General features: G+C 41.6%; 4 protein-coding genes and 1 long non-coding RNA gene across 6 annotated transcripts; 1 reads left to right on the plus strand and 4 right to left on the minus strand.

Moving 5' to 3' along the window:
* Positions 1–72,118: 72,118 nt before the first annotated feature.
* Positions 72,119–74,460, minus strand: snai2 (snail family zinc finger 2). The gene is made up of 3 exons (XM_079568909.1): positions 74,260–74,460; positions 73,659–74,168; positions 72,119–72,858 (listed from the first exon to the last, which is right to left on the minus strand). Exons 1-3 carry the CDS (start codon positions 74,336–74,338, stop codon positions 72,677–72,679), a joined length of 771 nt encoding a protein of 256 aa, XP_079425035.1. The 5' UTR covers positions 74,339–74,460; the 3' UTR covers positions 72,119–72,676.
* A 12,592-nt stretch (positions 74,461–87,052) lies between these two features.
* sntg1 (syntrophin, gamma 1) lies at positions 87,053–173,133 on the plus strand. Its single transcript, XM_079569180.1, has 19 exons — positions 87,053–87,708; positions 114,604–114,895; positions 119,515–119,564; positions 123,988–124,122; positions 131,503–131,559; positions 131,736–131,793; positions 131,900–131,943; positions 132,194–132,235; positions 134,197–134,299; positions 138,660–138,742; positions 139,864–139,994; positions 140,563–140,692; positions 157,464–157,502; positions 157,982–158,098; positions 159,477–159,548; positions 164,467–164,619; positions 164,703–164,795; positions 172,143–172,253; positions 172,335–173,133. The coding sequence occupies exons 3-19, from the start codon at positions 119,538–119,540 to the stop codon at positions 172,515–172,517; spliced, it is 1,578 nt and encodes a 525-aa protein (XP_079425306.1). The 5' UTR covers positions 87,053–87,708; positions 114,604–114,895; positions 119,515–119,537; the 3' UTR covers positions 172,518–173,133.
* A 10,514-nt stretch (positions 173,134–183,647) lies between these two features.
* Positions 183,648–209,425, minus strand: pcmtd1 (protein-L-isoaspartate (D-aspartate) O-methyltransferase domain containing 1). Its single transcript, XM_079569101.1, has 6 exons — positions 209,187–209,425; positions 197,634–198,077; positions 194,675–194,777; positions 193,488–193,659; positions 185,590–185,713; positions 183,648–184,446 (listed from the first exon to the last, which is right to left on the minus strand). The coding sequence occupies exons 2-6, from the start codon at positions 197,938–197,940 to the stop codon at positions 184,058–184,060; spliced, it is 1,095 nt and encodes a 364-aa protein (XP_079425227.1). The 5' UTR covers positions 197,941–198,077; positions 209,187–209,425; the 3' UTR covers positions 183,648–184,057.
* Positions 209,426–216,799: 7,374 nt separating this feature from the next.
* On the minus strand, positions 216,800–232,702 carry st18 (ST18 C2H2C-type zinc finger transcription factor). 2 transcript variants are annotated; one of them, XM_079569142.1, is made up of 18 exons: positions 232,500–232,702; positions 228,943–229,545; positions 228,206–228,340; positions 227,394–227,484; positions 227,219–227,311; positions 226,567–226,775; positions 226,238–226,437; positions 223,909–224,163; positions 223,205–223,311; positions 222,584–222,646; positions 222,228–222,296; positions 221,958–222,020; positions 221,412–221,492; positions 219,913–220,134; positions 219,334–219,449; positions 219,158–219,261; positions 218,896–219,039; positions 216,800–218,784 (listed from the first exon to the last, which is right to left on the minus strand). In XM_079569142.1, exons 1-18 carry the CDS (start codon positions 232,603–232,605, stop codon positions 218,644–218,646), a joined length of 2,802 nt encoding a protein of 933 aa, XP_079425268.1. In that variant the 5' UTR covers positions 232,606–232,702; the 3' UTR covers positions 216,800–218,643. The 2 variants fall into 2 exon arrangements, with proteins under 2 accessions (XP_079425268.1, XP_079425267.1); XM_079569141.1 differs by having other exon boundaries at positions 216,801–218,784; positions 218,896–219,042.
* Positions 232,703–233,734: 1,032 nt separating this feature from the next.
* LOC306972557 lies at positions 233,735–242,905 on the minus strand. The gene is made up of 3 exons (XR_013793503.1): positions 242,683–242,905; positions 235,838–235,953; positions 233,735–233,760 (listed from the first exon to the last, which is right to left on the minus strand). It is a non-coding gene; the product is annotated as an uncharacterized lncRNA (long non-coding RNA).
* Positions 242,906–253,919: the final 11,014 nt, after the last annotated feature.

Here is a 253,919-nt window from a genome sequence, read left to right on the forward strand (position 1 = left end):
CTTTGAGTTACTTTTGGCAAATATCAACTGAAAATAGTAATAATGCCACCGAGCAAAACTGCAGTGGAAGATTTCTGCTTCCTTTCCCCCATTTTCTCTGTTTTGTTTTGACAACGTTAGCTCCACGCAGCAGCACATCTTATAGAGCTCCACAGTCCCACCCTCTCCCGGTCACGTGTCGGGGTCCGACACAAAAAATCCCATGTATTATAAGCATTGACTTTTCCAAAAAGTCAATTATTAAGAGCTTAACATCATGGTGCGGCTAATCAGCTATGTGCTAACTCACGGACATGAAACATACAAGGCAAAATTTAAGATTTGTCTAGAACGTTTTAAACTGCAAAATTATAAAAGTAATTTTGTCGTATTTTCAAGTATTGTTTGTTTCTTTCTTGTAAAATACCCGCGCATGTGTCGGTAGTTAGCACATAGCTGATTAGCTGGCGTCGTGCCATTAAACTCTTAATAATTGACTTCCGAAAAGTCAATGCTAAAAATACATCGGATTTTTTGTGTCGGACCCCGACACGTGTCCGGGAGTGGGTGGGACTGTGGAGCTTTTTTTTTTCATTTATACACTCAAATGCATTTGTAACTCGAGTTACTTGACTTGTAATGACTAATATTTCCCGGTATTTTGTGTAAGTTATGTTATATTCCTTAGTTACCGAAAAAAAGTCATACATTTTTGTAACTCGCTACTTTTATAATACGTTACCCACAACACTGGAAACATAAAATGACAGAAAACTTACATAATACATTTTTTCCTCTTATTTAAATCAGTATCTACCACAAAAGTTTCACATTATTATTACTCATCTTAAGTAACAAGTATGAGGTTGACGTTACACTCAGCACTCCAGCGTTCATGTCTCCCCTCTCTATTCCAAATATGGCCTCACGTCTGCCCTCACAAACTCCCCGTGACCACAGAATAAGTCACACGTTGAGGTTCTTCAGGTTGACATCACACTTTATTAGTCAGCTCCTTTTCCCAGCCCCATCCTCTCCATCCCCTCCATCAGACATTTGACGCACCTTCTGTGAGTGTGAGAGCTTAACAATCCCCCCCATCCCTCGCTCTTCCGACACTTTCACGTTTTGACTTCTCACTTTCCAAACTACCCCCCAACGTAACTTTCTCTCTCTCTCTCCCAGGCTCCCAGGGGACCTCCGGAGGGGGTTACACATTTCCGTTTACGCGCCCCCGCGGCTGAGGGCCTGACGACACCACGGCGCTCTAACCCACACACGCACACAGACACACACACACACAGATTGACGAGGACTGGCTTGGCGATTTACTGTACAACCGGGGCAGCCACTCTGGAGCCGGCGCACATCTGGAGCGGAGTAGGCTTACTGAAAAACAGCGGCCAAACAAGTGTAGCGGAGCAAAGCCGATGAAAGCCAGCCCCGCTCTCTCTCTCTCTCCCCCCTCGTCGTGATGTAGGCTCCAGCGATTACCAACTTATTACGGAGGACCTTGGAGAAGCCGGGGTTCTGTAAACAAAAACTTGAGAGAGGCATTAAGAGACATGGTGCGGCTAATGAGGTGATGGTGGTGGGAATGTCTTCAGCAGAGGCCCTTTTTTCTTAGTGTGAAAATGTTTGGAAAAATAAAACGGAAAACTTCTAGCCTGCAGCATGTGTTTTTTTTTCTCCCTGTCTTTTTTTCATCTTCAGCTGCGCTTGTTTTGGCTCTTGCCACATCAAACATGCTAGATGTCCTTTCTGTCAGGCATTGTCCAGGCGTAATGTATGACAACAGTACGACTCAGTGCAAAATGTGAACCATATACTGTCCTGTACCATCCGGTGGGTGCCATGACTGCACCACTATATTTCTATGACAAAATGCCCAGCAGAGTAGCAGAGTATTTTGCCTTCTATACTCTATACTACTATAGATTTACTACTCTAGGTTTACATATTGAAATCTACATCTCTATCGGTAAAAGAAAGACAGGGTATTTTATCAGAATGTTCATGAATACATCTGAAGAACACATTTTAAGAACAAAGTCAACCATCGTTTTCCACTTTTAGACGTTAATCAGGAATGACACCTGGTGTGATTAGACAATCAAAACATGACAGAAGCATTTGTTTTTTAAAATAGAATCAGACAAACTCTCATTGCCACTCAGTGACATAGTGTTCTCCTTTCTGGCAGCAGGCACATTCCACAATATAAACCTCAATGAACTCCCAAGTTTGACTAATAATCATTAATGTAAACACTATCATTTTGTTGCAACATTACCGTCTTTAACAAGACATGTGTTTCTCTTTATTGGCTAAAAATACGGACGATTATAGGATATGAAAACATCAAAAAATAACTGCCTCGGAGGTTCAAAACGCTTTCACAAACCGCCCCGGCGTCCAAAAACAACACAGGGAAGCGGCGCTCTTCCTGTGGGGACCTCATATTTTGTAATCTCATCTTTGTGCGATTCACCGCTGACATTGTTCCTCCTAAAGCAAAGGAAGGGATTCATAAAACTGGGCCGGAGCCAGAGGCAGTCAAAAGGCACCGTGAAATGTCAAACGCAAGAGTATTTAAAACTGCCTTGTTTTTTACAGTCGGGAGGATAGACTAAATCAGGCGCTTTGGATGTTGGAAAAAGTCTATGGCTTACAGGAGAGTGTGTTAGTGAGGTGTAAGATATTCAATTTCCACTATAGGAACAAAAACATAAGTGCTGTACTCACTGCCCTAGTGTGTACCATGGTTTAATAAGGGTTATGTGGTTTGGATTCCTTCTTGGTCTGGGCAAGTGTAATTGCATGATGTGGGACCACTGACCTAGCTGAGGTTAATGCTTATCTTTAGGTTTACATGCTTATTATTAGCTGCAGAGAGGAGTCAGTTACATTTTCTCATGTACATGTGCTTAACAGGCCTTTCTGTGTACAATTTGCATGTTCTCCCTGTGACTGCACAGGTGCTCTGGTTTCCCCTTCCCCTGAAACACTATTAGTAAATGTACATCTGAGAGTAATTTTGTAGTACTTTTTTATACTTCTACTCAAGTAATATTATTTCAAAGTAACAATACATTTACTTGAGTTAAACAGTTGTTACTCTTTCTACTGCGTGTGAATCTGGGAGTGCAAATCCCCATGGTTACGCTACGCAGGACAGTCAGCCTCATACTGGGGGTTCATATCTTTCTGGAAAATTGGGAAATAACCCCTTTTTTGGCCTGCAACACTTTCATACACACTGAACTTCAAACATTTAAGGTAATCACAGTTGCTAATCATTTATTAGCATTTGGCTATAGGCAAAATTCTATTGTAATATAGCTCATGTCGTATTTTCTGCTGTTCCCTGTTATTGTAGTATTTCCTGTTGTCTCTCTGTGACACCAAATAAGGAAGGATAGATAAGTAGTTGCTTTGTAATATCAATTAATATTGTAACATTATTCGCATTAGAAAATATCCAATATGGCAGTGGGTGGTGTTTAGCCTATGTCACGTGACGTCAAAATAAATAAATAAAAACTTTATTATTGAATTAAAATTAACTAACTTTAATTAAAGCAGTACTACGTAACTAGAGGTCATAAGCGCCACTGCAAGTGTCGCAGCATGTTACGTTTTTTTTACTCATTAATTGTCCGTGAGAGTAAATACTACGCTGACAGAAAACACAAAGGGAGAGAGGGATATTGTACATCCAATTACAAAATGGAGATCATTTTTTTCATTCAAACTTGGCTGTGAATACTGTATAAGTGGTGCTAGCCCACAGTTAGCTATGCCCGTTAGCCTGTTAGCTTCTTCTTCGTGATTCCATTAGTGTGTATTGGTGATTCCGACCCGGTGGCAGCGAAGTAGCAATTGTGGTTTTCTGGCCAGAGACACCAGGGGGAGAAGAAAGACCCCCCAATCATCCCATTAACACTTGTATTACTCCCAGAGGGACGACGAAAAGAATTTATTACGGTAAACAAGTTACTTAGTACTGCTTTTATACACACTACGACACACGGAAGATTTCAGACGCGTACAGGCGATTAGTTGTTCTTTGCATTTTAGGCATAATACTAAAGCTACTTGTTGCCCTATTAGACATCAAACATATAAGGAAGTTGCAATAGTTGAGCCGTTAATACCCTTTCCATTTGCAGTGTCACATTTGTTTACATTAGCGAGCATCGGAAACGTGGCGGTGGGTGGCTTTTTTGTCACGCGACAGGCATTAACCGGCATATGCAATGGTGTCCCCTCTCCCCTCATGAGCCGCCGACAGTAGGATCTCCCCTCCCTCTCTGCAGGCAGCGCTAATCAGCCACACTGTCTTGCGCTCTAATTGTTTCCAGATTCGTGTGGGAGGTCAGAGAGCCCGGAGTGCTGATCCTTGCCAAGTTTATAAACAGCAGCAGTGTTTCCAGATGGCCACTGGCTCCAGACTGGCTAGCAGGTTGATTGGGAGCAGAATAATAACAGGTGGAGGACAGACAATGAATTCCTTGACACTTTTTTTTTTTTTTTTTTTAACCTCACACATTCACATAGGCACAGACAGACAGGGGCACGGCACTACAAGGCACTTTGGGGTGAGACCACTGACGCCGGCACCGCTAGGCTAACAAGCAGATCTGCAGCGGGATGGGAAACACAGATGCACTTAGGAGTTGCGGAGACGGATGGCGTAGCCGCCGTTTAGCAGGGATTACAGCCGCCTCATGACGTTATTGCTCTGAGTTGGAACAGCAAATGTCCTGAGATGGCTCTGGCAAAAGGGCAAACACTTTAATACATGAATATTAAACACATTTGATAAGGAAGCTAACTCAAATATTGCATTGTCCCTCACAAACATGCTAACATACATTTACACTTGATGTTCGATAAACAGAAATAGCCAACAAACAAATAAATGATCAGTTTCTTCATTCATTAAACAAGTAAGGAGACATTACAAACAACTTAAAGAAGCACTATGCAACTTTTGAAGTGAAAAAAACCCTCATAATATTTGTGTATATTTGACCTTAGTGACTCAGTGGCATTATGGGTGCAGCATGGCATGTTTGCTTTCCCTCATAGTGGCCTTTATGATGCTCCAGGATCACTTGCTTTTATGGGTTCGTAACAGAAACTGGCTAAAACAATTCATTCTGGAGCATCATAGACGCCACTATTAGGGAAAGCAATGGTGCCATGCTGCACCCATAATGCCACTGAGTCACCAAAAGGTCAAATATACACAAATATTATTTTCACTTAAAAAGTTGCATAGTGCACTGTTAAGGATAAACGACGTCCGAAAGCTAAAGCAGCTTCATTAGTTATGTTTTATCACTTCTTTATGCATACTTTGAGTGACTTTCTTTTTAATAAGATACCAGATAAATGATTCTGAATATGAGAATTGTTATTGTAGAACTAAATTTGTTGGAGCCTACGTCAGCATCTATGTCTCCTCAGTAATACATTAACCTTCATAGCATTATCCTCTCCAAAATGATGTATTTTGATAATTCATAGCAAAAATAACACTGGTATGTTGGTTTTGTTATATGTTTGTGTGAGAGTGTTTAGTTATGCATCATGGCTTCAGCTGAGACTGATACAAAAGCGTTATAGAATTAAAGAAACGTTGCCAGAGCAAACATTTCAAACTATTCTCGTAATTTCCCCAACTTTCTCTGAGCAGTGAGGAGGCCTCTGGCTCGCTCGTCCTCTTCTCAAGGACACCGTCGAATCCTGTTTATTGATTTTGTGCATTGTTCATGTTCCTCATTTATTTAAGGAAACAGCCCGCTCTTACCACTGTCCGCATGTTGATTCACGCTCATGAATCTAAATTTAGGAGCCTTGTAAAAGCCATAGGAAAACATTTTTGGACTTTTATAGAGGCAGTAAATTCCCTTTATAATGTGGGATCTATTCTCAACACACCCTCAGAGGGGCTAATAGTGAACACTTGACAATGGTGACGACGAGGGGTTTCCCTGGTGAAAGCACAGGGGTGAGGAGGGGGTCACAGGAGGGACTGATACAGAGTAATAGGGCAAAGTAATGGTGAACTGTGGGACCACTTAATGTCATAACATGAAAGCGTTGGCGCTCTACAAGAGGACTCTAAAAAATGTAACACATTTCATAAAAAATAAAGATGTTGTATATTTTCTCAGCTCTTTTTGTACCCTAGAGTGATGAAACATAATAATCAAATTGTTATCTTTTGTATCTTTATTTTTAAGGTCCAAACTCTTCTTAACACATCCTAATCGACCATTCCTCGGAATTGGTTCATGCACCCATTTCATTACTTTCACCTCTATTTACATAACTTGTTCATAATATGATGCGGGCAGCACACAGCGGTCCCCCGTTCCCCCAAATATCTGCAGATATTACTAGGGGGTATAAACAAATTTTCTTCTATAGATGGGAGCAACATCCAGGCACTTTTGCTCAGTCCCCGCCCCTCTAGATGAAAACAGAAGGAGATTTTGTATGGCTGCACCTAGAAACTATCATGGAAGTTGCATGTAGGCATATTCTTCTCTCACAATGCAGAAAAGTACTTAGTAGGCTTTATACATTTTACTAAAAAGGGACAAATTAAGAGTTACAGTACAAATATATAAGAAAACAACAGGCCCTTTTCATATCCAGTACAATTGCTTTTTAGCAATTATAAGTGTTTTTTAACAATTATAAGTTCTCAGACAATCTCTGTCCATTAATTTCAATGGACGAGAGCTTCTGTTTCACCTACAGAGAGCAGTAACCTTCTCAGTCCTTCCCATCTATTACACATTAAAAGGGTGGAAAAAATCAAGTACCGAGTGTAATCGTCCTTTGCATGTGTTTGTGGAGCTTGACAATGAACCAGTGCCACTTTTATGAGGATGAATAAATTCTGAAGACTTAGCAGGATTCCAAGTTTGATAATGCTTTGAAGAGAAGAACATCTCCTTATGTAACACCCTAAAATGATGGCTTATTACACTATGAACTGTAATACAATCTTGCCTAATTGACTACACAAACTCCTCTGGCTTCGTAAAGACCACAGTGATTTATCAGATGAGGTCGGTCCAGTGTTTTCTATTGGGTACGCCGGTAGCTCATAATTAAGTCCTACTCACATTTGATTAACTGCTATCCATGGATCAATTGTTTTAGCTGTGTTTGTAGTGTCTGAAAGCCTCTCCCCGTCTGGCCTTCCTTTGTGAGTTAATAAATCGGTGTCGGTGCGGCGACCCAGAATTAATACACAAGGATGAATGCACGGCTCGGCTTTTCTCGGCGAAAAGGTCCAGGTCATTTCTCACCCGTTTTAGATCCACTATAACAGGGTCTGATTATGGGTTTTCGGCACGTCTTCATCACTGGCAAATACCACGTCCATATATCACATGAGGGGAAGCAGTGTGAAGCCTGTACGGTTTTGTTCAACAGCTGTTCCGCAACATCTGTCTGATGTGAGATTGCTCTAACATCAAGTGAAGAGTCCTCGTGTAAAGCTGTTTAGTATATTACAATGTTGATCATCTCATTAGAGTAAATTGTGCCGGTGACTCAGGAGGAACAGCGGTCGCCTGAACGGGGAAGTTGGCAGTTTGACTCCGACTGGTTCATCGTGTTGCTGTGTCTTTGGGCAAGACACGTCACTCGCCATGATGAATGTGAATGTGTCATGTCTGTGAATCAAATCACTTCCAAATCATGATCGGGGGAAATATTTGAAGATTTCTTTCCAAAACTTTGTCTCTCCCATTGAGTTGTTTAGGACCCTGCTCCAACTGTAATTATGATGTGACATTAGAATGTGGTGAACGCAACCTATTGGTGGTGGAGAGGCCAAGCTTATGTCAGTCTACCCCTGGGAAGAAACTTCTCACTACTAAAGTGCTTTTGGTATATTTAAAAGCACTATTGCATATTATACCTATGATCCTTTACCTTATGCTCTATCAAGATGAGATAACAGATAGGACTTTATTGATCACAATGTGGAAATGAATTTACATTTAAAAATATGATTACAAGAATATTTGGTCCTCCTAATTTTTAAAGGGGCTAGATGCAAGTTCGTCATTTTATGCTCACTACTGCCACCTCAGGTCTTTTGTGTAACTGCAGCTTCTATATTAAGCTCATGCAAGACGGCACTTCGGACCGAATTAACACCTTTTTGAGTGACAGTCCAGGATTTTAGAGGCAGTTGTGGTGAGCAGGTCTGAGCTCATTCTACACATTAGGACATAGCTGGAACATGTAGGGGGAGGAAAATACATAATTTTAACATTTTAAACTCTGTATAGTCCCATTAATGGTTGCTCTAAAAGATAATGATTTGATAGTGTGTAGTGCTCTAATTTCTGCAGCTAACCTATACATTTAACATACTATGTACAATATAGCAGAGTGAGATTAAAACATCATTTTAATAATTCATGCTGCACATGAACATGAGCAGCTTGCACATATGAAGGATAATAAATCACAAATGATACCGGAATATTACCTATGTATTATAAATGTCACTTATCAAGCTTGGTAACACTAGCTAATGGACTTGTCATCAATTAGCATTTAATAGCCATATGAAGAGCAAGATAAGTTTTTCCTTCTGAATAACAAACTATTGTTTGAGCAACATTGATTATATTTGTAGTAGCAGTAGCAGTAGCAGTTGATTCCATTTGTCTTGGTGGGTGTGTCCAGTGTGTCAGTGATTATCAGCTGTGTGCACACATTGGCCTGCAACAGCAGACGCTTGTACTCAAACAAATGAAGACTCCTCGTATGAAGCCTGAGTACTGTCCTCGCTGCACTTTGAAGAGCCGACAATTAGAGGGATAATGAATCATGAGATAATGAATAATTGCTATGGCCGCTTCTTTCTCTCTCGGTTCCGTTGTTCTCTCCCACATGTCTTCTCCTTCAACAGGATTTAGGCCTTTCTGTGGCTAAAGCGGAGAGAAAACCTTAATAATCGACATGAGAGAGAATAGAACATTTCCAGTCAAAGCCCTAGCAGCAGCGAGACTTTGGGAGACACATGCAGATTGGACACAGACAAAGCGCTGCCACCATTGTTCAGTGCCAGCTATTTTCTCAAGTTTTCGAACCATGTCTTAGTTGTGTGACAGTGTAAAACAAACCTGGCCTGGACCACAGCAGTCACTCACCCGGGGATAGCTGACTTAACTGTAAAATCATTTATGTTTAGTAGTGAATGTGGGGAAACATGGCCTTGCTCATGTAGTGACTCGTATTCCTCTAGTGTCCTATTTATAAAGTGTCCTCTCCCTCCGGACCTCTGACGTCAGACGCTGGAAGGATTGGCAAAGACATGGCAGCGTCATCTTTAGCCCGTTCAGAGCATGCTTTGAACAGAAACTGCAGTAAATGTCTAACTCGTCTTCGTTACCAGTGTTAAGATTACGAGTTCTGTGAAGATCAATGAGTGTCTTCTTTTGAGAAATCACAAACATACTCGGAGTGCTTAGGGCCTGTTGTAGAGGCGGGAGCAGCATGGTGATAAGGCCGCCCTTGGACACATGATGCTTTGTGACTGATTGACCAAACGAATGTAATCAGAGGTGCGTGCTCTTGCTGCTGTGAGACATTTTCGAAACTGCTGGACAATTTGATATGTGGGTGACTGTGACCATAAACTCATGAATGAATATTGCATGTTTCTGTTCTACTACTAAAAGTTCTCAGAGTAACATAAAGTCAGGGTGCTGTAAGCATACTGCTAACGTACGAGGGAAAAAACAAGTGTGTTTCAAGACAATTAATGAATGGATCAGTAAATTAATTGATAGAGCCACTTTCCATCACTGTGGACCCTATGCGTGTCACATACTGTTGCTTTATTTTATCCCAACCCACTTTACACAGTCTCAATTATGAACTTAGCTTACACCTAAAGCGCCCAGTCCCAGCAGTAGATCAATACAATTATGCAATTATTTCCATCCCACTGAACACAGCGTGATGGCTTTGCCAATCTTTATTGCTTCTATAAAGTACTGTATGTTTTTCCTCCCTGAAGCTGCACTTTGTGTGAAGTTGATGCAATAATGAACAACGTATCATATGCAGTAAATCATTCAGTGCATCAATGCTGGCCCCTACATGGAATTGGCTGAAGTCCTTCACATGATCGATATGTTCTTTCATGTGCTATTAAAGGGGCTATAGCTGACTTTTGATTCATATTGAGTGAAATCCTTCACCCCCTGGTCGTACGGTGTGTTCAACATAAACCAGGAACTAGTCAACGCACTGTTTGCAAGCTAATTTTTATTGTTAGCATTAGCAAAAATATAGTAGCCCCACTTTGCGTCCTGCTACTTGTGAAATGTACTTATAGACTTACCAGCTGGAGGAGTCGGGATGGATACAGAGGACAACACATCATACAAGGGGGCGTGGCCAAGCCGAGGCGGAAGAAACCTCTCATGGAATCACAATTTGTCACAATTGTTAGTTGTTTTCTGGCGGACTATAGACATATTTATCACACACCTATGGAGTCATGCTAAAATTGGGTCCATATGAATGTTTTTTCAGAGCACATTGTTCAGTAGAAGTGGAAAACACTTGCTGTATGTAGCATAAAGCTAACGTTAGCTTCCTGGTTAGCATTGTCTGTTTTTTAAGCATTCATGGGCCACTAAACCACTTTGCCCCTCTCCGTGTCTCTGTATCGTAAGTATTTAGTCAAAAAATATATTCATAATTCAGCATTTGTTAAAGTAATGGTAGGAGAAATGTAAGTAAGTAAGTTTATTTTCCTCCAATTTCAACCTAACAAGCTTCAATTTGAAAAATCCTCAGTCGTAGCTAAACATTTTTTTTTTTTAAACGCAATGAACATAATGTGACTGCACTTTTGGATCCAGAGAAAGGTTGTCATTTGAATGAAGTCAGCTGACCTATGAATCAGTGTCACTGTGTCACTGTGACAGATCGGACGTATGGAGCCCCGTGAGTCATCCTGTCGCAAATGCACTTCCTCACACCAGACCTGGGCTAACTTTTCTTCCCCAAAGCCGAAGTTAGCCAAGGTGAATCAAAAACAAAAGTGAACGCACTGTTTGGTTTGATACAGCTATTGCTCATTCTTTCCTATTTTGTTGCAGTTCTAGTCCTCTTGCACATTATGGATATAGATAAAGACGTCATTTGAATACATCCAGGCCTATTTTGTATGCCAGGCCCAACACAGAACCGAGTTTGAGGAGCACAAAGCCTCTGATGTCTGTCTCATGAACAGAATAATGAGCGAGGTTTTCCTTGACCTCCGGAACGTCTTCTTCAACCACATCAACAGAGGAGGAAGTGGAGAGAGAAGCTGTCTGCATTCACAGTAGAACGTTCAAGTGATTTGCTTTGCCCCAGTGCAGTTTTGTACCTAATCCTTATTTAAACAAAACAGCCTATAAATGGCTCCAGCCGGGCAGAACGTACTCTAAGGCAACTTGTGTGGAAAAAGTCGTCATTACTGTTCTGCGGCTAGAATAACTGGATAATGTGACGTCAAAGTTTGGTTAAAAATAATTACTGACTTTACAGAACTTGTGAGATTTTACTTTTGATAATAACTAGTGTGTAAAAGTGGTGCCTGAGCTATAATTACGCACTTTCTTTTAAGTTGGTCATCGGGATTGTTGAATTTAATGTCAATCAAGTCCAAAGTCCTGGTCCATTGTCCAAATATTGCCAAAATACGTAGGACACGAGTTGTATTTGCAAACCAATACTGTACATCTTGCGCATTCCGCTGGTGGGCGACACAAGCGGTACAGTAATGGGTGCCAAATTGTCAAACTCATGTAAATTAAACAGAAATCTGTGCATCTGAAATATGCTGCAAAGCTTCCAATCGATGCCCGAAGGCGTAATGTTGTCAAATTGCTGTATAATTTTGGCCAGTGCGTGTTTAGCATTTAGCACTGAAACAAGCAATCACTAACACCCCAATCAGCTAAAACACTGACTGTGACCTTTGACAGCACCGCAGATAATACAAACTCCAGTATTCGCAGAGAAAGTATTTGTATTCACTGTTATTTAGACTAGAAGCAGAACTTTGGCTGGACTGACGGTGAAGCGGGTGCAAAATCGCATTCATCGTACATGTCCAGTTACACTTCTGTGGTCAATTTAAAAATAAATACTTAATAGCTGAATCATTTTCCGACACGTGGTACATGATATGAAGTGCTTTTCACACACTCGATCTTGGGAACTTGGCTGCCAGCTCTTTGGTTTGTTAATGCTTTTAATGAATACTTCACTCTGACATGACAGTTTGCTTTCATTTTCCCATCGATTGGTGCAGCCAACAACTACACAACACTGAACCATTATTATTTCATCTGGAATAGACACGCGTTATCAAATAAACCATGATATTAATAATTAATGTTAATATGCCATTGTTTTTGTTTTTTACCCACCAGCATCACAGCCACCCGGTATATACAGACATTTTGTTCAGGTACTTTAAGATATTCTACAAGTTCAGTTCAGTTCAGTTCAGTTGTCATTTGCTGTATAAAAAACATTTTGGAAAAAGGCGTGCAATGAGCTCAAAGTATGTATGTATAAAAGGACATTACACGAAATACCACATAAGAACATTAGGACCCAAGACCTTACGCTTGTATTAAAATGTACCGTATATTGTAACACACTCATTACCTTCATGTTGTTTTCTAAAAGGATGTAGGTACCGACGTTTATTCCACTAAAATGGCTTTGTTTTGAAATATATATTAGATTTTTTTCTCATTTTCATGTGGAACCACAAATCTGTACTTATCTCTTGACACTATCATGTGCTACCGCTCACACTGCCATAATGTTGGTCATACACTGGGTAATTTTTAGTATTTAGACCTCTTGCTCCGACAAAGGAAACGCTGGTCACATGACACAATGGATGGAGAGCGAGAGAGCAACAACACTATGTTCAGAGGAAGAGTGGGGCAGTGCCTTTCCTGCTTCTTCCTGCTCAGACTCTAATGCCATCCGGAGACACGTGTTACTTTTATTTATTTTTTCTTGTTAAATCTGTGACATTGTTGCTGCCCGTTGATCTTTGTATAGTTGTTCAAGTCGTTGTCTGTACCAGGTCGTTCAGAGAAATGGATATTTCGCCGCTGCTTTTTCTGCCTCTTCTAGGAGTGAACTTACCTGTGCTCTTCGGACAGGTGAGGGGTGCACTGCCGCTCTGCTCCAGATGGTGGCACCACGCCCTCATCTACTGAAACACAGGTACAGGTACAGGTGCTGACGCCATTGTTTCAAAAGGCTGTGTGGTTTCAACAGTTTGTTTGTTTGTTTGTTTATTTGTGTAGTTTATTTGAGCAATTAACATTTTCTCTTTCTCCAGAGTTTCACAATCATACAGTTAATGGAAGCTCAAAGGGAGTCGACTGAAGCAAAAGCTTATAAGGGCCGACCCCTTGTTCATGTACATTACATTTGCAATTCATGATGCTACAGTCATACATTACTTTTACATTTACATTAAATAAAAAAAAATACAATCCTTTCTGAGTATTCTATATCAGTTTCAGAACACAAATATATACCTATATGTATTTGTGAGTTAAGTTTTATCCTACTGTTGTTACAATTGTCAACATACAATCAGCAGACTTTTGCAGCACTGGCAAACAAGGAGGTTTTACCATTTCATATCATTAACACAGCTAATAAAAAATAGTAATAAATGTGATTAGTAGTTATTGGTATTTATCATAACAATTGCCATTCTTGTCATTATCAGTGAATATTATAGTCATATTGGACTTTATATTCTGCCATCTTGCCACTTCCTTGTTGTCATTACTATCCACTGTTTGTTATCGATATTAGATCAATGACATGTCCAATTTGTATACCCTATCTAGTGAGGGGGTGTTAAAAAGCCAGAGTGTATAGTGGCCTGTTGAGAGTGGGTGGAAGCCCCCAATCAAGTTCAAGATCTAAAGACGATATAATATCATTATCATATATACATATATAGGTGATGTATTTTTAATCATCAATTAGCTAATTAACTTGTCATGTAGCCTATGTGTAAATATTTATCGCTTTATAGTCCTCTAGGTTAATTGTTTTTCACACTAATGTCTGAAAGAAATAATATTGTTCATTATAAACTGATCTCTTGAGGTCTGAGAAAGTTATTGAAGCGTGAATGTGTGATAAAAGTTGATGATGTTTACGCACACTGTATTTATTCACATCTAATCCAGTAAATTGCTACGGTGATGGATGATGTTATTGTTCATTTAAATTGAGTCCCATTATTTCCATACTCTAACTGAACGCTGCTTCTTATGGCTTGTTTTTGTGTGTGTGTGTGTGTGTGTGTGTGTGTGTGTGTGTGTGTGTGTGTGTGTGTGTGTGTTGGATGACTTGTTACTGATTGCCCTCCTTCTAATCTTTTGGAGGAGATTTATCCAGGCTTGGTTCCTGCACTAAACGGCATCACCTCTGGTACTTTATGTCAATGAAAGGGGATAACGTGGAAGAGCTCCTGTATAAGTGAAATGTCCAGCATACTTAAAAGAGGAGTGCCAATGAAACCGTGCTATTGATCTCTTGCACATCAGCTTTTCCCCCTAACAATACAAAGGAATAAAACTGGCACACTTGTCAGCTGAAAATGGATCAATAAAGCAGAAAAGTATTGGAGGCGGCAGTCCATCTACTCAGCTGAATTTATGTAAGTGGTGTTGTCATTTGTGTGCTCTATGTAGAACTGTCAATGTTTTTTCTGCCTTCTTATGTCAACACAGAAATATTGATCAAAATAGGTTTAATTATATATCTGATTCATACCCTATTTTCCCATGCAGAGCAAAGGAATAGTTTTGCCACTGCAGTTTTTCCCAGTTGATAGGCTGAGTGAGAGGATAGAGAGGGAGCAGACCGGATATGTTACAAAAGCAACCTTGGCTGGTTTGGAATCAGGCACGGCCAACCGCGACCCAGCGAACAGTGTACCGATCGCTCCTTATCAAATTAGACCTAAAGAAATCTCCTCTGGCCGCCGAGCCCATTTATACATCTGTGAGGAAACCTATGCGTTGGCCCAGAGCGCATATACACATAGGCTACTTTTATTGCCTGTGAATATTGAACGCTATTGCGCTGGCCTCTCGGTCCGGTGATTAATGTTTCAATTAAGGAGAGGGTTATTGTGTGGATGCAGGGGAAGGGAACACGCTGGATTGGATTAAGCTGGATGCAACTCAAGGAAAGTTCAGTGGCTCGATGGGATGGCACAGGAATAGATGCACAGAGAGATGGAATGTTTGGAAATAAGTTACTGGTTCAAAGGTGCATTCAAGGGCAAGTGAATTTACACATTTGGCAGTGAAACAAGTTATTGGACGTCACTATTTTTCTTGGTAAATTAATATCTAAAGATGTGCGTAAGGACAATTTTTGTGCCTTTGGTAACACTTTATAATGATGGTTAATGAGCTCTTGCATTTTCATGAACTTATGCATGAATTAATGCATGATTTCCTGATACATTTATGCATCACTAAATCATGACTTCTCAGGAACAAACATGATCACATGATGGTTCATGGACGACTTCATCCCTGAATGAAACGTCTAACTACTGTAATGAATGTACATGAAAATCTTAATAATTCATCACGATCATGAGGTTCACATAAGAATACCATGAATTCACTAAAACGGCAATGAAATGACAATAAAATAATGAACATGAACATCATGACTCATATGGGGGAAATCTACTTGCAAATGATGTCCCCTCAACTAAAGTGGTGCATTATCCTAAACTTTTTAACCTGTTAAAGACCAGCTTAGTCCTGAAGCAATGGTGACTGGATTGTTTCCTCAACTGGAATTTTAGTGTGGAAAAAAACATTTAAAAACTTTTATTACAAATTATAACAAGTACAGCATAACCAAATAAGATCCCCAGAGCTGGTCTTTTAACCACTTTTAATCATAATGAAATTATGATGTATTAAGGATTAGCAAATGATAAATTCATGATTGCTGTAACTTTTATCCCAAAAAGTTATACTTGTGTTCTTGTCCATGATTTGCAAGTCGATTTCTGCCATATGAGTCATGATGTTCATGCATGATCCTCATGATCATGATTGGTTGATCATTTTATTTTCATTTCATTGTCATTTTAGTGAATTTGTGGTATTCTTATGTGATCCTCTTGATCATGGTGAATTATTAAGATTTTCATGTACATTCATTACAGTAGTTAGACGTTTAATTCAGGGATGAAGTCGTCCATGAACCATCATGTGATCAAGTTTGTTCCTGAGAAGTCATGATTTAGTCATGCATGAATGTATCATGAAATCATGCATTAATTCATGCATGAACTTGTTACTCAAAAGGGTTTTCCGTGGGTCTTTCACAGAAAACATCTTTGTTATTCATGTACATAAAATATAGTATAGAATAATACTTGAGTCTGTTAAAATGGTTATCAGGTTGTCATTTTTTTGGGTATCATTATTACAGCGTCTTTTAGGAAAAGACAATATTTTACGTCATATTTTACAAGTCGGAGTCGTATTTGGGTCGCAGCTTGTCATCCTATGATGATTGTGGGTCCAGAACCACTAGTTTAAATGTTTTATCCAGTCCAGTCACTGAAATTTTATTCACTTTGTTACGATGTTGTTCTTTTATCAAAACGTAGGCTGTGTTTCGACCCATTCGCACATCTTTGAATCTTTCCCGGTGGCTACTCTTAGCACAGCAGCTCCAGCTCCCAAAAAGCTCCTCCTGCAGTCCTAGGTACCCAAGAAATGCTTTCCTCACCGATAAGTTGCTAACCATAATCCTCTCAGCACAGACTATTTCCCCCTCCTTTTTTACTTTAATTGAAACAGCTGCAGAGCGAAGGGGAGCAAGAGGAGGGAAAAGTGTGGGGGGCATTCAGGTAGATTGAACATCAGAAAGTGAAAAGCTTACAAATTTAAAATTCCCCTGACCTGGATCCGAGAAGTTTCCATGAAACCTTCATGCTTTGTGTGGCAGAATGGGACAATAATCACACCCGAGCTGTTCCTATGTGTGAGGACTTAATAGCCAACAAGTGCTTCTGTGCAAAGCTTTGAATACATTTCAAAAAGCTTATATATATTTTAAGCACATAAACATTGATGGATTGACAACGTACACCACGATTTGAGAGCCATTGGCCAATGGACTTGCATCACTTCCCCGGCGCCTCCCGAGTTGATCACGCATGGCCCGTGTGTTTAGCGTCAGACTTGTCCGAGTGTGGGACTGCGGGGGTTCTGGAGTGCTCCCCTGCGCGGAGCCAGCTGGCCGCCGCGCACACCACTGCAGAGGAGGAGGAAGCAGGTGTTTGGGATCTGAGTGGCAGGTGGTGATCCGTGCAGATCTATGCAGCGACACACAGCCACCGGAAAATCCATCACTTCTCATTACGCAGCGCTTGAATCTGGAACAACAACTGGCTCATTACGACACTCTCTCGCATTCAGTGGTGTGGATGCGAATGCCCGAGGGCTTAATAATAGGCACCAGACTGAAAGAGCCGCACGCTGCCGGGAGATGGACGCCAGTGCATCATTGGTTGTACAGACACAGCAATGCCGTGTTGAATGAAGGAAGGAATGTATAGGAAAGTAAGTGGCAAATTAAGAGCCCGTATGGGGATCCTCCGTGGCTTTAGACACAAAAGCAAAGCATGAATAATGGGGGTGCAACATTACAATAAATGACATTTTGGTTCGGTTCAACTACTATGTTCAGTATTTTATTCTGTACAAAAACCCCCCCACAAAAAATAAGTTTGCAAAATGTTATTGCTTAAAAACATCCAGAGTATTCATAATTTATGTCTCTTTGAAAATGAATTACAATTTCTGGAGATAACAACAGCACATGTATCAGACGCTGCTAAAGTTTACCTGGAGGATCCGGGAGGACGACAGGTCCGGGCATCGCTGGAAACAGACGAGGGCTTTTCCGCAGACAAGTAAACAGCGGAGCGACTTAAGGGCTAAAGTTTTAGCGTCAAAATAAGTTGTTTGTGAGAGGTTCTTCGCAACGTCCTGGCGGAGATCTCACGATGGTGGCTCCTAAATATTAAATACAGTACTTTGGAAAGTTTTAAAATCAATTAGTATTATCACTGCCACCACTCAAAAGACAGCTCTGATGAAAAATGCGGCCATATGTCCAAGGAGAGGTCCGTCACTCAATAGCGTCCGTGTGAAACGTATACAAAATTGGTTCCGCTGAGTTTAAACTTGTGCTGCGAAACGAAAGTGGACCGAAATTGTACAAAAACGGTTCACAAGTGGACCGAACCGAACGTGCTGAATACTTTCCGTGTACTGACCACCGCAACTCATTTGCCACATTCAGACTGGTATTTAGAACCACAATTTTCCCCCATTCATAGGCCAGTTAATTTAGCCCCCCTAGCTCAAAACAACATGTCCATCTCAGCTTCATTCATTTTAAATTGAACACAGAAAGCCTCCTGGGATCAACTCCCCACTGAGACAAAATAGTGGCTTTGCTTACTTGAGTTTTTAACCCCACCAAGAGCGTACCTGGAGTTGTGCTTCAGCTTCACTAGTTTAGAGTAATCCTGTTACTTTGTTCATGTCCACTGTTGAAGTGCCGCAGTCTGTGAAGAATGGGTTTCGACACTTTCTGTCTCAGTTGCACCATACGTTCGTCCATGCTGTTTGAGTAAGAGGTGCTCCTGAAAATGAAAAGTGGAGTAAACTGGGATAAGTCTGGGTGAAATCCCTGCACTTAGCCGGGGGTTAAACCGGGACAGAGTCATGGCTTTGTTTTAGTCTGAACTACAGCTAAGCCCAAAGGTAAAGCATGAACTACCGCAGGTTACCATGGCAGGAAGTTTGTTGTGGTGTGTTTTGTTTCGTTCATCATCAATTCATAATGAGTTTCTCTATGTTTACAAAGTCCAGACAGGTTTACTTTGACCATTTCAGCACTCATATGGCTTCCACTGCCAAACAAGTCTCTCTCCTATGGCTGCCACTATTGTCTTTAGTTTTTATTTAGCCACGTCACTCTTTGTGCCCTCCAGGTACGAATACAAACTCCAGGAACACAAATCCTTTGGGGCGTATCAATAAAACAAGAACCTCTTAGCAGGTGTTGCCCACTCTCCCATCTCCCCATCCCGAACCACCGCAGTTAGTCCTCAGTTTGTGAAATCAATCCTAACCATGTCCCGGAGCCAAGATAACTGCGGGCTATAGCGCTCCAAGTATTTACCAAAACAGGGGAGGCGGGCGGCGTGTTGGAGCTTGCTTGGGTGCGCTCAGATTCACAGTGCAGGAATGTTGGAGATTTTCTACGGCTCGGGGTGGTACTGTCGCTCCCAGTGCTGTCAGTCTGTCATTATGCGGTCGAGGAACGCACGCACCTACATGCGCCGAATAAACAAGTGTGCACAGATACGGAGGCGGGGGGTGAGCGCGCACGCTTTTTCAGGCGAGCGTCTGGGGAGAGGAGTGATGATTTTAGAGCGAATACTAATGAGGACGGATTAATCAGAAGTGAGGGCGACATATCGAGCAAAAAGTGACTTTATTGCAGCTTGTAACCATGCTAGAAAGTGGTTCAAAAGCGTGCCTGGAGAAGTGCTTCGCTTCTTCCACTAACGGATCCGACATCAAGCCTTTCATCATTATCCTCAACCCTAAGACTGAGGAGTAAAATCAACCTTTTAGGGCTTTTTGCGATGTTACAATGTTATTTTCTCATCAAAAACACACCTGTAGCTGTGTTTTGACCTGCTTGCAAAATCTTTGACTTGTCTTTGGATCTTCTCTAGTGGCTCGTCTTAGCACTTGTCTTTCTCAACAAGATCCTCCTGAGGTCCTACATATCCAGGAATTACTTACGTCACCTGTACAAACATTTGCCATAGTTTCACTATAACTGCAAACTATTTCCCCCCCCTTCTCTTTATTGAAGCAGCTGCACAGCAAAGGAGAGCATGAGGATGGGTGGGAGGGTCTTACAGTGAGTTTGTGCGAAAATCGGGAAGTGAAACTACTGAACGCATCTGACATTTTGTTTCAGCTATTTTTAGATCATTAATGCATTCCCTAACAACAAAGTATAAAATAGTGATAAAGATGTGTTTGAGATTATGACTGAAAACCTGCAAAAAGCATAAGACCAACTCCGCAACACTTTTTAAGTTTATGAGTTCATGCATGATTTTCATGAACTTATGCATGAATTAATGCATGATTTCATGAAACATTCATGCATTACTAAATCATGACTTCTCAGGAACAAACTTGATCACATGTTGGTTCATGGATGACTTCATATGTAACGTCTAACTACTGTAATGAATGTGCATGAAAATCTTAATAATTCATCATGCATGAACATCATGACTCATATGGCAGAAATCTACTTGCCAATTATGTACAAGAACACAAAGTATTTATAGGATCAAATTTATGACAATCGTGAACTTATCCCTTGCTAATCCTTAATACATCAGGATTTCATTATGATTATGTCCCATCAACTAAAGTGGTGCATTATCCTAAACTTTTTAACCTGTTTAAGATCACTTCTGTAGATCTTATTTGGTTATGCTGTACTTGTAATAATTTGTTATAAAAGTTTTTTAAATTGTTTTTTCCACCCAAAGAGTCCAAATGAGGAAACAATCCAGAAATTGTTACTTCTTCAGGACTAAGGTGGTCTGTAACAGGTTTAAAAGTTTATGGTGATGCACCACTTTAGTTGAGGGGACATCATTGGCAAGTAGAGAAATCATGCATCATGAAAATCATGCATGAACTCATATACCATTATTATGAAGTGTTACCACCAACTCTTTAAGGTACTCTTGTTCACTTATTCCTGGATTATTTCCTGTAATTGTCAATGCTGTGGTGTCCAAAATCCGATTTATGGATGGCAATGACCAATGTGTAATTTGTGGTGTTTTTAGACCACACTAAAGATGAGTGACAAATGATTTATTAGAACAATAAAGTTGAGCAGATCCAGCTGGTCTGATTCATTGGACTGAAAGTTACTTGAATCTTTTATCTGTTTTATCATTTGGTTGATGTCTAATTTGGCAGAGTGTGCTTTGTGGTCACTGTCCAGCCTGGCAACTCGTGGGAAATCCTGTCACTGATTTTGGCCCGGAAGAAAAAGGAGCCTAATTTGATTAATAACAAAACATGCGCTGTTTGGATCAAGAAATGTCCAGGTGTTTTTTTCGATGAATTGGTCAGTGGATGTTTGTATGTGTAAAACGGAATGCAAGACAAAGACGATAATCCCAGATCCCTGCGACTTTCTGTTGGCTCCATTGCCTGCTTAAGTCTCCCTGTGCACACAGTCCTTGCATTAGGATGATGATCACACCTGTTCCCTGTTCTGTTTCAGCCTCTGATCAATGAGACTGCGAGATGAAAGCAGCGCGCCGCGATTCTTGTTTCGCTGCAGAGAGTGATCCCAATCAATCGGAGAAAAGAGAGAGACGTCCACCGTTACATTCTCCCCGCAACCCGAGGCGGCTTATCCTTTCCGAAGACCTCGCTAAACTCTCCCCAGCTCACGTCTGCGCAGAGTCGATCGGAAAACAACAGGCTCGGAACGAAAGAGTGGACACTTGTGAAGAGGGCTAATGACTGTTGGACGAAGTTAATCAGCTTTAACAAAAAGTGTGGAGAAGGGATTTTGCCAACGAATGTATAAAACAAAGCAAGCAAAAGTGGCCTATACTTTCGCAACGTCAACTAAGCAATATTGGCAGTGCAACATTCTGGACTATCCCCTTCATTCGCTCTTAAGCTGCAGGAGCTCGTCCAGCAACAGACTGTTACTGCCACACTGGTCCACTAAGAGGCACGGGAGAGTGCTCCGGCCAGTCGCCATCAAACTACTACACTCCGCGCTTTGCAATAACTGCACGGTGCCCATCCTGCCCCACGCGTTGATTTCAGAGAGTACTATGTTTTACTGGAAGCCTGGGACAGAGCTGTGCGGAGGATGCTGGTCTGGCTCCAGGCCCACGTGTAGCCTATATATCTGGCGGACATGGCGGTCATCAAACGCTGGACATCGAAGGCCCTGTGTTTGATTAAAGAGGGGGTATTATGCTTTTTTCAATCACATAGCACCAGTCTATATCACACTACAATGATGACCAAACCTTCTGTTGGTCTGTAAATGCAGTAAATTAAAATAACTGCCTTGTATAAAATGTCTCTCTCAAAATGGCTGTAGCGAATGTCTTGAAATAGGCCTCTGTCTCTTTAAGAACCTCTGACCCTTTCCGACACGCCCCCTCCACACGCTGTCTGTGGCATCAGTGGGGAGGGGGCTCTGCTGAGGAGCGTCTCCAGGAGGTGGGGGCGTTCCTAGGAGGACTCAGGCAAACCTATCCCTAAAATGGCCGCCATCAGAGTTTTTACAGATTACTCAAAAATACGTGAATGTGCCAAGGCAACACTTCAGGCATGTTTTTAATGAGGGAATGACATAATAAGATAAGATAAACCTTTATTAATAACATGATGTAAAGCTTGAAAAAGTCGATTTTGCATAATACCCTTTAACCACTGCACAGATGGGATTTTTTGTCGAGCTGGTCATTAGGAGCATGTTTTGTACAGGCAGCAGAATCCAAAATGTTATGCAGTGTGCCTTTAGGTATAAGTGTAACTCTTGATTAGGTTTGTTCAGGCAATTTCATTATCTTTCATGAATGAACGTGCAGTATTCCCTCCGTCAGGCCAAGTCACTTCTTGTCCAGTGATAGGTGTGACAGACTGCTGGCTGCATGGAGCTGACAGGCCAAGGCTTCATCTCCTCTTAACCGGGGAAGGCGAGCTCTCCGGTCACTGCGGCCGCTCTCGGGGTGAGGGGTGAGGGGGTGGACCTTCCTCACCCGGGCTCCAGCGACGCCGATTGGATGACCTCACATCAGCCCAGGCCCCATAGACCCAGGTGGCTGAAGTGCAGCAGGTGATTACCGTGACCGCCGTTCAATCTCCACCGAAAATTAACATTGCGCGTTTGAAAAAAAAAAAATGAAAAAAAGCGCTCCGGACTCCTAGACCTCATTTGCAACGCTTCATCCGAGGTGTCCTAATGCGTTAGCCATGAGGGAGGCAATTTTTATGCAAAGCATCACGTGGAAATTGCAAGGACACAGCGCAAAGAGAAAAAAAAGGATGCCATATGGATTTGAACCAAGGGCGCAGTATGGTCGGCATGCTAAAGCAGCACTTTAACATGTCCTTTACATAACAAATGTCAGCATCATTATTTCACTGCGGAGCATGAGGGCCGTAGCATCTGTCGCCGCATGTATGATTCAAACGTTTCCAGCATCTTTTATTCACTTCAATGTGAATATTGATGCGCGCAGACTTAAAACTTTCTTCTGATAGCTTGTTTCTCCTTTGTTACATCCGATGAAACCTGTTTTTATGTGTCATCCCGAGACAAACAGCTTGAAAACGAGGAAATATAGAGCTGTGTGTGAGTTCTGTGCTCATCATGGAACAATACGCCTAAGATTATGAAGTAACAGCTCATTCTGCAAAGATTTCAATGGGAAATTTTCTCTTAAAATGTTTTTTTCCCCCTCACATTGTGACGACAACCCCTGCTCTTATAATAGCACCTACAGAACCCACATGTTCTTGTACTTGAACTTTGAAGTTTTGTTTTCCTAATCTGATTAATTGAGCTTTGATAATAATAAATAACCTGTTGATTCACAAACGCAGCAAAATGGGAAAAGATCTTTGTATCTAATATGTGAACAAAAAAAACACTTTGGCTCAGTCGCAGAAAATCGTGGACAATTTTTTAAACGTGTTGTAAAAGTGAAGTAAAAGAAAGCTTGCAATACTTTTTAATCATCTTCAGTCATGTTTGTAATCTACTCCTCAAGTTTCAAACTGACATCTCTAAATTACCATTTTTTTTCCGCCCCTTACTCCCCGTCGTGTCTCGCCTTAATTAAAATCATGGCAGTTGACATGCAGGACACACAATAATCATTTTCATTTCTGTGTAGATGCATACAATTACAGAACAGTCCGGTTTGAAACATTGTGAGAGTGTGAGAGCAGGTTTTTCCAACAGTGCCACAGTGTGAGCCTGAACTCCTGACCTCAGCCTTTGGGCACCTCTGAGGAACTTCCTGTTGTTTTCTTAGCTACACGGATTGAACACTGTGAAAGGGTTTGAAATACCTCCACTACCCCGAGCCCTGGGCTGTGATTACACAAACACAGAGGAGCTCTACACCGCAGGCCAAGCAAAAGTACATTTGAGATAAGAGCCTCTTCAACTGGTCCACACGCTGTCTTAATGTATGATAATACATTTATGTAAACTGGAGGGGTTCTGAATGCATTCATTTCTGAAGCAAGTTTCACGGTAACTTTCAACTTTTCACTAAATTTGGTGCTATTTAAAATCAAACAACATTCCAAGTCATGTCGGAAGAGGAACTAAATGATCTTAACAGTGAAAACAAAATCAAACATGGCAGTGACACCGAACAATCTCCTCATGCTCCACAGGCCCTGTTCACAATCAGTGCTTGTAAGCTTCTTGGCCATTTATTACCAGACTAAATATAACAAGTGATATTTAGATATTTAGGGAACCACCAATTAATTTTCTCATAGGAGAGGTGTGCCTTACAATTGTCCATAGCCGTTTATTGGGTGTTACGGATGTCTATCATGCGTCTGCAGTGCATGTAGCCCATAGACATGCAACGATTTAGGCCATGGTCTCCAGGCTGAGTTCGAAATTATTTGAGAGCGTAAGCAGCAATGGGTTTCCCAGGCTAAGAGATATGATAGCCTATCCAGCGGGTGACATGGTTCACAGCTAGAAGGTCCTGGGTTTGATACCCGGCTGGAGGGGGCCTTTCTGTGTAGGTTTCCTCCAGGGTGTCCCTACCACTAAAAATGTACAATGGGCCAGGATGAATGAGGGATGGCGGATGCAAATTAGGCTATATGGCTATAATCCGGCGAGGCGTATTTACATGCATGAGACCCATGTTTATTCGTTAACATGCACTGTCCAGACCAAATAAACAAACAAATAAACCATAGGCCTAAAGAGAAACTGGAAGAGAAAAAGAAGAAGAGAAAAATGTGGAAGCGTGACATATTTTCAGAAAATTAAGCAGATTTTTCAGCAGAAGTGAAAAACCGGCGCTAGAAGCCAGCGGTTAGCATCATGGTCAGAATTCTCTGTTTTTTATGTATTTATAGCCGTTGAACCATTTTGCACCTCTCCGTGTCTCTGTATCTTTCTTTGGGTGAAAATACATCATTGATTCAGCTTTTGTTAAAGTAGTTGTGTAGAAGATGCAAGTGATCAAAATAAAACAATAAAAGCACATTGCTGTCAGTTCAAAAGTGCATTGTGGTTTGGTTGTGAGACCTTAACACCAGGTGAATTGCTGTTTGCACCAAATTTGCGGCCTCACATTCCACGGCGACAGCTCCCTCTCCGCTCGCACCTCCTCTGTTTGGGCAGGTACACCCCCCACACACACACACACTCCTGCCGGCCCAGCATTTACACGTCTCAGGAGATTGAGTGACATCCCACGCTTTTAAGAGGATTTGATGATTTGGTGCCGCCAGAGAGAGAGAGAGAGAGAGAGAGAGAGAGAGAGAGAGAGAGACGAAGCGCGGTGCTAATGTATTTCGACACTGCCGCGACACTGGATGTGCTACTCGCTCAAGCAAAAAAAAAAAAAAAGCAAACAGCGCTGAGACCAGAGCTTTCTGTTTTACCGGTGCTATTTCTGACAAAGTGCCTTGTCCTTCAGATGTGCACTTTGACATAAAAGCTAACCTGTGTGCGCTTGGTTTCGATATTACCACAATGGCTCAAGGAGGATATCAAATAACAGGAAAAAGCTAGATAAAAAATATTAAAAATGTTCTCTTCCAGGCCTTGATGATATTGTGAAGAGTGGCTATTGCTAAAGGTTATATCTCGAATTTCCTGTTCATACTTAAGTATATTTACCTGCATTCTAACGTTCTCTATCTAAAAAGTCTCTCATCAAGCATATGTAGGAATGAAGAAAGCTTTTGGGGAGATCAAGTTGGAGATCGAGTTGTAAAGCCACAGGCAGTAGATACTAAATGACAGCCTTATGCTTATGCTAACACAGATAAAAAGCAGGTTTATTCAGCCTGTGTAAGATCGACATGGATGATCTCAGTGTTTAAATGTAGCTGATGTCTGGGGGTTGCTGTAAGTGGATGTAAATATGCATGTGTAAGCCACTGGGAGAGTATGAATGAGAGTCAAATGCAAGGGTAGGGGTTAATTGTTGACCTTTTTTTGTGTCTTTGTGGGTCCAGGAGTTTGACTTCTATTGACCCAGGTAGCATCTCACAGAACTAACTTGAAGCTGCTTCTCTCAAAGTGAAGAAGCAGTGGCACTGTTCAAAGCTGTCCCGGGCTGTATCTATCTTGGATTTTTGATCATGACAAAGAGCTCCTAAGTAGGCACGATGACCGACTGGTAAATTCAGAATTCTGTCCTTCAGCCAGGTACAACCTTTGCCGTGTTGCACAAGCACTGCAACATCAATGGCTCGAACCTCTCTCTCACGTACGCATGCGCCAAACGCCATTAGTTCTTCACGTATGGCCTCATGATTGAAAACCTTGTCGGAACCCTGCTGGCTTTAAAGAACGGCCTCTAAAATAACCCAACCCTTTTCTTGTAAAGCCTGCACTCAAATTACCCGCTGATAAAAGAGCTTGAGGGTGAAATCTTAAAACTATGTTGCATTTAAACTCCCGGGCCTCTTTGTTGGTGGGCATTGACGAGATCTTTGATTCCACCCCCCCCGAGCCAGCATGCGGGCTTCGAATCTTTCATATCATCTCTATTTCAACCACACGCCGAAACAGGCTTCAGATCTTAAATTTCATAGTTATCAGCAAACGTCCCGACAGAGAATGTTGATAAGTCGAAGGCGGACGGCGCAAACAGCATGGCAGCTCTCTGTAAATCAACGGGTATGTGTCAGAAAGAAAGTTGCATCAAAATACTTTAGAAGCAGGAAAATGATTGCCTTGGGCCTATCATTGCCACAGCTTTTTCGGCTATTTTATTTTGTATTTTTTGAGTGCGGGCTCTCTCTCTCTGCACTTTTCACACCGCGCCTCTCTCATGGCTGCGGTGATTACTGCGTGTGTGATGACAGGAATCCCACCTGACATGGCCGGGCTTGTGCTTGCCGGTGATTCACTCGGTGCAGGTGCCTCAGCGGCGGCTTAAAGGAGCACACTTTAAATCAGTTTATTCATGGTTTGCCAAAGCAACAGGCTGGTTTTCTTAAACAGTTCGGTGAGGGAAAACACTCAGGCTGCTTAACTTACACATGTATTTAGGAGATTATCTGAAGAACATGATATTCCGGAACAGTGAGGGTAATCGAAGTCTATTCTCTTCTTTGTTTTCAGTGGGTATAGAGTATAAAGTATAGAGTCACTGCTTGAGCCTGGTAAAGTGACTGTTATTGGGTTGTTTCATTGTGTTCCATAGGTTTAAGTCGTATTTGGGTCCCGATTGTGTGTCCCGACGCCATCCCAGTTGAGAACCACTGCTCTATGGAACTACAGGGGCAATTCATGCAGGAGGCTGTAGCCTGGCCAGCCAGACTACATGTTGTTTCTTTTCTTTCTAAAGTTATGTAGTCTGGGACCGGGCGTGATTTCCTTGAGTTCCCGATGGCCGTGATTGACCAGCGTATTAGCCAATCAGAGAAAAGCCGGACATGTTGCAAGCACCATGCTGCGTGTTTTGTAAAGGAAGAAGATAGTAGTTTTAAGATGGCCAGTTGATGGGAAACAAATGTGAACAATTTACGTTTTCAATGCCACAAAAACGTTTTGAAGATTTATGATCGTAGGAGAATTCCAGAGGTCAACATGAATGTGCATGGTTTGAAACTACTTTCAGCACTTTCGGCAGCAACAAGAAGAAAACACTCAGAAGATGAAGTACGTACGTCTTCTGAGAGTCATAAACAGTGTCAAAAACACAAGAACAGTTAAGAAGAGAAAATGTTTTACTAGTGGTTCATTTTGGGTTCCTGTTGTGACAACATGATCTGTGACAGATGAATAAAGATATGAGCTCCAGACTCCAGCTTTTGAACAGAAACAAAAGGCAGGAGTGTCTGAGCGGCCAGGCTAAATGCAGGCCTTATACTGATGCTCTCTGAGGGGTCGCACTTGTCGACTTACATGGCTTCTATGTTGATGCAGGAAAATGGTTTATGATAACTCTTTGCCTGATAAGATAGGCTGAGATAGGAGAAAGGGAAGGATATGAAACTTTTAACAGCTCAAGGTAAAGGAAAGCAGCTAACATCAGCAACTATTCACCGTAACGCCTTATCATGGCGCTTGGTTGTTCTCTGACACTCACTTCTTTTCAAGACGATTTCTTCTACAGAGCTTTTTTTCTTATTTCTAGTCTTTTAAACGCAATCATGATTCTTTTTTAGAATCAGGAAGAATAGAAGTTTTCAGATGAGGATAAACAGCTGTGAAGGCGCCCTTGTGAATTGAGGGGGCCGTTGCATATTGTGCATGTCTCGCAATAGAAACCACTTTGTATCAACAATGATGTGAATTAAATGGATTCTTTTTTACCTTTAAAATCGAGTCCTTGGGGAGTCTGTGAGAGCAGGAGTGGACCTGTATTCACAACTGCGAGACAAAAACTATAATGGCTGGCAGTAGGGGATCGATGCTTAACAAGGGGAATGAATAACCGCAGAATTGCATCAGTGTACGGCTAAAAAATGTGTGCTAGATTTTCTGCGCGTCGACGTGTGAGTCAGTAGTGCACTCTCTCTTCAAGTGGCTTCGTCAGCAACTAATCATCTCTACATTTATTCTACAAAAGCTTGTGCATGACTAACCGCTTACTACAAACATACATGAAGCCCTTTACGGCAAAGAACACATTTAAATTGCGCGTCTGAAACAAAAGCAGCGGCATATAGACCTCCCCCTATAAGTCAGAAGGCGAGGATAAGCCGGCGCCGGTCCATTGCGCAGCTCTGCAGATGTGCGTCAGTCACGACCGAAGACTTTGGTTTAATAAAGTCTAAACGGAGCGCTTCATCCCCTCTGCGCTCTCACCGAAGCACGGCCCTTTCCTCCAGAGCCCCCTCTGTAGCACGCCGTAAATATATTTATTTCACTTGTAAAGTCACTGCCGGATTTTTCATTACCGCAGGCAAAGACAAAGTTTGGGTGGCATTACAGTCAGCCGCCAAGATAAAAATACCGCCTATTATGAAGCTCCAGTTTTGGGATTAGTCCACTCCCTTAAAACTAACAGTGTGAATCTGAATTATAAAAGCTAATGACTATGTGAGTGATATATGCCTCCCCCCCCCGTTCAAGTCGGTAAATGTTGCCGGTGCTTTAGTCTAGCTACAACATAAAAAGAGGCAATCCCACCGAGTGTAATTGCTGTTATGAGGTATTATCTTCCACATTCGCCTCCATGACAAACACCTCCACAATCCTATCATTTGAAGCCGTGGGATTTTCCAGCTCTCCCCCAACGCGGGTAAGTTGCATACTCTGTTACTTTTACTCCAGCGCTTGAATACATGATACTTAAAGTGATACTCTGGAAGTCATTAGAATGTTTTACAAATTTTACAAACATGTGCAAAATCGACCTGGTCTTGCATTTTGATGTTAAGTAAGTAATAATATAAACCAGCTTTTGTAAAGTCCCTCCTTCCTGTATCTCAGCAACTAACCAGAGTCTAGCATCCTCTGATGTTGACCAATGAGACGAGCTTTCCCTGCCTGTCAGGCAGTGTTATTTTATTTTATTTTAGTTTTAGTCTTAGTCTTTTGACTAAAATGTAATTTAATTTTAGTCGAGATTTAGTCGAAAAAAGCTTTTCAATTTTTGTCTAGTTTTTTTTTTAATTTAAGACTAATTTTGCATTGAAAATATTCATTATAATCATATTTAATCAAGGTCCTCGACTTAATGGAGCTTCTCCCACATGAATAAAGCTCAAACCTGTTCATTTGGCAGTGAATTTAAAAGATATGAGGCTCTTTCAGACGGTCAATAGAAGTTTGGATGATTTTAGTCTCTCCCTTTCATTTTTATTTAGTCTTATTTTAGTCGACTGAAATATCTGGACATTTTAGTCATAGTTTTAGTCTCATGAAAAACTTTTAATTTAGTTTTAGTCCAATTTTAGTCGTCAAAAATATCACTTTGACTAAAATTAAGACTAAATATTTTAGTCGACGAAATTAACACTGCTGTCAGGTCCAATCAGGAGGGCGGGGGAGGAGCTTGATCGTTTACTTTTGAAAACTCTGTTCCTGCTCTCCTCATTTTGCAAACTAAGGGGCTTTCTGGTTAAAGAGGGGAGCAACTTGATTGTTTACTTTTAAATTTTACTCTCTCTCCTCACTTTTGCAAACTTACAGACCATCACTTTAAAGGGAGCATAGTTTACAAGCAACAAAGCTTTAACTAAAACTCCTGTCCTATTTGAGACTTTTGTAAACAACATGCGACAACGAGCGGCGAAAGGTTCCTGTTTGTAAACGTTATTGAACATTTGCTGTTGAGATCTGATAGTTCTCAAAGACCCCAATATATTTTATTAGATGGTGACTCACATGAAACGTTTGCAAACCACTGCCTCGTTGCAGTCACAGCTAAAACATGAATCAGACATCCTGCCTAAACCGTACATCCATCTTTTAGGACATTCCTCCCTCTACCTAGCTACTCCACCCCACGCTGCTTCATCCGTCAGACCTCAGGAGTCGCCGCGTTAGCCGTCCCGGGACCTGCCTAGCTTTAGCTTTAGGTGGTGGTGACTCTCTTGACTTGACTTGTCCCGACACAGCGCAGCAGGTTGGGCAGCACTTGCAAATGGAAGCACCTCGTCAGCGTCACGTCTTGCTACCTGCACCTGCCACACAGACATAACTTAATGCCTGAGCAGGTCCCGGCCTGCGCCCCCCCCCCTCTCCACACCCTCCCTCCCCCCTCTGCCGCTCCGGATGGCTCTGTGGATCATAAGCCCATTGTGTGAGTACGGCAGGAAGCCGGTGGTGGTGGTGTGTGTGGGGGGTTGAGGAAAAAATCCCTACTTGACCTTGTGTACGCTGTCATCCGCTAATAGGAGCACACTTGACAAAATGTGAACTTGCGTGTACTGGTACTGGTAAGAGATTCACAGTACCTTTAAACAACCACGGCGGAGGAATAACAACGGGGTGCGTTCTGGATAAGTGAGAAGACTAAGCTCGTTTATCCAGACCGTGCGAGGAGGACGGTTTCCGGCGGCGCCATCATCTCCATAAACCGCTGCTGTAAGCGAACTGCAAAAGTCAGTGGCAAACTCCAAAACAAAAAGTGACTCGTATCGCCATCAATTTTACAGCGGAGAGGATGGGGGGGGGGGGGGGCAATATTAGTGGAGGGCATTGCAGCTAATATCTTCACTGGGAGTTTCAGCGTTGCCCCGGAGGAGCGCTGGACCCTTTCCAAACTCAGACCGATCACTGGAGCGCTCCACAGCTGATGGTGCACAAAATGAGCGGCGCTGATTACAGCCCGCGGCCCGAGCACAATGAGATAGTGATGTAGCACCTAAGTAGCCCGAGTCTTTGTCTGAAACTTTTTTTTCCTTTGGACACCTAAATATTGGACGCTATACCGCATGAGGCACAATCACCGGTTTATATAGTACATTTTAAACAATCTCTACACAAAATCTGCTTTTGTGATGTAAAGTCGGAGGCACGCAACCTGGTAATCTGTGTGACTTTGACAGTTTGTGAGAAGAGCGAGACTTTTGAGCGAGTGGAACAAACAAAGCCGCTCCGAGGCAACAGATAAGACATATAAAGATGATTTGAACCTCCGCCTCTATGCGAAGATACTTTGGATGCATTACTATGATAAACACCGGAGTTCTTTCCACTGCTTTCAATTTATAAAAAAAACGCAATATGATAACACTTTTGTGCCCGAAGGTGGTGAAACGAGACTGCCAAAAAATCTCATCCCACACTCTTCTCGCTTCCGTGTCGTTAAAAATGCAAGAGACTGGCCGTTTTCCAGAGTGTCCTCGCCTCAGGCCCAAAGTTGCTGAAGACGCATCCTCCCACCCACAACTTTTGAAAGAAGAAAAAAACTTATTTGGATGGCTTGACTTGGTTGGAAGTAATATCAAAAGCCAGAATCGATGCTTTTGTTGTTGGCATGTCCAGGGGATGTCGATGGAGGGACGGTCAGCAGCAGCGCGTTGCCAACTCCGGTCATCATATTGTGGCTGGTAGAGCTCGGAAGGTCAAAAATGGGACCCCAATGTTGCCGTCATATCACTAATGAAATCCATGCGTCAGATACTACATGTAAAAATAAACTTGCCTAGCCTTTTGTCGAACATTTAACAAATCACAGGCAAATCCAACTCTTAAACAATGGAACAATGGCTGATTTATATCTTATTCTGGCGCAGAAGATTTTCGAATGACTGCCCCATTGTCTATGCTGTTTATACACTTGATTATTGGCGTATCCAGTTCGCCCGAGCGGTGAAATTTCCCCCGCCTCAGACCACCAGCTACATACGAAAAAAAACAACACACATTTGAGCAACAGTCATTCAACGCAATAAAGTCAAAACACGATCGCTTTTACGCTCATCACCGGCCACAGATGCGTGCCCAAACTCATATTATTTTGAATTCCTTTTTTTTGCTTTATGGCTGTATCTCCCCTTCGCAATCTGCCGCCAATTACATCATCAGAACTTCCTGTCTCCACGCTCGGTGAAATAGCTGATCACTCTTTTAGCAGCGGGGAGGACTGAGCCGCCGAGGCACAAATGCACATATCATGCATAGTCGCTTCTGTCCGAATGAATAAAACGGGATTATTAATGTCGGGAGAGATACAGTATGCGTGGCAGCGGTGGGCGCGCGGCGAAAATTCATATTTTGCTGAGAAGTGAAATGTATCGGTGAGGGAAGGAGATAAAGGGAAAACAAATCGCCAACCCATTAATTTGACTAAAGGCCCCTGGAAAAATAATGAAACGCTGTCAGTCTTGCTGGAGGCTGTATCGGGAGAACGCCAAATTGCAGCAATAAACAATGGCATGTGGGAAAAAAAACATTTAAAGTAAAAACTCATTTCAGTAAACATATTAAAACATGCCCTTTAATTGTTCTTAGTTTAAGCGAATGCCGTAAGTTTAAGTTTAAGTTTACTGGTTTTGTATAGCCCAATATCACAACAGAAGTCTCCTCACAGGGCTGCACCAAACATTAAGGCAATAAAACAGAGCAATAAATATGACAATTTAAAGTTCAGGTGAATCCAGGCAAGTATAATGTCCAATAGAAGGTAGCGACGAGCGGCGCGGGTGTCCCCTGTCCTTAGACTCTCCAGCACGACAAGGAAAAACTCAAAAACCCGGCAGGAGAAAAGAGAAACCTTGGGGAGAACCACAGAAGGAGAGATCCACTCCCATGGACGGACAGGCTATAGCAGGGGTCACCAACGTGGTGCCCGCGGGCGCCCAGGGGCCCTTTGGGGCATGTCCAGTAGCCCTTGGGACTTTTTCTAAAGTGTAAAACACTTCATTTTCTTGAATCTAATTCTTAAAATTACAGTTATTTCGGTTCTTGTGACTCAGTATGAGTTTAAAATAAAGCTATTTTAATATAATATGGGGTCAATATCCTATAAGTGAACAGTGTACGTTTAAGTCTTTAGGATTTGTTTTTAACTGGTAGTCCTCAAACAACTTAATGCTCTTAAAGTAGCCCTCAGCTGAAATAAGGTTGGTGACCCCTGGGCTATAGAGACCCAGGGCCGAAGGATCCCTCAGCAGACGGGCCAAGATTGCAGACCGTCCAGTCCTCAGATTCCAGTATTTCTTCACTAACCCACAGACTTACAAAACTTGCCTTTCTTGTCAAAACCTCCATCCCAATTTCTTTGCATATCAGTATGACGTACAACAGAGGTTATGTATCCCTCTTCACATGGAAGCATATCCAGATTAGAATGGTCAAGACGAGCGCAATGTCTTGAGTTTATGTCTCCGGATTCTGCGCTAATGCTGCATAAATAAACTTCTCCAGCGCAAAACATCCAGATTCCTGTCTATCGTGCGCAGGTTATAAGGACAACGTTTATGTTTTTACAAGAAAGTTCGATTTTTACCTAAAAGTTCAGTGCTTTGAGAATTGTCTCCTTAGAAAGAAAACAGTTTTAGGGGGAATGGGTAAATAGAATTGAACAGGAGTCTCATCTGAAACCTGCAGTTAACCTCAGCATTAAAATCCTCTCCTAATTTTGAGCTTTGTCGAAATAAACACGGCTTATTTACCGTGTCCTAAACAGATCGGGGTAACTTGTGGTCACTTTTCTTTGGCTGAGTAAGCTCTCTGCAGGATGAAGGTTGAGACCCCTGGAATACTGGCTAATGCCGGGGTTAATGGCATTTTAATGACGAGTCGTTTTGTTACACAACTCTGAGGGCTCCACAAATAAACTGTCTAACAAGGGAAGAGAAAGAACAACACAGGCGGGGAAAAAGGAAAGCAGCAACGATGGATTATTATGACATTGATCTCGGCCTGTGGAGGATCAGAACACAAAAGTTTGACTCAAAGACAAAAGGAACACATGTAATTAGTACTTCCATTGTTTCTTTGTGGGAACATCTTATGGGAACAAATTAAGCTGTTGTTGAAAATTCGGATCTCCACATAATAGTTGAATTGCAAGAAAAACAACTTTCAGCTTTAACATGTCCTCATTATTTCTAGGAGAAGTCCTAGACCAATCATTACAGATTATCTAGTGAGCCTTCTGTTGGTTCCATGTTTATCCAACTTAAGTCCAGAGATCATTTGTTTCCTTTTAATAGTGCCCTGAGGCAATCTAACTTGAGCGTCTCCAGAGAGATGTGACTGTTTGCAGGGAAGGCATATGGCAGATATAATGGATAAAGTTTATTCATGGGATAACTCAAAACTTTACAGTGTTTTGGTTGGTAACTTAAGTTCAGCAAGGGGTCACCACAGGGCTGTGCATTGGGACCCTCTTTATTTTCCGACATCAGATCTTGGTCAGGCTTAACTTGAGAATTTGTCCACTTCTTTTCTTCCAGTGATTTGGCCTTCTTGCTGCACACCCGTACTCTTGCCTGCATGGGGAGTAGGTGCAGCAGACGGCAGGTTGGCTGGGTACACCTGTGGCAGCCTCTGAACAAGTGTATGAGCGCGTGTGTCCTGCCCAGGCCTGTCTGCGCTGGAGGAATGTGCGATGAGACAATCAGGTGCAGCGGGCGCGTGGCGGCTTGCTCCAGGCCCACGTAAGCCCAGGTGGGGAATCACTGCTTTTACTGCCTCCAAGGAACTAGTAAGAAAACACAGGTTGCAAAAATACAGGTTTTTTGTTTAATCTAAAGTATATCCATTGTTGTTTTTTGGGAATGTATGTACTGTATGTACTCTCTATCAGTATTTATTTTGGTTCTTTTTAAACATCTTCCTCTTAGCATCATGGGATCAACATAATAATTATATATGGGTTTTGTTATGTGCTCTTTCTGAGTAACTTTTAGACTTGGTGAAAGACTGACAAACAATTTTGTAATCCTGACTACAGTGCTGGTCTGATATAAATTAAATTCTAAATAAAAGAGAGTAATTTGAGGTACAAATTATACTTTTGTTTTCATTCCCAAAACAAAAGCAGTAATAACTGTAGTAAAAATGTGTTTGAAGCTTTTACTTCATTTTTCTACTGTTCTAAATATTGCGTTACGAACTTTTGAAGCCAAACATATGGGATCACCTCTCTCCCTCTTTTCCTCTTCACTATATCGTATATTCATTCCATTCAGTGAACCATTCAGACTTTTTATTCTTACTTCTTTGTCTCCTGGGCGTGCTTAGGGTGTGACCAATATCAAACTCAGAACGGCTGAACCAGTGCACAGGGGTCAGTTCCATTTTACTTATGTCACTAAACTCTAAGGACCCTTGGAAATAGCAACAAAAGCAACCAATGTCTGTCTAAGTTTGCCAGATATCTGAAATTAAAGTTGTCAATTTAAAATCGCTTGAATGTAAAATCTTGCGCCGACCTATTACATAACAGCACCCTATAGTCAAAAATGTTGCAGTTAAACACAAATTGTTATAGTTCACATTACTTTTGCATGCTCCTAAATACCAGTTCTTACACCAGATTTTTGCTTGTGTCCTGTTCAGAGACAACCTGTTCAGAGTGAAATGCCCCATGAAGCTCTCCCGGCCTTGGCGCGCCTCATCTCTAAAGCCTGCAGACGTGCCGGGACATCCCTTGCTCCTCCTGCCTTCTCCGTTCATCGCACACAAGTCCTGTTTGACTATCCCGCTGTGACTCAGAGGGTGGAGCACGCACTAGATTTTGTTTAGCCCCGGGACAAGAAAATTTCATTTCTATCAAGGAAAGGAAAGGTCAGGAGCGCTGCACTGGCTTCACTAGAAAATGCATCAGCGAGCATAATTGGATAACCTATCAGTTTTTTGGGGGGCCACAGTGATTGAAGTGACACTATTTGCCAGTGATATTTGGTCAGTGGAATTGAGGTTGAATGAAAAACGCACAGCGCAGCCAATACAGCCTAGCATGTGGGGCGTTAGCATACATCTTTTATGAGCTATGCAAAAGCAAGGATTTGTGACTGGCTATAATGTCACTGGACAGTGCTGCAAATTGAAATACCTTGACGTGAAATTTAGAACACCACGTCACGCAGCGGAATATGATTTAGCATTTAGCTCTGAGGGCACTTCTATACGCTAGTTCTTATCTAAAGTGAAACCAAAAAAGGGCTGTGCATTCATTAATGATTTCTAACTGGACTTCGGCATCACCTATATGTGTTCAATGGGTTGACAACAGCTTAAAACATCCGCATCTTTCATAATTTGGCATGTTTATTGGCTAAATGCTAACAGCTAGCGGCTTGCTAACTGTCCTTGTACGTTTGGATTGGAGGTGGGCATAGATTTCTGCCGAAGCCATTCAGAATATGTGTGCTACCCAAATAATGACTATAAGTAAGTCTTTGAGAACAAGTTTCTCAAGTCTGGTGGTGCATTAGGCCAGGGGCTCATCTCCTGTTTCCAAAATGCATCACAAACTGCATGAGAACGTTCTACTATGATAATTGGTGATGAAAATAATTAATGTTCAATAAGATGTACTTGTGTTTACTAGCTGTTTATTCAGTTAAACATGAATTTTGAACTGTAGGCCGACATTAGAGGTCCTGATGAACTGTTTACAGTCAGTAGCTTTGTGTCAATCTCCTTCTTCCACCGGTCACTCAAACTGACCAGCTTGTTCACATTTTCTGGTGACAAACTAAATCTCCTCTTCTGCACACTATGGCCTGCTAGTCAACAGTGTCACGCGATCACTGCCACAACAACGCAGTTCATGCTGCTGCAGCTACTGCTACTACGAGCTTCAACCTGGCGATAGTTCTGTCAAAATGGAGATAAACGTCGACAACACGAAGATGCGGGACGTATTTCTTAGAATTTAATAAGAAAAGGAGATGAGCCTCAGCCCCGAGGCGGAGGAGGAGACAGCGGAGAGCGGGGAAAGAGAAGCTAACGGAGAAATGTAGCTGGAAAGTTTGTGTCCAAACTCAGTAAGTGCCGCGGTTAAACTCTGCTCGCGATTGAAATGTAGATGGAAAAGGCTCTTGTGAACTTTTGGTGATAAAGTTGTGCTGTTTCGTGTGGGGCTGTGGCCATGAAATGAGTTGTTTATGTCGCTGTTTTGAAAGAGAAATGAACACGGAAGCGCTTTGGTGTTTTACTGTCTTTTTTTCACTCTGTCATTGGCCGCTGCTTTCTGTGTGTCGCTTTGGAGACGCTATATTCACTCACGTTTCTCCTGTGCGTCCAAAATTGGGCATAAAAGTCGTGTAATGTGTGCAGACTAGACCTTAAAATATCACCCAACTTTGAGAATAGATTAACGGCTATATTTTTTTTAGCGCCCGATAAGAGTCTCGCGTTAATGCAGCACGTTAACGCCGATAACGGCCCACCACTAGTTTGGCTTGAACACTTTGTCTCCTCTTTATTTCTATGATGAGATCCCTGTCAGACGTAGCGACAAATCACAACATCAGTGCACAACAAACTTTGGTCATAGTTTAGTTTTTCTCTTTGAACCATTGCACAGTGGGGACGAGGGCGAGCTCAAGGTTTTACAATCCCCTCTTGCAGTGTGTCATCTAAAAATGTTAAAAATCGAGCAGTGTTTACTCTCACCCACTTTTCACCTGCCAATCCACCGTATCTGATCCAGCTGTGTTACACGTTGCCATGGTGACGCCGGCGGTGGACTGAAATAACAGTGATTTCACCTGACTACTTATCACCAGTTAGCATTAGTGTTCTCACTGACAATGGTATAACTGTGATAATCAGTCAATAACAGAACACCATTTTTGTGCCATTTAGAACAGTAAGAGGGAGCTGAGTCGCGGTGCAAAGCTCTCGATTTACCGATCGATCTACGCTCCCACCCTCACCTATGGTCATGAGATTTGGATAATGACCGAAAGGACAAGATCGCGAATACAAGTGGCCGAAATGAGCTTTCTTCGCAGGGTGGCTGGGCACACCCTTCGAGATCAGGTGAGGAGCTCAGTTACACAGGAGGAGCTCGGAGTAGAGTCGCTGCTCCTCCACATCGAAAGGAGCCAGCTGAGGTGGCTAGGGCATCTGTTTTGGCCATGTTTTAGTAAAAGTTGCTGAGAGGCCGTAATAAGAACACCACATAAACAGCTTTTTTTAGATCTTTCCACTAGTTTGGAAAATGATCGTTTACAGATCCCCAAAATGCCGGTTTCGCATGGATGAGACGCAAGACATATCAAATATTTTTTACTTGACTCTGTGTGGACTGGGCCTATAGGAGAAAGAGACCTAGACATTATGATAAGTCAAATTGAAACAATGTTTCCCCCTGCGCCTGTTAGTGGCATTGAAGAGGAGAAGATGAAAGGACCGGGAGGCTGATGCTTCTACTGCTGCGGTAAGAGAGGGTGGAGCAGAGTTGTACTTGGTTAAAAGGTGAGGATGAGAGTGCATTTACATGAATGATGACAGGCTGAGTCGCAATGCTGTGATAAGCAGATATGGAGGAAAGGGGAAAGATAATGCGTTTCATATCACTGCACAATTTATTACCAACGAGAGACATTTGGAAATAGAGATAAATATTTTTGAAACTTCATGATGTGCGATGGCTGAATGGGGAGACAAACGTCCCCGCGGAGGCAATAAAGTCTGCTAATGCAAATACGTACAACAACAAACTAAGATGAAATGTCAATCTGTCTGTGCGTACATTTCCCACTGGTTCCTAAATTGTTGCTTTTGTTGTCTGCCGCGCGTCGAGATGAAGTGATGCAAACAAGCGAGAACTCAAAACTGCTCTTGGAGAGTTATGTGCCCACCTTCCTCCCTCCCTCCCTCCCTCCTGCTGTCACCCCCCTCCCACCTTCAAACAACTGGAGTCCTGGGCCGTGTGCTGTTTTTACTGCGGGAGCCGTCATAACCCTATCACAACCCTTTCTCTCTTGTACTCGTAGATTGATGGCTCGATAACAACAGCCTACGTATGTATTATCTCAAGTCCACTTTTTTTTTTTCCGTCACAAAGCAGCATGATTTTCCAGCTAGAGGGAATATTATTTACAAGAGAAACCCCAGCGAGGCGTTCAGGGGCAGCGGGACCCCTCTCGCAGAGTTCATTTTTTCCAGCGTGTGTGTGTTTTTGTTGTCTAGGTTTTCCTTGGTGGCAGTGAACAAAGCGTTCTACTGTGGCCGATCCTAGACTGGCTGTCTGTACGGGGAGTTCCTGTCCCGCGGCCCAAACCCACAGACCCACAGCAGAGCGGGACCAGGCCGGCAACATCTCTCCCTCTCTCTCTCTCTCTCTCTCTCTCTCTCTCTCTCTCTCGCTGCAGCGTCAGAGCGGAGAGAGGCAGACGAAACCGCACTTAAACCACTCTAATCCAGCTAATAAGTATGTGTCAGTGCTACCAGTGCCCCAGAGGATCACTTTTTAAAATTTAGATCGCTGCTTCATTACGCAACAAGCCTCAATATTTGAAGTTGTTGAAATAATCGTGGAGAGTTGCATGTTTTGGAGAGGATATTAATTATGCTATCGCCCAAATGAAATGTCTCGGATGAATATTAAAGCGGCTCTACCAGATTTATCCTGTTTAAAGGGAGGGAATCAAGCAAAATTGACTTTGTTTTTTGCCATTTCACAATGGTGTACCTGATCAAAAACTTATGTGGAGTTGCGTAGCGCATCTTTGAGGTATCTTTGAATCTTCCACAGGGGCTATTCTTAGCACCGCTAAGGAAGTGCTATTTACACCTTTCAAACCAAATATTTATCGTATAGCGAAAACACTCAACGTAGCTTCTCTACAGCTGCACAGCAAAGGGGAGTAGGACGTGGGGTGGTGGTGGTTGGGAGGGGCTTATGAAGATTTTGCATGAATATCGGGACCTGCAAAAAGCACAACACCCTTTCAGTAGAGCAGCAAATGTCGGAGAAAGCTTAGTTTAGTTTAGTTTAGTTTATTTGTTCATTTGAGCAGTTAAAATTCTGCTCAAAAGGAGTGGGCCGAAGCAAAAGCTTATAGACGCCCACCCCGAAAGCTGGCTTCAAACAGTTTGCGGGGGCCCGGACTCTTTTCTAGCTCTATCAAAGCCTTTTCCCAATTTTTAGATGCAAGTTGGTCATTTTATACTCACTACTGCCACTTCAGGTCAAACGTATAACTGCAGCTTCTATATTAAGCTTCGGACCTGAAGCAACAACTTTTTAAGTGAGATTTTAGAGGCATTTGTGGTGAATAGGTCTGGGCTCATTCTACACCTTAGAACATTGCTGGGGGGGAGGAAAATACTTCATTTTAACATTTTTAAACTCCGTACAGTCCCTTGAATATAAATGAATGTTTACCGCTTTCGGCAACACCAAAAAATCGCAGTGCATAACCTAACTGATAACACACTGCAGACAGTACGCAGTGGTTTTGTCATTTCAAAGATTGCTTGTATTGTGTATATTATATGGGATTCAAGGTTTTTTTCCTCTACCGGAAGGAAAAGAACCTTGAATGGGATATTATTGGCATATTAATCCAAATGCGATGGGACAAAGTTGATCCTGCGACTTCAGCTCCTGCATAATTGAACTCCAATCTCAAAGGAATCATCTATGAACAGGTACAACATGAATGAACATAAAGCTATACAGAAACAGTCTTAAAGGGGGGGTATTATGCAAAATCGACTTTATCAAGCTTTACATCATGTTATTATGTCATTCCCTCATTAAAAACATGCCTGAAGTGTTGCCTTGGCACATTCACGTATTTTTGTAAAAACTCTGATGGCAGCCATTTTAGGGATAGGTTTGCCTGAGTCCTCCTAGGAACGCCCCCACCTCCCGGAGACGCCTCCGAGCTTTCGTCACCAGCCGAGTAACCAACCACTGCTCCTCAGCAGAACCCCCTCCCCACTGATGCCACAGACAGCTTGTGGAGGGGGCGTGTCTGAAAGGGTCAGAGGTTCTTAAAGAGACAGAGGCCTATTTCAAGACATTCACTACAGCCATTTTGAGAGAGACATTTTATACAAGGCAGTTTTTCTAATTTACTGCATTTACATACCAACAGAAGGTTTGGTCATCATTGTAGTGTGCTATAGACTGGTGCTGTGTGATTGAAAAAAGCATAATACCCCCTCTTTAACAAAACTATACAAAGTGGCTCATAACATCTTTCCTCTTTCCTTTCCTCTTACCCCGATACTTTGTGAAGATGCGTTTATGAACCTTACACGTCGTCCGGGGAGCCGAGTGAGCCTTTGCACCAAGCAAATTCTTTTTAGCATCAGCGCTTCATCCGACTGTCTCTTGTTCTTACCACAAACATCTGCAAACTCTGCGATGAGCTGTGAATAAAGGAAACTTTAACTCTGCATTCGACTGTTCTGTTTAATAACGATTTAATGAATGTCCCTCTCTGCAGCTATCTCCGATTATTTCATGTCTGCTCAAAAGTTTAAGCCCTTGCTAGACTGGTTAATATTGCTCTTCCAAGTTGGTTCTGAACATCAAAGTGCTTTATAGTGTCAGTCAGAGTACAGCAAGTCCTACCTTTAAGTTCTCCCCATTGATCATAAATCCCCCTCTATACCGTAGCATTATTGCAGACATGAGAATCTTCCTCCGGGCCAATTTTTGCGGTTTGATTTTTTCCCCCTTTTCTTTTGCAGTAACACTTTAGTCTTCTAAATCCACTGTAACCCTTTCATGGACCAGCTAACTTTGCTTACAAGGCAATTACCAGAAGTTGGAATTCCAGGCTGCCTCGGCTGTGATAAGGCGGGCACTGCAGTTGGGGAAGATAAAAGAGACTCTCACTAATGAAAACACTAAAGCTCTTATCTTATTCTGATAGGCCCAATAGATCCTCCGTAATCTCCTTGCGCGGCTACTTTGAAAAATACTTCACTGTCGCGTTCATTTTAGGAGCTTCCATATGCCTCCTGTCGCCGTTTCAGTCTGAGGGCAGAATTTAATCAGGGATGCAAGAGATTTACATGTTCTCATATTAGGGGTTTTGCCAAAGATGTCAGCCAATTACTCTCGATACGGGGGAAGATAGATTGCACCCGGTCACAATCAACTACTGACAGTGATAAATAAGCAAATAGAGCAGATGGGTGGCGTGTGTTTCATTGAATTACAAGTGGAAATATGACAGTGTGAGGACAGAAGTGACGACTTGGAGTCAGGTAGAAGAACGTATTACTCCATGAAACTAAAGTCATTGCATTGAAAGTAACATGATTAAGTACCATTTCAATGAAAACCCTTAATCTTGTGGACCCAATTCCAGTGCCTCACGACCACCCATTGGGAACCCCACTCTGGGATGCCCTGTGTTACACCATTATTACTCATACGTGCTTCTACTGGTGCAAGGGTATAGTCAACCACTATCTCAAGAACCACATTTGCCTCTTTAAAGCCTCTGTGTGGCTCTGGGGGGGGGGGGAGTAAATCCATATTGTGTGCAAGTGATGAGCTGCTATAGACAGTTTCAAAGCTTAACATTCATTCGGAGCCTTTAGTTCAATTATTTATCATCATCCGAGCCATGAAAAACAATGTATGCTTTGTTGATGTATGCTTTGTATGGCTTTGCTCTCACTATAGGACCACTACAACAACCACTATTACTCACACAAATCACAATTTATAGACACTATTTCTAAGTTGCTAGTTACAGACTCGTAGACCAGCAACTGTGAGACAAGTTGACACTTTACTCCGGCTTCTGCAATTATTGCTGTTTCTCCTGCTAATTCGTAGCTGTCAAGTGTCCCGTTTTAGCCGGGAAACCACTGTATTTTGCCCCTCTTTCCCACCATTTTCCCGTGTTAGTTTTATCACGTAAATTTCCTGCATTGTAATAAAATGTATATATACAGTGGGGAAAAAAAGTATTCGGTCAGTTTCACATAGACATTCTATTGGATTTTGGCCAAATACTTTTTTTCCCCACTGTATATAAAACACTTTTCTGCCCTGCCAAACTGAACTCTTTCACTGCCTTCGTGAGAACTGCCACCTGTGGAAGCCTGAGTGGCAATTGTTGCGAGGTTTCATAGCTGTCAAGTAAACTACCATATTTAGATTTTTACAGTCTTTGATTTCGACCCGTCTGGGAACTTGGTTGTGCCCGTATTCCCGTATTTTCAAATCCAAAACTTGACAGGTATGTACTACTTTCCTTTAAAGCTAACTCTATAGCTACTACTCAGTGTTAAAGGTGCACATTGCAACTTTATATGTGAAAACAAAAATTGACATTAGTGTGTATTTGATCTCTCCGTGACCCAGTGGCTGTATGGGCGGTTAGCATGGTTTATTGGTTTATTTGGTCAGGACAGAGCATGTTAATGAACAAGCCACACCGGATTGTAACCTTGGGCTAATTTCCATCCGTCGTCCCGCATGTGCACTCTCAAACACACTCTCATTCATCCTGGCCTATTCTACATGTTTTTCGTGGTAGGGGAAACCGAAATACCCCTCCTGGAACCGCCACCTTCACGTGGTGGAGGGGTTTGAGCACCCGATCGATCCTGGGGGCTCTGTTAAAATCATGAGGCCGTCCTTCTGTGGACCCACCACCTGCAGGAGGAGCCATAAGGGGCTGGTGCAGTGTGATTTGGGCAACTCCAACAGCTGCCCACGACCCGGAAACGGACAAGTGGAAGAAAATGGATGGATGGATAGATGGATGGATGGATGGATGGATGGAAACCGGAGTACCCGGAGGAAACCTACGCAGACACGGGGAGAACATACAAACTCCACACAGAAAGGCCCCGTCCCTGGTGGGAGCCTAACCCGGACCTTCTAGCTGCAGCACGAGCGCTAACCACAGCGCTACCGTGCCGCATGCCACCTTTACTTTCCATCCCTGTGGCTCCGATGATGCTTCATTTTATTTCAGGTTTGTTCAGGATTTGTGGTAGGATTTCAGAATGCTATATATATGTAACCATGGATACGATTCAATCAGGAGTGAAAACCTAAAAAACAATTGTTTCTGGAGACAGGCCATCGGGATGGTAAGTAAAGGTGCTATGCTAACCATGCGAGCATCTGATGGGTCACTGAAAGATCAAATACATATTCATATCAACCTTTTTTTAAACAAAAAGTTGTATAGTGTACTTTTAAATTAGCAAACTGGTAGTTACAGGAACACTGTTGAACTGATGTGATGGACGGGGGGACTACACCATTACCTTTGCCGGATACTCCAAAATTCTTTACAGGTCTCTTACCCCCAACAATGAAGGATAAGGGAATACGTCTCCCCAAATAGGGACTCAGAGTAAGAACTGCTACTGCTACTTTCACTATAAACATGTATGAGTACTTTTCCTTTAAACTTGTTTCGAAATCTCAAGAACTTGAACTTGTAATACTGTAAATAAATTACTCACAAATGTAATGCTGCAAAAATGCGAGGATTACTTTCCAGCAAAGAGCACAGGATTTCACAACCAACCTGTGAATGATGCAGCCAACAGCGCACCACACAAAGTTACTGGCAGTGACGCAACACTAAAGGTTCAACATTCTGACGCAGACGAAGCTGAAAGCCCCCAAGGTCCGCGATCTGATGGCGAAGTCTGCACTCATCTCGCATCATTCTCAAATAGACATTACAGGATGCACGTGACGCAATGCTCTCCGGCCCTCTTCATCAGGTCATTGGCAAAAAAAAACATGTGGTCCCCAAATGTAACCTTCAACCTATCTCCACCGTCATGAGAGCGACTTTGATCCGCCAAAACAAGATCGTGCCGCGGATCGCCAATCTGTCCTGACATTTGGAGACTGATATGAAATAAATGTTTGATAGACGCTGGGATCATTTGTATTCCAGGAGCGAAACGGTCCACTGGCTGCTCACTGTTGGGAGATATCATTATCGAATTTTACCAGTGAGCGACTGAAATGTGCCACCAGTGATTTTTTTGGGGGGGAGAATGAAGCGAGCACAGACGAAAGCTTTAAAAACAGCAGCTGGCCTCTAAAAAAGAACTAAACGTCTTTCGTCCCCAAATTTATGCGCTTCATATTTTCAAGCTGTCCGCCGCCTACCGGGAGGAAAATGAAGAAATCGGTGCTCCGGTCTGTGTTGTGCTCGGAGCCTCTTGTTTTGAAAGAAGGCAGGCGCAATTGCTCCAAATGTAATTATTCTAACGAAACTAAAGGCTAAACCCGAGAGACTAGGTTTGTCGGGGAGCTGCAGAGTCCAATAGGTCTGCAAATAGGTGTGCTTCTGTATGGGATTTCTTCCATCGTGGAGGTTAGTCATTTCTTGGAGAGTTTATTAGCATGGAAATGAGAGGAAGTAATGCTGAAAGATAAAGATAAGAATAGAAATGCATTACTATATATTTGCGCAACAGATTAATTAACGTGATCTCGGCAAAGAAAACATCCAAAACGTTGCAGAGTGAAGTCAAAGTTTAAGGACTGAATTGTAAGAAAACCTAATGTCTTGTCTTTTTTAGAATAGCTTCGCTTTGGTTCTGTTCTAATTCATTCAGATTCCCTTCAGTTTGACATTGTTTTAGCCGATACCAAAGGTTCAACATTTCCATATGTCGATGGCCGGCATTTCGTGATAAACCGAATTTCTTCTCCAGGACCAAAATTCGGTGACTGAGCTCTCACAAGATTGCAAACTGGGCATTTACACAAAACCTAAAGGTATGTAGTTTATAGTTTATTATATCTGTGAGGATAATCAAAACATACATTGCTCCACTTAGCTTCTCTCCTCACCAAATTCACACCCTATAGCTTTTTTTGAATTACAATTTAGCATTTTTCCTCCCTTCTGCTGCTCAAACTTTCTCTTTTCCGTATTGTCTATCCTTTCTCTCTTCATAAAGTCTTATCATGCTCAATAGTTTATATAATTATTGGTTAATGGAATCGCAATGCTTCTTGTTGCCATTGAAGTCATGCTAGGATTGCATACTGACAGCATTTATTGATATTTCAATGCAACAAGTCATCTCCTGCAACTGACTTTCAATGATCATTTTGCAAAAGTCCCACTTGATGTCTTTTTTTTAGGGGTGGGACTTTAAAGGGACTATACAGAGTTCAAAAATGTTAAAACTAAGCATTTTCCTCCCCCTACATGAGAACATACAGAAAGCTGTTACTTCGGGTTTGAAGTGCTGTCATGCACGAGCTTAAAATAGAAGCTGCAGTTACACACACGACCTGAGGTGGCAGTAGTGAGCATAGAATGACCAACTTGCATCTAGTCTCTTTATCTCTTCAATTTTTTTAACACAATGAATCGTATTTCCCCCGATTTCCCTCCAAGCTGGAACCTTTCTATTTGCGTGTTTCTGGTACGCACATCCGCCCACAACAGCAATGGACGGAGACGCTATACTCGGTCCGTTGGGGACTCAGTTTTGTTTTTAAAAACAGTAGTGTAAAATACAATCTCAATGCAAATCACAGAGATGTCGTCAATGCTAATGTTAGCGTTCAGCCTCAAACAAACTCTGAGCCAAAATGACCCTAACCCTGGTCAGTAAGTGTTTTATGGCCTTTATTTATTTTTTACTTTCATATAAATGTGCCTTTACTGTTTAATGTACTCTACATGAGTGATCGGAGTTCCTAAAACACTTGAAAGCTAAATAGCTATAAATGCACTTTGCATTGTTACTTGGATAATTATACAGATTAACAATAATAAATACATCTGTTGCTGAGCTCATGTTTCTGTCTAATTATTGAATAATTTAGGTGCAAAAAAATAGTTGTTTTTGGTTTTCGATTAACATGCGATTAATTAATTACAGACCTGTAATTAACTCCATTCAAACATTTTTATTGAGTTTTAAATGGAGTTTTTATTATTTGTTATTCAATCACAATGCAGTGTCAATGTCTTCATTTCCTCCCAAAGTCCATTTAGATTTCTGGTTGCAAACTGGGAGTGAAATCAATTCGTCAAAAAATGTTACTAAATGTGTAAGTTGTGATTGTCTGTTTTTGAGTTTTCAATGAAAACCTTTTTACTATGAAAACCTTCACTATATGATTAGGTCTTCGCTTTGTTTTCTCTTTCCCCCAGAATTGAAGTCATAACTGAATTTGACCCCATTTCAAACACTAGATTGAGATTCCTAATCAAATTCCAGCCGCCCAAATGTGTACACAACATTACCATACATTAACATGGAGAAATAGCGCTGGGCCCTTTTTGAATCATGCGCCACAAATGGATTTCCAAAAGCATATCGAGTCTTTGATGTGGTGTCCCACTGAGAGTAGAGCACAACAGGCCTGTCGTTCATGATAACAATACAATTACAGGACATTATTGGCTATGGTCCTTGCTTCGTCGTCTTCTTTACAAATCACACCTCAGCTCAACGGGCGCAGTCGTCATTTGGGGAGCGTGTCTTTTTTTTTTTTTTTTTTTCTTCCAATCTCACACCCCAGTATTGCCATGTCATCCCCGGTCAACGCTGCACCGACCCACTCACCAGGGGTACATGCCTACGAGTAAACAAAGTCCGGATTGGCTTCAAAGCTGGCGGGCGCTGATAGCAAAGTGCACCCCCGGGGAGCACCCACCCCGTCCCGCAGTGGAGGAGATGAGGGGTGAGGGCGAAGGGGGAGTCACCCATGGGGGGCTGATAGGGGAGCGGGTGTGAAGTGGCTTTTGACAGCACACAGCACCTGCCGTGTCCTCGCGAGCCCCGACACTTTCACAGACATTTGTCTCGAATGGGGATCTGGGGAGGGGTGGGGGCGGACATGGCGGTCGGGGAAAGCCAGACAGTGGATGCAGGTAGAGAAAGTGAGCTCACATATTCCAATGCTTTAGTAACACACCTGCATAATGTGACCTGTTAATGTCTTTCCACTGAGTTTGTGATTCAAGAGTCACCTGGACTTAACAACACTATGTGCCCAAAGAATGAGATCAGCCGACGACCTGAACATCCTGAATGACCAGGTTATTCCATGTAATAATAATAATTGGATTTCTTCTTCCCTGATGGCACGAGCGCACTCCAAGATTATCCAGGATTCATCGGGCTCATGCTGGGAAAGGGTGGTTCAGGGAGCATTAGACCTTCATTTCACAGATGGCCACCACAGAGTCCAGATCTTAACCCCATTGGGGAGTCTTTGGGGTGTGCTGGAGTATGCACAGTGGTCGCACTCTCCCATCATCAATACAAGATCTTGGTGAAGAATTATTACAATACTGGCTCTTTTGGAATCGCAGAAGCTTGCTGAAACAGAGTGTGTCACTTTTTGGGGGGTCAGGCAGTGTATGTGACAAAGGGGCTGGGCAGGAGCACACATGCAGGGAAACTAAATATTAACAAAGTATACTAAATATAAAGGCAAAGGAAGAATTCGCAAAGGTATAAACCAGAATTCACATTTTTGGATTGTCGCAATTGTTTGCACTATGATACAAATGAGGCTTTTGCCAGGCTATCTACTCTGTGCATGTGTGATACAAGCTGCTGATACCTACGCTTTTGAACGCCTTGGTAACAAGTAACAGTTAGACTTTAGTTGTTTTCATACCAGATGGCGCCTTTAATACCAAGAGACAGACTTCCACTTTGAGGGCCTAATCAAGCATTGTATGGTCCAACTGCATGTAACAACACACAGTCACTTGTCTCAAATGACCACTTAGCTCTGGGCTCCTGGGGTTCACACAGGAGGCATGTTGGTGGAGCTTTTAAGCGATGGGGGCGGGGGTGCAGCGTTGAAGGAGATGGGACACTCCCTCTGTCGTCCCGGTGGAACATTCCGGCTGTCTGTGGCATGTAGCGCCGCTGCAGAGACACTGACACATACTATACTCATCAACATGTCTCACTCTGACGCTAGCATCTGTGGCCCGGGGGGCTTTGAAGACTTAAAACTTCAATAGACTTTCAATTTGTGCGCTCACGCTGTCAGTGTGGCTTCAAAATGCGACTCAATCGAAAATGAAGATGACGAGTGAAATATGGATTTGTTGCTGTGAATTGGATTTTCGTGTTGCAATTCAAACTTTCACTTTGACTTGGAGAGTTTGCACAATGGCGACCAAACCTTTCTGCCCTGACTTTTTGGATTATCCTGAAACAACTGTCAATATCAAACAGCAGGAAACATCCAAGTAAAATTCCAATATCGAGGGGAAAAAATGGATGGTTGTCTAAACCAATATCCATCTGTCCCAGGTTGAAACAGGAAGTGCTCCTGCCAAATCTCAGGGCAACTGGTTTGCTGCAATGCTGTGGGGATGAGCCAAAGATTAGTCTTCCCTGACGGGTATAATGAATGCGGTTATTGGCAATGTCTTCTTGATTGGCCTTCAGTTGATTTCTCCGACAAAAGATGACTTAAATGTGAGAGTGTGGTTTGTACACATGGAAGTAAACAGTATAAATCTGGCCCTTTGTTTGTTTGCACAGGAGCTTTTGTTTCCCACCATGACAGAGTTCACACTAGTGCTTTGCTGCAACTACGGTTTTGTCTTGCTCTTCTAACGGTTTAGTAAAATGCTGCCAGGTGAGTCTGATTGGCTTTTTAGCAAAATTATCAAACTAGAAAAAAAAAAATGCCCAAGCAACCGGGGCGAAGAGAAATAAATGATTTGGCTAGTAAAAGTGATGAAAGTGATTCCCTCCGGAGCTGGTAAAGTAATCCAATTAAATGTTGCAGTCAAACTTTATGTGCGGGTTTAATAATCTCGTCATCTAGCTATCTGGACACGATCTGTTTATGCACAAATAAAATCCAAATGGTGAAGCCTTTAAAGTGGTGCCTTATCCCACATGAGTCAGTTTGTACCCCGCCCCCCCTCCCCCAGGCCCTTATCAGTGGTGGGGCTCTGGCACAGCTGGAGAGGGTCCTGTGATCACCGCAATGAGCATGGGGCAGACCAGGTCTCTTCGTTTAATGTGGGGTAAGACTGGAATGCAACCATCGACTGGAGGTTCATGACAGCAGAAGTGAAGCAGTGAAATAGTTTGGTTTCCAAAGGGTTTCATGGTATTTCGCAGCAACAATTTGGTACATGTTGACCCACGGCTAACTTCCTGTTAGCCAGTGCAGGGTAAAGACTGTTTCCTGTCCTCATTTAAACATAAATAAAACATAGACTAAGGTTTTAAAAACATAATAAAACTTGAGTTCAGATTGTGGTGCTGTTTTAGCATTTGATAGCATCGATCACTGATATTAGCCTTTGCAGTCTCCTCCTGTTAAGTCGATAAAGTTTAAAACAGTTTGAAAGTGATTCTCCAACAGCACTTTGTTTTCTGCCACGTACTTTGTAAATGTGTGTTTATTTCAGCGAGACACAGCTAACGCTCCATTGGAATACCCTAAGTTAGCATCATGTTACTAATGAATGTTTTTATAAGTGTGTCTTGCATACATGATGAAGAAATAATGAAAGATCTGCACAACTGTTATTAAAAAGCTGGTGAGCAAGCAGTTGTGTGGATTTATTTATTCATTATCTCTTATTCATTTTTGCTTTGTGATCCAGCACACAGACTCAGAACCTGTGGATGTGTGTCTTTACTTGCCCAGCCCTAATGGGCTTATAAGACACCAACAACAACAATTTCATCTCTTCGCCATCACTGATCCAGAACATTCTGAACACACAGTTCACCAAATAATACATTTAAGATCATCGTACCGTGGGCGACATACTGTAACACAAAATGAATTTCACTTTCGACCTCTCCAAAATCACACTCTCTAGTCTGTCCTCTTCAGGAGTTTGAGTGAACCTGCCAGTTTCGAAGGCCAAGGGAAGGATGCCAGAGCTGAGTCATCAAAGATCTGTGGTTCCTTGTCAAGTTTGCCGAACATATAACTCTAACTTTAATTTGTTAGTATGTCCTTAGTTTTGGCTTAGCCATAATCCCAGTCAACCATTTAGGTTCAAAGTTTGACATGAAATTTGATCTGATTTCCTCAAGTCTAAGGACAAATTATTCTGAAATACATACTGGAGTTCTACATCAACAAAGACTGTCCGGAGCTCTATATAGCTCTAGCTCCGGACAGAGCTATATAGAGCTATATAGAGCTATATATGTAAACATCCTATAGTCTAAAACTGAGGTTGTGGATGGCTAAAGTTTCTATCCTAGGTCATCCACATGCAACAATAACTACCATTAAGTTTAATATATTCTCTGTCTGCAAATTTTTTTCTCGTAATTGTTTCCAAAAGTAGTGTCAATATTCAATGAGCAATCTCAAGTTAAGCACACACATACCACAACTTGTACAAGACCTCATGTGGACCATTTTGTGGTACAGGCTCCAAGGAGTGCACCGAAACTGGATATTGACAGTAGCAGACTGTGACTAAACTTCGGGAAGACAAACAATCATCATCTCCACTGCGCTCGGCTTGTATTATTGCTGTATTTACAAGACTCGTAATTGCAAAATATCACTTCATATACAAGAACGCCGGCTGAATTGTTTTGGGCTCATCTTGCGAAGCAGGAAGACACCAATAGCAATTTCATTTGTTGCGGGGGAAAATATCTGTCTCTCAGGAGCTTTTTCTTCTCTACGGGCGGCACAAACCTTATTTTATCTGTTGTTTATCAGCGTTTATTGTCGGTGCCATTCTGCGTAAGCGATCGCAGAACAAGTGCGTGGATGCTGGATCTTCCTGTGCCGATGCCTCCTCTCCAGTCATCAATGCTGATTGTGCTGTATCATCTCGCTGTGTTCATTATGCTTCCAAAAGAGCAACAGAAGCACAGTGACGCACACAAGTAATCTTTCAGACAAGATGTGTGCGCTTTGGCAACAAATACTCATCTGGTGTGTTTTAGCGGGAAAATTAATAATGTGCCGGCACTTTTGCTTTGCCAATAAGAGGATGTTGATTACAAATGGTGCGACTTCCCATTTGTAATCAACATCGTAATTAATGACACTTAGTCTCGTTTCCAAGAGCTGTTTTGTGGGTTCTGAAAGTGTCCCGGTGGTTCTTGAACTGGGTACGTGCTGGCCTTACGTCTTCAGGGCGTCTTCAGGTGGTTCTCTGTCAATGTCCTTTCGAGTCTCTGGTCAATTAATTTCGTTGGCACTGAGCACATAGACAGGTACTGCAAGCGTTTTCTTGGAAGAGCTTCAGATCTACCAATTCTTTCCTTTTGACTCTGGTGACTCTGGTCCAGGAAGCGATCCAAAAAAGTTCTCATGACCGATGTACTTTCCCGTCTGCCTCAATTGTACTTCTAAACATGATCTGTCAAGCCGGTATTTGAGTCTGTTTTTGTTTTATTCGCTTTAAAATTGATGCATTCCTCATTATTTGTTTATGATAAGCGTCACACCAGCTTTACAGTGGGGAAGTCAGGCATTTTTCACTGGGGCGGCCAAAGGGGGGCACTAGGACCGGTGGGGGCTGTTACAGGTGCCTCATGTGCCCATTCATTACAAATAAAAATCAGTTTTAGATGAAGGGTGTCACGCACATTTGACCACTCTGTTGTCCTCTCGTCAAAACATACCTGGAGTTGTGTTTCGCGCATCTTTGAGTAATCTTTGAATCTTCCCCAGTGGCTGTAAACACTCGCCACAGCTTCAGTACAGCCACACTAAGAGCGTGAAACATTTTTTTTCTTTTTTTACTCTTTATAGAAACAGCTGCACAGCGAAGGGGAGCAAAACAAAGGGCGTGTCATGTGAAAATCCTCTAGTGAAAGTATTGTATATCTTTGTTTCAGTTGTTTTAGATCAATGTTGCATTTTCTCACCAACACAGTAGATATAGAGATATGTTAGTGTACTGTATGTGTGTATAATGATAATAATAAAAGCCTCTGTAAGTTTTCAGCCATCCTGGGTGAGGTGACACATGGGGTGGCCATTTAAATTCCGCCCCTGTAGACATCACAGTAGCATCCAAACGTACAATATTTGCATCCCTATGATTGCCTTCAGACATCGCAGCACTTTCCCAGCGTGGCGTCTAAGGAGGAGCGTGTCTTGTCAGGGCTTGCAGACACAACACGATCCCCGCAGTCTGAATAACATGGCCTGCAGCGAGTTTATCCAAGCACCTTTTGTTTGCTCCTTATAGTCACCTTTTCCCTCCTGATGATCAGATATCCCGCGCTCAGCGGCAGGAAAACTCCAAACATTCACTCCTCATGTGTCTGCTGTGGGGAGGGCCTCAGACTGTGAGCTCACCCCACGCCAGGCAATCGTCTGAAAAGTTCGCAAACACTTCAGGCAGTGTTTCTGAAGCCTAAATTGATGTGCAGGGTGCCTAATACCACTGCGTATCGCGGCCAAACACCGGGGCCTCCTGAGTATTCAGTTTCACTATTTACCCAGCAGTGAGGGGAGGTCATGCAGAGAGGTGTGTGCCCCCCGACAGCTGCGGTTAATGGCCCAACCTGAAATGTCACGCGTTCAGGCTACACAATTGTTTTTCTCTAAATAGCCAATTATGGTTAAATAGATAAGAAATGATTACCTTCTATTTCAATCAAAAATAGTGCGTGCTGTGTGGTTTCTGAAAAGGTACTTAAAAATCCCAACTCCCGCTGCATGGACACAGGTTTCTGGAAATACATACCATAGGCCCAACAACTGGGGGAGACTTTCACCCCATCGTTTTACTCATGGTATCTGGCAACCCTAAGTGTGGGGCGCTTTCTGATAAAATAACTGTCACAAGTGCCGAAATAAAAATGTAAACATGAACAGCTTTGATAGTGTAAAACGTGCGTGTGAATAAATCAACTTTATCATTTTTAGCAGTAAAATCAGTAATCAATTCAAGCATATTGAACTCATATCTGTGGAGCTGTTTGGAAAATGTCATAACTTTAAAGAAGAACTAAGTAACTTGTTTACCTTAATAATAATAATAATAATAATAATAATAATAATAATAATAATAATAATAATAATAATAATAATAATAATAATAATAATAATAATAATAATAATGCATTGGTTTTATATAGCGCTTTTCTGGACACTCAAAGACGCTTTACATTGCACAATTCGTTCACTCCATACTCGGTGGTAGTAAGCTACTATTGTAGCCACAGCTGCCCTGGGGTAGACTGACAGAAGTGAGGCAACCTGTCTGCGCCACCGGCCCCTCCGACCACCACCAACCACTCACTCACACACTACAGTCACTAGGCTTCCTGGTGTTACCAAACGGTCTCCCATCCAAGTACCGACCAGGCCCTTCCCTGCTTAGCTTCCAAGGTCTGACGGGATTGGGCATCGCAAAGGCGGTATGACCTTAATACCTTTGCGTAGTCCCTCTGGTGGTGATTATTGGGGGGTCTTTCATCTCCCCCGGTGTCTCTGGCCAGAAAACCACAATTGCAGCTTTCCTGCCACCGGGTCGGCGTCACCAATACACACTAATGGAATCACGAAGAAGAAGCTAGCAGGCAAACGGGCAAAGCTAACTATGGGATAGCGCCACTTAAACAGTGTTTACAGCCAAGTTTGAGTGAAAAAAATTATCTCCATTGTGTAACTGGATGTACAATATCCCTCCCTCCCTTTGTCTTTTCTGTCAGCGTAGTATTTACTCTCTCGGACAATTAATGAGTAAAAAACCGTAACATGCCACGACACCTGCAGTGGTGCTTATAGCTTTAAGGAGCATGAGCTACTTATGTCTGCACTAACACTGCTGTACTAAAATGAATCCAAAAGCACCTGTCTTCATGGTAATTGGTAGAAATTCCATTTGAATATCAGTGTTGTTGGGAATACCCCATAAAAGCAATCCAATGACTGAATACTCCTTCTAAAAGTGATCTACTTCTTACTTCATTTCAAAGGCAATCTGCGTATGTAGTTTTCTCTAAATCTTTGCCATTTCTGCAATCCAATTACCAGTTCTGCAATGGTAATGCCACTACATTTCTCCGTTACTTACAAAGTCATCTACTTACAGTAGTGGATTACCATATTACCAAGTTGAGGTCCGGCACAACTGACCTCAACTTGGATGAATGTAAAGATTTACACTGAGCACTGACATTAAAAGAAGGTGCACTGAGTTTTCCCTGATATGAGATAACTTCAGAGTCCTGTACATCAGTAATCCACATTTTCTAAAGCTAAGTTAAATGGCCAAATTTGCAGGGGATTATATCTGTAAGAGGAAAAATCACTTTCAATTGGATTCTGTAAAACCTCAATAACACTTACCTTTGTTCTTTAAATGAATCATACATCCTGATTACAATTGTTTTATTCCTGTCTCACTTGATTACTAACCTTTTCAAGCCTCTTCCTGATTGTGCTTTTGGAGTTCCCCCTCCTACACTTCTGTTGCTACCTCTGATTGCAGTTCAATTTCTATGGCTCTCCTTAACCGCATATAGCCACTTTAGGCCGCCGGAGTCGTGTCTTTTTGGAACCGTGCACCCCTTTTTTTAAGGCTGTATCCGCTCAATGTAAAAGCACTTTGAATCGGCTGGCGGCCAAACCGAGATTCATCACAATTAGGTCCGTAATATAGTTCGGTCTAGCGCATCAGTGGAAAAAATAAAATAAAAAATCATCATTTGTATTTACCGTCGCGTTCTCGCGATCAATGCACACGTCTGTATCGCACTGTCTCCTACAGCGGGCTAAAAGATATAGATTCAGAAAGTGAAATCAATTAGGACTAATAGGTTTCGCCTCGCCTCACCTCATCGCAGTTCATTCACGATTATATTGTTTATTCGCAGACTTTCGTAATGGATTCTTTTCTCTTTTTTTTTTTGAAGGCTATTGACACAGTGCACTTCTCAGCCTCAGGTAAACAACACCGAAGCGTTTAATTTAGATAAATGACTTGGGGGGAATGCTACAATCAGTAAGCAAACCCTACATCCGCCAATAATTATGAATTGAAATGAACTGGCAGCAGCAGCTAGATATTTAATTCAGTGCCACGTAATAGCAAGAGAATGGAGAGATTTCAAAGGTCCATCGGCGGTCACTGACAGCTTGGGCGGACGCAAAATTCTTCAGAATGAAAACATCTCGCTGGTGTAAACAAACACAGAGCTTGTGTTTTGGGTTATTGCTCTATCTTTTCAATATCCCACAGTGCTTATGAGTGTTTGCTTGTTTCATTCTGATAAGTAAGAAGTCCTTATCAGAATGAGCGGCAGCCCGTTGGCAGTCACTCAATGCCAAGCGCTATCTTCATTCAGATGTGAGCTGTTCGTTGTTGTGCTCTAATTAAATGGGAGAGTTATTTTTTTCAGCGACTTGACAAGTTAAAATAGCAATCAAAATACTGTCAGTGTTAGGAATGATTTATTTATTTTTTAACATGCTATTAAGAGAGGCTTTTCAGTTGTGATTTGCATCACAAACACACTCCCACACTACCACTCCAGGGAAGGCGGGCGAAGTGTCTTGTCCAATGATACAACAAGCATAACGCCTTTGCTCTGCCTAATCCTGTCAGACCTTGGAAGCTAAGCAGGGAAGGGCCTGGTCGGTACTTGGATGGGAGACCGTTTGGTAACACCAGGAAGCCTGGGTGAATGTAGTGAGTGAGTGATGGCGCAGACTGGTTGCCTCGCCTCCGTCAGTCTACCCCAGGGCAGCTGTGGCTACAATAGACAACATACAATTACCACCACCGAGTATGGAGTGAACGAATAGTGTAATGTAAAGCGTCTTTGAGTGTCCAGAAAAGCGCTATATAAAACTAATGCATTATTATTATTATTGTTGTTGTTGTTGTTATTAACAACAGTACGCACTTAACCTCTTACCATCCACCTAAACCCGAGCAGATTTTCTCCAGTTCAGCTTTACCCAAACCTAGAAGCTTCTCGACTGCAGCTAACAGCCTTTATACGCCTCCGACAAAACTCATCCAAACTGTTCTTTTTCCTTGCATTGTTGCCGTTAATTTTATTTCATGTTGCCTTTTTTGTCACTTTTTGATGCTTGTATTGGTTGTGTCCTTGCTTTCTTCTCGTTTTTGTTGCTATTTTAAGACTTTTTAGATTTGGGTAAAGCCAAACTGGAGAAAATGTGCTCGGTACGGGTGGGGGTTAAGAGGTTAATTTAGCATTTGAAATTGCCTGTATTACAGTTACAGTTTTCGGGCCTCAAATCTAATCTGCAAATGAGTAAAAAGAAAATGCACAAATGGCTCTTCAGCTGATCCTTCAGCTTTGTAAATGAGTCCCTTAATGATATAGTCACAACATGAGACTTAAATATAGCGTAGATGTAGATGCTGTCACAGCACGGTAAAGAATTGAAATGAGTGTCAACATAAAGTTGTGACAAGGCAGATGAAAACATTATGTTTTTCTTTACACTCCTGAAACATCTCCACTCAAACTCCTAACTTTCCAGTCTTGTCTTAACAATATTCTTTAAGTCTTTTCAGAGATTTTTAATATCTAATTTCTAGCCTGATTCATTTAGTTTTGAACTGCAAAACAACATCAACAACAACAAAACAAATAGCCTATTCAAAAACTAATATCTCAACAAAATAAAACCATTAATTTAGACCTGGCTCTATCCATTGTTTAGATTTAATTGCTGAAAACATACAATATACTTTTTCTAGTAATCAGTCTACAGCAAAAGTTTTAAATTGATATCTCTTAATACATTTTTTCCCTCCATCTGCAGTGCCTCACTTTAACAGCAGGCCCTCGTACAAACACAAAATTCTGCGTTCTTATTTTTTTAGAATCTCAGTCCACTTTCTCTGCAGCCATCAATTTGAACAGCCAATTGAAGCGGCTCTTATTAGTATAGCTCCAAGTTTTGTTTTGTTCTCAATAACAAAGACGATTCGAACTTTTCTAATAAGCTTTGTGAAAGAACAAAAGAAGGACAGAACCACCTTTGTTCTCGGGATCTATACCTTCTCTTATACTGCAAAAGTCTGGCCTTTGAAAGTTTCCGTCTTAGAGCTGCACTAAAAAGACATTTATGTGATAGTAAATGTCAGTAAAACATATAGGAGGCTGTAACACTGCTTCTGTTTACAGTCAATGTAACCTTGGCACAGAGAACAGTAAGTTTCTGAAGTAAAAAGGCAAAACTGAGAAGTATAACCTTGGAATGTATGAAGCTGGATCATTTTCTCACTCAAGCTAAATATCGAACTATCATTCTGAAGAGGATGCATTTAAAAAAAAAAAAATCCAGCCCAGATTCATCCTTGCTAAGAGAACAAAGCTGAAGGAGTATCTTGCGTGGCAGGTCTTAGCCTGGAGTCCAAGACTGTAGAATGTTTAAGGACCATGGTTTCTTGTCTACTTCGTTTTCATCAGCCTTATATACTGTATATACTACCTCAGCATTATCATTCTAGATACCGCAGTAATTTCATCTTAGATTGACGCTGTACACTGCGTTCCAAATTATTATGCAAATGACATTTTTCTCTGATTTTCTAAACTGTCAACTGAAATGAGAGTCAGCATAATTTTCAAGTCACCTCAGTGAAAACAGTATTTAAAAAATATATATATATATAGTAAAACACTCAAAATATACTCTTCCAAATTATTATGCAACTCATCGTTTCAATACATTTTAAAGCTTGTTATTAACTGAAAATGGTCATTTATTGAGTTTGTAGCATTAGGAGGTCATATTTACTGAAATCAAAAGCTATTTCAATCAAAAAAATATTAACAGGTCAAGTTATATTTTAACATAGGAGCCTTTCTTTGATAGCAGCTTCAAAATACTTGAGTTTTTGGAGAGTTTCTGCCTGGATTTCTTTGCAGGATGTCCAAAGGTTCTTAATAGGGTTGAGGTCAGGGGAGGAGGGGGTCCACATCATGAGTTTCTCTCCTTTTATGCCCATAGCAGCCAATGATGCAGAGGTTTTCTTTACAGCAGGACATGGTGCGTTGTCATGCATGAAGATGATTTTGTTAGGGAAAGCACGGCTCTTCTTTTTGTACCATAAGGTCAGTGGTCAGTCAGAAACTCGACATATTTTTCAGAGGTCATTTTCACACCTTCAGGGATCCTAAAGGGGCCGACCAGCTCTTTCACCATGATTCTGGCCCAAAACATGAGTCCGCCTCCTCCTTACTGATGTCACAGCCTTGTTGGGACCAGTGTTAATTTTGACAACGTATTTTAATTTAGTTTTAGTCTTAGTCTTTTGACGAAAATGCAATTCGATTTTAGTCTAGTTTTAGTCAAAAAAATATCTTCAATTTTAGTCTAGTTTAAGTCGACTAAAATTGCAAGTAAATTTAGTCGACTAAATTTAAGACGAATTTAGTCGACTTTGCATTGATAATATTCATTCTAATCATATTTAATCTGGTTCCTCTGCTTCATGGAGCTGCTCCACATGATCAAAGCTCAGAGCTGATCCTTTAGCAGATGATCTGAGGCTCTTTCAGACGGTCAATAGAAGTTTGGATGATTTTAGTCTCTCCTTTTCATTTTTATTTAGTCTCATTTTAGTCGACTAAAATATCTGGACATTTTAGTCATAGTTTTAGTCTCATGAAAAACTTTTAATTTAGTTTTAGTCCAATTTTAGTCGTCAAAAATAACACTTTGACTAAAAATAAGACTAAATATTTTAGTCGACGAAATTAACACTGGTTGGGACATGGTGGCCATTCACCAACCATCCACTACTCCTTTGATTTGACCATCCAGGGCCATCCAAGACTGTTTGAAAATGAGCCCTCATGTATTTCTGAGCCCGTTGCAGCCGTTTCTGTTCATCAGCATTCAATTAACCGTTTAGGGGAAGCCGGATAGAAGGTTTATGCACAACTGCAGCCTCTGGAGGGTCCTACACCTTGATGTTCGGGAGACTCCAGAGGCACCAGCAGCTTCAAATACCTGTCTGCTGCTTTGTAGCATCTGTTCTCTTAATCTGATGTATTTGTCTGGCAGAAACCGTCCATATTGTGCCTTTATCTGCACAAACCCGTGTGTCTCTGAATCATCCACAAATCTCTTAACAGTATCATGATTACGCTTTATCTTTCATGAAATATCGAAGGTTTTCATACCTAGACCAAGGCATTCAACTATTTCACGCTTTTCATCAGCAGATCCTTTTCCTTTCCTATATTGCTTGAAAATGATGATCTGCTTAATAATGTGGAACACCCTTTTTCAGTAGTTTTTCCCTTAACTGGGCTTAACCTGAAAACTACTCATCCCAGGTCTCTGAGATTAATGTCAGTGATTCAAAGAGCCCTGAGACACAATACCATCCATGAGTTTCATTGAAAACCTTTTTTTTTTTTACCTCATGACACTGAAATACAATTTGCATAATAATTTGGAACGCAGTGTATCTGCTATTCCCAACAGATTTCTCTTGCGGCACTAAAGGGGGTAAAAAGCAGAAGGTTTGCAAGAAATACATTGGACCAAAAACTGATCCCTGAGGTACCCCTGATAATATCACATACATACGTACATACATACATACATCCAGTAATGAAAGGGGGAAAAATGCTCTCACAAAAGTTGGATGGGGGGGGAAAAGTTTCATTTAAAGTGATGACTCAGTGTTCAGCATTAAGGCAGGTAGTCCCACCTTGAGCTCATCCTGCTCTCAAATGCAAATGAGATGATCCACCGTGTCAGAGGCAGCTCCCAGGTCTGAACGGATTAAAAATGAGCAATTTGCTGCGTGCGCTTTTCACAGAATGTCATCATCATTATTCAAATTAAAAGCTGCTTTCTCCACTTAAGAGTTAGACCTCCGAGTCCACTTCACCACTTTGCAAATGACAGCCATTAACCAACCCAATCAGGGATATTAGCGGGTAACTCTGATTGCTATAATGCTAACGGCAAACCTGTCCTGAAACGACTCGGTTGAAAAATAATAATTTGCTTGAAAAAGTCTTGCCGAAAAAAGGCTAATCTCGTGAGAGCCTGCACGTTCTAGCCGATAAACTCCAAATAAGCAAACATCTGTGTCTCCGGCTTGAAATCCCGAGGTTACAGTCAAACCGAAATGAGCAAATACTGTCAGACGGTTTTTACATAATAGAAGAAGTCAGATACATAGCTTTTTTAAAAACGATAGGTCATTCCCTATTGAGATGCTTGATAACAATGAGACTCATCTGCGTGGGAGTGGAGATAATTATGCATGCTGCGAAAAAAAACTTGTTGGCAACGAGCCCAAGGTTGGCTTTAAACATGCAATTGTGGACGGATAAAAATAAATGAGAAGACAATGAAGATGGCGAATGAATATGCATGTTAGTTATATGGACATGCTAAGAATAAGAACTGGGATCTCGGATGAAGCTTCGTTTCACGGCGGCAACAAAAGGAGAGATGTTGTGCACACTGTTCAATAGATAGTTGTAGACCATTATGATGGGCTTGAAGCAAAAAATGTCATCGAGTTCAATCGCACGCCGTACAAGCACAACAGCAAGTCTTCACCGGCGCATCTTGCTCCCTATTGCTCAAGTAATTGATATATGAATTTAATTTGCGCTTTACACATTCCAACGCCTGTTATAATTGGCGCCATACCGGAATAAGAACATTGCATCTTCCCCTTGACAACGCCGAATCAGCCTCCATCATCCTTCATCTTCCCCAACGAGGCCCGAAAGTAGCGACCTGCTGAGCACACGAATCAAAGCGCGCCTCGCTTCATGACCCTCCAGTGGAACAAATACAATTAGCATGGTCCTCTGAGGTCTGATTGTCCGACATGGGCACTAACCCCTCTGTCCCCCGTCACCCCCTCCATGCGTCTTCTTCGGAGCCTGGGGGGGCGCTGCCTGTTTATTGAGCTCTCACATCATGTTAAAGACCAGTCTCTTTCATTTTCTCTCCTCCAGTCACTGCCTTTTTTCAATTTAGCAGCCCTTTTTTATTTTTTATTTTTTTTTCAACTGGAGGTGCGTATTCCCCTGGCGTATGCTTATAATTGCGTAAGGTTTCTTTGCATCTGTGCCATATTTGTTGATAAATTGGATTTACGCTTCTTGGGCAAGCTTAATTTAATCACACGCCGACTTGTGAAAAGTTTGCGAGCTTCGGGGCCTATATATTTAGATAATTAGTCCATAGAGGTAGAAAAGGTTTGTCAATTACTTACTAACTAGAGCCATCTGCAAATGTGCGATGCGGAAAGGAAAATATCTACTGCAAAGTCGTGTTTCTGAGTGAGACTTGCAGGATAATGTGCTTGAGGTGAGCCGAGCTACGTATAAAGGAGCAATTGTAATTGACAACAATAAAGAAATGACTCATCCGACCTATGTGGAGGAGTGAACGCTGAAGAAGACTACACTGAGGAAGAGCACTGAGCAGAGGGAACAATAGTCTATTTCAAAGTACAAAATAAGACAGTGACAAGCACCTATAATAAACTTGTAACTACTTGAACTACTGATGAAGAAAGTAGAGAGAAGAAAATACAGCTATACAGTGGAAATATATACGTAGATTGATACTTTCAACAAATACTGCATTCAATATGACAGACAAACTCCATGACGATTATGCCATTTTTGGTTGACCTTTGCCTGCTTGCTCATGTTTGCCACGGTTAGCCTGAGGTGCCGATTATTTGAGTTTTAGCTTTCGTGGCTAGTGGCTAAAGGCTAGGATACTGTGCTACGACAGGCTAAACTAGGCTATGGCTCTTTATTGCTGAGATGTGCGTAATAAACAAAGAAATTCACCAAGCACACATAGATAAGTGATGTTTTTAGAATTAGGTAAAAAAAACTGTTTTACCAAAAGTTTTTCACAAATGTGGGTAACTTCATTAATGAGTTTGAACCCTCGCCACCTTGCCGTTGTCCTTTTGATGTTCTGCTCCACAGTACAGTGAACAGTGTCCTGACCTCTGACTGTGGGCTGTGAATGATTTGTGCTGGGTGCTTTATTAGGAGCAGCACACACACATACACATACACAGACACAGACAAGGCAGTGTGGTCTTTATCTCTCTCTGTACTCCCCTCCTCTCGCTCAGGCAGGCCTGTGGGTCAGCTGTCTGTCATACGCCCTGTGATCGCGTTTAGTGCATGGTGTTTGTGGATCGACCTCGTGACCGCGGCAGAGAGGGCGGAGGAGACACACAGTTCTTTGTGCACCGAGAGAAGCGTGATGCTGAGGATGATGGAGTGAAAGGTTGCCTGACACAAAGGGCCTTATCCCGACAATGCTTTAAATGACCTCAGAAACTTTTGATGATGCGCTTGTGGAAGAGAAAATAATTAGATTGACAGTCAAGCTTCTACTGTGTGAACATCGCAGATGAAGGCGGCAGATTGGATCCCGTCATGTAGGTCACTGTTGTCCGTGCAGGCGACACGGTGGCACAGCGGGTAAAACGCTTGTTTCACTGCAAAAGGTTCATCCCATGTCTGCAGGTTTGGACCATTGACAGTATATCAATGGTTTGGACGCCCTAAATGTTCAGCATTTTGTCCAAAGCCAGAACAAACATGTAAATCTCAATTTCTGAACCACTAACTGGACTAACCCCAATTAGCTGAACAGTTAAAGTCATATTCTGGGGTCATATGCATAAAGGACTGTGGATGTAAACAGTCAAAATGAGTTTCCAAAGCAGGATGACTGAGCACATCCTCAGAGACAGGGTGAGGTGAGTCACCAGGGAGGAGCTCGGAGTGGAGCTGCTGCTCTTTCTGGTGGAGCGCAGCCGGCTGAGGTGGCTCAGTCTTCCCTTTTCCTCTCTAGGGAGCTGTGCCAGGCATGTCCCATTGGAAGGAGGCCCCAGGGAAGACCTGGGACACACTGGAGGGACTACGTCTTTCATCTGGCCGGGGGAACGCCTCGAGAGCCCCCTGGATCAGCTAGAGGAAGCGCGTGAGGACAGGAAAGTCTGGACATCTCTGCGCTGGTTGGTCTAAATCTCAGTTGTTTTGTTGTACTGTATATGAATAAAAATAAAGAACTTATAAACTTAACTTTTATTTATTGTGTTGTTTTTTACAGCTATAATAACAATAATAATAATAATAATAATAATGTCGTACACTTGCAGCTATCACTGTGAATAGTGAATTTTAAAAAAAATGTTTTTTTTCCCCCCCTATTCCCGAAAATTCCTTCAGCCTTACATCACTTCTTCAGCTCGAAGTCTTTCTTACTTAACATTAAAGACGCTGAACCCCCTCCAGTGTTTTCACATTGCCGTGGGCTCCTTTACTCACGCAGTGTGGCTATAACACATCTGCCAAAGTAAAACATATTAAGAATTCTTTGCATTAATATAAGTCAGAAAGGGAAGGAATGGTCTGCCAGGGCACATAAATATATTCGCTGGATGTAAAGACGGCATCTTAAATCTTCTTTTACTTGCAGTGAACTTGATGAACGACCTGCAGGCTGCAGATATGTTGATTCAAGCAAGCAAGCTATGGGGAAATCAAGACATCACTTTAAGCCTTAACTTCATTTTTCAAGGCTTGAAATTAATTTTCATCTGGGGAGGGGGTGCGATAGTTTGCAATCACATGGAATCATAACACTTTGAAGAGCCTGTAGATCTTCAGGCTGTAATGGCAGCTGTTTACTGTGATACATTTCGCCTTTACAGATGTTTTGACCAGATTTACGGTTAATATCTCTCTAATTACTGGACCTAATGATGAAACAAATACTGGCACAAACTTAAACATCGGAGCTACATTGAAGGTAAGCTTCTTTCGAATGCTGTCACTACAAGCTATGAATTGTCCTTGGATTGCGAACAGAACACAGGAAGTCGAGGTCTTCACGCCGCCACTAATGGCCATACGCTTTTAAACGGATGAGATATTGCTCTTTCCTCGCACCTTCCCCTCCCACTGACACAACAGCGGCCCATAGTAATCATTCAAGCAAGAGAAACATTGTGCGAGTGTACAATAGTGCAGTTAATGGTCGGAGTAAAAAGACATTCTCTAATTGGTTTAGTGCAAAGACTGTTTCCACAATATAAATGCTCGATGGGGAATGGAAAATAGTTTAGTTGGAGTTATTATGGGGGTTTGAGGGCACTAAGGGCAAATTAAATAAAACGGGCTATTATCTTTGGGCACATCGGAATTCACAATGAGAGTCGACCACAGGAATAAATATGACTATAATTAAGGGTTTGTATCAACCTTATCTTGAATGCTACACTGATCGAAACCAGTGGTTCTCAACTGATTTGGCGCCGGGGCCCGCCATCACCCCAGGATGACAGACCAGCACCCAAATATGCATTTAATTTGTATTATATAAAGTAAAATGGTCTCAACTTATACTAAGCGCTTTACAGGAAAGGAACAAGTCACCCATTCACTCTCTCATTCATACACCAGTGTACTGGAGGTAAGGAGGGTGAAGGGTCTTGCCCGAGGACACAACAATTCGGACCTCCAACAATCTGACCACTGTCGCCTGTATTTTACTCCCAGTGTGAAATGCTGTGATTTCCCCACAATATTATCGTTGCATCAGCTTTAATTAAGCTGAAATGAAAACCTGATTGCAGTTGTGACCCACGAAAAATGTTCATGTGGGGCCGCATATTGAAGCGTACATGGGGTGAAATGCTACAGATCGGTGGTCAGTGCACTAAATTTTTTTGATTAGGTGGGTTTAGCAGAGGTTTAGGTTATGCCCCACACCTTTATTCTTGATTAAAACCTTAAAGGAGCAGGCAACTGTTCCTCCATACTGAGATATGTTCTTACCTGAGCTTAGACGAGTTGATACGTACCTGTCTGGTCTTTGTGCGTGCCCGTGGAAGAGCTTGGCCGCTTCTAACTTCACCCCCGTTTGGAGCTATAGGAATACACTGGGAGAGGCCGAATGCTAACAACATCTTTGGCCTTTTTGCGTGACTGAGGGAACGGTTCCTCCACATGTGCTATGTTCTTACCTGAGCTTAGACGAGTTGATGACAGTACCTGTGAGTGTCCGTGGAAGAGCTTGGTCGCTTCCAACTTCACCCCTGTTTGGAGCTATAGGAATGTGCTCGCGAGAGGCCAAATGCTAACAACATCTTTGGCCGTTTTGCGTGACTGAGCGCACGCACAAAGACCAGACAGGTACGCATCAACTCGTCAAAGCTCAGGTAAGAACATATCTCAGTATGGAAAAACGGTGGCCTGTCCCTTTAAAGCTGCATTATGCAACTTTTTTATGCGGAAAAATATTTGACCTTGTAGTGACTAAGCGGCTGTATGAGTGGTCAGCACGGCGCCTTTACTTTCGATCATGGTGGCTTCTACAACGCTCCAGGATCAATCGTTTTGTAGGCTTTCTAGTGAGAGGGTCCATCAGCAGAGAAAACCTTGCAAACAATTGATCATGGAGTGTCCCAGAGACCACTACAAGGTCAAATATGCACTAATATCAACTTTTTTCTTCACATAAAAAGTTGCGTAATTCAGCTTTAATGCCAGCTCTGTCAGTAAAATGTTACTTGTTAGGTTAGGTTAGCTTGTTGCGTTGAATGATTAAACTTTAAATACAAAGGCTCCTCGGCTCCTCTGCGCTCTCCTCTCTTCCTGTCAGTAACGGTGTGTGTGCTGCAGGTTACAGGTGCTTTTTTCTGGGAGGTCGTGGCGCCCGCAGCCGGCTGCCCCTCGTCCTCAGATCTGCTTGAACACCTGGAATAGCTCGCTCATGACTCACCAAAGAGAGCCTTACCTACAGCGGGCGGCCCAGGCACCCAACACCAAAGCAAACGAGCGCCGGTTTGTCACTACGCATCTCTCAGGTCAGACGCTCGTGGGCAGCAAGGCGAAGAGGACACATACACACACACATGCAGTTTGTTAGAAGATCGTTCAGCCTTGACTGTATCCCCTCGAGGCATTGCTCTTTTGAAAGAAAAAAAAAAAACCTGATCTATCGACTCGTTTTGACGACGCATGCTGAGAGACAACAAAACTTCTAGCCTAAGGAAGTGTGTTTAATCCGTCGTGGCACGCAGCCCAGAATGGGAAGAGGGAGTTGTCAAAGCAATTCAAATGGTGACTGACTGCACGGTGGCAGCCACTGAGGGCAAAGGTGAGGAGATTTTTAAATGAGATACGCAGAATGACGGTTTCGCGAGACGGTCCCAGCATTGATTTTCCAAGACTGTGTGGTCTTTCGGTGTGGAGTTCTCCCCCATGTTTCTACCATTTAGATCATCCAGCTATAGGTGCTCCTGACCAAACCTCGCTCAGAGTCTGAAGATGAGTCCCCCGGGTGCTGCACTGTGGTCACCCACTGCTCCTGATCTGATAGGTTCCTCCATCAGCCTTGAAGGATGGGGGAAACGCAAAGGAGACATTTTCTTTACAGGGACAATAAAGTGCACCTTAATCTTAACCTTAAAGGCACTGTTTCTGATATTTTTCCAGTCTCCTCCTTAAGTGAATTGTGAAAAGAGCTAGCGAAAAGAAGCAGCAGGCAAACTGTCCAAAAGCTTCTGTACTGGAGCTTACAGCCCATAGGCCGGACCTACAAAACGGATCTAAATGGATCCTTTTCTGTCTCGTTTTGGCCAATTTTTCGTCGCACTTTCTTCAGTTCATTTTGATGCTTTTTTGTTACACTTTTATAATGTTTTTGTCTCGTTTTTGTCGCTATTTTGATGCTTTTGATGATACCCAACTGGAGAAAATCCGCTCGGTTCAGGTGGAGGTTAAGAGGTTAAAGGGGGTGAAGTGTCTTGCCCAATAGTCTGACCTGGAGAGAAATGAAATTGAACTCACTTAAGATCGTGGTTCTATACATGGAAGACGTCTTGAGTTAAATCAATGTTTGCTGGTATAAGTTTGTCTTCTTAAATAGAGCATTTACCCCAAACCACGTGGATACAGATTTGGGCGCAGAATCAGATGTAAAACTCACGGACAACTGAGAGCTTACTCGAGCAATAAATTAGTGTCTTTTCCATCGCGAGATAGAGCACACATGTATTTGAAGCAATGTTAGTAAGATTTGTAGGGCTGGGTACCGCACCAGTGTGGTGTCAGAAAGCTTAGGTACTACTAGTATGGAAAAAATGAAAGTATTGGAAGTAGGTATAGAAAAAAACACACACATTTTTTTCCCATGTTCTTTTTACCCCATTTTTCCCATTTTCTTAACACAATTTTTGTCTTATTTTTGCCAATATTTTTCTCCTTTTCCCAATTTCCTCCCTCATTTCTGCTCGTCTGTTATGACTAGTATTTTCTGTATTTCCCCCCATTTTTTGCTCTATTTTTGCATCATTTTTTTAAATTTATTTTTTTTACTGTTTTTCCTTATTTTGCCAAATGTTCCCTCAAATTAAACAACATTTTTCCACACATTTCCTGACATTGGAGATGAATGCGATATTGTAAATGCGCAGATCTTCCTCACATTATTGTTCCGTTTTCTGGTTCTGGACGACATATATTTTAGCATAGGTCTATCGGGAAAAGTATCGTTCAGGTATCGGCTTCGAAAACCAAGTATCGTTAAAGTACTGGTATCAAATCCAGTCCAGATGACTACTTTTCGAAAACCTTTGCAGAGAGCGTACACAAACTCTGTATCTTTACCACTGCGGGACAGGCCAACACAGTCTGCACCCAAAGTGTATATGATAAACTAATAATATATGGATTTAAACCATTACCTCTATAATTACCTTTCCTTTTCCTCTTTCAGACAAACCCCTGCTTACCTTGAAGTGTTTTAGGAGAGAAAGCCTTCGCCCTCTCAAAGGGTGCAGCGAGTGCGTGTGGATCAATATAGCCGGCATGTGTTATATTTCAAGACTGTTTGATGTCCGGACAGGTTCACAGGGAACAGGTTCAAGCTTGATTCGGATGAACTCTCTTCTGGTTTTCTTTTTTTTTCTCCCTTCTTTTACATCAACACACAGCAAGGTGGATTAGACGTCTTTATTTTACGCGAGTTATTCTATTTGTGACGAGTGGGGGGTCGGCTCAGGTGGGAGAAGAAATGGTTTTGGTCATCGGGAGCTGTTATCCTACACTTAGGTGATGTTATGTGTGAATGTTAGGCATGAGGTTGGGAAAACAGGCTTATAACTTGAAACAAAATCCCTTCAGTTCGTTTGTCTAAAGGTATTTAAGGTTTATCTTTCCCCTGGGTGCCCTAACTATAGAGTTCCACAGGTTAGAAGCCTATTCAATCAGTGAATCACAAAATATAGAAGATTTAAAGCATTTTGAAATGGCTCTTCCTGTATATTGCACTAGTTCATATATCTTCATTTATGCGACGTAAAAACCTTTTGTTGAATGTTTATCCTCATTTTTGCCACTGTTCTGACTTTTAGATTTGGGTAAAGGCCAAACTGGAGACAATATGATCAGTTTAGGTGGAGGGTTAAGAGGTTAATGCAGTTCCATTGGCAAGATTATGTCAAGACAATCCAAACCTGCTCAAAATCAGCATTAAGTGTCTTAACTCAAGCACTTTTCAAGCCATTTTGTTAAGATAAGATGGCATTTTTCCAATGAAGTGTTCATTTTCTGGTAATGTTGCAATTCTAGACTTTATTCATTGATTTTAAACTGCAGGTCTGAGCCTTTCTGAGTTCGACATGGATTACACCCAAGTTTGACATACTCAAGTCCAGTATACTCTGCATTGTAAACCACTTAGTCCTGATTTGGTCTAAAGTCCAGTGTAATTGATGAGGTTTGCTTGAAAGATTTGGGAAGAACTGCCATAGAAGTGACTCTGCGTAGCCAGTGTTATCTCGTGTCTATTACAGTGTCCAAAGTCTTTTAAAAATGGATGTACCCCTGCAGAAAAAACGTCGACGCTGCACTTAAGTGAGGTCTCCTATTGTAAATAAACACATCTATCCAACAGTACTTAGTGTCAGCTGCAGAGATTGTGCAGAATGGTCCGCTGGGCCACACGAAGCACATGACATGTACTATTTCTATTCCAAACCTGAAGATATAGCTGACAGTGCGTACAGTGAAGAAGATATAATGATTCCTATATGTCTCTCCTTTTGCAACAGAACTGTCCCTCTTTCCTTTCTCTGCTGACATCACAGATGCTTCATTTCACTCTGCACAACACACTGCAAAATGTTTCACCTCTTTACTCCAGTTAGGCTTTACCCAAATCTAAAAGCTTTTCGACTGGAGCTTACAGCCTCTAGGCCAGTAAAACGGCTCATTTGAAAGCTTCGACCTACAAAACTTTTTAGTTTTTGCCTCTTTTTTGTCATGTTATCATATGGTTTTTTGGTCGTGTTTTTTTTGTTATTGTCGCTTTTTCATTGCCTTTCCCCTTGGTCTTTTTACACTTTTTGACACTTCTTTGACACTTTTTTGACAGTTATTTGCTGCGTTTTTGACACTTTTTTAATACTTTTTTGATACTTTTTTGACTCTTTTTTGACAGTTTTTTGTTACGTTTTTGACACTTTTCTGACACTTCTTTGACACTTTTTTGACACTTTTTTGACACTTTTTTGACAGTTATTTGCTGCGTTTTTGACACTTTTCTGACACTTCTTTGACACTTTTTTGACACTTTTTTGACAGTTTTTTGTTGCGTTTTTGACACTTTTCTGACACTTCTTTGACACTTTTTTGACACTTTTTTGACACTTTTTTGACAGTTATTTGCTGCGTTTTTGACACTTTTTTAATACTTTTTTGATACTTTTTTGACACTGTTCTGACACTTCTTTGATACTTCTTTGACACTTCTTTGACACTTTTGTCACTTTTTTTTGTTGCGTTTTTAACACTTTTTTGACAGACACTTTTTGTTGTTTCTTTGTTGCCTTTTTGACAGCTTTTAGATCTGGGTGAATCCAAATTGGACAAAAAAACCTTGCTAGAGGTGGGGGTTCAGAGATGAAACTCGAGCCACTTGAGAACTTGACGAAATGTCTGCGCCCTCTTCTAGTTTACGACTTCTTCAGCCGGTTCTAAAAGCTTTCCTCCCGCTCACAGGCAGAAGAACAGCGAAAATACACTACTCTCTCAATCCACATCCATTCCCTGCAACCTCACACACTCCCCCTCCCCTCCCTTCCCCTTCAGACTGTGCAGATACAATGGCTGAACCAAAGCCTTAGAAGACAGACAAGTGACTTCAAGAAGTTGTACAAAAAATACATCATGAGACTTTATTCATCAAAGTGTCATGAGAAAATGTCAATAAAAAATAAAAATCATTCAGCATCACAGCTTGGCACTGCGGGTATACAATCATCTCAGTCACACTTACATTCGGGGGATATAAAAATAGAAAAAAAAAGAAAAAGTCGCTTGGAAAATTCATATCTTGGCCAAGTGAGCCGAGGCACTTGAGAGAGAGCGAGAGGGAGCACTTGTATCGCTATGTGAGTGCTGCTGGCAAAAAAAAAAACGTCTCTTAATACAAATCGTTGTGCAAAAAAAAGAGTTCATAACACCACCGCATACGACGACGTCCATAGAGGGCTTGCACTTGTTCCCCTAAAAAGTTACACGCTGGCTGGCTTCTTGTATTCCGTCTTGATCTATTCTTAAACATTGTCTTTCGCAAGGCGCACGTGAAAAGAAAAAAAAAAAAGTGGAAGTGTCCGTGACAGCCGCGGTATCAAACATTCGCGAGTGAGGAAAAACATGCATGGACCAGAAAGTGCACCGAGTAGCACAGGTAGGAGGCAGCGGCACGAAGCTCGAGTAAAAGGAGCTTTGAAAATGGCTTGGTTTTTATTTTGGTATAATTTCCCTGACAGTTCTCCATGGGAATGAAAATGAATGAATAAGACAAGAAAAGGCGTTGTTTTGTTTTTTTTTGAAGGGGGGAGGAGGAGGGAGGTGACGCTCTTCTCTTTGGAGTTCAGTGTGCGGCACAACATCCAGATTCCTCATGCTTGTGCAGAAGAGACATCCGGGAGAAGGTCTTGGAGCAGTTCTTGCATTGGTATTTTTTCACATCTGAGTGGGTCTGGAGATGGGCCCTGAGGTTGGATCTGTCGGCGAACGCCCGGTTGCAGTGCGGGCACGAGAATGGCTTTTCTCCTGTCAAACAAAAAATAAAGAGAGAGGGGGAGAGAAGACTTGAGTGAGATATATGTGTCAAAAAAAGGCGGCGCGGGAGACATGACAACTGCTACACTCAAGACATTTCAGAGCAGTGTTTTGTGCTGAGGCCGGTTTTGTTCCAATATGTCAACGGTTTAAAAGAAATTGCTCAATAATGGCCACAAAAACAGAAGAGGAAGTGCCGTTTTAGAGAGAATGTCATTTAGGCTACACAGACGGATTGGGAGATGAGCGTGTTGTAGTGCAGGAGTACAGTGAGACGCTGGTTGTTACGTTTAAGTTTGACCCTCCAAGTACAAGACCGTTAGCTTGATATCAACACAGCACTGAATCGGATTGGGGGAGAGGGTCTAAATTTGACTAAATGATGTCTAAACCGGGTGTAAAACACGCTTAAACCAATAAAACACCTCACTCAGATGCACTGCCTAAGCTTAAATGAAATAATTTAAAGTGTAAAACCGCAAGCGACCCTGAGAATATCCAGAAGTACCACTAGTGAAACACAGAACCACTGAAGAAGAAGTTAAGGGGAAGGTGCCATGGCTGATGAAAGAATAGATAAATAAATAAATGGGTTTAAATGTAGTCTTGGCACTTTTACGCACAATATATGTATGAATATCGACTTCATAACTTCCATTTGCATCTTCTCCTGTAGCATTGTGCATCTGTAGCTGCTATTTTTAAACGTCCTAAACGCACAATAACAATCCCACCCCCAAAGGCCCCTGGAGTGTCCGCTTGTGCGCCCTTGGCCCCGCGCTCACCCTCACCTGTGTGCGTCCTGATGTGTCCCTGGAGCAGCCACGGCCGGGAGAACGCCTTGCCGCAGATTTTGCAAACGCACGGTAACGTGTGAGTCCTGATGTGCATTTTGAGCGCTCCCAGGCTCACGTACTCCTTCTCGCAGTACTTGCAGCTGAAGGATTTCCTCGCCTGGGCGTCGCAGTGCAGCTGCTTGTGCTTCAGAAGTCCAGAGTACGTGGAGTAAGACTTGCTACACAGGCCGCATTGGAATTTCTCCGCGTCCCCCGTCAGTTTGCCGGCCAGCTCGTCCTCGTCGCTCCGCGGGCTTTCCGAGCCGCTGTGGTCCTTGGAGGAGGAGGTGTCCGACAGCGAGGACGGGTAGCCGGAGATGGGGGACAGGTCGCTGGGGAGGGGGGAGAGCGGCAGGCTGCTGGTAGTCCATACGGTGATGGGGCTGTACGCGGCCGGGCTCAGGATCTCCGGCTGCGGGATGACAGGCAGGGGGAGGCCCTTGTAGAAGTGCGGCGTGATGAAGACTGCAATCAGGGAGAGATGCGCCAAAGTTAGAGCGGTGCGTAAAAAGTGTCTCAAAAAGTGGCACAAGTAAACACTCCTTCTTAAACTTACCTGCCGGACTTTCCAGTTCACTATAATTAGGCTTTTTGGCGGAGTTGGTGTGCTTCTTCACCAAAAATGAACGAGGCATCTTGAAAACTTTCACAAACTTTTCCCTCAAAATAAACTCTTTTTTTCCCGTTTGTTTTTGTTTTGGAGTGCGTTAAATCCCTTATTGCGCAAATGTCCAGGGAAGTGTCATCTCTGCGTCTCCTTCTCTAGAAAACAGTGCAGCAGCGGGTTATGTGTAAAGCTGTAAATAGTGCCTATCAGGTGCATGGGCGGGGCTTCGGGACTTGACACATTAACATAAACAGCGGGCGTCGGACCAATCGCGGCGCGGGGTTTTACTGCGCGCATGGAGCCACGAGGTCTGGACGCTACAGAGGCGGCTGCTGGTCCCCCCCCCCACTCGACTGGAGTCCAAATAAACAGGTGTTTGATGCCAGACCTGCGGACCGGAGCGCTGGTATGTGTAGTATTAGGAATGGGGGGGACTATAAAAGCGCTATTATGTTATGAGCCGCGAGTGCCACCACATAAAAAAAGGCGCTACTGAAGCCTGTAACTTTACGACTTCGGACTGCTCATTTAAATAACGTTATGCCTGTTGCAATTATGGAGTTTAATAGAGTTTAAAATCCTCCACAGCGGGCCGTGTAAGTTGATTTTTGTATAGGACAGGGATCTCGAACCAAGCTTCCAAACACATTCCCAGTTTTTGTGTTTGTTCTGAGGATGACCCAAACACATTCACTATAGAAGGTTATTGTTGGCCCATGGTCAAGTCCTGTTAATAGTTTGGGAAAGATGCATTGCCCATACAAAAAAAAAAACATTGTATAGCTACATCAAGTGTTTGAGAAGAAAGGCAGCCAGTATGTGTGAGCTTTTAGACCTCCTCCTCCGCTCCACAGGCAGTAAATCAGTACTTCCGAAACAGTGGACACAACTAGTGGTATGCAGGCTCTACCTAGTGGTGTGTCTCCAGATCCTTGTTCTGAACCCATGCATTTGAATAGGAACGACTGCCTACGCAAACAGCACAGTCATGGGTGCAGATCCCCAATAATAACAAGGGATTATATTTTAGAAAGAAATGCAGGATTAAAACAGTTCAGAAAGTCTTACTCATGTAGTTGCATTACAGTGCTTTAGTAGCAAGAGGACTGCACTTTGGGGCTTTGTATTTAAACGTAATTCAATACAAATAGCATTTTGAATGATTGCAGTGGCTTCCAGTATTTAGTTGATTAATAATAATAAAAATAAAAAAGCAAGAAAAAATTATACTTAAAAATATACTTATAAAAATATTGCTTGTGATCCTTCTTCTCTCGTATTTGACCTTTCAGTGACCCAGCGGATGCTTGGATGGCCTCTAGGACGCTCCGGGATCGAGTTTTTTTTAGGTTTTCACTGCTGACTGAACTGTGTCCATGGTTACGCATGCATTCCATTCTGAAAACCTACCCAAAAAAAGAAATAAAAATGGATCCTGAAGCATCATAGGAGCCAGCTGGTCACTTATAGGTCAAACACGCACTACTATAAACTCTTTTTTTACATAAAAAGTGGCATAGTGCACCTTTAAACCACCACCGTTTTTCCATACTGAGATATGTTCTTACCTGAGCTGAGACGAGTTGATGCGTACCTGTCTGGTCTTTGTGTGCGCTCAGTCACACAGAACGGCCAAAGATGATGTTCTCATTTGGCCTCTCCCAGTGTATTCCTATAGCTCCAAACAGGGGGAAAGTTAGAAACGACCAAGTTCTTTCATGGGCACGCGCAAAGGCCAGACAGGTACGCATCAACTTGTCTGAGCTCAGGTAAGAACATATCTCAGTATGGAGAAACGGTGGCCTGTTCCTTTAAAGGTCTAACCTGGCTAACACCAGGCTGCTGTGTGCGCTCGAATTATTTCGAACTGCACAACAGCCTGGGGACCATGGCCAAATCTCCGGTGGATTTGGGAACCAATCACAGAGCGAGGAGGGACGGCAAGACGATGACGCACTATTCGATATATGGAAGCTTGTAGTTTATTTACGGATAATTTAAAAAAAAGTTTATTTACGGATCCAACGTGACAGCAGCAGACACGATGGTATTTTTTGATCAAGCTTTAGACCTTGTTCTAAATAATTTTGCTCAAAAGTTTACAGCGGGTACGTCATACGTCATCTCATACGATGATATGATTGGCTGGGGCTACGTGCAGACGCATGAGACTTTCTTTTTTTTTTTTTCGTATCGCCCAATAAACGACTATGGACGATCGTAAACCACACCTCTCCTACGAGAAAATGAATTGGTGGTCCCCAGACTAAATATCACTTGTGATTTTAGTCTGGTGTTAGCCAGGCTATTAAAGAGGGGGTATTATGCTTTTTTCAGCCACATAGCACCAGTCTATAGCACACTACAATGATGACGAAACCTTCTGTTGGTCTGTCAATGCAGTAAATTAGAATAACTACCTTGTATAAAATTGCTCTTTCAAAATTGTGGTAGCGAATGACTTGAAATAGGCCTCTGTCTCTTTAAGAACCTCTGACCTTTTCCGACACGCCCCCTCCACACGCTGTCTGTGGCATCACAACAACACTGCGCTCGTTGTCTCAAGTATTGAAACTACGATCGGTGCATTTTAATTTTTATTGTTGGAAAGGAGCTACTGTTTATCACTTTGTGAACAATGGCCACACCGGATATTATTTGGAGACGAACCTTCCACACCGGACGCTTGGAAGGGGCTCTTGCCTGAAAAATAACTGCTGTTTGGAGGCTATCTCTTTGCATCTGCCATGCCCTATGGATCTCTAACTATACCCCCATGGACGACACCAGGATCTGCAGGAGCCCATACGATTCAAAAGACGGACATTATCTCCGCAGGTGGACAATGGTTTTTCGAGGTTACCCGTTAGCTTGTTATAATCGACTACAGCTCATTGTTGATGAAAAGTCTGCAATAAACCACAAATGTGTAAAGCCAGGCTCATTGTGTGATCATCGTAAAGGCTGCTTCGAGTAGTTGCCTGCTTTATTGACGTTATTTGTGCATAATATGCTGCCTGTTTTCAATGAATGTTGTGAAGGTGAAGGTTGTTAGCCTGTCGCGGCTAATAGTGCCTTAGCTCCGGGAGAAAACCACTCGGCTACGACTCACTGTAGATGAAATGTGAGCAGTAAACTACGAAATCAACAAGCCAGGCTCCGTGTGTGATCATCATTAAGGCTGCTTCAAGCAGTTGCCTGTTTTAGTGACGTTTTCAATGCATAATATGCTGCTTGTATTCAGTGAATTTTCCCGTTAGCTTGTCGCGGCTAGCTTGTTAGCTCCGGGAGAAAGCTACTCGGCTATGACCCATTGTAGATGAAATGTGAGCAATAAACGTCCAAATCAACAAGCCAGGCTCCGTGTGTGATCATTGTTAAACGGTTCTTTATGTGTGTGGTGGTTTTATTGACTTTATTTGTGCATATTTCTCGTTTCCACGTGATGACTCGAGGTTTAGCTTAGCATTAGCTTTCTCCGGAGGCTCTGTGCATCATCAAGGCCCAGCGCAGAACCAGACACTGAAACAAGTGTTCTTGTCACCGGTTTTAATCCTGGGTGTTTAGATAACAGAAACACTGATGTGTGTCTTTGTAAAAGTCTGCTGTGGCTCCGGTTCACAACACATGAAGCTAATCCTCCATGATGACGCTGTTTACATCTTAGGGCTACACAGTGCGGGGAGGGGGTTCTGCTGAGGAGCAGTGGTTGGTTACTCGGTTGGTGACGAAAGGTCGGAGGCGTATCCTGGAGGTCGAGGGCGTTTCCTGAAGGAATCAGGCGTTTTATCCCTAAAATGGCCGCCATCAGAGTTTTTACAGACTACTCGAAAATACGTGAATGTGCTAAGGCAACACTTCAGGCATGTTTTTAATGAGGGAATGACTTAATAACATGATGTAAAGCTTGAAAAAGTCATTTTTGCATAATACCCCCCCTTTAAAGGTCTTGGATGTGTTTAAAAATGTGCATTGTGAATAGAATCTTGCATTGGAAGAAGAATAAAACAGCAAATATCACCATCGCAATCACATTTCGATTCACTGGACATGGTTCTATTATGTCTCATAAGCTTTCTCAATCTAAACACAGGCGACTACTATTTGAAAACCTTGTGCCCGGGCGTCATTTTGCCAACTGATAACCCATAGTGGTTAGTAGATTAGGATAGAGGATAGAGCCTTGTCACCTGTTGTAATGCTATGACCATGAGCTCCATTTAATATCCATATCCTCTATGTGTAGAGGCATTTCGGCTGGTCAGAGGAGTGAGGGAAACCGTTTTTCCATAATATTACTCAAGAGGGGGAGCCACCTCGTAGCTTTCCCCAGTAATGCAATAAGCCAGTCTCTCTTGAAATGTAAATCTAAGTAGTAGTTTCCTTCCAAGGTCAGACGTAAAGCCCTAATCTCATTGGTGGAAGAGCATGGAGTGGGGAGGGGGCAGGAGGAGTGTGGTAGGTGGGGGGGGGGGGGGGGGAGAGTCAAAGTTAGCAGTCTACGCCCCCTTGTGTCCAAAGTTCTGAGGAGCGTGTGTGACTTTGGAGATGTGAAGATAGAAAGTAGAGGGAAGAAGCAGGAGAGACAGAGAGACAGAGAGAGAGACGAGTTTATAGGTAGCTGCATGCAGGCGCGCCTCCTGGCCATGTGCACCTTTGATGATGCGGGGCGATGGGTTTCACAAGAGTTTAATAATAAAAGACTTGGCTCAAGCTGCTGCTGAGCTGGTGCCGGGTGGGTAAGCTGGTCTGCCTGAAGAAGAAAGTGTTTGCGAGGCAGGCCAAAAAACTGCGAGCTGCTGTCATGAAATCGCGCATTCATACTTGAGTTGTTTCTGAAGAGATAGCTCTTATCGCAAAAGTAACCGCGACAGTTCTTCCTAAAGTTTCAGGGAGCGATATTGTCACGGTAATGTATAGGCAAGGCTCGCAGGGCAAATTTTATTCTACAGATTGAAAACAAAAATCCAGTATTGGGTCTGTATTAACGTCTAAGGAGTAAAATGCTACTAATTGATTTTGTGACAAAACGACACGCGCCGCCATATTGAGTAATTTCTTTCTAATGCACAAAATGTCAACCTGAACCTCAATTGAAATCACAAAGCTACTAACTGCTCATCTGTCCTGTCTGACTTTTTATTGGCCCAGAGAAGCAAGAGCTATTATTACAACCAGTGCTCCTTCTGTAACCAAAACAGTGAGGATGGTGGCCACGATCTTTTACCAGTGACCTTTTCTTTGAATGAGCTGGATTTGTCTTTAAAGCCAAAGCAAGAAGCTGCTCTGAGGGCTTTCACCGGAACATTTACTCGACTGCATGCCATGATTGTTTGTAGACTACAAACAATCATAGGATTTGATTGGTTCTCTCTTGTTCAGGCTGCCCTCGAATCCCAATTTGGAAATTGCGTTCTAGTAGCACAATTCCAGACTGTCTTTATATGTATTTCTTACTACATAAATAAAGTCAGTCTGGCTTTATGCCAGGCTAGAACAATTGATCCTGGAGCGTCATAGAGACCACTACGATCCAAAGTAAAGGTGCCATGCTAATCACTCATACAGCCGCTGGGTCACTACAAGGTCGAATACACATGAATATCAACATGTTTTTCCCACATAAAAAGTTGCATAATGCATCTTTAAAACATTAAAATAGCTGAATAACGAAATATTCTGCCTGAAATGCTAATGAACGATTAGCAACTGTGATTGGCTTACAGGTCTAACATAATGCAATATAAAAGGTCTTCCAGCGTCTGAAAGATGCCGTGTAAATGTTTGAAACTTGGAAATGCTGCTGGCCAAAAAGGCAATTAGGTTTAGTTAATTTCAAACTTTTAAAGATAGATATTGATCAGCTTCTGCGGACTTTAAGTCCATGCAAGGCTGTTTGTTATCCTCCATATGGCGCTGGCTGATCTGCAGCTGGGATATGGTGAGTGAGTGGTTATCACTCTCGCCTCACAGAAAGAAGGTCCCAATGTTTGATTCCAGGTGGGGGCTTTCTGTGTGGAGTTTGCATGCTCTTCAAGTGTCTGTGCAGGTTTTCTCCAAGTATTCTGGGTTCCCTTATACCACTAAAGACTTGTACACTAGATACAATGCCCTGTGTATTTGCTATCTGGACTGTATGTTAGTGATCGTTTCAGATGCTGTTCGATTTGCATCCACTTGTTCTTTCCAAGTCAAATTGACAGTAACCCAATTGTGTGGATAGGTTTGACCTGAAAGGTTGAATAATTTGAGGAGCAGAAAGCCATTGATTTCCTATAGATCAGTATCGCTGTGAAGAGGCTTGACAAGAGGAAAGAAGACACGCTGGATAAGAGAGTATAGCGACAGGGGAAGGAAAATCATATCTTAACATATTTACAAAAAAGAAAAGAAAAAAGTGCTTTTTTTTTTAATTGTTCAGCGTTTCTTTCACAGAAATGAGATATTTTACTGTGGTTGACAGAGTTTGGGATGAAATGTTATATTGAGTGGAACCAGAGAAACTCTGCCAGGTTAGGGGAGCACTAGTGAGCAGTGTCTGTCCATAGATCATAGCATTGCAAGTGATTGAATTTGCTGCAGAATTCGTGCTCATACAACTGCTATTTCAAAAAATACATTGAGTCATATGACCATAGACAATAATCACTCACTACATTGTCTGTTGAAATCTTCAATCATCAAAGCCAGGATATGAACCAACAACCTATCGAAGAAGAACGAGAACCTTGAGTTCAGTTTCAGTTGAAGTCTGTGGAATGTTTTAGATCCCAACCAGCAATAAAAAAATACATTGAAAGAATTTCTGACTTCAATATACGGGGATGCTGATGGTTTTAAGTCCTGGCCCTTCAGACCATTGAGCACATGAGGGCCGTTTCTCAATCTGTGTACTTGTGCAGACTTGTGTGCTCGTGGACTCATGAAACGTCATCCTGCGCATCACAAGTCCTGTTCCAATTCAAAGTTTGCTGTGAATCCCCGGATGATAACTTGCTCCGCCCATTTTAACTAGCATGCATCAGAGGAGACTTGGGCCCGTTCCGAATCCACTTCCTCCTTCTTATTGCTACCCACTTCCATTAATTCCTAAATTAAGGTGCCTACAGAATAACAATTTCAAAAAAAGATTCTACACAACTCGACAAAAGTGACAAAATACACGTCAGAGTCACCACAGTCACGTGTCACTGTTGTAAAGCGCTGCCTCGAGAAATGGCCTAAATGAAGGCAGTTTGTGCTTTTGTTTTAATTTAGAGGAAACTTAAAGCCACATGGCTAATTTGCCTACATTGCGCTGTGGAGGAGCAGACCTTACTGTGTGATAATGCGGCATCTTTTTCTGAGGATGAACCAAAGGACAGGATTTCGGTGGAATGTTTGACCTTTATTTCTGTGATGAGGGTTGTAGCTGTAGAAGGTGAATGTAGAACAGCTTTTTATCATTGTCTGTTTCCTGTGTGGCTTCATATCGTTATTGTGGTTCATGTTTGAGTCATTAAAGTCAGTGGCAGCAGCAGGAGTTTTTTGTAGTCCAATACTATATGGGTGATGTAGTTTTTTATGAAACAGCTGTTGGTGATGTCACTTCCTGTTGTTTCTGCTGCAGGGTGAGGACGGTCGGATTGGGCAAACAGCTCTGAACCTCTAGTTCCTAACTGCATAGGGATCTAACAGTTGACCTTATCACGTCATAAGGGTTAGGAGCTAGGATCAGGACATAGAAGCTATGTATTTGAGGAGTTTAAAGTTCTCATCCAGGGTATTACAGCAGACTTTGAATTGGAACAGGACTTGGGCCGTGTGTGATGTCGTTTCACGAGTCCATGAGCACACATGTCCGTTCAAGTGCACAGAGAAACGGCCTTTGACCCCAAATCCGAATTTGGAGGGTGTTATCGTCATTCATCAGTTCCAGCTGCAGCACCAGGTGGAACTAATCCTTACTTACTTAATTAATCCTTACTGCAATGGTGGTCTCTGGCTCCCTCTAGTGGACACACACATCATAACTACATATGAAAAGGGAGCAGGTTATCAAATTACAATCAAAGTGCTACCAATTTAGTTGAAGACTCATTCACCTGAAGGTTCCTCATGTGGTCGTGCACGTGTTTAGCATGTTCATTTAATCAATGTCAGGATTGTCCAAGTAGCGTATAGGGATTTGGATACAGGACGTAGTTGGTTTGAATCCAGACAGTAAGTAAGTGCTTAATTTGTCATTGTACAAGCATACAACAAACTAGCGTTCAGTCGCAGCGGCCAAAGTCGCAGTGGCTACAGTGGCCGCTGCGGCGACCGAGCACCACGGCGACCTGACCAGCATGTTTTTGGAGGTCGGGGAAACCATAGCACCCGGAGGAAACCTGACTGGCTGCCTGGGTTTGTCCCTGTCAGCTGCACTGGTCAGCTCCACCTCCTACTTCCTCTTCCTCCTGTGCAGCTCCCTCCACCCCACAACAGTCTTTCACCATCTTCTCCTCGTTTGTCAGTAACATCTTCATTGCAGAATTTCTAGTCCTGTCTTCGAAACTTGATCCCCTTTCAACTCCTCAGCCCTTCTACTGAATGTTACTACATTAACATACATATCACGTATTCAGGCTGTGACAGTTGACTTGAGCATACTCTTGGCAGCTGCCCAAACTTGTGTTACTTCCGTGCTATATTTAGATATGCGAATGTCAATGTATTGCATTCATGAACGTCCTCAGATTGGCACTTTTCGTCTTACTTTTAGACCCTTATCTCAGTCCCAAAATTCTGTGTGAAACCATGACTGCAGCGATAATGCCAGAGCGCAGCTCCTGGTGGCGTCTGATTGGCTGGGTCAGCAGATATGAAAATCTCCTTACGTCTGGGTCAGGCCTTAAGTTAATTGTGCTACTTATCTTATCTGCCAGGACATAATTGCAGATCATGAATAGTCCCCCTTTGTGTCCCGCGTGGATGAAAACTAGAAAAGGGAAGGTTATCTTTGCCAAATTACTGGCGGCAAGCTGTCACGCATATTGGGCTCCTCAATATGGCGCTAATGGAGGGCGTGAGTTTTTGTGTGACGTTAGCATCAAAGATAACAGTAGAAACCGGCGTGGAGTGTTTATCAAGAAGAAGTGGAGCGTGCAGGTGAGTAGCAGCCCCCCCGCCGCGCCATCCATGGTTCAGTGTTGTTCCGCTTTTGGAGACATGTGGATGCACTTACTGACAACAATGAAAATGTAAGGAGGTGCAGCGGGTGGTGGGGGCACTGGGCTAACTGAAATCATATCACTAATTTTCAAAAGGCGCCTGCAGATGAAGGAGAAATTAATTAACAGAGAGAGATAGAGAGAGAGAGAGAGAGAGAGAGAGGTGTGTAATGTGTTTGTTAGAATGTTACAGCTGGTGTGGACAGTTTCATATGGTCTTGTTTTCAGATGTACTGTAATTATGCCATAGAGTGTAAAGTGTAAATAATGAGCATGTAACATATGGATGCTGCTCATGCGTCATATGTTGTGAACAGGTCAGGTTTAGACTGAGCAGTGTACATGATGACACTAATGTAGCCTTCTTTTTCAATAGTGCTAGTGAATGAATGAAAGTAATAAATGGGGTGAGTGACCTCAGTCCTTTTGTTGAAAGAATCTTTCTTCTTGGCTTGGTACATAGACAATCGGTCAAATGTAGACACGTGACCAACGACTCCGCTGGAGGTTGTCATTTCGGCTGGGTGTCATATGACACGTACCAATTGTTGTGTTTGCAGCAGGGAGAGAAGGAAATCATTGCGCCCACCACCTTCTTGAGGAGCCATAAGGGCCAGCAGTTTAACCCAGGCAGCTTGGACCGCTGACCCTGCAACCCGACAATGGATGAGCAGAAGAAGATTGTTGGATGGATGGAAGCTTAAAGAAAATATGTGTTATACATTTCAAACAGGGAGTGCAGAGAAAATATGTATAGAATGAACCATTTTGGAACACTCTAATTCCATAGTTATGATGTGCAATAGTGTTCTGTAGGAGTAATGGTGAGTTTCAATAATTCCAGGTTGTTTTATTTATAGATACTTCCTCTACAGTAGGATATAAATAATGAGCATGCAACATGTAGGCATATGGTATGCTGCTCATGCATCGTGCTGTATAAAGGTCAAGCCCACACTCTGATGTGTTCAGGTGTTAACTAGGAGACAACATAGTAGTAACAGAATATAGTGTGTTTCACTATTCTTATGTTGCTGTTGTTAAAGTCGTCCTTTTTTTTTGTACAAACAAATGTAAATCATATAGTGGTGTTTCCACGGTTTCCACAGCACTTCACCATTTGCAGTGTAATGAATGTATACAGAACGGACTGAGTCACCACAGTGCAGGCTTGCTGAAAAGATCGTCCGTCCTTTACAATCAGTTTGACCAAGCAATTTAACAGTCGGCATTGGAGAGAGATACAGGTTCATGTTCTTACAAATGCAGTCCTAAACAAGGCTTCAGACTTAAAACAATCATTCCTTTTTTTGTTAGTGAAAGGATATTCATAATTTTATGAAATCTCTGGTCATAGAAGATGAATTGAAGTAGAGGCTTAAAACATTTCCTCCTGTTAAAAAATGTTAGCATGGAGTCCTGCTATATGCTTAAATGAAAACAGAGGAAATTGTCAATTGCATTTGATCCACCCTAAGTAATGCCATTCTTCCATCAAGATTACAAGATTACAAGATTACAAGATACATGCTTCAGGCTGATGGGAGGTGGTTAAGGAATTAAACCCACAACTTACATCTAGAAGGCTATTATTTGTTTCCATCTATACTGACATTACTTGCTCACAATGAAGTACGACTTTGCTTTATGCGACTCTCGATCACAGATTATAGCCCACACGCTGCAGTGGTATGTTCTACCAGATCCCATTTATCATCTGCTGATCAGCGCAGCCCAAAGCCCACGAACAGCTGTGGCCCGATACGTCAGCGATGTGGACGGCGTGTTAACCAGTCTACGGTCCACAGCGCTTTGACCCCTAATTAAACAGCCCCTTCAAAACAAAAGCCCTCTCCGGTAAACTCACTGGGCTGTAACGTCGTGAGAGGATGCGGCTCGGGTGGAGAGGAGGAGGATGAGGAGGGGGCGGCGGTGACAGGATGAAGAGGATACGCACCTGCGACATGTGGCACAGCTGCGGCACAAAACTGTGAGCATTGTTGGGAGATTTGAACACATCGCGCAAAGTGTTCAACTAGGACTTAATTTAGATAAAAATGCGGCTGTTTTGTCATTTATTTCTTTGTCATTATTTGATTTGACAAGCAGACAAGGCCGTCAACTACATGACAGAATGTGAAATAAAACAGCTTTACTTCCCTAAGCCCAGAATCAAGTGGGCCAGTCAGAATCCACAGACCATCATCATTTGTCACTAATAACCACAAAATTATTCTGAACTCTCAGTGAATTTATGGATTAGCTATTGGTTCGAATGAATAGACGAATTCGCTTGGAGAGGGAATGCAGTTTTGCACCAGTAAAGTTGGCAATGGGTGTGGTGTCCTTCACTGGTCAGCTCCACCCCCTCCTTCCTCTTCCTCCTGTGCAGCTCCATCCGCTCCAAAACTGTCTTTCACCGTCTTCTGGAAAGAGCTTTGCAGTTAGTCTTTTTTTTTATTCTCCAGTGAACTTCCATTAGCCAGAACAGTACAAGGCATGTGTGGCTTAGCTGCGAGTCTTGCCCGGATACTTCCTCGTTCAGGACCATCGTGGACTCTCTGCTGTAAAATAATCCACCAAACTCCACATAAACATGGCAACGACGGACAAAAACATCCAGTAAAACAATGTGGAACGCAGAAACCACAATGCATTATGGTATTGCGGAAAGTAGCGAATAACGCAGCTGTACCAAGGGAGACGGGGGTTGCTGCTTGTTTACACGTCACCATGTCATATACAATCCATCAACCTTTTAACTCCCACCTGAACGGATCCCATTTTCTCCAGTTTGGCTTTACCCTAATCAAAAAGATTCTTGGGGAAAACGCACCAAAAATGTGACAAAAAAATCAACAAAAATGTGACAAAAATTCAACAAAGATGTGACAAAAATTCAACAAACAGAGCAGAGAAAATATGTATAGAATGAACAATTTTGGAACACTCTAATTCCATAGTTATGATGTGCAATAGTGTTCTGCAGGAGTAATGGTGAGTTTCAACAATTCCATGTTGTTTTATTTATAGATACTTCCTCTACAGTAGGATATAAATAATGAGCATGCAACATGTAGGCACATGGTATGCTGCTCATGCATCGTGCTGTATAAAGGTCAAGCCCACACTCTAATGTGTTCAGGTGTTAACTAGGAGACAACATACTAGTAACAAAATATAGTGTTTCGCTATTCTTATATTGCTGTTGTGACAAAAATTCAGCAAAATGTGACAAATTTAAGCAAATTCAAGTGTTTTCCATGTTCTGGCGAGAGGCCGATCCCAACCTATACGCACTTTAGAGTCAAGCACTGCCTCACATAAAGAGGTAGCCACATCCTAAAACGTTAGCCACGGCTTAAAAAAACACACACAAAAAACACGCTGTCTCCAAAAGAGACAATCCCCTGCACAGTCTGCCTGTCATCCCCGGCTGCGCTGCAGAGAGAAACTGTTCGTGGGATGCTCTATTTTAAGGAGTCAAGCGAGAGGCATCGTTTTTTTTTTCCCACTCTCTTTAGCTCCGCGATCTCACTGTATTCTACGAGACAAACGAGAATTCCTTGAAACCTCCTAGTAAGTGCCATGCAATATTTATAGAGGCAGAGAGTTGCGCGGGAGCCCCGGGTAAACGGAACCGATTGACGCGCGCGTTAAAGCAGCCGCACCAGCATGTGATTTCCAGCCTCAGTCATTTTGGCAGCGAGATGCGAGGAGAGAGAAAGGGAGAGGAGAGAGAGAGAGAGAGAGAGAGAGAGAGAGAGAGAGAGAGAGAGAGAGAGAGAGAGAGTGGAAGAAAAAGAGAGTGTGTGCCAACGCGAGGAGCGAGGAGGAGAGACGTTGCGAGTCCGCCAGTGAGGGACTACAAGCCGGACCTAAAGCCAAGCAATGTCGGCAGCTGAGGAACCAGCGTTTTCGTAAGGATTATGGACGGCGCGCTCCCCAGTAGTTGCAACTCCACGGGTTTCACTCTCGTGCTGTCTGTGCTGAGCTTTGTTTTTTGATTTGGTTGTTTTTAAGCCGCGCATCGCCACGGTTGTGGACCAGGAGGATGCAGTGAGGGCGATGCATCTGCCACAAGGGATACATTGTGGATTCGCCTGAGATGTTTTAAGCCTGCACTGACTTCGCCACGAGAGAGAATATACACACTGAAGGCGGGAATCTATCCATCCGTCCACCTGTTAGTAGAAAAGAAAGCCAGGTAAGGGACGTCTCATCCACTTTGCACCGTGCGTGACTTGGGAGAACGCAAGTAGTTCATTAAAAAAAAACACCAAAACAAATAATCGCACATCTCGTGGGGGTCTCACTTTTGTTTTGGGTTATGGGGCTAAATCCTGTGCGCACCTTGTGGCTTCATGACGCAACGCAATAAAGCGTGTCACCATTTTCAACTCTGGAACATTTTTAAATGCAGTTTCTATGTTGCACAGGGGAGGGGTGTTTGCACAAGCGAACTGCAAAGTCCCCAACAATTGCACAAAGCGACTCCACATGTCCCCCTGGAAGATCTTTTCTCAAGTGTCTCACGTCTTCTATCTGCTTTTCCATCAAGTAAAAATGCATGCGAATCGAGCTCCCTCTCCTGTGGTTTATTAGGCACCCAGACAGCCAAAGAATCCTCCAGTGCAGGGGAGTTTTGGAGGGGGGGATTTATGTACCGCTTGAAGTGAAAGGGAAGAATGGTTGTTTTTCCTCATTACAGGGAGCAAGGTGACAGCTAGAGTGCGCCTAAGCAACCTACAGAGATGCTGCAAATGATATGGGCTCCGCTACAGCAATGGGAGAGAACAGTGAGGCGTGCTGCGTGGAGACTCAGCCGGTCATAGGTCAAGAACAATCTGTGTGATGCGCTTGGGGTCTCGCTTTCCTACTAGCACAGAGACATTGACGTTTTTTTTCTTTCTTCTTTATGCCCAGCAATCTCCCCCCTTTTGTGGATGTATGTCCTAATTGAAAGTTTTTTTTCCAGCGCTGTACAGTGACACGGCTGTAACAGGCAGGAAACCAGGCCAAGGACGGAAATAGTGTCTGTCATGTGTGGCCATTTACGGTATCTGCAAAAGGGGATGATTTTTGAGAGTAGATAACTGCTTCCAATGTCCAAGAGCGCTCAGAAAGAAAAGGCACAACTGGAAATAGATGGAGTGTAGGCCCTCGCCAAGACGCTGGTCAGATTTTGGAATGGTGAAGGAAACTTCTTGATTTGATTGTAGCCATTTCACGGTCCTGATGTAGGATTTCTGAAGTCGTCTTGTGACACAATTTGATGACAAAACATACCGTGTCACGTACAGTTTTTGTTTAAATTTAGTGGAATGTAACTGTTGAAATGGTCTTGTCAAAAATACAAGACAGTTGCCGAATATTATGTTTTTTTACTCTCACACCGCACAGATAGTCTCATAGCATAGCATCTCTTAATACCTTCAACGGTTTAAGTTAAGAACCGAAGTATAACACACATTTCTTCAGCAATGCACCAAAGTCACAAACCTACTCACACTTACACCTTTGAAAAGCTTTTGACTGAACTTGCCATCGCTTTCAGGGCGCAAGTACCACCTTATCAAAACAAATCTCACTTCAAAATGCTACTTTGTGATCCGGTGTCAGATATGATGTCTTCCAGCAGCAGCACTCACAAATATCCTTTCTTACAATAAATCAAATGCTCAACATTTGACATTGTGACAGACTAACTATAACTTGCAGCACAGGCAAAGTCCCGCATACGTGCCACAGACTGTGCTCGACGTAACCCTCTGTTCCTGAGAATTCAATCTTTTCTTTCTGACGTGGCTAGACCCTTATCCAACAGCGGTCGGGTCTGAACGAACCACTGCGTCCACGACACACGGCTGACCTCTTGTCAAATATCTGCCACAAAGCTGGAAAAAAAACAAAACTTGATTTATTCACGAAGGGGCTATGAAGTTTTCGGGCCTTTCCACACACCCCACTCCAACTTGTGAGCAGTGGTGTACGTCAGCCGCCCTGAGAATTGCTTTGTGTGGGGAGGGCATCCATCACAGTGGGGAAACAGTGTTGAGTCTGCACAACAAAGCCAGATTCCGACGCTTAATCTCTTGGACTCAGGGTGATCAATAACCTTCCCGGATTGCCTGCAAATGAATCCCATTGGATCATTTAAATATGGGGAATAGTTAAACGTCTTAATGCCTTTCGCGAGCGCGGGGAACCGTTGGCGTTCCTCGAAGCTTGCTCGATGTACACATTATCATCAATTATGCATGCCTTCAGAGTGTGGCCTCTCCCTCGGAGACAACGTTAGCGCTAAATGAAACCACGTCTCTGCGATCTGAGGAATTAATTTGTACCTTCAGTCCATGAGCATGATGCTACAAAAAAGGAATGCATATTGGACTAGAGCGAGTCTGATGTCAGCAATGGATGAGTGGATTAGAGCATTTACACCCCTACATTAGTCGCTGTTCAAATCGTACGCAAGGGCTGAAAAATAGGGTTAAGATTTAAAAGGGAAACTAGATTTTGTCTTTTCGGCGCAGGTGAATATAAGCAATTGTCAATAACATGAAAAGTTAGTTAGTTATGGTGAGATTGTTGTTGTGAGATTGAGCAAACAATTCTAACTCCAGGCACCAGGGGCCAGTAATGACAATGCGACCAACAATTGGTTTGTAGTGAAGTTGGACACCAAGTTATTTCCTTTGTTAGTTCCCGATGGAAGCAGCATTTACTCCTTACCCAGAAGATCCCTGATTGGCTCGACAGTTAAGTTGGTTGATAGATGGCTTTGTTCTCAGTGATGTAAAATGCCATTACAATTTCCATTAAGAACTCAAAACATAAATTATGTCTGTTAAACGGTGAAATTCCTCAAAATGGTGACGGCATTACTGAAACCCTTCTGTTTCCTGGCCAGCCAAGAATGACTTTTTCTCCTTCTTTAAACAAAGTCGATTGGATTCCTTTTTCGTCCTCTCGGATTTGGAGGGGATTGACAGTCTGAGTAACAAATCCGAGAAAAAGCCCTGATCATTTGTTTGTAAAATGGTTCAGTGAACTATTGCAATAATCACATTCTCAGTTATTCCCATATCGTGCAGGTCTAGATCGGACCAACAAACTTAATCAGATCGTAACACATCCTGAGCTACAGTCAATCTGTGACAGTAGCTTTCTAATGCAGTCATTTTCAGATGATACAAAGCACTGAAGCACCTATGAGGCTGTATGACAATGAAGAGAGGAAATAGAGAAGGGAGTGAAGCTGGATTTCTGCGCGTTAGATTCACTGTGGGGCAAATTGAAATTCATTAAAAGCCCATAATAATAATGTGCTATAGATTTGAGTGTTATAAAGCCTCATGGCGATGAGGATAAATGAACTGGAGAGCTTCATTTCATATTGGATCAATTTTAAATGTACTCTGCGCTGGTAGAGTTTGTATTGTTTTACTACAGCTTTCTGTGACAATGTCAAGTTTGCTGCTTTGTGGGACTGCTGGGCAGATAAATGAAAACTATAAAACATCAAACATCAGTGCGGCGGTGCCCAAAGGCAAGGTTATAAGCCACAGTTAGGCCTGATATTTCCACAATAAAATGTGTTAAATTCCACAGATGCAAATATTCATCTTTGTGAAAGTCATTTACCACATGAACAGAATCGCTGAATGGAAAATTTTAGCAGAAAAAGTGAGCAGATTTTTTACATAAGGTAGCGTCATCTCCCATACCTATCAAGTTCTGCACCACAGTGGCTCACAGACGTTTAAATATTTAATCAGCCACACCAACAGGCTTTCTGTGTTGCCTTTTGACAGATTTAATAAGGCGGCTAATCTCTTCTTCAATACAGTCGCAAAACAACTGCTAAAAGTCAGCAACAAACAAAGGGAAAAAAATATGAAAGATATGGCTTTTTGCACAACGGGGAACAGATCAGATGTTGAAAAATCATTCTATTGGGAAACAGGGTTTGTGTAGATTTAATACAGGGAGCCACAGAGCTGTTTTTGTGCACTAACTCAGGGCCAGCGCAACATTGGTTTGGGTCGAATTTATTTTTAAAAATAAATCTGGCACATTGAGAGAAAATGTTTTTCTTCCTGCAGTGTTCATTATGGTCAGTTGAGCAAAAGATGAATTCTCAAACTTTGCACGATTGGTGGAAGACAAAAACTGCAACGCTTGCGCAGGGCATTTGATTATGATTTCAATTTTGAGCAACCCATTCTACCTTTCTACTTCAATTACGCCAAGATGAAATGATAACAATCCAGCTGCTGCAACTCTAGAGGCTCGAGCTTAGGCGTGTAAGGGATGTGACAGCCACGGAACTGCGGCACACTCACATGGGAATAGGTACAGTACATCAAGATGCGGAGTCAGTCATGGCTATCTGCCTCAGTATGTGTTGTCAGAACATATGGGGCTGTGTGCTGGGGGAAAGAAGTAAAGTCACGAGTTTATATGAGCAAAGATAATTAATAAATAGAGTGGATTTGAATGGGAGGGTTTGGAGACGTGGACGTGGTTTGATGCTCTTCAAGTCTCTTTGTTGATTTCTCTATTGTGGCGCGGAACTGATATAGATTTGAGTGTATTACCTAATGTTCAATTCAAAAATCTACGGAAAAAGTGTGCATGGATTTGCAAAGCTTGTATACTGACAAGGCACTGTGCAAGTCTTAAAAGTTGCTTGTCACATTGCCTTATGCTATTACCCTGGTGGTAATCCTCTCCAACCACCACCACCAGGCTCTCACTCGTACTTTAACGTACTTTGAGATAAAATTGTGTAAAAATATTGGGGAAAATGGGGGAAACATTAGAAGGAAAAAAAAGAAAAAAACTTGTTTCTAAAGATACTTTTTCCCGTACCTGATTTCGATACTTGATTTTTTTTGCTACCAGTAATATCTTAACTTTTTTTTCATATCATTAAACAGCACCCAGCTCTACTGAAGTGTCTTGCCCAAGGACCCACGTACAGCAGCATGTACTTTTTGAACTGCCAGTCTATGAGACTCTTCTACCTGAGCTACTGTGGCCTGACATACAGTAGCTTTGCCGTTCCGTTTGCATAAAAACCTTAGAACGTGAGCGTGTGAGCAGCTAATGACGTTCCACGGCTCCTTTCTCAATTATTATTTTTTCACTCTATTTTTTTTCTATTTTTTTCCATTTTTTCTCTCAAAGAAAAATAGAAGTCCCTACCATATAGGACCTACCATAGAAATAAAAAAAGGGAAGCAGCGTTCAATCAAAGACAGTCGGCAAGTCGGCTTGTCCGTGAAAGTTTACAGAGCTAGCATCGCATTTAGCTATCAAACGGTAGCCTGTGTTCAATAATGTCTTAAAGAGGGACAACAAAGTTTAAATGGAAAGTCCACACTGGAAAAAATGAAATCTTATCTGAGACCAAAATGACTTGAAATAAGACTTCCAGCGCCAGCCACCATTTCCTTACAGTCACAGGAAGAAGTGGGCCACAATAAGTCCTTTCTTATTTTACAGTCTATGGATGAGAATAATCGGTTTCTGCTTTTTTTGGGGTCAGATACACCTTCAATGGCCACTAAACATCATCCTTTAATATGTCAATGATGGAGAAACCACAGAAATGAAATAAATGCCATGAAATAGCCCTGTCATTCCTCACCATACTTAATATAAACAGCTAAAGGCATTTCTATGATTCTTCTGGGTGGAAGTAACATTCAACATTCAATCTCATGCCGTTTTTAGCTTGTAACAAAAAAACTGTGTTTTTCTCTCAACATTCAACGTGTGACGTATGTTCTCAATGTCTGTCCTTGCATCTCTATAGCAACTGTTCTGGTCGACCATCCGTAGAAGCTGCACCAGATGTCCAAGCGGCGGAGGAGGTGCCTTTTTGATCGTCGCCGTTGATGTACAAGCAATAGCAGAACAAAGCCGAACAGGGGAAAAAACAAAATGTGTGAAGCGAAGGACGGCGTCATGCGAGAAAATCATTGGGCTTGTTTAGTGCGGATGATGGCTAATGAAGTGCAGGCACGGGGAAGTCGAAGGGCAGGCCACCACGCACCAGACACAACTCATTTATATGCTCCTCATATAGCCACCCGGCTGATTTAGAGCTGGAGGCAGGCCACTCGGAGCAGGCGCTGGGGGGTAGGAGCGTCCAGGGAGCTGTAAGACCCCACAGACCAGGGCCCAACTGCGAGATGTGCAGAGATATGGATGATGACAAGAATGCGGTTCTATAGAAATGATGCGGAATTGGTTGTTGAAGTGGACACAGGCAGTATTGAGGATTAAAAACAGTTTGGGCACCTCACCTCAGTGGTATTCGGTGTTTCATGCTTTGAAATGTATCCTCATTTGTGTAAAGAATTTGTGTCAGGAATTCAAATTGGCCTGGAGTGCCCTATATGATGGGAATGATGCGTTATAAAGCTTTGAAAACAAGCTTTCGTTATTATCCAACGGCATGAGGCAAACCCAGGACACTGTGAGGACCACACAGGGGTCCAGTGATGGATTAAAAGCTTGTTTGGTTACTCGTGTGAAGGTTTGTTACTCGCTAGCTTTGGAATTTGCTCGTAATTTACACTTGTTTGTCAATATTTGATAAACATGGCATTTCTGTGCCTCCAGATATTGCATGAGGTCAACGTGTTCAAATCAAAAATTGGATTTACTGATTATTACAATGTTGATTTACTCACTATAACAAAAAAACAACAAAAAACATTTTACATGACAATAAAAGTTGTTATCCAATCAGAAAGCAGATTGAGCCCCACTTAGAGTTGCCAGATCCTATGGCCAAATCTAACTTGTGAAATATGAAGGGGCTCTCCACAATCCCAGAACTTCTCCCCAATCAAGTCCTTATTAGTGCAGCTTCTGGTAGTTAAAGATCAGTGAGGTTCTTGGCTTTCAAATGAGGAGTGGCCTGTTCACACATTGAGAAACTGGTGTATTTCTCATATTACACAGTGGGACGTTTTTTAAGACTATTTTGACCTGACCAGAAAACATGCAAATGCAGCAGAATTTAAATGTACCGTGTAATGTTGTTTTGTTGTGCTCTGCCTCTAAAGTCAGTCCCGCTGCAGTGATTTACGATCGCACAACTAGGCCTGACATACTGTACCTCCGAGTGATGAATCTTCATACAAAAAGAGAGATGTTTTTCCTCAACAAGGATGTTGTTATTTATCCAGCTGAGGTCAGCGGCAGTTCATAGCGGCAACAGCGCCTGAATTATAACCACAACAGTTAATATTAGACTAATCATCTGGAAATGTGTGAATCATTTGCTGCATAAAGTCTCAGCTTTAGTCGGTATGTTGCTATAGGTATTCCTATTTTGCTTTTTTCACTTCAGATCCACAAGGGAACTCATTTGGTCTCATCTGCAACATTAAAAAATCCCAAAAAGGAAAAGATAACTAATGAGGTATTATTTTCGGTTGAGTACAATCGCGAGCTCTGTGTAGGTGAAACTATAATTAGACAAAATGAGCAAATAATGATGATAGTAATGGCACAGCAGTTATCACTCTAACCCCCTCTCTGTGTGGAGTTTGCATGTTGCATGGTCAAATGCAGAGGACAACGTTATCTACAGGGACGATAAAGTTTCTGCACTGAACAATTTGTACGACGCTCAAAGTGCTAAGAGGGGGGAAAGAAAATAAACAATAAGTACAAGTTACAATGAAACATGAACACGATACAGATATAAGAGTGACTCCGGATAAAAACATGCAGCAGCTTAAAGATAACGCGGTCACGATCAGAATCGCACAACACTGGAAATGCTGCATGGAGCTGTCCATGGTGCTGGTTTTCCACTCGCACACTTTTTCTCTCTTCTCTATAAAGTCCAAGTGATTTTTCTCGCTGTGAGGGCTTATCTGAGCAGCGAGCCATACTGTGCATGCAAATATACTCTGTGATATTTTAAACGGACTTGAGTCGACCAAACCCAGCCCAGTGAAAGGGAGCCTTAATGCGGACATGTCATGCATAACTGGGGCTGAAAAACATTCTTTCGGGTTAATGCAACATTGAGATTTTGTAGTATGTTTCATAAGCAAAAAAAGTGATTGCAACTTTTAACTTGTATGGAAATGTATAGAGGCCATACTGCGCTCCCTTTGCTTTGTATAGCCCTGGCTGGACAATTTCAGGTCAGCTGTGATTAATGCTGAGAGCGAGCGCGTCCGCTAAGCGCCACCGCCTTGACAGCTCGCTACAGGAGCGGCTCAACCCTGATGGAAACCACGCCGTAAATTGCCTTATGGCTTCTCCCTTTTTTTCCCTTTTTTTTTCTTTCTACAGCACTTCATTCATTCAACTTGTGAATAGTAAAATAGCCCCAAGTGGTAATTAACCCATTTGCTAGTTTTGCTTATGGCTGCAGGAAGCCATCATGTTCTCCGTAAACAGTGGGGAATAGTTTGCCGGTTGAATGTGCCTGAGCCAAACAAGTGGTTGTGTTTTAGACAGCTTTTCGAGGAACTCATTTAACCCTTTTCTGCTGCCTCTCACTTAAATTAGAATCCTCTGTGTATTGTAAATTAAACATGGAAGGCACTGGCAGTGTGTTTTGTTCTTACTCAATTAGGAAGCCAGCAGAGCACCACATTTTGGGTTGGCACATATTACGGCTAAAAGTTTTTTTTTCTCTTTACGAGTGAAAGACATGTAAAATTCAAAAAGAAACCCAAATGTGTTATGAATAGCCTATTTGAAGCATCACATGAAGGATTACGTTTCATAAGTGTTTGTTATTCACAGGCTGTGGGTTAGATTGGGCTGAAGGCTGAAGGCCTAAATGTTGAAGCCACAGCCTGTTTCTCCCCGTTGTCACCCAGCTTGTGTGTCCAGTGGGTCAAGCCGTGACTGTGCCTCAGACAGGCCTGCACGTGGGAGCGCATGAGCTCTTTAACGTCTGTTACAGCGGGTAAGTGGCAGCAGTAGCTTCTGAGTAAAATAATCACGCATCGGACGTTAACCTCTTAAGGCGAGACACTGCAGGTGAATAGGGAAAAAAAATTAGTGTAGAGATATCAATTTGTAACTTTTGCTGAACATTACAGATATAAATATGAGAGATTCCACTTTTTCTGTCATTTTATGTTTTCGAAATCAAAATAATGAATTGAGCCAGATTAAATTAATGGTTTTATTTTATTGACATATTAGTAACTAAGATTTTTTCAGAGGGGATTTTGGATATTTTGTTTAGTTTTTCAATAAACTCATCATCAGTGAAAAATTCTGTAAAAACTCAAATTCCGCCTGTTTTTTTGGTTTCAAAGCTGAATAAATCTGGTCAGGAATTAGATATTAAAAAATCCCTCTGAAAAACCTTTCAAAATATTGTTAGGTCTCAGACTGGAAAGTTTGGAGTCTGTGGGAGCTTCTATAAGGGCTCAGGCGCTGCCTGTGTGCGGCTTCTCTCATTCAGAGAAAACCAGTCCTGAAGTTTTATAGCGACTGCGCATGCGCGGCCCGTTCTTTGACTTTTCCGCACCAGTGTCTCGTAGGAGGAAAAATACCATATTTGGGTGGAAGCGTCATCACGAGGACCTTTAGCAGGACACGTGGATGTAAAATCTGTCAATATTTATGAATGGATACCTGCTGGAAAGACAGACTTTTTACGCGGCGCAGCAGCTACTTCCAGGTTACCCCCACCTCGCAGGCAAAACATCATAAAATAAACATCATGCGGGTGAGTTTTGTCATTTTTATATCTGACATGAAAACTAAGATGTAAAGGGAGGAAAATAGATAAAAATCTCCACTTCGACCACTGCGTGAAAAATCAATACTTTCACCTGCCGTGTCTCGCCTTAACCCCCACCGTCACCGAGCACATTTCCTCCAGCTTTCAAATCTAAAGGCCTCTCCACCTGAGAGCTTACAGCCTATAGGCCGGTGTAACACCTCATTTGAAAGCTAAGGTCTAAGCTCTTTCTTTGTTCTTTGTCACATGTTTGTCGTTTTCATCACGTGTTCGTCACTTTTTCATCACATCACGTTTTTTTTCTTATGTTTTCGTCACGGTTTTGTTGCATTTCCAAAAAAACAACGAAATCGTGACAAAAATGTGGCAAAAACTTGACCACAAAAACAAGTCTGCAGCTAAGGTGAGTTTTGTGGGCCTTAGCTTTCAAATGATCCGCTACACTGCCCTATAGGCTGTAAACTCTCAGGTCATGAAGCTTTAAAATATGGATTATGCAGAACTGGAGATATTGTGCTCGGTAACAGTGGGGGTTGAACACTGCATGTCCTTCCCGTGTGCTTCAGATGTCTGTCTCTGTCAAAGCCGCAACCCTCATACCTGCCTGAAAATGTCCAAAAGTTGAGTTTTAGTCGTGGTCTCCCTGGTTTATTTTGTCTCATTTTGACACAATTTTTTTTACTTTGCAGTGTTAACAGATGCGCAGATTCCCGCCTGTAGCCATGAGCATTGTGCTGAGCTGTCTAATCCTTTCATGTACTCCACTCACAGCATGGAGTCTATTGCATGCCTGGAAATCTTCCCCTCGAGCAACAAATACAATGCGTTCCAGAAGCATGTCTCTTAATTAATGAATCTCCTCCGCATAACGTTCATAGAATTAGCGGATGTCACGTAGAGGCTGCGCATTTTCGATTTTCTTTACTCTGCTTGTTTTAGTTATTCGTGGGCTTCTCGCGTCATCAGGCCGTCATTCTTAAAAAACACGCTAATTGAATGGCATGGGGGAAAAATGAGAGATTCTACAACCTTTAACACATTATAATAAAAGTAAGAGAAAAGTCCAGTATTGTCCTGTGCTGATGGTGCTTCAAATGCACTTGGAACAGCTGCAGAATATATATATATATATATATATATATATATATATATATATATATATATATATATATATATATATATATAAAATCTTCACTTATGTTGGTGGGGCTTATATTCAGCTGCGCTCAATAGTCTGGAATTTTCAGTAGTTTTCTCCCATAACATCTTAGTTTTAAAGTCACAGTCAAAACGTTAAATAACTGGAACAGTGCAGCACTCTCTTGTCTTTCAGGCGTCTTCAGTCATAAGTATTCACATGTTTGGATGACGCTGTCATCCAATACATTTCAATACAGTGGCCATTTACACTCTTTACAATTTTGCAACAAAATATCCACTTTAGCAGCTCCTACAGGCTCCAAACTTTCCAGTTTCATACTAAACAATATTTAAAAGTTTTTTAGATGGAGTGTTTAATGTCTAATTAGTAGCTTAGTTTATTGAGCTTTGAAAATTGTAAAGTTTGCATATTGTTTGACGGCAAAGTTAATTGTCTCAGCCCACATGACGTGGTGTTATTTTCAAAATGTTATGTCAAAACATCATCGCTCTTATACTAATATATTTTCAGTTTGATAGTACAGAAATGGAATTGCTTCAGTGGAAACAACTGTTGCATTTGTTAATTAAACAGTGGCACTAGACAGAACATTTGTTCTTAGTGTCATTAGTATCCCATTCAGTTTATGCTTGCTTTGCAGGAGGCAGAAATACAAACTGGCAGAACAAAAGCATTAATCTAAGATTACAGCTAACTACTCTGCCACCAAGCAACACATGTTCTTTATGAAAAATCAGTCTCAGTTGTTCCAAATGAATATTGCTGCACTGTACTTTACTTTGGACCATCTCGAGCAGAGCCTGAGCTTAGTCTTTTGGTGTCCGGTCCAAACACCGTAATGTGGCCAGTTGCTGCAGGAAGGGCATCCAATGAAAACTGCCAAATCACTGGTCTGTGGTGGCATCGTGATGAAAAAGGCGCCGCAGACGAATGCCAAAGACATCCTTTCTTTTCAACCCTCAAACTACTCCAGTGCGGAGCTGCACAACACTCTGCTGCTAATACTTCATGCTGTCACGGCCGATCGCTGCCTGAGGCGTTGAGCGGCAGTGGGTGGTCCATCATTGACTTAACCACCATTACACACTTTGGCTTGAACAAACAGGTGATGTTTTATATTCATGCTATGCATGTTGCTCTGAGTGCCACAAAGGCACAAAGCAGATCTCAAGACTTAGAAATGAAGAGTAAACAAAGAAAGGTCATTTCAATTTCAACCATGAAGGCATTCATTTTACATTTTGGGTCCTGTACCTTTTTTATGTCCTAGAAGTGGAATAAAATGTATTTTATCCATCAGCGACATGAGAGAAAAAAGACCTTTGTGCATCAGTTTCTGCAATGTCAAAAGATCCAGTGTTGCATTCATTTTTCACCAAGATCTTGTATTGGTGATGGGAGAGTGTGACCACTGCACAAAGCCTTCTCCAGCACACCCCAAAGATCCTCAATAGGGTTCAGATCTGGACTCTGTGTTGACCAATCCATGTGAGAAAATGTCCCATGCTCCTGATCAATCCTGGCATTGTCATGAGGGCCCGCCCGATACATCAGGTCGATATTTGGATATTTTACAATATCGGCCAATAAAAGGCTGATATCTCCGGAACCAAAAGTGATAGTGACTTCCTATTTTACAACTAAAAAAGAGCCCTCCCACAACTCCCTAGGCCTCAGGGGAGCAATGACACATCGTAATGAAAATGGGTCACAAGTTTGTACACCTACTTTATATATTTTATGTTGTAGACATTTGGCATCGGCCTAGCCAAACCCATAACGGTGCATTGAGTTGCCTTGTGTGTGAAATGTGTGGTGTAAATAAACTGGCCTTGCATTGGCATATCATTTTATGATTGAAATGATCAAAACCTTTTCTAAATGTTTAACTAGTGGCTAATTACTTAAAACATCGGCCTATATATCCAAGAGCGTAGGTTTGTCAAACATCGTCACTTAACCATGAATATGACTCTTTGTTTTTGTTTATTTTTGTAACTGTCTCTTCTGATCTCCCCGTGCTCCCCTCCCCACACTGCTCAGAGAACATGGAGCAGAAGCCGCTCTTCTCTCCCACTTAACTTGTTAATAAAATAAGCTATGGAAGGAGCATGCCCACTATTTTCCGATCTTTGAGTAAAACATCTGACCTACATAAACTTGAAACATGGCGTGTTTCCTCCGGACACGTAAACGCAGCTCACATAATAATAATCGTGTGCCAGTTCCAAGCTTGCGAAATAACAACAACAAATAAATCGAGAAGGTTGCATCTTCCGTGGAAAATTTGCCAAGCACACCAACAAGAGGCTTTGGCAACAATCGAAAGCATGAGCGGAAATCGCGATGCTTCTACGTACATTCAGAACAGTCATGACTCAGCATTGTTCTTCACACATATTGGCCCTGTTGTTTTTCCCTTCTTTATTTGGGGCATTTCTCTGTCCTCACTCTCGCCCTGTCCCCGCGGCGCCAGCAGAATGCTTAAGATGATGCCTGTAGATTTAAGTTGGCACATACCTGATATCCAGGGGCCGGCCGCTGCCAAAAGCATATATCACCGTCAGGAAGGTCGGCCTATAAACGTGTCCATCACTAATTTACTCCGGTGACTATGGCTCATAAGCACCTGGGCTACAAGGGCTTTTACCGGGGATCAGGTATCGACTCGCCGGGGCAATGAAAGATTCTTTTGTTCTTTTGAGAATGAAAAATAATCACGAGACGCTCCGGCGTATTGACCGGACAATTGATCTGGAACAATGGGGAAGAAATAAGTACATGATCCAGTTTGAGAGACTGTCAATATTTAGCTGAGGCTTTGTTGATGTAAATGTATCATTGGAGTTTTGCCTGATCTGTTTGCAGACCGGGGGACTAAAAGCACCCTTATTTGCTACGTAAAGGAAGTGAATCTATAATGCATCAAAGGGTTTTTTACTGGCCCCTTGAAAAGGCTTGTAACAGACCCAAAATGGAAGCTTCACAGACTTGCAATTGGCTCGTTTCAATAGCGGATGGTTCTGGACGTACTAGTTCTTTTCAAATGTTGCAGCACACTATTTCTACTTAGTGCACCGGCCCGTGTGCATTAGAGACATAAAAGGGGCTTTGAAGTTGTACAATCGGTACTTTGCGTGTAGTGAACATTTGGTGCAGACAGTGATGCCATGATAATAGCGATACTGTCTTACACCTTTATTGCACCTTTTAATCTCTTAACCCCCACCTGAACCGAGCGGGTTTTCTCCAGTTCAGCTTCACCCAAATCTGAAAGCTTCTCGACCTGAGAGTTTTACAGCCTAGAGGTCAGTGTAAAGCTTCGTCTGAAAGCTTTGACCTACAAAGCTGATCGTAACTTTTTATGTCACATTTTTGTGTGACTCTTTTAAGAGATAACATTGTCCTTTATTGATCTCACAATGGAGAGATTCGCTTGTTACATCCGGCTCTCAATAAGATCACTCAGGGTGGGCAAAATAGACAGGAAATGTGCAAATAGTTAAATAGTAAAAAGAAGTATCTTATGTACAATGAGTAAAAGCAGAAATATAAACAATAAGGAACTAAATAATAAAATAAAAATTAGAACAGGCTATAAAAAGTAGAATATCAAGGTCAGCATTGGCAGTGCAAAGCTACAGTCCTAGTGCAGATTGTCAATAAGCCCCGCTGGTACAGAGAATATTGCACGTAGTTTGCAAAGAGGTTATTGCACATGTTACTTTACAGTAGTGTTGATGAAGGCTTTGCGGTAGCGCTTCTTCTTGCACTGAGGGTGTCTCAGTCTGCCACTGAGAGAGCTGCTCAGCTCCTCCACAGTCCCGTGCAGTGGGTGGGAGGTGTTGTCCATGATGGAGGTGAGCTTGGCTAACACCCTCCTGTCCCTCACCTCCTCCACAGAGTCCAGGGGGCAGCCCAGGACGGAGCTGGCCCTCCTGACCGGCTTGTCCACCTCCTCAATGTCCTCCCCCTGGATGGTCAGCGGTGTGTGCGGGAGTGTCTTCTTTTTGAAGTCAATCACCATCTCCTGAAGTCGTGTTTATCATATTTTTCTTTTTGTGTTTTTGTCGCGTTTTGTCGCCCTTTTTTACACTTTTTATTGTGCTATTGCTTCTCCGGCACATTTTAGTTGCTCTTTTGTTGCGTTTCATCCGGGATTTCGATGCTATTTTTACACTTTTTTTCCAGAAGCTTTTAGATTTGGGTAAAGCCAAACTGGTGAAAACTTGCTCGGTTCTGGCGGGGGCTGAACTGTCCATTGCGGTTTATTCATTCGCTTTGCATAGTCGGTGGTGGCAAGATACTGTTGCCAAAGCTGCCCTTGAGCTGACTGACAAAAACTTGGCTGCCAACCCACGCCAAGAGCCATCGGAGCGGGCTTCTGAATTCATCACAATGAAATCACAATTCCTGCAACTTTTTTTAGGCAGTACAATATCCTTCGCAAAGCCACAAAACACCCCCCGTCTCCGTGGAGGTCTGATTATCTTCGAAACCCGCAGACCTCTGCCACAAATGCTGAAATGCATTGTGGCACACTCCGTGAAGTTAAAAGACCCGTGACTGTAGCTTAAATGGCTTTGTAATGTCTTATATTGTTATGGTAATGCAGGCGGCGTCATACGTTAACTCAATTGAAGTTGTAGATATTGGATCAAATCAGGAATCCATATTGCAGAATCAATTCTAATGCAAAGTGGTTTCTCTAATTGCAGGGCTGCGTGGAAGCGAGAGCCGCTTTTTAAGGCTCCGGCAAATGGGAAATAGACGCCTTCATCACGAGAGAATAAAGTCACTTGGTTCAGCCAGTGTCAGGAAAGGCAAAACACAATACTAATGCAATATGAGGCCTATATTCTATTGAAATGCCTTCTCCTCTGAATACACGATGATACTGCGTTAAAGGACAGGTCAAACGCAGAGAGAATATAGGATTGTAACACGGGCTCTTGATTGGATTGCAGTGGTGTTATGATGTTGTTTTTACCCATATGTTCCGTGAAGACAAAGTGAATCATTAGTTCAGTAGTCAGGCCATCTATCACCTGCCGGAGCATCTCTATAAGCTACGCCAAGATTGTTTTCCAAATCACCATTTTTCTTCATTAGCAGCTTTTATTTGGTCGGGACAGTGCATGTAAATGAACACACACGGGTCACATGCATGTAAACGAGCCACGCACTCTGTATTGTAGCCAGTGTGCAAGAGCCTGTTTTATTCAGTCATAATATTATTAGCATATTGTTATTTTTCTTCACCAAATCCTTCACTTACTTCACCCCCCGCCTTAACCGAGCACATTTTCTCCGGTTCGACTTTACCCAGATCTAAGCGCTACTTGAAAAAAAAAAGGTTAAAAATAGTGTCAAAACGAGATGTAAATGAGGCGACAGATAGTGATGAAAAAGCAACAAATTACGCCCAAAAAAAAAAACACACCAAAAATGCAACGAAAAGTGACGACAATGTGAGGAATAATCTTCGATCCGTTTCCAAATGAGCTGTTACCCCGTCCTACTGGCTGCAAGCCCCAGTCACAAAGCTTTTTGATTTGGGTAAAACTGACCTGGAGAAAATGGGCTGGGTTGAGGCAGTGGGTTTAGAGCAATGGCCGCTGGTTGCTTTATGACCGCGACGCTCAGGGCCGCCATTGTCCGCCATTGTCCGCCATTGTCCGCCATTGCTGCGGTACCTCCATATGTGGGCGGCAAAACAAGCTAGTTTTCTGTTCATTAGCAGTGCACTTTCCACACGTTTTAAGCAACTGTAAAGCCTGGTTTGACATTTTTTGGAACTTGCTACACCTAGCTATTCCTCCTATGATAACGCTGGGTTAGTTACAATTAAAGAAACCAGGCTAGTTTTTGTAAGAAAAATGTTAGAAATCTTGTATACTAATGAGGGCCGGAATTTGAGTGACAGGCTGTTAGCATTAGAGCTAATGGCGCGGGCGTGGCTACAATCCGGGTTGCCAGGTCTGGGCAGCCACACCCGCCCAAAAATATCTGAAAAACGAGAAACCGCCCCTACCTCCCTCCCTTATTGAAAAAGCAGCTTACAGAGCCTTGGATTTGCCTTCGAAATAGTGATTTTGATCAAAAATAAGATAGAAATAGACAATTTGACATTGATTACAGCAAGGCAAAAAAAAAGTTTTTTTCACCCGCGGAATGGCTTTAAAAAACGCCCAATTCCCTGGCGACCCTGGCTACAATCGAACTACGTGCCCCGCGAGGGCCAAGTCTACTGTGACGATCCCGCCTTTATGCCCTTTTTAGGAACATGCACAGCAGGGTAGGAGGAGTCTGTAAATCCGCCATGATTTCCCCCTTATTATGGCAAACATGGAGAAGTGAGGAGTCTATTAAAATTATGTCTATGGTTAAGAGGTTTAGTTATTATCAAGTAATAAGTTAGGTAAGTTAGTATTAAGTAATAATTTGGATACAATTATTTTTATGTAACGTTCCTTGAGTAATTATCGTGGCTTCTCCCACCTCTTTTAGGTACAAAATTGCTTGCTTCTCCGGTGAGATCTTCATTCACAGCCTTGATTGTGATTAAGCGCTGTTTTGAATTCTTTACGTTTATGTTCTTCTGGCCCCATCCACCCAGACTCAAGCTTAGGACTAAACACAAAACTAGTGTATCAATCTCAAGTAACATCCGTACAAAACTGTCATTTTGTGGCTCTGTTTCTCTGACAGCATTTCTGGTTTAGTCCAGTGACTGAAGCATAAATTCACCTTGATGTCGTCAATCCATGGAGCAGTTTCATATTCACAGCGGCGTTATTTTCATTCCAGAAAGTGTATTGGAAAATGATCGTTCACAGACCCCCAAAATGCCGATTTCGCATGGATGATAAATTATATTTGAGTTTAGTCCTGAGCTTGACTCCGTGTGGCCGGGGCCTAAATGTTCCTGAATGACTTGAGACTTTTGACAGATAATCAAAATTGGAGAGTGGCCATTTTCCCCTTGTTCCAGGCCCAATTGATTATCACTTCTCCCCACAGTTTACTCACTCAGGACGATGCGAAATCTTTGTGTCTAAATGTCAGCCCAGAGCTCTGCGAAATTTTACAAAAAGCCATTCGCTAATCCCCAGATGAGGTGGAAATAATTACTGGTCGCAGCAGCACAGCAAACAAATCAATATGAAAAATAATTGCCTTGTTTTTTTGCCCTGGAACGACAGGACGCAAAACAAGTGCCAGTTTTAGCGCTGGGACGTTTTATTCTCGGCCTGCGGGCTCACAGGCTGATGCCTGCTGAGACGCCCTGATATTTAAATAACATACCATCCTTCATCATCACCTGCCAGACAAAAGGCTGCGTTCGCCTGCTCCGTATGTTCTAGGTCAGAGAGTAAGCACATGTACGGTAAGTGAGAGCCATCTCCGTTTAACAGTGCTAAGAGTACACACCTGCACCAGCGGCACTCACCATTCATCATCCAGATCAGGCCACGCGTGCTCATGACTGAAGAAGGGGGTGTCAGACTTGTAGAGCTCGGCAAATTGAAGTAGTTCCAGTGGCAGCGTGGCGGCACGATGACTGTGCAGACCTTTACCCTTATTTCCACTAGTTGAATAATCATATGCACAGTCACGTGCTTTGGGGGAAGAAGCTGCAGGTTTAATGCATCTCAGCGTTTATCATGAAATCACAAACTCTACGGACATAAACTAATCCATAAACAGAGTATACTCTTCTCAAACATTTGGCCACTTTTTATTTCACAACAATCTGCCTTGTATTTGTGGTTTTAGGGACTATTTAAGGATGCATAATGAAGATAAAAGTAACATAGCGATCACACGCACGGTTACGGTGCAATATCAGACTTTTTCATTCCTCTGATCCTCTGAATCCGCCCGGTGTAAAAGCAACAAAAAGTCAGGAATCCTGGCTAAAGTTTAGTCTTAATGTTGTCTGGAGCCTGTGTCTCCTCTCCACAGCTCAGTGTGAGGCTGCAGACGGGGCAGGAACAGGGCCGGAGCTGACACAGGCTGGGGAGAGACTGGGGCCCCACAACAGAAGGACTGAGGGGGCCCTACTGGGAAACACACAGCCTTTTGACAGTGTATAGAAAAAACATGTAGTCCATTAAAATTAGTGTTGCTTTTTTCTTTTTCTTTTTTTAGGAAACTGTTCCAATTTTTAATCACTGTATTAAGGCTGATTTGTGGAATGTGCGGTATAAATAAAATTGCCCTGCCTTGCCATTACACTCAATTTGACCTGTTTAATTAAAATTTTCCCAGGGAGGACCCTGTTGTGCTTAACCTGCTACGCACAACATACAGGGAATATCTCAAACCAGCAACCCTAGAAAAGTGTTATTCTGTAAAATGGTTTAAACTTCTTTTGAAAATGAAGTAATTAAAAGTAGTACAAAAAACACCTTCTGCTACATGCAATCTGTCGACCTAATGTAGCATTGAGTCTTCAGACTAGAGTTCCCCCACCTCCCAAAGTCCTGCAACCAACTCGCAATGTCAGGAGTCCTGAAGGGGTTTTCTTCAGCACCAAGGACTGTAAAGACCATTCTGAATTCCAGTTGGACTTTCTTAGATAAATATTTAAACTAGAAAGAAAATATCTCAAAACATGCATTTATAAAGTGGTCTTGTTCAACGTGGTTGGAGAGTTCAGTGCAATAGATCCACTGGGTTGCAACGAGGGATGTCAGGAATAACCGGTTTTACATTTACCACGATAATAAAACGACACAGTAGATTAACCATAAGAATCTTATAAGCCAAGCAAAGTGCAGGCTTGTGCTCGTCACAAGTAGTGTTTAAACTCACAGGTAGGTCAGCACAGCACTTGCCCAGATTTGCATCCCCCCAAAACACGATTGAAGACAGTAGTGTGGGACCACTTTGGGGATCTAAAACAGCGGTGTCGAAGTCGCTTGGGTCAAGGGCCGATATTCTGAATATTGTAAAGAACTGTGGGCTCATAAATAACGGCTTAAACATATAGCGCTTCATCAGCCTGTGTCACATGTTTCTCAAAGTGCTACATGAAGTCATTATTAATTCTCTCCACATTCGATGGCAGTAAGTTACTATTGTAGCCACAGCCACCCTGGGGCAGACTGACCATTTACCACATGGCTATAATATGCTGTTAATATCCTGATCTCTTATTATGTCAGTGCCCTCTGCTGGCCACGTGTTGAACTCTTTCCTTTTTTTAAATTTAAGCTGCCCCCTTGTGGCTGTAGTGAGCAAACTGGTTATTTCTTTAATTCATGCTCCTCAAAGGGCCACATTATATCATCTCGCGGGCCTTGACCTTGACACATGTGATCTAAAAGATGACCAAGGTGTTGCTGTTGCTGATGGACTTTATACAAGCAAATACATGCCTTTCCTCAGAATGTTGCAGGAAAAGGCACCAACACGTTGAATATGAAACAACATCTTCTTAAGAATCCTTCACTGTATATGTCCATATCAAGGAACAAATTACATATTTTACAGGAAAATATGTTCAGAAATAACCACCAACACTGGCTAAAGAACAGCATACAAAACGCAAATGAGCTCCTCTTTGCTTCATTATAATTAACAGAAAGGAAAACAAAAGAGCATTTTAGTTTCCTTAGTCTGTAATTGGAGCTGTTGCAAGTGGTAGATTTTTTTGCCGTGTGCACAAAATTCCCAAAGTAAAGCAAACTGTTCTTAAATAATCAAAACATAATGCCATGGAAACAAGCCTTTACTTTAGCTACCAAAGCCTTATTAAATCATCATAATGTCTCCAAACACATTATTCATGACAACACAACAGAGATAATGCCTAACATTGTGCTCCTCCTTTCTCCCGCTCTCAGCATCTTCCCTTTGCTCGCACTGAGACCATACATTCTGCTGATATTCGAACCCGGCTGACCGCTTTCAAGGGGCGGCCATTGTGTAAAAAAAAACATTTTTCCGAAACACATGCCTTGGCAAATTGCGGAGCTATCTGATGGCGTGTAGCGCTTCTGTGGAAGGGGCGGGAGCGGCGGCGCTGACTCGACTTAAAAGGGACAAAAGGTTAGGAGCGTTTAATCCGCGGTGAAGTGGGAGCAGAAAAACACGTCTCGCAAGGGCAGCGGTCGTGACAAAGTGCTCACCTCAGCGGCGCACACTTTATTTTCCGAGAGTATTCATAAATTTTTTTTTTTTTAAATGGTCTGCGAATGATGGCAAAGATTTCGCTCTCCCGTTGATTGGAGATGAGATGACTGGACACGGAGGAGTGAGGTGTGAGTAGGAGCAGGTGCGAAACAGGGAAACTAATATGGAACCAGTCACCGAGAAGGAGAGTCAGTGGGAAACGGTGATATTAGTCTTGGTTCAAAAACAGTTTCGACGCTAATACAGCTTACTGTGCAGATATCCCGTCTAGGGTTGCACAGTTTTGGAATTATATCATTTTTCTTTCCAAGAGGCGCTGTGATGAGATTGGCGATCTGCGTTATGAATTCCAGTTTCAGCTCACTGTGAACATGTTCAACAAGTTCAGCATTTTTAAAGACTGCTATATCGCAAAGGAAGCTTTATACCCTTTTCTGTATTCAAGCCCCTGACTACAAATGACTGCTTCACTTTCATAAAAAGATGATGCAGTTTATTATAAAAATGTGTTTGAATAACAATAGTGACCTGAGCTGACGAACCAACTATCTAATTGTTTTGTGCCTATGTTTTGTGCCTATTATTAGCTGCAGTGGGATGACGAAGTTCAGAGTGTGACAAATATGGCCTTTCCATGGCAACTGAATCTTGATCCCTCGCACTTGACCCAACGTTGTATAAACTGTGTAATTCAACAGGCGGCATTCACTTTACTAACCCTTCTCGGTGTTGGGGTAAAATGATCGACGGCAGGTCAAAACGTCGATTTTCCACACATGGCCAATGTTGAGATTATTAGATAGTTTTCTCCTCCCTCTCTTGCGATAATATCTCCACTTTAGTAGCTCCTGCAGCAGGTGTCTCCAACCTTTTTTTTTTACCTACTTTTAAGCCTTCTTTTATGTAACAAAAGTATCAAGGAACTGCTTTTTTTTCCCATTGCCCCCGCGACCTGGCCCCGGATAAAGCGGAAGAAAATGGATGGATGGATGGATGGATGGATACTTTTTTTTTTTTAAGATACTTGTACCTGTGTAACTCCTGGAGAGGTCGTGGCCAAGATGATATTGTCGCATTCAGTACTAAGTAACTCATGCCCCTAGAGGGCATAAGCGCCACTGCAGGTGTCATAGCATGCTGCGTTTTTTACTCATTAATTGTCCGTGAGGGTAAATACTACGCTGACAGAAAAGACAAAGGGAGAGAGGGATATTGTACATCCAATTACACAATGGAGATCATTTTTTGACACTCAAACTGGGCTGTAAATACTGTTTAAGTGGCGCTAGCCCGCAGTTAGCTTTGCCCGTTAGCCTGTTAGCTTCTTCTTCATGATTCCATTAGTGTGTATTGGGGCCTCCAAACTGGTGCAGGCAAAGTTTCAATTGTGGTTTTCTGGCCAGAGACACCAGGGGGAGATGAAAGACCCCCCAAATCATCCCATTAACACTTGTATTACCCCCAGAGGGACTACGGAAAGGATTTAAGGTAAACAAGTTACGTAGTACTGCTTTAAACATGACATGACTTTATTAAACTAAATGTTTGCAGAGTTTGACCTTTTATACACACACAATAATTACAAGAACACAGACCACACGTGAGGATGCCTTACCTTTAGCAGCCATTCAAACCTGTCTTGTGTGCATATTATCAGGCCAAGATCAGGGTCATTTTGATACATTATTGTATCATTATGATTTAAAAAGAGTAAAGTCAGTTGTTTGACCATAAATGGCTTCGGACAATCACTAACACTATGAGTGAAAAGATACTTCTTGTGTTTCTGCCAGGGTATGTAAACTTTACTGTAACTAATATAGCAACAAAATAAAATCATACACCAGGGGTAGGCAACGTCAGGCCCGGGGGCCAAATCCAGCCCTCCAGCACAGAACCTCTGGCCCTAAAGATGATTTTGACAAATGCTATTACTCAAATCAGAGAGTACTTTTAACATTATTAGAGTTAAATGGGAGGGAAAAAAAGGTAGAAATACTGTCAATACACCCAATTAGGTAATATAATATGTACAACACTGGCATTTGAATGAAGTGCACTGGAAAAAGAATAATAGTTTTATGGAAGAAACTACATAAATCTACTTGAATTAAGAGATTAAATCTAAGGTTTGAGTAGATTTGGTCTGGCCTTAGATTTTGTGTCATTTCACGTGAAAAACAATTATTATTTGTCTGATTTCAAGTGGGTTTCATTCTTGTTCCATTGGTGCTAGCGTTTGTATCTTGGATTCAACATCGAAGAACTGTAATTCAAGCAATTTTAAGTCATTTATCTGAACTTTGGGCTAATAATCAGCAGCTTCGGCCCTCGGTCTGTTTACAATAAAGAAAATTGGCCAAGAAAACTTGCCTACCCCTGCCATACACTAAAACAGCATTTTTTTCAGCATCTTTATGTCAGTGATCTACAGCAAATGTGTCATTCACCTGCAGTACCTTGCCTTAGTAAACAACCATTCTTGGTTCTTTAGCTTGTTTACGAGATTCAAATTGGTCGAGCCATTCTTTTGATTAAAATATATAGTATTGACCAAACATATTCTTTTTCTTCACTGCAGTGTCATCCTCAGAGCTTAAGCAAAGGCCACAGTGTGATAGTTTCGACGACTGGATTACAGCATCTTCAAATAAAAAGCTACGTTTCCCTTGAGCAGTAGCCAGTCGTGGTCCGAGAAAGGGAACAGCGGTGAACCTGGTGATGCAACTCAGGAGCAAAGGCAAGAACAGACAAGCGACAGTGTATTGAGAAGACCTAAATAACCGCATCATTTACGCTTTCCTCATTGAGGCCATTCAAATCGGTATTTCCATTCTCTTTCTATTAATCCAGCAGTCCCACAAAGAGATGCTTCCTGTTCAGGACGTGTGTGTGTGTGTGTGTACGTGCCACATAATCCATGTTATTTTGTAAACAAATTACTTCCATGCCAACAAGTGCAAAAATACTCACTCAGATGTGCGTTAATCTGCTTTCACGCTGGAATGCGCGCCATGTTCCCTATCAAGGTGCTATCTTTGTACCGCCTGCTTTAATGACATGGATGAAAAGACTTTGCTTGGTGCAGACACGTTGCATTCCCATGATATACGATCACACGCACCAAACTCAAACTCTTTCAAATTTGTGACATTTCAAAGGCGCCGGTATCATTTGATGCACACTGCTTGCGTCCCTAGGTTTATTCTTATCTTGTCATTAATGCCGCTGCCGGTGCATAATCATAAGTCATTGATTTATGGATAAAGTATAGGCTGAATAGCAGATTGCATATGGAGGAACGCATAAAGGAAAGTGTGGCATCGATCCAACAATATCATCTAACAAGAAGCTTCTCTCGGGGGTGTGCTAGACGGCAACTTGATAAACATTTTTGCACCGTTGTGAGTCATTTTCAGCTTGGCATGCAAAACAAGGAGATGGAAGAATGGGAGTTAATTACATTTTTGGCAGATGTGCGCATAAAAGCCATAGTTGTTTTTAAGAAGCGGCCTCCCAGCAGTGGCTCATTCTGTATGGTTGGAATTATATTTTGCATGATGTACTTTAGAAACGTCACTGTGCATTGGCTTCCAACATGTTGGATAAGGCTGGCTTTGCGCCTATGTGTGTCTGCAGGCCCCAACAGAAATCATTTCCGCTACAGACAGTCGACCAATGTGTGAAACAAGGACGTAGTGCAAGAGAGGAAACACATTTTAAGTTGTAGAATTCATTATCATTGCTTGGTTTTATTAAGGTCATGCAGGATGTAACATTTTCAGAACATTAAAGCAGTACTAAGTAACGTGTTTACCTTAATAAACCCGTTTCGTAGTCCCTGTGGGGGTAATACAAGTGTTTATGGGATGATTGGAGGGTCTTTCATCTCCCCCTGGTGTCTCTGGCCAGAAAACCATGTTTGCAACTTGACTGTCACCGGTGCGGAGAAAGCAATACACACTAATGTAATCACGAAGAAGAAGCTAACAGGCTAATGGGCAAAGCTAACTGCAGGCTAACGTCACTTTAAACAGTATTTACAGCCAAGTTTGAGTGAAAAAAAATATTTCCATTGTATAATTGGATGCACAGTAACCCTCTCTCCCTTCGCCTTTCCTGTCAGCGTAGTATTTGCTCTCCAAGACAATTAATAAGTTAAAAAATCATAACTTGCTACTACACCTGCAGTTGCGCTTACGGCCTCTAAGGGGAAGAGTTACTTAGTACTGCTTTAAAACACTTATACTATCCTATATTTTGCTAAATTGACTTTTTAACCATTTTATAAAGTTGTATCCGCATTTAAACATACCTGGAGTGATGTTTGTTGAGCCTGTTCCTACAAACGTGTTTGAATTGAGGTTTTATCCCCATACAAATGAATGGTGAAGCCAGGCCCTATATTAAAATATGGTGAAGTATGACATGTCTGTTTAATGGCATTTATATAATTTCTGTGTCTTCCCCATCATTAAAGGTTAACTTTTTCACCGAAAACAACAACTTGATATTTGACCTTGTAGTGAACCCATGGTACTTTCCATCATGGTTGTCTCTATGTTTCTGGTAGGCTTTCAGTGCTGATGGAACCATCTCCATGGTTATCCCATACAGAAAACCTACCAGAAACTCAAAAACAATTGATATGGAGCGTCATAGAGGTCACAGTGATGAAAAGTAAGGGCTCCATGCTAACCGTACAGCCACTAGAGTCACTACAAGGTCAAATATGCATTGCTGTGTATCCCACCCCTCAAAAAGCAGAAACGTAATGAAATATGATGTAACATATGGCTTATTTGTTATTTGTATAGGCTAAATCTTTTGTAAAGTAAAATCTAAAAGGGTCTGTACATTTATTTATGATTTCTAGCTAGGCTTTGGCATCACCTAAATGTGAGGATCCTATATTTACGGCTATTGGAAAAATACACTGAACAGGCTAAAGGACGCGCTGGCTTCCTAACTGTCCACATAGGATCAAATGCTTCTCCTTTTTATTTCTATGATTATTATAATAATAATAATAATAATAATAATAATAATAATAATAATAATAACAATAATAATAATAATAATAATATCATCAAATATAAGGATCCTTTATAGACGCGTGTGTTATTTTAAGTTATAGCCTACTAATAGACACCAAGGCTAAGGGGTATAAAGAAATTAAATAAAGCCTAGTTTAAGACATTCAAAACACATTTTCTGCTAAACCGTCCAGAAATTTGTTGCGTGATCGAACTGGACCAAAATAGGAAGTAAAATCATTCACTTTTCTTAGACCATCTTACAGCACATTACTGACTAAAGGAAGCCATCTGAGGCACTCTTGACTTCCTGTTAAAATATTTTGATAAAGATAAAGAACGTCTATGTCCTTGCGACTGAAAGTTTGACATTTCCTCATCATTTTATAGCAGCAGGTGTAATGAGCATTGTGCGTGTAGAACAGTTATATTGTTGTAAAAGCTGTAATCCCAGAGACTGTCAAAGTACATGGGTGTAGTAGTCAGTGGTATTATTAAGAGGAAAACAAATGTCTGCACTACTGTGTCAGTGGCTGGCCAATTTCTGTGTAATGTAGGTGGGTAAAGTTAGTTTTCTGCCTGGGTGAATTGAGCGCCATTGTGTTTTTGACAATAATGGGGATGTGGGCAGTGGGCACTCATGAGTAATTATCTGCCCTGACTCAGATGCAGTCACTCAACCCCTCACCACACTGATTTGGTGGTTGATTATTTCATCAACTTTCCACCGAATAAGTGGCAGGCTTTTGTTAGGAGAGCAGGGAATATTCCTTCACCCCTTTTTTGGGGGGTTATTTATAGATAAAGCTATGTTGTATCACATATTGTTCTCTGTATGATGTTAATTATATATATATTGTTTTTCACCTCAATAGAGAAGGCTAATATTGTGAACATAATGGGCAATATCTCTTGCTGGTACAGATTCTCTCAATCTTTACTCCTCACTGTTTACTGTTAAAAACACTCTTGTCATGTTCTTTGGTGTGATTAAAGCTGTTTTTTATGTTTCAGATCTCCCACTATTCATTATCAAGCGGATGCCAGACTTCAAAGCCCGTCATCATGATACCGTAGCCTAACTGCGGGGCACCCCTGGGAGAGACGCGTCGCTGTAGAATAGCCTCATTTCGCTCTTCAGCTGCAGGCCCCACTGGGAACCATCCTGTCCCGGCTCTTGAAGGGGGCGAGGGCAGTCAGCGCGCCTATCTCTGACAGCCATGATGTGGCGAGGCCCTCTCCTGCAACCACAAGGGACGCTCTCACTGCTCCATGGCTAGATCTACTCCCACGCTGAAACGCTGAGGTGAGTGTCCCATCTCCCCACGCTGCTCAGCCTTCAAAGGCCGCTCTTCCTGGGGGGTCAAGTGGGAGTCCTGTTTGATTAAACATGATGGAAATAAAGGATTCACAAGACAGGACACAAACAAGGGAACCAGCAGAGGATATCAACTCCATTATTGTGTTTTTTAGCAGTGCCAAAGCAAAGAAGTTACACACATATATTTTCTTTAATGCCAGAAGCGTTTCCTGTCACATTTAGCCACAAAAAGTATTATGGTGTTGTTACATGTGCTTGGGTGACGCTTGAACCACCTCTGATTGATGGTCAAAAACTAAACACAATGAGCGACTGTCACTCCATTAGCACAATGGTCGTTACCTAATTATAAGACGTCTGAAACCTTTTAAAAGTAAAAAACAAGCAGCTAGCTTGTGAGCTAAAGACATTTGAGACCCGCACATTTCTTCTCCTGAAACAATGAAGAGGCACCAAGAGCCCCCCACACCTGCAGCACAGTGGAGGCGTCACAAGAGGAGCTACAGGAAACAAAAAACAAGGAGATATCCGGGCAAGACTCAAAACTAAGCCACACACATGCCTTCTATGTTTGCTATTGTTCTGGCTAGTGGACGTTCACTGGACAATAAGATGACAGATTAACTGCTCAGCTCTTCCCAGAAGATGGTGAAAGACTGAGGGGCGGAGGGAGCTGCAGAGGGAGGGGGAACTGACCAGTGCAGGACACCATGCTCTGGAACAGGGACAAACCCAGGAAGTGCTACACCGTTTCAGAGGATCAGAGGAGACTGAAGGCAGCCAGCCAGGTTTCCTCCTGGTGCCACGGTTTCCCCACCTCCAAAAACATGCTGGTCAGGTTGGCCCACAGGGGCAGCGCGGCTCAGTCGCAGCAGCTCAGGACTAACACCTGAACACTACGATTTTACAATGACAAATAAAGCGCTTGCTTGCTTATTTACTTATCATGAACTATTCATTAGTTAAGTGTTACTAACTCTTAATAACTACTTTACTACAGTTAATACATAATGCAAATGTAATGGACAGTTCTTATTCATTGTAGTTATTAAGTGTTAGTTACACATAATTCATTACTTGTTCATGTTGAATTAAGTGTTAACTCATCATGTATTAAGGCTAAATAAGGTGTAGTTATTATTAAGTGTTACCAGATTAAGAATCTATTTTTCAGGGGAGTCCTGGCCCCAGAAGGGAACCAATTGTACATGTTTTTAATTGTCGGGGAAACCGGAGTACCTGGAGGAAACCTACACAGACACAGGGAGAATATGCAAACTCCACACAGTAAGACCCCGTCCATGTGGGAACCGAACCCGGACCTTCTAGCTGTGAAGCACGAGCACTGACCGCTGCGCCACCGTGCCACTCAATACTTATTAATAATCATCACAACATGACCAGATAAAGGTCAAATAAAATGCATTGTAATTCTTTTTATTCAGTTTAATATTGTGTAGATTGGACTTGCTAAAAACAAGAAATGTTTTGTCCTTGAAGTGGATCTTTGAGAAAAAATAAGTCTGACAGGGATAAATTGTAACAAAGTCAGTGCATCTCTGAAAAGCGCTGCCCGCCTGACTTACTGTATTCTACACGAGTAAAACAGTCTGGTACTACTCACTTTGAATGTAAACTCAAAGTGGGACTGAGAGGAGCAGAGTATGCGAGTCAGACAAAATGTGTGGAGACAGCTCTAGATTACCTCTAAATCCAGCAACATCGTAACACTCGCAGAAATGTTCGTAAGGAAATCCAATCCGCATGGAGCAGTTCCAGACCACGGCGCTTTGTGGGTTGTTCTTGGAGTGTTCAGTATCTTTAAAAGTGGTCACAGGAAGGTGGCAATGGATAACAAAGGCTGGCCCGGTGTCAGTTCTCCGTGGTCAGGTCTATCTTCTTCCCGAGGTGAGTGGTCCGAGCTCCCTTGTGCTCCTGAGAAGTCAAGTGGCAGTTCTGTCTAATTAAAAGTGAGCTGACATGGAAATAAGAATACACTGGAGATTGGTCAGAGACAACCGGTGTAATTGGCTCTATGGAGTGACAGTTAGCTGGTAAAAAGTCCTGCAGATGTTCCACCTGTGAAGCCCAATTTCAACGTCCATCTCAAACCAACGGTTAATTAAATGCGGCAAAGTTGCACATCCTATAGAACGGCAGACAGTGTGAGACAATCAAGACATGTTTCAATTGCATAATGAAACATCCCTTCACAGTCGGTTAGCGTGATGCGTTCATAGGTATAGAGTGTTGATACAGCGCGATGAGCTGTCGTCACAATAGTTGTCGTAGTTGTCTAGAATGTTCTTGACATCTGAATGCATCTAAATTAACTTGGAGTTCTTTAAAGTTGTAATTGGCATAACTTTATTGTAGTGTCTCAGGGGCTTAGTGACAGAAAAACAGCACAAACCAAAAACAAAACATAAATCTGCTATATCAGGGCTCTGCAACCTTTAACACCCAAAGAGCCATTTTGGACGATTTCAAACCAAATGAAAGTCTCAAAGAGCCACAATAGACAAAGCTGATTAATATTGTTGTTGATTTGTTTAAGTAAATTCACAATAGTAATTTGATTTAATTGCGTTCAGCATTCTGTTGCAGCTCCATAGATCATGCTACAAGCGGGAAACTTCTGTTCTTGGACCTTTGAAGACCTGTTTTACATCGCATTTGTGACTTTACGTCTAGTTTATTGAGGTCGCAACAATGATTTGCTTTCAGCCCTGCGCTAGCGGGTTGGATTGACGTTTGCACTGCTTCTCCTCCTAACATTGATTCAAGCGTCATTTGAGAGATGCCTCCAGTCCCAATAAGTTTATGAATGATACAGTAGTCATATATTCCCTGTGTACTCAGAGAGAGAGACTGTTGCGTAAATACATAAATACATTGGCTCGTTCAGTGAAAGCTGATGAATGAGAGCGGCGCACAGGCACATCTACGCTGAAAGCACGGACAGATTGTGGTTTACATATGCTTTCGAAGTATTTCTCAAAAATGTATTTTCATTTTCCCAGCCCCCAGTTTGGGCATATTCTCGTTGCTGCGCCAGTGGGACAAAGAGCCACTACAGGGAGGCTGAAGAGCGTCCTCGCTGACCCCTGGACTATATGTATGCACAGTGACCCCATGTGATTTCTGCCTGGACAGTAACATCGGCTTCCTGTCCCGTACCTTTTACATTCACAATGACCAGGGTCCCACACAAATGAAGTGATTGCTCAAGATTTGGTAAAGGAAAAGGAAAAGTTCGGATGTGACTGGAGCAGGTTAAAAAACTTTATGTGAGACGTAGCGACTTCACTGGAGGAAACCTCGAGGCTAACGGCTAACACAAAAGAACAATTAAATAATAATAGGTCTGTAAGGAGCTTAAATTGAGTTGTTTATATCTTATATTGTAATCATTTAACACTGGCCTTTAGCTCCAAGATAAAAGCACCGTATGACCCCATGGCGTTTCCTTTGGGGCAGGATTCACGGTGAACATGATGTTTGTATCGCGCTGCAGTGACTGTCCATCAGTAACTCGTTGTCCTTTACCAAATCCTGAGCTATCTCTTCATTTGTTTGGGACCCTGCTGAATGTAAAAGATAGGGGACAGGAAGTACAGCGCCGATCTTAATGTCCAGGAAGAAATCACGTGGGATCACTGTGCTTATAGCCCATAGATATGTTATTACAGAGGAACAGGGATTTGGAATCATTTGGAACATTTGACTGTAGCCTACTTACTTTTTGTTTGTTTCTCATAGCCTATATAACGCACAGATACTATATATTTACAAAACTAAGAATAGGTCGGATATGATTTGTCAATTTAGAAAATATACTATTAGCCTGAGATCGAAATTTGATGCGTACTGTTAATATCACTAAACCTGGCTATATGCTAACTGTGTTACTGTTAAGTACAAAGCTAAAGCTAGCTGTTGACAATAGCACATTTTTCAGCTTTAGAAAAGAATAGCTAGCATGTCCTCCTGCTGAAAAAAAACATATTATACTGTGTTCAAAATACTATTTTTTGTTTTTGCTACTTAAATCAGTTACCACTTACTGCGATTGACTCTTTTAAACCACAGGGCATGACAGTGAACTTTTGCATTGTGCTTTTTCTTCCTAGGCGCTAGATAGCTAACAGTTCATTTCTGGCACAATGGATTGGATATTGAAACATTTATTAGGATACCTGGGTGCCCACCTTTGTTAATGAATATTTTATTACTGCTGAAAGGCTGTATAGCTGTTTTATTTTTTTCCCGAGATGTGGAATAAAATGTGTCCTTCAGTGTATTGTAAAGGCATGTAAAGGCAACATATGTATTGGTTTCTTTTATGCAATTGAAATGTATTTCAATGCAAAATCTATTTCTTTCCGTTGTCTAAGACTGCCTTGTGCTATCATGAGAATAGACACTGCGCTAACAGTGCCAGTTGAAATTCTCGGTGCCATTCGGCTGCAGAAAGACAGCTGTGTCATTATGTATTTTCTCCCTCCCAGTCTAACTCAATCTTGTTTTGTTCTCTCTCTCTCTCTCTCTCTCTCTCTCTCTCTCTCTCTCTCTCTCTCTCTCTCTCTCTCTTCTCCTTCCAGTATCCCTCACCGCGCAGTAGCACATGGATTTCAAGACTTCAAATGAAGAGGTTGGTGTGATCCGATCGATGTGACAGAAAGTAGAAATTAATTATCTCAGGTGTCAGGGCCATTGTCACATGTACGGAATGCACCTGCAAGCTATAGAAGGGAAAGGGCATGTACAGTTTTATAAGAAACTCTATATAAAAGTAAAAGCATTTTTGCCGATCGCTGCGATGTAAATTGTAGTACCTGTAGCAGATGTTCTGTGGGTGAGTGTGTGGGCACTGTAGTGAAATTACGTATACATTTATTCAACTACGGTAATCACAAAATGAATAATGACATACTTTTTGTGTATTACTTCCAACTCTGGCTTCACTCAGTGTCTCAGTGTCCACTTGTTTCAGTCCCGCTGCTGCACACGCCCTCACAGGAGACAATGATGACATCTACATGCACAAAACAATACTGTGATAATAAAGCAATTTATATGCAACAGTGCTTGTTCATAATAATAATACATCCCTATAGATGCACATCTATCAAATGCACTCACATGTCTCTATACAGGGCAGCCTATAGATGTAGCTCTTTTGCATTAAAATGGAATATTTATGTCCGTTGGTGAGTCACTGAATCTTGTCTGCGTTTCATAAATGTTTTCTTTTGGCTCCATGCATTATGACGCGTTTGAAATCATCAAAACAAAGCAGTGTAAACCCTAAAAGAAAACATCAATAACAAAGCAACACAGGGTGCAGAAATATGTTTTCTCAGAATCTCTTACAGCATGAAATAATGGCAATGTGCCATGGCAAACGGCAGGCTATGAATATAAATATGCTTTATATGAGGATGTTACTGGAAGTTTGTCAAAACAAAGGCTGGGTCATTCAGTGAAGGACACTGAGGTTCTCTGAAAAGTGGCTCTGTCAACAGTAGGTGTGTACAAAAAGCAAGGCATAGTGCTTACCTTTGCCTATGCGAATAATAAATAATCCATGGGCGAATGAAAGCAACCCTTTGTGCTGTGATGCTCAATAATGAATACAGTTTATCTCCAGCTTGATTACCTTTAGTTATTTCTCAGAGAAACACCACAAAGCACAACAGTCTTATCAATTTGAGCTGGTCTACTTTTGTCCGTTACACCATTGTTTACATAGACCGGTTGTTCTTCTGTGTGCACAACGTGGGGAGTTTCTTTTTGTACAAAAGATAGCTCACCTATCCTAGAAAATTAGGAAAGAGCCACTTTGAGAAAATTGAATGGACAGAAATCCAATTGTCCTTAACAAAACAAATTACCACTGACATGTGGGTGTTTACATCAACATTAACAACAGTGTTTTCACTTTGAACCGTTTTTTCCCTTCTTCTTCTCAGAACTAGACCCATTAGCACTGATTGCCTCTTTCCAGTGTGTTTCCTTCTGAGACCCACTGGAAATAATGTAATTTAGAATTCCAATATAATATGCAATTTCCATGGTATGTTAGGGCATATTAGTGAAGCCTCTTATTAGTATGCAGAGACATCAACAGTGAGCGGTGCAGTAGCCTTGGACTGATGCTTTAGGGAATCCAGCTAAATGGGTTCAGGGAGGAGGCCAATTACAAACAAGGCACATATTACAGCAGGTCAAATGTGCGCCTGCCCCATTTCTGTACATTTGCTGGCCTGTTTTTTTGCATTGTTAACGACCTCCGCATCTTCATGTATCATCGTGGGGTCTTCATTCGTTTCTCCTGTTTCTTTTGCTGCTGTGTCTTCCCGTCGTACTGCTCCACCCAACACTCGATCAAACCGGATGTGCTGCGATAGTGCTACACAGTGCCGTGCTAGACCAGGCTGCATTTATGTGATCTCGTAACATTCTGAATAGGCTATAGTTAAAGCAGCCATAGCATGCAATAGGTGTATACAGTAGTTGTAACAGCCCGAATAAAGGACGTTTAACATTGAGGTAGAGGACACTTACTGGGCCTATCCCTCCCCCTTTCAGTACAGCACAGTAAATTAAATTGCCCATGGAATAAACAGATACAAAACAAAATAAGTGATTGCCACCTACTTCCCATTTGAGATCAATTTCTTCAACATTTTCAACTATTAGACTACTATTAGATGCATTACACATATTACGGGTCAAGCGTGCAACTGATCCTTTTGCTAATGATCGGCCCATCTTCACGTGTTTCATCATGGGGCAATAATTAAGTCCTAATGTTGCCGGTGCCGCCGCCTCTTCCTTCATTACTGTCTCAATAAACTGGCTGCACTTCAAGTCTGACCTGCACTGTCTCCGAGAATAGCTGGGGCACGCGACGCTCTTGTTAAGCGGTGAGTGGCGTATCCCGGGCGACGGGGGGGGAGCTGACATTGGTGGCTTGTTTCTCTTATTAGCAGTCTCGTCAGGTGAAGGTGGCTCTTCTGTTCGGAGCCTTTTTAAGTCAAGGGCGGGCGAAGCATTGCAATTAACCAGGGAGGTGAAGGATTCGGCGAATGCAAATTTTTATGCGTATTAGCGCGTTTTCAATGGCTCGTCGGAAAGTGTGCTCACACCGGAGGCCCGTTTAGAGGGTTTGCAATTATGTCAGCGCTCAGTTGCACGGGTTTTTAATTTGGCATTCCCAGCAGCTGCAGAAGTAGGATTAGATAAGATGGTATCAGTGCATTTTTTGCTCGTTCAACTCAACAAAGCTATTTCTGCTCTGTACCTGACTATTCCATTGAGAGCATTTAATAACATCATCAAACATACAGATAAAGTGTATGCAAAGTGGTGTAGAGTAGTTGTAAAAGTCTGAATTAAACTTAATAGGACCTTCAAGGCGAGACACTGCAGGGGAAAAGGAAAAAAAGGAAGCATCTGCCAGCTGTTCTGGGGGACTCCGACACCAGGCCAGCTCAGAGACATAGTCCCTCCAGCGTGTCCTGGGTTTTCCAGGGGCCTTATAGGGCATGCCTGGAACAACTCTCAAGGGAGGCGACCAGGAGGTATCTGGAAAAGATGCCCTAGCCACCTCAGCTGGGTCCTTTCGACGTGAAGGAGCAGCGACTCTACTCCAAGCTCCTCCTGAGTAACTGAGCTCCTCACCTGATCTCGAAGGGTGTGCTCAGCCAGGAAAACTCATTCCGGCCGCTTGTATCTGCGAACATGTCCTTTCGGTCATTACCCAAATCTCATGACCATAGGTGAGGGTGGGAACGTAGATCGATCGGTAAATCGAGGGCTTTGCCCTCCGACTCAGCTCCCTCTTCACCACAACAGTCCGATACAGCGCATCACTGCTTACGCCGCACCGATCCGTCTATCGCTCTCACGCTCCATCCCTCCCTCACTCGTCAACAAGACTTGAACTCCTCCACTTGAGGCAAGGACTCATCACTGACCTGGAGAGGGGAAGCCACCTTTTTCCGATGAAGAACCATGGCCTCGGATTTGGAGGACGATTAGACAGATTAAACGATTTTAAAAGCTGTAAAAAATAATCTACTTTGCCTTTATTTGTGTGTGGTTCAAAGCTCAGGCAGAAATTAGATGGTGGAAAAATCTCTCTGAGAAACCTTCAAAATAATGCTAAATATATTGCTTGTTTTCCCCAGCCATGTCTTTGACATCCTCTCCTTGTTAGTGTTCGAGACCAGGAGGAATCACGTGCAGCTGTTTCAATGCAGTATTAAAATCACAAACTAAATGTCAACCTTGTGAATATTTGCTCAGATGGAAACATTTGCCGAACATTCTGATCATCATGTTAGCTTAAATGACGAATGAAGAAATATGAAATGTGTTTCGTGTTCGCTTTATTGGTGTCACGTCTCAAAAAGTTCAGACAAGAGGAGGCAATAAACGGTGTAGACTGTGCTGGGGAATTCTGTGAGGAGGTACTTCATTTGTAAGGTCTCAAAGGGAAACATGCCTCAGTTTCTTGCTGCATCGGAACACCAGTATAATTACATAGCTCCTACAGACTCTCTGCTCCTCTGGGTTCCTGGGTCCCAACTGGGTACGACGGGATGGCGTTCAGTGTTTCCTGGAATACGCTGCAGCATTAATTCAGTGCTGGGTCTTATTTTGGACTCGACATCAATTGTGTTAATTTATATCACATAGGTTTATCATTTCAATATAATGATGTTTTTGTAAATCTAAACTAAATCAATGTATAGCCACCAGACAAGCTGCATATTTTAACTTCTGCCTTTACCTCCGTGCCTTCTCATCATCACCCTCGGGGGACACGTGACAGCGCAGTGACTTTGTTACATTTTCCCCTCATTATTTGAATCCATAAATCACAACCTAAATGTCAAGCGTGTGCAAATCCGTACAAACATTAGCATTACCGAAAGCTAACGTGACAAATAGCTTCTCTAAGTGCTGCATTGCCATTCCCCCGTCAACAACCCTCAGTGACATTTCATCGCATATCCAGTTCATTTAAGCCTTGATTTACTTTTTTTCCCCTCCTCTGTCCGCAGACAAAGACTGGGATTTATTTGATGCAAGAAGGGAATGAGGAGCCGTTCAACATTCGACTACACTTGGCCAAGGATATTCTGACCATTCAAGAACAAGATGTCATCTGCGTGTCAGGAGAGCCCTTTTATTCCAGCGTAAGTGACTCGTCCGGCACCGTAATGGCACCCGCACACAACGCTCTTGCCGTGGACGTGCGGAGTACATCAGCCGGCCATAAATCAAACACACGCCGGTGTAATAGCGTTCGACCTGCATAATCAGGTTGTATAAAGACTAATCCTGAGGTCGCAACTTCTTCCCGGCGTTATTACGGTGAATCCTAATACATCTCAGCTAATGCGGGAGTCTGTGACCTTTGGCCAAATGACATTATTCATCGGTTTACAGGAGAAAGGGGGCACCAAAAAGTAGGTCGTTCGATGCAGCGTAACTAATTAAGCAAAGGGACAGTGACACTGTTATGTTAATGCAACCTTAGCGGGTCGTGGCGCGGAATTGTAAGTGCGGCTAAAGCAAAGAAAGCCTCTTAATTGAGCCTCCATTGACTATGTTATAAAGTAGTTATGTACTTGAAGAAGTTCCTGAATGGAACTTTTCCCACTGCATCCTGTGCTTAAAGGGACTATGCAGAGTTTAAAATGTTAAAATTAAGTATCTTCCTCCCCCTACATGTTTTAACAATGTCCTAAGGTGTAGAATGAGCCCAGGCATATTCACCACAACTGCCTCTAAAATCCTGCACTGTCACTGTTAATTCGGGTCCGAATTGCCGTCATGCACGAGCTTAAAGGGATATTTCAGGCTTTTTGACATAGGGCCTCATTTCCTAGTTATCCAGAGTGTTGCTGATTTCTGGAGATATTTTTTTTGTAGTTCAAGCAGTTCATATATTTGAAGAGCTTGGTGGTGCAAGGCTAACGCATTTTATATTATCAGCTGGTCTGCATTAAAAACAGTCTGACCCGCTCCACAGAGCACCTGAGGCAAATCATTTAAAACGCCAGACTAACCATATAAATGTCTGTGTCGATAGAGTAATTTTAACAATTTTGCATGTAAAATGCCTTATATTTGAGCAACATCAGCTTCGTGGTCGTATCAGCTACGCAGCGGCGGAGTGATCTGCTAGAAAATAGTCCCTCAAAATGCGATCATTCATGTGATGCAAGGTCAGTTATATTCCAAAAATGATTCTATCGACACAGACATTTACATGGTTAGTCTGGCGTCATAAGTGATTTGCCTCAGGTGCTCTGTGGAGTCAGACTTTTTTTAATGCAGTGTAGCTGATACCATAGAAATGCGCTAGCCTAGCGCCACTAAACGCTTCAAATATAAGGACTGCATGAATTACAAAAAAAAATATCTCCAGAAATCAGCAAGACTCTGAATAACTAGGAAATGAGGCCCTATGTCAAAAATCCTGAAATATCCCTTTAATATAGAAGGTGCAGTTACACGTATGACCTGAGGTGGCAGTAGTGAGCATAAAATGGCTAACTTGCATCTAGCCCTATTAAAGTCAGGTTTTAAGCCCGATTTTGGGCGCACAGGAGAAGCATTGGTGTAGCAGTCAATGACAGAGTGGATGGAAATAGAAAAACACTGTAGGGCTACTCCGTCTCGGGGCTGATATCCACCACCTTTTCTTATTAAGTCCTCTGGATTTACTTCCCGCTTCTTCGTGTCGCCGACTTTGATTTCCATTTTAGAGAACTACTGTATAAACAATTTGACCCTGCAGCACTGAACTGTGTTTGTGCAGACAGTGATCACATGACACTGCTGACCAATCGGACACACATGGCGGTCACAAACAGAAACCTGTCTTTGCTGATCTGGGGTCAGTTTTTCTCCTCTAAAGGGGGTCCCCAGTTGTTCTATAATAGCGCTAAATCCAGTCGTGTAGTGTGGAGCCCCCCATTCTTCACAAGACTGTCTACAGAAGTTGATCTGTAGATTATTTGATGAGCATTTTTATTAAACTCCGCTACATTTGAAAGATTAATTTAAATCTTCGTCCTCCACTGTACACATCTTTAAAGAAAGAAGTATTAAGACTGTGTGTTTGGTCCCATTTAAACGCTTTATGATGCACACTCCAGGGCAGTAGGTGGCGCTGTGCAAATGTTTCATTGACACTGACCAACAACAATGAAGAGGGGGGGCTCCCCGTTGTGTTGCCGTAAAGTGGTGAATTTGGTGTGATCTTCATGTTTTTCAAGTTTGCACCTTACTTTTCTACAGCAAATACTTAAGAACTTTAACTCTAGTAAAAAAGACTTTTATTTGTGTAAAATTTGAGCAGTGAAATCTTTACTTTTTGCTTGTTTAAAGAAATAAAAGGTGCCAACCTGTTGTGAGCGTCTCCAGATCATAAGCTTAGTTTGGTTAGTAGTACTTTGATGGAAGATTAGCCTATTGCACATGTTTTAGGTTGATTTGGGACATCGGAGCACCCAGAGGAATCCTACCCAGACACGTTGAGAATCAGGGATTGTTGTGCTGTGGGGCAATAATGCTAACCATGCAGTCACTGTGCCAGCTAACTGGGTCATTAGGCCATAAACTACAGTTTATATTTATAAAGTATATAAAGTCCGAGCTATCCACTATCAATTCAACTGTAAACATACTGTGTTATGCTGTACTTAATAGGGGTGGGAACCACTGGGTACCTCATGATTCAATACGCAATACATGGCTCACGATAACATTTGTTTTCATTTGCTAAAGTTTGTACCCCTTTTTCTTAACCTCTTAACCACCATGTGAACCAAGCATATTATCTCCAGTTTGGCATTACCCAAATCTTAAAGGATTTGTATCATGCTATTTTAGCCATTCCAAACTATGGAGCACTCATTTTTGAGTCTTTTCTGGAGGTATTTTTCAAACCCAGAAGACAAAACGCTTCGATTCATTTAACTCCGCCCCCTCTCTCCGGACCAATACGGACCGCAGTGCATTGCAGTACTGATGTCCGAGGACAACCCGGCGTCACAACAACACGAGTGACTGAGGTCTGACTGCCGTGGGTGTGCGTGCGCGTCCAAACAGGGCGATGTGTGTCATCGTCACTTACCGCTAAACTGCAGCTGTAGACGCTCCGCACTGATACAGTGACATCCTCCAAAACAAATGAGATCTGCGTGTCTTTGTATAAGTTTCTCCTGCAGATGACCGTGGCTGTGGTTCATTATAGATCCAGTGCACCGCGTGATGTCAGAGGCGCAGACAAATGCATAAGATCCAGTCCCGGCCATATTCCATCTCAAAAGCTTTGTCTCCAAAAAACAGTACAAGCAGAAAGAACAGCCCAAACAAGAGTTTCATATCAGCCGCGCTGCTCCGAGTGCTTTAGCCTCCGTGTGAGAAAAGCGACAGTGAAACTACTACTTCATGAGCGCAGGAGCGCTGGGCCTGCACTGCCGCTTTCTCTTTCTTTAGTTTAGCGTGCTACCATTTGTTTTCTATTTTGCTTTCTCGTATTGTGAGCCCAGAGGTACATTTTATTATACAGCAGCTTTGAAAGCATTGCCAATTTTATTCTAAGATTGTACATGAATTCTGCTGGTGCTCTGGACAACGGGCTCACTCCTTTCTGCACACTGCGGCGAGTAGGCAACTTTGCACTTGACTATATAGTCCTTACAGTAGTTCTGGGACTGCAGAGGCTCAGTGCTTTGTCTGCTCAAAGGGTCAGGTCATGAGCAAAAATCATCACATACGACTGAGAAAGGAGCATGGGTGCATAAAACACTCCGGGCCAGATCCGGGCCAGATCATTAAAGGATTATCTTATCTTATCTTATCTTATCTCTTGTGGTTCATAGCGCAGGCTGTAGAGAAGACGAGTACGCAGACGGGTGACGCTCCTTGCAATCTTCAGTGTCATACCTGGTGCAAAAAGTGGGCAGGACGGGAGGGGGGGACAGACTCGCATTGCGATGTTGTGGTGCCGCCCCCTCCCCATGCGCAAAGTTACGAAATGTACAGGACTTAATTGATCAGAAACTGTCATATCGGCTGCGGAGGAGTTGCAGAGTTATGCAGTAGTTGCAAGAAAACTGTAGCGTATTGGAACATTTGCACTACAGCTGCAGGATTCTTGGAGCGGCTGAATTGGAAAAAAAAAAGAAAAGTTGCTATGCTCCCTGTAAAATGCGCGTCTTTCTTTTGGACTGAGCTGTGGCTACACAAGGAGCATCATCAGGAGGTAAAGACTGACAAACGATGGAAATGTCTCCTTAAAACGCAGATTGGACGTGGTGTTGTGGCACTTGAAGGCACGTGTGGTTTATTTATGGAAAACTGTTGTTGTTTTGGTGTTAGAGGGGTGAGCGCGTTGATCTATCAAAGTAAGCCCGTGCGTAACCGACGCTCAAACAGACTTTTCAAGGCAATTTCGCTTTTGTTTTCAATTGTGCTGCTTGTAATGAACCACGCCTCAGTCGGCCTCTTTTTCTTAAATAACGCCCTCTCCCTAGTGGCGCAGCCTTTAGCGAAAAACCTGCGCCTGGCCCTCCAATTGCAGTTTGTTTGACAGGATTTTTAGCATCATTGTTTTTTTACATTTGTTGTGGCCATAGTTTTTGGAATGACTACAGCATGTGCAGGGGGGGCTTCAAGTACAACGGTGGGAACCACTGGTCTACTTAGTGCGGGTCTACAGCTATAGTGAGTGACGGGTTAGAGGGAGACTAGAGAGGTCTCAGCTAGTAGATATATAAACACACAGCAAAAAGTGAGTTACTTCACGATGCAGTCATAAGGAGTTGACATCTGCAACACAGCTTTATAAATGGCTAACACACACGCTAACACGTAACACAACGTTTTGACTCACCGCTCTGGTCTATCACTGTTTACGTTATGGGACTCACGTTGGTTATAAGAGTTAATGCACTTTGATTCTGGCCAAGGTTCATCAAGCATCCATCAAGAGACAGTCACAGAAAAACACTATTTTGGCTGATAGTCGCCAAATCCCGGAAAGAAATTCCAACTTCAGGCGAGTGGCCCCTTCTTTGGCAGGTTGAATAAACTTCCGTCCTTGTAGCCAAACATGCTTTGCTCCACATTATTGTTAGGTAAGAAAAAAGACAACGTGTCCAGATTAGGTTAGATAGAGCTCCTTCTTCACAGCTTCCAGCGCAAACATGACATCTGTTCAGACGCTCGTTTGTTTTGTCCGCAGGTGACCTGGAGCCACTTCCTTTTTTCTTTTTTTTTTCTTTATTTCTTTCTTACAACAGAAATAATGAAAAAGCTTGTTTTCAAATTAAAATCAGGCCGTAAGCATAGAATTAGAATATTACATTACAGATGTCGAGCACTTCCGTTCTGCTCTGACGACACAACTGAGCAAGTCAGCAGGATTCAGCAGATTTGAGAACTGCGTGAATGAAGCCGAAAACCACTCAGGGGGTGTTTTTGATAAGGAAATAACATAACAACATGATTAAAAGCTCCAAAAAGTCGATTTTGCATGATAAAGGACCTTTAAAGCTTCTTGAAAAAAGATAGAAAAGATAGTGACCGACAAAAACTAAAAGAAAACGAGGATGAAAACGCAACAAAAAAGTCTAAAAACAAATACTAATAACTAAAGATGTTGATTTCCTTGCTGAAAATAGGCAATTTTAATGCTGCCCTCTACTGTTCTGACTGACATTATTGGCTTCTATTGACTGCGTGATGGCGCTCATTAATATGCATGACGTCAGTTATTAATATGCATGATGGCATCCTGCAAAATATCGCAATATATCACAAAATTGTAATATTGTCACATCCCAAATACTTAAACCATAGTTACCTTATAATATTCAATGTGCTATTAATAGAAGAACTAATCTTTTTGTATGAAAAAACTGGTTGTCTCGGAAACATAATTATGCGCAATGATTGTGGCTGTCAGCAATGCTATTTTAGCACTTCATTAATTGCACTTCACTAATCACACAGATCTGCACAGCACCTTGAGCATTTGCAACGTTTTATGAGATTGACAGACTATTACTGAAACATGCCTGGATGAAAACCATATGTCCATTCTCTTCATTATAGTAGCCTCATACTCAGACAAGTCAAGTGGAAATCATTCGTCCCCTTGAAGAGATTATGTAACCCATGGTACAAATCTACTCCACTGTAGTGCTTTATAGACGTTACCTCTGGAACATGTCATAAGCTTCACCTCGCTATATTAAATTCAAACAGGCGGAGAGTACCGGGGAGATTTTGCTCCGCGACTGGGAATGCACAGACTGGGAAATGATGGCTAATTAGAAGAGCGAAGCCCACAGAAAAAATGGCTCGGCTTCTTGGCTATGACAGTGATTTAAGCGCTGGAAGTGTTACTACATGCTTTTCAACATATGTACTGGGGAAAGGAAGGCACGAAAGGATGGGGAGACGAGGCTTCAAGTCTGCACCAGAGGTTTCTGTACAGCAACTTTGATGTGGGGTTCACTGGTGGGAAATCGTAAAGTTCATGAACATAACTCATTCTGGGACTAAAATTCAAATTACTTTTCTTCTGGACTTTTAATATATACATAGAAATCAGATGTTTAAAAGTTTGGTCGAATTTTCTTTTTTTTTTTTTTTTACACTCAAATAAAGTTGAGAATATTTACAGGCGTCCACTTGGTAGTCCTTCTGCCTAGACAAATATACCACTGCCCTAATCAAAGAAAATGTACTGCGAGGACGAAAATAAATCTGTTGCCCTGACGCTGCAAGTTTTGAATACAGTCATTAAACTAAACTGAACTTGATTGGTCGGAAACTGACTGTAAGCTCTTTGAATCATTAGCATTTTGATGAAATTACAGCTGCTTTGACTTTGACTGAAGACCCACTTTTTTTTGACAAATTCAAAGACTTAATTAGAACGAAAGACCGATATCGCCTTGATATTTAAATAACGGCTCAACACTTAATTCTTCAATTTAATTTGAGGTTAACATTTGAATTCTCATCATTCATTTGGCATCCACAACGGGCATAAGATTCATTTCAGAAGCGTTTTAGGCCATTGACTGCAGGCAAAACTCTTTTTTTCCCCTTCATTTTCAGGTTCTGGGCAACATGTACGATTTCTCAAGCAACAAAGCAATAATTTACACAATAATCTCTTTTGTTATTTCACTGAATAAGCTTTCTTTCATTGATTTGTGAGGGGAAATTGTGATTTCAGAAGCCCAATGTTTCCTCACAGGCGAAGGAAACAGTCTACCTTACTATCTTCAATTCATTCTTTTCAATCTTGTTGTTGACATCATTTTGACGATTTTTTTTTACTGAATGATTTGCAGAAAGGATGAAAAAAGGTGAGATTTGAATGTTTAAAAGATATTGTAAGATAATATAAGATTTTGTTTCAAATATGTCAATGGAATCAGGCCACGTATTAAAACCTGGTTCTTTCCATTAATGAATAATAACAAACTGACTCTTTTTCTTCTGATGTTCCCACTTCTTTTTTCTTGTTTTGTTTCTCCCAGGAGAGGACAGTGACTATCCGGAGGCAGACCATTGGCGGCTTCGGCCTGAGCATCAAGGTAATTTAGACCCCCGACGATTAGCACGAGCCGCTACCGACTCCGGTAAATGAAGTTTGTACAAACCTTATTGATCAATGCCTTGTCAAACATACCACTAGTCGCGGCGCGTTGCAGGATCGATTCACTCTTCTCTATCTTTGAAAACGCTCTAGCATAATTGCTGTGTTTTCCAGGGTGGCGCCGAGCACAAAATCCCTGTTGTCATATCGAAAATATCAAAGGAACAAAAAGGTATAGCTTGTCGGTATAGATTTTCCTTCCCAGCTCACTTCGTTTCCTTGCTGCTTTGCACTCATGGGACTTTTTTTTTTTCTCTTTCTGTCTTTTCTGTTTGCAGCCGAACTCTCTGGGTTACTCTTCATCGGAGACGGTATCCTCCAGGTATAGCAAATGCCACAAGTTGTACACCTATTTTAAATAATTCATGCCACGTATATAAGCGCATGCCTTAGGTAAATGTCATTCTCGCCGTCATTTGTTATCGTCACAGCGGAAGGATGTCCTTACATAACTCGGGACATTTACAAACTTGCCGTAGAAGTTATGTTGCCCGTGTCATTAATCACCGATGGAGGAGGGATGGGAGGGAACGGATGCTGTTTGGGCTAACCCGTGTGACTGTTGTTCGCAGATAAATGGAATAAATGTGCGGAGCTATCGCCATGAGGAAGTGGTAAGTTGTCAGCTCGTATCTCATATTTTCTCCCGACGAACTGCTGCCGCGCCTTATCTGGGCCAAGTGTGATTTGAATCAGCTTGACACCCGCAGCACGTAAAGGCATATTTTTTTTTTCTCCCCCTATTTAAAAGAAGTACATTTGTTCTGAGTATCTGATCTGGCAACTACGTTAACCAGTTACCTGCCATCCACCTGCGACTTGTTTCGCTCTCACAGGTCTGACGCATATTTTCAGAAACTACAAGGCCTTAGCTTTTGCACCGGCCTGTAGGCTGTAAACAAAAGCGCAACAAAAACGTGACGGAAAAGCAACAAAAAAGTGCAACAAAAAAAAAGCAACAAAAAACTATGAACATGTGACAAAAATGTGACAAAAAATGTGCTGGAAAAGCAATAATAACATGACAAAAAAAAGCAACCAGCGTTCAAAAAGCTGCAAAGCATCTACGAAAACACAGGTCTTAGGTCTTAGCTTTCAAATGAGGCTTCAATCAAGGTGCTTTTCGATTTGGGTAGAGCTGAATGGGAGAAAAAGAGCTTGGTTAAGTTTGGGGTTAAAGCAGTACAAAGTTACTTGTTTACCTTAATAAATCCTTTCTGTAGTCCCTCTGGGGGCAACACAAGTGTTAATGGGATGATTGGGGGGTCTTTTATCTCCCCCTGGTGTCTCTGTCCAGAAAACCACAATTGCAATTTTGCTGCTACCGGGTTGGAGCCACCGATACACATGGAATCTCGAAGAAGAAGCTAACAGGCTAACGGACAAAGCTAACTGTGGGCTAGCACCACTTAAACAGTATTTGCAGCCACGTTTGAGTGAAATAAATTATCTCCATTGTGTAATTGGATGTACAATATCCCTCTCTCCCTTTGTCTTTTCTGTCAGTGTAGTATTTACTCTCACGGACAATTAATGAGTAAAAAAACACAACATGCCATGACACCTACAGTGGCGGTTTTGGCCTCTAGGGGCATGAGTTACTTTGTACTGCTTTAAGAGGTTTGCAATGATCCATTGTGAGAATATGTGATTACTGTTATAGGCAGAGCTGGATAGATCAAGTATTTAAGTTCCGGACTCTGACTTGGGACTTGGGACTCAACTCAGACATGTGAGTTTACGTGAGCAGTGACTTGATTTGAGGTTCAGGCTACAACTTTGTATTTGTAAGCAAACTCTTTTCAAATACACTGCCTGACCAGAAAATAAGTCACCTCCTGGATTTAACTAACTGTTCTGATTTGGGGCTGCTGCAGGCGGTCAGGTCTAGGTTAATCTCATTCTTTGGACACTTTGTGCCTAAAGATTGACATTAGTTGACTACCCACGTATCCTGAATGACCAGGTTATTCCATCATATTCCAAGATGACAATGCCAATATTCATTTGGCTCACATTGTGAAAGAGTGGTTCAGGGAGCATGAGACCAAATTTTCAGTCCAGAATTTAACCCCATGGAGAATCTTTGGGATGTGCTGAAGGCTTTGCACAGCGGTCACACTCTCCCATCATCAATGCAAGATCTTTGTGAAAAATTAATGCAACACAGGCTCTTTTAACATCACATTTTAGGAGAATGTGACGTGACTTGGACACATTCACATTCTTAGACTTCGACGAACTATTGACAAAATTGACTTGGACTTAGGCACAAACCGTTCAAGTTATAGGGGACTAGTTTTGTATTGCAGTATAAAGATTTATTTTGCTGGCCAGGCTATTCTGAACTAAGACTAGATCTCTTCTTATCGACCTGAGTTCAGAGTTACTGACAGGCAATCAGGGAAACGTATGGTCCATTTGTATCAAAACAAACATGGCGGCTTATGTGAGAAAAAGCATCAAAGTCTGCTCCTCATTTGAAAGATAATGTCCTCTCCTGCATTTAAGTGAGATTGATGCGCTCCTGCTTAAGGACAAAAAGGAGTAATGGGGGTGTGACGGTGTTTTACAGGTGCAAGTTTTAAGGAACGCGGGAGAGGAAGTGACTCTGACAGTGTCGTTTTTGAAGAAGACGCCGGCATTTCTAAAGTTGCCCCTCTGTGAAGACTGCACATGTAAGTAATAAACACACAGCAATAACTGGCCTTCTAATGTAATCTAATATAATATAATATAATCTTTTCATGCTAGTTCCTGTTCCTGTTGCAATCATTTGGGGTGGGTCATACAGGTGAAGATGTAAGCCAGTGGCGGCTAGTGGTCTCTCAAATCACGGACCTGTTTAAAGCTGCACTAACATTGAACACTACATTTCTACACAGAGCCTTTTGTGCTTGTGTCATGATGTAGCTGTATGTGGCTAATAGCAGCTAAAGCAGGAGGAAATTTTTTGGGACGAAAATGCTTTTAGTTTTAGTCACATTTTAGTCATTTCTAAAGGTGATAGCGTCATGCTTTAGATGAAAATTCAAAAAAAAAAATTGTCAGCTTCACTATAGTATCAGAATTGATCATACATTTTGGTAAATATTGGAAATTGGGATAGATAATAATAATCTCTTGGTAGCTTTTGACATAGATTACACCACAAGAACAGCTGGCAGAAGTGTCATTGTAAACATGACCTTTCCCAAAAGCGCCCGCTCTCCTCGTCCTCTGATCATCATCGCTTGTTTTTACCAACAGTGCCGTCTACACATTCTTTCATCAACATGGTTTCTGGGTTCATACGTTACGGTTTTTAAAACTGTCTAGAGAAAAGATAAGGTCCCTGTGACATCGCTGCTTCGCTCCTCCGGCAGGACGTTCCAGAGGCGAGGGCCGTTATATTGGAAAAATGCCTCGCCATGAGACTTTTTGTTGACTTTAGGAATAACTAGGAGATCCCAGCCGGAGGAGCGAAGGGGCCGTGAATGTTCATAAGGTGAAAGCAGTTCTGAAAGATGAGAAGGACCAAGACCATTAAAAGACCTTTAAAGTTGATCCTGAAACACACGCTGTTGAATTTTGTAAAAGTTGTAAACCTGAGATATTAATGCTAATGCTAATGCTGCTGTCACAGACACAGGAAAGCATCAGTAGGAGGAACTGTTTTCCCTCTTTTTGTGGAGGCAGCCAATCAGCACTCAGCTGGTGGGTGTGTCAAACCGCCCTCTGCTTTGATGCCGAGCCTCCGGCAATTAATAGCCGGCCAATCAGAGGCTTTATTCTAATGAGCAAGCATCAATGGAAATTCACAACAAGCTTCAGCAGCTCTGAGGGACAGGGAGACCACACTGAAACTCCTGATTTTAGCACACTTTAGTGACATTTAATACGTGCACATTTTTGCAGGTATTAATTTAATTTGGGGGAAGTTCAGCTTCCATTGTAGTCAGTGAGGAGCAGCCACGGATGTAAGCTCTGTATGGATAATCTTTGGAGGTTGTTTGGCAATTAGATTAAAAGCATCAAAGGTCAAAGTATTTTCTGTGCTTTTGGATAGTGAGACTGAATAGAATAGAAAACGCTGAAGCTTTCATTCACACACATAAGCACACATGGCAGAACTATGGTTTGCTGGAGGCCATATCAATAATAAAGCCTTCAGTCAATATCTCACCAACTCACTCCAGTTCTGCTCAAGTCCACAATAACACTGGGTGAAGTGGGACTGCTTGTGTATTTTGCTACAGTTTCCGGGAGTATTACTTCATCTATTATATATTGTGTTATGCAGTACTGCATATCCGGATGATAGTTTAGCTCCATTATGGAGTCGCATTGTTTTTGGTGATGATGCTCACCCTCCAAATCATCTGTGTACAGGTTTGGCAATAATTTTGATCAAATTATTGTTCATACAAATTATTGTTCAAACAAACTAGAAAACATTTGGCCTATGGGGGTTTTCACACTGGTTCTGGTCAGTTCGACCAGAACCAGTAATTAAGACTCTCTCGAGCTCGAGCTCTCGACCCGAGAGCGACAGATTTAAGTTAGTGGGAGTCAAACCACAGCTGCGCTATGAGATCAGATGAAACAGGTGTCTTTCTCAGAACGGCCTCTGCTGCCCTCTGGGGCGGAGCAGGTGCGGTGTGAAGGAGGCCGACCTCGAATTGAACTTGTCTCGCTTTCATTACTCTTTTTTGAGCAAAGAAAGGACTTATTTTTAATGAATACGCTCAGCATGACAGGACGTTTGGACTACTACAAGGCAAAATGGTTCAACTTTATATCATGGAGGTACATCCTCAGCCCCTCTCTCTCTGCCTGCTGCAGTAAAGCTTTCCTCTCCATGTGCGGATTACAGTGCATTCCTGCTCGGTCTCGCTCATCAGCCTCACTATTCAACCACGAGAGAGAAATGACCACCTTGTAACTTCAGGGATGTGCGTGTGTGCGTCTCATTTAATGCCCGCTGTCATGGGAATTAGCTGGGGGAACAGCTAATAGTTACGGGGCTGATGGTGCGGGACACGTGTGTTTAGTGTGAACAGCACCGTGGGTCGTAGACAGCGGTTTGTGGAGGTCTGTGAAGCCAGTTTTGCATTTTTCAAACCAGCATCTCCCTGTCACTGCACTAGGAGCGCTTCGATTGGCCTAGCGTTACCAACTGGCAAATCAGCTGGATGTTGGAAGGGGCGCTTTTCTACTGTGTTTTTGAGTGATTCAACTCACAACATTTGGCTCCTTCGCGCTATTTTCCTCATGCATGCTGCACACTGTTTGTCAGCTAGCTGGATAAATGAACCAATGTCTTTGCGACTAAAACAGAAATAAAAAGGCCACAGGACGCTCTGAGAAAACAATTCACATGCCAGAGTCTACCACCACACGGCATTTGAACGGGGACTGAGGCGTTTTGTTTACAACTTACCGTCATACGCTACACACATTTCACAGAGAGCCATTGCATTATGCACATGTGCACTGTGTGGCTTGGTCTGGGGTTCAGGTCGGTTCAGTGTCGTCGGTTCAGATGAGAGGAGACCTGAGCAGACCAATAGTCGCCCTGTCAGCACAAACAGCGACAGTGCGTTGGGTTGGAGTGAATGCAGCTAAAGGCTTCTTCGACTTGTAGTCTCATTGTAGCTCAGAACTAGGAACAGAATTAATGAGACAAACTACTTACCTTGCCAGACTTTGTGAGTTTACAGACACGCAAAAATCCATCTTGAACCGCTTCCTCCTTCACCGGACAGAACCAAAATTGGCTCTGGCAAAAAAGACACTAAAGTAGCAATCACAAAAAACACGAGGTGCTGCAACACAAACACAAACACACAACAATTTGCAAGACTAAGCATTGAATGGATTTGCAGTTCTTGATCCAATCAGCAGCAAATGCTTCTCAAAACGTGCGACCTCTACGTGAACGAGTCGGCGCGGTCCCATTGTCAAATGACAATAACATTTGTCAGTGCAAATGTTATTGGCACTTTAATATCACTCTGGCTCTTGCCAGGTTAAGAAACTACCCCGCCTGACCAAATAAAGGGCGCACGCTCTAATATATTATTTGTCACCTTTTGCTTTGATTCAATCAGTTTCTGCAATTTCAAAAGAGTGTTGTTTTCATTTTTCACCAAGACCTTGTATTGATGATGGGAGAGTGTGACCACTGCACAAAGCCTTCCCAGCACATCCCAAAGACTCTGAGTGAGGTTAACATCTGGGCTCGATGAATCTAGGTATTGTCATCTTGGAATATGCCCGTGCCATCAGGGAAGAAGAACTCCATTGATGGAATAACCTGGTCATTCAGGAGGTTCAGGATGGTTTCCTTCTTTGTGTTGCTGAACCTCGTCCAGGTTAAAGACCTGGTTCAATCCAGGTCAGGCAGTGTAACTTAGTCCTTGAAAAACCCAGCCCAGTTGACGACTTCGGAAAATGTATAACTATGCTGTCATTTCATTAATGTCCTGGCTGAGGGATTATGACTTTTTTTCTTCGTGGTTGGCTTTAATACATCTTTGCCAGTCTAAATGTGACCGAGTCGAGCAGCAAGATTTATTGTTCGCAACTTAAGGCCTTGGTGTCGCTCTTTGCATTCTTGATCTTTCTACTTCTAACATTATGAAAAGAACTCTTGATTTGATGCAGCTTTGTCAGATGGTTTCTTTATAATGGTCCAAATAGTCTGTCACAGAGAGATAAATAATTAACCCGTCTGCATTTTGCGGTTGTCTTGGAGACTCACACAGGGGACATGATGTCAAAACTCTAATCATATTGGCCTCATAAATTGGAATAAAGAAAGATGTCGAAAAGGAAAATAAATAAAGAAACCGTTTTGGAAAGGGATAAAGAAGACGTGAGTCATGGTTGAATTGATTATAAGAGACATAAAAGACAGCCACACAAATGTAGGCCATAGAGCACGCTCAGGGGGAAAGCGGCTTGTGTCTCTTAGTGGTTTATGAAAGGTACAAGAATACACAAATCTTGTTTTTAAATATATTTAAGTTGCTGCGATGCTGTGCTTTCTCCCAGGTATCCCCAGTGACCAAAGCAGTGGAACCTCTTCCCCTCTGTGTGACAGCGGACTGCACTTGAACTACCATCCGAACAACACGGTATGCCTCGGCTCACTAGCTTTTTATTAATTACAGGGGCGAGCGCTGCGGGGGAATATTGTAACATGAAACAGAAACCAGTGAACCATAGTGTTGGTCTTGACTGAACTTCGTAGCCACTAAGATCTACAGGAAACATAATATATAGAGCAGGCCTGTCTGTACCTCCGAAAGACAAATGCGAACCAAGCATGAGAACAACAGTCTCCGGATTAATAAATTCTTTGTCTTCCCTGTCCGGGTCTGCAAACAAAAAAAAACGATCCTTTCTTCTTTCAGAGGAAATTGCACAATAACAGTTCATCCACCACTTCAATCACTCCAGAGAAGTATAGAAAGTTTTTTTCTTCTGTTGGGTACTTCACCAAAACATGTTTACCAGGTGTCAGGAATGAAAGGCCGGGGACAACAATGTCTTCTGTGTGACACTTCTCAGACAGTGACTCTTCATCAATACTTTCAATTTAGTCTTTTTCAGAGGAGCTCTACCTTTTGTTACACACAACATTTGGCCCAACTCTTCCCAGTCAGCCAGTTTAGATTGTTTAGACAATTTGCATTTAGTCTGTGAACAAGATACCCAATTAGTGTTTAGATTAGGACTATTCATCATGGAAATTATGAGCCAATGCAAAAGTTGGCCTGTTTAGTTTTACTCACCTTTTATTAGGCTGCCGTCTTCCATAAATATAAGTGACATCACCTGGGCCTTGTTCTCTCTTTTTTGCTCTAAAACATGGAGTGACCCAACCTTTCCCCTGACCGAACCCACCCCACTCTCCCCGACATCTCCATTAATGTTTTATGTATTTACAAAAAGAGGCTTTTTTTTTTTTTCACGTTGTGAAATTAGCCTCTCTCTTGGCGAGGAGATAATGGCTCAACAAATAATTGACTTTGTAATTATGAGTGGGGGCGAGACCGTTTTTTTTTTTTTCAAAGCATCCGTGCAGCACATAAAGTTGATAGATGAAAGCGTTTTAGCTGAAGTTGGTGATGAATGAAAGTAAGTGATATGAATTGAAGTCACGGCCCTGACTCCCATATAAGACAGGTAAAATTCTTCAGTATTAACCTCGTTTTGGTCGTTTTGTCTTCAAGTTTTCATTCATTTCACGCAGGATACGCTCTCTTGCTCGTCTTGGCCCACGTCCCCCGGGCTGCGCTGGGAGAAGAGGTGGGTGGACCTGCGCCTCATCCCGCTGCTGCACTCCCGCCTGTCCCAGTACACGCCTGGCTCTGACGTGTGCAGGTAAACTCCCCCCCCCCCCCCCCCCCCCCCCTTATATGTTGTTTGCAGCATTTTACATCCCAGAAATTGCTACAAGTTGGTCTAAAATAGTTCCAACCGCTACAGTGATGTTGCTTTTATTTTGTTATGGTGGATAAATGAAAACGCCTTTGTTGTTCTTTTGGAATAAAAGTTCATGTCTGGAAAAAGTCTCGTAGGATACAAGCAGCGTGTTTGAAGAACCACTCGTGTTTTTCGTACATAAAACTCTGTAGACAAAGGAGGACACGGGTTAAGAAAGGGAAAACAAACAGTTTCTTTACTTGTCCTGGCTTCCCTGTGTGTAACTCTTAAAAATAGCAGCGCCTCAGAGGAGAGGAAAAGTTCTGAAAGTCTTAAAGTACAATATTTGTCTCTTTATATGGTAATGCAGTTTGACCCGACGCATAACAGCAAAACAGCATTTGAAAAAGATGACAGCGCTAAGCAGTTGTGGGCCCCTCCTGGGAGCGGTTTGTCACAGTGAAAACACTCCGAAGCTCTTGTGACTAAATGCTGTCTCCATCTCGTGCTTGTTTCTTGTCCTCAGGAAAAACGCCTTCCAGGTCATAGCTGTGGATGGGGTGTGCAGCGGGGTCATCCAGTTTCCCGCCGCCGAGGACTGCCTGGACTGGCTACAGGCCATCGCCGGCAACATCTCCAACCTCACCAAGCACAATGTGAGTTTTTTCTCTGCTTGCCGCGGGTACCACCCTGTCCATATCTGTTAAGTGCTGAAGTGAACCAGGGAGAAAGGCCAAGGTTGTCAAAAAGAGGGGTCGCTGGAAAATCTCTTAATGGACTTCATCTTAGACTGTGTATCAGTTTTTTTTAAGTTGAGACAGCTTCTCTGCACTTGTTCTGATCATTTCAGCGCTCAAATGGCCTCCACTTCAAATAATGACTTGCTACTAGTTCATCATAAACATAACTGGAGTTGTGTATCGAGCCACTCACGCATCTTTGAGTAATCTTTGAATCTTCTCCAGTGGCTATTCTTAGCACCGCAGCGGCAGCTCCCAAATCCAGGAAATGCTTTCCCTCACTTTATAGGCTCTAAGCCTATAAGGATTAGCGATGTCTTACATGAATAAAAAAAACATCACGGACATTGAGTTACTGATGGGAAGTCACTGGCTACATGTTAAAAACATTATGTTGGATGTAAGTCCGGACTGCAGGAAACTTCTGTGTTCACTGAGGGAGGAGCTTTCATCTCAAAGCTAACGGCTAGCATCAGAAAACAACACAAAAATTAAACAACTATTTATACTAAAGACAGGCCGATGATTTTTTGAGCTGGCTTGATGAAAATATATACAAATTTGTGCTATTTTGATTTTTATTTAATGTTAGCCGACAGCTTCAAGACAAAAACACTTGCCGTGATGAGCGCAGAGGTTTCCTCCGGTGAATTCTTTGCTCCTGACGTGATGTTTTTAGAATGATGATAGTGACTGTCCACCTCACGGCCTGCCATGTAATCTTGAGCTGTTTATTTAACTAACTCTTAGCAAAATAACAGGACAGGAAGAGCGGCGCCTCCTGAGGATTCACTCAGAAGTCAGGTGACACTTGCGTGCATATAGCTCATCTGTGCCAAGCTTAATCCTTTCATTGCAAAGTAAACACTCGCCATAGCTTCTATATTGCCGCACGAGCCGCAAAGACTTAATTTATTTGACCAGCTGTGCAGCAAAGGGGAGCAAGAGGAGTGGGTTGTGTGTGTGTTTAGATCAATATTGCATTTTCAAACCAACAAAGTGTAAGACAGTGATAAAGATTGTTTGAGATTATTACCCGATAAATACCCGAGAAAGAACTGCTTCGCCTCCCTCTGTGCCTGCTGACAGGGCTCAGAAATCAGAGCAGAATTTCGCCTGTTCTGTGCGCTTGTGTTTTGAAACGTTTTATGTCAATGGCGAGGTGTACAAAAGCTTTTCAAAATGTCAAACAAAATACACAAAATACATATCCGACCTTTCACTTTCGTGCACAGGGAAAGGCCTAGAATTTATTTATAGAGATGTTAATCCTGTTCAAAACATTTCCCCCAATTGTTCCATTGAAGAATGCTGATATAAATGACTGTTAGACTTTTTATTGCACCAGTAATAGGCTGCTTCATGTAGAGTTTGTCCTACCTGTAATGCACTCAAAGCACTTCACGCTGAGCCTCCATCCACGCGAAGCACTCAGCAGATTAAGTGCCTTGCCCATGGACACTTGGTGACTAATATGGTTACAAGACTCTTTCCTGTCTCTCTTCTTTGCCACTGTCACCACTCCAGCCTCCCTTTGTTACATAAACCCCTAATGGCCATGCCTTGAGTTGCTTTCAAATATAATATGATATCTTTCTGGGGAGCATTATTTGTATGCGTATAAACAAGGATATGCACTTACGGATGCTCTGCAAGTAATTTCTGAAGTGCTTGTGCTTTGGCTACTGGACCCATAACATGGATGAGGACAATTGGTAAATGTATCCAACACACTGCAGTGCTTTCATGTGAACAATAACTATAGTATTTTTCATTTTCAATGTCGTTCTCTCATCAAAAACATACCTGGAGCTGTGTTTTGACTCACTTGCTCATCTTTGAGAAATCTTTGGATCTTGGTAAAGGGTCTCAACTTATATAGCACTTTTCCACCTACATTAGGCACTCAAAGCGCTTTAAAGCAAGGATCCACTCACCCCGTTCTCATTCATACACCAATGTACGCAGACACTGGGGGCAATGTGGGTGAAGTGTCTTGCCCAAGGACACAACGACAGTGTGCACTTTCAGGAGGTGGTATTCGAACCCCCGACCTTCCGATCATGAGATGACCCGCTCTACCAGCTGCGCCACTGTCGCCCTGCCGCATCTTCTTCACAGGCTATTCATCTCCTCGTGAGTTCCTACAGTTCCAGGAAATGTTTGCCACACCTCTCGACCCCTTGCTAAGCCTTAATTGGAGGTTGCATGGAGGATCAGGAAGTGAAACTTCGCCAGACTAAAATCACAAGTGATATTTAGTCTGGGGACCACCAATTCATTTTCTCGTAGGAGAGGTGTGGTTTACGATCGTCCATAGCCGTTTATTGAGCGCTACGAATGTCTATCTGCACGTAGCCATAGCCAATCGTATCATCGTATCCGATGACGTATGACATACCCGCTGTAAACTTTCGAGCTAAACTATTTAGAACACGGCCTAAAGCTTGATCGAAAAAATACCATTGTGTCTGCTTCTGTCATGTTTGATTCGTAAATAAACTACAAGCTTCCGTATATCGAATAGCTCATCATATTCTTGCCGTCCCTCCTCGTTCTGTGATTGGTTCCCAAATCCATGCGAAAATTTCAGCCATGGTCTCCAGGCTGCTGTGCAGTTCCGAATGATTCGAGCGCACACAGCAGTCTGGCATTTTCTAACCAACAAAGTGTTAGACACTGATAAAAATGTGTTTCAAAAAGCAACATACCCACTCTCTAAAATCTCCAGTGGCTTATGATTTTGGAACGCACCAGGAATCCCAGAAATTGTACTTGTTTTGAAGCTAAAACAGCGCTTTATACAGAAGATTTACACAAGTTTGCATCATTCTAATGCTTTCTAATCCCGTATCCCCGGCTTGTTACACTGATAACCTTCTCCAAACATTAAAATATATCTACCTCTGTCACATTCTCGCAACTTACAGGAATCTTTGCACTCGCCCTGTCCTTTTGTCAGCATTCCGTGGCATCCTCTGACCATTAACTCCTTTAGATTCACATTGGGAAGACGCTTTGCCTCCTCTTTAGGCGTATATCTGCACTTCACTGCCATCACATGAACCAATAAGACAGCGCTTTGCACCTTAATGTCGACATTTTTCAATTTGTGCCCCCTCTAACAGCCTCTTTGGTATTTTCCCAGCATTAGCGTGCGGCGCTAATGACTTCCCACGCCACACACAAGCACTCGTGTCTCGGAGCCTGAGGTTATTCGGCACCACCGGCAGCCATTTCATTGTAGCTACTATTCATCATAATAAATTATATAGTAATGATACCGCGCGGCGAAAACACAAAGCAGCCAATAACAACGGCATTATTGCGTGCGTATTTTTTGCAGCTCCAGCCTCGAGTGATGCGGAGAAGTGGGTTTCCGCGCGAGTCTGTGTAGGCGCAGCGGGGAAAGTCGGTCGCAAACACCACCGACTAACAAGCTGCATCACGTGTACAGCGCCATATTGTACTTGACAGTGCTGACACTTTGGCTTGCTCATAGGAGGTATTGTATTCCATGTTTAGGAAAATTCCACCGCATTAAGGCTCCCCCGGGGGCGAACATCACTCCACAGTTGTGTAGGATACGCGCGCGCACGGCTCGAGCAGTGAAGTGGAGGGGAAGCGGCCTCGTAATTATGTTGTGTGAGCGAGGGCGTCAGGGGAATAATAGAATAGTGGTTAATTGGAGTGGATTGAGACGCGCTAACGCTAGCGCCAATAGCCCCGGCAATTCAGAGGCCCCTTTCCGTCAGTGGTACGCTAACTGGAGCTCTTAATTAGGTGTGAAGGACAGAGGCTGTTGGTCTCACATAGGCTTACAGGTAAAAAATATCTATCTATCTATCTATCTATCTATCTATCTATCTATCTATCTATCTATCTATCTATCTATCTATCTATCTATCTATCTATCTATCTATCTATCTATCTATCATCTATCTGTCTATCTATCTATCTATCTATCTGTATCTATCTGTCTATCTATCTATCTATCTATCTATCTGTATCTATCTATTTATCTGTCTATCGATCTATCTATCTATCTCTCTGTATCTATCTATTTATTTATCTGTCTATCGATCTATCTATCAATCTATCTATCTATCTGTATCTATCTATCTGTATCTATCTATCTGTATCCTTCCATCTATCTATCTATCTGTATCTATCTCTATCTATCTATCTATCTATCTATCTATCTATCTATCTATCTATCTATATATATATATATATATATATATATCTGTATCTATCTATCTATCTATCTATCTATCTATCTGTATCTATATGTATCTATCTGTATCTATCTATCTGTATCTATCAATCTGTATCTATCAATCTGTATCTATTTATATATCTATCTATCTATCTGTATCCATCTATCTATCTATCTATCTATCTATCTGTATCTATCTGTCTATCTATCTGTATCTATCAATCTGTATCTATCAATCTGTATCTATCTATCTATCTATCTATCTGTATCTATCTGTATCTATCTGTATCTATCTGTATCTATCTATCTATCTATCTATCTATCTATCTATCTATCTATCCATCCATCCATCCATCCATCCATCCATCCATCCATCCATCCATCCATCCATCCATCCATCCATCCATCCATCCATCCATCCATCCATCCATCCATCCATCCATCCATCCGTCTATCTATCTAAAGGATATAGGACCAGAGTGCTTTCATGTAGGAGGCAAAAATAGTTTTTTGTTTGTTTAGTATAGGAGGCATTACAAGTATCATAAATTTGAGGGGTTTTGTGGTTATTGTAACAATGTGTCAGAGCTTAGTCCAATAATCCTACATCAAAGCCAGAAAACTGGTCGTTGGAGCCAAGATAGGGGGAAATAAAAGGCATTGTTAACCAAATATTGAGCAAAGGTTTGAAAATAAGCAGCTAATGCCACACGTTTTCAGGGCGCATTGTCAGCCTCTAATCAAGTATGAGCATTTTCAAAAGTGTATATCCTGTTTGTATAATGTACAATACAATCGTGGCTCTTGGTAAGGATCTATATGACTTCTTCTTCTATTCTTTTCTATAGCTAAGCTTAACCTACAAGCGTTAGTGAACTTGTGAATCGAAATGGTCTTTCAGGCGTAAACATTGTGACTGTAACTGGCCGTTTCCCGGGCTGAATGTTTGAATAAATTGAATAGTGAAATGGGTTCACGTGAAATGAATGTTGCCAAAGTGGTCGCAGGAACTTGCACTCTCCTCGTTGTGAATTTTTAAATTGAGGTGCCATTTTCGAGAGCAGAGGAGGAACAGGAGAGGGCCCTTTTGTCTTACCACCTCTGTTGAGAAACTTTCATTACAAGATGGCCGTTCTGGCTTTGAAACAGCATCCTGTCTGTGCGGTTTGAAAAGGCAGAGTGTAGGTTTTTCTTGTGCTGCACAGATGATGATGATGATGATGATGATGTCTTTTGTAGAAGCAGTTGTTAGTAATGATTTCCGGGGGAAATTGATAAAAGAAAACAGCACATTCCAAAATTGCATGCCAGTGCGCCTTAGTCACCTCCTAAGTCACAAATAGTCTTTTTTTTTTTTTACATTTCTTGCTTTGCCATTTGCTACATCGACTTCACTCCTTTGTTCCTCCTATTTCTATCTTATTATTCTCTTCCCAAGATCTGTTGTGTTTTGCTGAACCATCACACGCTGTATAAAGCGCACAGGCCTGCACTCCTTACAGCAAAAGTAGTTTCCGAACACAGCCACGTACGCACTTGTACTTTTATTTACTGCAAGCTGTATCTGCTTAACATTTTATTTACCTCCCTGTTTACGGCACCTCCAATTCCTTAAGGGAAAAGTAAAGTGGCTAATTGATTGCACTGCACTGTAATGAAAGTCCCAGTCCGGACTTTAAACAGCTATAAACAATAGCACAGAAACAATACCCCGACTTACTGGATGATTTGTATCGTGTGTGATTGCAATAGTTTTGTCCTTTGACTAACTAAAATGATAAGGGAGAAAACTAGCCAAAATTGTCAAAATGGCATGCAAAAACCTGCCGTGTCCATGTGATTTTGAAAATTTCCACAGTATAAACGCCCGACCATATCCAAACTGTACCAGCAAAAGCCAAGTCAACAACAGTAGCAGCAGTTGATGTACTCTTCCCCTCCATAAAAGTGCCATTTAGAAGTTGGAGAGGCTGAAGTTGGGCAAGAAGTCAATATTCCATTTAAAAGTAAGTGTTGTGTACAGAGTTGTATTGATGGGCTTTCTGATCTAAACCTGAACAGCGTAGCGTGCTAGGGCGCTTGACAATGACATAAAGCCCAGTCTGCCACCCAAGGCCTCTGTGCGAATGATAAGGTCTGCTAGTAATAAAAGCGAGCAGCGCCGCGAGCAGACTGTGCAAATGCAGAACGCCAGTCACCAGGGCCCGAAAGTCCTTCACAATATATCCCGGCGCTTTAAAATACTTTCCGACACCTTAGCCTCAGTGTTTAATATGTTATCGCATATAATGATGTGGAATTTGTGGTGAAAGCAGACTTTACAAACTGCCTTGACTGGGGCGGCACAATCAAAGCACATTGCATCCCTGGTGATGTCTTTTTGAAGTGCAATGCGTCGTCTACAATAAAATGTCTTATGTTTATATTAAAGGAACAGGCCACAATTTTTACATACTGAGATATGTTCTTACCTGAGCTTAGATGAGTGGTTGCGTAACTGTGAAGATATTACTGCGCGGAAGTGCTCCTAAGGTATTATTACGGCTTACAATATAGTGTCCCTTTTTTCCACTTAGAAAATCGACATGTTTAATTTTCTGTAGCTAGACTTGGATCATGTAACTACTCACGTAACAGTATTTAAATAGGGAAAACATGGAAGAGCTTGGCCACTTCTAACTTCACCACCGTTCGGCCCCATAGAGGAGAGGAGGAGGCAAACAACATCTTTGGTCTTTTTGCGTGACTGAGCGCACGCGTAAAGACCAGACAGGTACGCATCAACTTGTCTAAGCTCAGGTAAGAATATACAGTATATCTCAGTATGGAAAAACGGTGGCCTATTCCTTTAAGACTTTTAAGGAAAGAAAATGTCTTAAAAAAATAAAAATATGAACTTCTGGTTTAGGTTTAGTGGTCTACAATGTGTTGTGCCATTGTGCTACAAAGGCAAAAGGCTCAAATGAATAGATTTAGCCAAGGATATGTTTTTGTCAAATGTACACCTGGCACAACTACAACCTTCTCCATGTCTAAGTTTGGAACTAGCAAAAAAAAAAAAAAATCTTGTCTTCGATGTGAATTTGATCAATACAAACACTGAAAATTGCCTGTAGTGTTTCACCAGTGCAAACTGGATATACAGATTGTTTTTACACCAACAAGAAAAGGAAAAATCTTGCTGCAACCAGCTTGCACCGGGATGTTTTCATGCCCTCATCTGGCCGGAGGGGGAGCATGCCTTACTGACTCTACAACCTCAGCCACTTCTGTGAAAAGAATAGAAGAGGCGGTGAAGGGGTGGAGGTGGGTCACAGCACAGCTGGGAAGGGGACGAGCCATGAATGCTGGAGGCTTAAACACACTTGCACCGGGATGTTATCATGCCTCCATCTGGCCGGAGGGGGAGCAAGGCTTACCGACTCTATGACCTCTGCCACTTCTGTGGATAGAACTGTCCCTAAAACAGTAGATGCCTATAGTTGAAATACGACATTCAGCAGATAAACGTGTAAATATTCATCAAAGTTGGCAGATGGTTAAGGCAATAATGGCAGCCCATAATAAACCCCCTGCGTCTGTCGTCGAATGTACCGTGGGTCACATTATGTAGGCGGGGGAGCGCTTGCTTTTAACAACCCCTCAGACTGTCTCCCAGAGTGAGCCTCCCTGTGAAGAAATTAGGTGAAGTGTGAGTCAGGAATGAATCATGGCGTTTTGTTTTTGCGGTGCTCCAGCCAGCTCTCACTGACAGATTTAGTGCTTCTGTGGAGCTTGTTAGTCGAATTCGGCTGCTCTTTTGTTCAGGACTTGTTTGTCTATTTCTGTTGTGGTTTACAATGTGTGTGTCATTTTTCATGTCCTTATTGATGAAAAAGGGGGCCACGTTTCATTTTTAGGGACAGTTTGTCCAAAAAAAGTGACTAAAAACAAGAGTCATTGTGTTAATTATATTACCGTAAACAATTTTTGCATCAAGTGAAAACCTTTTTTTCAAATTATGAATGAATCAACATTACTGATTTGAGATTGAGCATGCATTGACATAACTCTTTAAAAACTTGGTACTTCAATTTTAAATATATTTTACTTTAATTTCAACCTGGCAAAAGCAGTGAATACAAAGATTTATTGACATATATATTTTTGGCGATCAGTAGACATGGATAGGTGGGTAGGTTAGAGTTCAGGATGTATTTCCAGGAGCCTAGACACAGGTGGTGGTTTGGGAGACCGGTAAAGGAGGGTGAAGCCGTGGATAGAAGAGGCGGTGAAGGGGTGGAGGTGGGTCACAGCACAGCTGGGAAGGGGACGAGACTTAAAAACTGGAGACTTAAAAACAGGACCGAGGGTGATGATTGGCTGCGATGAAGGTGTGGCTCTGCGCTGATTGGCTGAGGTGGAGGTGTGACCCTCACAGACATGATCATTGGCTGGAGGTGACGCTGAAATTAGTCTTCCAGGTTGAATTCACACCTAGACTTCATTACACTGCATTTGTTGTATCAGGTATGCTCTCTACCTCACTACATTTTTTTTCACTGTGTCTAAATAATGGGAAATTTGGTGTGAACAGACACATTTTTGCGATGTCCTCTTTGTAGATGCACAAAAGGGGAATCTTTCACGCTTGCACCTTTTGGTCCGGACTTTTGGACTTTCTGTTTGGTTTGATCTATCAATGCGGCCATGTCACCAGCTGCACCTGCTGAATGTTTTGAAAAAAAAAGATTGATGAACTTTCAGGCTGACAGCAGAGGCAGACCCAAAATCTGAAAGTCCAGACTTTAGAAACATGATGCGAAAACAAAAGTTTGTGGATCAAACCAAGACAACACTTGTCTAGCTCTTAGTCCAGACTTTCAGGTGTGAAAACGGAAGAATGGAGTTCAAAACAGTGGTACATTCAGTCTCTGTTTGATAAGAACAGCACAGTTCGTCACACAATACCACACTACCACGTAACTTTTTTTTTTACTTAACTTTTTATTTTGTCTCCTGTATCTATACATCTCTTCAAACTCTTCCACCACTGCAATTCATCGCACATCACAAAGACAGCGACAGAGACAGTCATATAAATCAAAAATAAACTCTATTCCGTACAGGCTGAAACATCATTGAGGCCACAAACTTGCAAAGATCTTATTTGTTTGTTTATCAGAGAGCGTAAGCCTACACATGTACCTGTAAAACAGATTTCAGATGCTGTTTTCTGATAATGAGTTTCTCTCACTCTCGGAGCAAGATATTTCCACTTCAGTAACTCCAACAAGCACCAAATCTTTTCAGTTTTGTACGTCATAACAGCTTGAAAGTATTTATTGAATTTTCCGAGCCGCATTTATTGGCCTGTTTACCAAAAATAAAGCAAGATAAATTTGATTTTGAATATAATTAACTTTAATTCCCGTCTTTTAAAGTACAATCCATTACATGTTTCCTTTTTGAGGCCGGTGAAGAAAGTCTTTACATTAATGTCTGTCCTACAATGGGATACTTCAGAACGGATTACTGTCACATGCACTTATTCTTTACGCCCTAAATGTCATCCCTGCTGTTTAACCGTGATCGCTCATATTTTTTGCCATGTAATATCCAGTAATGCTAAAAATATGAATGCATTACCTCTTATCCTTTATGGGTCACTGGGCTGGAGCCTGTCCCAGATATTTTTAGGTACGAGGCAGAGAGTGCTCAATATAACCAGATTATTAGAGTGGAGGCTGGAGATGGGCTTACATCAGGGTTACACTGATGCACTGGCTTTATGGAGTCAACCATTGGTGTAAGTTCTGATCGAGGTCAAACATGCATCATTACAGTTCATGTCTTACTCAAACCCACTGACAGCAGTGGTGAGTTAAACTTTGCAGATTGTTAATAACAAATAGAGAGCTTTTTACTTTACTTTACTTTGTCCCAATAGACGGTGCACCAGTCACTACAACATGCTTATGAGTTAACTATACCATAACTAAAGCATGTTCCTACCTAATGTTCCTTGATCTCCACACTATGTAGCTAAAGTACCGTCCACTTCAATAGCTAAACAAATCTGTATAAACTTGAGATCCGTGTTGGAACACAGCCCGATGTGTGTCGCTTCTGTTAGCCGCTGCAGTCTCGCGTTTTTACATATTAGACAATGAGTTTCGCCTGTTGCTGTGGCACAGGGATGGGGGTGCTGCGGGGGGAGTACACATGCTAAAACCTTCCCTTAATATTCTTAATTTCAGTCATTCAGATGGCAACATATTGGGCTAATAGATACAGACAGCATTGCGTCATATAAGGGGGCGTGGCCTCGCAGAGTGGGAAGGAAGTATGTTTTGGGAAACACATTTTTTTCACTCCTTCTAGCCATTTTCTGGCGGAATATAAATTTATTTATCACACAAAAATAAAGTAAAGTCTAAATCGATATGGATGTTTTTTTTTCACAGCAGATTATTCACTTGAAGCGACAAAAAAAAACATCAGTCATAGCTAGCGATAGCATGTAGCATGATGCTAACATGAGGCATTCTCTGTTGAACCACTTTCCTCCTCTTCATGTCTTTGTATCTTTATTTAGTATAAAACTATATTCATAAATCAGCATTTGTTGAAGTAGTTTTGTAGTAATTATAGAAAGCTTAGTTGTTTCTTCTTTGTTTTCCCTCTCAACTGCTTTAAACATGACCATATATGGGCAACTCCAGAGATGTCGTCTGTATCTATCATGTTGTGTTTGACGGAAAGCTCTTGTACGACTGAGAGCTCACACAAACACCATCCTGCACTCAAACTGCTTTTATCTCAGCACAATCGGTATACTGGCATGAGTGCCCAAAAGAACAATCTTTACTTACACAGTTTATTTTCCATGCGACAGATTGATTGAATGATGAAACGTGAAATATCAAAGCCCAAAATCAGGTTTACACGCCATAGTTACGCACTCTAAATCACGCCTTCTTACCCCATAAACAATGACGTTTCTATCAAAGGCCGCGTGACTTTGAATCCCATTATGCGAGCGAGCCCGCGCCCTTACCGAGCCAAACAACAATCCAGCCATTTGCGTCACCCGCCTCCTCTGAGTATGCAACGAAAACCAACTCTCTTCTGATTAAAGGTATGTTTTATGACTCGCTGCCAGATGCCGTCAACAACAACAACGACGACGGCAGCGCTGGCCTCTCAGAAAAGGGGAGTGATTGGCTCTATTGTCGCCGGTGCCAATCTGTCTGCTCGCGCTATTGTTCTACGTCCGTTAACTGGGCCAAGATGACTGTTATTGTCACCGCGCGCTAAATTTAGAGCCCACTTTAACCGATATTGATTTGTTTCCGCCAGATTGTGCTGTTGTCACACCTGTCCTCGGTCTGATCTAGTACACAGAGCAGAAGTGGCCTCCGACAGTGCAGTTGGTTTGCGACGCAGAGTGGCCTGATATTAGCGCTAGGGCACCATGGATATTTAAAAGTGAATCATTGTCGATTTATATGCAAATGTGCTTGAAAAGGAATTAAGATCATTTGGCGCCATAGAAGTCATGTAATCATGTTGTACTTGAGTGATTTATTGGGGAAGCAGTGCAGTGTTTCTCCAATCAAATCAAGACTAAACTGGGCTTAACTTTGTCTAAACTGGTTGTAAATCATGTCAGAAGTAGAATAGCTCTCAAATGTATTACTAAAGCATAAATGAAATAATATGTAATTCAAAGTAAAACCTCTTTTAACCCCCTGCCTTAACCAAGTGCATTTTCTCCAGTTCAGCTGTACCCAAATCTAAATGTTTACATCCAGTGAGACGCCTCATTTGGAGAAGACCTACAAAGCTTATCGAAATGGATCTTTTTCCTCGCGCTGTTGCCGTCTTGTCGCAACCTTTTTTGACATTTCTTTTCATTGCTTTTATGTTGCTCTTTTGTGGCTTTTTTGTCATTTTTCTGTTGTTCTTTGGTTGCCTTTTTGTTGCATTTTTGTCATTTTTTCATCACGTTTTTGTTGCGTTTTCATCCCCGTTCTCATTTTTGTTGCTACTTTTTCCTCAAGAAGCTTTTAGATCTGGGTAAAGCCAAACTGCCGAAAATGCGCTTGGTTCAGGCGGGAGTTAAGAGATGAATAAATACCAACTGAAGAAGTAGCAGCGGGGTTACGGTTATTGTTCGGTGCTCGAGTTCTGGGGCAGCCTGTTGTACTATATAAAGAATGGTACAATAGGGTTCACTGGTGGCTCTTCACTGGTGGAGCCTTGGGAAGCACCTGTAAAACAAGCCACAACACACTAAAAAAACAAGTACAACAGGCCAGGATGACTGGGAGTGTGCTTGTGTGTTTACTGCACATGCACCCAACCAAATAAATAAATTACAAATAATAAAAACCTAAATTAAAACAGTGGCGCCGCTTCCCGTACGCTCATAACGCGCTGTGTGTCGGGCATCAAGTGCTCCGAAGGGACCCGCATTGAGGCCATTGAGATTATATTACATTGCACAGTACTGTATTTGCATAGATGTTTCATTAAAGGTGCATTATGCAACTTTTTATAAGGGGGGAAAAGTTAATGCTAGTGCGTATTTGAACTTACAGTGACCCAGCAGCTGTATGTGTGGTTAACAAGGCTCCTTTACTCTTTTAATCCTCTAAGGCACTCAAGGACCAATTGTTTTTTAGGGATTCTGGTAGGTTTTCACTGCTGATGGATCGGTGTCCATGGTTATACATTACATCTAGAAAAACCTACCAGAAAACCTAAAAAACTTGAAATAATGGGATGGAAAGCAAAGGCACCAAGCGACCCACCCATACAGCCACTGGGTCACAGGTCAAATATGCACCACTATCAACTTCTTTTTTTAAATGAAAAGTTGCATAATGCACCTTTAATGAAGCTGAATGATGATGCAACGCACATTAGGAGCCCCTGACGCTCATTTGATTTTGTTAGTTAACATCAATTCTCACAGATCAGTCGACGCACAGATTAATCATTATGCTGACAAACAATTCATCAACCGTCATTTTGGGGAAAGGTTCTCGACCCATTGAAAACTGTTGTGTCCCAACCTACCAGTCAAGAAACAATCCATTATTCACCTTATTCAGCCTCGTCCACTTTCGTTGCTACACCATTTCCTCTATGTTTAAGCACTTCCTGTGAGCAGGAAATTCCATTGTTGTCAATGTAAGAGAGTAAAGAAAATAGAAAAAGCCCAGAGGAAATAAGTCAGCCTCACATCAGGCTCATAACAGAGCAGGAAGACGAAATGAAAAAGTGACCTGAGATTATTTTTCGTGATTTTTGTTTGTTTGTTTACTTGGAGTTGATGGTTTAACTGTGAGGAACTTGAAAGGACCGAAGCCTACCAACATATTTACACAGCATGTTGTCAGATATGTTGCATGTTGCAGAAATCAAAGCCAATACCAGCTCATGTCAGACCTGCAGTTTGTCCGTGAACACACGGCGGTGCCCATAGCGAGTTCCTACCGAGATGCTACTAATTCTTGCAGTATTATTTCAATTTTGTAAATGTTAATCCAATGGCATTATGAAAACAAGACAGGGCAGAAACCAATGACCCCATTAACTGCAATTTAACATATTGCCGTTGCATGAGGCCTTTAGCTTTAGTCCCCTTCTTTGTCCGGCATGTGGGTTGCATTGAGCCTGTGACTATAACCGCAGTGAGCGGTCGCACAGCCCACGCCTTCTGTGCCTTCACCATATCATACTGTGACAGCTACTTCCTCTGCATTCAGACCTGCTCCCACGCCGCGTCTATAGGGCCGAGGCTTGAACTCATGTCTTAATTTAGCACAGCCCTGTAGTAGTCCATCAGCGGGCCGGTGTAAATGAGGGAGGACTGATACCTGTGATCGGGGCCAGAACGTTTTCATTTAAAGCTCCGCTGCGCTCTGACTAGTTAGCTCAATACGCGGGGAGACAATGCATTTGTTTAAATAGATTTTTTAGGAGCAGCCCGGGGACCTGGTTGGAAATGACTATCCGTCTCGTTGGCAAATTTGCATACGCTGATTAAATGAAGTGGCCCTCAACAGTTTTCCATTTCGCGGGATAACTAGAACAAGCTGGAATTACTTTGGCATCGCAGACTCGCAGTAGCTGTTTTCTGCCAATGGAGGAACTATTTTGGATAATTGAGTTAAGAATACTGGTCACTAGACATACCAGTTTGTTTTTTTAACTTAACTATCTATACACGCCTTAAGTGGTGCTGATCAAAGATATTCTCTACAGGGGATTCAACCACTTGACTCCACCTAGCTTCAGAGCACAAAAGGCTGTGGTTTTATGGGATTCTTTTTAGGGTCTTAAGAATAAAACTTGCTCTATTATTAAGACCCCCACAAACATCTCATTCATGTACTTATATCAGAGACAGCGTATTATATATATGCCAGAATTAGCCACTAAGCTAAGAGGAAATGCATGTCTTGGAACGACGTTTAAACACGTTTTTAAATGATTGTTTTAAGTTCAAAGGTAGTCACATGCTATCATGATTCATCGGAGGGTCTATCGAGTGGACACAGCTTGGAAAATTCTTCTTAAATGGGCTGGAATTGAGACGTTTACTCTGACTTGGACACAGATTCTTTTACACAGATTGTTTTAATGACTCTGACTTGGATTTGGACTTGGAATTGCTTGACTTGATTAAACACATACAGTATATGCTACTGGTCCATAGCATAACGTGGGCTCAAGCTTTAAACATCTAGCCGTTTTCTCCCTTACTTACTCAGGGCCCGGTTGAGACGCCTCTACTTCCCCCTCCCCAGACACTTCCTCCAAAGCTGCTCCTTGTTGAAGCTATAATGAGCCGCTATAGCTGAAGCATTCGCACCTAAATGAACACTTTGTGAAATCACGCTGGTATCATTCAGACTGACAACAATGTCTTGAGGGAAAAAGACCAATTGTGCCCAATTATCTTAAATGGATTTTTCATGTTTGTAAGAGGAAGTTTTGTTGTCCATAGGAGATTGCTCTTGGAATAATTGTCTATGTTCCGAGGCGGTTTAATTTGTGCCCATTGATTCCATCTTTTCCAAGTCCAGCTCAAATCCACAGAGGCCAGATTAGTTTTCTGTAGAAATTAGAAAAAGAAAAGAATTGGTGTACAGGATACACTTGCACAGCGTGAATATAGAACTCACTGCCGCTTTTTTATCTTAACCAAGAACACTTAGGCATTAGTCGCTAACAAAACAAGCTTGTGTATTCCAAAGGTGTTTGCAGAGGTCTGAAGGAGCATCATTGCATCATCATTCCCTTTGTGATTCGGTTTGGATTGAATGGAAAGTGGTTTTCATTTGTCACATTTATTTTGTTAATATTGTACTTACCTCAATTTACTTCCTGCACTTCACTGACCTCACTTCCTGCTCCTCCTGCCCAATCATTTAGTTACTTTCATCTGTTACATTCACTGTAAGACGCCTGCACCACTCACCTTCCTCCTTTGTTCATCCTCACATGGGGCGGCTTTCCTTTGTAAGAGTTTCTGCTATGCACCTTTATTTTGTTTTGTGTTATAGCATATAACTGCATATTTGAGTAGGAACGGTCAAAGTGAAGCTTCGTGAAACTTCATAAAAAAGCAGTTGAAGCAACTGTGCCGGAGCCTCGAATCACAGTTTGAAACAATCATCCGCAGTGACATCTAGTGGCACAAAGTGTCATTACAGCCACATTTACATGTTATTGATATATGTGGTTGAAATGAAACCACATCCTGTTTGATTTTACTTGCCATTAAAATATGGACTTTTCCTGAATGTGTGTTATTGTGCTTACTGTGGTACAAGAAAAATAAATCAATGACGCAGCTGTCATAAATGTTCTACATCTTTCCTCTAACTCGGTGCTTCTTTTTGCTAATCTATTTTTATAAAACACATGTTAGCATTAATAATTATTCAAACATAAAGCTTAATGGCCGTTTATGTGTCTGACATTGGACTATTTGTTCGTACTCACAGCTTAGATGAGCAATGTTTGTTAGCGCAGCAACTTCACCAACCTGGCTATGAAGCTCTACACGAACACAAAGCCCTGTGGTTCGACACAGACGCCCCCTAGTGAAGTGTTTTGAAACAATGGCATTTCATGACTCGCTTCAGCCTGACTCAAGTGACATGTGCGTTTTGAATTGTGTTTTTACTTCACAATGAAAAGATTAAGCTGAGCAAGAGATCAAGAGATGAGGAAAGTGTTTCCTGGATCTGTAGGACCTCAGGAGGAGCTTTTTGAGAACTGGAAGAGCTTTTTGGGAATGGCCAGATTACTCAAAGATGCGCGAGTGGGTAGAGGCACAGCTCCAGGCATGTTTTTGATGAGGACATATTGTAACATGTTAAAAAAAAAAAAAAAAACTCCAGCTAATCTGACACTTTAGTATGCACCGGTAACTTGAAGGTCATGTTCTTCTGTTTTGCTCCACAGGTGAAGAAGATAAACCGCAACTTCCCAGTCAACCAGCAGGTACGAGCTCCCCGACGGGGCTTCCACTGTTCAATCGCATTTAGCTCTTTCAAAACACGACTTTAATCCCCATCACAGTGGAATTAAAGCATCTCCGTCAGTTTATCGGGGGGGGAGACAGCGATTACCAGCGATTGCAACGCGAGTAGACTGTTTGCATCACTTCAGTCCATCCACCGAGGAACCGTCGGGTAATAACTCGTGTCAGGCTAAACATCGCTTCCCTTTTGTTGCCCTTTTATTCGCCCGCAAACACAGAACTGAGTGAACATGACAATTTATACACGGGAATTTAAGGGGATGAGAAATGTGTCCCCAATCTTTCACTTCTCTATTCCCTCAATAACGGTCTCAAGTCAGCATGACGCCAATCCTTGACAAACGTTGCACTAGGAGCTTTTTCCCTGCTAACTTCTGATAGGCCTAACTTGTCTTACCTTTGATGAATTTTGGATGACATCCGTGTGTGTTTTTCTCAGATTATCTACATGGGCTGGGTGGATGAGAAGGAGCAGGACTCTGTGCAGGATCGAATGTACTCACCGAAGTTCCTTGCTCTGAGAGGGTCCTCGCTCTTCAAGTTCACGGCGCCTCCAGTAAGTCCATGTTTAATTCAACGGATTTCTGGGGAGTGCGTGCTATAACTGATCAGAGCAAGCAAAATATGAACTCACAGAAGAGCAACACTATTTTGAAATAGTTTTACCGAAGCAGGAGTGAAAATTAGTGACCCAATTATTAAGTAAGGGTGACGAGGAACAAAGAAAAACTGCAGTAAATGTAAATAAATGAATTCATGCCACTCATGTAGTTTTATTATTCCATTATCCGCTATTAAACGATCATCTTTTGTTTGTATGGAAGAGAGGAAAGGGCAGAAGATGGAGATGGAGCGCTTTGACTCAAAAACCTAAGAGGGACAGCACTGACGCTCAGATGTTATGATGATAAAGTCATAGTGTTTCCATTTCAATGGTTGTGATTTCCTGACGCCTATAGGGCATAGGGGCTGGCTGCGATACACATACAGGGCCACAATCTTGCCTCGATACAGTCAAGTCCTGGCTTGGATAGTTTGACAAATTACAACCTTCCCTTCTCTTGGCCATATTTTACCCTCATTTTGTTTTTGTTTTAGATTCAGGTTTGTGAAGAAGTGAGACAGTAGGAGAATTATAGGAATGTTGAAAAATATGTAATTGAACAAAACCGTCATCTCTTGTTATATCTTCCTGTAATTGGGTCCTCCTCTAAAACCGTCTAAAACCTTGTAACCTGACTTGAAAATCCACTGTGTTTTACAAAGATTGATGCTCTTCCCCATCAAAGACTATTACCATTTTTGCACCATCAGCTAATGGCGAACAAACAACACGTCAGCCTACATGAATACCACTGAATCTAATGATGCATGTTGACACAGCCAGCGCCTTATACATCCCCCATCCAAACCACCGATCAGTCAGGCTTCACACTGTCCCGCCGGCAGATCCCATCTCCATCAGACATTCGTCTCAGTCTCGGCTTTTCTACTTGAGGGGAGAAAATAGGAAGCGGCTCACTCATAATCATTTGCGGTGCATCGATCTCCTCTTTAGATGGATGAAGATCATTAAAAGTGTTTACATTCTGCCAGCCACTTAAGTGATTATGACGAGAGGGATAAGCTGTCCGTGCCACTGGAGATGGCGAGAGATTGATGGCGAACTGCAGTGGCCTCGCGCCGCGACAAAATGGAAAATGCTAATGCTCACGAGTGGCTAGCGGAATCCGTCACGACGAGCCTGCTAATAACCGGGAGACTTTAGCTTCATTCGTCAAGGCGTGCAACTCAATTTGAATGTGTTCCTATAGCCCGGCATTACGCGTCACCCAATACATCACGTTTACTTTTAGGGACCATTATTCTGTCGCCGCGCTTTGAATAATTCAGCGTCAATACAGAATGCATTAAACAATTTGTGACTTTCCCAGGTGACGACATGGGACTGGACCCGAGCGGAGAAGAGCTTTACCGTCTATGAGATCATGTGCAAGATCCTGAAGGTGAGGACTTGGGTTTCCGCGGAACAAACGCAATTTATTTGACAGTTCGGGGGCACATTGGATTGATTTCTTGTCTTTTTTCATTATCTGCAAAGCCAAGAATTTACATGAGCAGTGTTCAGTTGAGATAGCTTTGCAAAACATAAGAAATCCAATATAGGTGCCATGTCATTCAGGCAGTAAAATGAATGCTCTTAGAATATGTACTTTGTGTTATGCTGTATTTATAACTTACAGTTTTCACCGCTTTCTGAGAGTGTCCTCCAGATCCTCAGCAAAACCACACTTGTTTGTTGTAAGATTATAAAAATAATCTAACAATCAAAAATGAGTCACTTTAATGCTGATGGGTATAGAAGACAGTTGAGTTTGTCCAGCAGAAATGTTTTTGAGAATTTATGGCCCAAGTGTAGCTAGGCTATATATAGCTAGGCTATATATAGCTAGGCATGTTAAAATATATTAAAAACAGAAAAACTTTTAAGAATACTGACTTGTTGTGAATAAGAGAGTATCTTTTGAAATGAGTACATTCATGTAATTTATGTACTCGTGCTGCCGTAACATGCTGCCCTTATTAGCTTGCACGAGGCTAAATGCAGGGTTGCCAGGTACACGGTGAAACCACGGAATTGGGCAGCTTTTTAAGCCTTTTCACGGGGGAAAAACACTGTGCTTTTTTTGGCTTGTTGTTCTCAATGTAAAATGGGCTATTTATATCTTTTTTTTTTTTAATTAAAATCACCATTTTGAATGATATAATCTCAAATCCAAGGCTCTGAGAGCTGCTTTTCCGGAGACGGAGAAAGTGGCGTTTTCTCATAATCACAGGAGCACATGGGCTCTGTTTACGAGTAAAAAATATTGAAAATTCCAGGCGTATGTTCGCGGATATTTTTGGCCGGGTTTGGCCGCGCAGACCTGGCAACCCTGACTAAATGTTAGCATCCGCAACTTTCGGATTTACAATCACTCATCATTTGCTGTAGACGCCACATAGTGATCTATTTTTTTCCTCAATTTCTGTGAAAGCAATGTAATGCATAATGTGGTAAATGGATTTGTCACTACTACAGGTGTGCCTATACAAAATAGATTCAGCTCCTTTGAAATACGAATATAGAGCACGTCTAAAGATAACCAAATACCTGGTTTTACTGCATCCTCTGCTGTGAGCTGTCAGTTTTAGAAAGGCTTTTTTATGCTTTAGCCCAGGGGCGTCTAACTCATTTTGGGTCGCGGGCGAAATTCAGCTCCCAAGGTGGGTCGCGGGCCGCAAATAACAACATTTTTCCAATAAATGAATTATAGTAGGTTGTGATTTGGTCGGCTTATACTTGTATTGCACTTTACAAGCCTGTGTCACAAGTTCCTCAAAGTACTACATATAGTCAATATTCATTCACTCCACACTCGGTGGTGATAAGCTGTTATTGAAGCCACAGTCGCCCTGGGGCAGTCTGTCCATTTACCATGTGGCTATATAATGTGTCGTTCATATCTTGAGCTCTTATAATGTCAGTGCCCTCTGCTGGACACGTGTGGAACTCTTTCCTTTTTTTAATTTAATGAATCCTAGTGGCTAGAAGGAGCATTCTGGTTATTCTTTAAAAAATTCAGAACTCCGCACAGGAATGGGCTAGAGACTACCTTTTTTTTAACTCTGGAATTTATGCTCTACAGGGCAGGGGCTGGATTAAATCATCAGGGACGTATGTTTGACACCCCTGCTTTAGACAATATGCTTTAGACAAGACAATGTGAATAATAAAATGACCAGAAAAGGTAAAGTTAAGAGGTCTGGATTTAAAAGAGAGAAAAAAAAGCTTTTAATATAGTTGTTGTTAAGGTAAATGTGGATATAGCAAATTTGAAGTTTCAACTCAAATAACCCGATCGAGAGGTGGACATAGTGAATAATGCATCAGTTGCATTTCATGAGTGTTCGACCAGGATTTAATTGCAGCCTGAGGGGAAACTTCTAGGTGGGAGTTTTTCAGGTCAGATTCTAGTCAAATAATCAAGGCTACATTCTCATTCATTCATTTTCATGTTAAAATCTGTCTTGACAAACACTTACCTTACTGTATAGGTATGTATGCACATGAGCACATCGACGATAGTCTCTTGTTTTGTTTTTCGTCATTCTAAGAAGCAATTGCAAACCTCCAAACCCATTTATCCCACTCTCCCCTCGTTGCCGCTGGTTCCCAAGAGAAGACAAGAGAAAGGGAAGCATTTGCAGAAGTCGGCCGCCGCTCTGTCTTCATCCACACCACAACTAAATTATGGAAAAGGCGCCTGCTCCATTTGTGATGTCCTTGAAAACTTGGAGTAAAGTTTTGTGTGAATCAGAAAGTTAGAAATCAATGTGTGCACAAGAACATCTCTTACTGGAATGCACTTCAACGGCATCACAGCAATCTGACTTATCAGAAAAGCTTCTAATAATTATTGCAGCCAATTATTAGCTTCAAAGAGCCAGAATTCTGCAGTGAACTTTGCTGCTGAGTTTGTTTCACCTCCTGTGTTAGATCAGCTACTTTTTCTGAATTATCCTGAAGATCTTTTCAAACTAATTTTAGTTGCCCTTTCTCTGTGCTTGCTCTGATATAGTGAACATCACATAATGGTTCACAAACTTTTCATCTCCTAAAATTCACTGCCTGTCCAAACAAACCTCGCCAAGATTGTGTGTTGATGATGGGAGAGTGTGACAACTGTGCAAAGCCTTCTCCAGCACATCCCGACGATTCTCAATTGGGTTTAGATCTGGCCAATCCATGAGTGGAAATTACAGTGTTGTGTAAAAGTATTTGCCCCCTCTCTGATTTCTTATATTTGTTTATATTTACCACCCTTAAATGTTTCTGTTCATCAAGACATTTTTTTTATATCACACAATTCCCAGTGAAAACAAAATGCAGTTTGCCGGTGATTATCACATTTATTATAGCAAAGAAAAATCCAAACCTCTCTGGCCCTGTGTGAAAAGTAAATGCCTCCTGAACTTGGTTGTGCCGCCCTTTGCAGCAATAACTGAAGTCAAGTGTTTACGATAAGAGAGTTTGTCACATCGCTGAGGATGGATTTTAAGCTTGAGCTTGAGGGCTTGAACTGATGGCCGGATGTTCTCCTCCAGGAGTCCCCGGTAGAATTCATTATTCCATCAATGACAGCAGGTTGTCCAGGTCCTGAAGGAACGAAGCAGCCCCAGACCGTCTGACACCTCCATGTTCTACTTTTGGCATGGTGGTCTTTTGATCAAATTCTGCGTTGTTTTTACACCAGAAGGAACGAGTTGCAGAGATGACAAAAAGTTTAACTTTGGTCTCGTCAGTCCACAGATCTCTAAAAGACTTGGGAATCATCCAGATGTTTTTTTGGCAAATGAGTGATGAGCTGTTGCATTCTTATTTGTAAGCAATGATTTTCACCTTGGAACACTCCACTTATGAGATGTTGTAGCCTTCTTTCTTTGTCTGACTGGTCTACATGTGATATTTTCTTGATTCAACAAACTTGGTGGTCATCAGACTTCAAACTGAAAATCGGATTATTCGTAGCTTATCACAGAAAAATGTACTTTTTTCACACAGGACCGGAGAGGTTTGGATTTTTCTTTCTCCTAAAAATGTGACAACCATTTTGAAACTGCATTTTGTATTCACTGGGAATGTCCTTGTGTGATATAAAAATGACGTGATGATCGGAAACATTTAAAGCAGTACTAAGTAACGTGTTTACCTTAATAAATCCTTTCCGTAGTCCCTGTGGGGGTAAGACAAGTGTTTATGGGATGATTGGAGGGTCTTTCATCTCCCCCTGGTGTCTCTGACCAGAAAACCATGTTTGCAACTTGACTGCCACCGGTGCGGAGAAAGCAATACACACTAATGGAATCACGAAGAAGAAGCTAACATGCTAACGGGCAAAGCTAACTGCGGGCTAACGTCACTTTAAACAGTATTTACAGCCAAGTTTGAGTGAAAAAAAATATTTCCATTGTATAATTGGATACACAGTAACCCTCTCTCCCTTCGCCGTTCCTGTCAGCGTAGTATTTACTCTCCAAGACAATTAATAAGTTAAAAAATCGTAACTTGCTACTACACCTGCAGTTGCGCTTATGGCCTCTAGGGGGAAGAGTTACTTAGTACTGCTTTAAGTGTGGTAAATATAAACAAATGTAAGAAATATGGAAGGGGGCCTCCCTGAACCCCCTCTTTCACAATGTGAGCATTATTGCCATCTTGGAATAAGTGCATGCCATCAGGGAAGAAGAAATCTATTGATGGAATAACCTGGTCATTCAAGATGTTCAGGCAGTCGGCTCATCTAATTCTTTGGGCACATAATGCTGCTGAACCTAGACCTGACAAACTGCAGTGACCCCAGATCATAACAGAGACTTTTCTTTTGGTCAGACAGTGTATTTGACCTTCCAAGCACCACCAGACAATGAACAAGATCAAATTAGGACCAAACTGGGTCTTAAAGAAGGGTCTTAATATGACCTGCGTTGTACAAACTGACATTAACTAATCTTAAACTACGAAAACACCTACTTTCAACTCATTTCTAAAGCATAAACAACCCGCACACGGAACCACTGTTTGAGAACCAGTGCGATGTAGTGTTACAATGGGGTTGTGCTGTCCGACAAATTGCTACAAAGCCATTTTCGCTGATAGTAATAGAGAGACTTATGCTGACCTTCCTATCCCATTACGCTGTGGTCCAACTTCATCATAGTGGAATATCCAGCCAGATCTGCGGATTACCCCATGAGAGCACTTGAAGCCCCACTTCACTCCTGCCTATATCTGTTTGAAATAATAGAATCAGCTCTGGGCCTATCTGTGTACCGCCCTGTCTGTTTGCTGTAATTGCTGTAACTGTATCTTTTCTCTCTCAGGATAACGACCTGGTGGACAAGAGGCGCCACTGCTTCAGCGTGCAGACAGAGACCGGGGAGGACCTGTTCTTCAGCGTGGAGTTGGAGGGCGAGCTGCTCACCTGGGAGAAGGCCTTCCAGATGGCCACTTTCCTGGAGGTGGAGAGGATACAGGTGATCGGCGGCGCGATTGATCGAGCCTCGGTGATCCTGTGTTGCTTTTGGGGGTGATAACATTCTGTCTCTGTGTCGGCCAGTGCAAGACGTACGCGTGCATCATGGAGAGCCACCTCATGGGGCTGACAATAGACTTCAGCATGGGCTTTGTGTGCTTCGACGCCGCCTCCAAGGTCAGTGGAGTTTCAGGGGCACGTCGACACCGGCTTATAAAGCACAATGTGATCTCGTGTTTTCTCCGGGGACGTTGTAAAAGAGCTGAAAACAAGTCTATTAAGACTTGCTTTCACTAGCTGGTACAGGGCATGGTGCGCTGGTGATTTCTCGGGAACATTGGAAGGGTTGTTTTTGAAATGCTGGATACGGAGCAGTATGAAGACCTGCAAAAATGTCAGAAAAGGAAGATTGACTTGAATTTAAACAAATATACAAGCAATATTGTGCAGTGACAAAGGTTTTTGACTTTGCACAACGGTCGCAGTGTTTTCACATATAATAATAAGTATAGAATTCCTTGTTGCAAAGCTTTAGTCATCTGTGTTATTTGTTGATTTATTTGCTTAAGAGGGACAGTGCACATCTGCTTAGTTTGCATCAGATTATGTCAGATTATAGCAAAGATGCTAGTTTCCATCTATATATACTGTATCTATATGTATTCCTAGGCAGGTGACAGTAAGTAAGTAAGTAAATGCTTTATTTGTAATTGTGCTGCCAAACAGAGATAAAACATACATGAAAACAAATACGCTCAAAATCAACTGGATAATTGACAGATTTTTTTGTTTTTTGACATTGCAGTAATAAAGCCCTAGTGATGGCAGCTTACAGAAATTACCGTAATTGGTAAACAGTCATAGCTCGATTTAACACTAACAGAAAGTATCATCTTTACTGTCATGAGTCATGACACATATTTATTGTTCTGTCTCAAACTTTCAAAGAAAGTTTTGCTGCAGCCCGAGGAAGACTTGTTTATGAAGATCTCTCTACAAACACACACTGCCTCTGCACAGATGTCAAACTGCAAAAGTGTTGATGCTGGAAACAAAACAGAAATGATGCCACAAAAATGTCCAAAAGATGCTCTTGCCTGAACAATAATGGCCATTTTACCACCAAAATGCTCTGCAAGAAAGCAAGAGCTCACATTTATAGTTAATGCGCCGCTGCCGAGAGGAGCTCCACTTCAAACAGCACTTTTATTTCAAAGAGGGTTGGGTATTTGTTGAAAAAAAGGCATGTGGGTATTTATGCCCTAGATACTGTAGTCCTAAGTGCACTCTTAGTTTGGAAACGAAGAGCAAAGCAAGGTCGCGTGGATCAAACCGTCTGTAAATGGAGCCCGTAAAATTAGTACAGCGAGCAATGCAAAAGGGAATCAAGGAAGCTCATCAAAGGTAGTTTCTTACTCACAATTCCTGATAGTATGCTGTTGTTGTATCTTTGTGCAAGCTTGGATTCCCACATGGCCTGTCTGGACTCCCTTTACACATAACTTAATTAGATGTTACTTGTGTTGAAGAATGCCATTTAAAAATTTAATATGCATGATTGTGGCTCATGACCATTTTGAGTAGCTCAGCATTGTAATTTAAAGAATGTGTATGTGCTGTATGTAAAAGACTGTGAGCAAAAAGTACAGAAAATCCAGATCAGACCGCTTCAGTGTTAGAAGGAGAAATAACCAAAGTAAACAGGATCACTCAAACAGATACTACTCCAGGTTTGTTTTGATGAGAGAATGATGAACACACTTTTTTTTTTTAACGGTCTTCTTGTCTGGTGTGAATGGTTTTCTTGAGGTCATGCCACAGCATCTCAATGGGGTTTAGGTCAGGACTTTGACTGGGCCATTCCAGAACGTGTATTTTATTCTTCTGAAACCATTCTGAAGTGGATTTGTTTTTGTGCTTTGGGTCTTGTTGCAGCACCATCCCCTGTTGAGCTTCAGCTGTTGGACAGATGTAAAATATCTTTATAAACATGTAAATACATTTTTCCATTGATGATAGCAAGTTGTCCAGGTCCTGAGGCAACAAAACAGCCCCACACCATGATTCTCCCTGCACCATACTTCACAGTGGGGATAGGGTTTGATGTTGGTGTGCTGTTCCATTTTTCCTCCACACATGACGTTGTGTGTTCCTCCCAAACTATACAACTTTGGGTTCACCAAACCACAGAATATTTTGCCAGTAGGAGAATCCAAGTGTTCTTTCGCAAACTTCGAATGCAGCTGTGGCTTCCTCTGTGGTGTTCTCCCATGAACCCCATTCTTGTTCAGTGTTTTGTGTATTGTAGACGTGTCAAGAGAGAGGATTTCTGTAAGCCTTAAGCTGACACTCTAGGGTTCTTTTTTACCTCATTAAGTATTCTGTGCTGTGCCTTTGGAGTCATATTTTGAACGGTCACTCCTTGGAAGTGAAACAACAGTGCCAAGCTGTCTCCATTTATAGAAAAAAAATTCCAACTGTGGATTTTTGAACATCAAGACTTTTAGAGATGGTTTTGTAACCATTTCCAGCTTTATACATATCAACAATTCTTGATTGTAGGTCTTCAGAGAGCTGTTTGAGTTGAGGCATGATGCACAACACACATCACAATGCCTCTCAACAAGGGACAATTCTTAACTGGTGTGTGTTTTTCAGTGCCCAGGGCAGCTCTAAGCCACACCTCAATTATTGGACTTCAGGTTGGCTCACAAATGCCTGCATAAATTTGGCTAATTTGCTCTTGGAGGATATTTAGCCAGGCGGTGTTCTTATTATTCCACACTCTCCTGTGAAAGATCATATCCATGTGATCAAACTGCCAACTTTTAGCCATATATTTATAGCAGTCCTTTCCTACTCGAGCCTGCCCCTCTTCATGGCTTCAACCGTTCAGCCGTTTGCATTTCTAGTTTCCATCCACAGTTTGTTGACACTAATCACACAAACTCACAGCCTCCACTCGTCCCTCTTTTGGCGCCGCTAAACCATTTCCCGGCGTGTATACATTTTGGGCGCATGGTGTTTCTCGCCTCTCACTTCTTCACCCTGAGTATTTGGCACTCCCCCAGCTCTGAAATGTACTACTCCACTGGCGCACATTAGACGGATGAGCCGGACACGAGCGCCGCCATATTGTTTTCAGTGAATTTTGGCTCCGATTTTTTTTTCATTCTCGTGCAGCGCCACGATGTCCCCGGAGCGCCATCAAAAATGTTGCCAGCGTATTGTTTACCCAGGGAAGTGCGCAAGCCATATGTAAACCACAATCACTCACAGTACACAGAGCCGGATTACAACATAATTAAAGCCGCATCATTTGGCAAACATCAAAAATGCTTGTAGTTTTCGAAGAAAAAAAGAGGATAGAGTTGTAATTTGGAGGCTGGGGAAAGAGACATTCCCATAAAAAAAGGAAAAAGTACAAGAAAAGTAGTCAATAAGCTGCAAGATGGTTTTATTTGTTGATTTGACCTTTATTTCACCAGAAAAGTCCCGCTGAGATTTAGGATCACCTAGTCATGGGAGTCCTGGCCTTGAAGGGAACTCAGTTTTTTTTTAATGGTTAATGGTAAATCTCAATTTATACTGCGCTTGTCTACAGATATCTGGCACCTATATCGCTTTTTATTGGTAGTGTAAACCGGAGCATTAAAATCTCAACTAAAATCTGCCATCATTTTAATCAACGTCATGTTTTTGCTAATTGAGACTTTCCTAAGAGGAGTTAATATTAACGAAAACTTTGTCTAAAATCTCCAGATGTTTTGTTTGACAAATAAAACTCTAAACTCATGATGATAGTTTGAGAGCGTCATATCATTTCAAATTCACTTCCCAAGGGGTCTGTTGGAAAGATGTAGGAGAAAATCCATGAAACTGCAATTTGAAAAAGGCCAAACTAAATTAAAATGCGTTGTTGAAATTAACCTTCCCCGCAAAAAATCTATGCACACAGTCAGTCACTGAAATGTGAATGCCCCTGCAATATTGTCCTTCAAAACAGATTGAAAAATCTCTGCTAGACATTTTTTCGCTTTAGACCTTGTCATTGTAACTATAGGTGCTCCCTTTCCTTCTGAGGTCAACAGCAAAGGTATTGGCTCACCCCGTCTCCGCTAAGCCCATAGAGGAATGGATTTTGTCCAGTTCAATTGAAGGTTAAAAAAGAAGAGTGCCAAAGTAAACTGACTAGTGTTGTCTTTGGGGATTGATAACTCGACAGAATGATGAATCAACTGTCAGCGGAAAAGCCACGTTTTTTCCGAGATCTTGCCCATTTTGATTTAAAGATGCTCCGTGCATTTGATGGCTTTGGCAATGACATGGTCACACCGAATTTCCTATTTACTCCAATGACAGATAGACTGCTTGTCTTGCTGAAGTATAGATAATGTGATTTACTTTGACAGCGCAAAATGGACCTTGGAAACAGGGCACAATGAACTTGGGTTGATGTGACAGACGGGATTTGAAAGAAATGTAATAGTATTTGCACTTCCATTTATGGAAAGATAATTATTTAAATTTCCTATAATTCAGTTTTCAGTCTTCGTTGATATAAATGTGTTCATTGTAGCTGTGATATTGTCACTGACCATGTTCTATTTGCTCAGCCGGTTTGAGAAAATCCATTCCAACAATATGACGAGATGAGATTGAAGAGAATAACACTCAGCATGGTTGCCATGGTACCTCTTTGCGGGAGGGATTTAATTGAAATATAAATGACTTGAAGAGAGAAAGGGGTCAGCAGGTTAGAGCAGTGGTTTCTACTCATATCGGAAAAGGAAGCTGGTGTAAGGGAAGAAGTTGAGGACTTAAAGGATTTGGCGTAAAAATCTCGGCGCTGGTTCCCACCGCTCCATGTTTGAGGTGCAGTGGAGGTCAGGCTGTCAGGGTTTATGGCTGCTCCAGGGCTAAAATTAAGAATTAGTGAGAGTCAGTGTGCAGTGTAAAAGATGTGTGAGGAATGCAGAACAGAAATGAGAACCAAAGCTTCATGTTTAACTGCTGCGTGCAAATGTCTCCAACGCACTGCAGAGTCGGAGAAAAGACTGATTTATTGAATGTTTAAGTAAGTAAGTAAGTAATGTTTATTATATAGTTTAAAGTCCCTGTACCTGATATTATTAGCATGAAATTCATTTTACCAGTCAGTGTATTGTAACAACAAACAAGCACTTTTATTTATTGTGAATTTGTTGGCCATACCACAACACAAAGCTCCACTTCGCTTCCTGAAAGTTGTGAAACTCATCCCTGTGAAGAACTGTGATGTTTGAAAAGCGTTAAAGGAATCAAAAGATTGAGCTTTAACATTTCCCCCTGTCTTAGGACAAGGAGTGATATGTAGAGAGTAGAGTCTCGAGTCAAGTCCAAGTCGTGAAGGTCCAAGTCCCAAGCAAGTCCAAGTCAATTGGTCATGGGGTCAAGTCAAGTCAAATCGAGTCATAGCTTTTGTCAAGTCAAGTCTTTTAGTCGGCAAGTCATCTCAAGTCGCGAATGTCAGCGTTAAGCCTAATTCTTCTTTTCAAAAATTGGTTAAATCTACTTAAAAATAGAAAGTGCTTTCTCAAGATTTAAAGTCTAATTAATATTTATATCACCACAAAATTTTAAATATATACATTTTAAATGCTCCAGTCTATGTACAAAATTACTGGGACAGCATTTTAAGGAAGGGGCCGGGGGGCCTACTTAAAAAAGAAATGTAAACAGTCGTTTAAGCATGTGTTGCTTTTCCCTGCAGTCTGAAAAATACATTTTATATTATTATTATTGTTTTCTGGCAGTTTTTCTGCCAGAAAACAGTGGTTCCCCTCAGTGGTTCCCCTCTAATGCCCCAGCCCCTGTCTACTCGGATTCGCCCCTGCATGGCTGCGGAAAATAGCTACTAAATGCTGTAACTTTTATGAGAACGCAGAAAAGCCCCCAAGATTTCTGTCATTAATCCAGCTCTTACGCATCGTCGTTCTGGAGGCTCCTGCTTGCATCGTAGCTTGAGTCCATTGTTTCGAACGTTTTCCTGTCCTTAATAAATGTCTATGAATCTTCACCTCTTCACGCACTGTTGAAAGCATTTAATGCATCCAAAGAAACATGCATTTTGTTTGCGATGTATTGATTAGATGCGCTCCGTCGGGAAGCAGAAAAAGCATGTGGCTAATTACCATTATGTAAACATAGATGCGCCACTTTTATGCAATGAATCCTGCTCTTTCAACAGCTTCACTCAAATCAATAATAACTATAAAGTCACGGCAAGTCATTGAGAGTCAGTTAAGTCTCAAGTCACAAACAGCAAGTCCCAAGTCAAGTCTTTTTAGAGCTTTGGTCAAGTAAGTCTCAAGTCCTGGAAATTGTCAAGTCATTTGACTCGAGTCTCCCACCTCTGGTAGATAGACAAATGTAAGATGGAGCTGTTGTCTCTTCTTCCAGCTTATAGCACAATAACTAGAGCACATTATGCGGACGGCCACACACCAGTAATTAGCAGTAAACACATCAGTGCATTCTTGTCATGCAACGCAAACTATGTACTGTATGTTGCGAGTGGGAGGATTGTGTACAATGTAGTGTGGTGTTTGCCTGTTTTTTTTTTCTTTGTTGGAAAGATTCTGTATCTGTCAGTCTGTCGGCTGCAGTCAGTGACATGTTTGGCATCTCTCCATTTACCCAAGTAAGAAAATATATACTTGAGAGAGAGAAGTGTCAAATTGTCCAGCCTCACTTTGAACATTGATCGAATCGCCAAGGTTTTTCTATATCTGGCATCTTTGCGCTTGTTTGCTAAATTTCCCAGTGGTGTCAAAAAATAACACGTTATGACTGTTATTCTTGGTCGCAGCCACAATGAGCCTGATCTGCTGACGTGCCCCATTTCTCAGCAAGCCCGCCTGGACCCCAGAAATGAATTATTCACCGAAGTCACACAAGGAGGAATTAACTAAAAATATTGTACACAGGACAGAATTTGGGGTTTCTGCTGATGTTGATTATTTATTGTAATATTTGTGCAGTGTTTACTTTTTGCTCACACATAAGGCGACATATCAAGATCAATTCATAGATATGCATACAGTTGATAAACTTTGGTCATTCCACCCCATTCACGTGGTGTGTGAAATTAAAAAGGCACATCTTGTTCTTCCTTTTTGCTCCTAAAAAGGGCAAAGACAATGCAACTTTATTTATACCACCAATGCAAAGAGGCTCACAGTCCTCCAGGGCCTGTGCCAAAGCCAAAAGCTCAAACGTAAGAAATCCAGAGAACATAAACCAGGGTGGTTAAAAATATGATACTTCCCTCAAAGTTGTCACAGAAGGGGACTCTTTGGAGCTGGGCTTTGAAGTTGTTTTTGAGAGATGTAAAGTCTGCATAGGCTTTCATATTACGGATTTTCTTCTGGAGGCGCCTTGAGCCACTAGGGGGTGGTATCGCAGCAATGAGAAAGTTCTGTTTATACGAAGATTTCCCATTTCTGGAATTTCAATTAGTGTTTCTTTCTTTTGCTATTTCAGGCAGTGCTTTGGAGATACAAGTTCTCTCAGCTCAAGGGCTCATCTGACGACGGCAAAAGCAAGATCAAGTTCCTGTTCCAAAACCAGGACTCCAAATCCATTGAGGCGAAGGTAAACTTGCACCTAGACAAGCTAACAAAATCCACATTCACAAACGACGTTGCTATCGATTCTCTCGCTGCTTCCCCTCAGGAGCTGGAGTTCTCCAACCTCTTCGCAGTGCTCCATTGCATCCACGCTTTCTTCGCTGCCAAAGTCGCCTGCCTCGACCCCATGTTTGTGGAGAGCCAGGCCAATGCCACCACCACCGGGATCGCCTCCCTGGCTGGGATTTCTTGTAACTCGCAACCTCCGAAGCTAAAGTACACCACTTGACAGGAGCTGCTGTGTACGGACCTCTGACTTACTCAAAAGAGACTGCTGCTAAGTTTTGATCCGGGCCTACGTGTCGAGAAAGAACTACTGTCAACAAATAGGAACTTTTAAGACTTTTGAAAACACTTTTAGACTTTACAAAGGAACCTATGGACACAATGCGTGCAGATCCACAGTATTTTTAAATCAACCGTATCTTGATACATCCATCACAGAAGATCGATGTAGTTTCTTCTACCCGTCTGTCTGCTTTTTCTATTTAGACTATTTTTTTCCACACATAAGCTGGTTTATCACTTGAATATCTGCAGTGGATTTGTGAGGACGCTTACGGAGTTTTAGGAGATGGTTCAAGGTTTGCGTGATCTCAAAGTAATTGCTAAGCTAGAGTGATTCGTAGGCGCGAATGAAGGCAAGTGTGGGATGTTATAAAGGTCCATTTGAGCTCAACAGATCCGCCCACCGCCCACCTGCTCAGGTTTCGGAAGTAAAATCCCATTCAAAACTCCGAAAGGCTTTTTGTACAAATTCATAGGGAAGATGTTATGCGGAATTGACTTTTTAGAACTTTACACCGTGTTACAATGTTGCCCTCTCGTTGTTTTGAGCCGTTCAAAAGATAAGCCAAAGGAATTTTAATTCGGCAGTTTTAGATACATTTTCTATTAAGAAATTGTAAGATACAGACAATGTGTTAGAAATTTCAACCAAATAATGCGCAAAAATCATGTTATCCTCACTTTAAGGGTTTGTGACGAACGCTAGGCAGCTGTGTGTTGACTTTGTAGCGCAAATATTCGAGAGAAAGCAAATAGTCATGATTTGACAATGTTGAAAATGAGCGGTATACGATATAAATAAACTCGCCTTGCCTTAGCCTCCGTCGTACCTTTATACTCTTAAAATTCCGAATGTCCCATTTTACTTCCTGAGCAAAGAGTGGGGTTGGAAATAGGCAGGACGGTTGAGCTCCACGTGAAAACTGTCACAAGGTGTAACATTTCCAAGTTATTTACTCTGACACCCGGACTCTAACACTATCACTTTAGTTAAATCAAGGTTATAAAAAAAAATGAAAAAGTTCATATATATAGAATGAAATGAGTCCTTAAATGGCCTTTTGAAAGCATCTTTATGTAGTTTACGTTTATATGTACCGCAAGGTGGAAAGGTGGAGGTGGAATTGCTAAATGTCACTGGCTGTGGTTGAGAAGCCACGTCGATTGGACTATCAGAGAGCCGGGCGAGATATGCTGATGTGACAATATGCTGGAAAATGATGTTTATGTTTTTCAATCAAAAGGTGTTGATGTGTAAAATGGTTTTTTTTTTGTTTTTTTTTACCAGGACTCACTTTTGAGCAGAAACCAGGTTAAGATTAGTCCATTGTGAGTCTTCTGGTTAATGTGGCCTGCCATTGTTTGTCCACGGGGCAGAGTATATGGAGTTCCTGCTTCTGAAAGTGGACGTTATTAATGCACAAGGTATAAACGCACTGAGCCATTAACCAGACAAACAAAAAGGTGCATAAAAACACTTTTCAGACATCAGATCATATTATGTTCGAAAAAATTAATGATTGTGTTTCAAACGAAGAAAAGGAATCTCAGAAAATTACAGCCATAGACACAGACGGCATTTTTGGGAAAGCAAAGAACTAGCACTCTTTCACCTACTCCACCACAACTTAAAACAAATGCTAAATTATGGATGTATTTTCTTCCAAATAAAGATGCATAGACACAGAAAAGGACAAAGGGGTTCAACAGCATAAATCTGTCCATGTAACAGGGAATGCTAACCATAATGCAAACGTTACCTTCATGCTACATGCTAACCGGTAACCGTTTGTTTTGCTTCTAGTGGATAGTCTGTTGTCTCAAAACATTCATTAGGACCCAATTTTGATTTGATTCATTTGTTTGTGCCAAATATGCTCACAGTTCAACAGAAAAAGTCTAAAAAGAGTGAAAATTATACAGTTCCTTCCTGCTTGTTAGGCCACGCCCCCTAGTCTGATTTATAGCCGTCTGTATCTATTTCAGTTAACTTTTTAAGCAGAACTAAGTAACATTTTAATCATTATCGTATTCCCTCTGAGGGTGATACAAGTGTTAATGGTGGCTCTGTCCAGAAAACCCCCCTTGCAACTTTCCCTGCCTCTAACTCGGCAGCCCCAATACACACTAATGGAAATAGCTTTTGGCTCGCATTTCTGAGGTTTATTACATTTTACAAAATTATGTTTTTTCACTATCAGAAGAAGCTAACAGGCTAACGGGCAAAGCTAACTGTGGGCTAGCGCCACTTTAGCAGTATTTATAGCCAAGTTTGAGCAAAAAAAAAAATGTCCATTGTATAATTGGGTTGTGGCACAATGTACAATATCCCTCTCTCCCTTTGTCTTTTCTCAGCGTAGTATTTACTCTCACGACAATGAGTAAAAAAAAAAACACACAACACGCCACGACAGTGGCGCCTGTGGCTTCTTACTTAGTTCTGCTTTAAGCTCCATTATATATTGTTCACACACATTAGAGTTGTAAGTGCGTAAACGATGAAAAAGAGCTCTTTATCGCCTCTAAAGCGCTTACATCCGTTGTCTGACCTGCCTGTGTTTGATTTCGCTTCATGAGTTCTGTCCGGACACTAATTGGAGTGAAGCGTATGGCGAATCTCTCTGACATCCATCGGTCCAGTAATTTCCGCTGCCACGTCTGATCTGGCGATATGGATATGACTCACTCCTCACGCACGTCAGGTCATAAGGGGGAAGAATGTAACTTTATTTTCCTCTCCACTGCAGACCTTTTTTTCTTCTTCTTCTTCTTCTTTTCATTTCAAGGCCATTTTGCGGATTGGATAGTTGGCTCGGGACAGCGCTTTGGAACTGAGTGACAAATAGCCGTAAATAGGTGCACCACTTTTGCTTTACCAGAATCCCTAATCCGACAATAGCGCTCGAGACATGATTAGACCAGCGTCCCCCAGTCCATTACATTCCTCCCTAAAATTGTATTTGTAATAAACGCTGACATCGCAGTGAACTCACAATGATCAAATACGAGGATTACAGCCCGGATTATGGATTAAGATACTCGCTATTGTATTCGGAGTGCACATCCTCTTCATGCTAGCCATTTATCCCAATTGAGAAATGTATTTTTGGGGGGGGACGGGACTTGAGTTTGTAAATAGATGTCAAAATATGTAGCATCATAGGCTTCCATTGTGTGAAGATTTTGAGACGATTTCAATTCACGACAAATATAAAAATGGTCCAAACAGTAAGTAAGTGAATTCTAAAGGATATTGAATAAAATGGGGTCAGTCAAGAGAGCTGTGTGAAGTCGGTCTAAAGGGAGTCTATGCAAAGAAAGCCTGAGTGAAGCGTTTGTGCTTTAAAAAATCTGTCTTTGGTCGCACACCCTTATAAAGCGTGGATTAGAGTGACGTTTATTTAGTTTTTTGCAGATGTTTTATTAACAAATACGCCCTGTAATATATTAATAAATAAAGATCTTTTATAACATGACTCCTGTGTGGCTGGTTCATGTTGAGTTTACTATTGCAGAGAGACGAGACAGTGGGTGCAGCCAAAAGCGCTAATGTCTCACAGCAGGAAGGTCCCGGGTTGGATCTTCTGTGTGGAGTTTGCATGTTCTCCCTGCGTCTGCGTAGGTTTCCCCTATCATTAATAATAAAGGGGCTAGGACTCCCCTGGAAATGAGATTCTTAGTGGAACTTTGCTGGTTAATTAAAGGTTAAATGAATAAAATAAAAAGTGAGTGATGGAAGTTGAGTATGGTTACACTTATGTGTAGTGTTGCACCTATACTGTATGTTGATTCCAAGTATGATATGAGAGCTTATGCCATGAAGACTCTCCCTTATGCAAATTTATTTAGGAAAAATAACCAAGAATAAAGCTTTGAAATGACATTGGAAACTGTCATACATGCCTTCTATGTATAACACACTAAAACAATAACATTCCTATTTTTTATTTGCAAAATGTTATGCATTGCATTTATGTCTGAACCAGGTGAGTGTGCAGCTACAGGCTGTTTGCTTCTGCACAAATACCCTTCTCCTTTCAAAGCATGAGCAGCAGTACACTTCAAATGATCTGTACAAGTTGGACTAAATGTACTTTCAGAACCAGAGGAAGCTTGTTTTATTCAGAAAGACTGCTTTGAGGACAGACTGGAAACATGGACATTTCAGGAGGATTCCTGGCTGGAATCGTCTGAGCTCATGTGTGCAGCTGCAGGTGGCAGCCGATTGGCCACACCTGCCTCGAAAATTCAACTGATCATGGATGATTGTTGACAGGTTTTTCATCACACCTAAAAACCTTGTCATGTTGACTTGTGGTACTGTTTCCGGAATGCCAGAATGTGTGGGCAAATTCAAGAAAATGTATTTCATTACAGATATGTTTGCCATCCGTTCTCAAGAATGGTTAAAAGCTTTGTTTTGAACAGCCTGACTCTGGAGCTCCTGTTCTCCGGTCGGATGACAAGGCCTTGTCCACCACTTTCAACCCACGGAGCAGAGCAACACCGACCAACACAGTGTTTACTCTGGAGTCGCACGGCTTTGAGAACTAAAGGACTTTCAATTAGAGGAGACAGTGCTGGGACACAGACTGACTTCTTAGAGCACAGGGGAGCACAGAATGAATGAACTTCGCTGGAGTAAACACGATGACATGTCTCTGATGATGAAGACGTCAGCGGCTGAAATTGTCAAATATTACCAGTAAAATGTATGCAAAATACTGTCAGACTGTGGCCAATGATGTGACACTGTCAGCGTGTGGTGATAATTCTGAAATCAAAAAGGGCTAAATATTGTGGTGGCGTGTCCTGCCTCCAGTGCATCTCAGGGCGGAAGGGCAGGGAAAGGTCACCTTGGCATCTTTTACAGATCATAGTGTGAGTGTGCGATAACCTTGGACACTGAATGACACTTACACAATGATAACATAAACATGTGCGTACTGTCTAACTATAGTTTACATTAATACCCCACACTGTGTCCAGAGGACAGACAGCTTATTATCAAAACGTAGTGAAACTAGCCTATTATCCAAACTATTATCAAACTGATGCTGATGTCGTGAGGGCCCCACAAATCAAATTCCGCCTTGGGCCCCATGAAGGCTTGGACCGGCCCTGGAGATAACTGTAACTGAGTATGTTTTAAAAGCATGTTGCTCAAGGTCATCTACAGATTAATGTCTTATTCATTTTCATTATTTTCATTATTATTATACGTTTATTTGACACAAGTACAAAGAACACAATAAGATTATTTCACTCACGCTTCAGTAATGTATTAAAGCTAATTTTGATCAATTTTAGGCAATTTTCTTTTATTTATGCCTGGTCATACTTGGAAGGTCAAATGTTTTACGCGGTGGTTCCTGAAAGCACCACTGGCCGACTGTTATGAGGCTGTTCAAACTTACAACATTAGTGTCTCGGTCTGATAAGGCAGCTTAGAAAAGTTTCGTTTTTTACTTTATTCATTTACTTAAAAGACAAGCAAACAAAAGCGCTTATTATTTCTTATCACACCCTGTTTGTTATCTGTTCAACAAAGGAGAGAATTTGAGACAACATTTAGGACACACCTGCGGGGTCTGATCAGTGTCCATATTTGTCGCATTAGGAAAAGTGCCACACAGCAGACCATCCCATGTCAAGCAATGTCCCTTTAAACACTTTTGTAAGAAATAGATGCAAGGGTGAACCGGGGGGGAACTTCTTCAGTTGCTATGAGACAGGCATCTTTCTTTGGCGGTGTCGTGCAGAGACATAAGTGGAACGCTGCCATGATTTTACAGTATGAAACAAACTTCAAGAGAGGAGAGATAAGAGGGCTAATTTTTGTGGTACATTCAGGACATTCTGTAATGCTCTGATACTAGATTGTCCTTAGGGGCACGGCCAGTCGATTATTTTAACAATAAATTAGAGTACAACCCCTCCTGTTAAACTATAGAAGGTCGTTCCATCTTAATGTCAATCGAATTCCTTTAGCTTGCATTCCAGGAGACGGACAAGACGTAAAGGAACGACCAAAAAGAAAGGCGAATAAAGAACTCGGTAACAGCATGATCAGACTCGGGGAATGACAATGAAACAACCGGAGGCCAGAGCCAAGGACGTGGTTCAACTGTGGAAGAACGCTCTCTGTCTGATGTGTCACAGAAATGTGCTAACGCAATATGTCATTTTCGATAATTGCAAAGTAAAAAAATCGTTCTTATGAGATGGCAATCATTCGTGGCAGCTATTCATTTCAAAGACGAAAGTACAAAAGTGTTTGACAATCTCTTTGACGGGGTCCATTAAATAGGTCAGTTGTAAAAAGTGTCCACCTGGATTTAACAAATTGTTCTGGTCTGGGGTTGCTGCAGTCGGTCAGGTCTAGGTTCAGCAACACTATGCTCTCCAAAGAAAGATAACTTAACGACCTGAATGTTTATTCCAATGGATTTGTCTTCCCTGAAGGCACAGGCTAAGATGACAATGTCAGGATTCACCAGGCTCACATTTGGAGAGAGTGGTTCATGGAGCTTGAAGCATCATTTTCACACAGACTGATCCAGATCTTGACCTCTTCGAGAATCTTTGGAATATGCTGAAGAAGGCACAAGACGATCTACTTTAAAATGAAGCTTTAGGCACTTAGATACAGTGGAAAAAGTAACCTTTTTTTTTACTCAAGTAAGAGTACAGATACTTCATTATAATTTTAGTCAAGTAGAAGTTAAAAGGACCGGAAGAAAAAACTACTCTCAGAAATACAATTTCTTCAAAAAGTGACTTAAGTACATGTACTTGAGTAAATGTAACTGAGTACTACCCGTCTCTGAAGATCTTGGTGAAAACTGAATGCAACACTGGATCTTTTGACCATGCAGAAGCTGAAACAATGCTACAGTGAACTACTTACTTTGGAGTCAGTTTTGAGTCAGTTTTGAGTCACTTTGGAATCACTTTTGAGTCACTTTTGAGTCACTTTTAAGTCACTTTGGAATCACTTTTGAGTTACTTTTGAGTCACTTTTGAGTTACTTTTGAGTCACTTTGGAATCACTTTTGAGTTATTTTTGAGTCACTTTTGAGTCACTTTTGAGTCACTTTGGATTCACTTTTGAGTCACTTTTGAGTCACTTTTGAGTCACTTTTGAGTCACTTTGGATTCACTTTTGAGTTACTTTTGAGTCACTTTTGAGTCACTTTTGAGTCACTTTGGAATCACTTTTGAGTTACTTTTGAGTCACTTTTGAGTCACTTTGGATTCACTTTTGAGTTACTTTTGAGTCACTTTTGAGTCACTTTTGAGTCACTTTGGATTCACTTTTGAGTCACTTTGGATTCACTTTTGAGTTACTTTTGAGTTACTTTTGAGTCACTTTTGAGTCACTTTGGAGTCACTTTGGAGTTACTTTGAAGTGACGTTAGTTAGAGTTCATTTTGCCAAAATATAAACTGAAAATAGAATAAATGCCCTTGAACAAAAGTGCAGTGAAAGGTTTCCTTTTCCTTCGCTTTCCTCCATTCTCGTGTGTTTTGGATTGACAACGTTAGCTACACAAAACTACAGATCTTATACACCGGTGGGCAACCAATTTGGTGCTGCATTTTATTTGGAGGGAGTTTTGCATTTTTTTGTTCGTACATACCCCTCCTGGAACCGCCACCTTAATGTGGTGGAGGGGTTTGAGCGCCCGAATGATCCTGGGAGCTCTTTTGTCGGGGGCTTCGTGCCCCTGGTAGGGTCTCCCATGGCAAACTGGTCTTAGGTGACTGGTCAGACAAAGAGCGGTTCAGAAGCCCCTTATGAGAGACAACAGGCCCGGTTAGAACCATGAGGACATCCTTCTGTGGACCCACCACCTGCAGGAGGAGCCATAAGGGGCTGGTGCAATGTGATTCGGGCAACTCGATCGGTTGCCCCCATGACCCGGCAACGGACAAGTGGAAGAAAATGGATGGATGGATGGATTGTTCGTACATCAATAAACCATTTAAATGAAATTGTAACTCGAGTTACTTGAATTGTAATGACTAATATGTTCCTGTATTTTGCTTAAGTAATGTGTTTTGTTCCACAGTTAGTGAAAAAAAGTCATGTTTCTATAAGTCGTTACTTTTGTAATATGCTACCCCCAACACTGACGTTGTTTAACCAAAATATAAAAACAATGACTCATTTTGGGAAGGGAAGACTGGGCACCTCTGCTCAGACTGCTGCCTCCGCAAACCGACCCGGATACAGCGTAACAGAAAATGGATGGATGTATCATTTTCTCACTCACTCATTTACGCCCACCATAAGAAACAATGGTGTTTAAAAAGCTCTGTGCCTTTCACCAAAACAAACCACCACTCATATCAAAAGGTGAACTGTGATTGTGACCTTTATTTTTTTTTTGTAGATTTTTTTCTTGCCAAACATTTACAAATAAACAACACATTTTCCAGAAAACCAAACTGATACCAACTCGGGCCTTAGGACTCCGCGTGACGAAACTGCTCTTGACAAAAATATATGTATGTGTTTTCGGTCGGGGCTTAACTGGTGCCGTCAAATGCAATCACTCGCAATCGCAATTATACCTCTGGCGCCAAGGCGTGACCCCAACTTTCAGCGCCCGATGCCATCTCTAATTGGTAATTACGTTTTCTACAATGGTGTGTAGGAACTGTTGCATGTTTTTTCATTATAGCGTTTGTGTGCCGTCCTAATGGACGCCCAAGCAAATCAAACGGGTAATTATAGGACAAATTACCCCCTGGATATTGCTCACGGGCAAGGTTTTCCAAAGTAGAAAAACAAATCTTAACTATTAATTGTATACCAATTCAAAACAATGATTACGTAAAATGAATATCACTAATATATCATATTCTATATCGAACAAACAGCAGTGGATCTAGAAGAGTTTCCCAGTGTGAAGAGTACAGTACAGAGAAAACGGGGGGAGGGGGGAGGGGTGCTACCAGATGCGAAAAGAGGCAAATTCATAGAACATTACATAGATACAGTATATACCATTATATTCATACTATATCGAATAGAACTGATAAACAACATTCAAATTCAGCTTTCAGGAAACAAAGATGCATTCAGAAATCAAGCAAGAAGTGACATCTAAAAATCATGTGCTGAGTGGCGAGGAATGTTTGTCAGAAATGTACCACAGTTTTGGTAGAAAAAAAAAAAAGTAAAGTTCCCATTGTGACCGCAAGCTTTGTGCCAAAAACTGAAATAAAAAAAGGGCACAGACCGATCACAAGGATTGGTGAAATTAAGGTGCTTCGCCGGACGCGTCGATAGTCCGGGATTTCAAGAAGGCTTCTAGACGCTTGCATTGCTTTTGATACAATTCTAAGAAAGGGCTATCTGATTTGTAAATATCTGTAGGATAATAGCTATGTTTCAAAAATATGGTCACCTGGGACATCATCTCCGGTGACTAATCCACTACGATAAACTCATGCATGTCGTGTGTGCCAGTTTGATCGACAAAGCCGGCCGTATAACCACATCCTAAAAGAGTTGGAACACTGTGGGAAATGTGAATTATAAAAGCATTCTTTACTTTGATTTTCAACGTTATTCTGAAATTATGAGGCATGTATGATGATAAATTATAGCGTTTCAATCTATAAAGCAACACTTGTCAAACAAGTCAAGATGAGCAACAAAGGGCAGGAAAAGCATGAACTTTGAATGTTTAAAGGGCTTGTTTTTCTGTTTTTATTTCTGGTGGTGAAATAAAATTCTTTGTGTCTTTTTCAAAAATCTTTTCATTGTGTTTGTGTGTCAATGCAACTAAACTTTTCTTTTCTTATCAGGATGAAAATAGCTTTTATTGCCGTTGTCAGTGAAAGGATTCACAAACTAGGAATTTTCTTTGGAGCAATGCTGCAATAGTTATTGTTGTTTACATTACTGTGACTGTAAAAGTTGTGAAACATGCTTATAAACTCATCACTGTGAAGGATTGGGACGTTAGAAATGTATTTGGAAAGTTTGAAAAGAGTAACAAGCAACAGTTTCAAATCTATGTGCTCCCTTTTTCTGTGTTTGTTAAGCAAAAATGTAATAAAGGTTCTTTTGCTGTATTTTCAAGTGAATTCATGCAACCTCTGACATGCCTTTAAACCAGCTACCAGACGTCTCCAATTCGCAGCCTGGGGGCCAAATGTGGCCTGTGAGGTCATTTTTGTCGTCCCCCAGAGGATTTCTTACGTATATTATAACCAGCCTGTCGATAAATCGGATTAAACATGTTAGAATTATATGTTTTATCACTTTTATTATAGTGCGTATTGTACAGTCCATTTTAAAGCATGTTAGAGCAAACATAAAAAGTAGTTAAATTATTCCGTTTATAATAAAAGCAGAGTCTGTTTATGCCCTCGACCAACACAGTGTTTGTTTTGGCCTCGCTCCAAATAAGATTGAGACCCCTGCTTTAAACTCTTAATATTTGAATTTCACAATGAATGAGAATTTTACTGGGTTGCGATCAACAAATGTTAATAATTTATTTATGAATGAATTTATTATTATTCAATTAAATTAAATTTAATAGATAAGATATTATTAGATAATAGTCTATTATCTATACATGTACCACCCCTTGTTGTCCTTTGTTCAACGAGTCCCAAATTATTTTAGTCTTTATCAAATTCAAACCAAATCTACCGTCAACATTCGATACAAAATAACTTGGTTGATTTTGTGAAACTTTCTGTTTTGTCTCATGTCAGTGTCCCAACTTTTTCAGTATTGGGTTTGTATTCTTAGGTTTGCAGGTAGAAAAAGGGATATACGCCGAGTCCAGATTACGCCGAAGCAAATGTAAGCAGCACCCAGTAGAAAAAGTCCCATTGAGAGGTGCATCGTAGAAAACCCCCACCCAGAGGCCCGCTGTCCGCACGCCTCTGTGAGAGGGAGGAAGGTAGAAAAAACGCGTTGTTGACCTAAAGCTAAACATCGTGAAGAGCAATGACATAGTGCGAGTGCCCCATTCGCGTTCACACCCGCGTGTCTTCTCTCTCCAAATGGGATCGCATGGCCTTATTTGCCTTGTTTTCTCTCCCTCTCCATCACCCCCCCAGCGTCATCCCATCCAGACGCCGCTATCAAGTTAAAGCTTCTAAAAAGATGCTATCGCTCTTAGCATCAGCAAATGTAGTAACAAAACATGTACAATTCAATTCTTTTTGCAGACATTTGATAAAATCTGGATCATAAAGTGGGATTCATAAATTCCATACATTTATAGATACTTTTCTTCTTTTTTTTTTTTTTTTACATATAAAGAATAAACATTGCAATCATAACATTATATTCCAATATTATCTATGTTGCGATTTCAATTACAGTTTTGCAATCAAGATTCTTATGGAAATAATGCTACATTTGTACTGAGAAAGGAGAAAAAACAAAGAGAAGAAGAATTTTCAGTAGGCGCCGCACCCAAGTAAATAAACATCAAGTGGCGAGTCATTTCTCTCTGAAATACAACAGGTAGGATTTGAGTGACTCGGGCAGTGGCAAGGCCATGATTTGGTCTCTCAAAACGTTGACTTGTTTGATGATTTCGATGTCGCCAATGTCCCGCTCCTCTTCCTCCTCCAGTTCTTTGTGCTCCTCGTCGTTGTGCTGCTGCGGCGGCTGCTGCTCCTCCTCCTCGCTCTCCACCATCTGCGGGATGAGCTGGTTTCCCACGAAGACATAGGTGTTGATGCGTCTCCGCCTGCACCGCCTGCGCTTGCGCTTCTGGGGCACCCGCTGCGTGGTCTTGCCCGGGCCGTCGTCTGGGGCCAGGCTGCGGAGGGTGCGGCGGATGTAGATGCGGGACAGGTCCTGGAGGCTGCGGACCGTCACTGGGGCTGAGGGAGACGAGGAGGAGGGGGGTTAAGAGGAGAAGAAACTTGAGGCTTAAGGGCAAAAAAGCGGCACAATAATAACAAAGAATGAGCCGGGGCTAGAGCTTCAAGTAGGTCAGCAGCACAGGCAGAGGATATAGAGCCTTCAAAGCCCGGGCACTTGAAGGAAAGGGAAATTACAGGCTGCAGCTGTGGGGCCGGCACCCTGCGTCACAGCAAATACTGCTGTTGGAAACGCCACATCACTTTCAATACTGTGTAGCTTCAGCAAATACAGCCATTTTGAAGTTAAACCCTCCTGTGTGTTTGTGTGTATTGCTGCTTCTGTACCGCCGCATGAAATATTTGACCTTCAGTGCACCATCAGCCCAATGTCAAGATCAAATCAAGACAAGCCTGGTCCAATAAAATATATTTGGAATTGGACAACACCATGTCAATACCAGAAAAACACATAAACTTGCATAACTAAAGCATAAATAAAATCATCTCTGGATTAAAATTGCTGAAGAACCACCACAGTTTGACAAAGACTAAAGCGATGAATAGAAACAAAACAGCCCATAGTCTTGTTTTGTATTATTTTACTGGTGGAACTATACAAAGGATTTTAATTGTATACAATGTGCTCTAAAAGTGGATTTGGATTTGGACGGGCAATGTAGAAAAAAAAGCAGAAACAAAACAAAACAAAAACATTTCTGTAACCATGCATCTTTGATTTTTAGCAAAACACTCCTCAGAAATATAACAGACTACTTCTGAGCACTTCAACAGCTTGCACATTCTGGTCAATTTTGACACTGTGACGTTTGTCTTTACTGATGTATTTAAAGAGACTTTGACTCATCACTTCTGTACCATATTTTATGCCACAGAATCCCTTTATTTAAAGTCAGTTCGATCCCGATTCATTATGTCTTTTACAAGGTATCCCCGGCCATTGACAGGACCATAAAAGGTATATTTTAGTGCTAGGAGCAAACCAGAACTCTTGCAGAGAGCACGCAGACTCCACACAGAAAGGACCGGACTGAAATCAAACACAGTGCTTTATTGATGAGAGGCAAAAGTGCTCCCTGAAGCCTATTCTGTGGTACCTTTTATAGGCCCTGAAATGGAGATGATATGAGTTAGAAGACTTACGCAGCTGGACAGTGTCTGGCTTCTCCCCGTCGCCTCTGCCCTGCTGGACCAAGGGTGCGAACGACACTGCCAGGATGTTTTTACTGTCCCAGCTGCTTTGGCCAGTCCTGGTGATCTGGGTCAACTGCACACAATCACATTACATCCAGCTTACAACATACATCATCCAGAGTTACTGTGCTGTAACTGAGGGCTGAGATGTTATTTTGCAACGGCCACAGTTCTCGACAGACAAAAGTTTAATTCTTGACTTCTCTTAACTCTTGACTTGACTCTTGACTTAGTAGGGCTGTATCGTATGAGAAAATATTTGCAATATTTGATAACAAACATTGCGATAATGATATGATTATGGTATTTCACCAAAACATTTCAACACAATGTACACATTGGTTCAAATCAAGGCTTTAATAAAATACTGAAAGGTGCAATATGCAACTGCTTATGTAAAAAAAAAAGATATTAATACATATTTGACCTTTCCGTGACCCAAGGGCGGCTTGGGTGGTTAGCATAGCTCCTTTACTTACCACCCCGATAGCCTATAGAAAACTCCAGGATCAATCGTTGTTTAGGTACAAAAAAAAACCTGAAATAAAATTGATCTAGAAGCATCACAGAGACCATTGGGACGGGAAGTGAAGGCACCAAATTAACCACCCATCCAGCCGCTGGGTCAACGAAGGGTCAATGCACACTAATATAAAGGTTTGGGTTTTATTTTTTTTACATAAAAAGTTGCAAAGTGCACCTTTAATCAGTACTAAAACAAGGTTAAAAATGGAAGTAAATTAGAAAAATCAAGTGAGCAAAAGTTGCTAAACACTTTTGTTTTAGGCTCAGTTAGATGGAAGAAAACTTCAGCAACTGTCCGATAATATTGTGGCCTTTTGTCATATAAATATTGCATCACTCGATATTGTGTGAGAAAAGAATAATGGTGACAACGTGCATCCCTGCCTGACATATTATAGAACCTCTATTATGACGTTTCATTGAATAGATCGAATTTTTGTTTAAGGTTTTGCTGCATGATGTAAAAGGTCAATTTAATGTTCATTTGAGTTGCTGTAAAAATGTTATTGTTAAAAACATTTGCCAAAGCATCGTAATATACATAAATAAGTCAAGGCCATCTTTCTAGCTACAAGTTGAGCTAATTAACATGTTTCCATTTCCATTTATATTGTAAAAAAAAAAACATTAATTCTAACGTCCCTAATACACTGCGTAAGTTTTGTATAAAGCTGTTGAGAAATATGCCTAAATCACGGTTCTAATTACCTGCAGAAAAGCACTTATTTGCATTTTCGTTTGCATTCACAGAGACCTAATGATCTTGAATCTGGCTCCAGATGTTCATTATGGCTGTCAGATGTTTTAAAGCGAACAGACGCTCGCAGTGTGCACCCGTACACTTGCGTTTTCCCAGAAAAATGACAGCGGAATGACATTAGCATAAACACAACAAGCCGAGGCATGTGGGAAGATAGTGGAAAGTCGTTGTCTAGGCGTGGATTTTGGAAATTGTCGTCAGTTGTCTAAGTTTTCTTTTCCTCATCGATGAAGGCTCTAACCACTGAGCCACTGCCCACTCAGTATTCACATAACTGAGCCATTTTGATAACTATGTTGTCTTTTTCCGAAAAATAAGAATAAGAACGAATGACGCTGAAGGTTCCGTAAATATGTGCTTTCAGAACCAGAGTAAAAAAATAATAATAATTCTTCAAATTTTGAATGCGATAATTAAAAATATGTTCAGGCGGTGCACTAGTCAGGCTGTTGCAAATCCAATGTGACAGTGATTTTCAAACACATGTTTTATTCAGGTAAGTTTGGACTAAAAATAAATCTTGTGTGGGTTGGGGGTACTTAAAGTGCCTTGTGTTTCCTCGAACACCTTGTCTTTGTTTTTTCCCTTTCTGCTTTTTGCTGTGTGGGATAAGGTAGTCTAAAAGGACCGTTTGATAAGCCGAGTTCAAAATATCGAGATAAAAATAAGGAGGGAGCTTTCACTAAGTTTGTGTTTCAAAATCCTTGTTTTAAACAGCTATTCAATGGTGAGATGAACATAAGTTATAGAGGCTGAATACATTCATAGTTGAGATTCTCTTAATCTAACTTTAAAAACAATTGTAAATTAAAAGAAGGAGATGAATAAAAAAGTTCCATAAATAATTCAGGGGAAAAAAGGAAAATGTAAGTCATTGTCAAAGATCAGTTTCACCTTTAGACAAGCAGAGACACATGCATGTAACTATATTTCTTCACTTGAACGCAGTGCCCAAATGATCCTATTTATTCAAACACACTTGATCAAGATCGCAGTCGATAATGGTGACCGTAATTGCTATGATAATGGCCTCGGAGACAACGCGGGGAACTTAAAAACCTGCACTTTTAAAAAGGACAAAACATAGTCATTTGGTTCTGGTCAATGGCTCCATAACAAGTAATGAGCGGTTTGCGATGAGAATTATCTACGCGCATTCAAGTCACAGCAAACACTGGAGTTGAGATGCCCAGTAAACTGACGGGTTGCGTTTGATGACAAAATTTCAGATGGAGGGCAGGGGCCAATATAACTATGGGATGGAGGGAGAGGAACGAGTTGAAAAATCCATAAATGTTGAATCTTATGAGGGATTTGATCCACAAAAATGTCAAATTAATCTTATGGATAACATTTCTTTCAACTGACAACAGGTGTTTGCTTCCTGTCACCACTTTTTTTGATGCCACTGTGATAAAATTTCATGTTGCTTAATTTTGGTGACAGAGAAAACATGTGCCAGTTGTTTCATGGCAAAACAGAGATATTAACCATTAAGCAGTTTACAGCTTAAATTCTACCATAGGTTTCTTAGCCGTCCTCCATCTAAATAAAAGCAATACTGCCAATAATACTAGTCCGACAAATATTCAAAAGTACAAGAATTAATCTCATTACAGGTGTGTGTATTGGTGAAAAAAGAAACTAAAAGGTCTTTACTGTGAGCAGCTCGCCTCCCCTCAGACCGGACTCGTAACTTTGCTGGGAGCGGGACGTCACCAGCTCGTCTTCTAGGAGGTGTTGCTGCTTTGATTTGACCACAGGTAGCCAAACATGAGGTTTAAATACATTAGGTCCTGTTCCAAATGCTTTATCAATAGGAATATATAATGCATTAGTCTTAATGCATCATTCATTGCTACAAAGGCGCTTAACAATTGCGTGCATTATTAATTCACTCCATGCTTGGTAGTGGAAAGCTATAGGTTTGTAGCCACAACTGCCCTGGGGTAGACTAACGGAAGCCCCTCCAACTACCACTAGCTAGTCACTTACACAATTCTTCACGGTCTCCCATCGGGGTACTAACCCTCGGTACTTGATGGGACTCAACCGCGCTTAGCTTCCGAGATCTGGCGGGCTCAGAGCAAAGGCGGTATAGCCTGATATTGCTAGCCCATGGCAAGCAAGCTTTGTGGGTGTCTAGAGAGCTCAACAGTCTCGCCCTCTTCTGGTCCTTTGACCCGTGCGTGGAGGTAAAAATCCCATTCGAAATATGAAGAATTTAAAAGAATGACAGAGGCTAATCGGCTATGTGCTAACTACTGGTATAGTGCGGATATTCGCAAATGCTAGATCAACGGTCTGCTGTGAAAATGTTTAATTTCATGACACATATCATGGTTAGGGTTAGGGTTAGGGTTAGGGTTATTTATATTTTCAGACAAAGCAACTCCCAAATGTATCCAAAAGCAAGGCAGACTGTCCTACCCAAATAGACTATCTAATACCAACTAATTTTATTCAAAAATAGACAAAATACTCAACTCACTCAAATTTTGGCAAAAATACTTTTCGGTTTGGGATAAATCTAAGGTAGCACATCGCTAATTTGTTGCTATCAGTCTTTTAACTCGATACATTTTTTCCTTCTTTTTTTTTACGTCCATGGATATTTTGAATGGGATTTCGTCACCAGAGTCAGGCCTCAACTCTATAGGCGTCTTTTATCTACCGGGCCATTTGAGAGCAGTTGGAATGATCCGCAGTGGGGCTTTAATCGACAGACTCTTATATGGAAGGAGTGTGGTCAGATAAGGCTGGCCCTGTGGCAGTGGCAACCATTCATTTTGTTTCTTCCCAACTATCTCTCCAATGTAATAAGCTCTTCATTCATGATATGCTCCCATTGCTCCACCGTAATGTCTTTCATGATTCATTGTTATAAAGCGAACCTGCCAACCACAACTAACGGTAGTCTGGGCTGCTTCTTTATGTGCGAGGTCATTGAACAGCGAGAACATTCATAAAAGTCTTTGTAATTGGATCAGACTGACACATGACGGGAAGGGACGGTTGAATAAAAGATCAGAAATGGATCATTATGTGGCAATATGAGAAATCACATCTCGCAGGACACTGGTTCTATTACGATAATCTCATGGTCGCCCGTGTGAAAAATGTGCTTTTGAATTTCCTATTCTTTCCCTTTTGTATTATTTCCTAGTATGAAGTGGACACAGCGAATTATAGCAGTTACTGTATGCATTTTGTGACGCAATCCCCTTTCGAAACAGAGTAGCCTTAACGTCACTGCTGCGTGTGAAAAGTTGAGAACTACAGACCTATACATGATGCCTTGCTATTTTACATAGAGCCAGTATTAATGTGTGTTTTAGATGCTGTAAATGCCGGGTGCACACTTCGCGATTTGAGCCGTGTGCGAGGAGCAATGACTCGCCATGGGGGAATATCGCAGGGTGTAAAAAGACTTAGATGGAACCGTCGTACTAATATTTTTGGACCATTCATCGCAGTCAAAGAGTCAACCATCCTCTTGCTGCAACTACGATCTCTGCCAAATGTCTCGTCACCAAAACACAACATCAGCAGCAGCACACAGGCCGCACTAGCCACAAGCAACTGGCCAGGTCCAACTCCGGGTTTGGTACTTGCCTCAGCTAAACACACACCGTCTGGAGCCTGAAAGACCCTAAAATGCGGTCATGGCTGCGCTTCTCTCTTTGAGCTGTCGCACAGTGAAGACAAGTCCTGGCTCATGATTTTACAATTCCCACGTCTTGCAGTGTGACTGACCTAAAAAACCTTATAAGAAACCAAAAAATATGCAATGTACACCGAGCCTTTTAACCCCTACCATAACAGTGTATTTTCTCCAGTTTAGCTTAAAGGGATATTTCAGGATTTTTGACATAGGGCCTCATTTCATAGTTATCCAGAGTGTTGTTGATTTCTGGAGATTATTTTATATTTTTTATTCATGCTATCCTTATATTTGAAGAGTTTGGTGGTGCTAGGCTAGTGCTAGGCTAGCATGTCTATGGTAACTAGTAGCCTGCATTAATAACCTCTTCAAAATCATGGGGTCGTCCTCCAAACGTTGCCATATCTGATTTGTAGAAAGCTCCTTTCTGTGAATTCCACGTGTAGTAACGCCGGCCGCAGGTAAACAAACTACGTATAGATCTGGTAACCTAGCAGATCATCCGCCGCTGCGTAGCTTACAACCAGGAAGCTGATGCTGCTCAAATATAAGTTATTTTAAATGCAAAATGGTTATATGTAAGCAATTATTCAGTCAACACAGACATTTATATGGGTAGTCTGGTGTTATAAGTGATTTGCCTCAGGTGCACTGCTAAACTCTTCAAATATAAGGACTGCACGAATCAAAAATTAAAAAAAAAAATCTCCAGAAATCAACAACACTAACTAGGAAATGAGGCCCTATGTTAAAAATCCTGAAATATCCCTTTAACCCAAATTTAAAAGGTTACCCTTTCGTAGTTTACACTTTTTCTAAAAAAAAAAAATTCCACATTTGCATTTCTTTTTGTTACTTTTCTGTTGCTGTTTTGTGGCTTTTTGGTGCCGCTTTTGTCCCTTTTTTGTAATGTTTTTCTCCCTTGTCCATTGCTCTTTTTTGGCTTTTTTGTTGCCTTTTCATCACACATTTTTGTCACTTTGGTCACATTTATGTCGCTCTTTTGTTTTGCATTTTCATCTTTGTTTTGTCTTTTCCTTTTTGTTGCCATCCATCCATCCATTTTCTTCCGCTTTATCTGGGGCTGGGTCGCGGAGGCAGCAGTCTCAGCAGAGATGCCCAAACTTCCCGATCCACACACACCTCCTCCAGCTGTTCTGGGGGGACCCCGAGGCGACACCAGGCCAGCTCGGAGACATAGTCCCACCACCGTGTCCTGGGTCTTCCACGAGGCCTCTTCCCACTAGGACATGCCTGGAACACCTCCCGCGGGAGGCGACCAGGAGGCATCCGGAACAGATGCCCGAGCCACCTCAGCTGCTCCTTTCGACGTGAAGGAGCAGCGACTCTACTCCGAGCTCCTCCCGGGTAACTGAGCTCCTCACCCGATCTCGGAGGGTGCGCCCAGCCACCCTGCGAAGGAAACTCATTTCGGCCGCTTGTAATCGCGATCTTGTCCTTTCGGTCATGACCCAAATCTCATGACCATAGGTGAGGGTGGGAACGTAGATCGATCGGTAAATCGAGAGCTTTGCCCCCCGACTCAGCTCCCTCTTCACCACGACAGACCGATACAGCGACCGCATCACTGCTGACGCCGCACCGATCCGTCTATCGATCTCACGCTCCATCCGTCCCTCACTCGTGAACAAGACCCCGAGATACTTGAACTCCTCCACTTGAGGTAAGGACTCCCCACCGACCTGAAGAGGGGAAGCCACCTTTTTCCGGTGGAGAACCATGGCCTCGGATTTGGAGGTGCTGATCCTCATCCCGGCCGCTACACACTCGGCTGCAAACCGCCCCAGTGCGTGCTGAAGGTCCTGGTTCGTTGAAGCCATCAGAACAACATCGTCCGCAAACAGCAGAGATGAGACCCTGAGGCTCCCAAACCGGACACCCTCCGGCCCCTGGCTGCGCCTAGAAATTCTGTCCATAAAAGTAATGAACAGAACCCTTTTTGTTGCAATTCTGCCTTTTTTTTTTTTTTTTCGAGAAGCTTTTAGATTTGGGTAAAGCCAAAGTGGAGAAAATGTACTCGGTTCAGGTGGGGGTTAAGAGGTTAATAACATGGATCTGATAATAGGCTACATATTTCATGATGAAACATTTATATAAGTTGACAAACCAGTGTGTCTGTTTGAGAATGTAGTTTGTGAAAGTTTGTTGTAATTTTGCATCTTACCAGCAATAGCTAAATATACTCAATATTATGAAGAAAGAAAAAAAAAAACTCTCGCCGCCCTTCCAAACCACAATGCAATGTTGCTGTAATAAGTCATGTTTGATCAAAGAAATACTTTGGTTTAGAGCGATTGTAATGTGCAACTGTAATTGTTTTCCTGTCATGTCACTATTGACTTTTCAACATTGTGTAACAAGCGTTAATCAAATAAACCAGGCTCTCTTTGTTTAGCAAAAGGGAAACATCTAAGAAAAACTGCAATGAATATCCGTAATCAAAGTATTGCATTGAATATAGGTTTTCACTTGCAACATAAACTTTTGCGTCACAAATGGACATCATAGTCAGATTTCGGTCCTGGTTTCCCTTTCAAATTGCCGGGCCAGGTTAGTGCAGAGGTCAACACCCCCGTCAGTGAACCGGGGTTTGACTTTTGGCTTACTCCACTGACTTCCTACAATATTGCGAATGCCCTCTTGCCTGCCCACCATTTTAAATAAAACATCGATTTCTACAGCTGCTCCTTACATGGCTGCACAAGTCCAGGGGTGCCAGTCGCTCAATAATGCATGGGCTACAAGTTGTGTAACCAGCCTTGTAGGGCGAAGCTGTTTTACCCATTTTTCTTATGTGTAACAATTTGAATAGCAATGAGAATTTGATGAATTTTCTCGCATGGCTGGCCCAGTGGCTGACTGGCGGGCGACTCTTACCTGATCGTCTATAGGCATCACCAGAATGCCTCCAATTTTGAGCAGCACTTTCATGTAATTTTCATGGTCTTTTTGCACGCCGGCCCCGCAGTAAATTCGATCGTACAGGTGGCTGTCTGTAGCGATTTCAAGGCAATTCCCCACCACAAAGACGGGTTCACAAAACTCGAACCTATGAAAGAGAAAGACAGCAGGCATGAATACGAGACCTTGATATATCATGTTGCGCTTTTGTAAAAGGACTGCGTGCTTGTAAGTGGGCTTAGCATACAGTTACTTTCACTCTTATTGGGCTTGTAAAGTGCATGTCTGGTATACTATTGTGGCAAAGGTCTTCCCAAAGTCGTAACCTGGACTCAGGTGTTTAGGACTGAAGATGTTTCGTCCCTTCATCTACGGTAGCCTTCTCAAACCAAATCACCATAAGAGGATAATCAGGAAAAATAAACCATTTAATGAGCTCTGATGAAGGTGAGGATGGGGTCATGGAGGACGTGGATTCTGGATGTTACACAAGTCAAAAAGAGCAAATACAAAAGTAACACAGAGCTTTAAGAAACAAAACCATCTTTGACCAAATGAACACGCTCACTTCGTTTTAGCCAATCACAGCAAAATGTTAACACGGCTACACTACAATAACAAATCACTTATTAATTTAAATGTTATTTGCAAGTGTGTAGCATATTCTTTTGTTTTTAGGTTTTAAGTATTGATTAAACTGCTTGTTGTTGTTGTTGGTAAGGGTAAAGTCCAATCAAAGCGACACCGCCGCATGATTGGTTAGTCCCAACAGGTTGTGCCTTTGCAGGGCATAGGCGACCCAGGCGGCCTCCATCTGCTTAATTTTTGAACCCCATGCTCTCACCTTCTACAACATCGCTGATTTCAATGTAAAGATAAGTGTACTACAATCCACTCTGTCTTTTTTTTTAATCTCTTGCACATTGCCGCACGACAAATTGGACAATCTTAAAATCTTGCTTTTGGAAATAATCTGCTGTTCCAGACGCTGCATGTAGGATTGGATACCTCCTCCACACAGAAGGAGATAAATGACACTTTTCACAGGGAAGCTCATGCAGCTGAAGATTCTAAAACATCTTCAATTCTAAACAATCCTCAAACGTTTTGCTCTGATGGAACACGCCTGGATGAACGAGAACTTATATGTTTGGTCGACTCACTTATCAAAGCTGTCGCTGTTCTTTATAAAATCGTCCAGCTTCTCTCTGGCATATTCCACCACGTCCTTGTGCAGCTCCACCCCATGGTTGACTCCAAAAGGCCCTGGAAATCAAATATCGTGTTCATGCAGTTTCATTGGCCTCTACGCTCCAGCACATCTCAGTTTTGATCATCTTAAATACTAGGTTGAATACACATCACAAAGGGAGTGCAGCAAAGGGTGTTCATGCTTCATTTGCTTGAATTATTCGTGGTCAAATTTAGAGTGTTAGCTCACAAACTGAGTTAAAAAAACAAAACAGCGATGGGCTTTTACATAGCACATATTACACAGCATGGAGGTCCTGTGTAATATATGCCATGTTTCTGCTGACACTGATTTGCTCTGACTGCTGTGTGCATGACTCAACAGCAACAGATGTGCAAGAGCACCCCCTACCTGCCACTAATAGTAATTTAATACAACAGAACTGTTACTGAAGCTGGCAAATGTCTCACTGGGAGGTATTTTTGCACACTTTTTACCCCTTTTCATTTCATCAGATATTTCAAATAACCCCAGCGCTATGAAGAGAGACGTGGCTAATTGCAAATAACTGCTAACAAAGTGCTGTCTTTTGGAGCATAATTTGTTAAGCAGATGAGGTCTAATCTCCCTGAGCCCTCCATTGAGTCAGATTAGCCTGTGGCTCTTCCTCCGTGACCAGCCACTGATTCTGATGGACATGTGAAATCTCCCCATAATCGGCCCGTGTCCCCTGACCCGAAATGTGATCACTGACAAGGTCACGCACTTGCCATAACTCACCATTTCATAAGGCAACATTGTCTTTCTGTACGATTTATGTGCACTTTCTACCTTTATATTGTCCATAAAGTAGCAGAAGCAATTGCTCCCTTCAATTTTTATCTACTGGTGATGTGTGGGCTTGTGACGGATGTCTTTTGACAAGTTTAGGCCCGGTAAGGTCTTAGCATATTACCCCTAGTGTGGACTTGATTTAGACCTGGTGAAATCCGGCTTTGATCTTAGTTTAGACATGATGAAAGCCTGCAGTAGTCCTGGCTCAGAATTCAAAATGGGATAGGCAGTATTAAAGGTAGGGCATGTAAGATTTTTGGCAAAGAATTTCAAAAACTTTGTCCCGAGATTTGAAGAGAGCATGTTTAAATCTGTTACTATCCATTACTGGCTCTACTGATCACAATGGTAATGTTGATTTATTCACAAAACAAACATAATTGAATAAATAATAAAAAATATAGTTAGCGTTTTCATGTTTTGGTTTGGTTTGCAAGACAATTCAATCACTCCGATCAGAAAGCAGACATCTGGTTGCCTGATCCGGGGCTAAAACTGGTTCGGAGATTAACATAAAAAGGTGAAGCAGCTGGAGGTGAAGCATCCAACCACCAATGCATTTGTTAAGTGTTGATGTCAAACTTTAGTCCTATTCCTATTCACTATAGTGAGATTATGCTGATTATAACCTGATACAGAGCTGACTACAAGGCTCTTTTTTAATATTCTGATCACACATAAATATCACATTTACTCAGGATTTACATTAGTAATGCTTTTCTGGCATTAATTATCAAACATTTTTTTCCATTCACAATGAAGGTTAAATGTATAAAATTACCTTCATTTTACTTGCAGAAATGGTGAGGTATATTATTCGGATTAAATGCTAAACAGTTTTTGGCCTTTTATCTGTTGTTATTTCAGCAGATTCAGATAACGTTGTGTTTTATCTATGTAACTCTCCGCAGTTTGGACCTGAAAGCAGCTTATTGTTGTGTGTGATGTCACACTTAAACGCATAGGTTCTGCACATAATGTTGTAGCCTATAGCAACATGATGCTAACGTCCTAGGATAACGACCGTTTCCTGTCTATGTTTCATTTCTTTGGAGAGTTAGCCATGTCTTGTTGAAATAAATACATATTTAAACAGTATATAGCAGAGAACATTCAGCTGTTGGATAATTACTTTCAACTTCTTGAACTTTACTCCAACTGTAAATACGGCACAGAAGGAGACTTCTGTGTTTATAGCCATAGAAATAAAAAGGAGAAGTGTCCTTAGTGGCTTCGTTCCATTGTCGCAATACGGACGGCACACCGCCATCTTGGGCCGGCATTATGTTATTATGCCAGCCAATGTAATGTAATGGCACTGGCATAATGACGGTTGGCATTTTACTGATAAAACCCATCATAACAACAAATGCAAGTATGATCATAAGGATTTAGGATTGCCACTAATCACAGTTTGATATTTTTACATACAAAAATTTTTTTTTACATATACCTATTTCCTAATGGGCTAATTCTGATTATCAGCAACATACGAGCGACACAAACTGCCTTTTAGATTTTGTCAAACAAATATATAAGGAAAATATATTCAGCAGGCTAACAGAACCTGAAAGGTCTACCAGACTAGCTTCTTTGCTAACTGTCCGTATGCATAAGGATTGAACGATGAGTCTCCTTTTTATTTCTATGTTTATAGCTGTACTGTAGCTATTTTAGCTTTGAAGCTCAAGGCTAACGTTTATTTGAGGCTCACAAATGTTAAAATAGCACAACTATACAAGCGATCGCGATGTCGTCACATCCGTTGGCCAAGGTAGGCATTCTACGGTTTCATATTTGATAAAACATTTTATTAAAATCATATGATTAGCAAAAACAATGTCCATACACAGGGCATTGCTTCTCTTGCGCTGTAACAGATCTATACTTTTATAAACCGAGTTAGAGATCTGGATGCATCAGCTGTTGACTATTATTCACCAAAGCATCTGGAGAAAATTGCGGAAGTAAACAATAACAGCGATCGCTCCTATATGAAATACTATTAATGAAACGCACTCTGCTAGACGTTTATTTCATTTTCAATCCATCTTCACAAACCTGCAATAAAGAAACTATTCTTGCACATTCCGTACCTATGATGAGGCCAACCATCGTGCTCAGGTACCCCGTCCCGCTGCCCAGATTGAGAAACGACAGTCCCGGCTGCAACTTGAGCGCCTCCATGACCTCGGAGTATATACAGGGGGCGGACAGGTGAATGTTCCCGTGCTTCCAGGCCAAGTCCTTATAGGCACTGTCCCGGTACCCGTCCAGGTAGTAGTCCCCGCGGTCGATGGCTCGGAAGGCCTGCTCCACCTTGTCCGTGCGGATGTACTGGGCCTCCTTGAGATTATCAATGAGGTCATCGTTGTCCTCCCCCGCGCTCACTGCTCCCCCCATGGCGAAGGGTTGCTACGGCGACAAACAGAAGGGCAGGACGGGGCGTGTAGGGATGACTGATTTCTCCTCAGAGTGTCATAGAGATGAACGGCGGCGGCGGCGGTTCAGGCTACAGTCATGTCCGGGCGGGAAATGACCTGTGAAGAATGGGAAAAAACATGGAGTGACAATATGCCTGGCAGCGGCGGCAAATGTGTCTGCTTCTATTTACGAGACCAAGGGTGATTTCTCAGGCTGACACAGGGGGAGAATACAGATGGCGCGGCAAATGATGAAAGGATTGTCATTAATCATCTGTGAAGAGCTTTGATTAGTCTTAAGTATATCCATTTTTACTTAAGGAAATATGTTTAGAAGAGCAAAATGGGTGTGTCCTGACTTATTACTTTATCTAGATCCAAGATGAGCGTATCAACGGGTCCCCTATGTGCGGAAAATATTAAAATCATACAGGTTCTCTTCAAGGATGAGGCCAAACTATTCTACTGAGCAGAGATAGACGAGCTTCAATGCAGGCTATAACCAACACTGCAAGTAGTTCATCTCTGAATTCCTGGTTATAATGCATTGGTTTTATATAGCGCTTTTCTGGACACTCAAAGACGCTTCACATTGCACTATTCGTTCACTCCATACTCGGTGGTGGTAAGCTACTATTGTAGCCACAGCTGCCCTGGGGTAGACTGACGGAAGCGAGGCAACCAGTCTGCGCCATCGGCCCCTCCGACCACCACCAACCACTCAGTCACACACTACATTCGCTAGGCTTCCTGGTGTTACCAAACGGTCTCCCATCCAAGTACCGACCAGGCCCTTCCCTGCTTAGCTTCCAAGGTCTGACGGGATTGGGCATCGCAAAGGCGGTATGACCCCAGGTCAGGTTGTGGCTATGTCACTAGAGAAACCATTGTAAAAACAAACATGCCAGAGATACCAAACATTCTATTGTTCAAGAGGGTTATCAAAATAAAGCATTCGGAGAGGGACTTAATATATTTCAAACCTCTTTTTAGTTCGGGACAGTCAACGCAAAGCAGCGATATCTTTCATAAATATAATCTGGTGACGAGTTTGCATTTTATTCGATCTTTTACACAGCTATATCTTTAAATTGAACTGGCCAAACGTTTCCAGGGGTGGCCCAAAATGTAAAAATTAGCAGAAGTAGTGGGTGGAATAGCGGTGGTAGTAGAAGTAGTAGTAGTAGAAGTAGTAGTAGAAGTAGAAAAGGGGGTTTAGTGTTAACAGAAGTTATGCAATCACAAGTAATACTGTATGCTGTTAATCTGTTCAGTTTTAGAGGGTCGATTAACCCTTTAGGACAATACGCTTATGAAAGATTTGCATTAATTTTTCCAAAACTCTTCCTGCGCTGCTAATGGAGTGAGGCGTTAAGCTGGTAAAGAGCAAAAGGCCAGTTTGGATTATTAAGAAGATCACGAAAGATTAAATAGTAAAGCTGTTTTTGTGGAAAGTGGGTTGAAGTCAGTGATGAATTTTGAGCAACTCGACAAACTAAAGGCTAAATATGCACAAAGGAAAGTCAAAATGTTACGACTGTTTATTCATACAATAAAAACATAGCAACAAGAGACAAGCACGGCTATCATATTTGGGAAAAGTATTATTATCATATGCACATCCACAGTCGGCCTCATCCATTAAAGACTTATCCATGGCTCTCAGCACTTATTATTCCTTAAAGGGACTATGCAGAGTTTAAAAATGTTAAAAGTATTTTCCTCCCCCTACAAGTTCCAGCAATGTCCTAATCTGTAGAATGAGCCTAGACCTATTCACCACCACTGCCTCTAAAATCCTGCACTGTCACTCAAAATGTTTTTACTTCGGGTCCGAAGTACCGTCATGCACGAGCTTCATATAGAGACTGCAGTTACATGTAAGACCTGAGGTGGCAGTAGTGAGTATAAAATGACAAACTTGCATCTAGTCTCTTTAAAGTGATAGTCTGTAAATGTACATTTTTTTTAACAAATATAAATGATCACATATAATTGACCCCCTGGGCCTCTTATTTGATGTGAGATATATTAAATAATAAAAACAGTCCCTCCCTGGCTGATCTCAGCAACTAATCAAAATCACTTTGGCCAATATGAGACAGGCTTTCCTGTGAACCGGCCTGTCGGGTCCAATCAGAAGGAAGGGACAGGGGTCACTTGATCATTTACTTTTTAAATGTGACTGTTTCAGGATGCCAACACCAGCCATTCACAAAGTCTGGGACTCCACGGCCCCCTTATCAATCCAAAAATCTATATTACTATTATTACAGTGCCCCGTAATAATAGTAATATATTCTACCAAAAGGAATTTGTTCATATTTTACAGCTAAAATAACGTATAAATCAAGATCAAGCAATGACTGTGGCTAAATACTGCTTTAAAGTAGTACATTACAGCAAATAAATGTACAGTTCCTTTCAAAATATACTTTTTCAGTGTACTCCTTTTTGTAGACAAGCTTTGGGAACCGCTGGTCTACACTATTCCCTATATAGTGCACTATAGAGTGGTCATGTCATTTTGCTCTCAACATTTCCCACAGTGCATTCTGAAAAGTGGTGAGTTACCAGGTGGGTCAATATAGACCACAATGCATGGGTAGACCACGAAGAACAGACATCAGCGACAGGTCTTTGAACTAAACACAACACGAATGAATGAAGACAGCCGTTTATCATGAAGAAAACAAATAAATATACAGCATTTTGCTACGATGGCAAGGCACTAACGCTAGCTTGAACTGTGCCCCCATCTACAACTCAAGCCATTTTCTTCATTCATGTTCAGATCAAACTTATCTGACTAATATTTATCCATAAATATTATACTGCCTCTTGTATTTGATTGTTTTTATTGTAGGAATCCATTATCAGCAAACTTATAGTAGATGTAGTGCACTTAATCTGTTGGCAATTCCGACACGCCGCTCACCAGTTACTACACACTGCACCAAAGCGAGGATTGATTTTTTACTTTACAATTTCACACTCGCTCTCTACTCATTTTGCTAACAATTTTGCAAATAATAGCAACAGGTTTTTGTATGGGAATCCTATAAATCTATGAACAGCATCGCAAACTTTTCAGACATAACTTCATTGGCTTCAAGTTTTGCCGAAAATTGATCAGAGGTCACGTTCCTGCGCCCCCTATTACACTTTTCAAATACTTCAGTGTCAAAACAATTTAAGCTGCCATCGAGAGACTAAATATAAGTCTATATTCCACAGAGACAGACAACTCCTGCGTCCTCAGCATCTCCATATCTGACTCAGCTAATAAAGATTAAACTCTGGGGGTGACTTTGGTAGGAGAGAGCCGCTAGGGTAATTTTCCATCGGCTTTGACTCGGCGCTACAAAGAAATCATTGATTCGGTCACCGTCACTGATTGTGTGGAGCGCGCTTCCAAGCCTCCATCTACCCTTTTTCCGTAGCGCAAAGACTTTCTCACAGCTGAACAGAAGAGGGAAGAAAATGGGTCAGGAGAAGAAGGTAGGAGGCTGCAGGCAAATTGCTTTGGGGAACAGTTGCGAAATCTCACCAATCTTGATCCACGGCCTTGAAAACAGGTCATTATTCTCCCGCGTAACTTTTACCGAATCAAAAGCAAAGGTGGTGCGTGTTTTTTCGACACAGCGCACTATTATTTTTGACGCTTGAGCATAGGATAATTTTCAAGGTGAAGTTGAAAGTTTCACAATGTTAAAATGACTTGAGCTGTGCCAGTAGTCTAAGATGAAGTAAAAAAATAAATAAAAAAAGCATTAAAGTGCACATTAGACACAATTTTTGACTTATGATTGTGTGTTTGTGCTGCGTTCACGTGAACTGGGGAGCTCGTTTTCCCCAGATGTGAAATCATTGTTCCCAGTTGGTTTGTATATGTGCTATTCTACAAAATATCATTTTCTTTTTGCTAACATCAATGTCTTGCATTTCTCTCGCAATTATGTCGGTCCGAGAACAACAACATCTCCCACTGAACTCAAGAAAGTAGCAGTGTTTAACTAAAAAGCAGTCAGGATGATGTCGGGAAGTCTGTTTTGGCCCGAGCTCGAAACGTTGCCCCCTAGTTCCAGAGGGCCACATGAAAGATGCAATTTTCTTTCACTTCCTTATTGGATGCTGGCAGGAAGTGACATACATACATACAGGTAAACATTTTGTTGCCGCGCCAACCACCAAATGAGAAATGAGCAAGCTTTACCTATGTCATTAACCATAGACTAAAGTATCTGAGCCTGTTCCAGGACCTGTTGGAATTTAGTGTTCTACCCCCATACAAATGAATGTTGAAGCCAGACCCAATATTAAAGTATGGCGAAGTATGACATGCCTGTTTCTTTATCATTAACATATTATAAGATAATGTTTAGTGGAACCAGGATGTGTATCCAACCTCGCAAGAAACAGAAACTTAACGGAATATGATTTAGCTTAGAGGACACTTTTATACTCTAATTCTTATTTAAAGTAAAATCTTAAAAGGTCTGTGCGTTCATAAATGATAACGAGCTAAGCTTTGGCATCACCTAAATGTGGTCGATGGGGTGACAACAGCTGAAAACATCTTCACCTTTCATAACTGGTGATACTTGACACTAAAGGCTAACGGCTATAGGACAAAATACACTGAACAGGCTAACGGACTCTGAAGTTTCCCAGAGTAGCCGACTTGCTAGCCTAACTTTTCTTCATTAAATTGCTGCACGACTGAGGTAAAACTATGATAAATACTGACCACAGATATAATCCATCAAACTATGTCTAAATTAGGATTCAAACCAGATTGCACAGGAGCCTGAAAATGTAAATGTTGAAATGTATTGACGTGACCTTGAAAGTTAGTACAGCACAGTGTTATGCTCCTGACTGGATATCATTCCCTGGAAATCTATTACGACACTCACTGCAGTGCAAACAGTGCGGAGCCCCTACGGAGAAGATCTAAAATAAGACCTGGTATGGAGGAGAATCCCGGCCATGTCCTCGGCCTGAACTCTGGTAACGACTGCATGGCTGCCTATTGGGGTCACATCAGGCACACTCGGACTGTGTAATACATATCCCTCTAACAACATCAACACTCTGCGCTCCTGCAACTGATCTGACCCAGACAGGCCGGGAGACATAAACACGGAAGTGCACACAGTATTTTTGTTAACACGCTGTATTTCCAACCAAAGCGGCCTGTCTGTAATCATCATAAATCGCTTTCCGACTGCGTGTACAAACTACCGCTTAGCAGAAGAACTGTCACTCCGAAACGCAGCTTGTGATTCGCTAAAAGCATGTAATTAATAAAGCGCGAGTGAGGAAAACATTCTGTCTAAACGCTGCAAAACTGTGTCGACAAATGCAAATGTTATGCACGGAGCAATTGTTGTGCCGCAAAGACACCTGAACAGAATATATTACAGGCATTGTTTACGCCGGAATATTCCTTTGTGGAGAGAAACAACCCAAGGAAATGCAGCAAGTTATTCACGATGCAGGGGAAGGCAACAAAAACTATTTATTTTTAATGCAACGCTGCAAAAAAACAACCATGCACAAGAGACGATGCTGGTAAAATGTATAAGTTAAGGCCAGATGGGACTCGAGATAGCTCAAGTAGCATTTACATTTCAGTAGGCTTTGATCAAGTTTAGTAGTAGTGGTGTTGGAAGTAGCAGTACTTTGAAGTGGACATGTCATACATAACTGGCTTATAAACCTGTTTTTGGGCACCTCAGCCTGGAAATTTCACATTTTATCATTTAAATAAATGTGTGGAAAGATGAAAGATGGACTCCATGAGAAAAGGCACGCTTTAAGGGATCTCATTTATTGCTTAGAGTGCCCTCTGCTGGCATCAGGGGAAATTACCTATGCTTAAACCTAGGACAAGTCATAATGTAGCTTAACAGCATGCTAACACGTGACTGGTGCCGTGATGAAAGCAGTTTGAGTGCAGAACAGCTCACAACGGATCCATCAATGGTTTATGGATGTAAAAAATGGCCAAAAGGACATTTCCTATTGTGTAAAATCCGGAAAATACAGATCAAAACACATCAGCAACAGAAGGAACAAAAATGAATTACTCAAAGAAAGCGTTAATGAAGCAAAATACTGCTCCATGTATATGTTTTTAATGAATGAACTATACCATTGTCACTTGAAAAACAGTAGCAGTACAGCAGTAGAAGAGCGCGTCGAAGAGCTCCTAAGGTATTATTACGCCTTACAATATAGTACCCCTTTTTATCCGCTTAGAAAATCGACATGTTTCATTTTGTGTAACTAGACTTGGATCGTGTAAGTAACTCATAAAACCATATTTAAACAGGGAAAACGTGGAAGAGCTTGGTCACTTCACCCCCGTTAGCCCCATAGAGGACAGAAGGAGAGGCTAAATGCAAACAACAACTTGGTCTTTTTGCATGACTGAGCGCACGCATTAAGACCGGACAGGTATGCATCAACACATCTAAGCTCAGGTAAGAACATATCTCAGTATGGAAAAACGGTGGGCTGTTCCTTTAATAAGTGTGTGGATGTATGAAAATGTATAATGTATACAACTGTATTATGTAAATTACAGAAACAATAAAAACAATCAACAATAACTAGTATTTATTTTATGACAGATCATTTCATCAATGAAAAATACCTCATAAATACATAAACAAACATGTGAGTGGCTCAGCTCTCCTAAGACATGACTGTAACTTTAGAGGGAGTGGAGGGAGGGAGCTCGTCTCCATGGAGATGTGACTAAAGGCAGCAGAATTTGAGATTAAAACAGGTTAGGTCCTCATCCAAATCCATTCTTTGATTACTCCCTGCAGTAATAGTATTTTTCTGTGTCGAGCTGTCAATCCCAGGAGGATAGGAGCATGTTTTGCACTAATGGCAACACTATAGTCCAAAATGTTACGCAGTGTGCCTTTAAGCTTAAAACATGACATACAACTGTGTTCAAAAATGCTTGTAGACTTTATTCCTAGACTTTATTTCTGGATTTGATTCCTTCCTTTGTAAGAATTCATTGATGTATACTGATTTAGCATGATTGGGTTCACCATACAGTACACCTGGTCTAACTGCAAAGCCTGTGGTCACTTGCCATCTCTATGAATATGAAAAGTTCCATTACAATTTGCATAATTTCCATTCATTCTAATTCAAGCGTCACGGATCACCCTCTCCTCTGTGACCCACTGACCTCCTATCTCCCCCATACAGCACTGAGCACAGACTTGACTGAATAACAATTACGCGTTCACTTGCGCACCAACTTAACATTATTAGGCAAATTCAGCTCTCATCTGTATTTTAATTTGACCTCGGGCAATTACTTTTGACTTCCATGACTTTGGTGGGTCACTGAGCACCCAACATACAATCATGTTCATGCAATATTTTTGCCATCAACTAAATATGCAAATGAGTAGGGAGGTCTGCTGCTTAGTTTGGTGAAGTGAAGGAGATTATACATAATGACCTTTTTTGGCAAATCTGAATGAATTTGGCAGAAGAAACATTACCATTATTGATCTTACATTTTAAATATGGCATATTAGATGAACTTCCTGTTTGAACCACTAGATGGAGTAAAGTTACCTTCTCTGACCTTGGGATCAATAAGCGCTTACTACATGATAAAGGGGACATAAGTAAGATCAGTACCTTTGTATATAGGTACATTTGGGGGGCTGAATGTCCCATTTAAACAGAAGAAAAACATTGTATGCAGGCTACTGTGTTGATGACAATGATTTTTGAGAAAAAGAAACGCTAACCACACTGCCGCAAAATAATCTACCTTTTTGTTTTACATTGCACCAACACTCCCTCTGTTGGCTTTCTTTTCTGACAACAATGACTTTGCTGTTAAAACTCCAAAATGACATACATTATCACTTTTTCCTGGCCCTTCATCATTAAAGCCTGATTATGTTTGCGATCCAGAACTGGCACAGCAGGGTGGCATTCGTAGCCTACCTTAGCACAATAGCCCAGTGAATAAACTCTTATATAATACAGCTTTCCCCAGTTTGCAGCCCCCCTTAGGCTCGTTCAAAATCTTGTGATCTGCTCAACTTTTTACCCCTATGCTTTTTGGCAGCGCCACTTCCACTCTCCTCCAATATAAGTGGTAATTATTTGACAAACTGCTTAGAATCATGACAGCTGAGCCGCGTGCAATAGTAGCATCAGCACAGGCCCCGTCTCTCCATCCGTGGGTGTAGTTTTCACAGTATGAAACGCTGCATTCGAACTGGTTTTGAAATTTAAAATGGTGCTCCACGTTGCGTTTTCTTGCCATACAACAAATCTTTCGCCGTTATTGCGTTTGCATGAACAAAGAGTCGCAGTTTTCATTCAAGCATCAGTTTTGTCAAAGCTGAAGCTATTTGGAAACTGTCGGCAAATCCTGCTGGATCTGTGGGATTGACAATGAACGTGGCGACACAGATTTTGGTTCTGCATAAGAAAAATCCAAGTTTTGATGCATTTTAGATTGATGCAGAATCTAAAATATGCTGACTTATGAATTTCTTAGAGGAATTAAAGGTAAATCTATACAGAAATACCAAAATATAACCATTTTGAACCATTTTGTTCACAGTAATTGGTATAAGAGAGGGGGGAGTCCTGTTTACAGACTTATATACCTAATAATACTACCAGGTGGAGTAGCCGAAATATTTACTCAGAAGTTATTTTGAAATCCTTTTACTAGAAGAAAAAAGTAGCCATCAGAATAATTACTCAAGTAAAGCAAATAAAACTTGGTTAAAATACTACCCTAGCACGGAGTAAAGACGCAGGAACTTCTTATTCTTGCACCCTGAGCTGCAGAGCAAAATGAAGTCACTTTTGCCCTGTCCTCTGTTACAAAACGTTTCCATGGCTACAAGGCAAAAAGTGACTTCATTTTGTTCTGCAGCTCAGGGCGCAAGAACAAGAACTTCTTGCGTCTTGTGAAATATGCATGACCCTTAAAGATAGGATTATCCCGAATTTTAGGAAAGAACCGCCCCCTCTCCACTTTTAAAAAAAAATGTGCATGCGCAACGCTCTACCTGCCTCCGAGGAGGAAGAAAAACACTCCCAAAAACACTCTGGTCTTGTTTCTCTCTCCTGAAGCCTTTCTCTTCTTCTCATACACTTCGAAAACACTTTTCCTCTTGCGACCCTCTGCCATTTTCAAACGACTCGGTGCGTTCTGCGAGCAGCAATGAATGGCTAACAGCGTAACTCACATAGGCCTGAAAGTGCGCATGCGCAGAAATTAACAAGGGGCGAGCGCGCACGACGGCCTTACGTAGGCAAATCACCAGAATGATTGACAATTAGGAGGACCAATCGTCTTGATGATCCACCCGGAAATAGAACATCCTCCGCTATACTTTCAAGTATTTGCAGTTTCAAAAAGTAAACATGTTTACCCCCAAATCCGCACACCGCAGCTCCGCTTTCTCCAGTGTGGCCATCAAACAGTGGAATATGTTGCCAACAGAGCTGACCACATGTGTAAATTTTAACACTTTTTCACACCAGGCTAAAAAATGGCTTATTTTAAAACAAACTTGTTCCCATAATGTCCTGTAATTGGTGTGTGTGCAACAGTGTGTAATTGAATGCTTTGAATGAATGAAGTGTGTGTTGATTTTAATGCTGTTTTTGGGGAAATGTATTATTCTGTATTAGTATTTTTAGGACTTTGTTGACATCAGTCTGCCCAGGGACTGCAGGTGGAAATTAGCACAAGTGCTATAACCTGGTACAATGCATCTCTCCCTTTGAGGTTAATGTATATTGTACACTGTCCCTGTTCAAATAAATAAATAAACTAAACTTGAAGACAAATGAATCAAAGAATATTATTTTGTCACTCACTGGTTTACTCTCAGTATCGTTTTACTCAAGAAAGAGACTGTCACATCAAAATAATACTCAAGTAGAATTAAAAAGTAATGTGTGATTGATAAGCAGAACTTGTAGCCATGTCATAAATGTTGCTGAAAAGGCCTACTGTGTAGCGCTCTAGAAATAATGTCTCATATTCCCAATTCCCCAATCTGTGCGATCAACTTTGGCTTCATCTTTTCATCAGTTGGAAGCTATTGTTGTGCCCTTCTTGCAAAACAGGTTTGTCCTGACAACAGACACCGGGACCGCAATGTTTTACAGAATCATCCCTCAACAACACCAACAGCACCAGGCCAGACCTCAGGGGGGGGCACAACATATGGCGCCGTGCATGATAAACGAGATCTCCTTTTGTTATATACGCTGCATAGATCTACTGTACATTCAGTCCCAGATGTTACTTTGGTCCCCTTTTCCCTGACTGACACCCGCCGCAGCCAATGGGAGCCGCGCGTAGCCACGTGGTGCAGTTGCCACACAGACGGCGCGCTCTCGGCCAATCAGGGGACGGAACACTTTCTTCATTGCGTGCGGCGAGGGCAGCACAACAACAACAACAGCGTTTGCATCAAATGTTGCCGAGCGTTATTAATCACTCATACTCCTGAACCCCGCGCGTACATGTCCGTGTCAGCTCCCTGGTGCACCCCGCGCTCTGTCCCCGGGCTGACAACACTGTAGCGTGTGTCTGCAGCTCGCTTTTGTTCTCACTTCCCACAACACGCATTTGGCCACACGGCGCTCTCTCTGCAGTGCGATTAACCTCAATCTTTCGCCGTGACCAGCTAAATCGGTGTGTTCAAAAAGGTAGAACTGTCAACATGGCCGCTTTACGGAGGGGACGGGTGGGTTCCGGGGGCGAAAAAAAAAATCCGAACACATTTATGTAAACAAATTGCTTTTAGGGAAAACTTCCTCGAGTTCTTTTGTTCAACACCACGCCATCACAAAGCGGAATTACGGCCAAACAACTCCGCGGGGAATGTGCGTGCTCGACCAAATGGACTCGCGTCGCTCAAAACGAGTTGTGTTAAAACATGATGCGTCTGTCGAACAGCGCAGTTTGAGTTGTCAATACACACCTTAGCTCGTGCTAGCTTTTGTGGGCCTGATAGTGCGCCATCACCAAAACAAAGGTTAGATAAGCCCGTCGCTGCTCAAACAGGACGCACACTGTCGGCACGTAAAAATTAACAACAACAACAACAAAGAATCCAGACAACGACAGGGCCATCGAGCAGAAAATGAAAAAAAAAAAGAAGAAGAAGAAGAAAAAAAAAGAAGGATACTCACAATGCCGTGTCGCATTCACTCTTTGCAACTGGATACACTTCAGCGGAGCAATGCGACGCTCACCGACTCCCGAGACGTCCACAGCCTGCCCCGGGAAGGAGAGAAGTGTGTCACTAGTTCACGGGGCTGGCTACCCCGGCGAAATGAATCAGGGTGAGGGGGTGGAAAGTGGTCTAACGCCGTGCGGCCGAGGCTGAGTGCAGGAATAAGAACAGCTGAGGAGAGGATGTAAACACTGGTCACGTGGTGTGAAGACGTCGACACAAGGAAGAGGCTGTTGATCAGACGGGCCTTTCCTTATGCTGATGGCATTGGGGGGTGGGGGGGGGGGGGGTTGGTGTTGTCCCATCTCCCATTTCTGAGAAAGTTTAGTCTACGTATAACTTTCAAGTTTCCACTGCAGCCCAAAGTCTGGGTTAGGCTTAGATTTTAAACCAGATGCAAAACTAAAATGGAACAACATTATATTATTATTATCATCATCACTAACCTTTTGCATATTGGCTATTGTTTATATGTATTTTCAATATCAGAGATCAAAGGTTAGAGCTTTTGGGCACAGTGTGGCACAATAAAATAACCCTGACAACACAGCAGTAAAATTGAATGTATAGTCACATGCACCGTTAATGCACCGTTATTGGCTTTTTAAATGGAAGTCTTTACAGTGAAAGGAGGGTATATGGGTGTGAGGGTGTGCCGCAGAGCATTGTTTGAGGAAGCACGTTGTCAAAGGGACTATATACAGAGTTTAAAAATGTTAAAACTAAGTATTTTCCTCCCCTTACATGTTCCAGCCATGTCCTAATGTGTAGAATGAGCTCAGACCTGTTCACCTCAACTGCCTCTACAATCCTGCACTGTCACTCAAACAGGTGTTACTTCGGGTCTGAAGTGCCGTCATGCACAAGCTTAATATAGAAGCTGCACTTACGCCTAAGACCTGATCAAACAGTGGAATATGTTGCCAACAGAGCTGACCACATGTGTAAATTTGAACACTTTTTCACACCAGGCTAGAAAATGGCTTATTTTAAAACGAACTTGTTCCCATAATGTCCTGTAATTGGTGAGTATGCAAGAGCGTGCAATCTAATGCTTTGAATGAATGAAGTGTGTGTTGATTTTAATGCTGTTTTTGGGGAAATGTATTATTCTGTATTAGTATTTTTATGACTTTGTTGACATCAGTCTGCCCAGGGACTGCAGGTGGAAATTAGCACAAGTGCTATAACCTGGTACAATGCATCTCTCCCTTTGAGGTTAATGTATATTGTACACTGTCCCTGCTCAAATAAATAAATAAACTAAACTAAACTAAACAAGGATGTAGTCAGTATAAAAATGACCAACACTATCTAGTCCTTTTAATGAATACTGCTGATGTCGACCTGAAGACTTCTTATTAAAGCAAGTTTCCCTTTAAATTAGGGTCTGTAATGAGGAGAGAGGGAGAAAAAGTATCTCTAAAGTAAATGCTCACCCTTCCCCCTCGTCTCATTGGTCAAAGGGATGACACTGGGGATTCTGATTAGTTGCTGCAATCGACAAAGGAAGTGACTAGAAAAAATTATGAATATGACTTATGTTACGTTAAATTGCAGGCCCAGTTGCGTATTAAATTTGCAAATCATTTAAACTTACAGACTATTGCTTTAATACTTGGACTCACATCCAAGTTTATTTTGCATGAAGCCTCCACTTAATGAACTGTAGGAAAATATGTTCTGGATTGAAAAGCTAAGACTAGCTCCTTCTTTCCTGTTCGCTGCAGTTTTTGTTATATTTCACCAGAAACAGAGTCACACCATTCAACTTAGATGGACTATAGCACTTTTGGGATGTGGGATTAGAATGAGTCTATCTATCACGCTGATCACAGACAACCGTGCGCGCTTCAATGGCTGGGTAGAAAACCTTTTTGCCAGCCTCAACATTTTACAACAATAGGCCGCACATGTATATTCTGTGCAATATTAATCTTGGTTTGTGTACGTTTGCTGACAAAGGCTGGCTTATATGCTCTTTCCCTTTTCAGACCCCACTGCCAGAAATGAGACATATCCTGGAAAGCCGAACTCGTAGCCCCAACTGCTCCCCAAAGGCAAGTCCTAAATTTAGTCTACAGCTGGTTCCTGGCTGCACTACCACTACCCACTGTCGCAATGGATCACTGTGCGGCTTTAATAAGCAAGGAGGCAACACTGGTCAGCACATAAGGGGCTATACTCAGCGACTGGTCCACTTTCACCAAACAAGGAGTATTCTTCCTGTTTGCTACTAGACTGGAACTAGCATTATCATGAGCTGAAAGCCTTAACTTTGTAATACCTGCCACCACAACACGTTGAACTAAAGTGAAGTTACTGCTGTGTCATTCAGGGCAGGATGAGTTGTTCCTGACGCGTGTCTTTTATTATGTAAGGCTGCAGTTTGGTTACATATGTCTATGTCCATAAAACAGCACGCAGACACTCATGTATCATGGTGTTGCCTAATGCTGCTTTCAACATCTATCTGTGCAATATTTCTCTTTGGGTATGCTTGCTTTAGAGAGCTGGTCTTGATATTTATACTCTGCCTTTATTCATTTACTACAGCTGCAACTATTTGTTCAATATATGAAGTAATAACAATGTCTTTAATGCTGTAGCTTTGGCACGTGTTATAAACAAAGTAGTTTCTAAACCGATGTTCATATTTAAAAATAAATAAATAAAAACAATAGGCCTATACCAGGGGTGTCCAAAGTGCGGCCCGGGTGCCAAATGCGGCCCTTAGATGCTTTTTTTTTTGGTCCTCAGGCTTTCTTATCGAACTGGCACACATTGCCAGAGATGGTACTTTTTACAACAAGTTTCCTAAGTTTCATAACCTAAGGCTAACATTTTAATGTGAAAGCGCTGGTTTTTAGGTTCCAAAGTAAACTGACTTCTGTGGCTCTCCACACGTGTACACTTCAATATGTGGCATTCAATGACAATAGTTTGGAGACCCCTGGCCTAAAACAACTAGAGACAGTTAGGCGAATTTAAATTTTCCTTAAAAATTACATCTGTATTTCTCTGCGTGTTGTTTTCAATCTGCACATGCTCTTCTCCTTCTCCTTTAGTACATGTTTATGGGGAAAACAGTCTGTATAATTACAAAGCATTTGTATCAATTTCATGAAATGTCAGGCTGGTTTCCAAGCATTTCTGTGACAATGACCCTGAAAAGTGGCTCTGTAAGTTGTGGAATGTGCTTATAAACTCATCCCTGTGAGGAATTATGATGTTACAAATATGTTAAGAAAATTAGGAATGAGTTTGGACTTGACTAACGCTTTCATTTTGTGGCTTCCTCTTTCATTTTTTTTGTCAGGTATAGGGCCTTTAAAGAAGTAACTATCAGTGTGATTTGTTAAATTGGCATGTCCCACACTCAGAGCGTCCCCAATGATAGAGGGAGTGTGGAAAAGTGCCCAGTCTGACTACTTTATGAGGTACACATGAGGTATACACTGCTGGCATGTGTGGGACCCTCCTTCGCTCTTACAACTGCTTGACTGACAGTAGTTTATTAAGTTACAACACAGTTATCAGAGTATAGAGGACAGTAGTTTTAGTTCACACAGTCCGGAGCCAGATGTGAACACAGTAATCGGTTACATTTTCTCAAAGCACATCTATTTGTACGAACTTTTTGAAGATATCGCACTCCCATTAGTAGCTTTATCACACACGACTTCTTACTTGCACTTGAGCATTACATATGATCATGATGAATAAAAAACTCTCACTTGAGTAAATTATTTGGTCTCCACTGTGATTAAAGTCTGCATTACTCATCTTTTCTTACCTTGTATATTTGATCTATTTTTATGGTTTATTCATATAGAGATTGTTGCTGTCTATTGCCTAAGCACATTTTTTCTTTTACGGCAAGCCCTTCTCCTGTGGCCTCTGGACTGCCGGCCGCTTCCTAATTGGTTGCGGAGTGGTGTGCATTCACGCGATGTCCAGAAAGCACGCGTGCCTAATAAAACGGCCTGACCCAGGGAAATTCTAAGCGGACACGAGCTGTTCTCAAAAATCACAGTGCATTTTTTTTTTTTTGAATTCTTTGGGAAATCATAGAATTGGGCTTTCAGGAATGTATACATTTATAAACACTTGGATATGTTCTGAACTAACATGGTAAATAATGTTCTCCCAGCACAACACAGCCTGTCAGATTGTAATTGAATTGAACCATTCATGCAGCAGTCCTATTAGGGATATTGTAGGCACGCGGGTCGTCTGGAGTCGTGTCCTCGTGCAGTGAGGGCACTTCTCTCTCTAAATGCTTCTCCATACGCTGGGGCATATAGTCTTCAGAAATAGCACAGGACGGGGCATGCAAGGGAAGCTGCCAACTGTATTTTTAAGCAACCACAATCATCAGCAAGCTCAGTGCACTCGCCTCACCCCGACCTTACTTCACCTGCTTTTTAGGTTTGTCCAATACCAAGTACCTGATCCAATCACTTTTCCTGTTGTCCTTGTTATAATATTGTATTAGCAGTTATTGATGGTCGGAGCGTATTAGCAACTCCTAAAGTCTGTTTTTTTGAAAAACAAAGATGAGTGTCCTAAATATAATTACCATTAAATGTACCCAATTACAAGTAAGAAAGTTATTATCTAAATAATTTCTAAAGGAAGAGTAAAAAAAAGTATTCAGTGACTATTTTAAAGGTTGCTCTGTTAGTATTTTACATGCAGTGAGATTGAAACCTATTGAAATTGGTCTATTTTTTATGTTGGCTATTGATAAGCTCACAGTTACTTAAAGGTGCATTATGCAACTTTTCATGGGAAAAAAAGTTGGTATTTGTGCTTATTTGACCTGATAGTGACCCGGGGCTGTATAAGGGGTCAGCATGGCACCTTTACCTTCCATCACAGTGGTCTCTACAACGCTTCAGGATCAATTGTTTTGTAGATTATCTGGTGAGAGGCTCCGTCAGCAGTGAAAACGTTCCAAACAAGTGACCCTTGAGCGTGTTTCTCTAGTTTCTCGTGTTCCTTTTTCCTGATGTTGAAGTCGCTTGGTATTGCTATGTCGACGGCTTTTCTCTGCTCTTTGTCCACCACCACAATGTCTGGTTGGTTCATTACCATTCTGTCATATATATATATATAAAGACCAGAGTATTGCATTTTGATAAAACATTTTGGTTGGGTAATAATCGGAGGTGGGTAGTACATTCACTTTCATACGGTACTTTTTACTTCCACTTGAGAAGTAGTATTAAAATGTAGTATCTTTACTCCACTGCCACTGTGAGTAATCTTTAAGTGACACATCTTCATATTGAGGAGTGAAGTATTTTGCTTTGTTGCATGTTTTCATTATATTTTCTTTAAAAATATTACAATTTTCAAATGATTTCATGTTTTGTGTCTCATAATTTATGTCACTGCAGAAACATGAATCAGAATTTTACGCCCAAACAGTTACTCAGTTATTCACATCTAATGATTGATTGATTTTCAATTACGCCAAAAATTGTGTGAAACAAAATCGGAAATCGTGACATTTACAAAGAAAATGGCAGAAAATACATAAAAACGAAATAATTCTAAAGAATAAGAAGCATTATTTTAAGAAACAGGTACTTATAATTTTACTCAAGTAGAAGTAAAAAGTACTGTATGATAAAACTACTCTGAGGACTGTACTATCCGCCTCTGATCTTACCTAAATATTTTGGTGGTAACACTTTATTTTACGCTATACCTTTGATACATTGTACTTGTAACAATCTGTAATAATCTGTAACTATGGGCTAGATACACAATGGAATACTATATATTAGTAGTCTGTAGGTACTTAATGTAATAAGACATAACTCCAACCCTAACTCTAAGGGTCTCGTGTCCTATTACATTATGCACCTACAAAGTACTAATACAAGTTATTCCATTCCAACCCATAGAAGTTATTATAGATTGTTACAGAGCTCATTACATTGTACTAAATTTAGTTTAGTACAATGTATCAAGGTACTGTAAACTGAGCTGACCACTCATACAGCCACAGGGTCATTAAATCAAATGCACACAAATATCAACTTTTTTTTCCCCATATAAAAAGTTGCATAATGCACCTTTAAGTAACTGTTTGAGCTAACACAACAAATAGACCAATTCCAATGCGTTTTAATAATAATAATAATACTTAGCGAGAATAAAAATGTGTCTCAATCCCTTATATTGTCTCTGTCTCTGCAGCGTTCTGGATCCTGACAGCCGGGTAGATGAAGCTGGACCAGGCCGGAGAGTCAGGATGCCTACAGTCAAGCTCTTCTCAGTTTGTGGAACACCTTAACCAGTGATGTAGTGTTTGTGGACCTGGATAGGTTTTCTGTGATGCGTTCAAGGAACTCGGTGTTGGTCGCACTCTCCATAGCAACGCCATTGATTCCCCGAAAGTCCTGAACAATCTCCTTTGTCTTCTCCACATTTAGAGAGAGATTTTTTTCCATGTGCACCATGTGACCAGGCTGCTCACCTTCACTCCTGCAGTCTGTCTCAACTTTGTCACTGATGAGACCTGCACCACTGTTGTGTCGTCTGCAAACTTGATGAAAAGTTGTGATATGAACTGGAGTGCAGTTGAGCGGAAGGGAACGCTCTATTTAGGGGCCCCGGTGTAAACATAATTCTTAAGATACGTTTTGTTCAAGCTACTGTGTACCTGTAGATCATGTTTTTGGTTTGGAGGAGAGTAGATTCAGCTACTGGACAGGAGGGTGTTAGCCAAGCTCACCTCCATCATGGACAACACCTCCCACCCACTGCACGGGACTGTAGAAGAGCTGTGCAGCTCTCTCAGTGGCAGACTGAGACACCCTCAGTGCAGGACAGAGCGCTACTGCAAAGCCTTCATCCCCACTGCTGTCAGACTGTACACAGACTGTAAAGTAACATGTGCAATAATCTCTGCATCAGCTGCACTTTCTTAACTCTGAGTGATCTTCTTGAACGCCGACTGTAACAAGTGAATTTCTCCTTTGTGAGATCAATAAAGGTTTATCTTATCTTATCTTATCTTAGACAAATACCAGTAGCTGAGGTCTGGATGTTTATTGCATGCCTGTTGTCCTGTGTTACTGTCTCATGGTCAGTTTGGACAGTCACAGTCATTTACTTAGAAATTAAGAGCTATCCATTCAAGCATTATATTCAGTGCAACTTAACTTGGGTAACTATGTAGTAATTGGCTATTGATTTCACTTCTTATCATTCAGGTCTACATAATGTCAGCTTTGTTTATGTATGACACATCTAATTCAGTCCAGGGATCGAGCTTAAAACTAAAATGTATCGTCTTCAAAATGTTCCTTTTCATTTACAAACATATTGGCTCCAGTTATCAATCCGTTATCAGGGCTAAAGAAAAATGACCAGCTTCTATGAGTCAACGGTGGCGGTTGTTCATTGGACTATCCACTAGATGTCGCTACCGCACTAGGAAACTTGATGCCCGCTGATGCAAAGGCCCGTGTTCGCCTCTTTGCCACTAGAAAAAACAAAAACAAAAACCAAAAAGAAAACAGACGCGTTTGAAAAGTTTATTTCTACCATACACAAACTGTACAACACAGCGCATATCTGTTTATTATGAAATAGTAAAAGTAATAGGAAGTTTCAATTTACAAACTACCTAAACTCAAAAGGCATTACGCTCCAATGTAAAAGAAAAAGAAAAAATACAATACAATTTCATCGTACTAATATCGTTCCACAAAAAAAGCATTTCACATTACAAAACATCGAATACTAACAGGGAAAATAAATAGTATTCACAAAACTTCCTGAGCAAACAATGTGTGGAATAAGAATTAAATAGAACAAATAATAAATACTTGGTCATACGATTTTTTATTATTTTCTTTTTTGACAAAATGGGAATTGTTATGTCCCCCTTGAATTTGGCCCTCCTGCTGTTTTGTCCTGGGAAAGTGGCAACATCATCATGACTTCCCTTTGCTAAAATAAAGCCATGTTCCCCTAATAAATAATACAATCACAAACAACTGTATATTTTCCACTTTTTTTTTTTCCAAAGCAAAGGGCAATGTGGCCAACTTAAAGTACAAATGTGCTATGATTTAAATAAATAAATCGCCAAACTTTAGCTCGTTGTTTTTCTGTTGATTGCAACTGAAATGCAAGACATAAGTGATTTGTGGTTGGGTTTCTTTTGAAGAGCTACTCTTGTGATGGTTCTGGTAAGTGCTGGATGAGTAGTCTGACTGGTCTAAATCTTAAGGCTTGAGAGTATTTTTTTTTTTTTAAGCCATGAATATGTTTTAGAGAGTCCATGCAAAAACACGGAGATAGAAAATGATAATAGGATTCTCAGATGTGATATCTCTTGTGAGATTATAGCTACCGGGACAACAGATTTGAAACAGTCATCAAACATTTGCTCCTATGAAAATAATTGTACTGTATTAAATTCGACACCATTCACATAATACTGTCCTACCACAAAACATAGTACTCATTATATTTTTATGAATCATATACATTTAGGCACATACTATATGCACACTGCATGTTGTGTGCATAAAAGGCAGTTTAATATCTATATTAAAAGAAAAGAAAAACAGAGACATCTTGACAAAGTGTGGATTTTTTTTTCTCATTTATGATGCACTTCTCTCCTCACGCTTTGCAAAGCAGGATCGGACATTCAAGTTCACTGATGTTGCATGATTTTTTGCTCAGTGTCACTTACTGTTTGCATTCAGCTGCGTATTGGAAAAATACAGTACAAATGCATTTTGGAGCTTCACTTTGTCTTTTTGTTACATTCAGTCTCCAATGAAGAGAAGAAAGCAAAAAGTACTTCTTAAAAATATTTAGGCTTTTGGTAGTTTCTTTTTAAGGGGAATCCAACTGAAGATATAATAATAAAGACTAATATAGGTTTTCAACACTAGGTGGCATAAGTATGCCATGAAATTGGAATGTGCTTCTACAGTGCGCAGAACAGACTTTGATATTAACAATTTACACTCGTCGAAATAAATAAAATTGGGAAATAAATACATGGATGGACATATATAATAATAATGATAATAATAATAATAATAATAATAATAATAATAAATAGCAATAATATAAGAATGACGTGATCACATACAGATTGAAATCAAGCAAACCATACAAAATAATTAAGTGCAAGAGGGGTAGAAAAAAGGAAAAAAAAAAAAACCTCACCGGGATGAACATATCGACTGATTGCAGAAACAGTAAAAGCATCTGGCTGGTAATGTTCTCAGTGCAGTGTATTTATGTGGAAATGCCGTACACATTTCCAAAAGCCTTGTCTTATACATGCAGCCAGGCCTGCACTTTGTGGAAAATAGAGCTATCTAGTGCCATTATCCCAAGTCAAAGAAACCCCTGGGTAGTACTGCTTAAACATGGATGCCCTTAATAGCCTGTTTGATATTATCCAGGAGGGCCTTGCACTCCGGAGAGTATTCATGCTCCGAGTTGTTGTACATATCAGTTAATGTGTTCACATAGGCTTCAAAATTATGCTCACTGATGGGGCCCTGTAACAGAGAAAAAAAAAACACGTGTGACTATTAGTAAACATTGCGCTTTCACCAGACTATCCCTATAGGACAAGTTAGTGGTAATGAGTAGCGAGTTCGCAGCCATACCATTTGAGGCAGTTGGATGTCTGTTAAGCTGTTAATGAGAGCTTGGCTAAGGCGTGCGAGCTCCTTCAAAAGGCTGTCGTTGTGCTGTTCCATCATCTTGTTCTCCTCCTCAATTGTCTTCAGGTTACATTCCATCGATGAAATCTGCTTTCGGGGCAAAATGAAAAAAAAAAGGAGAAAAAAAAGGCACAGTCAAAATTTGGAAGCCTTAACACAGAAAACACCTGGTTGAAAGAGGAAAGATGCCAGAGTAAATATTTACCTGGGTTTGGAGCTGCATCATGTCAGCTTCTATTTTCATGTTGGAATCGTTTAGTTCTTTTATTTCATGATCCAAGTGTTGAATGTCATCCTTATTTTCAACACCTAAGTAACAAAAGACAATATTGATAGTGTGCACGCCAGTATCATCCGTGTTGTTCCATGAAGTATACTCACCGCTGCTAGTTTTCAGTTTGATAGTCATCTCTTCTTCTGGGTGCTTTTTCTTGATACTTTGTGCATTCAGCGGGCAACCTGATAAGCTGTGGTTCAGCAGGTCAGAAATGACATATCTTAGATAAGGGAAGAGCACATAGTGTAACGTCAACGGAACAAGGGCAAAGAGGCTATTGTATAAAACTATAGCAAGAACATTAAATCTTGGTTTATTTTTAAGTGTGGAAATAGATAGGGCGCAAATGTTTTATGATAATAAACTATTTTTCTGTTTCACAATACCCATGTGAGCAAAAAAAGAAAGAAGTTGGAACATGTGATCTTCACTTAGAACTGTTAGTGTGACTATAGAAAATAACATTCTTTAAACATCCCTAAAATATATATTATTAGAGAATATAATATCCAAAAGTGTTGGAAAAAATCGAACACTACATAATGATTTGCCTATTTTGTTACTGTGAAATGCAATGTTATGCCTGATATTGATTGAAGGTCATAACGGTCAGCCCTAGTAAAAACACAACATGTCGCCCAGCAGTATTGTTTCGAGATAAAATGGAGGACCAGCAGCCTCACCTTCTGTGAGTGGCAAACACATTATTGGCATGTCCAAGGCCATTGCAGCCAGGCAAGGGACAATGGGGCAGTTCCTGTTTATTGGCCTTCCAGGCAAAGGGCAGGCCATTGATGGACGACTCCTTCTGTCTTTTGGCAGCCAGTGGACAACTGCTCGCGCTGCGGTGAGATGTGTATTTCCCCGATATATGGCCCTGTCCATCACATCCCATTACTGGACACCTACCAGAACACACAAATGTTGTTAATCTGCATTCGCACCGGGAAAAATGATTCAGTGTGAGTTGTATTCAATAATATCTCTGTGCTAAAACATGTGACTGCTCTGAGCAGATATGTGGAGCACGAACAAATAAAAAATAGTGGACAGTCATCTTCTGGGATCATTAAAAAAAATCACTTTTAATAACTAGACCGGAAGATTTGTTAACCATTAAGTTGATTAATCCAGCCAAATGCTGATTAAAAATAAACTCTCTAAAACTACAAATGGACTCCACTAATCGTATTAACCAGAAGTTAGTAATCCTTGAGTGGAAAAATAGTGTGTACATTCTACCATTACTAATATTTGTGCCAAAAACATGACTCCTGCTGCTGCACGTTCATTAAGAGTTTATCAGTTGCATTCCCTAGCCGTGTTTTCTGCAGGTCGGTAATGGAGTGACATGAATTACACATAATTGTCATCTGTCCCCTCATGCGAAAGAATGTAATTTAGAGGTGGCCATAACCCCCTCCCTTATTGATAAAGGTGAAAGGCCACGTCAGATGATACAAATAGCACACACGCTGCAGAGTGCTGCCACAAAAAGCCTGTTTCAGCATTTTGTTCCTCGATGGCATGGGCAAAGCTGCACTTAGAGGACAAAACAACACTGCCCGACTACTTTCATGGACCACAGGTAGGTAGCATCACACGCCAGGGCAATACAGACATGCCATATGGGCCACCATTTACAATAATCTAGTGACATTTGCTACCCTCCCCCCTTTCTCTCTTTAATGTGTATGAGATCTAATTCCTAAGCTCATGCCCTTGCATTAGTAATTAAAAAGAAAAAAAAAATCTCTGTCCAGATGTAGGCTAAAAGTAAACAAAGGTTCATATATCAGACTTTGGGCTTAAACTGCAAATCAATTACATTATTTTTTTTTCAATAACACTTTCAGACAACAGAGTGTAGGGTGATTACAGCAAAAAGGGTGCACTGGCGTTGGCAGGCAGTTCAATATTTTCTTAATATACTATAATTATAAAGAAAGCACTCAATAAGCTAGATACACATAAAAGCCTGAATAAACCCCACACATTGTTAATCCATCAGAAAAATAAAACATCCCCAATGTTGGAAGAGCAGTATTATTTTCTTTGTTTAACTTAATGGCCTCCAGGTGTAATACGGCATCAGGGTGACACATTTCCACAATATCCCCCCCCCTTTTTTTTTAGATGTGAACAAAAAAGAATGACAGGATGCATGGTGAAATGATCTCACTTAAGCTCTTGCTCATCTTTGTCGTCCTTGTTTGGTGTGAGCCTCAAGCCTCCTTTCCTGGCGCGCGGACACCCCGACAAGCTGCACGCACACGCGACGCACACAGGTTAGCACCGCAGAGAACTTAGCTACAAATAAACAAAACTACACTTTATTTAACATGAGTGCGCATAACAACAAAGTCATGTGTGTTAATTAGACATACGGTGACAATTACAGATGCGTTTGTAATAAAAGACAAATGAGGGGTTGTTTTTTTGTAGTATATTATTGACTAACTAGTTAATGCGTAATTAGCATTAGCTTAGCGCTTCAATTTAGCAAGCGTCACCTAATTTCATTCTGGACACTGTCACTTCTGTGGGTCAGCAGGTAAAAGAGTTACTATGTTGCATTACTGCGCCAATGTGCTTTCATTTTTGTTATCTTTGCGCTGTGCATGGCGCCACATGAAGTTCGCTCTTCTGCAGCCTCTGCCATCTGTGTGAATGTTATGCATCTAGCAAATGTATTTCCTGTCTAGTTATGTGCGCATTTCTCTCCTACCTTCTGTGTGAAGCATAGTTCCCAGTCACATGACCAGATCCATCACAACCAGGTGTTGGGCACCTGCAGGTTGAGAGAGACAGAGACCAGGTGCTTTTTACAGCAGACTGCCAGCAGCCACGTTGTGAGGTAAACACACATCATGCATTATGTATAGTAAAAGGAAAGGGTGAAGGAAAAGGCGGGCTATGACCTGGAGTTGAGCTGAACCACACTGAACAGAAGATGAGTGTGGAATGAAAAAAACAAACAAGTTTGCATTAAACGTACTTTAGTTCCTGAGAGTTGGCTGCCATCAGTGATTTGAGTGTTTTGTCAGCCAGGGGACACCCAGACACACTAGAGAGGATAAAGAGCTAACAGTCAGTTTAATGCACTCTTTGATCACAGCTGAATTATAGCATCTTAATACAATGACAAAATGCAAATTTATATAATAGTGAAAACACTGTTGTGTTGCCTTTGTGACAAGGCTTTTCACTTCAGCTTTAATACAAATGACACGAGCAGCTATCTGAGTGTACACGCTGCTTCAAACAGTAATAATCAACATAATTAAACAATCAGCATTGTTTTCCTTATCTGTATATCGGCTGCTGCTAATGAGGTGTAATTAATTACTCTACCTCCGATGTGAAGCATAATTCCCCGTCACATGGCCACTGCCATCACAGCCTGGGGTTGGACAGCTGCGGCAGAACAAATACACTTTAATACACTGATTATGCATGTTTTCTAAGCTTTTACCGAATTGCTCATTTATTGCCTATCATGGTCAGTGATGTGATTCTGAGTTAGTACAGCAGGAAGTTTAGTAACATTATTATTGTACTGCGCGCGCTCTCCTTAAGTGGAACTTTAGTGGTTGTTGTGCTGAACTAGATTCACTACTTTACTTATTGGTGCCATTCTCAACAGGAGAACCAGCAGAGCATGCACTCTAGCAAACTACAAGAGTCAAGAGCTTAAGCTTGTACAGGACGTACGGGGAGAAAACTCACTTTTACAAAAGAAACATTTGGTCTCCACATGAACCTGCAGACATATTAGTTACAATATGGCACACTTGAGTTCAGTTTCACTTATACTGTCTCGACATCGCTTTCTTTGTAAGAGCACGGACCATCTGTCAAAAAACCGCCTCCTCAAAAGCAAACTCATTATGCACAGCTGACTGAACCTAGACATGTCGGATCCCCCACCCCCCAGCCCCTCACGGTGACCCCGGCGCTGGCCGAGAGACCTACCTCAGCAGCTCTTTCTTGGTATCTCTTAATAGCAGCTTGGCTTTTGGGCTCAACATGCCATCTCCCTGATAGTGCTGCTCCTCCAGAGAGATGTGATCAAAATCCTCCTGCAACAAAAACAATAGCGGGATGCCATTGACTTTCACATTATTAAACCTGGACCAGTGACCTAAAAGTGAATAATTACCGAAAAGCCTTGTTTAATACTCTTACCACGCAAGGTTTAGGGTTAGAGAGCAAAGCAGGGAGATTATATACAGTATATATGCTTTTAAAGTCGCGCTTAATCTACAGGCTTTTTGTAAGATTTTGAAGTGAGCAGATGTTAAGTTAAAACCGGGTTGAATGCGGTGTGTTTTGTTTCGAACTACAATTGAATGGTACTCGGAAAACACAGAAATGCCTTTTGAAGACTTTAAAGCACTCTCGAACATAAAACATGATTAATTAGCTCATCATAATAAGCAAAATTCAGCTTTTAAAGCTGAATTTGATGAACGTTTTTCGGACTAACCGCACTTTAAGTACTGTTGCTCTCCAAATCTCTCAAAGCCCAGATAACAAAGGCAGTGACAGGTTTTTTTCTCACTCGTTTAACACGGCTGATAACTTTTCACTGCATTTTAATACCACAAAGGTGTCATTCGTTTCCGCCGTTGCATAAGGCATGGCCATTCGTTTGGATTTGTTTATTTCGTGCGCACCTCCTTGTCCTGCAGAAGGTGAGGCTTGCTGAAGTTGACCGGGAAGTGGCTCTCCCAGCTGTCGCGCTCGCACAGCGGCTTGTAGAAGGCCGGGCCGATGAGCATGCCCCCGCTTTTGGCCATGGCCACGTCCAGAGGAGACGGCAGCTCGTCACAGGGCAACTTCGACGGGGGCTTGGGGCTCGGGTTGGGCTCCTTGCCCTTTTTCATGCTCAGGTCCAGCGTGCCGTTCTCGTCCACCGCGATGGGCATGTCCTGGACACAGCGAGGTAGGTTTCACAGTCAGAAAACAAAGTTAACATTGAAACAGGCTGTAGTTCGGTAAGTATTGAGTATTCGTCACTTTTGAATACAAGTAAAGTGAGATGAATTGAAAAAGGTTGAAGCCAAAATGTTCTATAATATTTACAATAATAATACAATGCAATGCAGGTGACATCCTTTTGAATATTAGTTTATTTTTGTAAACCATTTCAACATTGTACATTCTAATACATTTTATCTTAAGCTATTTGTTATGGCTTTTTTCTCCATTACATTGTGTCAAAAAAAAAAAAAATTACACCAGGAACAAAATGAGGCATAAACTGAAAAACAAAATTTGTAAAATAATGAGCTTTAGCACAGTCGTTTTAAGTAACTTTTTGAGATGCACAAACAGAGTGTGTAACTCTGTCTTTTGTATCATTTTACTTTCTCATAGTAAGTCTTTTATTTCTCTTTATTTCTCTTTTTTTTTTCTACCAGGAGGTCACCTTTATACAGTAGCTAGTGTTCAATCACAGGGCCAGAGCGAACCGATAAAACGTGCACAATGAGGCAAATGGCAGAACATTTTATTCCCGTCAGAAAAACCCTCCAAATTATTGATGAACTTGAAATATCAAAGCTCGCCTAATCCCGGACAAAGTACCTATCTAAGGCCTTGCTAATTCCGCTGGACGTCAAAATAATAATGACTGGTGTGTAGTTTTTCTCCGGTGACAGCTGTGTCATCTGTTTTGTAGGACACACAAAGATGGCAGCACGGGGCGAAGGGGGGGGTTGGGATGGGGGGGGTTGGGTGTGCTGGTTCTAGGTCATCATTATTATGGCAAAAATTAAAAGCTTAATGTGGCATAAGTTTGCTTGCTGACAGATGTGCTTGTCCTGCGGGAGGGAGATGACTTATAGCTGTTTGTGGCGTTAAAACTTTTACATCATTAAACGCCAGAATCCCCTTTCGTGAATGAGAGCAATTATTGGACGTATGTGTGTTATTAGAGCCTATACATCATTATTTTTGCAACAAAGGGCAGCCTTTCAAATAAATTAAAAGGTATAATTTTCATGGCCGTTGGATGTGGCTGTCCACTTTAATTACCCTGCTATTTGATGATGTGTGCACCTCATCAGAAGAGGACAGAGGCAAACTAAAGGATGAGCGTTTGGATTTTAATTATGTTTCAGGGACAAAAACAATGCCGTTATTAAAATGATTCGGCTATTATTAATGCATGATATGTTGCATTCGTTCGCACTTTAAAAGCCGGCGTTAGGGCGATTTCGGCGTGTGATTATTCTCAAAGCGTAACATACATATGCAGATAAGTTAAAGGATGTCAATCGTTAAAGATGGCCTCTCTTTTTCCGACTCGAAAAGCTGCTCTTTCCAAGACAAGTAAGCTGCAAATGAGAACAGATGATTAAGTTGCTAACACTGTTTTATTCATTCAGTGGGCTGGTACCTGGGACAGGGCCACGTTCTCAGCTCAACAAGCTGGGAGACAACGATCTGTGCTGTGTAGGTGTGGAAACCTTGAATCATCTACAGTGCAGCATGTATGTATGTAACCTGCTGGACTCTTCTGAGAGGGACTTGAGCACAAGTTAGCGAAAGGGAGCGGAGAGGCACAGATCGAACTTTAGGCGTCTCGTGTAAGACTGGCTCCGTTTACCAAAATCCTCGTCGACACACACACACCATCCTGGCTCCTTTAACTAAGCAAAATATCCTCTGCCATCTGCAGTGTTTTTTAGTCAACAGTTCAGGCTTTTTACATGCCAGATGATGTCGAAACAAAATACAATGCCACATGTTTAAAACGGCAAGGAGTTGTAATTAGGAAGTAAGGCTAATTGTTCTGCATCTTCTCATGTGATTACACAAATGTCGAATTGAGTACATTAAAGCTTTAGAGTCTGGAATCCTGCTTGTAATTCTGTCACCAGAGTGCCAGCTTCCCTTTGCCAAATCCACTCTTTTGATGCCTTCTCTTTTTATACACAAATCAGAGTTCCTTTAAAATGACCACATTAAATGCATTTCCAAGTGGTCTAATTTGATTACCTTTGTGGTGGTTGCCAAAGGCCGGTCAGTGGCGGCCTCCATGTTCTTCCTGTAGCGTGTGGAAAGGTTAAGGATAGCGGCAGTGGCAGCGGCTGTCTGGAGACTGTCTTCTTTTTTGAATTGACTCGGTGGGCTGTGCTGGCCAGAGGTGGGCAGATGGCCACCTGAAGCACTAAGAAAGCCAGTGTACTGCGGAGGAGCTGAAAGACAAATCATTAGCATTTATTAGGTCCCAATATACCAGAAGGCTGATGCTGTTCACATAAATGCACCAAGATCAGAAAAGGTTTTAAACCATTATTATGTTCATAAGAAAGTAAAAAACTCACAATCAGGGAAATGTGCAATTTCCTGCTCCTGGTTGCTCCCCATCAGCGGCTGTTTACCGAAGACCTGTGCATCAAAGCTGGCATAATCAAAGCGAATTCTGCTATACTTGTCCATTTCTTTCGTTAGGCTTGTTTGCAGGGCTGCTACTGGGTGAGAGAGCCTGTAGTTGAACTGGTTTATCTCAAACTTCTTTATCAAACCAATGGCTCTGTAAGAAAACCGAACAAATGATTGGGTTAAACGCAAATAATGAGCAAGCCAAGTTTAATGAAGGAGTTAAGTGCAGACATTGTTTTTAAAGCGTTGAAGCTTGCCAGTGCTTTTATACACATAGTCTGGGATCTGATGTGCACTGTAGATCCACAGCCAGGTTGCCAGACTAATTAATATAGTAGGAGTGGGCATACTGCCCATGATATATCCATCGGGAACAAAGAGTTCTGCTCTTTTATCATCCCTCCAACAGAGAGAAACTCACTGGACTAGCAACCATTGCTTGATTGAAAAAGGCTAAATTCTGTTGAGACTGAGATGACAAATTTCCTTTGTTTTTTATAAACTATTATTATTAAACATGTGAATAACTCAGAATCTTAGTTTTATTTGAAACACTTGTGTTAGATGAAGTCTTAAATGTAATGAACACTGTACCTCGGTGAACGGTCAGGTGTTTGTCTGTGTTTCAGATTTTCTTCTTGAGGTTTGGAGACTTTCACAGCGGCGGCTATGGGGCAGCCCGACAGACTGTGGAGGAGCAAACACATTAGCTCAATACTGTAAGTAAACTCGGGAGAGCGCAGCCTAATGGCCTCGTGTGCGAGTGTACCTCCGGTGGGTGCTACGATTGCTGTTGACATGGCCTCTCCCTGTGCATCCGGGTGTAGGGCACTTGAGGACGTTCTCGTGCATGGCCAGGACTGACGGGACACATGAGGAACATTTAACTGGTGAGTGAGTTCAGCGCCAGTCACACTGAAAGCAAACGCTAAATGTGTTGGGTTTTATGTAACTAGTGCGTTCATTAATGCCTATGGTACACAAGATCCCTCATAGGCACAAGACAGAGAAAAGCGTTTTGACTGTAAGACACACAGAAATGTAAATAGCTTAGTGCAAAGAGGAGCGTAACAAGACAGCTGATTATATTCTTCAAAACAGCGCGTCGTTAAAGGTCCGCTCTGTATCCTTAGAAACTTCCCTTCTGTACATATTCTCCAATTAGTTTGTTAGAGTTGTCTATTTATTTTCGAATACTGCGTTGGCTCGCCCTTTGATTTGCAAATACTGCCGCCAGTCTGAGAGCATGCGCCTTTTTGAGGAAAAAAAAGTTAATTACTTTTTCTGTTCCTTTTGTAACAGTACTGTTTAATGTTGAATGTTTGTGGAGTTATATTGAAATGACTTAACAATCACCAGAGTGAAAAGGAAGTCAGTATGCACAATTTACAACACATTAGCGTGGAAGGAGGATGAGAAAGTTTATACACATCTTTGAATTTAACTCAGTGTATATAAGTAAAGCCTTTTCTTTTCTTTTTTTTTTTTTGCTAAGAGGATTTAGTGCTGAGCTCGGTTGGGCGTATATATATATTGAATATTTGTACATAATTATAAAATATCCAAACAAACACAACTTACTTTCTGGAGGGACTCGGACTTTGTGGGGACATCCAGAAAGACTTCTATGATGTGGGTACAGCCCCGTCACATGACCTGTGCCGTCACAGCCAGGAGTCGGGCACTTGATGTCCCTTTTATCAGTGCGGGGAGAGTCTGGAAACAAGATCATTTATTCGTAAAAAACAAAAGAAAAAAAAAGCATTTTCTTTGTCACATCTTAATGTAGCAATGTGCCGTGGGTTGAAAATCTTTGCAAAATACATTTATTAATCTGCCATTTTAGTTAAGACTGCTGTACAACACAGAGCATTCACTTCTTAATACATATCCATCGAAAGATTACATCTAGGATTACACGTTTAGCTGCGCTCATTTGAAGAAGAAGTACTTTAGGAGGATTTAAGACTTATGGTTATGGTTAAATATCCTCTTGATTCCTAACTTGATTCCTAAATCCAATATTGTGAGTAGATGCAATCCATCAGTGCATTTTATTGTGTATTTTGTTATTACTTACTTGTTGCCAAAACTGTTTTAGTTTTAAGAGGATTTGGCCTCTGATTTAGTTATTTTATTTTGTATTCCTTTTAGAGTATTTGAGTGTCCAGACATTCAAAACGTAGGGGTATGACCTCAGCTTGAAGGATATGAATTACTTTTTGAACAGTCAAATTACTGTAACGTTTTTGTTGTATTTGCTTTTTTTCTGTGTGTTCCAATTCAATCCTTTGTGTTGTGGTGGTTAGGGTCAGTACCTTTGCCTGTGTGGTAGCTGAGTCTCTCCAGGTCCATCATCCTTTGGTGTCTTCTCTCATTGGTCATCTGCTCCATGAGGAAGCGGTCCATCTCCCTGTAGGCATGGTGCAGGGCATGTCTCTGCTCTGTCTGCAGAGCTATAGCCTGTTCCAACAGGCTGAAGTTTACTCTGCCCCCTCTCATCTCTAGAGCTCTTTCATGGAGTCCCAGAGCCCAGCCGTCCTGTCGGCCGGGCCTGTCCGCCTCTGTCTCCCCCTCGCTGTCTCCCTCCTCTGTGGGATGCGGCCTGTACAGCATAGGCTCTTCTCGTAGCAGGCCATTTCTCCGCAACAGTTCCTCCGAGGGTCTGGAAGGGCTGGAGCCGTTGAGCTTGGCAGACAGAGGTAGACGCTCCCACTCAGATTCTTGCATGTCTCTGTATGAGGAGTGGGGGGACGATGTGCCACTCATTCTGTCTTGACTTTGGTCTTCATTTTGAAGAAGCTCATCATCTTCATCCATTACTGGCTTTTCACTAGAGTCACATTGCGGCGAGTGATTAGAGATCACCTCAGACCACCCGAGCGAATCCCCGTCATGACAACCGTTCCTCAAGTTCCCATCTGGAACAACAAGACAACCTCATTTCAACATATTGTTGCATATTGCATGGTTAAGTCCAAGCATCTTTTTTAAATAACAATTGTTCGTCTGCTATAATCTTTTAATCCTTTTATGGATTTAGTTACTTCCATAAAATTCTTGATAAAAACATGTTTTTAGAAACGTTTGGATGATTTAGACACAGCACAAAACACAATCATAAGAGCAAAGGCATGTAACTATCGCAAGCAATTCCTATAATAAATTTAGTGGCACACACTTTAAGGCGACAATTTCTGAATCTCAAAAGCACCAGATGAGGAGCACAATGTTTTTGCATGATTTACATGGTTGTGGCCAAACAATATTAGTTTCTTATCCGTTAGAAAATATCTTGTCATTTGTTCAAAACACAGAGTTATTGTTTCATGAAAACAAAAAAATGTTTTCTTGAAACAATGACTTAAGGAAAAAAAGGAGGGAGAAGCTCTGCTGATACACAGAACAATATTTTAAAGTGACATCTGTAAGATTGAAGTAAGGAGAAAGTGAGAGTGAAATTTCAAAGTAAATAATGAAGGTCCTCCCCTCCCCCTCCCTCGTGTCATTGGTCAAAGCCCGGGGATTCTGATTAGTTGCTGAAATCAGCAAAGGAACTTTTAACGATTATTACTTTACTTTAAATTTCAATTATCATAATCTATTTGATTTGTAAAACATTTAAACTTCACTTTAAGGAAGAAAATAAAACTTTAACATATTTATAATTATTTACATTTATTTTGTATTTATATTATTTACATTTATGATTATTTTCTCAAGTAAAATGGCATCTATCGTGTTAAGTCCAATACTTGAATTAGTTTGAAATGTGAGGAAATATCAGTTGAATCCATAAATTTAGGTCACACAGTAGATTTAGAGTGAAAGCCTGTCTCATGTCCTGGCGTCTGGCAGTGCCAGAGCAGACAAAGAGGGTTACGGTGATCCCTCAAAAAGCACCCAGCACAACACTTTATTAACACCACTGATTATGGTTAGTCTTGGTCAGTGATTAACAATTGAAGCCAAGGCTATCATCTGGATTGATTCACCCAAATCTGTCGCGATCCTTCCAAACCAGTCAAACTTATGCTTCATTAAGGCTCTTTGGACTCTAGAGATTTCTACTTTTTGTGGGTCGGACCTATTGGTCTATCCTCTTATTGTAAGTGGCTGCTGTTAACAAAAGTAGGATCCAATAGGTTTAAAAGACACAGAGCGATGGATTGTGAGAATTAGATTGAGTGATTTGCACATAAAGCTCTTGTCTGTACTCTCTGAATAAAGTGGATTAAATATTATTTTTGGATTCAATCATACCATCATCTTGGTTGGAACATAGTGAAAAGGATCAACCAAAAAACAAACACCTAAAACTAGAAAGAAATGTCATAAAATCAGTAAAAGAATACTTTTTTTGTGTAATACCAAAATAGTTGACAAGCCGCTGCTGTAAAAAAAAAAAAGTGCTAAAAAAAGACATTGTGTTGAATGAGAAATGAAAGCCAGTTCCACGTATTTACATTTATAAGCCCAGCAACAAGGGTTTTGTTTCTGGTCCAGATGGACTGCAGGCCTGACACCGGTGTGTACAGTCAGACTAACACACAGACGTATACCCGGTGCACACAGAAGTGCAGTGAAAAGAAGAACGAGAGGAGAAAAAAAAAACTTGGATCCCTGCGGTGGTCTGCATGTTGGAACAGGTGAACAGTTTGTACTCCAGAATAGCCATTACCAGCACTCTGCAGCAGGCCTGGAGTTGGCTGGAGTTGAACACAGTGTGGCTCGACCAAACGAGAGGCTTATTTTTCTCCCTTTTTGTTAAAATGCAGATATGACTAGCTCCCCACCCGCTAAATCCTTACTGCCACCAGCCCACTTTCCCAATTTTTGGTGTTTTTACAGAAAATAACTCCCGCATCTGACAATGGCAGCAAATTGTTTTGAAAATGTTTAGCAATATCTGTGCTCATTTGACACTCCTCAGACTTTGCAAACACTGTTTTGTTTCAAAGCTGGTTTGCAGAATTTCATGAGCCGAAAGATATTTAACCAGTGTGGAGTGACAAAAAGGGAAAAAACACATGACAACAAAAGGAAACTGATGATGCACAGTAAATTACTCAGATAATTGTAACGTAATATGAATAGAGGAAACAAATAAATTCCATTTCGATCAAATCCACACAATTCAGTGAGCTACTCTCCTGGTCCATTTAACTACACACATGTGTACTATAATGAGCTGTAGACATTATGCCTAATTATGTATTAGACTGTGTTAGAGGGCCTAACAAAAGCTTTTGAAAGGGACAATTACGTTTGTTGCTTAGTTACATCGTTAAAAATATACCAAATCAGAGCAGATTATAGTGGCTGAGAATGCACATGTACTCCAGTAAGAGGGTTAACAAAATACAACAAATTTTAGTCACGGAAAAATATATATACAGTATATATGGTAAGAATCGTACACAATGTTTCGATAACTTTGGGACTAAACTGAAGCGTCGTCTTGAATTGTTGACGGCTCGTTTGGGTTTGTAAAAGTAAGCAAACTGTTGAAACACTTAATTGAATTGATTGTGAGCTGCTTGCATGAGCCATTCTATTTCGCATTGTATGGACTCAATAGCTCCGGACTGGCTATTGAAATAGGATAGATGAGGGGTCTTAAAATCTGGCCTCATCAAGAGAGGTTTAAACCACGCCAAAAATATCATGGTGGATCAGCTGTCAAAACTTCAATTTGCCGACGTGAGACACAACTAATGCAGACCCAGCAGTGTAGTCTTTCACTTCCACTGCACAATGACTGCGGCTGCTGGCTGATGGCAGAGGGAGGGAAATATGAATGCAACAGATGGGATTTTAAAATTCAGTGTCAATTGTTCATCAAAACAGACAAAACAACAGGACATCTGTTTACCTGCTGGAGTGTCAGTGTTCCTCAGCTCGTCTTTGTCCCGCGGTGCTGCCAGGTCCTCGCTCTCCTCTTCACAAGGCTCACTGGGGCTGTAGTGGCGAGGCTTCATCAGCAGGGACTTTCTCTTGTTGACGGGGGCGCCCTGCACCCCTTCCTGAGCACTCCTCTTTCGAGCCACTGACCCATATGGACTGTGGAGGGGAGAGCAGAATGTGCAGCGGGGTCAAACAAAAGAGCGACTGGCTATTTCCTCAGGGACAGACCAGTTATCAGCAGAAGACTTTTGTAGTTAGAATCAGATTTTTTACCTGTGATTCTCTGCGTTGCTCTCGGCTGGGCCTGGGAAAAGTAAAAGACAAGTAAGATACAAGTAGAAGATCATTTGTAGAGCTTCATGTAAATATATATATTTATTATATATATACATATATATGTTTTGCATTGTACTCCTAAAAGTTGTTTTGAAGAATCTTTAGAAAAACTGATCTTATTAAATAAGCGCTGAGCTTTATCATTTTTGTGTGGCGATGTCTCTCCATAATATGCTAAATTAAAGTGTCTTGTTACGTTTTATAGGATTGAATTACAGTAATATAGACAAATAAAAAACATGTAAGTTTAAATAAATGAATCTGAGAAAAGTAACACAATCATTTCGTTTAATTTCATATTATTTTTCACAAATGTTTTCAGGTATATTAACTCCAAGGACAATGAAGTGCTCTTGTCAACGACACAAAGCGCAGAGCTGCCTCATTCACTGGCAGCTCATTCTTTGACGGTAACATGATCCAAAAGGCTAAATCAATTTTCTCAATAGTTCCGTGTAAATCTCATTCACAAGTTGGGCCCCACTCCTATGAAGCACGACCCATAATCATAGTTTCTGTGATTTTCTCCCCATGCGGTAATGGCCTTGTGTGTTCACACAGGCCTGGGAGACCCCGAACACTTGCATAATGACATCCCCAGTCTAGAGCTTTTTCAATCATACTCTATATCCACGCTGCTTAACTAATTTGAGCCACTGTATCCGTTTAATGAAGTTCTTCCCCTGTGAATAATGAAGCAGATGTGCAGTGCTCTCGAGTCCACTAAGATAACGGCGTCACATTGACAGTTCTAAAGTTGAGTTGTTGAACTCGATCGCCCCAAATGAAAGGCGATAAGTGGAATATGCAAACAAGCGCCATTTTTAGCTGTACTCACCTATAATATTGTTACACGTTTTCAAAGTCTGCTCCTCACTGTCAGAAGAATCCATCTGAAAACACATCCGTAATCAATGCACTGAAGATTTTTTTTTTTTATGTTACATTCATTTAAACATGTCCACGATTTATTTAAAAATGTCCTCTCCACAGCAAAAAACAAATCTATGTCTTCACCGATAACTTGCGCTTTGTCCGCACATCAACATTATAGGCCTTTCCCAAGCAAATCGATTTAAATGCATTGCTTATTTGTAATTATTTCATGCCAAATCACAAATACCCATACTTTGGTCAAAAGGAAAAAACAGTATGTTGTCAACATTATTATTATATTTTGCCCTTGACACATTGTGAATAGTAGCGGCAAAAACACCTCTGTAGTGCATCCCATTTTTTTGGAGAAGTCCCCCCAAATTTGTTTTTATGTCAACATTACAAAGAGCTTCTAAAAACCCAGTAATATGTAAACACACAGAGTATTATGTTTTTGGTTGGGGAAAAAAAAAAAAAAAAAAAAAAAGAAAGTTTCAAAGGTGAGTGAAAATGTAATGACACTAAATAATGGGAGCAAAGTACCAACAGCACCTTTCTGTGTGTGTTTAGACAAAAATAGTTGCTAAAATCCATCCACTCTCGCGGGCTGTTGCTTGTGGCTCCCAAATAAAACCTATTAAACGTAATTATTCCGGGCTGATGGTGGCGTATAGTGGTCACAGGCCAGTGAAATCTGTGAGTCATAGGATATGCTGTTACTTTTCCCTGGTAATGGGAAACATGACTCCTCTCTCTCGTTTGCTGTTGTGATTGAAGGCACTGACCTGTCATACATTTATAATAGGGGAGCAGGTGTGGCAGTGATGGACCTTAATTTCCTTTAATAAACCTTTTATGTGGCACACTCTTAATGCCACGCCGGGCCCTCGGAGGTCCCGCTCATAATAGGTTCATTACTTTTGATTACTACAGCCTATTGAGACAAACAACTCCCAAACACTATAGATTACATTCTGTACCAACCAATGTAGCTCGTTAGTTTCGGGACACTTTCCCGCCTACAACGTTTGCTTTTTTTTGTGTGAATTAGATTTTTCTAAGGCAAAATGTTGTTTTTTGACGTCCGACAACCAGTGACTGCAACACGGACATTAAATCAAAGTTCAAATGATGTTATCAGTGGAGCTAAATATCAACACTGACTCACACGCAATTATTACTAAGACTTTTTTTTTTTTTTTTCCTCTGTTTGACATTTCGAAAGCTCAAACACTTTTTTTTTCTTCTTCTTTTTTTTTTTTTTACCACTGCATACTGTTATTTACCAAACAATACGATCCGACGAGAAATTACACGGTTTGATTGTCTCGTCAAACATATGAAGCGATGCAAGTTCCCCCCACAACGAGAAGCGATATCGAGATTTGAAAACGTTTTTTTGTTTTTTTTGGTTTGACAAAAAGAGACCAAGACCTCTGCGGGTGCACGGGCAGGTCGCCTGGCATGGCAACACGCACAAACATGTGACGCATAGTATTTACAAAGGAAGAACAAATAGACACATCTAGAGGCGCAAGGGGATATTTCAGTGGCAGAAGCATTTACTCCCTTACAGCCACTACAAGCCCATAGTTAATTAGCTTTGTAAAGAACAAATGCTGGTTGTTAGAAGCTCAAGCTGTTTATTTAGCTTTTTACATGTATTCTATATTTACACCGGTTTGAAGTATGCTTTAAAGTACTTGAATTATTAGGAAGTAAGACATATGAAATAAGATTCTTCTCCCATTTGAAACATTCGAGTTAAGATGTTATGTTAACGCTAGAGTTGGCACCCAAAAGTTGTCTTAAAAATGGCATAAGAGGAACAAGCCGAGGACCGGAGGCAGCCGTCTATTTAGAGTAAGCGAGCAAAAAACATTTTAAAGCATGTATTATCTTCACGCCACCCACAGCTTTGCATAAAGTCAAACCAATCTCAGTTTATGATCGGTCAAAGAAGCAGCAACACTACACCACTTAGCGTGCTACTTATCCAAAACACTGTTACGCAATCATGCCTCCTCAGAGAGACTCCTCATCCCCATGGCTTGTCTTGAACTTTACGCGGAGCCTCGTGGCGACCGTGTTTACCTTCCACTGTAGTTTCGCGAGGTCTTTGTCGGATGAGACGCCAGATCCACCTCGTTCGCTCTGGTTGACGCTTACACACTTTTGGCGGATCGAGAAGTGCTCTTGCTGTTTATTTTCTGGGGAGAGAAAAGGAAGAGAAAGACAATCTTTGTTTATTTTTATTATTTTAAACTCCAATCACATAACTTTTTTTGTCCTGCAAATTTGTCCGTTTTTTCAACCGGTTTTTATATATTTAAGTTCTACACCAACACATCGGCGTCAAATGTTTTGTGAAATATCAAAAAGGCAAAGAGACACCCTGGTTGTGAAGCTTCTGCACATATTTGCTGCACACATGTACGGCCTAAGACTCCTGGGTTCGAGTCCTGGCTCCGACAGTTTGCTGAATGTCTCTCCCTGCTCTTCACCCACTTTCTCCCCGTGCTGTCCTGTCTAATACAGACTACAGGCTAGAGCTGCATGATATGAGGAAAGCATTGCAATGTTTAATAACCATCCTGACTATTTCATTACTGATTTTATTGTCATATTTCAACAACACAGTACATTCAATTAAATTCCAACAGAAACCGTAAGCGTCAAGTTTGTCATAAAACAAAAGTAAACTTAAAAACTGCAAAATCATGACCAAAACGAGGCACATTTTTGAGTTACTGTCTGTTTTGGTTTTTGCACGAGTGTAATGGAAAGTGGGAAACTCAGTGATTTTGCGATACATTGTGGCTTTTTGCGATACGGATATTGCGTCACCTTGCATTGCGGCAACGATAATTTTGTGATTAAAAAAATCAGCTCTACAACTGGCTCAATTTTTAAATAAAAGTTTAAACTATGAGGTCCACACTTTTGCCAGTACTACATTTGCTCCGAGTACATTCATCTTGATGATGGAAAAAAGCCGCACAAAAACATCCTCGCCCGGAATAGTTCACATAACGTAAATTGATTGCGTGACAGAGATTAAATTGCTTGCTCCTAATTAATACAAGAGACATCTAAGAGGCAAACAAGGCCAGAGACAATGACTACATTAAGCCTCTTCACTTCATAGATCTTATTATGGAATTACATATTTCTGTTTGCTTTGAAAAACAACAACATGATAATCTTAATTATAGCTCACAGTAGTTCTTTTCCCCCAGAAAAGCAAAAACTAGAGGGGGGGGGGGGGTTGTTGGGGAGGGGAGTTGTAGTAGGGAGGGCATTCACTCACTTTGATTAGCATATGAAAAAAGACTTCTATTTGAGCTGGTTCGTCATCTGCTGAATCATATTTATGCATCTCCCCCCCCTCCTCTTAACGCACTAGTCCAAGACAAATACGACTCTTTCCCCTCTTTTCGTCTAGAGGGGAGACGTCTCTTGGGGGAGGTGGGGTGGGGTGGGGGGTGCACAGGAGTAGGGGGGGGTAGGGGGGGGTGCCTGACGCCGTGGTTTCATGAGATTTTAGTACGTGTTAATCTGGCTGCTAGCTGTCCTTGAGCAAGCCCCGGTTTTCCCCCTTAACCCCATCTGCTAGCATTCCCACCACAGCGCGCAGAGAATGGGCCGCCACCGAGGGGAGAGGGGAGTAGGGGAGGTGCAGAGGGGAAGGGGGGGGGTCGCCGCCTCCCCCCCTTCAGTCCGGGCAAATCATGAATAACCATCGTCTAGTCACCATTATCGCGCGGCCGGACGCGGCGGAGATAAAGAGGGGGGGCTGGGAGAGGATATGTGTAAAATACCCTTCAGATAGCGCCACTCCGACTTGTAAGCGGCGGCAGGAGTTGTTGTTATTACGGCTAATAACGCCTTATTAATACAGTGCAGCTGCCTTGGATATTCATCGCTGACCTTGAGGCTTTTGCGCGTCCCGGAGTTGTCCGCTTATCCGCGCACTTGGGGGAAACGCTCCCCCCTTTGTAATTAGCGCGGCACGCATAAACTCTCTCTGATACCTCGTCTCGGAAAAACCAATAAACCTAGTCCCGCCAGTAAGCAAAGTAAGTATTCTTGGAGAGAGACAGAGAGAGAGAGAGCATAAAATTAATTACATTATTTACATTTCCTTTTCAGATAGGAGGGTAAAGGGTGGTGGTGGTGGTGGTGGACGCGGTGGTGGTGGCGGTGGTGGGGAGGAGGACGTAAGGGGGTCCAGGCGAGATGATAGAGGCAAATGAGATTACACAAAATAAGATTTGAAAATGTCAGAGCCGCACACTCCAACCAACCAACTGTTATGATTAGATTACTCTTTTTAATATAATTACCGGCTAAGGCTGTGCGTGGAAACAATGTGCATGTAAAAAAAAAAAAAAAAAAAAAACGCACTGATTCGCCATTCTCTCTTTTTTTTTTTTTTTTCCCTGCGCGAGCCGCTCTCTCTTAACCTTTCTTCAACAGTATCATTTTGAATTATAGGAAACGCATGGGTGCTTTCGTGCAAGGTCACTGTCTGGTGTGTGTTGTATACTCACCCGCCCTCCCCACCCACCACCCAGACGCCCCCACTCCTCTTCCACCCCTTCTCTTCTTCTTGTTGTTGTTGTTGTTGTTTTTTTATTCTCTCTCCCCTATCCTTCCAGAAGCGCACCGAGCGAAGGGGTTAAAACTGGAATGGATTTAATTATGGAATGAATGGAATTATAATGCGCCTGCAGCAAGTTTTCCTCCTTATTTATTAAAGCAGCTGATGGGCCAGGTTTGATGAGCCACTTCTGGCATAATTGAGTCATCACACAAAGAGGGTTCCTCGCATTCAGAGTGGTTTTATCAGCAGCAAACAGACCTGATTACTGGCAATTACACTCCGATCTAGGGGAAGGAGGGGAAAAGAAAAAAAAGAAAAAGAAAGAAGGGTAAACGTGTGGGGTAACTTCTGTGTTTATAGTTTACCCCGGGAATAATTTTCACATTAATTTTACATGCTAAGTGTTTTCTGTTTATGTATAATAAAAGAGCAAACAGCCCGAGATAGCACCTTTGACTTTCACATCGCCTTGTAATGAAGGATACGGAAAGAGATCGGAATTACGCCTATGGGGAACTTTGCAAAGTAAGCTTAGCAAGGGAGAGAAAAAAAAGGAAAAAAAAAAAAAAGAGGCTTGATGCTGCAGCGAAAGGTGAGCTGGCAGAAACATACCTGCTTTTCAGCTCAGAAGTAAAAGGATGATTGCTTTTGCCAAATGTTATTGAGATGCAAATGGATCCATGATGAGCTAGACTCACATTAAAATTAACTCAACAAAGTATTTAGATAAACAACTTTTTCTTTCTCTGTTTTGGGAGTTTTTTTGTGAGTTCGCCAGGGAACCATCAAAAGCCCAAATTCCAGCTGGACCCCAACTAAAATAGCTTTATTTCAGGAATTGGAGGGAGCAGACTGTTCTTTTTTTTTTTTTTTTGGGTCTAAAATTTGATCCGGAGAGATTTCGAAGTTTGCCATTATAATTACAGTTCACTATGCGAGATAATTCCTTTCATGAATTAATTCTATTTGTAGAGCTAATACAATTGGTTTTCCAAAACGGTTCCTTTAAACGGCGTCAATACTGTTCACTGGTACCATACGTTGTTATAAAGAAGGCCAAATGATGGACAGTATACAAAGTCCGCATGTGAAAACCGATGCGTTTTCTGAGCATTCCTCTGTCTGACAGTGGATACGGATTCACGCAGAGAGAGTCAAAAATCTTGAAGTCAACTGCGATTTCAGATATAACAGCCTCACAGCTACCCTGACGGCCAAGCAAAGTGTTTGTGCCTTTTGCCAAAGAGTACTCTTATAGAGGAGCTGTATTGGCACCGCATCACTTCTCCAAGACCGAGATGCTTCAATAAAAGAACACAGCTCACTGAATTCTTAACAGACAATTAGGAGCCTGGCTTTGCCGCGCTCGCTTCAATGATTTGCTATGATGGCATAACTACAGGGGAAACTTGTCGTTGGAGGGAGTTCGCAAGAGTCCCATGAAACAGTCAGATGGTGACACCTTTGCCGAGGTGGTCGACGATTCTTGTCATCGCTTTCCAAAGTCACCCCAAAGCCGTCCCTCTAAATTGAGTTCATCTGGAGCTGGACCACTCGGAGGCACCAAGTCCAGACTGTTTCTTCTAACATCAAAGGGCCAATTTCTGTTTTTGACCAAATTTTCGGGTGCTTTTAGTTCTCTTATCAGATAAATGACAGTCTGGACGCAATGCTATTTTATTCACAAACATTTCAATCCAATTTGGAGCACCAAAATATTGAGACAAATAAAATTAGTATCGCCTCTGACGACACTGTGCATCAATGGCATAATAAATGGAGTGGCAGACAATTTATGCTTTGGCAAGTGTCCAGTCTGCTCGGGCATAGTGTGTTAGCTAGAAATTTCGAAAATGGTGTTGTGAAAATGCTTCTTCTTTTTTTCCTTTTTTTCCCCCAAACCTGTCTAATTTAGGGGACAGGTGTTTGGGGAAAAAGAAGTTCCAGCCTTGGTGCAACAATGAGCAACGTAATCCTGCTTATTGTTCCAACCCAAGGAGAGGCCTTTTCATAGAAGAGGTCTGCTGAATGCTACCAGGTGGTCTGCAATTTGGAGAAAACGTAGTAACCGTTCCAGATAATCCCTCCTCCTGCACTGGCACAAAAGGCAGGTCTCCGGTGCGGCTCCGGGGGGCTCTCCCGGGGCAAAGGCAAAAGTTGATGGCGAGCACACACAGCGCCTGAAAGGAGTCAGGGGCTCGAGCAGTGATTCCTAATCAGATTGCGCCGAAGTGAACAGCCCGCATGGCAGCTGTAGTTTTCCCAGGGTTAATTACCTTTCACTGCTCTCTCTAAATGAGTCAGCTGTTCCTGTCATTAAACAAGTCCACTCTATCTCCCGTGTCCTCCACATGCACACGTTCACAGAGAAGCACACCTTTGTTTCATTGTTTACACATGCGTTCGGATTAGTGTGGACCATCTAAACAGTCATTATAACCTTTTTAGCGCGCGCCACTGTATCTCAGATTGATAATTCAACTGGCGGGGATTGCTTGTGGTGGCAAGCAGAGTCATGAATGATAAATAGCATCTAATTTAGGAGACTTTAATGCGCTCAATGTTTAAATCACCTGACTTTAATCCACTTCACATTAAAAAATAAATACAATGACGGCAATATAAACAAATAAAGCGCACAAACAAATTAAACAAACAACAGAAAAAACGCCCTTCAGACAACAAATAGAGTGCAATGGAGATTTGCAGAAAGTGTAAACATTTCAATATTTATCTATATTGCATTAAAGCTATAATAAATATTCTAAAATGAAAAAAATGACTCCAACAAATGGAGTAATAGACATGTCCATCGTCAGGACAATCTGTCTAAATCTCAACGTAAACATCCTTAATGGCGTCTACATAAAAATACCCATATGCACAAACATAGGCACATGAGCACATACACAAATATGGAGATGCACTCGTGGGTCCGGCTCGGTTGCATTTGTCTCGTCATTGATTTTGAACAATCTGTTTGCTTACTGAGCCCAGTGGCTCTGGATACAGGGGGGAGTTTTAAGTGATTTTTGCCACTGTATGGCGAAATCCCTCGGCCACCTGGATTACAAACTCTAGTCCTTTAACTCATGCCAGTATAAATCCGTGTTAACTCGGATTTACCTCTGGCATATGAATTCTCAATCTGCGTAAGCTTTGTTTGGAAGGACTCGAACATAAGTATTCCGTGCAGTGAGGATGCCCATTGCAAGATTCGTATTTGAATAAAAAAAAAGTCTGCTGCCTTGAAGCCGCTCACTAGACTAACTAGACCCAAGCTGGGTTGTAATACTTTTGAAAGAGAAAAAATCTGGTCCAGAACCAGGTGGAAGTGGGCAATAAAGGCTACGTAACCATGGCAACGTGCATAAACTCTGTGGTCAAGAGTTTAATCAGATTCCTCATACCAAGATCTTCGCTTTGCTTATTGTCAGACGAACATTATTTGCTCAGTTGTTCAAACAAACGGCCCCGTCTGCTTCCAAAGCTAGTGATCATGATAAAATAAAATATGGCACTAGCAGCCTGGAGGATCTAAATTAAGCATTAGCCAATATCCATACAATCTCTCTCACACACACACTTCTGCGCTCGTCAAGTTAAGCCAGTCTATTTTGTTCTTAAAAGGTTAGCAGGGCTGGTTTGCGAGTTTGATCCGGGCTTGCCAAATCAGCAGATGGTCCATGAATATGATTATATGCACCAATAAAAGGAGTAATCTTTAACAAAATGTAAATTTGACTTAAGTCCAAGGTTTAATATACGCAATGGACTTTAACCCACTTTCCAGACCGTCACTGGAGCATGATAAGCTAATGCACTCGCAAAATTCTGTATTACTGCAACCTCTGTGTACTCCAATTCAAATGGATGAAAAAGGTCGGCGGGGGGAGAGAAAAAAAAAAAGTGGCCATAAGTGTGCTGTGGAGAAGCCAAATCTATCCACTCTGGAGAGAGTAAACAGCCGAGCAATCAATACGAACTAAGCATGGCAGCTTAGCAAGACGCTTTCTAGTGCCTCTGTAAGATTTTCTTTTTTAGATAAATTCCACTCGTAGAATCAGCAACAATAACAAGCAGCTATATATATATATATTAAAAAAACACACACTCATAAAAGTCCTTGAGCTAATTTGAAGTTCAAGTACAGCACCGACAAGTAGCGGCGGGAAAAAGAAAAAAAAAAAGTTTGGAATTCAGCAGCACGCGTCTCGCCGCCTGCACTAGTGACCTATCTCGCCAGGCTCTCGGCGAATCATCAAACAGACACCAGCTAGCGCCTCTCCCGCTAACATGTCCGTCAGGGGCTAGGACCGCCGGCTCCACTTACCATGCCCTTATTAGCCTTTGTTTTGCGTCTCATGGTTGACATCGGGGAGGAGACGGAGCAGAAGGAATATCGAGGTGGCGTCCGGGGCTAGTCCAAAAAGCCTTCGCTGCTCATTCAGAAGAGAGCGCGTGTGTGTGTGCGTGTGTGTGCGTGTGTGTAGTGTGCGTTTGAGCAGGGACACTCTGATTTTCACCCGAAACGCTCAGCTTGTTTTTTTTTTTTTTTTTTTCTGTAGCCTTTGTGTCATTCACTTAACAACCAATCTCATTAGCCGCTGAGTTACAATGGGCTGAATTATTTTTCTGTACAAATACACCACAGGGCGATCCTCAAGGTAAGATCTTGTGAAGGTCTTTTTTTTTTTTTTTTTTTTTATCACAAAAAAAAAAGCTGGGGGAAAAAAAAGAAAAGAAAAACCAAAGTATGAATCAATGGCCACAGTGACATGTACGTGGGGCTCGTGTATAGGCTGAAACTAAACACCCATTAGAAAGTGGTTTTAATTGAGAAATGAGATTTATATTCCTTAGGGGCTACAATAAAGAGAGTGCAAATGCGTAATTATAGAGCGTAATTAATATATACATGTATCCTTGACTTGATCATGATACTACGTGTAATTGGTAATTCGAGATTGAAAAGGCTCCGCTCCGGCCCGAGACAAAACACTGGAAGTGAGTTATTGAGCGCGTATGGGAGATATAGTTTTATATGTCTTTGAAGCGGTGCTCATTATCGCACAGCAGTCGAGCCCATGTAAATTGTTGCCATTGTAAGCACTTGAAGTCATGACAGCTGTCTATAAGCATCAGGGACATGTCTATTGGCCAACTTGACCCTTGTTAGAAAAACAAAACAAATAGAAAAAAAAAAGAGAGGAGAATAGTGCAGCTTGGGACTGGCGAGCCGGGTCACTGGAGATTTTCCAGACAAACGCGGCTCGGGGGAGGGGAGGGGTGTAAGGGGTGGCGGCGGCGGCGGTGGGGGGGTTGGAGAATAAAAAGGACAGGCTCAGAATCTCATTTTAACAGACCGCACACAATCTGGGCTCCCACAGAACTATCTCTGCCTGACCGCTTTCTATTTAGCCCTTATCAGTGTTTACCAACCGCTAGTTTTCTTTCATTCATACTGTGAGGCAGTTCTCTTACTATCAGTCAACAGCTGACACCGTGGAACAGCCTCAAAGGCAAGAGGAAGGGATCAAAACTAAACCAAAGCTGTTTAAACAATACAACAGAGGAAATAAATTCATAAATCCTAATTCTTCCCAGCCCACAAGGGTATAAGCAGATCCTTTATAGTTAGGCCAGCAAGCACAAGCGTAGCCAATGAGGTACACAGCAATCAAGGTAAATTCTGAAATATATTTAGAAAAAAGCAGGGCGGAAAAAAGGGGAAAAAAAAAACATGTTATATTAATTGGGAGCATTTCATAGTCGTGCCCTGTCAAGCTTACGGTACAGATTTAATAAAAGGCTTTTCAGAAGGGGTTTATGTGTGAGCAAAATCCTACCTGAACATGTTTAAATCAAGCGGGAAATTACAGATAATATACACATTTGCACGTTCTAGTATGTCATTTTAATTTGGTCAATAATGATTGATTTTTAATATCTTTTCAGTTCAAGGGTTCAAGCAGATTTTGGGGTCTTTCAGGCATTTGACTTTAAAGAGTATGTATTTAGAATGAATACTTGATAATGATTATGTTTTGAAGTTCATACATGTAAAATGAAATGTAAAACCTGTGCCTATAATAACTTGACACATATTTCCCCCCATGTTATTTATAAAAACGTTTAGATAATAAATAAAATTAGAAATTATTTTTTACATCGCATAACCAGCTCTTAAGCTGAGCTCTCCTCTCATTGAAGATTTCGTATTTCAAACAATACTGAAAAACACTTTGATTTAAAACCTATTGCTTTAGACAGGTTTTTTTTTTTTTTTTTACTCCAACAGTGCTGTTCAAAAGTTAAGTAATTAATTACATTTATCCTTTGGCCAGCTGTTCTACGGCAGATGGATCATTCCTGAAACCTTGCTGAATTAAATCCACATAATTCACTTTCCTGGATTAGTTTGCGTATATATATATATATAAAACAGGTAACGCTTTCACTTAAAGGCTGATTAGTTTAGTGTTTAGCGTTTCGATAATAACCTTAACATTGGAAACAAAACGGCGAGCGTAAACTAATGACTTTCTTTCTTTCTTTCTTCTTCATGTCAGGTGTCTGTACTCGAAACTAAGCGACGAAGTTTTTACAGCCTGCTGTTTTTTCCGCAGTGCTGGGCAGCAGCACCATGGACAGTTCCCAGGGCCAGGTTACATTTATGTGTTGTGTAGCAACTAACATCCCTTTGAACAGGAGGGCGGGGGCGGGGGCACATAAGAAATAATGTCCTTTACTTATCACTGCTCCAGCACACAGCCCTTAACATGGAGGATGCCGCTTTTGTCGCTTGAACAAAGTCAAGCGCCGCAACTTTACAAAACCCTGTATGGCGCTTTATGTAACTCAGAAAAAAAGCAGCGCGATCATGGGCGTTTGGCAGCAGCATTTATTGTAATGACTTTTACGGTTCAAGCTGGAAAGATGAAAGAAGAATGACTACGCTTATGTCACTTTTGAAACTTTGTAAAACTATTCTCTCAAAGGGTTTTTACGCAAAACTTTGAAATCCCTGAAAAATGATAGAGGACAGAAAATACAAATTCACTGTTGGAAACACACACAGGCAAGAGCACAAGAAAACTGACCTCCTCTTCAGAAATCACTTAACTCTTCATTTCAAAATCAAAATCGCAAATACAAATCTCTAGAGCAGGATTCCCAGAGCGTATGTTGAAGTTCTGGTTGATGATAAACTTTTCCCACCCAAGTGTCCGCGCTCTTAAATCAATAATTGCTCTGGATTCGGCTGAGCGCCTGTAGCATCAAAGTTAAGCCTTGTAAGAAACATACACAAGTTCACTCTCTATGATATTACTATTTCCATTAGCGCTTGGAACCGTCCCGCCGACAACATTTAAACACCATTCAAGAGCATCGTCTGAAAAGTCCGCTCTTCCACTTTTTGAGAGTTGTGAAACTTGAGCCGTATTTCTATTCTCTCTTCTTTTTTTTTTTTTTCTTTTTACACAAAGTTCAGCCAGGACCCGATAAAAGACTTGCGCCGCTGTTCAAACAAAGTTATTGGAACACAGATTCAGCGTTTAAGTGCATTAGGCTCAGTGCACTTGTATGTACAGCTGTCACTGTCAAACCCACAGGCAAAAGCTGACAACGCTTTGTCTCAGCGCACAATGCAAACATGTGTTCTTCTAAGACAAGCTTAGACTGCACACAAACGCTGCGAATTTAATCTAGGTAGGCAGTGTCTCGTGCTATCTGGACGTATCAAAAATAGGTCATGCCTTTCACAAAACAGTTTGAGCCATTTAATCTCCTGTTCGAGCTGTCTGGAAACCTGGGCAGAAGCTACAATCACTACAGTTCAACAATTAGGAAATAGGAGTAAAATGTAGAGTTGAGACGCTGTCATGTCTGCTTATTAACACATGCAATTCTGATCAAACTTCAACAAAGAAATGCTCTGTTTTAAAATAAAGTTCTTACTGTCACATTCAGCTCTCTGTTTAGTAGCATTAGGACATTGACAGTATCTAGCAGCGTTAGCTCTGAGCCGTGTCATTCACGCCGGCGACGCGGAGGATCAGTGGCGATAAACGCTGACCAAACTGACAGTAATATTAAATAAAGAAAAGAACTTTGACACCAACCTAGCGCTGTGATCCAAAAGTTTGATTTTCCCCCAGTCTCTTGATAGCCGAGCCGGTGCTGTGGCTTTGAAAGGTAGTCCCCAGGAATATGACATACTGTGCCTTTGACAGCCTCGAGATAAGCACCTGCGTTCGGGTCCCTTTTTACGTCACACCTCCCCATTCACAGCCCTTCAACATGATGCACATTTGCACATCAACAGCCACCAACCCCCTCCTCGCTCCACTCCCACATCCGCACAACACACAAACAGGCACACAAGGAGGCAGATGCGCGCACTAGCCTCTACTCCGCCGGCGCGTACACTTGTGCACTCTCCCTCTCGCGCGCCCCACAGATTGGTGTAGTGGAGATACAGCCGCAAACACTGATAATTACTGATAAGAGATTTTTTATTTTCGCTTTCCACTCCAAGCTTTCATGAATTAGGATTTTGGTTAGTAAATAAAAACAAACTTTCACTTGCTTTGTCGTAAGACCGGGGCATATGCCCTCCCAAGCTCCTCATACATCACTCATCATGCAAATGAGAGGGAATGTCACTCCTCAGCAGCAGATGGCCAGGGATGATAACAATGGCTCAACAGACCAGTTTCAATGTCTGCGACTTTATCGCTACGGCAACAACAAAAAAGAAAAAAATAGGCGATATGAAATCCTTGTCTGTTAATTTGATTTTGAATGTTTACCTGTCAGCCTGCTTTATTTCCCCTGTAAAAAGCCTGCTCTGTCTCAGCAAGTCTGGCTATCAGTGAAAACCAGGGACCTGGAAGTAATATTTGGTGACTATTGAAGACACTTATTCAAGTAATTAGTTGTAATTCCTCCCCGTAGGCCATGTTAGCTTCCTGAGTTAGCCGGAGCGTTAATTCGACAGGCCTGGATAGACACGGGGCAAGATTTAAAAAACTAGAATATGATTTGCACAGGATGCTTCCTCCAAAACGAAGTGATGTCACCTTCCGTCCTGACCACTCCTGCGCACATCCAAACCCTTGTAGCAAAGAGTAAACAGTGGGAGCGTTGAGCAAACAGGGCCAGATTACAATGACAAAGGCGACCACACTTCTGGGTGGAGCCTGGGGCAATAAAGGGAGAGGTGGTGGTGGTTGTGGGGAGGGGAGGGGGGTTATAAAATAAGTGATACCCAGAGTGAACCCCCCGCTCCCCCTCCCTCCCCTTCCCTTAAGATCCTAACCCGAGTCTGTCCGTGTGCAGCTGATGTAGGGGCCACCCAAACACGCTTATCCCTCTTTCAGTGTCCCCCGAGACAAAAGTGCGAACACAATCTGGAGTAATCACACGTTTTCAGCCCTTTTCTCTGGTTTGTGCTTTTGGTTATGCAAGGCCCGGGATTTGAGAGTATCATTACTTAAGGTTTGGCAGTTGATCATCACCTTGTTTAATGCCTCATTTGAAAGTCTAATGGCGAACTGTCTTGGAAAGCCGAATCATGGTACTCTGCGAACGAGACAGTGCTCTGTTGTTGTTAGTTTATTTTTTATATGCAACATTTGTGCCTTTCATATACACATCTGAAAGTGGAGCGTCATCTCGAATCTAAGCGTCTTATCAAACAGGAACATGCTCTCAAATCACCGACACAGACAATCTCGCTTTCTAAGAAAAACAACAAGCAAACGGATGATTGTTTCATGTTTCAAAGTGTGCGGCAATGTTGTGGATCCCATCTTAAGCCATCTCGACAAATTGTGTATAATACAGCGACATATTGAAGACTTAGCCCAATCTCCTCAATCAGATGTTTTTATGTGAACAGTGTTCATGTTTCTTAACATGAAAGACACTTGTTTATTCAAATTTACATTTCATTTTCATGTTCAGACAAGAATCAAACTTTGTACTGTATACAGTAGTTGTGGAATTGTTGATGAGTTCAGTCAGTCGCTGCCCTCCGCTGGAACTATGCTGTTATTCTGTTGCATTGGAGGTGTGCCAGTTCAGTGTTACTTTATTTCATGTTTATTGATGTCTATAGCTTTTTGCTTGACATTGCTTTTATGTTTTCCACATTGATTCACCATAAATAAATAGCAGAACTTTTTTCAATTTTCAAGTTTTAACAACATCAGCACCTTGAATAGCTGCTTTAGTCTTAACCCCCATTACCCAGTCATAAGTAATCATGGGTTAGTGATCAAACATACTGAACTGACTTACAACAAGGGTTTTGCAGGCAATTAGCATAAACAGAGCAAAAGTCAAAATCGATCTTGGATAAACGACCTATCACTATTATGTACAGAATAAAAAGGCACAGCAACTGTACAATCCCACAGGAGTGTGCATGGACGAGAATCTGATAATACACTACATGCCATTAGACAATATTTCCTACTGCTACAGAGAGTAATACATTGCACTTTACTGTAAGTTTGACATGAGAGATCTGTAAGTACATGAGATCAACAACAAACTAATTATGATACTGACACTGAATTACTTACAGTGAAATGATTCATCCTTTAGTATCAGTCGGCATATCACTAATACATTTAAGTAATCTAGAAGCCAACAAACCACAAACTATATTATTTTTCTCAGTTTTGCTTTGAAAAGGGCAGACAAAGTAGACACCACACTGGCCATACCGCCTGATCCCGTCAGATCTCTGTGAGGTTTGGCAGATTGGCGCCTTGCTTCCGTCCCAGGGCAGCTGTGGCTGTGGCTACAATAGTAGCTTACTAATACAGGATATGGTGTGAATGAATAATGCACAAAATTGTAAAAAGCTACTTAGAGTGCCTGGAAAAGCGCTGTATAAAACTAATGTATTATTATCATTAACCACCAAGCAAAAAATGGCAGTTGCAAAGTTTCAATAACATCTTTGGATGCAACACCCACGATATTTATTTCTCCAACCACAGGTTTGATCACAATATAAATCTATCATTTTAACATTTACAAAATATGAATCTGAATGATTTTATGGTCTTGCCAGAAAACTAATGAAAGTGCTCTGATGTTGGGATGTGTGGACTATGTTGAGTGCAGTGCAATGCACCATTTTGCTTTGGCCTTAACATCTGCTCATCTCTGAAAAAATAAAACAAGCAAATAGAACATAGACTAGTGTTTTGTCAAGCTATTTCATCAGCTGAAAATGTGGGCATAACTGCAGAGAGCTGATGGAGAAATGAAAGAGGAGTGGGCTGGACAAAATTACATGTCAAACAAGGGTTCACATTTAAAAAGTCCTGCTCATATTTGTAGAAAGTGTTTGATTGCATTTAGAAAGGTATTACAATGGGTCACATCTGTGTCTAAAAGCTTTTTGCATTCTGCTGCAAATTATGTAAGCAAAGTGAAGTGTCACAGCACCCTGTTGTTTTGAGCACCATACCTTCGTCCTGCAAAACCTACACAAATATGGATTCTTCTAATGCACTGCGGGATCAAAATGTCACTGTGCAACTTCAACAGCCCCCACTCACTTACTGCACCCCACCCCGTCATTTCAACAAAGCCACACAGCTAATTTCACATGGCAGCCTGAACACCCCAACAACAATGCACCTTCACAGCGCACTATTGAATATGATGGATGTGTAAAAATCTATATTAAAGTGTGGTTAATTTCAGCCATAATGCTTTAAGCCGGGTCCAAAATGACAAAAAGGCTTCTTCTTGGTTGTACTCAACCTGCATTGTGCTACCACTTGATGCCGCTTGTTCATCAGAGAAAGTCACATAAAAGGACTGAATTAAAATTTAAAAAAAATATTTGCATATGCAAATATGAGCACACATAAGTGTTGTTGATATGGCTCCAGGATGTAGAACTATCTTTATGTTAATGTCAACAGACAGCGGATATTCTTTTGAAAATACAGTACATTTTTCATGGGGATCATTATCTACACTGCATGTCAGTGTGTTTCACTTAAAAGAAATGATTAGATTACTTCCCAGCAATCCCCTTTGGGCTGATTTGTGTGTGACCGTGGGCACCCTTACAATATGTTTATTCAGTGTCCTTTGAAGAGACTTCAATAACATTTCAAATGTTTTATGGACAAATATAGGATGTTCTATCTCTGCCTTGAACTGACGCCTTTGGTGCTCAGTAAATTCTATAGTTATGTGATGATGCAAACCTTACCAAGTTCTTTCTCATGTTTCCTAATGTATTCAGGTGATCCTTACAAATCCAACCACAAAGGCAACAAACTTTCACCACTGACAGCTCATCAAACCTGTTTTATGTAATGTCAAAACGAAAGGATCAACACACTGATATGAAAACTGATTATAATATGTGCACAATCACAATAGAAAATTGCACGATAATTCGTTTTTGGTAAAGGAAGCACACGGCTAAGCAAATAAAACTGTTTTGCTTCGAGCTCTCGTCCTGCTTATGCTAAACACATTTAAATATCAAATTATTCCTAGACTGACTTGAAAAATATATTCTATTATTGCAAGCCTTTTTACATTACAAACCATTTTCCCAGCCATTACCTAAACCATTTGATACAGAGGACTCACAGTAAGCAAATATGTAAAACAGCAGTTATTAGTGACCACTCCACATGAGCTCTCACAACTGGCCCGGTCAGTTAAAGTGTGCCGTTTGTGCTCTGCAGGTCCCGCCGCCTTTGTGCGGTGTCATTGAGAGGTTGAGGTCCAAAGCGTGTCAGTCTCTGGGGGTCCCTGCCCATCTCTTCCACTCAGACAGCCACACAATGAAGCAGACACGCCTCTAAATGACCAGAGAGGGGCTTGGGATGCGGAGCCAAAAAAGCAGCATCAAAACAATGGTAACAGGTGTGTATATTACTGGCTTTGATAATGACCTTGGTGGCTGTAATAGTATGTCTAGACACAACTAAACAGAGGACGGTTGCGTTTGCGGCCAAAAAGTCCCCGGAGTGCAGACGCGACGCCCTGAAGGAGAACTTATTACCAGCAAGAAACAGGGCTAAGTATAATGTTATATGCTCACACGGTATCCTAATGCCACACTATAAGGTGCGCATTTCTACCAAGCACAACAAAGATCCGATATCACCATGCTTCATCCAGGCTTTTACTTCTATTTTAGCCCCGGGTATATCAAATGTAGTTGTACATAATGCCAGCAGAGGGCCCACTCGTTCCTCTTTTGCTCTGGTGACCACTGCAGCAGAGCAAAAATGTAACTTTGGAAATCGTTAGCAACAGACAAGACAATGCTAATCGTAAGGAAGAGTTGGACCTTAAAACAACAATGGACTTCTTTTGATGAGACGGAACATGCAGGATGGAGGAAATGCGCAAATAAAACAAATCACCCCTCCAGGTAGGTATTTGATGAGACATGGTTAAAACCACTAAACAGCTGAGGTAAGTATGTTAGTTAAATACAAAATAGTCTTGAACCATAGAGGGTTATTGCAGGACATTCAAATTGTGCCTTAAATGTCATTAGAAAGCATTTAATGTCACACATGCAGCTGAATGTGTCATATACAAATATACAAATCTGACTTAATTCCTCTTAATCTAATATTTGCAAGTGTTTAGAAATGATAAATGCATAGATTGTTTGCGTTTATGGCATTGAAAACATTGTTGGGCGTTAAAAAGCAGCCACGAACAAGCAAGCCATAAAGTTTTGAGAATCAAAATGAACAGATCAAAGATTCTACTCAACGGTGATCCAACTTTGGGACTTTTACACAAACTACAGCGCATCTTGTTTTGACTATTTAACACCATCTTCCTGAAACCACTCAAAAAAAGTGTGAACATTGCAATCCTTATTTGCCAGTACAGATTTACAATGCACCGTTTATTAAGTTTTGACTGAAATAGTTCTTTTCACTTACAGTTTGAAACCATAGTATCTCTAAATGGCGGTGTTTTTTTGTGTGTGTGTGAAAATTTAAATATTCACGGTCATTTGCATAATAAGTTAAAAATCATCTTGAGTATTCAGAGATATGCACTTGAATTAAAAAAAAAAAAAGAAAAAAAGGGAAAAAACTTCATTAATGTGGATGGCTTGCGATCTTTTGATTGCGGCAGCCAGACGCGAGAAGCTTGCTGACATGAACTAAAAATGCAAATGACCTCTGAGCGAAACAAAGAAATTGATTATGAAGTAAGTTTCTTCAGCACAAGTAGCCCCGGCTTCGAGTGATTAATGGTCGGGTCATTGATTTCCTTTTGTTTAGATGTTGCTTAACTTTCTGTAGACACAATCATAATTTGTTGCCAAACAATAAATCCAATCTAGCCTGAAGCGAGTTAAGTTTCCGTATGGCCTCTTCTGTGTCACTTTACATCTGAAATGGATTGTTAAGACGCGGCATTGCATGTAAATGTCTCCTGTTTCTGTTTGTATTTGTTCTGATTAGCCATTGTCTTCCTCGCCACATTGGGGGACGGGGAGGAAGTCGGCGCACTACTCGGATTGAAAGGAGCTGTTTACAAGATCCATGACTTATCAGATACAAAGCCAAGGGTTAATCTTTTCCTATTATTTTCACTTATTATTTGCCACAAATCTGTTGATAAGGCTTCAAATTAGTGGACCACTTCAATCGGAAAGCAACGGGGCAAGTTGGGCTGGTGATTTGTGCGCGCTAGGATTGTTCATTGTGTTTGCCGACTGTTGTTTGTGTCCTATGTTGAAATGTTGTGGGCCGTAACCTTACTTTTGGCTTGATTTTGATCAGTTGTGCGATAGATTATACCTTAGCATCTATGTTGCAAAGCATGAATAGTCTACACTTAAGAATAACTCACAAAAACACTGAACTAACTGTGAATAAGTGTTAATTTGTCATGCACTTCAGTATTAGTTTATTATAATTTATGCACCAACTAATCATTAATATATGATTAAATGTAATATAGCATCTAAAATACATTTACTACATAGTTAATTAAGTATTAAAACAATAAATGAATAAACAAATGAAGTTAGAATTAAGCATGAATTACCATAGTAGTTAAGAAGTTATTAAGTATGAGTCACCCTTAATTAAAGACACACTGCGTAACATTTTGGACTATACTGTTGCCATCAGAACAAAACAGGCTCCTAATGACCAGCTCAACATAGAAAATGCAGTGAGTGACCAAAGAATGGATTTGGATGAGAACCTAACCTAAGCTCTACTTTATGGTCAACATCTCCATGGAGACGAGCTGGAGACGCACCCACTCCCGGTAAACTTACAGTCATGCCTTAGTAGAGATGAGCCGCTCACAGCAAAGGCCCATGTTTGTTTGTAATGATGAAAATATCTATCATAGAATTAAAATGGTATTTATTGGATACAATTCTACGCGGTGTGGCTTTAATTAATTGTTCGTGATGATTTAAGTGCTAATTCATCATTTATTAAGGCTAAATATGGTGTAGTAATTATTAAGTGTTACCATAATATTCCTGCCAAATACTACCTCAGAGAGAAGTCATATTGT

Source organism: Gobius niger, assembly GCF_951799975.1.
Source record: "Gobius niger genome assembly, chromosome: 13".
Taxonomy (NCBI): domain Eukaryota; kingdom Metazoa; phylum Chordata; class Actinopteri; order Gobiiformes; family Gobiidae; genus Gobius; species Gobius niger.

Coding starts and splice junctions, on each gene's coding strand:
- snai2 (XM_079568909.1), bottom strand. CDS start 74,338: ATGCCTCGTTCATTTTTGGTGAAGAAGCACACCAACTCCGCCAAAAAG. Junction 74,169..74,259: donor TGAACTGGAAAGTCCGGCAG/GTAAGTTTAAGA, acceptor CCCTGATTGCAG/TCTTCATCACGCCGCACTTC. Junction 72,859..73,658: donor ACACATCAGGACGCACACAG/GTGAGGGTGAGC, acceptor TTTGTTTGACAG/GAGAAAAGCCATTCTCGTGC.
- sntg1 (XM_079569180.1), top strand. CDS start 119,538: ATGGATTTCAAGACTTCAAATGAAGAG. Junction 124,123..131,502: donor GAGAGCCCTTTTATTCCAGC/GTAAGTGACTCG, acceptor TGTTTCTCCCAG/GAGAGGACAGTGACTATCCG. Junction 131,794..131,899: donor AATATCAAAGGAACAAAAAG/GTATAGCTTGTC, acceptor TTCTGTTTGCAG/CCGAACTCTCTGGGTTACTC.
- pcmtd1 (XM_079569101.1), bottom strand. CDS start 197,940: ATGGGGGGAGCAGTGAGCGCGGGGGAGGACAACGATGACCTCATTGAT. Junction 185,714..193,487: donor TGATGCCTATAGACGATCAG/GTAAGAGTCGCC, acceptor GATTGTGTGCAG/TTGACCCAGATCACCAGGAC. Junction 184,447..185,589: donor GCCAGACACTGTCCAGCTGC/GTAAGTCTTCTA, acceptor CGTCTCCCTCAG/CCCCAGTGACGGTCCGCAGC.
- st18 (XM_079569141.1), bottom strand. CDS start 232,605: ATGAAGCCTCGCCACTACAGCCCCAGTGAGCCTTGTGAAGAGGAGAGC. Junction 227,485..228,205: donor AGTCCGAGTCCCTCCAGAAA/GTAAGTTGTGTT, acceptor GTGTCCCGTCAG/TCCTGGCCATGCACGAGAAC. Junction 219,450..219,912: donor GTGTTTGCCACTCACAGAAG/GTGAGGCTGCTG, acceptor CCCTTATCTAAG/ATATGTCATTTCTGACCTGC.